This window comes from Spodoptera frugiperda, chromosome 26 (assembly GCF_023101765.2).
Source record: "Spodoptera frugiperda isolate SF20-4 chromosome 26, AGI-APGP_CSIRO_Sfru_2.0, whole genome shotgun sequence".
Lineage (NCBI taxonomy): Eukaryota > Metazoa > Arthropoda > Insecta > Lepidoptera > Noctuidae > Spodoptera > Spodoptera frugiperda.
The window spans coordinates 2504373-2743529 of record NC_064237.1 but is presented as its reverse complement, the minus strand read 5'-3'; the positions used below and the strand labels follow the sequence as shown (position 1 = coordinate 2743529).

The following is a 239157-nucleotide window of genomic DNA, read 5'->3' as shown; positions in this document are numbered from 1 at the left end:
AAATGGAACAAAGAAATTGTATTTTTTCTTCTACAATATCTATTGAAACAATATGGCATAATGTATGTATTACAAATATTTTGACATTACTTATACATTATCTTTGCTGTCCTCGTCACAACAGCGGACTGAAAATAAAGCTGTGACTACATGGGGTATCAACAGCCGCCAACACTTGTTGGGCGGAATTAAAATACTAATGTTACCTCTCTTACACGCTCTTATAAGAAGTTGAATTAAGTAAAATAAATAATAACAAAAGTCGGTTTTAATAGAGCACCTGGTCAAACAGGCAAAAAAACATTTTCTTGTTGTACATATTTATCTTGCATGCTATGTAACCTAAGCCCAATATTCATTGTTCAGAAACCGAGTAAAGTTTCGTCATTGAGTAGAAATATGCTAATTACGACGCGAGACTCACAGGTTGCGTTGAAACTCGAATCATGCTGAACTCGATTCGATTCCGGGAACGCCTTGTACTGGACACGCACACTGAACTAATGACAGTGGTTAACTTTACCTTTAATGAGACTTTTCCATAACAAGATGCAGACCCCATGTGAAGAAATTTTACATAATTAACATCACTTTATGACCTGTTCATTAAGAATCCGTGTTAAAACTGAAATATCAGTCACTCAATTATTAGAACTTGAAACGGGATATTTACCATGATTTATTTATGTCTATGAGAGTTCTGATATTTCGGCATTGTTGCACGTACCAAATTTTGAAACTCATGGACATAAATAAACATGATGAATATCCCGTTTCAAGTTCTATCGATAGCGTAATTGAAGACTAAAATAGAGTATAATAAAATTGAATCAACTACTTATCCCTATACTTTATTCAATAAAAGTTAGTTCGTTCCTTGATACTGGCTTAGTAGATCGACGAAAAGAAAAAAGTAGAAGAGTAGAACAATACGCTATTACATCATTTAAAATTGTAATAATTAGTTTCAGTGGGTGTGATTATATAATTTTCCTATGTAATGTAATGCAACCAGGGACAGTTAGAAATACTTAACGGTTCCGCTATTATACGTTTCCATATTTTAACTATTTAGAACTTCACCACGAGACTTCTTCGACCGAGACCGAGACTTCTTTGACCACGAGTCAAAGACAAATTCAAATCATTCACATGTCAAAAAAAATTAAATTAAAAATTTAAAAAACCCCCGACACAAAAACTTAATTTCCCTTTAAAAAGTAAAAAATAATGAAAGAAACTTAATCTTAAAGTACCTAAGAATGTACTAATAATTCTAAAAAAAAAAATACGTCGCGTTGGGCGACTAAATTGAAATCACTGCATCCGTTCGGGAGTTACGATGCCACAGACAGACAGACAGACAGACAGACACGTCAAACTTATAACACCCCTCTTTTTGCGTCGGGGGTTAAAAATATAGAAATAAATAATAGTCAGTCTGTCCAAAACTATTTATGAACTTTCCCATAGATTAATAATTTACTAATAAAAAGTAGACATTGCACAAAATAGAACGCGGGGAATGTTTTACTATCTACAACCAACATCGGATTAAAGCTACAATATCGATCAATTTCATACTTCATACCTTATCCGTGTAACAAGTTACCGGGCAGCGGCGTAACATTTCGGTACACATACGGTAGTGTCGCAACACGCCACAGTAGGTACACATACGTTATGAATTTCTCGAATAGATAGCGTTTCTATGAGCGATCTTGTCACTTAAAGTGGAACGGTGTTGTGCAAAATCACACAGGTGTGCTCTGTCAGCCGGTTTGTGTGTGCTGTGGTGCAAGGTATCGGAGATTCCGGAGTGAAGTTATAGGAGGCTAAAAGATTGTTTGGTAAAATAAATAGCAGGATTTTGACTAATTCCTAGTGATAAATTGCCTTTCTAGGAACATAAATCTGGAGCTGCGGACTACCTAGCGGGTTTACCGAGGCTCCGGTTCGAAAAGCAGGAGTAGAAATGGGATTTTTATTCAGTAAGAATCTGACGCTCTCTCTGGTCATTGGATGATTATCTCCCCTTAAAAAAAAAGAACATTATGTGCGAAACTGCTGGTAATTTCTTTTACTAGGTACATACAATATACAAACATTTTTGGAGTTCTTTTTGGTAACATAAATTAAACATGGATAATAAATAACGAAATGTATACCCATTTTAAAAGTTTAATCGCACTCGTATGTTTAACTTTGGCAAATGCAGTTCTGCAGAATATGTACCACACACCAAGATTTAGTTAATCCAAGTATTTGAGTGCGCTCACAGCAATTAGAGTGGCCATAATCCGAGGCCAATCGGACACCTTTGTTGTGACGGGCGCGGCACCATGCTACATCCGATTGATTTATTAATTTATGGAGGCACTGATCTGTAAACTAATTCAATAACTATTAATGGCTACGAAACATTCATTATAATAAGTGTTTAATAATCAGGTTCATTTCAAACCTTCAAGAAAAGAGCGTACTCCTTTTTAAAAGGCCGGCAACGCACCTGTGTCTTTGTGTGTGGTGTTGCGGGTGTCCATGGGCGATGCTGATCGCTTACCATCAGGTGACCAGACTACTCGTTTGCCACCAATTCCATTATATTAATGCAATGAAATGTCCATTAATTGTTTAGAATTTCAAGATTAAACATGATATACAAATTCCGAGGTAAAGTAAATCTGACTCAAGCTACTAAATAAAAGCTCGCGGTAGGTAGGTAAGTAGGTAGGTGCAGGTACTCTACAAGCCAAGGTGTTCGTTACCTTGTTTGGCCTTTTCAACAAATTGCCCCTTTTGACCTGCATTCTTAACACAATGATACAATTTAAATACTCTCACAATGTGTGAATAAAGTTCAAAGTTGCGCAAATATGATGTTGATAGTAAGATCGGAGTTATCGGGACAATTGGGCGGTGTTGATATCGAACATTTCATTCGCATTCAACATAAAAAATTTGTGTAGTCGAGAATTCTCTTAAACGTTGTCTATGAATCTTTCACAATTTTAGACAGACATTCCATAATCATTGCCTATGCGACTAAGTCCCTATCCTAGAATAAGTAAGCACTAAAATATGTGACAAAGTTAACGATATAGATCAACGACCCTTTAAAACTTGAGAACATTCACAAAGCCTCCAGTCACCAAACGACTACAATTTCTAGTTGGCCTTTCATTTGTCTACCAAAAATAAAATAAATAAAAAAAAGCTTAACTTTTTCAGCTTCACCTGTAATGTAATCCATCAAATGTCTTGCAAGCAGCATTTACAGTCAGCTTCTAAATGTCAATGTTGACGAGTCTGTGCACTTAGGTTTAATAAGATTACAGGTTGGTGGGCAACTGCCAAGGACCAGTGTCCAGTCCGACGCCTAAGCCTTCGACAAGTATGGACATAACCACCTTTTATTCCGGGTAATCTCATTACCAACCGTATCCTTCAAAGCAACCGCGTATCATAATACCTTCCCATATACGTAACTAGATTATTACTCGTTACATCAACTTTACATATCAGAATCATTCGATTCGATAACAAATAGACCGACCCACCTTGCAACTCGATATAAATTATTAAGAGTAATCGATTCACAGCTCGCGACTTCGTATCGATTATTCGAAGTCGATCAACCTTGATTACAGACTTAAATTTTATATGACTGACGCCTACATCTGAACCAGATCTTTTAATATAAAACAGAAATGTTGTCCCAGAGTCATTTTAATTAAATTATGACTTAATCGACTTGTTTACGCCGTACTCGTTTTGTGTGACGTAAAATAAGGCAACACTTACTTACTCTTTTTTTATTGTTCCTGGTAACCTACTCAATTTTTACTTCAATGTCAGCTTCATTTTGCAAATAAATTCTTTGATAGTTACTCTATATTGAGTTTCTTTAAACTTGACAATATAATAAGGCTTTTTTCATTTCAGAATTTATTTAATATTCTAGTCGTCTAAAAAAAATTGGCAGCGCAATCCACATCGTATGTATACTTGTGTAGGTAGGTCCTGGTTATTACACCTAGATAAAAAAACACACACATTTAAAATTCGAACGTTATTCCTTCTATTTTCAGAATTCACGTTATCAGTCGCTATAAAACGACCAAAAAGACACCGACAGCAACCTACACTAACTTAAACTGAAAAAGAAATAAACCCTCAACTGAGACAGTTCATTCAACATTTTTATTGCAAGATGTCTACGTAAGATTACGCAGTTTATGACAATCACGTCCAAACGATCGTCGCTACCTGTGTTAGCATCTCACCTTACATACCTAACCTATGTACGTGGAACAGGTACGTATATCTATGTACAGTGGCGGACAGATCTGAATGATCATTTTAAAATTTTATTGCTTGAACCCAGCAAAAACATTAAGCCATACCCGATAAATGTCTCATCAAATAGAAAAGCGTTAGGCCTCGGCCTCGAATTTTGCGGGCAGCGGGGCGGCAGCGGCGGCGGCGCGGGAGCGGGGCGGGCATCGCGGACCCGTTCTCGAAACTAGCGTCAGATCGCGCGGCACTACAGCGGTGTAGTGTTGTGTTCGTGGTTGTGTTGTCGAGATATTTGTTTTTATTAGCGAACGAAATGTGTGAAAAACGGCGACAACATCTTTTTGATTCAAATTTATTCCTAACGCTCGCATCGCATTAGTTACTAATTATTCTATAAATATTTTATTTGACATAACAAATCATTTTTATTTTCCAAACAAATTCTACGACTACACCAGAATGAGTGTAGAAACTTTTGACTATATTCTTGAAACTATCAAGAGTGATTTAGTGTCTAGAATTAATCCAAAACGATTTAGAGGTATATCGTCCGAGGACATTTTGATACGTCACAAAAAAATGTAGGTACACAACACTATACTACAATGCAGACGCGCAACGCGGGCGGTCACCGCTTGACTGGAGTGCACCGCTCGTTGCCCGCTCCTGCGCCGCTCCGCCGCCGCTGTGTTCGAAAACCGGTCCATTTGATTATACGCATAAGATCCTGCCGCTCCCGCGCCGCCGCCGCTGCCGCCCCGCTGCCCGCAAAATTCGAGGCCGAGGCCTTAACGTGCAGCTTTGTGATGCAACATGTGTAATCCCTGTGCCAGTGGTGCATTTGGTATTATTCTGCTACTTGCGCCAGCGGTGGCATGCCCACCACCCGCTTCATTCGTCAATTAAAGTTCATGGGGTGGGGCTAGACCGGATCTCATCAGATGCATCCAAACATTAACTTAGTGGTGGTCAGGCGCATGTGACCCCCATAGTACATGTACATATAGAACAATAACAGCTGTATTCCCACGTTCAGTTCAGACGGATGTGGGCGTCGGACCTTGAACAAATATGTAACAGAAATGAAAAGAACTTTAACACATGACGCTGCAAGGATCCGGGAACGAATTGTGTCTTCACGATACAATGGCGGCCGGCCAAAACAATGCGTGCCGATCGAGTTTACGCATTGTAATTACTGTAATTAAAACCTTCGAGTAGGTATAAGAGTGTTATGAACTTTATGATGTTATGTTGAGATGTGTGATACAAGTTTATAAAGTGAGCTTTGCAATTATACGTTACTATTATTTAAGAAATACAATGCATTTTAGCATTTTATTTGAGCACTGGCATTTTTGCGGTGTGTTGCTTATTTATTTACTTTTTAAATTATTTTCTTGTTTTGCCTGCAATATTTTATAACAATGCAAATAAACTGTGTTTCTTTGTTATTTCTTACAAAAAAAAAAGTCTTATGCTAATAAATGAATGTCATGGATGGGATATCTCTCCTATTATTAATGATTCAGTTAATTTGCTTCACCCAATATAACCAATGAGGAAACAGTCATGAATAAACACAGAAGATATATAGGTGCATCTACCTAAAATACAATAGACCTACTAATAACTAAAATGATTCAGCAAGTTGCATAGTTTTTATACGACTATAGGTATTCTAAAACTACTTAAAGGAATATATTCTATACTTAAACTTTAATCTAGATTTTTTCATCCAATCATTTTGAGCACGAACTGTTATATTTCCGCAGATGGTTTAATGTCAGTCTCTGACTCATGCGGTACAGGTATCACGGTTCAAACTTGTTGCCTTTAATTACCCGGTACGACTTCTGACTGTCAATCATATGTCACGGGCGCTATGAGAAAAATATTATGTAAGACAGTAAGACGCAAAATATTCGCTTGGACCTTGGACCAGGGAATGTTTTAATAGTAAGACCAAAATACCAGTCACTTGGAGTCCAGTCCTTGATAGGTAAACATTATCCAGAGTCCGTTCTGTAAGCAGGACCATTTAAACGGCTAGATATCAAAAACGTAGCAAGACCAGCCTCTTGGATGTCTTGATAATTTTGCTATTATAATTGTTGTCCCAAAAGTTTCGTTGGTATACATACATCCTTTCACCTGACACTCCATAATTAAGTTTTGTTTTTTAAATGGCTCCAAAATCAAATTAATATAAACGTAAAAAACAGAGTTATTTTTAATGAACTATGGATAATTTGATTAATGAACTATGTACCTAACAACTAAATGCATTTTAATCTGATCCTGCAATTATATAAAGGTAAATTAGAGCTACCAAAATATAAATGGCCTCGTGAGACCTGCATTATTTCCCGATAAGTTCATTATTACCTACATTTATTTATGCTGTCAATCCCCTACGAAAATTATAGCTTTCAAGCATGATAAACTAATCATAGTACATAGTATGTTATTAAAACACATAGATAATCAGTTGTAAGTTTTGACAATGGTATTATTGCATACTTGTAACTATTTGACAGATACATAAATGTGCGATGGTCGATATTATCTCATACAGCTGTCGCGTGGGCGTTTTGTTGGCCATTAGAAATATGGTATTGTTCTAAGACAAGGAGGGTCAATGAATTAAATTAATGGTTTGGTTACACATTTGTTTACAAATTAAGTTGATGTAGATAAAACAAGGTGTAATGTAAATAATATGTACCTCTATAGCAAAATGAGATGAATAAAACCTCTTTTGAGAAAAGTTATTAGACACTGAATATTACTGGCAACTTACCTCAAAAAAATTGCGAGATGCCATTAAAGTTATTTTTTTCTACATTTCTTTTTTCAATAAAAGGTTATTAGTCCATTGAAATGTTACAATTTGAGGGCCGAATAATGCATTTCTTAGAGGACGCAATTTTATTTTTTGATCATGTAGGGGGGTCAATAGAAGCTTAACTTGAAGTTTGTGGGGTCGCCACCCTTGTCCCTCGGCCGCCATCTTGGAAAAAGGGATGGAAACACTTTTTTTGCTATATCTCGGAAACTATGCATCGTAATAAAATTTTTAAAATCATAATTTGTAGAAAATTATTTTGCCTACAAATATGTTTATATAACTTTTTGCCCTAAATTAACAATTAAAGAAGTTATAAGTAAAAAAGTGAAAAATTTTTAATAAAATTTTCTTTTTGCTCTATAACGTTTTTTTACATTTTATAAATAAATGGCTTCAGACCAATCTTGTAGAATATTTTTTCTAGAATTTTTTTCCCTACAACTGTTTTCAATTTCATTCATTAGAAACTCAGTTACAGCGCTCCGAAGTTAACCGGGTTCGTCAAATTAGTCCAGTCAAATAAGGTTAAATTAGGTAAGAATCTCGGAATGCGAGATACCCAGCTGTAAGTTTGTATATACTTGTATATTGACCCCCTAAAACTTGTCTCAAAACCATGGTATATATAGTAGGGTGTAAGCAACTCTTAAAATTCAGGGTCAAAGGTCCCAAAAATCGTTCTTTTGCGGTTTTTTGGAAATAACTCATTTCCTATGGGTTTTTGGTATTTGTATTCATTATCAATATTGTAGAATACAAAATTCTCTACAACTGTTGTCTAAATTTTTTTTTATATGATAAACCGTTGTCGAGTTAGAGGGCGGAGAACGCACGGTCAATTTTCCACTTTGGAAGCGTCTATCTTTCAAACAATTGAATTTGACGAAAAATGGTTTTAGAAACTATAACGTCTTTTTTAATGTCCTATCCATAACCAACCATCACGGATAGGTTAGCTGAAAAAAAAAATGTCTGATGTGATGCAGTGACCGCGCGTTCTCCGCCCTCTATCTCGAAAACGGTTCACCGTATAAAAAAAAATTTAGACAAAAGTTGTAGAGAATTTTGTATTCTACAATATTAATAATGAATACAAATACCAAAAACCCATAGGAAATGAGATATTTCCAAAAAACCGCAAAAATACGATTTTTGGGACCTTTGACCCTGAATTTTAAGAGTTGCTTACACCCTACCATATATACCATGGTTTTGAGACAAGTTTTAGGGGGTCAATATACAAGTATATACAAACTTACAGCTGGGTATCTCGTATTCCGAGATTCTTACCAAATTTAAGCCTATTTGACTGGACTAATTTGACGAACACGGTTAACTTCGGAGTGCTGTAACTGAGTTTCTAATGAATGAAATTGAAAACAGATGTAGGGAAAAATTTTTCTCGAAAAATATTCTACAAGATTGGTCTGAAGCCATTTATTTATAAAATGTAAAAAAAAAGTTATAGAGCAAAAGAGAAAATTTTATTAAAAAATTTTCACTTTTTTACTTATAACTTCTTTAATTGTTAATTTAGGGCAAAAAGTTATATAAACATATTTGTAGGCAAAATAATTTTCTACAAATTATGATTTTAAAAATTTTATTACGATGCATAGTTTCCGAGATATAGCAAAAAAAGTGTTTCCATCCCTTTTTCCAAAATGGCGGCCGAGGGACAAGGGTGGCGACCCCACAAACTTCAAGTTAAGCTTCTATTGGCCCCCCACATGTTCAAAAAATAAAATTGCGTCCTCTAAAAAATGTAAAGCTCATGTAACATTTCAATGGACTATATACAGATATTTTTTCGTCAAAATTGGACAGTATTTTTATTCTTTTTTTTAGGAATAGGAGGCAAACGAGCAAACGAGTCACCTTGGTAAGCGATCAGCGCCGCCCATGGACACCCGCAACACCAGAGGAGTCACAGGTGCGTTGCCGGCCTTTTTTTTTAAAAAGGAGTATGCTCTTTTCTATTTTTATTCCTGTGGTTGCATACTTTTTAGTTGGTAATGAAACCTTTTTATATAGGCACTAGCGGACCCGACAGACGTTGTCCTGTCTACACGTCTTTAATTTTTTTTTAATAAGCTAAAATATTCTGGACCATTTTGATGAAAATTATTATTCAAATGTTATGACAAATCTAACGTCATTAATATTTGACCCTGCGATGGTAGCGCCGTCTGTCTGATCCAATGTTTCCAAAATCAACAACTACTAATAAATTAAATAAAAAAACATTGTCCAGCGGACAAAATTGTGAATCTAAACCATTCTCAGATCCTCTTGAACACACACAAAAAAAATCATCAAAATCGGTCTTGTCGTTTAAGAGAAGTTCAATGACATACACACTTACAGAAGAATTATATATATAAAGATATAGAAAGGTTTCACATAGAAAACTTTAGTACTGGCACCGAACCTCTGAAAAACAATGAGATGCCCTAAAAGTTTGTTCTTTTTTTTATTTCTTCTATAATCAAAATGGCTTTTTATACTTATTTTATCTGAAAACCAGACTGTATTATTTATTTGAAATGTCTTGAAACCTTGTTTTAGTAAATAATATAATTTTAGAGATTAATTTTGAAAATAATCTCCTTACCATACGTTTTAATTTTACTCTAGGCAGCCATACATTTTATTCAGTATTCGATTTTACTCAGCCATATTCGTTATAACAAAACTGTTATTTACTCTAGGTGTCACGCAGACTTATATTTACTTATTTTAACACCCAACTTAAGCAATACAAATCTAGACTGGATTTAGTGCACACAATAAGGTTTTAATTTCGCTACAATCTAAAGAACTAGATCAGTCAGGTCACGAGCTAACAAGGTTGGACTATCTGATATTATAGTTTTGGACATGTTCATTTATAATGTTACTTGTGCTTTATAGTTTTACGAATGACTGCATTTAAAACTAGGCTACAATAGGTGTTTAGAGTACCTACATATATTACATACTTTACTGAGAGCAAGTCAATGGTTTCGAAAATGAAGATTAATCTTGGTTGTTTTTTTGGCGAGGGCTCTTGTATTTCACTATATGAGACACTATAGAAAACACATTGTGTCTCGCGTGAGCTGTCGGCATACTTTTTTTAAGGGTGGAAAATTTCAGTACCTTCTCTCGCCTTAGGCCAGAGAGTGTCAGACTAGCTCTCGGCATACTACGGGTTAATAATTTAATGTAATAAGTATAATTCGGGAGCTTCTTTTGAAGAGGTTGTCAGGTCTTCAGATCTTCACTATAAGTAGTATGTATATATTTATGTATGCGTATTAAAGTTATTATGTAGGTTTATTATGTTTCTATATTATTTAATTATATTTTGGTGTATATTTGTGTAAGTTATATTTATTTTTTCTCCACTTGAGCTTTTCTTAATTTGCATGCACCTACGGTTTTTTATTGCATCACCTAAAGGTTTGGCTAGTAGTGCCTACGGCATTAAGCCCACCTATGTAATTCATGTGCATAAAGAGTTAAATAAAATTCGAAGGCATGAGTTAGTCTGTAGACTTTTGATCCTCCTTTCCTTTACCTGCCTAAGGTAAACTTATGGATTGACACTAAGTAAGTTTTTCAGTGTAAAGAAAATTCCTATATGTAACATTCCCACTTATTAAACTTCATATTACAATTATACCTATAACTATATATACAGCATAGGTGGACTAACACGACCGGAGCAATACCACGGCCAAAGCCTTATAGAAAATCAGCGTGAAACAATACTTGTTGAATTATGAATTATTCGTCGTGGCACGGGACCCCACGGCCATGTCCTCTTACAAAATCACCGTGAAATAACGCTTGCTATAGGTAATATTCATCGTGGCGCCACTGGCCACAGGTGGAATAAAAAAATATACATATTATCTAAAAGCTACAATAACCTGGTCCATATTTCAGTAGGCGAGGGCGGTGTCACGTCACGTCAGCCACTATCAGATAAGGCTTGCCATTTGAGTCGTCCATTTGTCAAGATCGGTGTGGCCGGCCAGTTGCTCTACATGTGGGTTAAATTTTAATGTAACTACTTTTTGATCGGCGCCCTTGAACAGTAAGCATTACACGTTAGACCTTTGGTGCGAACTTCGGAGGTTAGTCATAGCATAGCTTGTTATGTTTGTGTGTTGCGAAATAACCAATATTTGTTTTATTTTTACCTACAACAGATTGAGATAATTTAGGCAAATAAATTGATTACTATATGAAAGCCCCGTATTCACGGTAAACATTTGTTTAGCAAGTAAGTTGAATATTTGCGGAGTTGCTGTCAACAATTGCTGGCAAACTGCGTGTTGCAGATTTGTGTTGAAATTTAAACATAGTTGCGAGAACATTCTCGCCGCTCACCAACAACTGTTCTGTAGCAACTGTTGTTAACAAATGTTTACCATGAATACGGGGTTTAATGGAACTTGACTATTATCAAGCCATGCTAGAGGCGCATATTCCCATGTTGCGGAGTGAGAGGGATTGGGATGCCGTCTCCTCCTTCTACGAAGCAGTTGCTAAAAGGAGGAGGCGGGGCGTAGAGATACAAACCTCCTCACGGCCGTACTCTCCGGCCACGTAAGTGCTGCGGACAGCGACCAAGGGTAGCTCGCCGTATGCCATGTACCAATGCTATTTGCGTTCCGCGCGCGCCTCAAAGAGCCATCAGACTAAAAGATGGGTGACCAGTACGGCTGATGGCTGATAGTGCGGACTACCTAGTGATATCACTAAACACAGAAGGAACATTGGTATTTAGTCAGTAAGAGTTGCTACTCTCTCGCTTCGCCTATGGCGGGAGAAGTCTTGGATATACTTAAATCTTTAAAACTAAAAAACAGGCGCTTATTGATGAGCAGCATTCCTCATCAAATACGATACGAATGAGTGAAGAGGATAACATAATACATTAGTATAATTACATGTCTCACGAATAGTATCACAATAAAACCCATACTTCTGGGGCGTTTCCCTAAAAGAAATTTTTAAGGGGGAAAATCATTCAATAACTTCTCTCGCTTAGGCGAGGCTGAGGAGAGTCAGACTCTTCCTGACTAAAAGCTAGGCACCTAAAAGCTTTCCCCGTTACATATAGGTACTTAACAGTATATCAAGGTATACTCCTTCAAAAATACCTAAGTAGGTGTTGCTAATATCACATACACGCATGGCGGGTACCGTGTGTGACCCGACCTGAAGGTCACTCGCCGACCTTGCCACTGCGCGGGCGCAGATAAGCACGATACGATCGACACCGATCTAGATCGACAGATACCGTTGTGCAATACACTTCTTAAGGAGTCTATAGACTTGCGTAGTAAGCTATGGTTAGCTTAAGCTACAGAAGCTAGGTAGGTACTGTTCTACTATTTCTTATAGTCTACTATACTGTGACATCCTGGAGTAGTAGAAGTAGAGTAATTTGATGGGCTTGTCCAAATAACAAAATTAATAATAAACAGAACATTCTTACGATCTTACGCTAAATCACACTTTCAAACTACACACTTAGTTTCTCTCTTCTTATGAATTTCATAAGAAAAAATGAGAGAAATTCCTATTTTTATTTAATAGGAATAGGTAGTTAGTGAAAGTTGCAATCCTGCCCTATGAGGTCGTCTCTAAGAAACAGTCGACTGCACGGTTGCTGCAGTGGCTGGGCAACCGGCTGCCGTCCAACGGGTAGCAAGTTCAATTCCTGCACGGAGCAACTCTGTATGATCCACAATCAATTCTGTAATCAATGTTTTATCGGGTCTGGGCGTCTTGTGTAAGTGCAATTGTATGTTTGTAAACGCACCTACGACACAAGAGAAAATACTAGTGTAGGGCAATGTTTTTTTTTTAAAGAAGAGGGAACAAGGTTTCCTCTAACATTAACTTTTTCTTTTCTTTTTTTACTACTAACATTAACTAACGTATTAAAGCTAGACCAAAAGTATAGAATAAGCTATTTACCTAAGCATTAACTAAGTCTATGCTATATGACTAGTGTAACATACCCATTACACTTAGTGACTAAGCCGCTATTTGTTATATTAATACACTGATCATATCAGTGACTATTGTAGTTTTTAGACTACGACTGCAAGAACTGGATCCTTTGTGAAATGGACGAGTGTCGACTGCGCTCATATTTAATAGACTGCCATTGTAACATGGCGCGGGTTCATTTATCTTCACCATCAACTTACTGAGACTAATCAACAAGCAACATCAAGATAGATAAAGCTTACGTTTCATTATTTCATTTTGTTTCGGTGTACAGGGTTGGATTTATTTCATGAACAATTTGTTTCATAAATGTTGTAATATTTTTAACCCCTTTTTTTCTATCACGATGGCAATCTCATGGACTCCTTTCTTCGTAGGGACGACAGGGGGAAGTCCAGTAAAACTTCGTTGAGAATCAGCCTTTGTCTCGTTATATCATTTTCATTTAATGTTTTCGTGTCCATTAGCTCATTATTTCGACTTAAATACATCAAAACAATATTTTATTTCTTCAGTCATCAACAAGACTCAGTTAGCTAACGTCTACTTTATAGGTTCTTGTAATACGTACCTACATATTAATTTATAATCCTTTACATACATCTATCCCTTCAAAAATCTTGGTTTTCTAAAACTACTATCACTACATTTGTAATGGATGTAATGAAACACTAAGTAAAATGTTTACTTCAATGTACCACATTCATCCACTGTCATGTGACACATCAACTTAGATACATCCTCTATCCTCGGCGCCATTTTTTATCATTTGAATCTAAATGCGGCCCTGGCCCAGCGGGTAAATAATTGACAAGGCCTTGCAAGATTGTCTCTTGTCATAATAAACTCTTGCTAACTTCATATTTTTATCATTTTGATAACATGTTCTGACCTACTATTATTACTGGTTATTCTGGTCTACAAGTACTAGACCTTATAAATGACAACACAGAACTGTTATATCACTTGAATACAAGAGAAATAAATTTTTCTTCATGTGCTAATTGATTATCAGTTTCAGTATAAGAATAATGCCCATGTCGTGGTGATCCGGTGGTTTAAGACGCCTGCTTCTCCTGCTTGATTGTGCAAGTTTGAAACCTGACAATGGCAAGTAACTACCAATGTGACTTTTTTCAAGTTATATGTATTTTTCTAAGATTATTTATACACCACTGATAAATGGTGAAGGAAAACATCGTGAGGAAAACTAGACTTATAATTTTTAACTTTATTATAAGTTTGAAATCGCCAACCCGCATTGAGCAAGCGTGGTGATGCTCAAACTTTCTCCGTGTAAGAAGAGGCTTTTGGACAGTAGTGGTTACTTGTAAGCGGTTGACGATGATGATAAAATATATTCTTAAGGTTTAAGGTATAATTTTATAGCGAAGTCAGGGTAAGGAACTAAACACTCTAGAAATTTCCATCACAACTCGCGACAAGAATGTAATAAAACCACAATAATTTTATAATAAATAGTATATTACGTAATAAAATCAATAAACAATGTCTTTCACTATATTAACACTTAATTAACATCTATATAAATGCTTCTATCACTACATGATAAGGCAATCCTATTGTACAATACTAATAATATAATTAAGTAGTTTTAAACTATACAGTTACTATTAATAAATTATACTGATTCCTAATCAAACACTGGCTATACAAAACAAGAGAACATAAAAACGTTTCAAAATGGCCAAAATTGGCGCGTAATTTCCAATATGGATGGTTCGAGAACTTTACAAGTTTTCGAAACACAAAGAAGATACTAAAATCCTCTTTCGTTGATAACACAATCAATAAAAGTTTTCTATTGCGCCAATCCATATACTCCAAATATTTCCAAGTGATTTGATTAACATATAAAAGTACTTGCGATCCACAAGTCTAATGCAAGTTAAAATAGCTGATAGATTACATAATTTCGATTCTTTAAAACCAATAAATAACTAAAATGACACTTTGAAAAGAAGAAATCAATGCTCGAGCATTTTAGGCTTTATAAACATGATATTAGATACCATAATTGATTTCATTTGATTCACGATCCGTCTTGATTCTGGAGTTGTTTCAATTGTTTCAGTACGGTGTCGAGTAGCTTCCTTCTGTCTCTCTCGTTTTTCTTGAGGACGGCGAAGACAGAAGACTTTTGTTCTGCTTCCTTGAGTTTCTCGAGTAGTGTAGCGGCGTCGCGCGGCGTCACTAGTGAGTACTTGCCGCCGTCTATACCGACGTCGTGGAGGTATGACGACCAGTCCCAGCCCGTTATTAGGTCGAGAAGTTGCCTGTGAAATAAGGTTTCAATTTTATTGATATATAATTTTGTAAGATAAAGTTGGCCTGTATATGAGTTGGATTTTGAAGAGTCAAATCTCATAGGCTTATTCATTATTTTAAATAGAGCGACTGTTGTCTGTCTGCCTTTTACAATAGCGTGACTATGTCAGATTTATCTATGGTCTTCTGAATAACTGGTGTAACTGTAATTAGTAAAATGATATTTCCATTTTATATTGTATTTCCATATCTCCCTGCTTTAACATAACTTCGAGAACGTACCTATAGTAAAACGTACGTATAACAAGCAGACGGATCACCTGATGGTAAGCCTTTTGGTGTTATTGGGGAATCGGGGATAGGAAAGGGGTGTAATTGGGCCTCCAGTGTAACCTTGCTTACATAACAAAACACACAACGCAAGCTGTTGTTTCACGTCGGTTTTCTGTGGTATCACTCCGGTCGAGCCGGCCTATTCGTGTCGAAACATGGCTCTCCCGCACTTATACATATATCCCACAATAAAAGTATACGGGCCTTACCTCAAGCTAGCAAAATGCTCCAAGAGCTCTCCCTCCTTGAGGCCGGGCACGGGCTCCCCGGCGGCGAACTGCTCGCACTGTATCACGTCGAGGTTGAGCTGGTCGAGCGCGCCCGACGAGATCTGCTTCACGGCCGGGTCCAGCAGCAGGTTGCGGAGACGGGTCGCGATGCGGTTCGTCGCTGCACGTACTGCTGCCACTCTGGTGAGGAATGGGACTTATTTAAGACTATTTTGAATGTATTTTTAGCTTTAGAACGTACATAAATGATAAGTGATGTTTATTTCTGTCAGTAGGCTACAAAATTCCATTTTAGCACGTAAGTCCTAGCCGACCATTAAAGATTTTAGTTTTATGCTTCAGATCAACATGCATGAGAACTTTTTGCTTGTTTTTAATAATAAAAATCGTATAAAATTTGATGTGTGTTAAAAACACATCACATTGTATAATGAAATCTTACGTCATTCCACAAAATATACGTATATCTACCTGGCCCTCTCCGGCAGTTGTTCCAGAGACGTCAGTACTCCTGACAGGTAGCTCAGCATGTCCGTGACGAAAGACGACGCCTGACCAGTCGGCTCCACTACAACAACAAAACAAATGACAATGCATTGCATAAACAGATTCGGAATACAGAGAAAATACTTTTAAAACGGAAGAAATAATATGGTTTAGAAGACTTAGCTCAATAATAATAGTAATACAATGTCCTTCATCAAAATCTCTACTTAGAAGGACTCTTCATCATGAGCAGCGTCCGCAGACGCGGTGACTCGAAATTAGTAGAGCTTTTCTCCATTAATTTACGTGAGTAAACCGTGATTTTTAGTTAATTTAGTATGTCTCACGATAGTTATTATAAAAATTCATTTAATTAATGATATTCCTCGACTTACCAAGCAGCCAATCATAGTTCTCGAGATCGAGGAACTCGTCGACTTTCTTCTCCAGTTTGTCACAGATCTGTTGCTCCGCGTCGTCGCGTGCCGCTTGGAACATGCTGCCTGCTGCCTGATATTAGAAAATTACTTTACACTATATTTAAAGGGATTAAACTATGGTAAAGTTTGTTTAAAAAAAGTTATAATATCGTGAAAATATTATAAAGTTTCCTTATGATAAAACATAGAACAATATTAGGGGCTTTTTGTATTAGTTTTCGTATTTTGTGTAGTATATTCACCTGTGTAGTGACTAGTTCCGAGCCAGTGATATTGCTGATGAACTCGTAAAGACATAACGTCGCGCCTTCTAAGTACTGCGTGTCCACGATAATCTGAAACGAAACGTTATTGATTCGTTGACAACATTACACTTTAGGAAGTGGTTTAACACATTCAATGCCGTGGTAATCACCGGTGACCGACGTTAGTGGAGGATTTGCCCCCAACATTTTTCTATTCTTCAATTACAGAATCATTTTATTAAGAGTAATAGCTGACTAATGGATTACACATTAGTACCAAAGGCCCAACAGCTCCCAGGCTGGGGCGTAACAAACCCCGTTGGACTCTTATTGCCTAAAAACAGCCCAGTTTCTACTTCTGCTTCAAGCTGATGATTCGGTAACATAAGGTATTCTGCTGGTATCTTATTTAAATAGTAAATCCTAACTTAACTACATCTATAGGCAGTAGACAGTCATAGATACCGACAAGAAGTATATGTCATTGTAAATACAGATAAGTCTAAGTTAGTTTGAATGTAATTGTTATTTTTATTGTGCAATATTGCTGTATTTATGTTGGTGACACTTAATAAATAAATGTCAAGATTACCTGCACGAGCTGCATAAGCGGCAGCGGCCTGCGGAAGAGCGCGGAGAGGCAGCCCGTGAAGGAGCGACTGAGCAGTAGCGACGCGGACTGGCGCGCCGCCGCCGCGCGCCGCCCGCCGCCCAGCCCCAGCCCCGCCGAGTACTTCAGCCACGCGTAGATGAACTCCTTCACCTGCACGTACACGCCCGGCACGATGCTCGAGAACGGGAACCTACAACAATAACAATGATAAATTATATTTATTTTTGCAAATAGGTTACAATGCAACTCTATTACATACACGTCAAATTTCTTAAATAACTAGATGAGGCCGGCATTTCCTATCGGACCTATGGAGTTTCTTGCTCGTTCTTCTCCATAGGAATCTACACTTTGGAACGAGCAAATAGCGTCACTAGAGGACTGACCGACAGACAGACGTTATTAATATTATTATATTTGCTTTGACGTTCAAAAGTGCCTTCCTGGTCTATTTGAAATAAATAATTTTGACATTGAAACAAAGTCATTTTTTTTTCACCACTATTTTACGCAACTATGTAATTAAGTAGGTAATACTACTGACTTCCTCGGAAACGGTTGCATTTCCAATTCGTCTCCATCGTAGGGGAACGTGTCCATAACACCGTCGTATTGATCTTGATTCTCAACCTGGAATATAACAAAAAAAAAACAATAAAATATCATATGTAGCTATAAAGTGTATAATTTTGGATTATTTAAATTAATCCCTACGGCTACGCAATACTCGCCGCACTCACGATTATGGATCCCAGACGTGGCTCGAAACTAGTCGAAGCTTGTCTGACAGTCAAATAAGTAATCCGGACAAAATATCTATTACACATTCACATCTAAATCCAAGCTTGAAACCATGTACATATAGAACTAATTATAATAATTACCTCAATAGGTAGGAAGGAGGCATTGTCGAGTATATCCCGGAAGACTACCACCCATCTCTGCATCAATACTTCAGTGTAATGCTCCGCCATCTCTTGTAGTAGCAGTGGCAACGGATCCGTAGGTAGACCGTAACATCTGCAGATACATTTTGGAATAAAATTAAACAACCATGACTTATGAGCTCGTCTATTATTCACTAGGGACCATAGATCTTGACCATGTTAAAAAGGCTTTATTTATGTAAAACATATTAAATCACAGTGAAAAAGTCAGCATATTTTATAGGCTCACCACCTATTGGAGACATTACATGGGACTCACAATATAAATTGTGAAAAGTGGTGTACACAGTGGCATTATGCGCCATAATGTGCACCTCTGCCTACCCCTTCGGGGATTAAAGGCGTGACAATATGTATACGATGTATGTTTTTTTATGGAGTAGAGAGTAAATGAGTAGGTATATGGATCACCTAATGGTAAGTGGTCAAACCAAATAATACCAAAGAAGTTATAAGCACATTATTGCCATTTGTTGGGCCTGAGCCGCCAGGTAGACTCACTCACATGGTGTAAGCAAACAAAAACTTGAATACTCACTTCAAAGTATTAATAAACAGTACGATCTGGTGTTTGATACTGAGCATGAGCGTGGGATCCGTAATTAGGGATGTATTGGTCCTCAACGTGGAAGCTACTTTGGTCACCGACATCCCCCACATATCCAGCAACCAGTCCTTGGACACCAGCCCCGCGCCCGCGCTCAGCAAATGTTCCTCCAGTATAAAGAAGCCCAGCACCGCATTCAAATAGTTCTTCACGCCTTGTATCGAGTCGTGCAAGTTTACCGACGCAGGGATCAACACTAAACGGGCTTGCTGTTTGCGTTGAGCTCTGAAAATGACGAATTTTATATTGAACATGTAAATATTAACTTAATTTTGTAAGCAATAAGGTTTAATTTAGATAGTCACGTGAGGAATGCAAATTCACGACGTTTAGTTGTTACCTGTAATACTGTATGAAGTCATTCTTGGCGCCTAACACGCTGTGGATATGCAGACATCTATGTAAAGGACTGAAGTCGACCAGCTCGTGAGGACATTGCGGTCCAGTGCTCTCCTTCGCTGATATTCCTAGAACTGCCATATCTGGCAAAGTGTTTGTGTTTAGAATACAATAACTATTGGTATAGGTAGTGGTTTTATAAAGAGTAATTATAACTAACCTTTTTTGTTTTTGACAATACTAGCAAGATTCCTTCCAAGCATTTCTTGTGTTTGTTTCAAAGCCATCGCTCCCACCTACAGAACAAATAGAAATAACTGTAACTGTATTACAAAATCGGTAAGAAAATTTAATAGTCTTAACTAAACTCTTAGACAAAATACCTGAGGACTAAGTGTTCGTATATTTTCGAGGAAATCTCTAAGATCCGCCATTGACGCGTCTTGTATAGCTTGCCGTAACCGCGGTATGTCGGCCGAGATCTGTCCGCACCACTTGTACGGACCGACGCGCGGGAGTAACACGTGCTCCAGTTGTTCTAACGTCTTCAAAGCTGGGTAATATCTGAAATGAAAACAAAGATGGTTAGGTATACGGATTGATAGTTTAATGTATTTCGAATTTCCATACATAATGTGTACTAGCAGCCACTTAATACCACATTATTCAATAGGCTTTTAGCTTTTTAATTTGATGTTATTTCGCCCATGCCACTCAATGTAAACACATATGTGATGAGAACAAACAAGTATAAACAATTGAAGATGTTTAACATTTGCATTACACTGGGTGACTAGGGATATGCATAAAGATTAAAGAGTATTTTCTACAGTTAAAGGCTGTGCTTGTTTTCCATACACTTGTCACCTCACCTTTTAGCTTCTACTTGAGACTTCAGCTTGGAGTATGTGGTCAGCAAAGGCAGACACAGTTCCATCTTTTCTATGGTAGCTGCAATGTTCAGCTCCACCCTTCTAGCCCGGATCAACTCTTCAGCTTTAGCACATAAACCTTAAAAAAATATACTAAATCAGTTAAATTCATTTAAAAGTCTAATTACCTTTCTATTCTTTTCCTCTATCAATGCATTTTTTTACTTTTATTTTGTGTATTGCCATGGTACAATAACATGAAAATTTGAATAAATATTGGACATAAAACCCTTTTCTTTTTTAAATCGTAAACATGGTTATTCTGACTTCATAAATGTTAACAGTGTAATATTTTAGAAAAAATAAAAACTAACTTTTTAAATGTTATAGTTACAACACAAAGATAATGTTATACATAACAATTTCCAATTACTTACTGTCTGTAGTGTCTTTGACATTAGCATCCACATTAGATATCTCCGCATGCAACTCCTCAGCATGTGACCGCACTTGTAATAACTCACGGATAGAGTCAATAAAGCCCTGGAAACAAATAAAATCTCTTTAAATTTCATTCTTTCATCACTATCATTAACAAGCCACCCTGTGACAAGATCCTGCCACTACTACTAGGATATAATATTTCTTTATTACTATACCAACATACAAATTACATCAAGACATTAGACCTCTAGAGAAGAGGGTTGGCCACCATCTGTCATACTCAGCAAGAAAGATGGTGATAACAGTTAAAAGTTAAGCAGGCAAGAATTTGAAAACAAATAAAGTACAAAGTGACAAAATTTAGAACAGAGGTAGATTATGGACTAGAATAACATATAAGCTACTTTTTATCCCACGGGAATGCAGGTGATGCCACTGACAGAAACTAGTTTAATTACATACAGTGAATTCTGCACTATCAATACCAGTCTATAGTAATATTTATTTCTGTTACCTGATAATGAAAGTTGCACAGCTTCTCAATTTCTTTGTCATGTTGTTTTATCCGTTCGTCCAATTGTTGTACAAACGCTTCATGGCCTTCTCCTTCGTATATCGAACGGAATGCAGGACCCCAATAGTCATCAATTCCTTCTATTTCCTAGAAACATAAGAATCATTATAAGTTTCTTATAAAACGTTGTTAGAGTATTATACAAAAGAATTTGAATGTGGTAGATATAGTATTATGCAATGTTTATTAGTTCGTATTAGATAAATAAAGTAAAAAATAATATTTAAATAAGTTAGTGGGTGTATACCTGAATCGTAGCGTTCGTCATTTTTGCTCACTCAGCAGTAAATCCCTCTTACACAAGTACAATTTACGGGCAAATTGAAACCATGAGTTTGTTAATGTTAGCTCTTGTGATTTCTGAATGATTTTCTAAAGAATAATATCTAAAAAATAACTTTTTCCAATCGCAAATAGCAAAAACAAAATGACATTATTTATTTTGACATTTTGAATTTCTAATCCGATATATGACATATTGACAATGACAGTTGACTGACAAAAAATAACGATCACACGTTTTATTAGTTTTTTTTTTCATTGTTTATTCACTTTCTTTATTATTTATTAGTATGTCTATTATAGCTAATAATGTGCACTATTATTACATCACATATACAGTATTACATTTTATGCAGATTTTGTTTTCTGTACATGGTTTAAGAATCTACGTAGAATGAAACGCATAGAGATGCCCATTAAAAATACAAATTACCCTAATAGTTTAGGCAGCATTTATTCAATATTTTAATTTTTATTTACTTTTATTGTACATGATCACCTCGTCTAGTTGGAGGATACACCATTTCTTTCGTTATACTCAATATATATTTCACGTCGTCATAGCTTTCTTTTTGAAACGTTTCTTTAAAGCAACTTTACAGACGTCATGTTAAGAGATTTATTAGCTGATTAGAGTTGATCATCCATTAACCTTCTAGGTACTTTCCCTATTGACATCGATGCGGGTGAATTGTTTGATGTATTCTAAATAGTTTATTTTAAAGCGTTTTTTATTTATTCTATTTGTTAGTTTTAAAGTTTTGTAGTTTTAGATATAAATATTAATTATAAATAGAAACAAAAAAATACAAATAGGCAAATTCCTTATTAAATTGAGTGTGTCGATATAAATGAAGCTTTAGTTTATTCCAAAATGTTTTATCCCTAATTTTTTGTTATTAATGCTGTTTACATGTATTTTCCCTTGTTTGCTCGATCGTTTAGATTGTGGCAACTTTAAACTGATAACGTCAAGCGTGCTCTAGAAGTGGGAAGTTGGGAACAAGTCAAAAACTGCCAAAGTGCCAATCCTGCGGACGCAGTGGTGGAGAGTGTAATTTCTGTGGTTTTATTAATCGATCCATTTCTAAGGCATTTTTATTTATTTTACAAAATCGATGTTGCCGTAATTTAATTAATTGTACAATTGTTATTTTTATCTAAATTCATTGTGTGAAGTCCGGTAACCATGGCTCACTGTATGAGAGTTTTGCATGGCCAGGCAAGTTCCTACATTATTCCACGTTTTAGTTTAAGTATGGAATATTTATCTTTTATTAATAAGTGTAATTATAACTGCAATTAATTCACGATTGTTTACGCTATTATCGCCAATTGCCGCCGATTAATAAATCCCGATAAACCATCATGAATGGATAGGTCGGGTCACGTAAATTAAGCCATATGAGGTCAACAGGGGTTGTGATTATTGCATTTATATCAAGATATTTGTTATATATAGTGTAATAGGAGCAGAGACTGCATTGTGTAACATAATCCTGACAAGAATTTACTAATTGATATTTTTTTCTATCAGGGAACCAGGACACGAGCTGTGCTCTTGGAGATCCAGCAAAGATGCTTCAGCGTGTCCCCCCTCACCGCTGCGGCGGCCCAGGTACGTGGAAAGTGCCAAAAAGTGATATTTACAGTGTTTTCATTGATAAGAAGATGTTGTTATGTAATCATGAAGACAATGAAAATCTGTTGTTGGGCCTGTGTGATGGTTTCTGAGGGTCTCATGATGTGTTGTAGGTTGCGATGTCGAAGTTCGACCAGAGCCCTCTGCCCTACGAGAAGCTGACCAAGAATTTGGAAGTTGTGAAGAAGAGGTTAGGTCGTGACATGACCTTGTCCGAGAAAGTGCTGTACTCTCACTTGGATGACCCTAAAGGACAGGTATGTGTTACATAATCTGTAATTGTTCTTTTGAGGAAAATTTTGTGATTCCTTGAACATCAGATAAGCAAGAATATGTGACCTTATTGTACAAGGATATCAACCTTGCAACACTGTTAAATAAAAGAAGATGAATTTCAAATAATATTTAAGTCATTTTCCTGTATGCACACAAGAAAATATAGTTTGCGAATCAAAGCCACATTTGGTATTTGTCTTTCCCTAAAAGTATTGTTTGTATAAAGTTTGTAAACAAAACATATCATAAAGGGGATTACTGTGGGCTTATCAATAACAAATGTTACTATTTTTTCGATGATTGTTCTATTGACAGTTGAAATTATCACCTCCATACTGAACGGATGAATGGCACTATTTTATGAACATTTTGTAGTGTTTTTCGAGATATTTGTATTTTGTACATATTTATGTTACTATGCCCTACTTTTTTCCCTAAAATGAAGCACCTTATCATACATAGGTAGATGAGTTTAACATATAAAAATGAAGATTTATCAACATAGTATAAATGTGGTATTTTAATTAAATAAAGCTAGATTTAATATTAACATATTATTATAGCTGCATCTATATTTGTTAGAATAACTTTTTTAGAAGATTCTAGAATAAGACCATGAGCACATGATGTATGGAGGAGTCAAATAAATTGAGTGCAGTTTTCTATCACTACTGATATTTTATTTTTATATAATTAACATTGTAATGTTGATACTTTTTCTTATCAGATAACAGGTATTGGTAGATTGGTAGATTATCCACATTAAATTACTAATTCTGTGATATTTTTTCCAAATACATATTAAATATAAAGGCTTTAATTATAATTTTCTGTTACAAAAACAATTAATAAATGTTATAAAAAAGAATATGGTTTTGGAAGTATTAAGTATCAGTATAATATTTAAACTTAAAAAAAAATTTGCAAAAAGCTTTAAACAGAGAGGAGTGGAAGGAAGGTAGGGAGGCCTTTGCCCTGCAGTGGGACGATCATGGCTGAAATCTAATCTAATCTAAAAATTATGTGTCATTTTCAAAAACTTGTAAGTTCTTCAAAGAAAGTCAAAACTAATAAATATGTTATCTCTATACAGCAAATCGAGCGTGGCACAAGCTACCTGCGCCTGCGGCCCGACAGGGTTGCCATGCAGGATGCCACCGCGCAGATGGCCATGTTGCAGTTCATCTCGTCAGGCCTGCCCCGCGTCGCCGTCCCCTCCACCATCCACTGCGACCACTTGATTGAGGCCCAGATCGGTGGTGACAAGGATTTAGCCAGAGCTAAGGTAAGACAACTCTTATGTTATGTATGTCAATTAGAAAAGAGGTTTTGCTTATTCAAAGTGTTCAAAAAGAACTGTTGATTTGATTTTCAGTAATTGTTTATTTAATATTATATGTAGTCATTTATTTGACAACATTTTTGCCGATATTTACTACTTATAACTACACGTAATAGTCTTATTATAAGCAACTTAGGACCCCTAGTCTCTGCCTTCTGGATATAATCTTACCCTCTATTATGTGAACAACAATAGTAAAAAGTAAGAGCCTTCAATGCTTTTGGAGATTAAAAGGCGTAGGTAACAATCACGCCTTTCGGAACCACGGAAGACTTAACAGGTTAATTTTCTCTCCATAAAAAAGGTATCACATCTTTATAATGACTTAAATCAGTATAAGCCAGTACATACCTTTGAGCCTTTGAGATACGCATTTGCACTCGAAAATATCATATTGATAAACATTGAAGCCTAAAAGATTAAACTTTTCCAGTAAGATTTGCATAAAACCAGATCATTTGAGTAAGCCACAGATTTACAATGTGTTTTTATAAACATAGTCTATAATCAGTGATATGTTACTGTCTTATTAACTATTGTTTTTAATATCAGGTAAGAGGTCATATGAAGTGTGTACGAGTATAAGTACCTATGAGATATCTCAGCACCCAATGTAAACAAGTTGTATTGTAAAAGTTAACAATTTAAAAATAAACCAATTATCGTAAACTTCTGACGTAGTCACTGATTGTGCTGATATTTTATTATTTGGATGTCAAAGGTTGTTTAAATGTTTAGTGCAAGTGGGTTAAATTACTAGACTACTTATTATAGCTTACAGATGTTTTAGAAAAATAATCTGTGGGTGTATTGCTAGTAAGAAACCACACACATTTTCCCAGCACGCAATTTATAACACTCACTGTAAAACAAATTATACATTCAATTTCACATGACGTGTTTCTAGGGATCATAGTGAGTATTTTAATTAATGCAATTTATACACCTTATTCTTCACTAGGACATCAACAAAGAGGTATACAAGTTCTTGGAGACTGCGGGAGCTAAATATGGCGTCGGTTTCTGGAAGCCGGGCTCCGGTATAATCCATCAGATCATCCTGGAGAACTACGCCTTCCCTGGACTGCTCATGATCGGAACTGACTCTCACACACCCAACGGTGGCGGTCTCGGTGGTCTTTGCATTGGTAAGTAAAGTTTACTGTGAACTATTACTAGCTTAACTAACTTCGATCAGCTTCTATGAAATATAATTTGAATAGCGATTAATTTAACATATTTGTAAAATAGTTATAGTAATAATGACCCACAGTTTAGTTCGATATGAATCAGATTTACTCAAAATTAATAATAAATATATTTCTGATAGATTATAATTACGTAACATATCATACAAACAAGTTACTTAAAAGATAAAGAGTTTGATTTGATTTAAATAAAAGATAAGAAGTGTACCTTTACATAGTATAGATACAACTGTATATAATATCTACTCTACATAGATGTATATCTACTCTATACTCATATGAGTATATTGTAAAGAGTAGAAGCTGTAGATGATTCTCATAGACGGAAACCAGGTCAGCACTATTAACCTAGAGACAACAAACAGATCTAACTTCTTACATCATGGGTCTCACACAGAGTTTACTAAAACAGAATTATTTGTATTATCACTATAACATAATTATATTTTTAAGAATTCATGAAGTTATTTTCCAAATTTATTTTCATAGTGTACGCTATGTTGGATAAAGGTTAATAATGTTTCTTCTGTTGCGCAGGTGTGGGTGGCGCTGACGCCGTCGACGTAATGGCCAACATCCCATGGGAACTCAAGTGCCCCAAGGTCATTGGTGTTAAGCTTACTGGTGAGTTTTACTATACAAACACTTTTTTATTTTATGGTAAATGGCCAAAAAGTCTTGTATACACATACATATATTGGTCGCTTCGCCGTCCTAGCAGTAAGCCGGTTGGTGGCCAAACGCAGACTAATCAACGTTAAAAATATACAGTAGTAGAACACCCTTATTATATGCAGGTATTACATTTAATTGTGTGCTCTTATTACATGCAACACCATATAAGTTACAAGAGAGGTAGTATTATAACTAAGAAGGAAGTTGTTTATGATTTATTCTGCCTATGTCTTAATGAATTAAGAGGCGCGATAGTGTTATGTTCTACGTCATACTACGTCAAGTTTGTTTGTTTTTAACAGAGTACATAGTAACTAGGAAAATTCCCATTCAAGTTCCGTTTACTGCTACCGAATGTTGACGAAAACAAATGTTACACTTAACATGTACATACTAAGAACAATACATATGTGGGTAACTAATTCTTGTCTGCCAATCACACGGCGGTATTTCAATTGCTGTCCAAGTCACCTTGTAAAGAAACTCGATAGCGCGGCGCCTGTACAACTGGTAATAAAGAGTAATAGCTTGCTATGTACTTGCTGCCATACATAGTGCTAGTACTTATATAAAACAATATTGCACGCGATATTGATAAGTGACATTGTCCTATATGTATAAAACTGTACGTTAGCTTTATATAGAAAAAGCAACACTCTTATTATTTTCTTGTTGCATTGTCGGCTATTGTAATTCTTCACTCGCTATCCGCCCACATTTAAAATGGAATTAAACTGAACCAAAAATAGAAGTATACAATTGGGGAAAAGTGAAACTTGGTGCCAAGAGATAGATACCTCTTCTTTTTTCCTTGCGTCGTCTTTTTGTCAGAAAATAGAAAGTTATTTATCTAATATAGTTTTTCAAGTTGACGTAGCTAATAGAATAGTAGGTACATAATATCTTGGTATGTCTGTTTAAACAACGCGAACAGTAAATATTGCACACCATTTCGACAATACATATCTAAAATACTTTTTCTTAACTTATCTATGTTTTCTGAAGATCATGTCTTCATTACAGCTCGGTTGCATCTAAAAATTTCATGTACACATAGATAGCGAGTTTGTTTGCATATGTGTGTGTAATATAAAAATAGGTCGGAGTGATTCGCGTGGCCGGGCGCCAACCTGCCAAAGTCAATGTGTAGTGGGCGAAAGAACTTTCTAGGGATCCGCCGGTAACTGTAGGAATCTTTTTGATTGAATAATGTTGATGTAACCTTTGTATATTGTGTAATGCCCATGTTAGCTCATTATTTTTCAGTTCAAAATGAAGCTTACCCATTATTTTTATACTATATTGAATTTCGATACACCAAATTATAGATTTTAAGATCTTTTCTCTGTACGGAACCATTCGACAATTATCAAATTTGTGTGGTATTTATAACAAACAAGAATTTAATGACGCGGTGCCATAGATACTGCGTTTACTGCCTCTAATAAATTATGTTCAATTGTTCATGTTGCAACACTTTATAACTATATTTAACGGTAAAGTTACATAATACGAAGTTACGATAATAGTTTCTATTTTAATACATATGTGATGAGTTATCGTTTTTGCAAATACAAGATACACCCGAACCGATACTTTCCAAAGGTATTTTTCTAGTTTTTTGAGGGGGAAAGTCATCCAATGACTCCTTCTCATCCAATGACTCCTTCTGCCTTGGGCGAGGCGAGAGGGAGTGTCAGACTCTTACTGAATAAAAACCACCCTGTTCCTACTCCTGCTTTTCGAGCCTGAGTCCCGGTAAACCCGCTAGGTAGTCCGCAGCTCCGGATTCCAAAGAAGGCTACCTTTATTTTGCTCACAAGACACAGAATAATATGTACAAGATGCCGCTGATGTAGCGTGCGGTCTATCTAGTAGTTCGTACAAATGTATTACTAGTTTGATGTTACCTAACACAAACGGTAACACTAGAGAGATAAGAATCTTACTATTAATTTACACTTTGGTGTCCTCCAAATGTTCATAATGATAATGTCAACGTTTACAGCGAACTAAACTAGGTATATTACAATAAGAAAATGTTACTAGTAGTTATGTAGCAGAATTATGTACTTTTCGATACAGAACCTTAGTAGCTCAAAATTTCCTACACACAATAAATGACTACGAATAAGACAGAATTTAATTTAAAAATAATCTCTAGTTAGATCGATTTCCATATTTTTCTTGAGTCCAAAACCTTATCTTGAAAATTCAGATGTTTATATTTATTCCTAAGTACTAAAACTAACATCCCTAAGTACTCAAGCAGTCTCATTGATAGTGAGAAAATTCAGTTAGGTACTATCTGGTGAATTTCTTTAACCAAACCTTTAATAAATAGATTTTCAACCATTTTTCTTTGTGATAAAGTTGAAAGTTTATTATCAAAATATGTCACTTAGTAAACGCTTTGTCATATCGAGATTCCCAGCTCTGGCTTCACGTGACTAGCAAGAGTAGCAATACTAGATCGCACGAGTCGACATCTATATCTGAGTTCTAGTTCCTTACTACGCAGTGAACACATTCAATTGATATAATTTGCACATGTCACGTGCCTCGCCGATCAATGTCCGCACATTTAAATCACTTGCATTTAGAATGTATCAATGTATTTTTGACTGTAGCTAAATCTAGTTAGAGTTGATATTTCATTACTACGCAGCTAAGTATAAGGTCAAGGTTAGGCGCCTCGCATTTAGTGTGCTTGAATAATTATTTTCATTACCAATGCCAAATACAGATTTATATTTTAAAGTTAGACTAAACTAAAGTATAAATTATAAAAGCACCTGATCCGGAACTGCGGACTACCTAACGGGTTTACAGGGGCTCCGGCTCGAAAAGCAGGAGTAGGAACGGGGAGGTTTTTAGTCAGTAAGAGTCTGACACTCCCTCTCGCCTCGCCCAAGACGAGGGAAGTCATTGGTTGAATTACCCCTTAAAAAAAAAAAGCAAAACAAAACAACTCCTAGCATAATATAAAAAAAATGTATTAAACTTTTAATGTTGCACCTAAAATCTATTTTGTCGAATATAAAGATAGCACACTTGTACATACATTGTAGAATAAATAATAATATCTTTTGCGCACAGTACAGTCATGTATTTCATCTGCGCAGTTTTCTAGTCTCAACAATATGGTACAGGAATTACTCACGCTTAGGTAAATAAAGCATAAAATAATCAGCGAAAAAGAAAGTAAACTGTAATGCTTTTATCTAATCAGTAAGAATTCAGCACATGGGTACTTCTGTTCGTGATTAAATACATATACTCGTATTATTATTTGACATTAAAAATGTTAATCACGTAGATGCTACCGTGCTGCACATATCTATTCAGTTCTTGGTAAAAGTATTATAAAATATTCTCTAAATAGTATGCAATATTTAACAAACATCGCTAATGATTGTATACTTGAATTAATTTAATTTTACTAATGATACAAGAGAAAAATACTATATTTTCTTTAGTTTTCTTTTTTTTTACTTTGTCCCACACTAGAATTTTCTCCTGAGCCGTGGGTGCGTTTACAAACATACAATTTTCACATACACATCACACCTAGACCCGAAACAATAATTTGTAGATCACACAAAGATTTGATGTTACTCCGTGCGGGAATCGAACCCGCTACACATTGCACGGCAGTCAGTTGCCCAACCACCTCACCAATCGTGCAGACAAAGATATTCCTACAAAATCAATCCTTCCTCCAAACACATCTTTATTTATTAGCCAATACACTAACAAGTATAGAAAGTGAATGTATCACACGTACCTATAAGTAAACCCATAAAATAAAAGATGTAAACAAACAAACAAATAAATTATACTTGTCTCTAAGTTGGCAAGACGGATCTTTGAATTTCTCGCGTGCCTACAATTGTATTGTACAACTATATAAGTGTAATAAGATGTCTCGAGTAGGTCACAATGCCAAGATAATAATAAGAAGAACTTTCTTCTTATTTATAAATAGATATAAACATTATTTATGCAGAATTATTATCATGTTCTGATTTAAAATGGTAAAGAGAGATTAGGTACTTGTTAAATAAAGGTTGACAAAATGCGTATGTACCTAAATATCCCTAATCAGGTTCCAATTTTTCACCAAAATATGCAAAACAACTGATGAACATCACTATGCGATCTTTTATTTTAGCATACAAACAGCACTAGGTATGTATTCATATCAGCTCTTTAACAAAGAATCAGTATTCTGTTACATTACAACTGCATAGTTCAATTTATTATTGCTGTGATTTCTCTGAAATCTACTTTGAATACTCAGTACCGTGTGCAACGACATCTAGAGATTGTAAACGGAACTAAATGCAATATTTTTTTACCCTTATGTTTTGTATTTAAAAGTGAAATTTTTGCATCATGGAATTCCCTATTCCTGTTATCTCATTAATAGCTCGGGTGTTCATTATCTACAATCAAAATAAAAAAAGTCCTACTACCAAAATTACATACGTTGTAGATAAGAATGACGCGGGCGCAACCCAGAAACCGATAAAACAACGTGTTTTAGGTAGTGAAACATAATTTATATTGTATGACATAATATCACACTCCATTTTGTTTAAATGATAAGCTATTCTGCATTTAGGTATAGTAGTGCCACTTAAAACCGGTTTATATAACCACCATGCTTCCCTGTAAGGTGAAGCAAAGATGCTCTAGAGACAGCACACATTTTTTTAATAATTTTTTAAAATTCTTTAGTACGAGAGGACGAGCCAATTGCCATAATGGGCACTGTTCCAAACACTTCGAACAGACCCGTCAGATGTTTTCCCAGACTTGCAAAATTAAATAAACTGAAATTGACATTCACGAACTTTGTACTCAACAATATTATTACAGATATTATATAAAACATAATAAAAATAATACTCCTTCTCCGTGTCAGAAGAAGTTTTGGCATCACTATATGGGATATTGTGCTCTGGGCAATATCGCAGTGCAGTATCCCAGTAGCAGTGGGATATTGACAGGCTGATAATGTTGAAATAATGCTAATTCAACACCTTTTGCTTTGTAGGTCAGCTGAAAGGCTGGACGAGCCCCAAGGACGTGATCCTGAAGGTCGCCGGCATCCTGACAGTGAAGGGAGGTACCGGTGCCATCGTGGAGTACTTCGGCCCCGGCGTCGACTCCATCTCCTGCACTGGTATGGCCACCATCTGCAACATGGGAGCTGAGATCGGAGCTACCACTAGCGTAAGTTAATAAATATACGCATTATATGTTTAAGGAGTTTATTTTGTCAGCAATGAGGTCTAAAGTCCTTTGAATTTGTTTATACATGGTCTGTTACCTTATTTAAGAAACAATAAAACAATTGTTGAAATTGTTCTCATTTTAATACAAGGCGTGTTGGAACTGCCCTTTGGCCAATGGTGGCACATGGTGCCTATTAAAATATGCACGCAATCCCGACGACGAGATAGACAGATCAAGGGCACTATACATGCTTATTGATAAGTTTATCTTAATGAGGCATTACTCATCTAATACACGTTCCTGTCTAGACAACAGATCAAAACAAATGGATATTTATGTATTATATGAAATGTCAGAATCATCATTGGACAATTCTCCCACCCTATTTTTACTTTTCTAGGCATCAAAAAATAATGACCTCTGGAATTGTTGAATGTCGAAATTAAGCATTTTATAAGTCAGAGTATATTTTCACATTTAAAAATGAAATATGTCACAAATATTACATGTATGTATTAACTTACACAGGTGTTCCCGTACAACAACCGTATGGAAGCCTACCTGAAGTCCACTGGCCGCAGCGACATCGCCGGACTAGCCAACAAGTACAAGCACCTCCTCACTCCCGACTCCAAGGCACCTTATGACCAGGTAATAAAGCACTATTTGCTTTGAAATCTAATTTTAAAGTTTTGAAATAATTTTCTTCCTCATAATAATAAGCATTGATCACAAACATCTGCACAATGATAATTTTATTAGATTTTATCTCGGTGGTTAGGAAATGTGTGTAATAATTATAAATACAAAACAACAATTTCAAAATGACTAAGAAATCTTAATAATTATCCGCAGGTTGTGGAAATTGACCTGTCGACCCTGGAGCCCCACGTGAACGGTCCGTTCACCCCGGATCTAGCGAACCCCATCAGCAAGTTGGGCGACATCGCCAAGAAGAACGACTGGCCCGTCGACATCCGCGTCGGACTCATCGGCTCCTGCACCAACTCCTCCTACGAGGACATGGGACGCTGCGCCAGCATCGTCAAGGAGGTAACACATTCATTCAAACTCCATATTTTTTTCTAGTTTAAATATATTACATTGTAACTTAGATTTTTTTTTATAGTTATCTTTAATTTGATAAATATCTGGTTACATCCAGTTTATCATCTCCGGGTCGTAATGTTTTTTATTCGATCAAACCAAAATTCGATGTCGCATTAATAACTTGTCAGTTATCAATTTATAAACAAATACAAATATTTTATTATAGCCACGCCACTTATTATCACTACTATATGATCTACCAATTTACTATAAGTTTCTAACAAGCATAATATAATATATAATATAATAGGTCTCAGGTCTGTTTATTTATATTTGAGAATATTAAACATTTATGTAATGTGGTGCACAGGCGCTGAAGCACGGCGTGAAGTCGAAGGTTCCATTCAACGTGACTCCTGGCTCGGAGCAGATCCGCGCCACCATCGAGCGCGACGGCATCGCACAGACACTGCGCGAGTTCGGAGGCACTGTGAGTACATACACTGTATTGTTATATCGTCATCATCAACATATTTATATGTGGGAGGCCCCGGCTCGACCGGAGTGATACCACGAAGTAGATAAGCGGCGTGAAGTACTCGTAGCCGAACCGTTGTACTTAACAGCGTGAGTGACGTTACCGAAGGCCCTATTCTTCCCCTTCCCAATCTAACCTCCCTAACCCCCAATAAGCTGGGAACGCACATGTGCCACTTACGGTGTTGGATATCCATGGGCGGCTCCTCCCATCAGGTGCTCGTTTGCCAGCCTATTCCTTAAAAACCCAACACAAAACTCATGATTTAGCCACTACCTCTACGCTTGACTATTTTACGCATATTTTAAATCAGAATTAAATTAGTAGTTACTATATATTTAAAACTAATATAATTTCCTGACTTAGTTAACATAATTATCTAGAGCTCTCTTACGTTTGACATATCAGGAAGAACAAACTGAGAAAAACGCTAATAAATAAGAAAATAGTTATCATTAACTCTTTTTGTTTAAAGTTTTAACAATGCTTTTGTTATTTAGATTTTCTAAGTATACACAAAAGACATAATTTTAAATAGTCATACTTATTTCGTGTTCGAAGATTTTAAATTCTTATGATTGATGATTTTAGTTTTTAAGCTATTGTTTTAAGAAGTAAAGGAAATGAAAAGGAGAAGAAAATGAAATACTTTTTCCCTACTTTTACGGTTTTGTAAGCTTTATAAATTGAATATATAGTTTTAATGTATTGCTAAGAAATTAATAACATGTGACATATTTATATCGCAGGTGTTGGCTAACGCGTGCGGGCCGTGCATCGGTCAGTGGGACCGCAAGGACGTGAAGAAGGGCGAGAAGAACACGATCGTGACGTCATACAACAGGAACTTCACCGGCCGCAACGACGCCAACCCCGCCACCCACTGCTTCGTCACCAGCCCTGAGCTCGTCACCGCTCTGTCTCTTGCTGGTGAGAACTTTTCATTGATCCATTTCATATTTATCCGTGGTATGTGAACGCAGATCTACACGAGACACACTGTATTTTCTATTGTGTCTCATAATGCTAACAGACAAGAGGTCAATAAAGAAATTGATTTGTATTTATGTCAGCTATGATCAACACTCGTGAGGAACAACCCTTAACAATTACACTAGTTTTAATTAACTAGGTACAATAATCTATTACTAGCTCTTCTAGCTAGATATTCCTTGCCTTAGTATAACCTTGTTAATCTTTACAGGTCGCCTGGACTTCAACCCCATGACGGACTCCCTGACGGGCAGTGACGGCAAGAAGTTCAAGCTGTCTGACCCCTTCGCGGACGAGCTCCCCGCTCGCGGTTTCGACCCCGGCCAGGACACATACCAGCACCCACCCAGCGACGGCAGCAGTACGTACTTCATACATAGATTGTCTGTGAACAATAGGGTATTATCCTACTAGTCAAATTCAATACTTTTATCGATATGTCAAAAACGTTACTTTTCTATGAATTTTGTATGACATTGCAAATTATGACGTCATAATTTTTTTGCGTCAAATAGCATACTTGTTACGCAAAAAATAGCAAGAAAAATTAAATAAATAAGTATATCGTCAAATGAATGAATAAAAATACGATTATTTTGGGATATTTTATTATATTGAAATATCAAAATAATTTATTTTTGACCTAGGAAACTACCCAATTATCGACAACAGCGATCTGGTGTCTTTGTACGTTATTCTGAATATATAGAAAATTCGGCAATATTGCTATAAAATTATCATTGTCGCGATACAGAGGTGCAAGTGGACGTGGCGCCCACGTCAGACCGCCTGCAACTGCTGGCGCCCTTCGACAAGTGGGACGGCAAGGACCTCACCGAGATGACCATCCTCATCAAGGTGAAGGGCAAGTGCACCACCGACCACATCTCCGCCGCCGGGCCCTGGCTGAAGTACCGAGGACATCTCGACAACATCTCCAACAACATGTTCATTACGTAAGTTGTAATATTATCTCCGGGTAATTTCATTATGACTTGATGTCATAACTGATTAATAAAAGTAATGGCAGTGATTACCGTTTTATAGGTGTTGTCATTAGAATTACTCAGATATCTAGTTCTTAACTGGCGTATTTCCATGATAAGCTGCATGTATATTAAAATGGATGTTAAAGAAGTATAGTGTAGTAATGGCTTTTTAGTGCCTACCCTCAAAAGCGCAACCTGCGTGTGATGCTTGTAACAGGAAATAATTAAAATGAAATATATGTGTAGCGCCACAAACGCTGAGAACGGCGAGCTGAACAAGGTCCGCAACCAGAAGACAGGCGAGTGGGGCGCCGTGCCCGCGACCGCGCGCGCCTACAAGGCGGCCGGCATCAAGTGGGTCGTCATCGGAGACGAGAACTACGGCGAGGGATCCTCCCGCGAGCACGCCGCGCTCGAGCCCAGGCATCTCGGCGGCAGGGCCATCATTGTCAAGTCATTCGCTAGGTAACTCTCATTATTTTGTATTCACTGTCATCCTAAACAAGAACGAGATGAAACACGTAGAGTACAAGCAAACTTGTATTTACAACGGAATGCCTTGTCTTTTCCAGGATTCACGAGACCAACTTGAAGAAGCAAGGTCTGTTGCCACTGACATTCGCCAACGCCGCTGACTACGACAAGATCCAGCCCACAGACAAGATCTCGCTGCTTGGACTCAAGGACCTCGCACCTGGCAAGGTAACTACTAGTTAATGTAGAAACATTAATTAATGTTGTTATATTTAATCAAGTTTCTTGATAATACATGAGTCAATATTTTCAGCCCGTCGACTGCGAGATCAAGCACCAAGATGGCAAGACAGAACGCATCAAGCTCAACCACTCACTGAACGAACAGCAGATCGACTGGTTCAAGGCCGGCTCTGCACTCAACAGGATGAAGGAAATCGCTTCCAAGTGAACGCGCTCGCTCCCAATTTTATAAATAATATATCTTGCACTGGACGCCCGAACACAAAAGTAGGGTAATTTTAGAAGTGTAGCAACATTGATTCAAAATTTAAAAATCACGTGCTGCGTTTGTATGTCGCTGGTGGACATATCACCAATGCGTGTCGACCGCGTTTCTTACATACATATGTGCCACCTAATATCGATATCGGAAAATCTAAGTTATCGACATCGATTTTAGTATTATATCGCCGGTCGAATAAAGTTAGATAATAGTATTCAGTAGGCTTTGCCTTGAACATCAATTTAGTATGTATTTTTATGTATAAGCGTTAATTATGTCAAGAATATTATGAAGTAACAATAAATACTAACTACTGAGTATTAGCATAAAATGAGTGGAATGAAATCAAATTTTATTACTATGAAGCTAGCTAAAATCGATGAACTGATCAATGATCCGTACGCCACAGACCGTGCAAACATGTGATAATATCAGTAATGAAACACCAGTGATAGAGATTATTCTCAAATGATTGGACCCCGGCCTTAATGATGTACTGTAATGTTAGGGTTAACACTATTGCCTTTACTCCCGGTGCAAGTAAGCTGTTACCATGTAGTTGAAATATATACTTTTAGCGCATTTCTCATTATTCAGACAATACTTAGTCACGGCGGTGATGAATCTTAAACTAGCTGTAGTACAAATCATGAAGTCATAATGATTTTATATTAATTTATGTACATATTTACCAAACTTGAGAAATAAAGTTACTTATTAATTTATGTGTTGGTTTATTATTATTCCCACTACAACCAAGAAGTAAACCGAGTTAAACTATTGTGTACTGTAGAAGTACTAGTCAAAATAGCCTCACTTCAAATTAATCTCATATTATGCAACAAAAGAAACCGTATTCGTCTCGTCTGCTCGGGTCGTATCCTCGATGAAAAACTACTAACAATGGAATTCGCTAATATCTAGACCCAGCAAAAAGTTATAAAAGTTGCAATCATTGCCTCGTGGCCGTGGTTGTATCGTAAGATGGCTACGCACGCTAGTGTCTATGTGAAATCTAACTATGAGATTCCATATCCGGAGCTGCAGACTACCTAGCGGGTTTACCGGGGATCCGGCTCGAAAAGCTAGGAACGGGGTGGTTTTTTGTAAGTAAGAGTCTGACACTTCTCGCCTCGCCCAAGGCAGGAGAAGTCATTGGATGATTTTACCCATTATAAAAACAGTTTCCTTGCATTTATGTTATTTATCAGAAAGTAGAAAATGTTAATAAAAAAACCTTCAAACTCAAATCATTTATTGCGTAAACCGTATTAGTTTGTTAAATTATATAGGGGTAATAATTTATGGGATTCTAATGCCTTTATTGGACTTGCAAATTGGATTGAACAATTTTAAAATTGCCACGATTACCCCGTTAGGATATAGGGGAGTTGGTTGTTACAGATAGACAACTTAACGAACGAGATATTGATCGATGGCATAGAACCAGCACGCGCAGAAAGAGAGGTGATACCTTCACAACTGCTCGCCACCGATCAATGAACTAATTACCCTAATTGAGCACTAGATAATTAACTCGTTTCTCCACAGTAATAGGGTTCGAGAAATGATATTTATGTATTTTTATGAAAAGTAAAAATAAAGGTACATAGGTACAAACAAAAATAATGCATTAGCTATGCTATGATAGGTAGCAACTTGGATTGGGAAATGAAATTGTGGCCAAACTTCCTCACGATGTTTTCAATACATACTTATACAAAACTATGCCTTGCTGGCTTCCAGCTCCCTGACGACTCGACCAAGGAAACTAGTTAATTAATTCCAATCAGAAATTTTGCTCGATACAATCTAAGGCGGCACAGTAACATGTTAATATAATCTAAATTTAGGATAATTTAGATCTGAAGTTTTGAGTACAAATTATAGACATTTAAGTGTGGGAGAGCTATGCTTCGGCACGAATGAGCCGGCTCGACCGGAGTGATACCACAGCCTCACAGGAAACCAACGTGAAACAAGGTTTGCGTTGTGAATTAACACCCGCCCAATCCCCGATTCCCCAACAACCTTTAAATTCCTAACCCCCAAAAAGGCGGCAACGCACTTGTAACGCTCCAATACTGGGAGTAACGCCTCTGGTGGTTCAAGTGTCCATGGGCGGCGGTAATTGCTTACCATCAGGTGATAAAAAAAAAAAATGCTTTGTATTCAAACTAAACATGTAGATACTGAATATTGTACCTAACCTAACTAAATTAGGAAACAAGATGAATTTATTATTAAGATTTGGGTATAAACTGTGTGTAAGCCAGTGCATTTTACTTGAATAACAGAAAAATTCAATGACTACATTATGGTAAAACATGTTACCGTCAAAGCCCAAACGTGATAATGGATGCAGTATGACAATACTGGGAGTAAGTGACCACAGGATGAAAGGCAAAGTGAGAGGAATGTGAACATGGGGCACCATCTAATAAAAGTCAAGCTTTGTAAATTACTATTTTATTGTATCAATAGCTTAATCCTCATTGTCTTCATTGTCACTGTCAGCATTAATGTTGAAGTAACGGAGTTCATATGAGTCGTGGGCAGACGCCACCACTCGCAGCCAGTCACGGAGGTTGTTCTTCTTGAGGTACCTCTTGGTCAAGTATTTCAGGTACCTCTTTGAGAAGGGAATATCTGCAAATAGAATAGTTAGTATTAGAACTTTTTACATGCTAAAAACCTTATATCGAGTCACTATCTTTAGTCCATGTAGAGAAAGAATAATCAATATTTGTCACGGGAAAGAAATTGGGTAACAGAACAAGAATCTAGTAAAATTAAGGTCCCTAAAACGACCCACTAATCAAAGTTTTTAGCTATTATCTTTAATGCACAATCAAATACACTTGTCTTCAACTTAAAGAGCTGGGTTAATGGGTTTTCACAGTGGTAGTGGTACGGCTGCAGCCAAGTTGAGGTTATGTTTACAAAATATACAATATAATCACAAAATACCAAGATAAATTTATAAATATCTCTTCTAGAAGTACCAACAATTTTTGGTCAAATAGGTGCACATTTTCTATGAAAACTTCACTTGAAAACAATGTGTTTCTTTAATGGAACAAAATCAAAGGCATGTTTCGACACCATATAACTAACTTAAACTACTAATATAAACAGGAGTATAATTAGAAGAAAGCACACTAACCTGCGTTGATGGAGATCTTGGTCTTGTCCCTAGCGATGACAACGTGATTGCCCAGGTTATTTGTTTTGCCCTCAACTTTGACACGCTCCTTCAAATATTTTTCGAAGTTGCCTACATCGAGGATGCTGTCTTCAGCTGGATGAGTGCAGTCGATCATGAACTTCAGATTGATCTTCCGCTTGATGCCTTTACCGCGGATTTTGCCACCTTTGACTCCCTTCTTACCAGACTTCTGGTGCAGTTGGGCTTTTTTAGCCACGGGTTTCTTTGCAACTGCCATCTCGGCAACCTGGAATGTATGTAGACAACTTATAACACAATTGTATGTTGAAACTATTAGTATTTTATTATAATTTATCGAATAACCTACCAAACACGTGTATAGCAGTTACCGTAAAAACTGCAAAATGGCCGACTTAAACGTCAATTTTTCATAATGTTGGCAGTTCTGCTATATATTGGCATAGATAATAAAAAATCGAATATTTCAATTTATTTTGTATCTTGGAGAAAAAGAAACACTTTAAATAATTACATTTATTTTATACATACAACTTAAAAATAACTAAAAAAAAGGAATAAAAACTTATTTAAAACTAAAATAAAGAAAAAATTAAATAAAAATTTAAAAACAAAGTAACTATAAGTATTTTTTTAATTATTATTTTAAATTCATTAGTTTATTAATCCACATCCTAGATTACGGATGGCTGATATTCAATTATTCACTATAATCATATCCGTGTATCTTTTTAAACAGAGTTGCCAACCTTTGTTTTTCTAAATACAGTTTTTTTTAATCTGATCTAAAAACTATAGTGCACTTCAACAAATATTGTAGGTACTTTAGTATGGAAGAAAAAAATAGTTTTGCATTTTTTTCCTGTTTTTTTTTTTATATATGCGTTATACCTATACAGCAGTCGTATCTAACAGAAAATATATTTCTGTGAATGCCGAAGTGGTGAAAATAGACAGAAGAAATGAAATAATTTCAAACTTTGTATAAAATCGAACCACATTAAAATGCGCCAATAAAGTCGTCATTCGTCAATAAAGAATACACAACTATTTCGAGTTTTAACACTTTCTGTTATTAAAGAGATGCGAAAATGATATTATTTCTTTCAAGTAATTTAACAACTTTGTGAAAATATTATAATAATATGATTCCATGAGTTTCATTGAGCCTTTAAATATTTTGATTAAGCAAGAGGCGTACGGAAATATAGTATTTTTGCTTGCTATACATATTTCTTCAACAGTGTATACTATGGAGCCCCGATATACCTATAGTACAATACTACTAATAATGTAATAAAGTATCTACGGTTGACCAAATGATGTACTTTACCTCATCATCATCATCATCATCATCATCATCAGCCGAGAGACGTCCACTGCTGAACAAAGGCCTCCCCCTTGGTCCTCCACGTAGAACGACAAGCCGCCACCTGCATCCACTGGCTCCCCGCCACTCTGACGATGTCGTCGGTCCACCTAGTGGGAGGTCTGCCCACGCTGCGTCTTCCGGTCCGCGGTCGCCACTCAGTCACCTTCCTGGCCCAGCGGCCATCAGTCCTCCGAGCGACGTGGCCTGCCCATTGCCACTTCAGCCTGCATATTTTGAGAGCTGTGCTGTCTGTAACTCCTGTTCTTTGGCGAATTTCCATATTTCGGATTTTGTCGCGCAAAGATACTCCGAGCATAGCTCTCTCCATCGCGCGCTGGGCGACTCTGAGCCTTTCTAAAAGGCCAGCAGTTAAGGACCATGTCTCGGTACCGTACGTCATCACTGGCAACACACACTGGTTGTACATCCTGGTCTTCAGACACTGCGGGATTTTTGACGAGAAGACTTCATGCAACTTCCCAAATGCTGCCCATCCGAGTTGGATTCTTCGAGCGACCTCTTTCTCGAAGTTGGACCTACCTAGCTGGATGATCTGACCCAGGTATGTGTAGTGGTCTACAACTTCGAGTATATCGCTCCCAACGACAACCGGTATAGGTGCAACATGGACATTTGACATGATTTTCGTCTTGTCCATGTTCATTTTAAGGCCCACCTGTTGGGAAACGGTATTGAGGTCGCTGAGCATGGTGTTCAGCTCTTCCAGCGACTCTGCCATTACGACTATGTCATCGGCGAAACGGAGATGAGTGATGTATTCGCCATTAATGTTGATGCCGCGTCCGCTCCAGTCCAAGAGCTTAAAAACGTCCTCCAGTGCGTTCGTGAACAGTTTCGGAGATATAACGTCTCCCTGTCTCACGCCCTTCCGCAACTGGATTGGCCTCGTAGTCTCTTCCTGGAGTCGGATGCGCATGGTGGCGTTGTTATACAAACACTTCAAAACCTCGATGTATCTATAGTCGATGTGGCACCGCTGGAGAGACTGCAGCACCGCCCAGGTTTCGATTGAATCGAAGGCTTTCTCATAGTCCACAAACGCCAAGCATAGTGGCAAGTTATACTCCTCGGTCTTCTGTATAACCTGCCGCAGCGTATGAATGTGGTCTATGGTACTGAAACCTTTTCGGAATCCGGCTTGTTCGGGAGGCTGGAAGTCATCAAGCCTGCGTTCGAGTCGTACTTTACCTACTTTCAAGCAATCAATTAAATAGATAAGTATGACTTTCAATAAGACAGTGATAAAAATGTTGAAGGTCGATTCAATACCGTCAGTATACCTACAATTTATTATTATTCATATTATTAAATATTATAAATTGTCGGTTTTGAATTGACCATATATGATGATATGAATTTAATACAAAAAAGCACCGAGTCGGGTCGAAGTGCTGTACTGTGCTGGTCACACCTTTAAATTCCCGTCGAAAGCGCACGAATTTGAACGTGTGACAAGGAATCTATTATATTATTTTATTACCCACAAAAGTAATCCTTGTAGTTGTTGAACTCAATTCCATGCTCCTCAAAACTAATTTACTGAAAAAGGCTAACACGAGTAAACTACAGGCAAAGCATCTCGGGATTAAGAGCGACGCCGAGGTCCCCGTATTTATATCCGAACAATTGACTCCTAAGAATGCCCGACTATTCTTCTTGGCTAGAGACCTGGCTAAAACTAAGCAATACAAATTCTGCTGGACTTCTTTTGGTCGTATTATGGTTAAGAAAGACGAAAATGCTCGTAACATCGTTATAAAAAGTGAGGCCAAATATCTAATTTGACCAGACTATTATAATAGTGTAATATATTTATTACAAAAATACACATCCGTTCGACAGTATCATCATGAATTTCATTAACGTTCCTTGTAATGATATTACAGCTTCGCTCTAATTTAGAGAGATACATGTTTTTGTCTTAATGAATTGCTTGAAACATTGCCCTACATTAGGATTTTCTCCTGTGTTGTGGGTGCGTTTACAAATATACAAGTTCACATACACATGCCACCCAGAGCCGAAACAACGGAGCACAAGAAGTTGCTCCGTGCGGGAATCGGACCCGCTAACATTGCGCGTTAACCAGTTGCGGCGCCAACCGTGCAACACCACAACTTCAAAAAATCCTGGTGCACGTTAATTTTTACCCACAAACCTTTTTATGGGCGCCAGCAACGCCTATACCACGTGTAATCCACCGTATCTACATATTAAGACGTACCTAGGTAGGTAAGTATAATATTCGTACCATATTACTACTAGGTATCATACCTAGTTATTATTTTCATGCAAAACACATTTCAAAACTTACAAAGCTATTTACCTACCTACCTAATATTCCTGATCCTTTTGTTATTTATGATATAAGTACAGGTGTTATTTATCATTCTATCTTATCTTACTTTTATTTATCGGAATGTTAATCTATCTGACAAAAAATGCAGTAAAACATTGTACCTGTGCATTGATAAAACTAATGACTTTGAGGTGTTAAAAAACAGTCAACATAGGAATTATAGGTACCTATATACTTTCTTTGTCTTTCTTGTTCGTTCTAGTACTTGTTAGCATACTGTAGATAGTTACTTGCATATATTTTGTATTTCTTCACTCAAGTCACGTCTAAACCACTGTACTTGGTACACTGTACAAATTTGAATAATTATTTTTGTGTTGGATAGTCCATTTGTTGAGGAAGGTTATAGGCTGTAGGTATAACATTACGCTATGACCAATAGGAACCGAGTAAAACGCGTGAAACGCGCGAAGTACCTTTCAAGGTTTAAAAAATAGGTTACCGCTTAGAAAATAAGTTTTAACCAATCATATCGTAGATAACCTATTTCCTAATTGCTCTGTTTTTAACTTCAACATAACACTTCCTAGCCATGTATAAAGTTTGTTTAGTAACTTTATAACCCCAGGTTCCCGTTGTATATTTTCAATGTAATTCAAGCGGCCCAAGGTAGGGGAGCGGTGTGCGTAAGACCATTGTCTTGACTCCACCTCGGTGATATTTAATTCCCATGAATGAACAACGCCAGTCATCGACCGAGGTCACGGCGATTTTTTACCTGTACCTAGTGATGTAATGCTTTACATTTTTCATACAAGTCACATTCGCACCTTCGTAAGCAACGGTAGCTGGTTTTACTATTATATTGTTTTGTGTTATTTTCAAAAACTTTCGATTTTATTATTAAAATCAGAGTTCCTGTGAAATATACGTACGTGGCGGGAGTTTTCAAACGACTATGAAAGTCGAGCATGCGCACTACGTTATCACGAACGACATCGTGAACTTCGTGACTTCTCGTACCAATACGCGACCGCCAGGCTCCTCACAAACGCAGTTTATTTACGCCGTGCACCCGTGTGCGGAAGGTGTCGGTTCGTGTCTCAGAGAAACCTATTTTTGTAGTTAACCTCACTTCCTTTATGTGATTAACCATTTCGTAAAAAAAATAAGTGTTGTGTTAAGTACCTACTCCTGTGATTTTGTTTGACTATTACCTACTTACCTACTTGTGAAACAGACAATGAAGGTGTTATAATCAAGTATATCTAAATGTAGACGGAACTATGTAATACTGGATCGATAAACAATTCAGAACAAGCGAAGTGCCTCACAAATGTTATTAAAATGGATAATTGTTTTAATGCCTGCGGCAGTGCCAACGACATAACGAACACCGATTTAGATCGTTTCACGGACAGAATCGAAAACGTTCTTAACGATGAAAGAGGTAGAAAATTATTTAGAAATTTTATGTGCACTTCAAAAATGAAAGCTGGACAAAGAGCTCTGACTGTTTGGGAGCATACAGAAAGATTGCTTAATTACAGAGAAGATGCTGAGAGTGGCACGCGAACTCACCAGAATTACCTGGATGACGTAAAAGACTTGTTAAAAAAAGCTGAAAGAGTAGAAGCTGGTTTTGTTACTATGGAGAGGTTGACTACAGCTGTAGAAGCAGATAAAAAGGAAGGAATTGTCGAAGGATTACAATCATTGAAAGTGGAGGCGACGAGAGCACTTGGAAGAGAATACACGGCTTTAAGGAATCATTTACTAAAGTATAGATAAAATATAGATTACAAAATTGTGTGTGCCTTGTGTTGTATTAATATAAACAGCTGGTTTTTGATCGTTTTAAAAGAATAATAAATAAGACAAATAGATGAGTAATAAAGTACAAAATATGCCTAATAATATGTAGTTCACGAATTCACGATTTTACACTGGATTAGGTACCAGGCGGTACCGGCTATATATCTAGATCCAGAACAGAGAAGTACCATAGTTCAAAGCGCATATCGCTTGTGTTAGTGTTAGAACTAGCGTGGCAAGTTTGCCCAAACCACGCCCAGACTAACATGTCTCCAGGATAATCATAGTACGTCACACTAGGAAAATCCTTCTGTGACTGGTCAGTGTTAAATAGCCTTTAAATCAGTCGTCACCACTGTGAAAAAAACACATTAACTACATATTAATAGAGTTGATTCTTGTCTAATCATTTGAAATATACAATCTTCTTTTTCAATGTAACAGACCCAACTATCACAGATTTAAACTTCGCGCCGATTTGTATGCTCAAATTGGGAGCAGCGAGAGCTACTGTTGTGCTAGCTTATTGACCATAACTATGACATGTTTGCGTAATTTACAGTGTACTTTCTTAATATCTTAGTATATATACATCTAGTACATGTACATATAAGGTATGTACCTACAATGTTGGAAAAATATTTTAATTTTAGCTTGCACTAGGTACCTGCTATGTACATTGTAGCGTGCATGAGCTGCGGGCACGGCAAGCACCTACGTACCTACTATTCGTGAATTTCGATGTTTATTTTCAATCCTTATTTTTGTTGTTTTGTTTCGAATAAAACATTCCGTTGCAAATGTAAATCTTTTCGACTTATTTGAATTCTAATTCCTACCCTTCGAACCTACTCCTACCACTTCTTTTCATTTCATTGTGAAATCAAATGATCGTCTAATATAGTGATGAATAAGACACACTTGATGTTAGATTTGATTCATTCGTATATTTTCGTACATATATTATGTTGATTCATCATGCTACTGTGACATCTGGCACTCTGCTGTGGCAGTAGTGTAGCTGTTTCAACTGAATGTGTGAAAAACCTATGTGTGCGTTTATTTTACAGGCCATTTCTTTGAAGAGACCTAACGAGTTATGAACAGGTAATGGATTGAGATATTAATAAATCTAATAATAGACGTTCCGATTCGGTTGGACCCGACCAACCGACCAATTCGGAACGTCTAATAGTATATGGACACAATTTTGTACCTACTTATAGAAAATAAGATAAACTATTACAATTTATCCAATATTTGTTAATAGTGATGCAGAAATAGCCACGTAGCTACGTGTCACACATGCATAGTTAACAGTTGATATAGATATATTATGACATATAAGGAAAATAATTAAATATGTATAAAACTATTTCTGTTTCACATTAGATTGTAAAAGGAAATCAATTTTAAATCTGATTTTGTCTGTATTTGTGCTTCTGAGCCAAACACATTTTTATACAGTAGAACTCCAATTATCCGAATTAATGCGGACCGGGACCCATTCGGATAATCAAATATTCGGATAATCGGATTTAAAAAAGAAAGTGCCATTGAAAAGAATAAAAGCTACGTTTTGATATTGCACTATTTTTTTATTGAATTAAATGAAAGAAACATGAAATTTTCACATGTTTTAAACATAAATAAAATGTACTGCAAACACTGGCTTCGCGGGGGGGAGAATAATAGCGCACTTAGACTTTTTTTGGACAATTTTTTGTGATTCGGATAATCGGCGATTCGGATAGTCGGAGTTCGGATAATTGGAGTTCTACTGTATTTTACACATAGTTCATGAACTAGTTGTGTATCCTATACCTTGAATACCTCAAAGCCCTCGTAAATGTCAGAATGTAAAAAAAAAGAAAAATAAGTCAAAGAATATGAACCAACAAATAATATGCTATCCAGCTTGAGCTAGGTCTGTTATGGAAATTCAAAACACAATAATAAAATTGCATTAATATTTCTGTCATTTTAATGAAAAATTGCCCAATAATTAATTGTACAATACATTTCTTATTTATTAAATAGATTAATGTCCTATTAAAATCCAATTAATATTATTACATCAAATAACTGCCAAGTGCAATTACTGTATTGAATATGTTTTAAAATGACTTAATATTCTATGGAATAAAATTGTTTCTTCAATGCCTGCTAATTTATTCAGCTCAATACAGACAATAAATAAATAGAACAATATTGGAAAGGGAATTATAAAATATTTACAATTTTCAATTGGAATTCTAATATTTAAAACATTAAAATCAATTCTGAATACTTAAAATTATGATACAATTCAATTAATAAAAACAAATGACAGCTTATAACTAAATAGTAACTTAAAATATTTCTTTATATTGAGATACAATTATTTAAATGATATCACAATTATCAAGAGTCCATGTCTCCGTCAATTGTGTTCATATTCAGTTGAATAAAAATTATTTATAAATACTTTTATCACTGCACTTCCATTTCGTTACGTAACTAACATGTAGCTTAAATCTAGGTTTTCTTCCAGGAGTAGTACATTTCCAGAGGTTTGTTCACCTGAAGAATAAACATGTTTATATTTATAGCGAGGAATATAAACAAGGAAAGGATGTTATTAACCAGATTAGAACTGCACTCCATATTACATTGTGGTTATTAACCACATTGTAATTGTTATTTTAACAAAGAGTTGCGGATGGTTGTTAACACCATTGGTAAACAATAAGGCATGGATAAGTTTGACAAAGTATTTATGTATTTTGATTATTTCGGATTTCAAAAATTCTTCTTTTTTAAAGGAATGCTGTTACTGTTTTATGACAACACTCAACCTGATTTATTTGGGGCTCTAAAAAAGGGTCATACATGGAGTTACGGATGCATAATACAAAAAATTTTGGGAATATATTATGATATTGTGTATAAATTAAAAAATATATATTATTATGTTCAGTGGTACAGAGGGTTATGGTCTAGTTAGGTATATAAATGAGATTTGAGTTCTAAATTAATAAATCCATCAAGAAAATATTTACCTTCCAGAATTTATCATTGATTTGGCGCAGTGTCTGTGAGCCGGCCAATGGCACGAACTGACCGGGCGCGGGGGCAACATAAATACAGAAGTTAAGCAAGCGATAGGCCTCTGGCAGTTCTGCATCCAAGTCGAGGGTGAGACGCATCGCCAAATACTTGCTTAGGTGGTCCACTGGAAACATAGTTATAGGATTTCAGTTTACTTTTTAGTAAGGTATAGGTAAGGTTATAGGTATTTGATTAAATATTCACAATAAAATCATCATTACAATTAAATGGGTACTTTCCTTGATAAAAAGAAACCTATTTTGACGTTTAATATTTTAAAAATAGTATCCTCACTTTCATGGTGAAACCCAATGCAATACTATATTTTTTACGGTTTATACAGTTAGCAATTAACTGCTTAGTTTAATAATAGTAGCTGGTAACACTTACCGGAGGCATTGGCGGTTGTCTTCAAGTATCTCACTGAGCTGTCTCGGAGGGCTCGCATCAGTTGGTTGTCTCCTGTCATTTCAGTAGGATGTGGCTTGAACACCAGCTCTATTTCATTAGGGTTCAGTGGCTCACCCTCACCCTCTGTGTCCATTGAGTTCTCTCCTTCAGTCCTGGAATTCATTACATCAAATATTATACTAACATATTTTTTTTTTATTTTCTATCTGTATCACATGACAATGCTTCCTGCTTCCTTGTTCTAAAGCCTGAGGATTTGAGATTCAATAAGTAAAATGAGCAGGATCAGATTATGGTTTCTTAAAAACTTGTTTATTACCACACAATCCCACTCACACTCCCGAACAGTATATTATTATGGTTATGGTAGTTGATAAGTTTGGATGTTTACACTGGATGGATTTATAATAACATCATTACTACTTTATTTTCAGACTACTTATTCATATAAATAATATATATGTCCTCTAAACCTGGCACAAACACTATCACATACACAGAACACTATAGTGATGTAAGTAAAGATAAGTAAGTAAACAAACAGTAGTCCAACCTGCCGTCACTAGATTCACTCTCCTCGCTGCGCTCTGATGTTAAAATAGATTTGGCTCTTTTAGTGGTGCTTGTGTTTTTTGACACAGAGCTGATATTGGATGGCACCGGCGACGGAGTGCTCCTTACACTCGCGGGGTTGGAAGTGGACTGCCCTGAGGGGGCCGGGTTGCTCATTGATGAGGATCCATCCTTGGGAGCAGCAGGAGCCGCTCCTGAACTACCATTTTGAGCATTCTCTGTGTTACCATTCGAGTTAGACGTATTACTACTTTCTTCGTGATTTTTCCTAGATCTTTGAGGCCTATTTTGAGATTGCAGCTTTATTCCCTCAGTAATAGAGTTCACTAACGACGCCTGCGAGTGCGACATACTCAGCTTAGTCAGCAGACGCTCCTGGTGAGCTTCATACTCGTCTCTGCTGGGGTATATCTTTGAGATCAACAAATCGAAGTTAGGGTCAGGCCTCAGGGACCGCTTGGACACCAACTTCTTTCGACATGTAGGACATTCTTTGTTACCCGAACGAAGGGCAGTTATAATACAATCGTTACAGAATCTGTGAAGGCATTCTTTTGTAGTCATGGTCTTTTTGAGCATGTCTAAGCAAATTGGACACATCAATTCACTATGTAAACTGCGGGGGGACACCGCGATTTCAGTGGCGTCCGTAATGACCTCCTGCGGTGTGCGGTGAAGTTCATATAGGGAGAGCTCCCAGGTTTTATTCTGGGAAGGCTCTGTGGATGACATCGTTACGGTTTTCTTTTATCGCACTATATAATTAATTAACTCTAATATTTTCGTAAATAATAACTTGCACTCCAACCACCATGTTGGCTTAAACACTAGTGATGTGCTTCGTTCACTTAACTGTCATTTCTTCGTGACATTTTAGGGATTCCATTACATTAGTCGACTAAAATGGCATAGACAATACTTAGTTTAAAAAGTTCCTAGTGAAAATCAACAGAGGGAGCTCGTTTATTCATTTCAAGAAATATGCTTTTGCTTTAGATGTTTTGCGAGGATGTAGTAGGAACTTTGGAAATAATACTTATAATAATATTAGCGGAATTTAAATGTGTAAGAAAAAACATATTTGCTCAAAATAAGTAGATACTTATTTATTTATTGGAGGCTAAACAATAAGTTTGATTTTTATATCTTTAATAAAGCCGGAACTGTTTTGGGGCTTGGTAATCAACCTGAGACCTCCTGTTCCCTTAGCGAGACGTCTTTGAGACTTGTCAATCAACAAAACAGTTAATGGAATCATTAGTAAACTGATTAAAAAATCATCATTTAAAAATTAAGCAGCAACTATCGAAGTGTTTTCGAGAGATTTAATAAAATGGTACTTATTTGGTTATATTCAAAATTTGAAGGATATGGAATTGAAGAATTTAGATAAGTAATGAATAAGTATGTAAGTATAGTATGTACCTACCGAGGTACCTAAGTAAGTTAGTAAAGGCAATGACCGCACACTGCATTTTACACGCTTACACTGTAAGTACCTAAGTTAGATAAGTGCATTAGTTTGTGAGGTATAAAACACAAAGTAAACAAAAACCAAGTCATAAAAAATGTTGAGGTAGGGTATGTGCGCTAATGATCTCTAAACTATACATTTTCCCACGGGGAGTCCAAGCTATTACTGGACAGCGGGAGGTTTTAACACCACAGGTAACATAGTACTTAGTACCGGATTATAAACACGATACTTCCAATATGATACAGAACTTTAATCATTATAGTAATTATATTTTGTACTGGAATTCGAAGTAGGTTGTTAGGTTCAGAGCCTCTATCTTTTTATATCCTAATAATTCACATTTCATATTCAAATTCCTGTCCGGGTGCTTAGAGATATAAAGGCAAGTTGAAATACAGTCGTTCACAATTAATTAAATTAGCTATTTATTGCAAATAAATATTACCTACGATAATAAAACGACTATAACATTCCTAGTTTCCTGTGCTCAATATGATCGGGTTGGAATTGCTCGGCTGTACAGGGATTAGGTAAGAGCCTCCCGGATTACTGTTTACAGCGTTCTGTGTATTCAGAGGTATCAGAGTGTACACTGCGGAGCCAGTTCCTTGTAGCTGGTTCCCATTCGAAGGATTGCTGGCGAAGATCACTTGAGCAGGTTGTTGGTTCGGTTGCTGCTGAACGTAAATTGGTGCATTGGAAGCGGCCGATGGTTGTTGAACGAACAATATGGACGGATTGCCTTGTCCGTTTGGTTGATTAGTCATCACCATAATCGGTTGGTTCGAGTCACTGTTTGCCGATAATGGCTCTTGGGTGTACACCACATTAGGTTGGTTGGAGATTACAGGTTGCACGTTTAATGGTTGGCTGTTACTCAAAGGCTGGTTGGTCAAAACTGGTGCATCGTTGCCCATTCGTTCCTGGACCAACAATGGCTGACTGTTTGTTGGTTGTTGGACTTGAGTAGGCTGGTTAGTCAGCACTGTTGGTTGGTTCTGAACCGGGTACGATTGGTATTGTGGTTGGTTCGTGTTGACTGGCTGGTAGGCAGGTTGGTTCGTGTTGACTGGCTGGTACTGCGGCTGGTTGGAGGTGACAGGTTGGTAGCTCGGTTGGTTTGTGTTCACGGGCTGGTACTGTGGCTGGTTCGAAGCAATCGGTTGGTAGCTGGGCTGACTTTGAACAACCTGTTGTGGAGAGTTGGCGTTGGCTCGGTCCTGCAGGTCTTGGAAGGCATCAGATGGGATGAAGACGCCTGTGATCAAGTTTTTACCTTGGGAGTTACTCGGCATGCTGTACGCTACAGCTGCGACTCCAAGAACCATAATCTGGAAACATAATAATTAAATATTTAGCCATGGAATAGTTTGGAGAGTCTTTTATTTACTAAGGACAATGGAGGTAAAATGAATAGGTAATAAGTGCAAGACGAAGTGGCCTAAATAAAATGTTACTATTGGCACGAACGAAACCGAATCGCATCCTCTAAAACTCCTAGGTTATTGTGGAACATTCAATATAAAATAATTATTGATATTGCTTATTCAGAACTCTCTATAGTACAGTGAGTTTTTAAGAATCGAACAGTATGATGTTTATGTTTAGGCTAGTAGTAGGATAGGATAGTATAGGACAGGACACTCACCAAACGTATTGCTTTCATGTTGACGCCGTAGAGAACTATGATAGTCCTACTAGTTAATTTTGTCTTTATATCACAACAGTTTCACCGTTAAAGTGATAAACTAACGATATTGTTAATTGCTACTATTAAGTAGTGGTATTTTTGTTCGAGTCATTTAAAACTTAAAATTATTCTTCATTTGCGGTTAAAAGGTAACGATTCTATTGTGTTTTTGGGAATTACAAATTCCTTTAGGACTTCCCCGGTAGGAAAGTTTGGGAATCAGTGTTTATTAGTTTCCTAGGTGATTGACTGCCTCGTTGGACAAGTAGTCGCAAGGGCGACTGCTAGGCAAAGTAGGTACTATTGCGCTATTTTCAGTTTTTTTTAAATCTCTCATTAGTAGCACGGAGTCTAAAAATGTGCATGGAAACTGGAATGGTAATAGTCTCATCCCCTATTACATGGGACTTATAACTCATGCACGTTGTACGGTGTACATTGTATAGCGGCATTACCTGCTGTACTGTACACCTCTGTCTAACCCTTCTGGGATAAAAGTGACGTAATTGATTAATTAAAACTTACCTATTACAGGTAGATGGTAGTAATATCGTATCTAAGTAACAAGTCATTGGTAACTGATCTTATTTTGACAACTTCTTTGTAATTATTATATCGTCATAATTTTGTTTCCGATTCGGTTTACCTAAGTCATTTTATCCTAAAGATGTTCGACGAAGAAGAATAGTAAATAATGTAAAATACGTTAGTTTGTGCGATGTGATTAACAGAAATCCAAACATAGCCAGACCAGCAATTTTACTTGGTTATCCAGTCATTTCAAAGAAGTATACTGATTAAGCGCACTATGTATGCGTAAGCGCTGTACTGACTGCGCGCCTGCGTCGAAGATACATACACATAGAGTTAATAAAACCATTTTACCATGGTCTCGCTTTGTATGATCTTTCCTAATATTCCATTGTCAGTTTATACTCTTTTTTTTTAAGGGAGAAAATCATCCAATGACCCGCCTTGGATGAGGCGAGAGGGGTGTCAGATTCTTACTAACCAAAAACCACCCCGTTCCTTCTCCTACTTTGAGCTTGAACCCCGGTAATCTGTTACGTTGTCTGCAGTTTACATTGGATTTGTATAGTTTGATGTGTAGCCATCGCAGTAGAGAGCAATAATGACCCGTGTTACAGCTAATGTACCTAACAGCCGGCAATTATGATAATGTATGTGATATCGCTAACCTAATGCTTAGGTTTAGTAACCAACAGAATATTATGATTTATTAGTAAAATGGACCCAGGTACGGCTGAACTGCGAGCAACCATTGAGGAACTGGTAGTAGCACTAGTAGCATTCTCTATCGCGAAGGAGTGGAGAATTGGAGGCTTTACCTACAATATACTACGTCTAGGATTAAAATCTAAATATTATCTATTCTTCCCATCTATGATATATTTGTGACATATCGGAATAATATTTTCTCGATAACATTGTGAAATACTTAAAATAGTAAATACGCTGCACTCTACAATACGAATGTCACGTATCTACATATCTTTACTTAATATTATAAAGCTGAAGAGTTTGTCTTTTATATAAAACTAGCTACTCAGCGCGATTTCACCCGCTCTACTTGGCTCCTACTGGTCATAGCGTGACGTTTTATAGCCCATAACCATTCTCGATAAATGCACTATCCTATACAAAGAATTATTCAAATCGGACCAGTAGTTCTGGAGATTAGCGCGTTCAAACAAACAAACAAACCCTTCAGCTTTATAATATTAGTATAGATTATTAATATAAGTATGTAGATATATTTAAGCCCTTTGTGGCACAGCCCTAAAACCGACCCAGTGGACTAGTGACCTATAAATAAAGTTTTATGTTAATATCGGTAGATTGAGCGGAGCCATGTTATCCATAATTACACCATCCGATCTCGAGCATGATACGTGTTGAAAGTAACTTAATAGAAACTTAATTGTACTCCATTTGAGGCCTCCATCAGTGTTACTATTATCTCTCGGGAAATTCTACCCACGGTCATTCCGGTGTTAGTAATATTTTGTGAAAAGCTTTATCGTGTGTTTATGGTGAAGTAGGTAGGCTGTGATGTGATATGATATAGATGTTTATCGGATGCCATAAAAGTTAGAGATACCTATCTTAGATACTTTTGAACTAGTACTTAAGTTCGATATCATGGGGATGTGCCATTTTATGTAGACTTTCGAGTAAGGTATTGATAGTACTGTACCTAACCTGATACTAAACTTTCTCAGGCTCTTATTTTTAGGGGTGAAAATCAGCCAATGCCTTGAGTGAGGCGAGAGGGAGTGTCAAACTCTCTCTGATTAAAAATCACACCGTTCCTACTCCTGCCCTTTGAGCCGGAGCCCCGGTAACCTTTTACGTTGTTCGCAGCTCCCGATCGGGCATCAGCCCGCGCTAGGTAGACCACAGTTTCGGAAGCTTTCTTAGGCTAGGCTTGACATCGATATGTATCTGTTATCTAAAAAGCAGTAGCCCACCAGTAACGGGATAAATCTAAGCTACCGGCGGTCAGGGCTCAAGAGGGAGGAACTTCCGAATATGTCATTTTATTGTTACCGTGTCTCATTTAGATGATCAGTTGGCGACTCGACTGCACGGTTGGCGCGGTGGCTGGGCATCTGGCTGCCGTGCAACGGGTAGCGGGTTCGATTCCCGCACGGAACAACTCTTTGTGTGATCCACAAATTGTTGTTTCGGGTCTGGGTGTCATGTGCATGTGAAATTGTATGTTTGTAAACGCACCCACGACACAGGAGAAAATCCTAACGTGGGGCAACGTTTTTTTTTAAAAAAAAAAAAAAGTTTGCGGGATGGTGGGTCAACCATGTAAATATTTGCGATCGTTCTTACTTAGAGTAACTACATAAATATATCCATTGACAGTTGTTGAACTAAACGAGGCTGACATCCGTCGTCAGAGCCGCGATATAATTAACATTACCGAAGTATCACAGGGTTCCCAGAAGTGTACACATGTCAGCTCTACGTCCGCAACTTTACTCTCTACTTATCCGACAGAACGTAAAAACCATGAATGGTTTCTGCTACGGTACAGCGATACCACAGAAGTATCACGTTCACGTATGATATTTACAATTCACAAAGGAATTATCTATAAGAATTGTAATTCCGTTATCATTAGTCTTGTCTGTATCCTTACTATGAGTTTGTTTTACGTTTAAAGTAAACGAAACAAGAGCTCTGATTGGCCGGCTCGTATAAACCGTCCAATGAGCGCTGAACACGCTCTCGTTTCGATAACTTAAAGCAAACTCCTACTTAGGGTACGGTACCTGTAGCCTTAGCATGAGTTTGATTTACGTTTAAAGTAATCGAAACGAGAGAACATTCGGCGCTCTGATTGGCCAGCTCGAATAAAACAACCAATCAAAGCGCCGATCGGGCTCTCGTGTTGATTACTTTAAACGTAAACCAAACTCATACTAGGGGTACTGATCTGTTTTATGGTAACGGGACACCAGGGTTCCGGTCCGGTCCTTTAATTATAATCACGTATACTATATGATTATCTCTTAAGTATATAACGCATTCTAAAATAGTACCTTGATTGTTATCACTTTATCACAGTAGTGCGTTTCTTCAGTCACATTCAAAATAGTCTGCTTGGTCGAATGGTACATAAACCTTAAACCTTTTGCACATTTTCACATCGGTTTAAACCGGAAACGTCTCAAGCAAGGCATACCGTGTCTGTTGAAGTCAGTCAGTCTGTCTGTCTCGACGGGTTTTTGTGCGATCATAGCTGTGATTGATAGCACCATGTATTGATGACATCGATCAACTCATTAATGAAGAAAACCTTTTATTAATTTGACAAGTGAAGTGGATTTTTGTAAACATTAGATATGTCGGATGTACACTTCAGAGACATGACATTAAGATAGACATTCTTATTTAAATTAAGACCTGGGTAATACCCTAACACCTCCGCCTTGACTGCCTCGTTGGCCGAGTGGTTGCAAGTGCGACTGCCGGGTAAGGGGTATTACTGGGCTTTTTTCGGTTTTTCGAAAATTTCTCAGTGGTAGCACGGAGTCTGGAAATGTGCCCGGTATTTGGCAATAGGCTCACCACCTATTACATGGGACTTACAACATAAATTGTGAAATGTGGGTGTGCATTGGCATTATGTGCCGTAATGTGCACCTCTGCCTACCCCTTCGGGGATTAAAAGCGTGACGTTATAAAAAAAAAATGAGTTTGATACAGGTGCACAGTACACCTATAGCTATTTAATTAAATCTATCTAAACAGATTACAGTTAACTACAGTCTACACGTTCAGTGGGTTAGTATTTCCTTTTAAAGGAAATTGTGTGCGTTTGCTTACATTTATAGCGTATAGCTTATAGTATCACTGGTGTTTCTATTATCGCTATCTTATAAACTGATCTAACGATGACGATGACGGTATCCGGCCTTAATTATTTGACTTGTGATTTAATTGGTTTATTTACGGTGCTGTATTTTTCTCTTTGTGTTTGTGAACTTGACGAAAGCAGTATAATACGGAGACGACTAATTTTTATTTTAATGTCCGTCTTCAAGATTATTTTAAAATATTAGACACGTATTTTTATTTTCTTAGGGAAACAAATACTTTCGAAGATACATCGATTTGAAATATCGCGTGACGTCACTTCTAGATACTTTTTATACATAGAAATTACGTATTTGCTTCCACTCCTAAACTTTGATTCGTTTTATCTAAGCATTGTTATCTTATATGAACAAATAAAAAAGTACGTGGCTAATATTTTTTCATATCTTAACTGACGGACTAAATATATTTTTAATTATTATACTCCGTCATCATCCCTATTATATGAAACCAATATGACTTCAGGTTTGTACAAACCAACCAATCTAAAGGAGAAACTATCAGGTGTTATGTGTAGATAATGATGTACTTACACCGAGTTAATTATTTCCTTGGCCTTTCCTTCAGAGAACAATGTTAATATGTAATGTGTAGCAGCTCGCGCACGTTGTTTATAATTAAAATGAGCTTTTATACAAGATTCCTGCGACATGTAGGCGTAGAATGTTAAGTGCATGCATTTACTTCAGTCTGTGGTATTGTATAGCTGTACAAGAGTAGTATTGTCGTGATATTTAGTGTGTACTAGTGTTTTTGAACTTGACTATTAGCTGTATCTGCGTAGGAATTTTACACCTAGTCATGTAACAATTGCGGACCATTAAAATAACGACAAAAAAGGAGTGGAATTAATTTCCAGCGTTTGTGTTTCCAAAAGGGAATTTCTCTTAGAGAATGCATCAAAAGAAGACCCCAATGTCTGACTTTATCATCGATCGTCGCTGACCGGTAGATGGGTCAGTGTGCATCATCTTACCAATGAAATATACTGGCTGTAAATGTCATCATATTCACTGAAAATGATTAGGACTTCCTTTAAGTATTGTGGAAATTATTTTTAACTTTGGCCTACATTAGGATTTTCTCCCGTGTCGTGGACGCGTGAACAAACATACAAGATCACATACACATGACACCCAGACTAGAAACGACAATTTGTGTGCACAAAGAGTTACTTCGTGCGGGAATCAAACCCGCTATACGTTACTTGGCAGCCAGTTGCCCAGCCGCCGCGTCAACCGTGCAGTAAAAAATATGTTTGTTGTACGTTTGAATAACTTTGAATGTGCAATCGTGGTCGGGTCACATCGTTGGTCGCACATTAACGACCACCGCGAGTACCAATGTACCAATCAAACATTGGAACTGGAGTACGGTACAGTAACTGTACCGGCTGCAGACGTCATTAGGCGCAGGCGCCGATATTTGACTGCTAATTAGTAGTACGCGACGTCGACATTTTATGTTCTTATGTTTTTATGTACAGAGCTATAGTTTTTTAATTAGATAATTATGTCGTGATTGTTGCATACATACCTGTATACTTTTCTGTTCGATTCTTGATCTAACCCCAAAACGCAGTATACTTGTACTTCTTATTCTGTGGTACTACAAATACTTCTTACATCGAGTAGATACTTCAAGTCAAATACCTCGATATTGGATATCTCTGAGGTAAAATGTAGAAATAAACATGCATAGCTAAGCGTATGGTAATTCGTATTAACAAATTACTCGACATATCATCAAGATACGAAATGGGAGACTTTTCAAGTCTATCTAACAGAAAGTCAGCCTTAATCCCCGCAGACGGTAATAACCAGTGTTCCACTTTCTTGGTAATTAGGTTATTAGTATTGGCGGTATCATTAGTTGCTAAATCAGTGGTCTGCTCATTAATTACGAGGGCATTAGCGATGGGTACTGGAGCCCCACATTGCTAGGAGATGGTTTGGTCTCGGGGATTAGTTACACGCATTAATGAGTCACAGATATCGTTACAGACAGCTGCGGTTACGTTACACTTAGGCCTGTTATACACGGACTGAGTTGCAATTGCTTGAGCTGTTCATGTAGGTACGAACGTAGAAGTCTGTAGTTCACTGCAGTTGCAGCTTTAAGCAGCCTATCCTGAATGCCTTTTGTAGAACTTATAGTGAATATATTGCCTTGTAGAATGTATGGTGGTTGTATTATCTGTGGTATCAGAATAATATTCCATAGTGTTCTATACCAGCTAGCGACACCTGTGTGTAAAACTTGTATCTTTTTCTCTCTGTGGTTTGAAATAAAAGATTTTTTCAGTCCGTTATAAACAATAGGTACTCGACTTTTATTATGTCTTGCCTATGCCCGGTTCACATCTGACGGAACATGCGTAGCGTATTATCAGAACAGAAAAACAGTTGACCGTTCACACTAAACCGATGATTCGTCAGTACGACCGATGTTACACTCGACGTATTTTACGTCAGATTTGAACGGACCCTAAGGCCTCGGCCTCGAATTTTGCGGGCAGAAAACGGGGCGGCGGCGGCGGCGGCGCGGCAGCGGCAGGATCTTTTGCGTATAATCAAATGGACCGGTTTTCGAAAACAGCGGCGCGGGAGCGGCGCGGGAGCGGGCAACGAGCGGTGCACTCCAGTCAAGCGGTGACCGCCCGCGTTGCGCGTCTGCATTGTAGTATAGTGATGTGTACCTACATTTTTTTTTGTGACGTATCAAAATGTCCTCGGACGTGCAAGAGCAAATGATTTCGGCAATCTTTGAGAGGACACCCATACGGAACAGCAAAGATGTGAACCATAAAAATAGAAGAAAAATTAACCAATTATGGGAAGAAATAAAAAACGAACTGAATATTGAAGACTAAAGCAAAAACTGAAATCACTCTTGATAGTTTCAAGAATATAGTCAAAAGTTTCTACACTCATTCTAGTGTAGTCGTAGAATTTGTCGGGATTTTGTCTCTGTTCTTCATAATTTCGATAAAACTCGCCATTTATTTTCCTTGCCCTATAGTAGGTCTTCTTCTTTTGCCCACAGTAAATCGAGCGTTAGGAATAAATTTGAATCAAAAAGATTTCGTTCGCTAATAAAAACAAATATCTCGACAACACAACCACGAACACAACACTACACCGCTGTAGTGCCGCGCGATCTGCCCGCTAGTTTCGAGAACGGGTCCGCCGCCGCCGCCCCGCTCCCGCTCCCGCGCCGCCGCCGCCCCGCTGCCCGCAAAATTCGAGGCCGAGGCCTAAGGCTTAAGCAGTCAGTGTATAGCAGGCTTTTAAAGGAAAACGAAATGTACCTACAGCTGGTAAATTTTCCAATGTTTTGACTAAGGCTAATCGAATGTCAGCCGTGATTGGATCTAGATTATCTTACAACTTCCTTCTACGATTTATCAGCGACACGTTTTAGTAATTTTATCATTAATTAACGGAGCCACGTCGGAAAACTGTGGAAACTTGTAGAATATGAAAATTGCGTGCTTCCTCCCGAAACCTACCGCCCATGCCCGGTAAGCACCTGCGTCAGGCGGTAGGTGAGGACGCCGTGGCGTCTCTCAGTATGGAAAGTGTAAATAAATGAGTGAAACTTTACGCCAGTACAGGATCCAAATGTAAATGAAATATAACATGATTGAACTAGTATTATACTATAATTTATTATTATTAATTTGATAAATGTTATGTTTGATTGAGAAGGAAAACTACTCCCCAATCCTCCCAATTCCCGATTCCCCAACAACCCCTAAATTCCTAACCCCCAAAAGGCTGGCAACGCACGTGTAATGCCTCTGGTGTTTCAGGTGTCCATGGGCGGCAGCGATTGCTTACCATCAGGTGATTCGCCGGCTCGTTTACAGGCTTATTCCATAAAAAATACTATAAATACAAGTAATTGCGCTGTGATATTGGGTTGTACTTCAATCAAAGTTAGTTCATTATAATCTTCATTGAAGAGAGTTGTTAAAACATGAAAGTTGTACGTACTTTTCTCTCACTTTTTACGTTGCGGTGATGAAAGTACCTCTCTAGCTACTGGTCAGTTATTACAAGGTTTTCTTATTCGCTGTGTGTAGTATTATTATCTGATACACTTAAGTTTTATAGCTCAATTCCAGGTAGCGTTGGTACGGAGTAATTAGTTTCATTATCATACAAGATAAACCTTCGTTTTACAACACTTGGCTCAGAGCCCTGCATGTGCTTTGGCACAGGATTCTGTAAAAGCTTCATAATTGTTAGTTTACTTGTGGTTTTGTAATAAAGTTTAAGTACGATACAGTATTGTTTATGTTATAAATAAGGAAAGGAAAAAGTATAATAAGTTAGATGAAAATATGGTTATTTAAAAAAAATATATACCTATATATACGTAGTCCTTAGAAAAGTTTTTGTTTATCAGGATTGGCAGTAAGTACTGCAACCACAGAGAATAAATTGATTGTGTAGTCTGTAGCAGCAATGACGCGACGGCTGATGAGCCGTTTTTAAAAACATTTGTGATGTTCTTTTTTCAAATATCTGTCAAAGTCGAATAAAATTCAGCCTGTCTCATTTCAGTGCGAAGACGCCCGTTTATGTCAAAGAAGGATAATGGCACAAAATGGGTAAAAAAAATAATTTAGACCACGCACTATCGTAAAAAATATTTTAGGAGTTTAACTTGTAAGCTTAGATTAAATCAATGTTAGTATAGTATAGAGAAAATATGTATTGGAGTAGCAGTGCGTGGCCCGGCTGCCTCCCTTCTTCCGGTCTCCTGCGCTCACTGAACTAACTCTGCAAGTCTAATGGAACGTACACATCCAGATAAAACATCTATAGCAAGTTTACACTACTTTTTGAACTTCATTTATGTCTGTGTCTGCCAATTAGTTGCCATTTTATTATCAAGTTATAAATGTGATTAGCTCTTTGATGAAACAAATGAAGATATTGTGCATGTTATCATATTATAGTGTACTTCCATTGCTGAATTTTTCAGTACATTTTCTTTCTAATACTTATAATAAGATTTTCCTTCATCAAGAGGACTTTAGCATACTTGAGGAAATAAATAGCTTAATGGCTTGTGTTAAGGCACCATACGATCACTCTCATACTATGTATGTCTGTACGTCCTGTGCAAAGGGTGTTGAAGTTCCGAATGTTTCGGCGCGTTCCCTCTGAGCCGAGGGTTATGACAAGAGCAGCACCCCTTGTTATCTTTCACGGTTCGATTGGCGCGCTCAATACGCCAGCGCTATCATTAATACTAATAGGTACAGTCACCAACGTCGCATGAGTTGCTCAGACAAGTTTTAGCTCGTCTAAGTTTACTCACATACATCATGTCTGTGTGTGAGTAAACATTTTTAATTTTTTATTTAGGCCTTTGTGCTATGTTTGATCGTTTCTTTGACTGCAGTGTTTGAATTAGTGTTATTGGATTATTCCGTAGAGATGAGATTACGGTTTACTCAAAAGTTTTGCTAATCATATATACAGTAGTTTATATTTTTTGAGGGGGAAAAACTACCTAATGACTTCTCCTTCTCCCGCCTTGGGCGCGGCGAGAAGTATCAGACTCTTATTGACTTAAAACTAAGTACCCCGTTCCTACTCCTGTTTTTCGAGCCGGAGTCCCGGTAACCCGCTAGGCAGTCCGCAGCTCCGGGCGCTAGTTTATATTGGTTGTCCATTCTTGAGTTGAGACTTCCTCGTATGCACCGTATGAGTAGAGCACCCTTGTACATATGTTATATCGGAACGTTATTGTGGAGTATTAATGAAATAAAAGTATTTTTCTCGACTGTACTCGCCATTCAAGGTGTGTGACTAATGATGGATCACTTGAATGAATCGCCGGCAAATGCACTTTGCGCATCGATACTTCGATAGTACCAGCGCCAATGAAGAAAAAAAAACTATATCGACTATTATGATCTAATACCATGAAATCATTAATATTCATGATAACCCTATCGATAGAAATCTCCATGGAGAATGAAGACATAGGTTACACTACATTGTTGTGGATTGATTTCGAAAATACATTCGAATTTAGACCCAAAAACACAGAAGATAGCTTTTCTTTTTGAATGCAGGAAGACAGACACGGACGTCAGGAATCTGAAAACTTGAGTATTCAATTTTAAGTTGCACTTAACCGAGTCTGGCATCTCTTTCACTCTCAGGTATTTTGTAGCGACAGCAACATTTTTAAGATCATGTTGTAAATAGTTGAGTCGAGATAGTAATAAAATAATATTGTACATATAACAAAGTATAAATGAGCTTGGAGTCTATTTTAGTATGATGATACACGACCATTTTAAAAAACTGGGCAATTATGAGTGAACTTTTTTTTCAGGGGAAAATCATCCAGTTACCGCTCCCATCTCAAGTGTGGCGAAAGAGAGTGTCAGACTCTTACTGACTAAAACCACCCGGTTTCTATTCCTGCTTTTTGAGCCGGAGCCCCGGGAAACCCTTACATAGTCTTACTGCCACACTCAGAGTAATTTAATGGTTACTTAACCCAGCCCTTAGCAATTGTTTTCCATACAAATCTTTACTAAGGAATAGTTTAAGTTATAAATAAATTACTCTAAGTGCGGCAGTTAGTTCCTAAATTAATTGAGCGATGGAGTGTAAGAAGTCTTCAGGATTCAGAAAAAGGGTGCCATTGAGCACTTTTGAAACTCTTATAATTGTGTATTAAACACAGATATTGTTTTTACAACAATTATTTAACCATAACAACTGATTTTAGTCCAAATTACAAAGTGTGGAAATTCTATTTCTTCATGTTTCTCTTTCTACAAATATATATAAACCAATCTAGGTAAATAGGTCGCCGTGATGAATGACTTAAGTGCTATATTGCTATATTCCGTAGTCTGATGATCGAGTTTCACTCTGTATTACAATCTGTGTACAAATCGACGCGTTCTTATGCCAATAGCGATTAAGTCATTACGTTGCTATTTCCATGGGTAAATTAACTTTTCCTTACAAGAATTTTATTGAATAAAAATTAAAAAATATAATAATGAGATTGTTTTATTTTCCATAGAAAATAAGCATCAAGTTTTCCTAATTATTTTTTCATATTATAATCCATTACTGTTCTAAGTTTGGAACTAGTACTCTTGATACATATTCCTATTTCCTATCCTAGACCCAACAGGACTACCCTGTAAATGTTGAGATTCCATATTATTACAGTTTTGCGAATAAGACATTCCTTTAGTACCAATTTTCATGGTCACCGATTTGTTGAATTAATTTTTATAATATATCTATCGTAAGACATACTAAATTAACTTATCGCGTCTGCTCATGCTCATGATGAAGAGTCCCTCTGTAACTCAAAAGTAGTAGAGCTTTTCTCCATTAATTTACGTGAGTAAACCAGGATTGTTTTAGTTAATGTTGAATTAATCTTCAGCACTGTTATGGACCATCTGATACGTCTGATTTAAGTCACTCCATAAAGTATAATGAACAATTGATTCGCTTTACATTCAGTAACAGAATCCAAGTCGGTATGAACTTCACAAATCGTAATTGTAAAAGGTAATTACGAATAATAAATAGCTGCTCGGCTGCAGACGCGGCCATGGTCTTTCAATTACCGTTCAATACATTAATTAGACTTGCTGAACGTTCGTTTATTTGCCGCGCGCTTTGTTTACAGTCAACATTGAGGTGTTGTGCCTTCCGGTAGCTCGCGATTAACGATGCGATGGTGCCTGCATCAATTTACGAGGTACCCGAGCTAACCGCGCTCACTGAGGCTATTGATATTTAGACTAGCCTCACATATAAAGTTGCAAGTTTGAGAGAAGGTCGAATGACATTCAATAACGTGATACGTGTGGGAGAGCCATGCTTCGGTAAAAATGGGCCAGCTGAGCCGGAGTGATACCACGGCATCACAGAAAACCGACGTGAAACAACGTTTACGTTGTGTAAGTGAAGTTACCGGAGGCCCACTGGAAAGGGGTACCTTTCCCAATCCCTGATTCCCCAACAGCCATTAAATTTCTAACCCTCAAAAGGCCGGCAATGCACCTTTGGTGTTTTGGTTGTCCACGGGCGGCGGCGATTGCTTACCGTCAGTCAGATGATCCGTGTGCTCGTTTACCGGATTATATGTATAGCAAGGCTCTACACTCGTAAAATAATAATACATAAATACCAGGAATATTTCTAGTTCTTTCCTACAACTACACATAGTATTTTCATCAGTATATCCACTAACGGAGAAGGTAATAGGTACCGCGCATGCCTGAAGCCTTACACTAAATAGAATCGAGCGCTTTGATCGTATATTATCTGAAGGGGCCATGTTGATAAGAAATTATTACTACGATACGATCATAAGTACATAACATATTTTAGATTTAATCAACACTCACGCAGTTATAAAATTGAAACTTCGTTTAATTGTAATATGAGTAGGTTAGATGCAGTGCCTTTTGCGCCAGCGCCGGGTGTGACAAATTTGTTGTAAAAGTCTACTTAATCGCGCAACTACATACATATGTCATTAATGTGTACGCAGACCAGTTTTAATCATGAACTTGCGTCCATTTCTCGCGTTGATTGTTTCTAAACGAGAGCGGTGGCAATTCATAGAAAATGTGTTTATGTGAATGTTTGCAGTTCATACTCTACCTAGAAAGTAGGGCGATGTTCTGAGGCATACCACACAAACTTCGAATACTTACACTATCTAAGTACCTACATGTAATGTGTAAACTAAACATGGCCACAATTTGTCGCATTGCAGACTATGGTGAACGAAAGACAGCTTAGCTAGGGCGCATGGGGTAAACGTCCCCAATTGTGGGCACCCATTTTAGTTGCATGTTGCATTTGACGTATTGGAAAATTGTCGTGTACCTTGAAGATAGCTTTTGTGTAGAAAGATAGGATATTCTTTGCTGACTTACCAGACTTGTGCTACTGCTTAAGTATACTGTTTAGTAAAACGGTTTGAATAGGAGTCAAAGGGTGAACTGATACAGAAAAGGGATGATTCGATGTTAGAACATTTACTCAACATTTATTCGTGTCTATTCACCCCGTTTTACCGAACTAAGGTGTTGAAATGTCTACTATTGCAACAAATTCTCATTTATACATTACTTATGCATTCACCCCTCTTCTGTGTCAATTCCCCATTTTACCGAACTAAGGTGTTGAAATGTCTACTATTGCAACAAATTCTCATTTATACATAAGTTATTCAGATGAGGAGTTTATTGCACTGCTTCTATTCCTAACCACTTACGTAAAACATTTATGAAAGTAGTGAAAGCATGTGATGATGGGGATTGTCGAAATAGTAAAAATTAGTCGATAAATCTTTTTTAATTATGCTAAGCATCTTACTCGTGGCTAACTTTGAAAAGGATCTGATTAATGGCTGTGTTTAGTTTTTTGTTTTATTTTTTTAAGTTGTATATAAAACTAGTTGATTAACCTGAGTAATTTTAATTGCTGAGCGAGTTAAACGAGCTTTTAAATCGTTTCAATTATGATTATTTATTTAATTATTTACTCAGACTTGTTTATAATGTTTAATTTCATGGGTTTCATGTTGAAACTAATCTGCTTAGGTATCTATGTACCAACACATGAACGGAATAAATGATTTTAGTTTAAGTTTATTAACCTCTTGTATGTATATGAAACACAATAGATATAGATTGGTGAAGGTTAGTTTAGTTATACACAACGGAAAGCAGATTTGTTTTATACTATTTAGTGATAGTACATAGGGAAGAAATCTCAGGTTGATGGAACATCTTCGGTTGGAATTAGAACCACACACGTACCTCAGTGGTGTAACCACAGTCCACATTATGGCTTCCTAGATAATGAATAGCGTTTAAATATTTATTCGTCGATGTTTGTGGTTTTACTTCAGATACCTATTGTTGTTCGAGTACCAACTTTGATTTACTTTGAATCAATGAAGAAGCATGCAGGAAGTACTGTATGAGGTTCCTATTCTTACATGTTGTTTTGTGAGTTCCAATGTAACCAAAAAAGATAAGTCACTATTTCATTAAATAATTGAATGAACACTATAATAGTATAGATGTGAAAGTTTGTTTGTTTTGATGTTTGTTTGTGACTTTTTATATCACAAGAACGCGGGCGAAGCCGCTGGCAGAAGCTAGGCATTAGTTGTAGTATAAGTGCAACTGTAACCCCAATTGTAATACAACCAAAATGACGCGACGCGCGACAGTAGCTAAACACGATCCTTTGTTTTAATGTATTAAAACAAATAACGTAATGATTCACTGTTTGTTATTAAAGAGCTTCAATTAAATAACATTCATATGAGAGGCAGATAGGTAATACACATAATATAAGGTACATTTCATTAACAAAAAGCAAGAAACGTAGCGTGGACGCAAATCTTTTGAAGATGTCGTAAAGTTTTCCTTATATGATTAAATCGTATTTAGAGACGTAGGTGCATCACACAGAACAGTCGTGAAACACTTAATCTTAGCCGCTTTTTAGTACATGCATTAAAATATTTTAGCCATGCATTATGCTATTTGATACCTGCCTATAATCATGAAAATGTAGTGAAAGTCAAATGAAAATCATTAGATAAGGACTACCTATAATTATGTCTGAAGATTAGCTACTTACCTCTGGTATTACTTACAATGTAACAAATTCATTCGCAGATAATTCATGGTCTAGTCTAGTGCCAGTCATTTGATTACTTTTCCTTTTAGCCGACTTTATAAAAATAGATCTATATAGTTTAATTTGGTTGCGAGCTGCAAGTAACACTATGCCAAGAAGCCCAAGGAATATAAAACGTATATACATATATACAATGTCATTATGTCACGCCTTTTATTGTAGACAGAGGTGCACATTACGGCATGTAATGCCGCTGTACAATGTACACCCACTTTTCACCATTTGTGTTATAAGTCCAATGAGTCTATTGCCATATACTGGACACAATTCCAGGCTCCGTGCTGCTACCGAGATTTTTTCGAAAATCCGAAAAAGCCCTGTAATACTTTGCCTGGCCCGGGAATCGAACCCGAGACCCCTTGCTCGGCAGTCGCACTCACGACTACTCGACCAACGAGGCCTAAGGAACTGGTAGAATATTCAATGAAAGGTAGACTACAATTAATACAATACAGTAACACATAAGTTTACAGTCTACCGTTTGTCAGTACACTACTAAGAGTATACGCACATGACATGCTTAGCTCTGTAGCTATAGTTATAAAAGTAGGACAAAACAAATCTAAGAACATAAAATTCGATTGCTCATGTCCTTGTGCCAAGAACAGTAATTCGCTCCGAATTCGCAGTGTCACCTAATTAGACAGCGGCTGGGTGGCAGTTGGCAGGCTGCACGATGCACTGGCGATGCGTTTCTAAAGGAGAACAACGACTGGCGACGTGCCAGTGCCAGCGCGACCAGCTGCAACTACTGCAAGCTAGTTACATTTTCATGACAAGATAGGTATTTGTTCGACGAATTTCTCTTCATTATCGAAGGATTTTCGGAAAAGTAGAAAATGTATGCAATGTACGCCTTGGCATATGTAATGATATAGGTAATGTTTTCTATATTACGTAACATAGGTAATATTATAAAGAGAAAATGAGATGTTACGTATCTTCCGAGATCAAAATATGTATAAACTAGTGACCCGCCCCAGCTTCGCAGGGGGCAATGGTGATATATTATGCCTGTATTATACATATAAACCTTCCTCTTGAATCACTCTATTACAAAAAAACCCGCATCAAAATCCGTTGTGTAATTTTAAAGATTTAAGCATACAGACAAACAGACAAAAATAGCAACTTTGTTTTATACTATGTAGTGATAAAACATTTTGCCTACCCAGTCTACCATCAGACGGCTTTCCAAAACTCTAATGTAACACCCTACAAGTTATTATGTTCTTAACTATCAGGGCACCGACATCACTTCACGTTCCTAAATGCTAATTAATGACTAGCTCAGACAGTTTCCAAACTCAAGTAGGCACTTAAGTATAAGGGTATAGAATTTAGCCCGCCTTGTTAGCGTCCACTACACCCCCATAGGTCGCTGAAATAGGGACAATGGATATTGGTAAAGAATACCAAATATTGAGAAAGTAATGGGTATCACAAAAGTTTCTGCCGAATGTGTACCAATGGATCGATTTTAAGGAGTGTGTGTGTGAGTTAAGACATGTTCAATGTTTAACGAGTGCGTACCAAAGCAGTGCTTACAGAGTGTTGATTGAAGTCAAAGCTCGTTAGAATCTGTTAAGAGATAAAAGATTTCTAAATTACAACCCTCACATACTTAAAATTAATTGAAACTCAAGACCTGCTTTTAGAGCTACTCTAACAAGCAAATTGGCGTTAATTGGTCCCTTAGCTCTTCATAAATTGCCCTTACATGATAAGCTGTCACTCTTTACTCTCGCTCTACTTTCATCGCGTCAACTGATAATGTTGGCTAAATCAAGGCTGCCAACATGCCTTATTGATTCGCGCCATCGCTTGACAGTTGTGATTGGCAGGTTATGTTAATTATAACCTGTATATTTTTCTAAATCGGATAGACGGGTCTGTGGGAAAAGTATGTACCTTCGTATATGTTACAGCTGATGCAGCTGCATCAACAATTTGTTAATAAGAATTATTTCATCAAAACCTTTGTCAGTAACTTTTGCTCTCACAGAAGTAATTTGTGTAGGTAAAATTATAGTTGAGTAGGTAACTTTTTAGGTAGTCGTGTCTACTTAGTGAATTTTATTAAGATCAATTTATGATAAGTTGAATTGTAAATATAGGTAGGTATAATAAGTATTGTTATATATTACTAAAGTCCTGGTAAGTAATTAATTAACTTTTACCTCGACTTGTTTATAGGTTTTTGGATTGGTGGAACCCATAGTTGCTATGTGCAACTTTAATGGATCACCTCACTTGGCTCGACCGGGGAAGTATCTATTTCCTTCTCACAGATTACTAGAGTGAAGCGTGCGAAATCTAGATATCCGACCTTGTCAATTTCGTCATTGTTTTCAAAGAGGTGGGTTCCCCGAAAATGATGTTGCAATTATTTACTACATGGTCTGCACAGCATTGGTGTCTATTTCTTTAATTCTTATTTAAAAAATTGTTGTACTAAATGTGGGCTAGGTCACTATGAGGTAACTAGTGGCTAGACCAGAGATATTTATTTATTTAACATTTTATGTACAATCATACAATGGCTTGCTTAGTTATTCAGACTCCGGTTTATTGTTCCTTAAAAATAATTTAAAAAGTATGGTACACTTTTAATTACCTAACCTAGGCATAACTATGTAAAAGAGGTGATAGATCACTTCGGTTATATTATTATCTTTGTTTGTATCTCGACATGTAGGTGGCTACTTGTTCAATTACGCACGATTAGATTTTCCAGCTGGATGTAACGGTAAGTGGTAACCGAGTTAAGTTCCAGTCGAAATTAACAATCCTTGTACGGAAACTAGCCCCATGTACCCATGTACTATACAGTAACATAACACAGTTCTATATAACATCGCTCTTTGCTTTAACTTAATAAAACTTTTAAATTTTAAACTTTTAAATACATATTATAATTTATTTTTTGACACGGGAAATTCATCCAATCGCTTCTACTGTCTTGGGCCAGGGGAGAGAGATAAAGAGAGTGTCAGACTCTTGACTTGCTCTACTTTTCGAGCCGGAGCCTAGGTAACCCGCTAGGCAGTCCGCAGCTCCGGCTCGATATATGCAAAATGTCTATTTGAAATAAATAATTTGGAGTTTAATTTGTTTTGTTCAGCAGTGGACGTCTCTTGGCTGATGATGAATTTGGAGTTTGCTTCATCAGATTAGGCGATTGTAGAATTCTAAGGATTTCAAGAAGAGAGAAAAGGTTACATATATTTTGGGGAGCCAGGTTAAAAATGCATTCTGATACTCTCTCTAACGTGAAACTCATAAACTGTGTGGAGATTATAGTAAACGCTCTTACGTAGAGAATATCTAGAGTAATTGTTATGTAGCTGTCCATACATTTACAAAGAATCAAAGATTTTAAATTCTATTGAATTTATGGATCAACTTATGGAAAAGAAATTACAATTTTTATTGCTACAATATAATCTACATTTTATTTTCTTATTGAATTGAACTGAACATTGCTTTAACATTCCTGGTCATAAATAGAAAACATAAAAGTAAATTGCTTGAGTAAAATGAATTTAATTACTCGGTACGCCACATTCTAGTTCCCATGAATCAATGTTATACAACCTTAGTTTATGTAATTAAACCTTTGATGGGATCGGTGGACTGAAGTGAATACATTAATACTTAAGAATCAATCCGTAGAATTTACTAAATATAGTATTAAAATCACGTTTACTTATAGGATAACCTTTTTAGAAGATAGTGTAGACCATTTAAATCAAAGTAAGTACCTACACGTAATGCTCAGCAAGTTAGAGACCTCAATCAGACTGTTGACTCTTCAATTCTTCATTAGCACCATAACTTTGGTCGGGGTCTTGAGTTCAAAATTAAAGGAGTCTGAAATACTGTGTCTTTCGTAATAGGCTGAATGGAGACACTAACAATACAATAGATTTTTAGTTTTCATTCCGCTATGGATGTATTTTGACATGCGGTGTACAGCACCACCCTCTAACCCCGCAATTAAATGCTCATGCAGCAGAGGTGCAGTATAAAAACATACACACAACATGCAATATACCACTCGTTTCGTACCTCCACGGATCATCTTCAGGAGGTGTAGACTGGGCGGCTCCCGCAGCTCGAAATATTATGAATAGACACACTTATTATCACAACGGGATTATAATAAAACAAATCGGAGAAACGCGAATGTGGTTTCCATAGCCCATTCATCATTCGTTAAATCTCGGTATTTCCGAGGTGACGTCACGGTAGTCGTACTATACAAATTCAAAATAATTAGAATTCACAATATTCTAGGTTAAGCCGTATGTAGAGTTATGATTCATGTGTAATTCGCAGGTTGTTTGTGTATGCATGAGAACTGTTTAGTGAGCGGTCTTAGTCATTAAGTGAAATTATAGGTCACCTGCCATCTTCTGGGGTAAGTGACCCTTGAATAAGATGCGTCATTTGATACTGCCTACACAGACAACAGGTGATCAGGGATCTGTGATATTGCAGATATGTACGAGTACATATACCCTGCTTTCTTATCCATGGGTTGATTGAATGCCCTCTGAGCCTTACATAAAGGTGTTTTAAAAGCGATTTTACAGACTGCTCTATAAAAGGCGTCACAAATTGACTAGTGCCTTACAGTGACCTACAGTACTCTCAACGGATCTTGGCAGGCTGAACTACGAGCAGAAGGCTGCGCAATAAGTCTTTTTAGAACCAAATGAAAAGTTAAGAATCTTAAGTTGAAAATCGAATTCAAGATCCACCAGTGTGCTCTAAATGGACAGTGAGGACACCTTTCCTGATCCATAAACACTTTAAGAATCACTGAAGAAATTTGATTAAAGTCTGGTGATTGATTGCAGATAAAGAGAACAGAAAAAATTGAGCCACTAGTGAGTTGCATTCTGCAAAAGCCCTCCTACAGGCTTATAGTTATACTTAGTATAATTCAAGTACATATTATTGTGTAGCTCTAATTGTAAGCACTGGCGTTTCTGATCCATAAACACTCCATTGTGTTGTAGCTATAGTACTATATAAAAGTTGTATGAATGTGTGATAATTTGTTTCAGGAAGACACATGATGTTCTCTTTATTTTTCTTGTTAGTGGTACGTTGTTAAGTGAAATTTCGTAATATTTTTTTACCTTTACCGAAAAGTGTTATTTTAGGATTTTGTTTATTATTGCGACTCGTTGATTAGGTCGTTAGCACTTGCACTGTCATGGAGGGTTTTTGATTTAATTCGCTTCTTTTGGGGAATAGATTTTAACACTCAATGTAACCTAATGTTAGATGAATTCAATGTCTGATAGCCAACTCGTCCATGTAGAGACATGAGTCAAAAAAATTGACAATATAGCATCTTCCAAAATGGTCGATTCCTGTTTACCGTAAGCCGATAAATAAAAAAAAATAATGTCTAATGTTTTACAAGAATCGGCAAGACGGACATTAAAATAAAATTACTCTCAAGTCATCAAATATTTGTAAAATTTTCTCAATATTTATAATTGAGAAAATATTGTCCATTATTAAGTATTCTTCGAAAATTAACTCCGTTACTTGAAGTGCAAGTTGTCGGAAGCTCCATTATTTTTTGACCAAGATGCATCCTTAATATTTTGAGTAGGAGTTGTTTTCCTCTTATAAGTATTTCATTCGAAAATAATAATTTCGCGCTAACTCATGTGGGCACATACGTCTCAGCTGCAATCATCTTAACATGTCGATGGCAATGATATGAAATTACTTGTGTAACGAGAATTTATTAGGATGTAGATTAATAATAATAAATTCAAATAACATTTTATCAATATGCCTGTAATGTTGTATGCAGTCCTTGCTAAATTTAAACTTACATTCAAATAAATTCTCATTTGAAGAACCTTTTTATAACACTGGTGGAAAGAAAAATCGACAAAAACTACAATGTTTAATAAAGAATAACTCTGAACGGACTAAGATTTGGAACTTGGCGTCATAGTAACTTTTATTTTGCTCAAAATTATCTATCCTATAATGTAACACACCTAGCTATTGGAAGGTGGAACCAGGATTTGCATCCTCCTTTCGAGAAGAAATAATCAGACCCAGTGCGGTGAATGTAAGAACATGTAATCTCATGTTTGCGGAGCGGACGACTAGCGATGCGATGTAAATGGACGCTACTTACGAGACTGACAGACATCCACAGATTTCACTTATCTCATCCAACTAAACACTTCCTCATTACTCCAATTAGTGTTTAATTTGTTGCACAACACTATAAAGTGTAGTATATCATGAATTTTCATGAGCCAGGTGCAATTTGTTTAATTATTTCCCACAAATCGAGTTGGTGCAGTGAACGTGATTTTGAAAATAAAAGTAAACGTGCACTTTCCCTGTTAAATGGACGTCCGTAAAAGTATCAAGAATGTGTGTTAATGCACTTATAATAGTGTAATAATAACGTTTGCTATAAAAGCTACTATTACTATTCATGAGCACATCTAATTTGGTATAATTCGGATAAATTGCTGTAACGCCCTAATGGTACCGGCTGCTTGAGTTTTTGTTGTGTTTTTTATTAAGTAGACATTATTATGACTAACACTGTCAGTATCTGTTAATTAAAAAGATACCTATACGATAATGATTCCAATTTGATTGAACATCTGAAAATAATTTGGATAAAGTAGACTAATAATCCAAATAATGTAGGCAGCGCATTAATTTCTAAAAGTTGATAATATATCTATTGTTTTAATAATTTCAAGATTCAACCAATCAATCAATCTCGTATGCGTTGCAAGCAATAGACAAATCCCTGTTCGCCACTAGTTCCGCGCGCTCTATAGACAGTATCGCCGTTGTCTTCGAACAATGGGCTTGTTCAAAAAAATAACCTTGTGTTTTTATTGATTTTTCGATAATATAGACCATTTAAAGAAACTAATTTGAATATTTTGATAAAAGGATCAGAAACAACGTCAAAAATATTTTTTAAGATTTTCAAATTTTTGATATGGGTGACGTCATCATAAGGCTCAGAACGATAGTATCTGTGCCATAGTGCATTAAAAAAGCATTAAAAAAGTACAACGTCAATTTAGCTGTCTGAATAGAACTGTCAATAATAATAACCTTAAAATAAGTGTAAACAATAAAACATGTGATAAAACGTAATTTAACATATGATATGGACAATTGGGACTGATAATATCATAGGAGTCTATTACTTCTGTGGTACTTACATTAAAATGATCTTCGCGACAATACATAGTATAAACTTTGTAATATTCCGCACCAGCTTCTCGACACCACTTCTCTTGTAAGTCTTCCCTATTGCGAACGAAGATTTTGTTTGGACAATTTTTACAATTACTGCTGCAACTTGGAACAAAGCACTTTCTGTATTCCATTTTCACTTTATGCAGAAGAAACTTAGAATTTGAATCTTTGTATTTTTTGTAAACAAAACCGAAACAAACTGACATGACATTTATATTTGACAGTTGTAGGCTTGACTTAAAACTTTTTAATTTTTGAAACATGAGGCAACGATACTAATTTATACGTCTTATTATGACGTCATTTGAAGGACAAGCAAGGTCAACCGTATTTTAACGAAATATCAATAAATAATAAATATTTTAAATTATTAATTAGTCCATAATGATTAGCCACTATTCCTCGAAATAGACAGTATCGCCGTTGTCTTCGAACAATTAAGTTTAATGATAATAAAATAAAAAAATAACAATGGTGTGTAGCTGTAATTCCATATTTAATATACATTTTGTGTAGTGTGTGAGACTCATAATCACATTTCGTGGTCAAAACAATTTAGGTCCACAAAACAATGATGATGATGTGCGTGCTTACGACATACGAGATACGTGCACTGATGTAAATTAATGTAACCATGCTATAACGGAACATGTCCACACAGCTGCCGAGGTATATCTTAATTAGTTTAAGCAATTCCATTTTATTACCCATGATTTAGCTGTTTGTCCTGTAATTATCCCGATCTTTTAATTGCACAGTCCTAACCCGCGGCACGGCGGCACTAAATCGTTTAAACTCTGCACACGCGTTCATCTCCCGAGTGAACATGAGAACATCATCCTCCGCCCCCCAGTGAGGAACTGAGTGACAGATGTCAGGAGGGTGGCGCTACAGACGACAGAGGTGAGTGAGTCCATTGTCCAAAATGCACCGGTGTGCAAGGCAATGCAACCTGCTGTCAAGTCGCAAGTTCAAGAGCAGGCACGCGACTCAAGAGCGGCCACAATCGCCGCAGCTTTCGTACGGAGCGCACGCCGACGTCACTCGCGGTTCACGGCCGGCTCGCGATACGCACGAGTGTTGGAACTTGAAATTCAGTAAAAAATATCCTAGTGCTATTATTATTGACGTGCAGCAACAGCGACGATGCGGAACCTCGTACGGTGAGTTGCCCTGTTATTACGCGATTTATGATAATTCGTACCCTTGACCGGGGGTTATTGGAAGTTATCGCACTCTGCCGTCCAAGTTTAAAAAGTTTCTGCAAGCTTCGATATATTTATGCATGTGTTAATTACTGTGCTGGACGAGGATAAAGAGTTCTTTTACATCGGGTTCGTTATACAAGTTTTGTTGGAGGATGAGTCAAGTGATCAGTGTTTACACGGCAATCATTGCATTTTTATGAATTTTATGTGAACAAGTTAAGGGATGGCTTTAAGTTATTAAGTTTTTGCGAATAAATAAGTAGTTGGCAATGTTAAAAACTTCTAATATGAAACGAAATGGTTCGGCTACCCTGTGTAAAAACAATGGAATGTTAGTGATTTCACACGCAGATAAAAATGGCTGCGATGAGTTCGTAATAAACAGTCGGTGTTAAGATTGAGGCAGCGCTTTACTATTGCATATTGTAGGCAAGCAGTCGGCGGGGTGGTGTTCATTAGAACATACTTTACTGTTACTATATAGAATGCAACAGGAGGTGCGGGCCTGTTCATACGCTGTCTGTCGTAAAACTGCAGAAAACTAAAGAAAATTTAATGGAAACCAATATAAATTGCAATTAACGTAGCCGACATAAAATGTTCGTTGTATGATTGAGTGAGCGCCGCTTAAAGTGTTGTCTGTTTACTATTAACTTACCTACTATGGTACTGCGAACTGCAGGATAGATGCGGAAACAGTCAAACAAGATTTGTTCTCAATATGCTACAGCTGCGTCCAATTTGTTGGCTATATTTCAGCCAGTTACAATGCCAATTGCTCTTTTAAAAATTTAAGTCTAAGTAAGAATTAATAAAATTACGACTAGTTTGGCTTAGAATGAAATGCTTACTGGGATGGACAATAATTAATTAGTTTAAATAATAGTATGTAGGATATGTAGTTAAAGTTACACTTAGGTATTTAGTTGATGTAATTATCATAATTCTATAAAAATAACAGACTAAAATATTCATTACCTCGACGAGTTAAAATAAAATAAACGTAGTAAGGGAGTATTACATGAAATGCTAATCAATTTCGTATTAAAAGTATCTGGTAGGCCGGCTAGCGAGGCGCAGACGGGCTGACTTCCATTTATCAAAGTGCACTGGCAATAATTACGCGTCCACTTGATTTACTAACTAGCGTCGTAATACATGTTTCCCTGTAATAATCGCGAATAATGAAATATTAATTTTAGAGCCGTCCCCCAACGTTTGCGAGGAGACGGAGATCTTATCGGCCGCTCGGCTGGACCAGGTTTAATGCTCAAAAGCCCCGGACCCTTTGGCACAACACTAATTTAAAAAGTCGCGCGTGCTCCGTAATTAGAAAATAATTTCACACGCATTTTCGATAATGATTGGTTCGGAGCTTTGATGTCGGGACCGTGTGTTGTTTATGAAAGCTATCATGTTATGCTTATGAATTTTAATAAGATGATCAGTCAACTTTAAAAGTTACGATGTGAGTTAAATCTTATGCTATTGAATGCGTTGAAATTTTCAATGTATGTGACGATGTTGGTTATAATGTAAACAAAATAATATGGTAAAGAAAATCTTACAGGTTATAAGGACCAAAGTACCCATTATATGTTTATGTAAACAAGAACCAGTTATGTACCTACTAATAATGAGCTAAGGGTAGGGTTTAACTAGCAAGGTTGTATTCCAAACCTCTAGTCAGTATTAGACAGAGCTTAGCACATAATTTACGGACAGTTATTCAGTGTTTAATAGCCCAATAAATCAATTAATTGGACATTCATTTGCCATTTCCTTTTCATACCGTGATTCGAACTATTATCGACGTTTACACACACTTACTTATATATCTTCGCGGCTATGAAATAGATACTTAAATGCTATAACTGTAGCTTACTCGCCAAAAAAAATTCTGCATAAAAACTGTCCCAAACGGTATGGAATTAATTAAGTTTATTACTAAAATTAACACTTTTCACATTTTCACTTGCGTGTTATGTTCCCTAGTGTCTCAGCAAGTGATTTTATAGCCGATTACAAGACTATCCACAGCTAAAAAAACTTTACAGTTTTATATACCTATAGTAAGAGTTATGTACATAAAAATTCTGATCCTGTCATATCTTTTGTATTCGTTATAACTTAATCATGTAAATTGTACATACAATGTAAAAAGGTAGTTAAAAATATATTACTATTCTTACAAACGAACATGACAGTTTCTTTTATTTTGCTATATTTATTTATTTAATTACAGGAAATAAAAACATCATAAATCATGGAAAAATGTATGGAAATTAGGATGTACCTTTTTAGTCAGATTTGTACCTGTTATTTATTAATATAGATATTAATATTTTATGTAGTCTGTGGTCCGTCAAACCTACAATATGTCACTAAATAAAATTTTCTTTGATTAGATTCGAACGATTCAAAAAAAGTGTTAATGTGCCTAAAAGTGGCCAGTATCGTACCGTTACCAAGACATCGATGAAAAAAAAAACTTAACGTTTTGCTATACAAATATAAATTCCATTGTGATGACGAAAAGTTTGTCAACAAAAAACTATAAAAGATTTCAATAACTGACATTTTATGATATGACAAAAAATCGAATCATTTACTGTAAAGGGAACTTGGAAGTATGCAGACGTTTTACTGACAATCATTTAGTCTACTACATAAAAACATAGCAGATAATTAAATTTAGTTATCTTGGGCCTTTTTTGAGAAAGACTAGGGAGTATGGCACCTATAAAGGAGCACCAAGTCTTCTAATTAGACCTGCTCCGGAGCCCCCATGGTGTAACGCCTGTTATGGCACATCCCTAGGATCTTGGGCCTACATACCTACTTCACAACAAACCCTGAGTTAATTGATAAAAGGACTATTAAAACATTTCTCAACCCGTTATAACATCATAGGAATCCCATTTTATACTCATTATTAAATTATAATGAGGCACTTCTTAATATACTTACTTACATAAAACCTAATGGTGATTATTTCAGAATCGATATAATTATTTTAATCTACATTAGGATGTTTTACGACAATTATGATTATACTACTGATAGTTAAACAGTTATTGAATTGATTATAGTCGCTAGAAAGTAAATATACCTGCTACTTGATTAACATTTTGTTGATCCTCATTTACACATTAATTAAATCAGCTTATTTTAAATAATATTAAAGTACTTAAACTATTATTGATTAATTGATTATCATAAAGAACTATAATTGTTGTCTTGTCTAATATCTAATTAAATTGGAAAATCCATCTCTAAATTTTTACAAGACCTCAGAAGAAAAGTTTTTAGTAATTACCAAGTCCAGCTACAATCCATCATAGCAAAAGAACAATAGCAAGCACACAGAAAAACATGAACTGTAGAACTAAACATAAAACTTGTGCATTATGGTAAGCAAAGACAACATAGAGTTTTAAAATAACTTGCGAAAGTAGATACTCTTTGGAAAGAAACGTCATGAAGAATGACAGGCTGGTTGTCTGCTATCTGATTTCGATAAATAAAAGAACAATACGAGAATACAAAACATTTTACTGGATTTTTATTAGCATGGCCATTGTTGTCTTCACGTCTTCCCTCCATACACTTTGTTTGTTTAGATTTATTTTTAGTGTCAGCTAATATGAATGTCTTTTGAATTTTCCCCCCTTTTCTGCGTCAGGTTTCATACCTATCTGGCGGAGAATTGCATTGTCTATTTCAGTCATTCATGTGTTGAGTTATTTTTATGGATTCAGTGTACCAACTAATTTTCGTAAATGTTTTTCTTTAAAATATTTAATTCGTTGGGGAACCCAAGATTCAGCATTATCATGTAGGTATTAAATTACTTATGAATCAATGGACAGTATTTTGACAATATGCAATTAATGAGTCAACTTAAAACAAACGACTGTTTTTAAAATTACACCTAATTGAAGTTTAAACAGACTAATGAATTGGTTGTTCCAACAAACCAAGTACTACGAAGAACAAATCAAAGATCCGAAAGCTTAACTGGTCCAATATGACAATTTGTTAGATGTCGCCGCGAGTCACGCACCAGACGAAGACGAAATGTCGAGTCAATAGCTTTTTTAGTTTATTTAAGAATTGTTTGTGGAGGCCAGCTTTGCGTGTGGCCCGGGATTCCGCGAAGTCCGGGATTGGTCGCGTGAGACCGGGACCGGGACCGGGACACGTGTAGACAACGGCGCGTCATTAATCGCACGCGAAAGTGTTCCCGCCGATGTGCTACGGAGATAATGATATTGCGCCACGTTCATTTGATACTTGAGCTTTCATCATTATTTGGGTAATTGAATATTCTCATACCGTTTTGCTTTAATTGCATTTTTACAATGAAATTAACACAATCGATGTATGTATTACTTAATAGAAAAACTCAACTGTGTCTACTTCCCTGGAAAGCTCGATCTTCAATTTAAATTTTGGCATGAAATTTGAAAGGTAAAGGCAATAAATAATAACAAATACCTATTCTGTGAAACGCCAGACGTAAATTTTCCGTATGAACTTACTAATATTTGGTCGTAAAAGTAGGCAGTAACTCATAGTGCTTCTATTGAAATGTGTACATAGCCAGTGAGAATATGGCGAGTCGAGTTTGTACGTAAACATGCGAAATTATTGGCCATAAGTCGGACACAGACCTAACAATGAGCTGTCCATTTGAGATCTACCGTTTGGTTTTCTTAGAAAAGCACGGAGAAGGCTTTTCGACTATACTAGGCTACTATAAGCAATTATTGTTAGTTGACTGTTTTGTTAAAGGAGTAGTTTTTTTTATTAGTTAATGTGACTTACTATTCATCGTCGGCAAAAAGTCATAACAGCGATAAGTGTTTTTATAAATTGGTATTTATTTTTCTTGTATAAAAATCATCAGCTCTGAAAAAAAGTTTAAGGAATCTCTGGTCGTAAGGCTAACTGTCGCGACAAATTACAATAAATCCTAGAGAAGTAAACACCTTCCTTTTTCGTCCCGAGAGTAATGTCCTGGACCTCGAGTGATCCCTGCTCTGACGGACGAGAAGCCGCGGAATCTCGAGCTAAGTCATCGCAGACGTTTGAATAGCCGCGTGTAACCGTTCTCGAGGATACCTGTGCTTGCGTGTTTATACGCCAACAATATACCACTGGAGTTAAATAAGTGAAATAGTGTAAACGAGTAACGGTACAGCGTCATTCCTTTTACTATTTATCTGTTCGGAACTGTTGGTGAAGCAGATTTATCGTTTGTTTAGTTGGCCACAATGTCGCCGCACTCAAGGATTATAGGGCTTGAATGGTTGTGATCGAGTGCTCAGTGCTTTCTCAAACGGTGCCGAGCCTTCGTGTGTTCATGTAGACCGACAGTTAACTTAGCAATAACTCCATGTGTATGAGCAAATAACTGCTGCGAACGCAAATTATTTCTAATTGGTGTAATTTGTATTCTTCAACAGTTATTGGTGAATACAAATTGTGTTCATAATTGTGACAAAAAGTCTCATGCCGGTCTGTATCATGACCACAAACTATTTTAACTGCGCTATACGCGGAAACATTAGAAAAAACTCCATGATAATCTCTATACGGCATAATTATGAAGATCTGCGGCCATGTAACTTGCAGTATCGACAGTTTTTCTATCACATCTCGTGCAATGTGACGTGTTTATATTTTCCACGCGACTGCAGCTGCGCAGTGTAGCAGTGTGACATTTACATAGTTTGGTGAAAATTTCGTCGTACGCTGTGCAAACTAGTGCATGCTTAAGCGGCAATTAATCAAAATTTAAAAATAGTCCGCAGTGTCCGTGATGAAATATTGCACTTGTAACATTTACATGGCACCTACTATAATTGACGACGTTTCGTGTTTTCAGGAGGAAATGCATGTTAATTAAAATTTTAGTAGCGTCAAGCAAATGCCTAATTTAAATACGAGTAGTTTTGCTTAAGGAAATTAAAAACGAAAGAAACTTTAATAAAAAGTATTTCCATGTGTCAGAGTTCAGAACCTATACATGTATAATGTACATATTGGTGTGGGTATGGGTGTTAACTAGAAAAATGATTAATAAATATATGGAGATATGAGCTGGTCCCTCGCTCCACATACGATCGTTACAATTAACGGTAAGCAAAGCATGGTGCATAGTGTACTCAGCATTGTTGGCGCATTCCCTCGACTATCTCCTGCAGCATCAGCGAGCTATCTCGAGCCATCGCTTTATCTCCGACCGCCCGGATGAATGGCAGCCGATAATTATCTCTAACATATTAATTATTAGCGGGATGCGATTCAGATTAGTCATGGCGCGTAAATTGGAATCACAGCTTTATCTTACCTGATGGATAAACGAAACTATAGTTTATCTGGAGTCTTAAATGGTATGTAAGTGGGTTATTACGCATGTGGGCGAATGGACCGTTGCTGGTTAATGGGCATTTAATTAATTAAATCTAACACGTCGTTGTCAACGGTTAATGTATGAATGTCTCCTACGTGCCTGAGTGCCTGGTGGCTATGTTTCGGAGCTGGACAGGTTCAGCGACGGTTGTTAAAGTGTTGGCAGTAATGGGCATTGATGGGGTGTCTGATTACTCCAGGAAGGGTATAGCTTAACGTTACACGAGGCTGAAGTCATGCAATCCTGCGCAGCATATTGTCGTTATTACCGCGAGACGTGAAATCGGAAGCTCTGCTGCGCTCGCGCTTACAACGGTGAAGTTATAGTTATTGTTCCAAGAAATTGTTATTTTTGTTGGCATTAACCTTAATTTGTCTTTAGAACATTTGAAACCGCAGCTCGATGCAATGCTAGAGAAGTGTAAACATTCAATGACCGTAATCAAGTCAGTCGAATACTTAAAATAGTTTTAAGAAAAACAAATGATGGAAACTAATCTCATTTAAAGCATGAAATATGATATTTACAATGAAAACGTAAACAAATCGACACTACAGAGCACACTCTACCTGCTTTATTTGCAAACAACCTGATAATCAAAGCAACAATTCATTTTAAAGTACATAAGTAAGTAAATTCGCTTGGAACTATGAATTAGTCCCGGGAGGGCAATTACATTAGGACGGGGTTCAACATTTCATTGTTAATTGAACATTAGTTACATGTCATCGTAAACACGGAAACCACAGTGTGTGCACCAGCCAGCCGCAATTATTGTCATTACATAACATTTAAAACTACACTCAACTATACAAGTTGAGTTTATTTTATGAGTTAGAGTATTAGTTTCTTTTAAGAGATGCAGCCGAATTTCATAATAAAAAGGAGGTTTTAGTTTGACCTGTATATTGTATATTTGTGCGCGCTTATCTCGCGTTTGGTAGAATCAATTTTGATGCGGTTTTCGGTTGCGGAGAAGAGTTTAGGGATTAAATATAGTTTTAGATAATTATCTAATTAGATATTTCAGACAACACATACAACATACTATCTAACATGCACCGATATTTAAAGGAACGTCTCCGTCTTGAAATATTAATGCATTAAAGCGGCTGAAAGCCTGAAATACACTAAGATATCGTAGTGTCGACATTTCGGCGGCGCGGCTGTAAACTCGGTATCAATGTATTTCAGGAATTGCAATGGTGAATATTATATCTGAAGCTGTCAGACAGTCTCGTGGCTGCAGACTTAAACTTGAATACGTCTGCCTGGCTTACAATAGAACTCGGAAATATTTTGTCTAGTGTACAATGTACATACATGCCTAGTATGTGTGTTACATAGTGCTGCTGTATTCATTTGAAGGGTTAATTATTATAATGAATGGCATAACTATTATCATAAACGCCTCGATATTTCACAATTAATAATTCAATTATTATGTTATCAGCTTACTCACGTATCTGTTTGACGAGGAATATGAGTCTCTAGTATGGCTTGAAACTAGTCGAGTTCCTCGTCAAACAGTTACAACCCTCTATTCGTAAAACAGTATTTAACTAAGTGCAAAATGAATCAGGAATACTTCCTTAACGGTCATCGTCATTCCACATTCAAATTAAGTGAAATGGCGGTAATTAGCAACGATTTGAATGTGGAAGCGTCGCATGCGCTTTGACGGAGACGTTCGCGTCAAACCGTTCATTCAACGGCACGATTGAATCTGTTTGACCCATAAAGGCGGAATGACCCACGGAGTACGGGCGTGGGAGCTAAAGTATTGCATCTCTTCCTTATTTGTGCATTACCGCATTAACAGCACGTCATAAAATAGGATTGAAGATCTCAGTACTATTGAATGGTGGTTCTAGGCTACGATGTCGCGCTGAGATTTACATATTTATTGTATACCTCTTCATATATCTTGGATCCCTTTTTATCTCACGTATGTAGGTTTGTAGAGGTCTTAGAATCTGTATATCTTTAGATATCCTTATTGGAGATCTATGATTCATAAGTTCATGGAATAAAAGTTTAAAGTTGACATATATTTTAGATCGTAAAATAGTACCTACATAGATAAATCTCTCTAACGTTAGGTTTAATATGAACCGGTAACTTATTATGTTGTAGCATGTGACATACATTGTATGTTGATGCGGCATTTTGACATAATAACGGTCAGGTCGTAAAATTGTGGGAAATTGTGAATCACTTCGTACATAAATCCAGCTTTGGGAATTACTTATTTAATACTCGCATTGTTTTAAACTGAAATAAAGGTAAGATGTCTGTGGTTTCTTCGTGAATTGGGTGTGTATCTTATGTTCGTAAATATCCGTCATTCGGTTTCTTTAAGGAAAATTGAATTGAATAAAGCAGTGTTAGGATTTGAACATCGGGAAGTCATAACATTGATCTATTTCAATCATTCCGTGTATTGCGTAGACTACTTATAGACAAATTTAAATAAGAACCTGCTGTTTAAGTGGTAAAAAGTTCATATATTTTACAAAGAACACTGAGTATCTAGTTTTACAGTTTTTAATAATTCTAACTCATGATAATTCCCTCACGGGAAACGTAGAGAACAAAGCGTTATTTTTTTCTAGCATCTATAGTAACGGGAATAAATCATAGAGCTTACAAGTTCACTATTGTAATTGTTCCAAAGGAGCAAGCTGCCTATAGGTAGTCTGTTACTGATTCAGAAAGATTGCAAACCGATTCGTGAAACTTAGTCGAATAGATACGTAAAATACTCTACATTGAACGTAATTGTTAATCTTTATGAATACTGTATTTACCAAAGGGCTTAGTACGAGGCCAGCCAATTAGGGGACTTTACGTTGAATGAGATAAAACGAGTTCGTCGCGTTCGGCGCTGTGATTGTTGGGTTCATTGAAGCCGGCCAATCACAGCGCCGAACGTGTCTCGTCTCGTTTCGATCTCGTTCAACGTAAAGCAAACTTATACTAAGGGTATTGTTTATTTTATGCAGCTTTAGGTTAAAAATAGAGATTTTATGAAATACATCGAAGAAGTGCTTACTTATTCATGTCCATTTAAAAACGGTTTTAGTTTCGAGTAGTATCCGATGATTTACAGCTAGTTAGTTCCCAGTTTTCCAAAGTTGAAGTTTTAATTTTAGTTTCAAAAGTAGTTATTTTCATTTTATCTAGTAAAGACAAGTAAGTTTAGTGTGAGTACTTAATCATGTGGGGCTGATGGTAAGGCGGTTCAGAGGAGGAACTTATGGCCATAACTTTATCTTCTTACCTCCCCAGCATCCTGTTCTGTCAGTCTGTTGAGAAATGGTGATTAAACTTAACACATTTATTTTAGTTAGGTACTTTCTGTTTTATGGTAAAAAGTCAGTGTTAATTTTACTAGACATGCGTTTTTTTTTTTTTTTTTTTTACATTTAATGGGTCGACGTTTGACCGCTATCTCACCTGATGGTAAGTGATGATGCGGCCTACGGTGGAGCACGTCTGCCCATAAGCAACCTATTCACTCGGGCCTTGAAGACACCCAGGTTATACCCATCAGGAAACACAGACTCCGGCAAGGAGTTCCACTCCCTAGCAGTTCGCACAAGGAAGCTTGAAGCGAAGCGCTTCGTGCGAGTGGGTGGGATATCTACCATGAAGCGGTGACGCCTCGCCGATTGTCTTGTGGTTCGATGATGAAAAGGACTAGGGGGAATCAAGTTGTGCAATTCCCCCGCACACTCTCCGAAATGTATCCGGTAAAAAACGGAAAGGCTTGCGACCTTGCGCCTGTGTTCAAGGCTTTGAAGCCGGGCCTCCACAAGCGCATCATCGTTGATGAGCTTCTTGGCACGCCTTTCAATGTGTTCGAGCGCATCCAGCTGGTATTCAGCCGAGCCGTCCCAAAGGTGAGAACAGTACTCCATACATGACCGAACCTGCGCTTGGTACAGGCTCAGCAGTTGTTTTGGTGTGAAGTACCGTCTCACCTTCGAGAGGATACCCAACTTCCTACCAGCCAGATGCGCCTTCGACTCTATATAAGAGCCGAAGTTTAGCGTTGGCGATAGAGTTACGCCAAGAAGCTCTAGATGATCCGATATTGGAACGGATACATTTCGGAAAGTAGGAGCCAGCGGAAATTGACTCCGTTTGGCAGAGAATAGACACGCCTGGGTTTTGGTAGCGTTGAACCTGACCAAGTTGGCGTCACCCCAATCGGAGACCGCCTTCAAGGACGAGTTCAACCGTTCGACCATGGATTCTCTTAGAGACTGGATCTGTGTTCCGCTAGTCCGCGCATCGGACACATACCTTTCAACAACTGTGCTGTCATCTGCATACCCAAAGATACCGGGCTTAAGCAGGTCGTTGATGTGCAGCAAAAAGAGCGTTGCTGAAAGTACTGACCCCTGAGGGACTCCGGCGTTGATACCAAATTGGTCAGACGAGCAGCCATCTATGACTACTCGAATTGACCGATCCCTCAGGAAGTCTGCAATCCATCTGCACAGATCAGCGGGAAGTCCATATGCAGGAAGCTTGCCGATAAGGCTGTCGTGCCAAACCCTGTCAAAGGCCTTCGATATATCGAGAGAGACCGCTATTGCCTCCCCGTGCTTCTCGATGGCCTCGCTCCAAATGTGGGTGGCATACGCAAGAAGGTCCCCAGTGGATCGGTTGCGGCGAAACCCATACTGCTGATCGCTGAGGAGGTCGTTACCTTCAAGGTATGCCAGGAGCCTGTTGTTAAGTACACGTTCCATACTCTTACAGAGTATGGACGTGACCGAGATTGGTCGGTAATTGTTAGGGTCGGCACGACTACCTTTTTTGGGCACAGGCTGCACGTTGGCCAGCTTCCATGCAACCGGCACTTGACCAGTCTCCAAGGAAAGTCGAAACAGGCGTGTCAGGATTGGAGACAACTCAGGCGCACAGGTTTTTAAAACCACGGCCGGGATTCCGTCGGGGCCACTGGCCTTGTTCACGTCGAGATTACGCAACGTCTTATACACCTCCTTCTGTCGGATGCGAATTTTCGACATTTTCGTCTCGCATACGTTATTTAGAGAAGGAGGTATAGCGCCACCAGTATCAAGACGTGAAGATTCCGCAAATAGAGAAGCAAACAGGTTTGCCTTCTCTACCGCGGTGTGTGCCAGCGTCCCGTTAGGCCCCAGGAGAGGTGGGAGTGAAGGGCGGCAGAAGTTCGATTCAACCGCCTTGGCCAGGGACCAGAATGCTTTACTACCCGCTGGGTAAGAAGCCAGTTTGTTCCCTATTCGGCCAATGTGGTTGAACCGGGCCATCCGTAATGCCTTTTTGCATGACTTGGCAGCCCTGTTATAGGCTCTCTTCCTCTGAAGAGTGTCGTCAGCCTTACGACGCCTGGCATCCGCCCATGCCAAGTATGCCGCATGCTTTCGCGCTTCAGCACGTCTGCAGTCGGCATCGAACCATGGACGAGTCCCACCGAAAGATGTCGCGTCCGAGAATGGAATGTAGTATTCCATGCCCTGACGCAACACCCCTGTTATGGCATCCGCACAAGCTGACGGGTCCTCAGTAGAGAAGCAGACAGGCCGCCAAGGATAGGATGCAAAAAAGGATCGCATCCCATCCCAATCTGCTGACTTGTACCGCCACATCCGCCGAGATCCTCTGGGACAAGGATCCGGTGGGGAGTACGTGGATACGGATTTCACCAGACAGTGGTCAGAGCTACCCAAGGGTGAAGATACTGACACCGAGTAGCTGTCTGGATCAGTTGTCAGCAGAAGGTCTAGGCAGTTGGCAGTGTGCGAGTCGACATCGGGCACCCTTGTGGCCTCCTGGACCAGCTGGGTCAGGCCAAGCGTTAGCGCAAGCTTACGCATTTCCCTCCCAGCATGGTCAGTGCACTGGTATGGGAACAGCCACTCCTGGTGATGGGCGTTAAAGTCCCCCAGTAACACCAACTGGGCCGAAGGGTACCTCTGCCGAGCCGCATCCGCCGTCTCCACAAGGTGCTGCGCTAATCTGGTCGTCTCCAAATCTCCGCTGTGCGACCGGTAGACACAGGCATAGAGGATTTTCTCTATGCCTGTGTCCACCAGTATCCACAAGGTTGAAAAACTGGGGTCCTCAAAGTTTCGGAGACGCCGGTAACAGACGCCGCCTTGGACGTATAGGCATACGCCTGCACGGGGAACGAAATTGTGCTCCAGAGAAAAGCTTGGGTAGTTCAGGTATGATACGTCCGACGGACATCTGATCTGGGTCTCCGAGAGAAACAAGAGCGTTGGGTTCTCGGTCTCCAGATGGTGATGGACCGCATTGAGATTTGAGTGCAAGCCTCGGATGTTGGAGAGGTGCACTTTGAGGGAGAGGGAGTGCAGCCGCTGTTGAACCCTTTTCTTAGCTCTCGTTTTCATTATCGTAAATAAGTTGCTGAGAGGATGGCAGTGAAATGTTCCCCCACACAGGCGACCCCAGACGCGCACTGCAGTTAGCCACATCAATGGGAGGCCAGCCTGGAGACTGCGGGGACGCCCGAGCCCCCCCACGTAAATCCATCGGGCCCTCTCTTCCGGTCGCCAACCGGCACGATGGCGTATACGTGGGATTTTTCGCTAGATGGCGGGGCAGCCTTTCACGTGTGGCTAGCACGCTAATTGGGCCCCCAACTATCTGCGGTCGGCCAGCGGTGCACCGTGCCTCGGATCCCGCTACCCTCCGCGACTGGCCACCCGATGCAGCCACACCAGCGCGCGCCAGATCGGTCTACCCATAGTGAAACAAACATTTCGACCCATCCTCTCGTGCGGCGTCACCGAGCATCGTGGCGGAACACGGCTAGGCCGCTTGGCGACACGGTTTTGCTCGGTGGGTGGTTATAATGCCGTCGGCCGAAACCTACCACCTGAGTGTCACCTGTTTAGCACCACCCAGAGGCCACGTGTAGGGGTTCAGTTTTTTAAGGGTGCTCTCCTACGGACGAGGGTGACTCAGCCTCCGAAAGTTGTAGCGTTGCAGATTTTAAGTCCTGTTTGTATTTATGTTAAAAGTTTTTGTATATTTAATTACTGTCGTGAGATTGAATTAATAGATAGAATTGAAATATACGTGACTTTTAGGGCAACGGCAAAGCTCTACTAGTTTCAAGCATTGAATATGAGTTTCGGTGTTACTTGAAACTGGTAGAGCTATCCTAAAACTAAATCGTTCTGCTGTATTTTAAGTATTCTCTGATTTGGTGATAGTGCTTTCCAATTATTTTACTAAACACTAAAGATTTTCTCAACCGATATAGTTACTTACATGTTTCTTTTTTTACAAAATAAATGAGTAACCAAGTAGGTGCTTTGGCTGGCGGAAATAATTTGGGAAGAACTTAAAATTACCCATAATTTTAAATCTTCATAGTTCCCATATTAGTATATGAAGTAAGTATTCTAAAAATCAGTAAAAAATAAAAAAATTGTGTGAAACATGAGTATACCGTATACCGTTGTTTTTGTTGAAGAGGCGCTAAGCTAAGTGTTTGTTCAGGCGGGGTCAGCTAGCTCGCACCGCGCGAGAACTTTTCATTAGTGGGTCATTCCAAATGGACGGCAAACTAGTGCCAGTTCACACGTCCATTATTCAAGTTTTTATTCCGTAAACTATAACAATGAATGGCTAAAACAAATGATGTTATTCACAATAATAACACTGCGATAGGTGTTATCTCGGGCTATGAATACGGTGCGTCTGGGAGCCATCTTTCCATATTTTAGGGTGATTATAATGCCGTCTGGTATTGTTTAGAGAGATTTAGTGCACGTTGTAGTAAGTCTTAATGGCTCTTATAGCAGTTCTATATTACATATATATATATATTAGAAAAAGATGGCAAGCTTGTTCATCATTAACACAATTCAATTGTATTGAATTTGGACTTATTAAAAACACGCATCGCATCGCACGTTTGAAATCGCAAACCAGCATTGAGCAAGCGTGGTGGTTAATGCTCAAACCTTCTCCGAGCGAGAAGAGACCTTCGGCCAGCAGTGGCCACTTATAGGTTGATGATGTGTGTGTGTGTGATAGACACGTAGGTATACAGTAGCATACTAAACATTCTTGAATTATTAAAAAAGGCTGAAAGCATTGCAGGACATCGATCAAGCACCGTTTTTCTAAAAAAATAACCCGCATACATCTATAGTTAATCGCTAGTCGTTCAATAACAGACAGAAAATCAAACGAAGCATAATATGGCGTCTCAGTACGAAGGCACTCACTCATCCAGCCAGTCACAAGGATTTCATTTGTCAATAAATAATAATACGCTACAGCCTATCATTTACCAGCATGCTATCCTTCCCTAATTGACTCTGACAGCGCAAAAAGAAGGAAAGCGGACGCACTTTTTATTCATTTCTAAATATAGGATTCCTAGTCAACATTTCAAGGAGTAGCGACCCTAATCGCAAATGAAACAAGTCGCATCATGGCATCGTATCCGCCGTAATAGATAGACAAGATAGGAACTCTTTGTATCAGGCTGGAATGTATTCGCACATTGGTTAGTATCGTCCAGACCAGCTCTGCTTAAGGAAGGCACTGGAATCATTTTCTTATGTCTTGGCGCCTTCAACTGCTTCCTAATTGAGAGATATTAAAATAATATGCTTTCAATTTATTCTATGGCACTGATATGGATATGAAACTGATGCGAAATGCTTATGAATTAAGCTCGAAAGCGTGCGAAGATTTCTTGTAGTACAGCTATATTTTGTAAGAGAAATATTTTTAATTGTGGCAATTTAAGATACTCTGTGACTGCATCAAAAGTGTGATAAAATTTGTGACTATTTGTGAGTGCTAATTATACGAGCATTTTTTGTAAATCTCCTTTAATGAAACATATTGCCTTTCATCAGTAGCGTGAAAAATGTTGTACAGTCTATTTATCATCGAGATTGATATCAGCATGATCTAAATTGTTTATTTCGTGTAATCTATACAGTTTCATCTCCAATTACTCAGATCGCACAGAGTACACTCGCGTGTATCTCGCGACAGAACATTTCGGACTGTTTCTATGCAAGTCGGGCATTCAGTTTTTACACCGAACCACTTTACGATTGACTAGCTATAAATCAGCTTTATCTATGCTATTGCGGGGTTTAATTACACCATGACCATAACGAGTTCTATTAAATTTTCCGTCGAACAAATGGGTGTCAACAAGTTAGCGGGACCACAATGGGGCCCTTATATTGACTATCAAGAGCATCAACGGAACCAGTTACAAATTGTTCCGTTACGCAACCGAAACATCGCGACCTTGAGGTGCAGGCTCCAATCTGTGCGATGCAAATAGCGGCCGCCCGAGGCCCGCCGACCCGATCGTTCGTAACGGTAACCCGATAAAAAGTGGATTGTCCTTCCATGGGTTCCGTGCTATATTGTGGATTTATGAGCTTCTCGGCCAGCTTTCCTTTTCACGTTGTGAACGTAAGCCAGTTCGTCTCGGTTAGTTCAATGGTGACTTAGTTGCGGGTTATAGGGCTGTTGAAGCGCCGGTTAGCTTAATCGGTCGATCAAGCGATTTACTGGCAATCGATGCAGCTACCGATTAGGTATTTAGAGATCCCAAAATGTTCACATGGTTATCGTAGGATTGATGTTCACCATTGTTTTTTAATGATGACCGTCGTCTAAATATCTGATGTTTATTATACTTCTAATTTAGGTTTTGATATGTTAACCGACAGTGGGCGAGGTAGAATTCCCGAGGCTGAAAGTAGTTACTTATGTTTTTACTATTTAAATGTAAATTAAAAATAAATGTAATGTAAGCTGTGAAACGCATCCCGTTAACAAGTGATGAGTAATTTTGTTTACTGGGTCACGATGATTCTGATATCGATATCGATTCGCGCAATTTAATTTTTTTGTCAATTTAATGGCTACGACTCAATCACGTGTCCGAGGATAATTCAGTAGAAATTCTGAAGTGACAGGAATGTTGCCAGATATGTATCTATATTTACCTACATAAATCTTTAGTAATTGTAAGTTCTGCATAACTCTTAAATGATGCTCTCCATGCGGCAGCGGTAGCGGCAACAATAAAAAGATCAGAGGTTTGTGAACCGATTACGATCAATTCAGACGAGAAATCGATTCGTTCTGATAGATCTGAAAGAAACAGAACGTGAAATATCCGAACGTTTGTAATTTGTTGAACAAATAGCAAATTATCAGATTTTATTTTAACAAATAGTTAAATATTTGTTTTACTTTACTGATTCCGGTTCAGTTGTATCGGTTTGCATTTTAGTTTGGCACGAAATGATTTCTTTCATGTCGCGTACATCATTATTCAAATCGATTTTTTTTGTCCTCGGGTGGAAATTGCTTTGAATGATATATCTGTGTCAAGATGCTAATGACCGAATCAGTGGCCGGTCCATGATTTTATGCATAACTTTACGATTGATTTAGTATACCCACTTTGCCACAAGACTGCTTATGATAACATTTTGACGCTGGGAAAGAAATATGACTGATTGCCAATAGCAGCCAAGCAAAGAGATAGACAAATAATCAATAATACTTATGTATATTGACGTGTTTGTATATGAGTGGTAGGTTTCGAATAAACTGACTCTGAATACGATCATTTATAGTCATAGAAATGGAGACCATTTTTTATCCGACTGCAATAAAGCAGAGAAAAGAGGGTAATGGTTATTGTTGACGGTAAATATTAGCATTTATTTTGTAGCTGTACATACAAATCATACATACAAAACGTACATAAAAATAGAACAAAAAATCGCATGGAACCCAAAAATAAATAATGGGTAGGTATTGTACAGTTAAAATACATTTATCACTTTTTCTCAAATGTCATTTAATTTATATCTAGATTTCAATTGTCTTTTTGTAATTTCATTTACGAAAAAATGTGCTTACATAAAAAGATTAGGTGCATTAAAATATTTGAGAATTTTGAGAGTCACTCATCTAATAGTTTTTGTGTATACAGTGGTGGTGCCAGTAATTGTTTAGTTTTTGTCCCATTTTTTGTCTATTTTATAGGCTTTGTCATTTATTTTGTTCCGCACCAAACAGAGGTGATTTTAGTCACGGAAATGATTTGACAAAATTAGTCAATTTGGAAATTCTGAACATAATGATGGCGGAGAATCATTATTTTTCTTATTAACTATTTAGTTGTATAATAATAGATAAGACAAACAGTTAGGTGTACAAACTGAAATATCTTGAAATTGATAAGGAATGTAGGTAAATGTTAGAACATTTCCAATAAGGTGTTACTTATTGAAAACTAACTCGATAACGACGAGTGAAACAGATAGTTTAGCTAATAATTTCACCAATTTCCTATGTATTTTACCTTAACAGCGCAACTACACACGTTTCCGTGAGAACGTTAAACTGTGAAGTGATGTACGAGTATTTGCAGGCGGCTTGACGTCTACGATATCCTTTGAATATAAAAAAATCCTTCTATCTACATAGCTACATACATAACTCTAGTTTTTTTTCTAAATAACGGTACTAGGGTACTAAAGATCTAAAGACAACGTCTTCATGATACCCTAGTATTTGTTTGCGAACTAACTTCATTTGTATGGCAGCACATTGATCGAAGACCGCTACGAATACTAATGTCCTTTTTAAAAATCAATTCTCACATTCTCTATGTGTTCAGTAAAACGTTTAGATTTATAGAGGAGCCGCTTTAAATGCCTTAGCGGACTCCGGAATGACGAAGTTCTTAGGAACTACTGTATGGCCGAACATATTTTGAATCGTGAATTTGGACGTATTAAATGTTTTATGGGATTTCTATTTGTATACAATGGCTGTGGGTGGACGTTAAAATGTCTATTGATAGATTCCTGGGTCCTGAGATTCTCTACATCCTCTCTGAAAGAGTAGAAAATGGAGTCTTCCGTTTGTCTGTGCTTTGGCATGTTTTTTAAAGGATTACTTACCATAATTTTATGAAGTGATTTTTAAACTCATTGGAATTTTCAGTCAGTCGTAGAAGTCTGGTCTTAAAAGAAAATTGGAAATACACGTAGTTATATAAGCTCACTGCAAACCTATCTTAATTACTTTACCAGTAGAAAAAACAGTCACGTTTGCGCTACCAAGAACCGCTACCAATTAATATCAGTATTATTATATTAAACTGCCAAATTATTTGCATGATATTGTTAGTTACTATAGATTTGCAACAAAACAAAGTACGCATTTTCCAATTATATCAACTGCCCTATTGTTTTTGCGATCCATTCTGAATGAGCATAGGTTTATTACTTTATTCACACATGGAAGCTGACATACTCTGAGCTCATTGACGTCCTCTAATGTCCAGCCTCGCCGTGAGAAACTGCGGTATATTATTGTGTAAAAAGTTAAATAGAACGAGTTAGATTCCGCGCCGGCGCAGCCTCTGTTTGTTTTGCAGTTATTGAGCCATTACTATCGCGGTATACACAGCCAACTACTCGGTAAACCACTTTTTTAACCGTATGTTAAGGTAAATAAATAATAGCTAAATTAGGTATTATTGCCTATACTTAACTTCTTATTTACTTCGTTAATGGAGGGTCGAGGGAAGCAAATAAAAAGTGTGCTCGAACGATGTCGATGGCCTGCAAAAGGGACGATATGGATACCTAACTGCAAATCGCAAATCTTACTGGCGGTACCGAAAACAAATTATGAGACATTTCATCTATACATATAATAAAATCGTAGAAAAGTGCTGTCTGTACATTGAAAATAAAAATAAAAAAAATAGCAGGGGTTATTGTTATGTCGATGTCGAACCCAAAAATGTAATTAACTTTTTTTTTGTCTGTTTGTCTGTTTGTCTGTGCGCGCTAATCTCAGAAACGGCTGATCCGAGTTGGATGCGGTTTTCACGAATATATTGTGGTATGCTTCAATTAACATTTAGTGTCTGTTTCATGTCAATCGGTTCATAAATAAAAAAGTTATGTCAAATTAAAGAATCACGTCGAACACTATTCTATGCTTATACCAATAATCTCCGCAACTATTTGACGGATTTGGTTGAAATTTGGTACAGATATAGTTTAGAACCTTAGAAAGGACATAGGATAGTTTTTATTTCAAAAATCAAAAAATAAAAATAAGAAATAAATTTATTCCGGACATACAGCTCACGGTTTCTGTATTCGCGGTATATTTACGGAACGCATACCCCGCAAATAAAGAGCTTCTACTGTATAAATAAATGATCCAAGTTGTCTTTATCCTCGATAGATGGCGTTGGGATCGAAATAGATCGCGCTATGGTTTCGTTACATTCATTTGGTTGGGTATCGGCCGAGCGCTTCGGTACTATCGTAGAAAAAGTGTATTATCAGTCGTATGATTATTTAATTTTGTCTGTAGTGGTCCTGCTGTTTCGTATATTCTAAATTGGTTTCGTTGTATTTGTCAATTAATAAGTTTATTTGTTGGGTTTTCCTGGTTTTCTGGTTAAACTATTTAACGTAGGTTTAGTTTGATATCGATTATTAGTAGTTACTGTAGTTAGTTTTTTTAATAAAATTGTAAGTCTAATTTATAAATTAATTAGATTAGATTTAAGTCGTTTCTTTTAAATTATTTAGTTTAAGCTTGGTTATTATAGCATAGAGGATAGGTTGTAATATAATTTCTTTTTTAATTGTTATAAATTCGTAATTCGTAGCTTTCTTTAGTTTTAAGTTAGTTTTCATCTTAAGTTCGGAAAGATTATAATATTTCTTTAGTTTAAGTCCGTTTTTAAACAATGCCCTAAGTAAGTATACATCTATTAAATTCAAACGCAGAGCTCATTATGTTGATTTTTGAAGAGTTCCCTGGAATATCTTCTACATCTCATTTTTGAAGAGATTCCGCGAGATCGGGAACTATGTGGTTAAAACCAAAAATTTGCCGGAAGTCACTATTCCACGCGAACGAAGTCGCGGGCAAAAGCTAGTTTATAATAGTGTTCAGTTATAGCTAGTTGAATGTAAACTTCATTGAATAGAAGCCATGCTCTATCAAACTACAAAGAGAAGTGGGTAGAGCCCTTTATACGACTGTGCTTACGAAATAATGAGTGTTATGGTCGTATACGGTCGTTAAGATGGTGTCCAAGCACCAATTGTTCAACACTAAACAGATACAACCGTAGGTGTCATAGCGTAGGTATGTCGCGTCGGTCAAATGGTTATTGTTGTACTTGCATTTGCGTACGCGCATCTAGCGACTCGCGCATCGCTCGCTTCTACTTGAGAAGGCGACTTCCGCATGTCTGGTGATATTTGAAACACATTTATTGATTATCTTTTTTCTCGAAAAATATCAAAGTAAAAGTAAGTAAATACTAAGCAAGTTTGTCTAAATCAAATATGCTTTTTCTGCAATGAAGTAAAACATTTCTCCTCAGTAAATTCCGTGTCAATTACAAGTCGGTGTGCAATATATCTTTATTCGAACGTTGCCGCCCACAACAAACCAAATAGAGATGTTTTGTTCGTGTGTGTCCAGCACTCCACATGCAGGCCGCATACCGTAACGCCAGTAAACACGCACACACCTACAATGTATGAATTTCGTGCAAAACTCGATAAAAACTCTTCAACTTTTAGAAAACTTGCTTTGTAAATCGAACCCCTTGAGAAAGTCAACGAGGCAGAATGAAGTGTTGTCTGTGCGTAACTAGAAAAACAAAGTTGAGTGACCACTCGAGGAGGGGAGGGGAGGACGACCCCGGGGTGGTACCGTTTACATTAAAACTAATAATTGTACACTAGAATGTTCTCATAGTTTTTATGAGTCAGCTACAGACCTGTGTTTGAATTTTCAATCGACTGCTATTACACATGTATGGTTACATTGGCCACCCACCTAGACCAGCTTTTTACTTGGTCTATCATTATTTTAGTTAGCATTTAGTCTTCTAGTGTGTATCAGCTAATCAGATTTAATTACTTAATTACCTTCTAAGGTATCTTAGGGCAAAACCTAGTAGTGGGAAAGTATCTTTAAAGAATTTTAAATATCTACTAATGAAAACTTGGATTTCCTTGTAAGTTGGCACAGTTACGTTGTACCTGTCATACTCTCGTTCACTTACAAGGAAGAGAAAATCTAAATAACAAACCGAATGGCAAGCATGCCAGGTTACATTAGCTGCGTACGAAGAACGTCATTGCATTAGACTGTGAGAGCAGTCAATCAACTTTTTATGCATTCCAATTCAAAAATACTTAAATAATAACAATATGAAAAATACTTTTACATAAAGAAGATTTGCGTCCACAGTCCAGGCTCTAGAAAAGAAAATATTTATTAAGAAACGAGGTATTTATTGCTGACTAGCTTTTGCCCGCGACTTCGTTCGCGTGGAATAGTGACTTCCGGCAAATTTTTGGTTTTAACCACATAGTTCCCGATCTCGCGGAATCTCTTCAAAAATGAGATGTAGAAGATATTCCAGGGAACTCTTCAAAAATCAACATAATGAGCTCTGCGTTTGAATTTAATAGATATATACTCACTTAGGGCATTGTTTAAAAACGGACTTAAACTAAAGAAATATTATAATCTTTCCGAACTTAAGATGAAAACTAACTTAAAACTAAAGAAAGCTACGAATTACGAATTTATAACAATTAAAAAAGAAATTATATTACAACCTATCCTCTATGCTATAATAACCAAGCTTAAACTAAATAATTTAAAAGAAACGACTTAAATCTAATCTAATTAATTTATAAATTAGACTTACAATTTTATTAAAAAAACTAACTACAGTAACTACTAATAATCGATATCAAACTAAACCTACGTTAAATAGTTTAACCAGAAAACCAGGAAAACCCAACAAATAAACTTATTAATTGACAAATACAACGAAACCAATTTAGAATATACGAAACAGCAGGACCACTACAGACAATACACTTTTTCTACGATAGTACCGAAGCGCTCGGCCGATACCCAACCAAATGAATGTAACGAAACCATAGCGCGATCTATTTCGATCCCAACGCCATCTATCGAGGATAAAGACAACTTGGATTATTTATTTATACAGTAGAAGCTCTTTATTTGCGGGGTATGCGTTCCATAAATATACCGCGAATACAGAAACCGTGAGCTGTATGTCCGGAATAAATTTATTTCTTATTTTTATTTTTTGATTTTTGAAATAAAAACTATCCTATGTCCTTTCTAAGGTTCTAAACTATATCTGTACCAAATTTCAACCAAATCCGTCAAATAGTTGCGGAGATTATTGGTATAAGCATAGAATAGTGTTCGACGTGATTCTTTAATTTGACATTACTTTTTTATTTATGAACCGATTGACATGAAACAGACACTAAATGTTAATTGAAGCATACCACAATATATTCGTGAAAACCGCATCCAACTCGGATCAGCCGTTTCTGAGATTAGCGCGCACAGACAAACAGACAAACAGACAAAAAAAAAGTTAATTACATTTTTGGGTTCGACATCGACATAACAATAACCCCTGCTATTTTTTTTATTTTTATTTTCAATGTACAGACAGCACTTTTCTACGATTTTATTATATGTATAGATATCGTTAAAAATATTAAATACAAGTAAGATTACCAATGACCTAGTAAAGTAAGAACCATGTATTGGCCTTAACTACCACATAAAGAGGATCTACAATTTTAACCGGAGAAAACAAATCATTCCAACGACATTTTTCTCAGTAGCTGCCGTAAATAGAATGAATTCTCGAAGCAACCACGCGGGCTATATTTAGTTTCTAATCCAAGAAAAAGTCTGAACTATGCGACCTTAGAATTCACCCCTACTTCAATATCACGTTATCAATGTATTGATTCTATTTATCTACCGTTGAAGATAAGCCTTTCACTACCGAAACTGATTTTATTGGTCAACTCAGTCTTGTTAACAAAATCGATAATCTACGTTGGATAACGTCCGTGTCTACTTAAGAATTAAAGGAAAAGTTGAAGTAGTTTCGTGTACAGGCAATGTATAATAAATAATGGCGGCCAGTCTAGCCAATTGACAAGCATAGAGAGGGGAAAAAGATAGATTTCTACAGAAGTTAAAACGTGTAAACTTTTTTCTCGAATTAGAATAAAAGCATCGTAAACAGTGTCGTATTGACGCTTCGTTGGTTTTCTCTGTCTCGATTTTGTTTGTTTGTTGACATTTGATTTAATGTCTCCGTTTTTGTATATTTACTTTCAATTGAGATATAAACAAACAAACTTCCTCTTATATTTCTTCTCAGACGTACCTATAGCTTTATTAAAGACAGCAAACCGGTTTTTTATAATTAAAGCCGACATCCGATCCTGTCTCTATATTACTTTCTCAATATTCTTAATATAAACCTTATTACGTCAATATAATATTGAACGGATGTACTGTAATAGATCAAGCTACGAATCTATCAAATCAGTAGCTAATATTAAACCGATTGAGTCGTTTATCGATAACAATCAATCTGATCAGATCTCGATATGTATTCATGAACGCAGCGAAAGCTATCTCGCTACCGAACGAGTTGATCTAGTTTCAAATCGATTATGTTCAATCGATATAATTGTGTACGAAGTCTCGTTTCCAGTGTAAATGATAAACAAATGTAATGAAGTACTTTTTAAGCATTTCAATGATTTTCAATAAAATGTCTGAATTATTGGTGTCTCATGTTTAAGTAAGTAAGTCTAATTTGGTATTAAATGTAGACAATGTTCTAATGGTCATTAGTCGTTACAAAATGACTTGGAAACCTGCTGACCATCGGGATTGATGACCGGACGCTTGACGCACGTGCCTGTGTTTCTAATACATATCCTTAGGTCCTTCGCGTCGATTCACGAATGAAAGTTAATGAATAAAGAATAATTCTCATAATTGAATTGATAAAACTAAAATGGCTAGCCAAAAATAGTTCTGTGGGTGTAACAGATATGAAGAAAGTAACAATAAATCACCAAACATGTTTAACAATAGTAATTTGAGCAGAAAGATAAAATTGTAGAAGTTTAATGAATGGCACGAAACATACATTAAAGTGTCAGTGATGTCAGACACATAAAACACGGCGCCACTATCTGCTCGTACGGATCAAGACAACAAAAGCAGACATTATAAAGTGCACCGTATCTACCGCTGCATCTAATTCATTTGCCATATTAGCTCTATTATTTGAAGATAGCTGTATAAAACACATTGTAAATGTAATTATAATACTTTTTCTAAACAAAAAGTCATACATGTATCTTCTGCACTTAGATGTACATTTTTCCTGTCTTTTTTTTTTGCAGTTGAGTAATGTATTGTTGAAACATATTGGAGATGTTTTACTAAGTTTAGTATAAAATACTGTTAGCTAGTGAAAGTGATTATATAATACATATTTTTTGTTATAAATGCAAAATAAAATAAGTTTAGTTTTTTTTAAACAATTTCTTTTTCGTACAATATTTGTTTATGCATTTTTGGTGAATGTGAAATTTAGATATTTGCAATGCGTCAATCCCTATTAGATCCGGAATTACTAACTGGATTATAGTATAGGGCGTGTCATATCAATCAACAAATGGATAAGCCTAAGCCGAGCTATCTATCTGTAATCTATGTTCAACTATCTAAAGATCATAACTGAACAGTTTCATATCGGGTGTGATTGACCCGTCAGTATAAGCAAGCACATAACTAAGGCTCTAGTTAACAAACTGGCTTTACCTAGTATTGACAAGTGACTGGGTAAATTATAATGGCGGTTACTTGAACGAAGAAAACTTGCAGAGTTAATCAATGCAATACTAAAGAAAAACTAAAGGGATATTGACTTGATGTGACACTCGTGGTAAGCTTCAGTTTTTGATCTTGTTAACGGGTGGCCGAGTCGGATTCTTTAAAAGAAATCTAGGAATTAAGAATAATGTTAACGATGCAAAGATACCGATAACCCTGCAGTGTATAATTGTATATTTCATGTGAGAAGTACTGAACTTATACAAAAACAAAACAATATTTCAAACATAAATCCAATGTACAATATTCATAACAAAAATAAATTGCTTGACTACGAGTATTCCTAAGATCAGAAAGCAGCTTTTGCATGAAAACGTTAATATATGGGCCACATAAACAATGGTGCGCGGTCACACCACGGCTGCGCGTGATTAAATGCAATTGGTATGCGCATTCACGACGATCTGCCGCCATTAACAGACCCCCAACAAGCGCACGATGAATAAGTCGGAATAAAGCTTTAGTAATAATTATCGACGTTTATTAGTAGATAGAATGATTGGAAATTATTTCTTTTTATGTAGAATCGGAAAATGTATGTTGAAAATTAAGAAAACTATGAGTTTTCCGGTTGGAGAAGTTTAACTTTTCTCAATTTCAATGGAAAATTGAAGATGAACCTGTGGATAATTTAATTACTTATCGTTATTAGTTCGAATTTTTGTTTTACAATAAACTTGGGGACCAAGAACTCGATATTAATTGCAGTTGCCTCGTATTAAAGAGATCACTTTTTTGTTTTTATGTATAGGTCCTTGAGAAGGTTGCTATAAAGGCCTATAGATATTTGAATGAATCACCGGAGTTTGTAGGGAATTGTCGGAACTGCCGACCGGTTCACAATACAGCTGACTCATAAGGATAATATGTAGGTCTTGAGTTTTATTAACTAAACATTAGGCTTTGATGACTACATACAATTAAAGCTTTGAAAGGGTATTTACGTCATTTATATTCTTCACATAACTTAAAATTTTACATGGTCTATCCCACGAACACTTTTCTTTTCTTTTAACGTGCAAACATTGGGCACAGTGAGCACAAGTCCAGGATTTATTTATAACTAAGAAGAAACAGCAGAAAATCTCACTTGACTCATGCCAGAATCAATCCTCGTGCTCGGCAGTTATAATTACTAGAAAGTGTAGAAAGGTAATTTATAATTTCAGTCATCAAAAATCTGTATTTAGTGTTATAATCTAACAGCTGTACATTTTAATGATGTAGGAATTAACACTGTAACGACAGCAAAAGACAGGTGTAGCTCTTAAACGCGAATAAGGAAGCATTAAGTAATAGTGGGTAACTGAATATATCGCAGCAACAAAGGCCGGTGTAATACGAAATAGCTGTCGCCAGTTTAATGCTGGGGTGTAATGGTAGACTTTACTCACTTCCTGATTGAACGCAGCTCATCTCGGAGTTTACGATGGTACACGCCTAGATGACCCACTGCAGGATGATTAAGTCAGGTTCACACATTTCGCAGTAATGAGGTATTCGGCCATGTCGGCCGTATGTACATTTGCGGCCCCGCGCTAAGTGGGTTCGCTCGTATGGTCGTATGGTCGTATGGCCACGTTCCCGCTAGCTGCGGTCGCCGACCTCGGCCGCCGGTTTGGCCCTGTCCTTATGTCACCAACTTGAAAATGCTGAAACCAGTTGCTTTCGTCACAGTTATGATAATGTTATTCGGAATCCGACAAATCACTTTAACGATTCGTTATCGAACGATAATTTCTTAGACACATATTTTGGAAATAAAAAAGTTTGGTTTCTGAAAGTTCCTATAATGGTAGCCGTTAATACTTAACTAGTCCGGGCCAGTCCCGATGTTCCTCATATCGATCGAAGCGACACCATACCGATGCGTTTCATATTGAAGCGAAATTATATCCAAACTAACTTTATGATAAAGTAGCGCTTAAATTACAATAAACCCACAGCATTTTGTAAAATGTTTTATTGCCTTAAATAAAAGTAACAATACTAAAAGCATAACACGGTACAAATCTCGTGTAGTATCATGTACCTATCACATATCAATCACATTCTTACTGAAAAAATTGTGAAAGTGTAAAATTCTCGTGAAGAAATCTGAAAATACTTCGATATGCTTACTTGAGCCCCAGATAGTATTTGATACCTTCGTATTATGTTTTAAAAAAACTGTATTATAAAATAAAATGGGTTTTGTTTTGCAAATATTTCCATTATCCATAATAATTTTTACTTTGGTATGCTTTTAGGAACGTTCCTAAAAGTAAATTGATTACGTAATCAATACCTATTTTGTTATTTATCGACCATAGTTACTCTTGTTTTAAGTGTTACTTATACGTGCTTATACTGCTCATTATTTCGTATGAATGAATGTCTGAATCAATCCCCATTAAGTGCCACATTATAATGCCATATGGCCATTACGAACGTTCAAACAATTTTACAAAACTTGGAACTACAGTCGTATGTCATGTAGTTTCGTGTTAATGTTACTGAGAACTGCGAGAATTTACTTTTCCAGTTAAAATATACATATTTCAATTCTTGAACTACTTAGAACTAAGTTGTATGGTCATCATAACACTTAAAATGAATTAATATTAAATAACGTCGAAAGAAAATAGAACATCATGAAAAAAGACCTAAAATCAAAGATACCAGTCAAATGCTCCATCGATTCCATACGGAATGCAACACGTATCTCCAAAGACAACTCAATTGCTGACGGTGACACATCGCATGCTCTCACGGCAGACTCCTCAATTTTGAAGATAACAATCTATGCCAACTGTTCACTCTACCATGGAAAAAATGCCACATAATAACATTAATAGCCCGCTGTAAACGCACGAATTCGCCCGATTCTTAAAAACAAAAGACAAAATTGTTGCAAATAAAGTTCTAGATTGTTTTATTTTTGACAGTTCGTCACGCCATCTTTCCCGCCCACCATTTACGATTAAAAAAGAAACAAATAAGTTCATTGACCATTCGAATTTTGAATGTAATTAATTCATTAGCGCGCGAATGTGAATGTTTTGAATATAAATGATAGGTGTTACTGTTGTTTATCTGTGGTATAATTAGAAGAACTCGTTATTGCTGCACAGATTAGTAATTAAATGTAAGTTGTATTTTCTTTTGAGTTTGTCGTTCCGGTGGCTGCCACAGCGATTAGAAGGCAACTCGTTACACCGAAATAGCCTGAAATAGGTGCTAATTACCTCGCAAAAAGCCAAGTATTGTGATCACAAATTAATTACTAGATAATGGCTTGCCGATATGGCTCATGTACACGCGGTTATGCACGATGTTTATGTCTCACCATTCTTGGTACAGCGCGCGTTTTATTCGTTAATTGGTGCTAGTAGTCACAAGTTTAAAAACACTAATTAAAAGAAACAGCATATAGGTACCTCGCTTTATTTAGAACTTACACTTATATTTACAGTCTGTGTGCTTTGGGCTTTGGACTCACCAAATGACGCCATTGTAGCCTAAGGTCCTGTTTTGTTCGTTCACGATATGTTCATATTACAATGACTTTAATAATAACATCATTCATCGCAACAATACGATTAGTTGTTTATCAGCTTAGTGTCACGCCTGAGCTTCCATTCATTTTGGTTTTATTTTAGAGTCCCGTTACGAGAGGTTTGCGATTTTGTGACCCATATCCGAACCGGTAAACAAACTCGTATGTTATTTAAATCAATAATATGTTTTATATCAATAATACTTGGAAACTGGTTTCGTTGTGATCTTAAAGCATATACCTAAGCAAAATCTATCTAGACACACTATTTTCTGTAGGACATTTCGCGTAAGTTAAAAGCTTAGTTTCTATTAGTTACTAAAAATTGTGCACAAAAGTAAGGTTTTTTCCTGCCTTTATTTTACATACGCATCCGAAACAAATTGTGGACAGAACAAGAACTGATGGATTACATACAGAATTTTTAGAAGCGGGAATTCAATTCAGGATCTACGTAGCTACCTACGTTACAGGTCTATTTATTCTCAAAGACCGGTAAACTGGAGTCAATTATTCTGTATAAAAATATATACTTTGTCTCAGCTTCGAGTTGGAGACAGCTTCGAATCAACATATCAAATTGAGCTTAAAACAATCGAACATACATATTGGGACGTAAGTGGTGCACGCTGCACTCGGCACGTAGAACCAAACCACCACCAGACGAGACAGTCGGCACGAAGTCTGTATCGAACCCAATGAAATGTAACATCGATCGATTCGACTCAATGAATCATTCAACAGTTAAAGGAAACTCCACTAACTGTCACTAAATTAAATATAATTAACTTAATTGTCGACGAAAGTGAATTTTTCGTTGGCGATCGCAATAACATTTTGTTCATCTAAGTTTTTAAAATATTTGTGAAAATATTTGCGATCGTATCGTTTCGACTTGGATGCTTTTAGTTTCTTTTTTCATAGAGCCGTCATGCAAGTCTCGATGTCATGCCTAGTTAATTTATGAATAATTAATTATGATAATCTTAACCACACGTTTAGCGGTCGCAGACTCTATAATTTACTTACTGAAAAATAAATCTATTTTGTATTTTTGTACCATGTTCAACATTCATTTTAAAAATAATTAGATATGCTCTAGCGTTTTTATTATTTTCATGTTTTCAAAAATTGCATAGTTAAAGCATACACGTAGTAAATAAGCTCTGAATATACTATAACTTAGTAGGTACTTACAAAACAAAACTTTTTATTTGTTAATGATGAACACTACTGATGATAAAATTAAATACAATTTTTAACCTCACCTAAGTGGATATACCTACGACACCATTAAATAAGAAAAATAGCTGCTTACCAAAGAAAGCGAAATGATTTCATTTTCGTTTCGTTTCACACATTTAGAAATTCTGAATCAAACGTGATTTGATACAGAGTTTTCTCGTTAGCTGAAGGAACCAATACCTTTAAACTATCTATTAACATTCACTGGGGATGACGATGGAGAACAGGTATACCGATCTAGTAAAATACTATTTTTTTACGAGAGATCATGACATTTTTATCTCAATTAAATATCTTTGCTTGGATTAAGAGCGGCTGCGGCATTTTAAGTCGTAAGTGATAGACCGGGATGGCCAGCCTGCCTAAAGCCAATTACATATAAATAAAGTAAATTTAAATGTGCGAGGGCAGCAATTAACATTACGGGACCGGTTGAGTGACCAGTGACCACACGGTATTTATAAAACGCTATTTCCAGAACGTTCTGCGGGACAGGAGGCCAGGAGTGTTACTCACTGACCCAAAGGATACTTTCACTCATACCATCCGAGATTTACTCTCAGGAATGTTATAATTCATACACTAGTCGAACAATAATACACGAAATAAAGCTCCTTTTTTATGAAACAAGCCTGTATACGAGCAGACGGATCACCTGATGGTAAACAATCGCCGCCGCCCATGGACTTTTAGGGGTTAGGAATTTAAGGGTTTTTGGGGAATCGGTGATTGGGAAGATTGGGGCAATTGGGCCTCCGGTAACCTCACTCACACAACGCAAAGGTTTTTTCACGTCGGTTTTCTCTGAGGCCGTCATATCACTCCACAGTCCTTTGTTGATTTGAGCTCAATTTTCACAACCAACCATTGATGAAAATGAAGTGAAAAATAAGAGTGGCTGGAACATATGATTATAATGAAATAACACCTTAATAAGCGTAGTTTCAGAAGGTTATTTCATATTCATTTCACTCACAGGACCAAGCTGCACCTGCCCTTTGGCATTAGGTCGCTTGCGTGTGCGACGCCGGTATTTCGCATTGATGTAATAGCTGTAAAGAATATAGCAGGCGTTGCAATAAATAACCATAAAATAATTCGTGTACTGAGCCATTTATTTATTAAACATAAATTTTTATGTCCGATAATGAAAGATCGGTTATGGAAATCAATGATTTTTAATATGTAAAATTGTGATTGTCGCCTCGGACACACCCTTTACTTGTTTACAAGGTACATGTAGATTACAAAATGTCCATAAATATGTTGTTACAAAAACGGGATCTACAGTTCCTACGTATTTTATTAATCTAAATTAATAACTTCTTCGTGTTATGCCTTTAGGCGTTGTGTTCCTATCTGGACTGGTTAAAAGCCTGCTTAAGTATAGTTCTTTTTCCAGTTCATTAACGATGCATAATAAATATTTTAATGATGTATTGCATGGCTGGTTACAGGAATATTGAATGTTATTGTTTTAAAGAACATGAAAGATAAATGTCTGGGACTAGTTACTACTACAGATTCATGTTGAACTATCGTCTACTCGGTGCCTACATTCTCTGCCAACTATTTTTACGCCTTGCACTGCGTGTGGGTGTCAAGATTGAGTGCTAATTGGTGCCCAGTGGTGCCCTCTGAGCAATAGATGGAATCTTTAGTAAAGAGGTTGTATTGCATTTTTATGCAAATACAACTGGCCGGTAATAAATAACAAGTGCTTTCCGATAACTATTTTTGTCGACGGTGTAGGCGGCTCCGTGACAATTAATGAATGTTAATGAAATCTTTCTCGTGTGCATGAGATAAAATGAGTCAGGTAATTATCTACACGGATCAAATAATAAAAATTAATCTGATTATTTGGATCTTGACAGGTTGTCATCATTAAGAATCATTGATGACTTCAAATTTAAATCTTACTAGACTATTACTGTATTTATTATGTACTACATTTTTGTGTTGCTCATATGTATTAGTCACGATATCATTACAAGATAACACATTTCAGTTACTAGTCTAAAAATAAAATCGTAATTTAAATTGAATTGTAATTTGTGTACAGGAAACATGTCCACTTTACATGGCACCGCTGGTTAACGAACATTTTTTACGTTACCTTACGTTATTGCATTTATAAGAATGTTCTTTCTTTACGACTAAGACAACCGCTAAATAAAATCTTAGTAATAGCCGTGCAATCTCCTTTTATTTCATCTGTAGGATTGCACAGCAAACAAACAAGATATGCGACTTCTTTCCACTTTACTTCTACATGTTTTATCTGCTGGCAATACTTTATTTCACTACTAAATCTTTACAGCTCTTAATTGAATGCGAGGAGAATAACAGGTTTCAGTTTCTTGCGCTTTCTGATTTACACATAACAACTTAACGCTTGGTTTTTGTGTGAAACAGATCAACACATTTTACAATGAATTACTGTCGGTCATTCGTACCTACATACTTGTTGACGTTGTTAGACAGCTCTCAACGCATACATAGATGGTGATACTGATAGCTACATTTCCCTGCAAGTTTTACGGTAACTTATAAGGCCATTACAAGCCATTGTGGAGTCTACAAGTCAATCTTCAGCCGCTGCGATCGACTGTCGTGGGAATGGCAGGCTACAGGATTTAATTTGCCGGAATCTTCAGTCCCTTACATAAATAAGGATCTCATAGTGACAGAATAAAGGTCCCCACTAGAGTTGGTAACAAACTAGGAATTTGCATACGTCTGCGAGTTTTATTCTGAATACAACCTGTATTTGGTTAGTTTGTAAGGGAATACCATCAACATGTCACATGAGTCGGATGTGCAGATGTGCTATATACAAAGGTTAGAAATACTTATTCTTTATATGGGCATTAACTGCTTCGTGTCGAGTGGTTGCTGATTTTAATATCAAGAGGATGCTGTCTGACAGACAACAAAATGGTCGTAGTTTAAGGATATTTTTCTCTATTGAAATACGAAATCAAAGAATTATTTTGTAGTAGATACCTTTTCATTTAATGGTGACTATGGTGCCTGGATACATTGAGTTCTGTGTTTGCTAAACAAAACTGGATAGTTTGCTTTATACACAGCTAATAACACTGCGGGAACCATTATGTTTGGAAATATACGAATGCTGTTTATTTTCTACAACAGTCGTGTAACGTAACTTAATAACTAACATCTTGTTTGAATTACAAAAATATACATGTTTAACTTAGATTCTAATGATGGTAAAGTACTTAAAAAACTAACGAAATAAAACAGGGCTTTATGAATCTGCATCCCCAAAGCTAGCATTCCCAAAACCCAAAAAGCTAAACATAGCTTTAAAAACAAAACAAAGAAAAATAATCAAAACAACCATAGCTCACACAAAAAAAAAAAATAAACAACCCATTTTAATTCTACATTTAAAATAGGAAATGGCGCGTTCCATTCTATTTCTTGTTGGCGGTAAAAGGTGGTAAGATAAATGGTTAATTGACGCCGGCGCCTGTAGGGCACGGGACGGTGGCCCTCTACATGGCTTCACACCTCGTTAGCATCGCACGAATACTGGGGATACCAGGGCCATGCTGGCGATAAATTGCCCTACCTACTAAGAATACGAAAATCACTTTTCTTACTTTTCAATCTTGTTCTGTGTGAAGAACTATAGACAACTATATAGACTAAAGACAAAACTATAGATTAACTATAGACAATACATAAGACTACCACCATTGAGTTAAATGTTGAATTACTCATTCTGACATTAATTAATTTTTACCGCGCTTTTTTCGGTTTGACGCCGTATTGAACACTGAATTGTAAGTCTGTAAGTAGCCTGGTTGACTTTCGAGGTTATCCAGTTTTGTACGGGTGATCCGACGGAATCTATAGGTCTATCTCAAAGACTACCCCAGATGATGTATAGTGAACTATTTTTTTTTATTTCATATTCATTCCTACTAATCTAACTAAATGCAATAAGCACCTAAAAAAGAACAAAACGTGTGTTAAATAATAAAAAACACTTTACAAATACTTCACAAAACGATTTTATTAAACAAAATAATGAATATTTGATAAGTACACATTTGTGAACGTAAATTAATTATGTCGTGTGTAATCTTTGTTAATGATTGCGAATGTTACATCTTTCCGTGATCATTTACCATATTTTAAAATGCGTCGATATTATGCACAGGCGTAAATCACGCGAGCAATGCACGAATTAGAATGACAGATGTGACACAGGGACGTAATTGGGGCAGTAAATAGGGTGCAATGATTTATAAATAAAAAAAGAATATATATTTTGCAGAACATTAAAATTATAAAGTCTTATTGATCGAGGTAGATACTTACCTAATAGAAGTTTTGTACCATGTATTGAGATTTTATTTATATTCAGTATTCTAAATAACAATTTTTTTATAATTGGTTGTTACGCAAATATAATTAGCCCTTCTACTTATCATTTTTGTTAACATTTCATAACATCATTGAAAGATTATCACAAGAAATACATTCTGTATCTATTCTCTTACTTCTGTATCTATAGCTAAAACTAATTAGTTAATTAGTAATCTATGTACAACTGTAACTAGACTAATTACTCGTATCATACATCAGTTATATGACCCTAGTCCGCTCCACTATTATTATTATGCTCTAAATAACTGGTTAATAAGCTAATTGTCAGTCTAGACATAAGCATGCATGTGGACAATTATTGCATGCTAGTCTGTAGTCGGGTAGCGTCGTGCGCGGCCTAAAAACATTGTCTCCGTGAATAAATTCGTGTATGAATTATCATAGTTTTATACAAAAAGATGCAGTAAGGAGAAAAGTTGCATGTCTATGCTATCCTAGTTATTTCAAACTATTCAGAGCATTTTATACGACAAAAAGTTAAGTATAATCGTTGTTTATTTTGTCGCACAAATCACTCAAAGATTTCGTTTGTAACGACATTAATTTTTGTGAAAGGAAATCTAGTTGCTTATTAATATGTCAATTTTATTACTGCGACTTTAACTAATATTCAAATCAGGCAATTATACTTCGTTTGTGACACAGAACATTTTCTTGCACGTACTTGCTGCTAGGGAAGTGTGAAAATAATTATATTTATTGGCCAGTTTAAGTTTGACATAAATTGCGACCGGTTGCGAACCATTTCAATTAATTTTGCTAGTAAACATACCGTTTTAACTCTTTTTATTATTCAACAGTATTACATAAAAGTATTGACTATTTAAAACATAAAATTAATTAAGCATTGAAATGCGTCCCTGGGATCGGGACTTGCAACAAATTAATACAAACAATATTAAAGAGATAAATAAGTTGTTAATAAAATTAAGTTTATAATTATCTGTATACGTATTATTAATTTTAATTTTATGAAGATTCGATGAATATTACATGACTCTTTGCTAGTTATAATTGGTTTACTATGAAACCATGTATGTATGTAGACTAAGGTACCATGAATATTCATGGTACCTTTATAAAATTCATACTTAGATTAGTTAAGCTATATTATGTAGTAAGAGGACAGTAACTATATTAAGATGCGGTCTTACTGGGATGTTGACCGCACTATGCGGTTGAAGTAAAAAATATTTTTTTTTTTTATTAAATTACTCAAAATACTTACTGAGTTATATTTTCTAACCACATGGCTTTGTGTGAGGTAGCACTTTGTTTACAAACTAATGCCTCTCTATGATTTAATACAAACTTTAAGCTTTTGGTTTTACCTCTCTATCCAAGGAAATTGTAAATTCTATATTATCTTCAGACTCATAATTAACAAAAACCTTAAATTTTTTTTTAATTAAGGAAATTGGTAGCCTATATCATCTTCAGATTCCCAATTATTTCGACTCACAAAAATCTTAAAATTATTTTCATAATTAAGTTGTAAGGATCAGGATCCCTAAGGTCAATGTAGGAATCATTTTAAGGATGACCTTCCACAGGATTTAAAAATTAATGCCTGGTACTACAGGGAGCGCGGGATTTTACAATTCGCGTCCCTTCTTAAACGTTGTCAATTGTCGACATTTTAATGCGCCATTTTTAGTCCGTTTTGTTTTTTGTGTCACAGTGTAGAATCACGTTTTGGCATCTCTTCTTTGTACTTGCTTCTTGGGACATCATTGATATACATAAGCCATCTTACTACTTGCATCTAAGACGAGTTATTCTAAAAATACTATAATAACCCAGTTAAGTAAAAGTATTACAGCAGGGACCGTTTCATTAAATTGCCCATTTACTAAACGGCTATCATCTTAATTTATTACTTGACGATTAAATATCGAAATTATAGGCTTTGAGTCGATAAAGAATGCTACTAACTGGGCTTCGTGCCGGGAATTAAATGCAGTTACGATTATGAATAATTACTGTAATACCAACCTCCTCTTTAAATTATCTTTAAACTATTTTCACGCTTAAATAAATTGAGAAAAGCTCTACTAGTTTCGAACGAGTATGAATAAGGGTCCCTCTGTGGCTCGAAACTAGTAGAGCTTTTCTCACTATATTTCATGTACGATATTTTTTGTTAATTTAGGTATTACATTTAGATCTCATGATAGGCATTAAAAGAAAATGTTGATAAAATACAAACGTCGCTTATAATTCGCGTGATAAAATCTTTTTACTCGTAATAAAGTGTAAATAAATACAAATCGGATAAAATATTAATAAAGTTATAAATAAGTGAATAGATGAGTTGAGTAATAAAATAATGAAATGGCGAAATAATCCATGTTTATTTATGTCTGTTTATTCGTATTAATTGACATTTAATATCGTAGGTGGATAAAACATAGGTCGTTTTAATAAATAGGTCTGTATTATGTGAAAATATCACTAACACTGATGATCTTTTTGTCTCTCAGATTCTTTCTTCAACTATTAACCTATATGGCCAAAGGTATGGTGATTTGTTTTACTTTTGGGAAAGAATTAAGACGAGATGGGAAATCTCGAGATTGATGATATGATGGTACTTAGATAATGTTTATTACAACTAATTCCATTCCTCTCATCAAATGCTGATAAAAGTGGTTAATAAAATTCATCACACACACATTGCTTTTATACGTGTAATCATACATGTAATTAGGTACTAACATCGGGTATCTAATAGGGTAAATAATGTAGAGCTTTTTTGATAAGTGTATTGGCATAGTACTTTAGATATACATAAAGGCAAGATGGTAGCGAAAGAGTAATATGCAATATGCAACTCCAATTAAATGAAAGATCAGCATCTAAAGGCGGTGTTACATTAGCAAACCGATCCATATTTCAAAGCTTAAGCCTCTATTATGGCATTCCGTCAAGCTTACTGAAGTGCAGGCGACAATGCATTGCGCAGGCGGCTATCGCAGTGCGTTGACCTCGAGCCGACCCGGGAGTCGAGGTCAAGCGGTCAGCGGTGTTAGGGTCCGCCCACACGCGCTGCCGATAGCCCCCAGGCAGCTACGGGAACACCGATACCGACCTGACTTATGGTGGGAACGATTGTCTGAACGGGACTTTACGCCGCACGTTTAGATCGTAAACACAGATGATAGACCTAAATATTTTTGTGCCATTGTTCAGTTATTGCTATGTAATTAAGTTTTATATCATTCGCTACGTGCGAATTAATAATCTTCCTGACGCCTCTTTTCAGGAAGAAGTTGCTTTATACAGCCAATAAATTAGCTTTGTTGCGTCTATCTATATTACCAATTAACCACTGATGCTTTTACATAGGTCTCGTAAGAAAGTTGTTTACTCCAGTAGCTACATAGTTTTGCATAGTTTGTACATGCGTGTAGGTAATCTCAACTCGGTAAAACTTTATTGCAAATGAGTTGATCTTATAATGTATTCAGATTGGACGTCCGATCGTTATCGAACGCGCTACCGTGCGAACCCGTCTGGACTAGCCTTTATAACAAGCGACAACCGCGTCATTTTCGTCGCAAAAAGATTTTACTTAGAATTATTACTGGCATTGTTTTTTCCTTAATGCTGTAAGCTTTATGGGGAGGAACCGAGGAAACAATGGACGCATACGCATGTAAAGATATGTGTGTGTGTGTGTGCAGGTATTAGGTATACGGGCATTTCTTAGTATGTGGGTTTGGTAAATAAATTGTACAATTCATCCGTAGATGTTTTTATTGGAATTAAAGGTGTGTGTCTAATATAAGTCAGACTAAATAAACACGTACGAACGCCATTTTATTGGCTTTAATTTCAATTATCTATCTACTTGCAATTATGTATCCGTCACGCGAGACGCATGCGCGATGTCATTACGCGTTAGACTTTTATGAGCCTCCGCCTGCGCCTGAGCAAAGATAATGCGTAAATGAAAGGAAGTAATCAATTTTACGAGTGTAGAAAATTAACTGAGATTTTACAGAACTGTTGATATCTTTACGTGCATTTTCTCTTAAACATAAATCAACGATCACGGATATAGAAAAAAAAACTATAAATGAAATTAGTATCCGGCTGAAAGTGAGATCACGTACGGCACTAATATAATATAGCTCTGAATATTTGTTACTTTGCATTGATATTCGTGTTAAGGAGTGTATGGAAGTACTAATAGAGTTTAAATTCCCACGCGATCGGAAAAAGAGGAACCAACCTTTTGCCTGAAATCAGCGACAGAAGCTAGTATACCACGTAACTTCATGACACTAACTGCCGTACTCAAAGTCATTTAATAGTTACTTTCTTTAATAATCATCAAATAATTTCTCTCGCCTTGGGCGAGGCGAGAGGGAATGTCAGACTCTTACTGACTAAAAACCACCCCGTTCCTACTCCTGCTTTTCGATACGCGGTAACCCGCTAAGCAGTCCGCAGCTTAGCAATGGTTTTCGAAACAAAATCGTTACTAAAGAACAATTTAAGTAATCATTAAACGTCTCTGAGTACACCAGTTAAGTTACATTCGTTAAGTGAACGTCATAATGTCTGTATCAGACGCTACAATATTACACACAAACATTGATTATGAACAGTTTTGCCGCGTTACGGCGCGATGCGAGAATTACATGGCTCGCCGTGTTATTTGTGCCTACGCTTCATAATCATGGCGGATTACCAGGTAATACGGGACCGGTATTACCATTATTGGTTAGGAAACGATACTTACATGACCTCTGCGTTATTAGGTCAGGAACGGTAGACGTATGTATGAAGATAGACTCGTTACTCTAGTAAGTTAAAGAAGGGAGTATGGCCAAGTATTATTTTAGTCAGAAGATGACATCTACCTATTTTACACTATCAATACAATAAATTTTGGTTTTTATTGGAGCCATCGAATCAACACCTTCAATTTTCAATCCATCACCAGCGAAACATAAGCCGAGTGGTTTGTTGCATGTGGTGTTTGGTTTACTTTGCACCTCTGCTTTGGTTTACTTTGCATGAGCATTTATTTGCGGGCGGGAGGGTGGTGCTACATACCGCATGCTAAAAATACATCTATAAACGGGATAAAAACAAAAATTCTATTGTATTGTACTTCTATTCTATATATCTACCATTCTTTTTATTCGGTAGCTGTACAATGTCACTTCTTTTATAGTCAAAATGCCTAATTAGACCTATACAATATCACACTCGTATACATAAAAATATTTAAAACCCACAGCCAATTTCAGCCAATCATATCCCCAGTGTAAATGAGACAGAGATATCAATGAGTAAATAAACATAAACAGTTATATATTGCACAGTTATCCAAACGCCAGTCGGATCACGTTTTGTAAGTGGTCCAATGCTCGGATGCGCAAACGCAGTGGATCAGAGCCAAATAGAGCACTGGGTTAGCTGTCTCGTTCAGAGATGGTTAAATAAGATGTAGTGGGAGGATTTGTTAATGTATCCCGTGGTGTTTTGTATTTTTGTGGTCTACATATGGTTATCTATCATCTATCTATAGCTCTATAATAAAGAATTTTAAGAAATTATATATTATAGATAACAGATGTACAATTATTGATGAAGACGTCCGTAAAATGGTTAATGGCAATTATTTATACAATAAATAAATATAGTAACACAACTGATACGATTACTAGACTTTAAGCGATTTATGTTTCGGAGCTGCCGACTACCTAACGTGTTTACCGAAACTCCGGCTGGAAAAGCAGGAGTAGGAACGGGGTAGTTTTTAGCCAGTAAGAGTCTTACACTCCTCTCTTTGTTCCATTTAACCACTTCTCTTGCCTCGCCCAAGGCAAAAGAAGTGGTTAAATGATATTCACTCCTTAAAAAAATGCCATTTATGTTAGCTATTTAGAAAACCAAATTAATTTAGTTAGCCAAGTTTTGTTTAACAGTTACACCAACAATAGTAGCGGCCACTGTTTGTAAACTGAAAGCTAGTTAGCATAAAGATTGTATGAATGTGTGGTTATGGCCATAAACCCACATAGGTTCGTATCTTGGACACAATGTAGGAACGGTTCCCAGAAACAAACACGTTGCTAATGCCGACCACGAGTAGACTCACTAAGTTATTCACTATTCAGTTATGACAAACAGGACGTGAATGTATGGGCTCGGTTAGGTTTGTGGCCCAATGAGCGTAGTTATGAACATCAAGTTCCGCCTAATATCAGTAGTGATTCTACTTGAAATTATTTAAAAGGTAATTGCATCTTGTAATTCCTTTGGTGTTGTGGGTCTGCCTTGGTGACATTTACCATCAGAGTACATGTGTACTCATTTACCACCATCCCTTTAAAACACTAAAGCTTTGCTAACTTCTATTTATATATAATTAGATAATTTCAATACAATGTATTTGTGATGCAATATTTGTCTACACATAAACGCACGGTGCCTACCTCAAGCAAAGCAATAGGACTGTCTTCGTCAACCACAAAATATTATACACTTGGATATTTTAAAACTATAGAGAGTTTCTTTAAATTAAATCCGCGTTTAAAGCAAATGGCATTAGCATAACGTGGGAATATTGGCGGGTGCTATTAAAATACCTAACAAGGAACACAACACAAATTGGTTTTCCGTATCTTTCAAAGAATATTACACTCCTTATAGGCTCATAGGTTCATGAAGATTTGCATTGATTGCTATTGGTTATTGAAAAGTCTCATTAACCATTACAAAAGGTCCTCTCGGAATTCTATTAACTTTTAGCTGTTACAACAAGCTTGGATAATATTATCGCTATTTGATGTGCGAGAGTTCTATGCATACTAGAGAAAATTAATAAGCTTATATTAATATATGGTTACTTTAGTATCAGGTGCTTTTTGGCCTGTTGTCGTAGGTAGCTAAATATGCTACAGGTACGACTTTGTATAATAAGAATCAACTTCCTACAAAACGGTACCTCAAAGACTTATTGTCGATTGAAAATGTAGCATTATGTACAATCTTATAAACGTTGTCATAAACATTTACTACAAAGCAGCACCAATTTCACCACATGAATCAATTCACAGCGTCCTTAAATAATCATTAACATTGTAATGCTATTCATTCGACTGCAAGCGGCCATTAAATGGGAAATGGCTAATAATTCCGCACAAAGTAAAGTTTTCTCACCTGCGCAGTAACTAGCTTATTATAAAAGCTCTCTCAGTGTGCACAGTACCGACAATACCTATGCTAATTGCTTTCGAAATATCAGCCAACAGTAAGACAGGCACACACGAGCCATCCCGGCTTTATTTAACTAGAGAGGTTCCATCTAAAGTGCACAAACAATTCCAAGTCCCCGCACGCTTTTGTCGCAAGAAGCAGCGGAATGTTTGAAGGCGTGCAGCGTTATAAATGGAGAATAATCTATTTTGTCGTAAAACACTTAATAAGTCATAAGGAATTTATGTTTGGTTTTTGTTACCCTTCAAGTACTTGGTTGCGGCCCTTTTGTATTTATTATGCTCTCATCGTAAAGCTGGTGTGGAAATGCGTACGGATAAATATCATAAGCGATCACTGATTCGATAGTATTATTTTTATTTAGCTGCATATTTTGTTACGAAGCCACATAAATAAACAGAAAGTTACCACATTGTTAAGAGACCAATAAAATCATAGCATTAGCATAATCTCTAGAATTCTAGAATTTCTAACTTTCATAATTCTCTGATTCCAGTCTTTTATTCAAATTAAAATAGAAATTAACGTTATGTCTCGTCTTGTTACAGATCACTTGTGTTACTGCTCTCCGTGGCAGCTACCTTCGCGGCGCCGTCACCAGCTTCCAGCGTCAGCGCCGACACCAATATGGACAAGACAGAGCCCTCAACACATGAGCTACTCAGTTCACTCGGCTTGAAGAAGCTGAGGATACCTGCTGCTCACCACAGGAAACGGCTCGCTGAACAAGGAAGGAGGCACGCCACTGGGGACTCAAGGATGTACGTCATCAAACTGCCTCCGAACACGAGCTACTACAGCCACGCGGAGCCAGCCCCGGCCGCCGCGAGGACCCTGCCTCTACAAATGACTAGTAATGGTAAACCCGCTCGCGTCTACCATTGGAACATCCCGGTACTGCAGAAGTTCGCGAAAAACCGGCCACAGGCGAGGTTTGACGATGATATAGTGGACGTCGAGAGCACGCCAACTTGGCCCAAAGCTATTAGTCATCCGAACTCGCTCGACGCCTTAGCGTATTATGTGCCAGCAAAGAAAACCTCGTTCAGAAAATATTTCTCCGGCAATGGCAAACCTAAATCCTTCTACATAATAGAGAAGAATAAGAAATCTGCCGAGTATCATAAATTACTGCCCTAATCGGATTACCTGTACGTTCTCGGTAGATATAAAAGTGAAATTATACCTATACAATCAATTGAGTAAGTCTCACAGTCCATTGCCGACCAAACATCGGATCAAAAACTTATTTATTTTATCCTTCCTTAAATTATCTGTCATCAGTCACGATGTAATCAAAATTTTAATTATACATAATTATGTGAATTCATTGATTTGTTCGTATGGGAGGACTTAAATTATTTATAACTTGTAGTTTTTAAGATGAAATAGAGCTAAGCTCTGCAGTCTCTCTCACTTTCGATGCTGATTCGATTAATCGCGTCTAAATTACCTTTGTCTTATCGTTTCAGCATTTTCAATAGTTTCCATAATAAGTAATTCCACTAAGAAGACAACTAGTTCAAACATATATTTTATATTATACACCTTAGTCACTCGACATAGTTGGTTGAAGTGCTCAATCATCGAATGTGCATTATGTGACATTACATTTAGACGACACTGCACTGTATTGGTTTCACAATACGTGCGATTATCGAGTGTCTGGAAACTGAAAACGTTCTGATGAATTTCCTGGACGCAGAGTCATTTGTAAAACCATTTGGGAGCGCTACCATGGATACTTTAAGTTATTCGATTATCAAACTGTTATCGTTCACAATTCTTGTATTCTTATCATTGTGAGAACTATAAGTGAGTTTGTAATGAGTTAAATGCCCATGGTAGAGCTCCCAATTCCTAATTTATGTAAAACAAATGATAGTTTGGAGGCTATTAGGGTGCTTTCAATCAAAGATGTGCTATATATTATTGCTGGGGATCGTTACATCGTATACTCGATACAAAATTATACAACAACGCATCTTCCTCGCACAGCTATATAGCTTAGTATCAGTGAAAACGGTCACATAGTTTCACAGCTTAACTATTACATCTTGACAGCATAGTTATATAGCACATCTTTGGTGAAAATGCACTCTTTATTATAGCAGTACCCTTAACATATCCCAGTGTATGAGTAGTGTTATCTTGTAAACTGCATTGTATATAAATGGGCCAGCTTCCGCAATCTAGTGTTAGGTAAATAAATAGGTGCTTAGGTATGGTATTAAGACTGCATCACGAATTTAAATTATTATCTAGATTTACGACTCCTGCATTTACTTACAGCTAAGTAGTAATTCACTGTACGATTTATAGCCTGTTCAACAAACAAGTAAGTAAATGACTATGTAATTAAATATACACAGTAATTTGGTGAATAAAATGTGTACTTTGGCACTAATTCCTACATTTAACATTTACATTTGAGCTTTAAGTTTACGTTATTTATATACTCCGTGTGTATTGATGTACCCTTAGTACGAGTTTGCTTAAATAATCGAAACAAGAGTGCGTTCGGCGCTCGATCGATGATTTGCCGTCTTAAATAAATCTACCAATCAGAACGCCGAACGTGCTCTTGTTTCGATTACTTTAAACGTAAAGCATACTCATACTAAGGAAACTGACCGTTATATCAACAAAGAAACTCAATACTAATTCATTCATACTTATAAGTCTCTGCATTTATAAATCTAAGACATTTACGTCCAATTTTAGGAACTATAAACACTAAACATAAAATCACTTGTATGTAAGCCAATGCTAATTCTAGATTTTGCACCTAGTACTATTGTATTGAAGACTATAATTATTATTAATACGTACTAACTAATGATGTAATTAGGCCAAGGCGAAGCCATTGCTTTAACTGTTTAGATTTTTAAGTTGTTATTTTAGATGTAAGCATAATTATTTTGTACAACATACCTACTTAATGTAAAACTAGAACAATAAAATATTTTGATAAATTATTTTGTTGTAGTCTTTATTTAATTAAACTATTGGTTTACTCACGTAAATAATTGTACTGAGAAAAGCTTTACTAGTTTCGAGTCATAGAAGCACTCAGACACGGCGATGCGGCGACCTCGCGCAGTCTACTGTTACATATTCACTGTCACGATAGTTATCATAAAAAATATAGTCCTTATTTACTAAAAACAATAAAGGTCCAAGAGCGATACCTTGTGGAACTCCATAAAAAATATTCTCGTGCGTAAAAGGGATGTGAATGTTCTGGGAATTACGCCGTATTATGTCGTCTGATAGTTCCACACTTCGAGCATTGTAAAACATAATTACACAAACGACAATTCGGGCAATTAACTTCATTCCTCACTTAACACTGAGAGTGGAACCACATTTTCCCACATCCATATTAGTCAGACGTGCAAGCATTTTGTTGTGGACAAAAATCCACTTAAAGGTAAGTTTTTGTATGGAAATGGCAACTTGGTACGCCAAGCGAGAGTTGAGTAGTCACCGTAGTGTCTAGACAAGAGGCGGTATTTCCATGACGTTATTGCTACAGGAAAACACGGGTGTTTATCTAGGTTCTAATCAATCAGTTTGATAAATAAATGAATCAACTGAATCTGTCACTAATTTGTCTGTGAAAGAGTGACAAGCGACCACTTTGATATTTAACATACGAATAAGTTCTTGTTTTTATTATACTGCTGCTTGTATGTATCCTTCTAGTAGCTTTAAAATCAAAGCTTTTAATAGCACAAACCACAATGACCAACCGGTACAACTTGTTTTCTTTAAAAGTTCATTAGTAAGCTAAGTTAATTTTGCTGTTACGGTAGTCATAACTTCGTAGCACATGTACTACGAAAAGAAAAATTATTGATAGCGCCATCTAGATTTCATGTAGCAAACTACATTGAACGCATGGAGTATAGGAACTTGACTAATTCGCGAGTTTTACAAATGGCCGCCAGAGGTCGCGACTGTCATGCTGTTTTACCGACGTGGAATGTCAACACATGCGCGGCGGGTTGCGCGATTTATAAAAATCGTACCAAATGCTATCCGACAGAAATCCATACTCGCCCATTGTAAAAATGTCAGCTGCATCCGCGAGCAGCTCCGGTAGTAAAATGAAAAATGTGGAAAATGATAACAGTAGTAAACGGACAGTTGGCAGTGTAAAAAAGAAAAGTTCTGGTGATAAAAATAAAAAGAGCGAGTCTAATACAAGCAGTACAATTATTAAAGTAAAAAGTGTGATTCCTAAACGACGGTAAGCTATTATTTATTTATTGGCTTCAGTGAAGTAAGCTCTAGCTGGCTGCGGTTTACCTGGCATAGTGACCTATTTACTAGACTTATTTAATTTTCATAAGAGAAACGTTATATTTGTGAGCATATTTGTGTTACTACACCCTTAATGAGGAGCATGCAACCGCAGATGTGTTCCAGATTTCTGGATATAATTAACAAGCGCGCTAAAAATATCCGGGAGTACAAATAGAGCATTGCATTGTACCTATAGTTTTAGACTGAAAGTTTGTGTTATTTATTTTCCCGCCAATTGTTTATTTTATTAAACGTCTCGGGCGAATTAAACTCGCGGCTGAACTTTGCCGGCAGACAAGGAGTTCAACGAATTTTTATCTCATAGATAAGGGCTAGAATGTAGCAAATAAAATATTGAATTGATAAATATTTTGATAAGGAAGTGTTTACTGTGAATTAGTTTCCGTTTACAAGGTGTATTTACAGAATTAGGTGACGCGGAAGACACACTTTTTTAAATCAACTAGAAAGTCTTTCGTAGTCTCATGTGTATTCAATAAAATTAGTTAATTGTAATTAGTGGAGCGCCTGGGGGTTTTCACCTCGGATTAGAGTTACAGTGAATGAATTAATATGATCGATGTGGGATATTGTTTTTTAAACTATAAATTGCAATGTTTACCCAAAATTTTTTTGTGCACTCCATTTTTTTATTGTTTAAACAAATTATTATAAAAAATTAATGTTTGACCATATATTTTCACTTTAAACAGTATTTTTTTATTTATATGTTAAATCTTACCTGAGTAGACATATAGGAACATTTTTCAAAGATACCTGTGTATAAAAATAGCAGTATCTCGAACAGGTAGAAAAACGTGGAGGGGAGAGCGGAGCGACAGCTGCTATGTACAATGGAACTTCTTGGCCAGTTTAATTATAAATGAAACGCACTTTATTGTGTACATTGAAAAAAATACGGTAATTAATTATGACTAATGAAAAGAAAAAAATATTTGTACAAAATCTGTTTATTTAAATATATAACATGGTTGTCTACATCAAATATTTTCTTCTACTTCATCTATCTGTACAATAGGTGAAGTATTGGAACAACTATTTCCGCTGCACTGTAAACATGATACACTGCAGTATAAACTACACTTGCGAGCAACCAAATCGACTCAACCTACATGTGCGCATTCGAAGATGTTTTCTTAAAAATATACTGAATTGCTTTTAAAAACCGATATACCATTAGAAAGCTTACAACTTCAGCTTTATATTGGTACCATTATTATAAAAATTGTATCAGTACTTTTTAAAATATTTAACTTAATTCAGCGGACTAGAGTATTTGCTCACTACGACTCCAACAAGTTATAACACAAACTACCCCTATAAAACCTCCACATTAAGGTTAACTTTATCTGTGGCTTATCGAAAGTTGATCGTACACATCTCCGCAAAAAAGCTTCATTTTATTTCCAAAAATTTTGGATACGACACCAGAAGAAGCCGCTCAAGTCGTTGCTCTACTGGAACAAGGACTAAGTCAGCGAAGAGTTGCTGCTCATCTGAGTTTGAGCCAATCTGCAGTATCAAGAGGGTACAGGTAGTATCAAGATACTAGTGCCTTCAATCGAAGACCAAGAATAAGCCGCCACCGGTCCACCTCGGAGAGAGACGACCTTTTTATTATTTCAACTTCACTACGAAATCGTCACTTAACCGGTGTCGATGTTCAACAGGAACTCAGAAGAGTTCGAAGAGTGGCTGTCAGCGAGTGGACAGTAAGGAGATGGTTGAAGGAAGCCAACCTCACCCCTAAACGGCCTACCACAGGCCTGAAATTACACATTCTGCATTCGGCAGTTAATAAGACTGGCCTCCATTGTTGTATGCTCCAATCGAGGTGTTCTCGGGCAAATTGAATGCGCGCTTGCCGATGGCGTGTCGTCAATTTCGGGCCTGTGGTAGGCCGTTTAGGGGTGAGGTTGGCTTCCTTCAACCGTCCCCGTACTGTCCACTCGCTGACAGCCACTCTTCGAACTCTTCTGAGTTCCTGTTGAACATCGACACCGGTTAAGTGACGATTTCGTAGTAAAGTTGAAATAATAAAACGGTCGTGTCTCTCCGAGGTGGACCGGTGGCGGCTTATTCTTGGTCTTCGATTGAAGGCACTAGTATCTTGATACTACCTGTACCCTCTTGATACTGCAGATTGGCTCAAACTCAGATGAGCAGCAACTCTTCGCTGACTTAGTCCTTGTTCCAGTAGAGCAACGACTTGAGCGGCTTCTTCTGGTGTCGTATCCAAAATTTTTGGAAATAAAATGAAGCGTTTTTGCGGAGATGTGTACGATCAACTTTCGATAAGCCACAGATAAAGTTAACCTTAATGTGGAGGTTTTATAGGGGTAGTTTGTGTTATAACTTGTTGGAGTCGTAGTGAGCAAATACTCTAGTCCGCTGAATTAAGTTAAATATTTTAAAAAGTACTGATACAATTTTTATAATAATGGTACCAATATAAAGCTGAAGTTGTAAGCTTTCTAATGGTATATCGGTTTTTAAAAGCAATTCAGTATATTTTTAAGAAAACATCTTCGAATGCGCACATGTAGGTTGAGTCGATTTGGTTGCTCGCGAGTGTAGTTTATACTGCAGTGTATCATGTTTACAGTGCAGCGGAAATAGTTGTTCCAATACTTCACCTATTATACAGATAGATGAAGTAGAAGAAAATATTTGATGTAGACAACCATGTTATATATTTAAATAAACAGATTTTGTACAAATATTTTTTTTTCTTTTCATTAGTCATAATTAATTACCGTATTTTTTTCAATGTACACAATAAAGTGCATTTCATTTATAATTAAACTGGCCAAGAAGTTCCATTGTACATAGCAGCTGTCGCTCCGCTCTCCTCCACGTTTTTCTACCTGTTCGAGATACTGCTATTTTTATACACAGGTATCTTTGAAAAATGTTCCTATATGTCTACTCAGGTAAGATTTAACATATAAATAAAAAAATACTGTTTAAAGTGAAAATATATGGTCAAACATTAATTTTTTATAATAATTTGTTTAAACAATAAAAAAATGGAGTGCACAAAAAAATTTTGGGTAAACATTGCAATTTATAGTTTAAAAAACAATATCCCACATCGATCATATTAATTCATTCACTGTAACTCTAATCCGAGGTTTTACGGTTTTGAATGCTCCAGGCACTCCACTAAATCTAAAATGAAAGTAATGTTTTACCAATTTGTAGCAAAATAAATATAAATCAGAATCCCTAAAAACATCACATATTTATTAAGGTCCAATTTTACAACACGTTGAACAAAAAATGTACCTGAATGAAAACATTTTTTTTTTGCTGTTGGAGACATTGCAGGCAGAGTATTGAATTAAAATGTAGTTTACGCCTTTACGGTAACCGCCGCGCCGTGGGCCGGGCTCGAGACTTGCGTATTAGCGTGAGGTTAACGTTAACTACGAGTTAAACTGCAATTACTTAATATTTGTTAACTACTTAATAATACTAAGTAAAGTTTTAATATTAGGTTATTATTTTTTTATTTTAAAAATAAATCCGTGCTTGTAATAAATGTAGGTAGCAAATTAAAGCAGACATTATTGTCACGTAACGAGAGAGCACGGTTAGCGTACCCGCTGGGTAACTGAATGCTACGCGATGTATATCGCGAGATCGATATGCGCCCGGAACAAAATAACATTTTTGTGTTCTACAAATCCTATATGCCAGATGTAAACAATGTCTTTGTAAACACCACCATACAGAAAATAATTTTCTTCAAGTCATCAAATACCCGCCATATACGCCATAATAATATTACGATAGATCACCTAGTTAAGCCGCCGGAGACGTGTTGACAAGTATTAGAATACAAGTAGAATGCCTATTGACAATAGTACTATTCAAAGTAGACCTACCTACCTAAAGGTACTTATCGCACAATATGTTAGTTCAATATCTTATCCTTGAGTTTCCATTTGCAAATGCTGTGTATTAACTCACATTTACTAATCGGTTAGCTCATTTACAACTCTAACATAGAATATTATAACTAAATAATAATAAATATATTTAAATTTTTAAACTGAAATGTCACTTGGATCATTGAAATGTCACATCATTAGAACTTAAAACGGGATATTCATTATGTTTATTAGTTTTTGCCAGTATCCGATACTGTACTGTAGCAAGCGCCATGATCACGGATGAACTGGAAATTGGCACAAACAAATAAACTTGGTAAATATCCCGTTTTAAATTCTAATAATAAATAATTGTTGCAACTGTTTAAAAATTGGAAGTAAATTATTAATCTTTATAAAATATTCTTATCAACATAACCTGCTAGAGGGGCCGTAAATGCAATTACCGATTATGATTAGTAAGTCTTTGGTAAATTCCCGGGACAGATTAAATTTTCGGAGTCGTAAATTTTGATCCGTATTTTAAAAAGAAATTAGTTCTTATTTAGGAATAGTTAAGCTTAGGAATTAAGAATTAAGACAAAGGGACTGACCTTTTTACATTAAACTAGTAACCCTGTCTTTACCTGATCCTGATCCTTGTCATTTACATAATTTTTCTAATAAATATCTACTTACTTAATCCCTCTATAATTATCATTGTAGATTTAATTAAATAAAAAATATCCTTACCTTACCAATATATTCGGCATTTACTGTCGTAAAAAATGTCCTGACAGATTTTGAACACGATACACGTAAAAAAGGATTATTAATAATGTTCAAAGTGGCAATACATGTCAGTCATGTTCCTACCAAAATGACAATTCATGTTGTTTGTGATTAAGATTGATAGTTACATCATAAGACGCATTTACAGGCTCCATGACAGAAGCTGCCTTGGCCGAATAATTTGGCAATCGAAATTTAAAACTAAAACCATCATAGTCCACGGTTAACAGGTTTTCTGCACGGTCCCGTTGTTAGTAGAATCGCAAGTATTTAAGTTAGATTTATTATACAAGATATTTTGTATGTCACATAAATACAAATAATATGTTAATCTTTTCTACGTAATCCATGAATATAGTATTGGAATTAGCCATTTCCCATGACACGCCTTAAAAACTTCAAAGTCGCAAATTCGACTATCCATAACTATCGATTGCCAGCCACTACAAACATCGTCGCCGTGATTCAATCAAAATGCATTTTTATAGTCATAAATATGTATTTTAGGTAATTAAGCTATTTTTACATTTTGTTGTGCAAAAAAACACAGTTATAAATGTATCTAAATATAAATTTACATATCATTTGATCTATAAAGTCATACAAACTCATTAGTTGCGATAAGTTTTACAATGAAGACTTAATTTACACCTCATATACATACGTTACATTATGTATTTTGAAATTAACTTTATAATTGAATGAAAAAAATATTTAACAAGATTGCAATAGTTATTCATGGAACTGTTAGAAGCTTTTAATACTCTTTAATATTTAATTTACTTAATTAAATCATAACACAATATCTAAATACAAATATCAGTAACACCAGTAAAAGATACTGGAATACGGAAAAGTGTAGATATGTTCACTGCTAGATTTTGCGAGGTCATCCAAAAATTGTGTATAGGTGTCTCATAAGGAGCTATAATTGGACCTAATTGTTCCTGATATAAATATTATAATTATTTATTTTAATTATTTTATTGAGTTGTATGATAATGATTATTGCCACGTAACTTTGAAAGAAGGGTGTGTATTTTCTGACACCGATATTATAATTAGCTTTTAGGAGCGCCTTTGCAGACTATTTCCAATGCCTTGATATATCAATTATCATCGCTACTAGCCTACTAAAAAGAAATCAATAAAGTTGCAATAAATTAAAAATATATGGTGTATTATGTTCTGCTTCTACTGCTTATTATAAGTAGTTGTAAGTTCATGGTCAGGTAGCACAATGTCAGTCTTTTAATTCATTTGAATTTTATTAAAAAAGTTTGACAAACCAACGGCGCGATGTTAATTTGAAACGATGCTTGTTTACAACAAAAATATCTGCGATCCTTAAAATATTTATAGAAGATTAGCAAAATATTTATTTTTGATTTTGTATGGGACAGGAGGCAAGCGAGCATACGGGTCACCTGCATTATACGACATAAGAACAGTAAAAAATTAATCTGATGAAAAAAATATAATTCTATGCTACTAAATACTGAGAATTTTCGAAAAATCTAAGGCTTAATAGTCGTTTCACTCGTAACTGAAACTATTGCACGATATTTAATCGACGTGAAATAACGCTTGCGTTCTGTTTCGTTGTGTGAGTAAGGTTACCGGAGGTCAAATTATACCCCTTCCCAATCTTCCCAATTCCCGATTCTCCAACAACTCTTAAATTCGTAACGCCCAAAAGGCCGGCAACGCACTTGTAAAGCTTCTGATAGTTACTTCGGATGTCCACGGGCGGCGGTAATTGCTTATTATCAGGTGATTTGTCGCTCGTTTACCGGCTCCTTCTGAGTCTGCCACGATGTCTATTGACGTTGAGGAACCCATCCACTCAGTTTAGTTCTGAGTTTTGCTCACCGCTCGTTCGAAATGCGGCAGAAATGTTCAGCCCAGTTCCACTTCAAACTTGTGGCTTTCTGACAAACGGAAACCTGCTTGTTCGGCGGTTAGCTCGATGAACTTCATAACCATTTATTGGTGGGATGTTTTCTGAATATGAGTGTGTATTTAAATGAATTTGGGAGCTATCATTGGTTGCATAAATGGATTTATAGTATTTTGTACAAGTATTTGTTTTCTTTATCGGTCTCTTTTGTTCCCGTATTATATGTGAGGATCTTGATTATATTTTTTTCCTAATTGCAATTCTAAGTGACTAGTTTTTTTCTAGAGTAATTTTTATACCTAGGTATTATAATTCCGGATATCTGTATGTATTTTTAATGTAACTTCTTTATCTTTAGCCTTGTAGTCTGGTGTGTGAATCTTAAGTTTTTTGTCGGTCGTCTATTAGTTTGATGGTAGATGGACTTAATTTCTTCGTTTTATTCCATGTTGTTTTTATTATTTTATTTATATTTCACCCGGATCTGAAGTAAGTGTTTTATCTATCCTTTTTATAGAATTTTTGAACCAGACGTACCCGTTGTATTTTTGCGTTAAGTAAAACCGTAGAACTTCTAGAAAAAAAATGCAGTGTGGACTATACATATAGTAATAATTATATTACGATATTTTTGAGTTTTATGACACTGCAATGCAGCGTCAGTCTTTATCCACGTTCGCAATTAGTCAATAGGTGCCTAAATTAAAAGCGATTTTAAGAACATACCACACGATGATAAAGTGCGATTAGATTACAAACCGACCCATATTTTTGTTATCTTTTGCTGTTCATTATATCATTATATCATAATTTTTAAGACAACACAGCGAAATAAACTTTTAATTTAAGACTGTTTTAAATAAATATGGAATCGCGTACATCAGTACATACAAGATGGACGTTCATAATATTTAGTAATTCATATTAAATTGTGTTTAATTACATAGATGGTACACGTTATATTTAGGTATTAACATAATTGCTTTGAATTTAAAACTAGCTAGATATTGTGTATTCTTTGCGATTATTTACTTTTGAGATGGATGATGATGATTTGGTCCTTATCCAAAAACGAATGCTTTTGCTCCTTAGTCCATATATTTTTTATGGTATAAACCGGTAAACGGGCAGACGGTTCACCTGATGGTAGGCAATCAAGTGCATTGCCGGCCTTTTGGGGGTTAGGAATTAAAGAGTTTGTTGGGGAGAGGGGTAATTGGGCCTCCGGTAACCTCACTCACACGACGAAATTCATCGCTACCGTTGCTTCACGTCCGTTTTCTGTGGGGCCGTGGTATCAATCCGTTCGAGCCGGCCCATTTGTGCCGAAGCATGGCTGTCTCACACACTATATGCAAACAGGTGTGTTAACGATTCGCACATACCGGCACCGGCGTGCTAATTGCATAATAATAAGGTTCTATATACACAGACCGTAATATTATACATGTTCAATATTGTCATATTGATCCAAAATTCCTTCTAATCAATTAAAAAAAATATTCATAGCCTACGTAATTTATTTTTATTACTTTATAATATTAAATGTATTGTTTTCTAACATTTTCACCTTTACCTTGATTGACCTCTAGTAATTATATTAATTTATTATTTATACATGTAATTATGTTATTCATGTTATTATGTTTGCATGCATTAACATTTAAAATTACAGTTGTTACCTTTTGGGTATTCAGACTCTGTGCTAATACTTACTAAGACAGCCTTGTTGGCTAAGTGGTTGCAAGTACTGCCGGCAACGATATTTGTAGATAGAGTAAAAGTGGTGACAAATTAAATTTTCTTGTCACCAATGGAGTAATTTAGTAGTTTAGTATTCGAAAATAGATATCTGCTCTTTTATTAGAGAGTTCCAACTATTAGAAAATAAATAAATTATGCAGCTCATCTAAAAATACGACATTTAATTTGGTTGCAACTCTTAAAATAAGAATAAGATTGTGATAGAAATCTTTAATTAAATTCATATTCAAATTATGTACTAAGTTTCGCCAGCGGTTTCGCCAGCTTGGAATTTGGATAATTTGTTAGTAGCTTCAAATTCTGTAGAAATACCAGGATGAAATGTCCCTTTAAAGCGAACTTTCCAATGGTGAAACAATTTTAATACTACTGAAAAAAGTTTCGAACGTGACTAGTTCTTATAAACAAACAATCAAATATTTTCTAAGTCAATATCTCTACAACACCGTGTCTCATACCAAAATTGCTTGCATTTTTATTGTACGGTCTACGAAATATCCTAAAATAAACACAAAATGATAGTCACCCCAAAGTTCGCTACGTCCACGTAGGCATACGCTACGAATGCGTAGCAACTTTTGGGGTAGCTCGTAGCACTTCTCCGTAGCTCCGTAGCGATACAACAGAAAAACTAAATATTATTTTGTACATAATTGAGTTAACTTCATATAATATATATTTATTAATTGTTTTTTTTTTCAGACAAGACTTGCTGAAATGGTACGGATGGGGCTACAAGGATTCCATGTTTAAACTGGAAGGAAACGCGGCCACCTTTACTGGGAACAGGTTAGTTTAATTTCATCATTTAAATTAACATTGTTATATTAATGTTAAATCTGATGCCATTTTTATACATATTTTAATTAGCTATTAAATATGCATATTTCTTGTATACTATATAAATATGCAGATGTTTTAGTAAAAGGATGAAGAAACTAAGTAACTATACATAAGTGAAACGTTAATATAATTATGTACTAACCGGAGCTGCGGACTACCTAGCGGGTTACCGGGGCTCCGGTTCGAAAAGCAGGAGTAGGAACGGGGTGGTTTTTAGTCAGTAGGCATCTGACACTCCTCTCGCCTCGCCCAAGGCGAGAGAAGTCATTTTGGGTGATTTTCCCCCTCAAAAAAGAAAAAAAAATACAAACTTTTTATGTTACATATATGTCTTTACTGTAATATTCATAAACAATCTGCATATTTCTTTCAACTAACGAGTTATGGCTCGTGTTTGGCCTTTGATTTATTTTAAGTAATAAAAGCGGCGGTTTGTTATAAACCTCTTCATTAATAGTTTTGTAAGAAAGCCTTGACTTGTTATTCTATTGATTCTCGATGCACCATTTAAATGCTATAAAATATACATACATACATACATACATGCAAAATGTCTGCAGTTTTAAGACTGTTGACCTCTGAGATTTACGTTATTTCTTCTCTGTTAAGAAATCTTATGACATGAATTTCAAATAGTTATTTATCTTTATTATGTGAAAGAGAAAGGAGTTGTGATAGGATGACGTCTGATGGACTCTGTAACAAACGACGTATTGTGTCTACCCTTAGTAGAGCAGGAAGAAACCTTTTTGCAACGTCACGCCTTTTATCCCCGAAGGGGCAGGTAGAGGTGCACATTACGGCACGTAATGCCGCTATACAATGTACACCCACTTTTCACTATTTGTGTTATAAGTCCCATGAATAGGGGATGCGCCTATTGCCATATGCTGGGCACAATTCCAGACTCCGTAATAGACTGAGAATTTTTCGAAAAACCTAAAAAGTTCCAGTAATACGAATATAGCCCAGAAATCGAACCCGAGACTCCTTGTCCGGCAGTCGCACTTGCATCCACTCGACCAACAAGACACTCTACTATTACAAACGTAATAATGTAAATTACTACATTTCGCGACCAAATGATAATGTGATATTTAAATATAAACATACGCCGTTTAAATAATATCTTTTTATAGTTTCTTAGAACATTTTAAGCACATGTTTATGAAAAGCTTCGAAAACAGGATCTATTATGATGAGTGCAAGTTTTGTAACTTTGGTGGTAATCTGTTATGGTACGTGGTATCACTGGTAACAGGGAAACTAATGTTCAAATCGCTTGTACATAGACAAATTTGAAAGCCTGGATATATTTCATTTGTCTAAGCTGTCATTTCGTAAATCACTTGTGGAGATGCTCACCGATTCGTAAATAATACTGGTTTATTCACTTATTATTATTAGTTATTTAATTATTCACTTTTAGTTGTTTAGCTCTTAGTTATATTGTTAGGTTACTTTTTTCCGCCACTTTCTAGTTTAATATAATGCATGCTGTGAAACTCTATTATTGGCTTAAGAACCTCATGTCACATATACCATATCATGTACTTAGAAAGTAAGCTGTTGAGTTTCCTATAAATAAATAAATAAATAAATACTCAATCGTTACTCAATTTTAACTTTGACTCTTTAGGGAATAGTTCTGTCACTACGAATTCTTTATAAAAGACAGGGATAGAAAGATATTTAAGTACAACCGAAAATTTTGTAGCCTTTCAGTCAGTATTCGGGTGTAAGAATCATTTTAATGTCATATATTATTATTATTAGCTACCAGTAATGGTTGCATATGTAGGTACACATTTATCTACAGAGCCGTAATGCAATGTAAGTAGAATTAGTAGTTTTTTTGTTTAATGTCACGAATTCAGTGCGGTAACAAAACAATTTAAGCACTTGTAAATGTACTGCATCATTATTCATTGAATACTGTGTTCATTCACCAAAAATATACTTATACATCAAATAAATGGACACTGCAAACATTAAAACATCATAATAAGACACAGGTCTTTTGCGAAGTATGGCGACTATGTACAATAATGTACATATGTGTCATTATGTTCTAAATAGACTATTCAGTGTCCACGCAGGGTCATAGCCACAAAGAAAGTGGTGTCAACGAGATATGACTGGATGGCCACAAACCAGGTTCTGGTGGGCGGCCAGCAAATTGTCACTTCCCGTTAATTCGCCAGAGCACGTGCCATTTGGCTCGGCATCTTATTCCGCACTCAATAATCATATTGTTCAACTAGGTTACTTGATTAGCTGTCGAAATTCAAGGCATTTAGGTCGTCAGTGTCCTTGGCTAATGGCCGAAATCGATTCAAAATATCTGAATCGATTTCGGTTTTTGTGAGGAACTCTGATTCTTAAATTATTCATTCTCTTCACAAAACTTTGGACTTTTTCCCTGTGTCGTGGGTGCCCAAACATACAAGTTCACATACACATGACACCCAGGCCTGAAACAACAAGCTCCGTGTGGGAATCGAACCCGCTACACGTTCCACGGCAGCCAGTTGCCCAGCCAGCGCACCATCCGTGTAGTTATTACAGTTGGTGCGGTGGCCGAAATCGATCGAAAATATCTGGATAGATTTCGGTTTTTGGGAGGAACACTGATTCTAATAAAGTTAACCAAACACCAAACTTTTAAAATAACTATAACGTAACATGAACGTAATTTTATGGTCTTGATGACAGTAACATCACTTTAGTTAGAGGATAATAGCTGTTACTGTTTATTAAATAACTTCCTAACAACTACATTGTAAAAAGTGGTGTGAATAGAAGTCTACTAGTAAATGTGGTAGAGATAATAGTTTAACTAAATTGCAGGACATAAATGCAATTCTTAGTCAGCAGTAAAACTTTGTGTCTACCATAGAAGTTGATTCAAGTATAAATAATGGTTAAAATGGCAGAGCAATCGTCGGAACGACTTGCGACTGTAAATATTGATCGTAAAACAAGTTGCAACTCAATGAATGGACTGAACCTCTGTTTATTGTGAATAGCAAACATAACTTAAGGACCATACGTACCTATTTATTACGTACTAGGAAGTTATAGTGATTTTCTTTTCAAAGTTCCTATTGTTTGTATTCAATTGCCATTTTCGCTATTGCAAAATTTCGTAGTCAATAGGGTAGTTGACTTTTAATGTCTGTCTTGTTGGCTATTTTAAAACATTAGACACGTATTTTTTATTTTCTCAGGGAAACAGATACTTTTGAAGATATTGATTTGAAGTAGTCACTCCTAGGTTCGTTTTATACGTGGAAATGACGTATTTGAAATCTAAACTTTGATTAGTTTTATCGAAGTTATATCGTTATTTTATATGACAACATTAAAATACATATCTAATATTTATTCATTATCTAACTGACGGACTAAATAGATTTTTAATTTTCATACCCCGTCATCATCCACATGTCAAAATGCGTTTAAAATATTTAGTTACTAGATGTTATATCCTTATGGCCAAACGAGTTTATTGGTGTCAATAAACTTTTTGTGATAAATCTAGGTACTGCAGATAAGACTGCTTCACAAGGAATGTTGTCATTATAATATTATTTTAATAAAAGTGATAAGATATCGTACGCAATCACGAAGGCCGCATTAGAATTTGATAGTCAAATGAATCGACCTTGATCTACTATCGCTGACATATTTGCCGGTCTTAGTATCTCTTCTACATCTATCTACCTAGACTAATATTCGTTTAAATTTTTGTTTGGCTGTCTATTTGTTTGTTCTCGCAAATCTCTCAAATTTCTGCACCGATTTTGTCGGGACTTTTATTGGCAGGTAGCTGATGTAGGAGGACTAAATTTGGTTACTTTTATTTGTCACAAAGTTTGTAATCCACGCGACCGAAGCCGTAGGCACCGGTTAGATAAATGACGTCCATACGTGGATAGGTACATATCTTTCATATTTATCCCATAAAGCAAGTAGAGGAACGAGGCATGTATTGTGTACGTGTACTTACAGCAGATTTTTTGGTCTAAAATCTAAAATTTAATATAGGTACGTAACCTAATGAATATGATTACAGCTGACGTTTTTCAGACAATTCTGCAAAATTATTTATGCAACTCATTAGCTAAGGAGTGAACAATAGATGACATTATGCAGTTTTATAACGACACACACAAACTTAATCTACAAACTAAACTGCAGTAACAGTGTGACATCACTGCCGCGCTAGGACAGGCCTCACACAATCAAGTCTGCTAGCACTCATAGGCAGGATACTATTGGTACTGCCCCTCACCATCCTCGCCAGAGACGCGCACATCTTTCTCACTGTTGTAAAAAAGTGTAGTCTACGTGAGCTTTGGCGAATAAATCCGATCCTTATCTATTTACTACGAGTATTCATGACCGTACCTATAGCAGTAGGTACTTACCTTAAGGTACGTACCTACCTATGGCACCCGTAAATGTTACACGGCCCTCCGACCCAAGCATTAACACCGTTCACTAATGTACACGTCAATATTCACACTGTACATTAGACAATTTTACTCCGTCAAAAATTAATGCTTTATAGCTTTACCTACTGCGAGCGCCGTAACTGTGGAGGAAGACTTTTTTAAAAGTTTTTGTGCTGGAAAACTAGACCGAATTCTTTAATGAATGGGACGTAAGAATGAATCTGAATAAAGTCTGTTAATATAGTACATTCAGTGTTTTGATTGGAAAGCATGTAGTATCAATGAAGTGTGTAGAATAAGATATATCATCATCTCCAACTTGCCTTGACGGGCTGCTGAAGCGTTTTTCTGTTAAAAGTAGCAGAATTAGTACAAACCCTACGTCGTCCGAGGTTAGACAAATAAAATATAATTCTAACATAATAGTATCCTCTTTCTCTATTCTATGCTACTCCGTGACTACAGTATCGACCCTTGATGGTAACGAAAGACCTTTGGCTAGCTAATACTTAATGCGTCGACAAATATTCCCTTGTTTGCTTGTTTGTCATTCACAAGCGACGACTACAAACATACACACAATGCTGTTTGATCTCCAGTCTGACAATATTTGCTCAGCTTTACTCGATCTTAGATAATCTGTTACGATTAAATGCAATCTGCAACTAATCATTTTCATATCTTTATGAATGGACTAGCTTCTTCCCGCAGCTTCCCACGTTCCCGTGGGATAAAAGTATCCTACCAATTACTCAAATCAGATCATTTTTATCAATCAGCGCTTTTTTTATGGAATAGGGCGCAAATGAACAGAGGGGTCTCTTTATGGTAAGCAATTGGTCCAGACTATAGATAAAAGTAACGCCAGGGTGACAAATCCATTGCTAGCCTTGTGCAGATTGGAGACATAGAATTTGAGCTAAAGGCCCAAAGCCTCGATAGCTAAAATTATTATCTGCTTCCGAATATACAAGAATTATTTTAATAAATTTAAAAGTTGTTTAGTATGAAAATATAAGTCACCTGATGTTTTTCTCAGGGAAAGTAACAGCTGCCTTAGTGGAAAGTAAATGGACTTCAAACGGAATTGATGGATGGAAAAGTCGTTTTTAACCGCTAGGTTATATAGTTCTTGTTAAATATTAAAAGTTCTATGAATTTTCCAACAACTCTGCGTGTGTAGATAAATAAGAAAAAAAGATACGAAAACTGTAAAATAATATTCTAATATTTTTATTTGCCACCACTGCGGGTAAATGAACAGTCAATCGATATAGTCACTTTAGAAACCTGCACAGACGAGGAATGTTAATTAATGATTGCGAAAAAAACATCAAAATGTTGACTCTTGTCAATATGGATCCCTGGACGACCTTTATCAATATGGATCCCTCATAACTCATGAAGAAAACTTAAAATACATCGTGATGCAGTTGATTCAAGTCAGTTGGACAACTGTCCTACAATAGTGCAGGTCTAAACGGAAGCCTATATTCTATATCCTAATTCGGCCTTTACGTACTTATTTATGAAACACTAAAAAACATAGGTAGGTACTTGTTTAAACGTAGTAGGCCTAGTAACCTTCACACTACATGTGACACGCCACTGACCACAGTTATGACATCAGTCTTTGTGTCCTGAAAATTGATGAACGTCAACACTAAGCACAAACATTTGACCAAATGTGTGAAATGTAAATTTTTTCCTCTCATGTGAACTTTGACGTCATTTATAGTCTTTACATTAGGTAATGGGTTCATGTACTTATGTACGATGGTCGCAAGTCATGTCATAAAGTATGGGATGTGGCCTAAACTTTGAACATGGAGGTCTGCATACCTAGAATAACCGTTTGTTACACGAAAAATATTAGGATACCTTGATGATTTTTGAGTAAAAAAATAATCCTTTTTTGTCCTAATGCATGATCACATTAACTATGCAACATCATAAACTATTCCCTTACATTTTACATTCATTCTCATTGAACATCTTTCTATTACAGATACTCCATCGGAGGGCAGACTCTACCACACCTAGCACAATGGGCTATAGACAAATTCGGCATAGATCCCTCAAGGGACCCGAAGATTCCCGAGCTCCCGAAGACATTTGCCGAGAGCCGACTACCAGAGTCCATTCGGTTGGAATTGGAGGAGATTGCTGAAGTGAGCATCGATGGCATGGATAGACTGATCAGAGCACACGGGCAGACGCTTAAGGACATGGCCCAGTTAAGGACCAACAGCTTCCCGAGGATCCCTGATGCTGTAATATGGCCTGATAGTCATGAGCAGGTGAGGACGGCAAACGGTTACTGTGAATTAAAGTTTAGGTTACTCTGGCTTTTTAAACGAATGGTACAGGAACGAAACTTTAGATCATATACGCAACCATCCTATAAAAAAATACTTTTGAATATAAATTATAAATTGGACGTTTATATTTAATAAAAAACCTTGAAATTCTGGAAGGACACCATTAAATTAATCATACTAATGGAATAATTTACGCAAGTTCCTCTATAAATATTTTGCGTAACGCCAAGGGCCTTGTTTTTTTAATCGATTCTATGGAACAGCAAAATAATTTCGCAATGGACAGTACCATTGACATTTTCGCATATATTTTATCGAACGTCTCTATCAAAGTCAAGAACAAGGTACCTATTCGGAATAAATATAAATTCCCGCTCAAATCCATATATCGACGAAAAAGGTCATGGTGATTTATAAACAGTTTATAATCTTCATAATGAACGAACGGCAATTAGTTATATGAATTATTAATCTTATATTTATTTAGTACTGGCCGGTTACAAGCATAGACATTAATAATATAGTAATTTATAGTTCTATTTGTCTATGATACGACACGGTTAATTGCGAACGTTTAATTAACGTAACGCCGCGGATGAGGTCAGATTAAAAGTAGGTCACATTTCGCTTTCCGCACACCATAATAGCGAGGCAGATGGTTTAATTTTTTTATGTGGTATTTACTGTTTTCTACGCGCAAAGACCGAAATAGCTCATAGCTCATTGTAATTTATTTAAAACGATGTGTCAGGATCTAAGATGAGACTCAACTTACTGGTACATAGGGCTTAGTGTATGCGCAGACCCGGATCGGATCGGATCTGTTATCCTGCTAGGCAGGCCGCCTCGCCTCGGAAAGCAGGAGTAGGAACGGGGTGGTTTTTAATTAGTAAGAGTCTGAAATTCCTCTTGCCTCGCCCAAGGCGAGAGAAGTAATAGGATATTTTTTCCATAAGTAAATCACGTAATACATTGACCTACAAGTGTTACAAATTACTTAGGTTTGGCTGCTAAGGCCACATTGATGGAACTATAACAAAATACCTCGCCCTTCGCGGCTGCGTGCGATGTGCTAAGTAGGTACCTACCGAATGTACATTTACATAATATAAGCGTCACAATATTATACTTAATGATTAGTGTAATAATGCGAATTAATGTGTTTCGACTTCCTAACGTAGTACTTGGGCTTGTAAGGACAAAGTCCTTTAAATATTTCGTTATAGAATTTAAATAACATAATGTATCGTAGATGGACAAAAGGAGTTTATGGAAGACATATGAATGGATGATTGATAGCACTGATGCACACTTATGCATTTTTCATTCATGAAGCTAATCAAGTATCCTAGTAGTAGGTAAACTAGTAGCTAAACTTCTGCTTAACCTCATTAGTCAAAGATATTAGTTAAATGTCGTGAAAGCCAGGAGGCTTAAGACGCATGCTTCTCATGCATGAGAGTGCGGGTTCGAAACCTACCAACGGCAAGTACCTACCAATGTGACTTTTTCCGAGTTATATGAACTTTCTAAGCATTTTAAATTTAGACACCACTGACTAACGGTGAAAGAAAACATCGTCAGGAAACCTGGGAGTATAATTTCTAATTATAGATAAGTTTGAAATCACCAACCCACATTGAGCCAGCGTGGTCATTAAGGCCTATGGCCAACCTTCTCCCTGCGAGAAGAGGTCTTTGGTCAGCAGTGGCCACTTATAGGCTGTTGATGTGATGTCTTAGTGAAATTGCCTATGTATGTGCTATAACATTTCAATGCTACTTTCCAGGTGGAGCAAATAGTGGCTTGTGCATCCCGGCACAACTTCGTGATCATTCCGTTTGGTGGCGGCACCTCGGTGTCGGGCGCCGTCACCTGCCCCGCGAAGGAGACCAGGCCTATAGTGGTACTGGACACGAGCGACCTCAACTCCATCTTGTGGCTCGACAAGGAACAACTGCTGGCTCGAGTACAGGTGAACATTAGATGTTGTTTATAATGATTAATGTTTTAGATCCTGTTAATAATACGGTTTTAAATTAGGTCCATCTGGTTTTCACCTAATGTTTTCTCAAATCAGAAAGTGCCTATATGGATAGTAAATTCACTGACACGTGTTAATATCAAGTATGTACACGAGATATTTGACACTAGATGCCTAAAAATTAGCACTTTGTTGGAAGAAAAAATAATTCTTGATAAATATATCCTTGACAGTGTTTAGCATTAGCACCTCTGCTCCGCAACCATTATAGTATTTGATTAGCGGACAAATAATGATCGGGCCTATAACGTAATTTTTTGTACTGATGATTCAGTTTTTTTATTGGATGAAATACGCATGACGCGTATGTAATTATGTACTTGATGTTTGTAAAGAAGATAATAATTCTTTCATCCAGTGTTATGAATGTTACACAGAATTTCGATTTGTGTAAATAAATAGATATTTATTTCTTGACTAGGATAGTCTTAGATTACACTACTAGATTTCACTTAGGTAGATCAAATTGTCTCTCTTTGGTTGACATTTCTGAATGAATGAAAAAACGAGAACCAATGTATTTAGATTATGTGAGGAACAATAAGAGTGAGGTTTTGTGGTAGGACAACATGTGTCAAGAAAGAATGGAGGAAGCAGATATATTTGGACCGAATTTGAGATAAGCTCATGAAGATAACTTAGGGTACATTTACCTATTACAATCTCATTTCTTCAACTAGTTACTTAACTTTCCAGGCGGGTATAGTAGGCCAGGACTTGGAACGGGAGATGCGCGCGCGCGGCTTCACGGTCGGCCACGAGCCCGACTCGTACGAGTTCTCCACGCTCGGCGGCTGGGTGGCCACCAGAGCCAGCGGCATGAAGAAGAACACCTATGGAAATATTGAGGACCTCATTGTGAACACTAAGGTAAGTTCCTCAAAGAGAGGAGATGGTAACGTAACCTTTAGATAACATAAGATGACTGAATGAGTATATAATATAAGTAAATAATATAAGTAATAAGTAAGTATATAGTAAGTATAGGTCGCCACACGGAAGTAAATGTCGGGCAACACATAAACTTGGTCAATTTAAGCGTTTATGGTGATTTAAGAATAAGAAGATTTAAAGTCAAGGTCACTGGTGGATAGACGTAGATCCAGTTGATTTATCGGCTGCCCTGGATATCATTGGAAAATGTCTACGATCAGCAGTAGACATATTGAGACTGGCGCCTTGTGATAATGATGACGATGAAAGATAAATATCAGATACTTAGCTTACAAAAGCTTGACTGCACGGTTGGTGCGGTGGCTGGGCAACTGGCTGCTGCGCAACGGGTAGCGGGTTCGATTCCTGCACGGAGCAACTCTTTGTGTGATCCACAAATTGTTGTTTCGGGTCTGGGTGTCATGTGTATGTGAACTTGTATGTTTGTAAACGCAACTACGATACAGGAGAAAATTCTTTGTGGGGCAACGTTTTAAAAAAAATCTGAACTCATTGTTTTCAAACCTAATATTATCTAAAGTGTGTATATTAAAAACTATCGTAAAATGTTTCAGGTAGTGACAGCTCGCGGTGTGTTCGAGAAGAGTTGTCGCGTGCCTCGCGTGTCGTGCGGCCCTGAGTGGGAACATGTCATCATGGGCTCTGAGGGGTGCTTCGGAGTCGTTACTGAGGTATGTCACGCGAATAATAAGGACGTTTCACAGATATAAAAGTCTTAAGTAGCATTAAACTATTTATTAACATTAAATTAACAAATAAAGTATATTAGCAACACTTAGAGAGAAAAAATGCAATTCACACATCCACAACTGATTGCTAACTATAATTTTCAGGCGCTTTTTTTATAACTTTCATTTTTCACTGTCACAAAAATAATATTTCTTGTGTAATTTTAATCTATGACACCTATTATTGTTTGTAGGTGACGATAAAGATCCGTCCACTTCCCCCCGTGGTGCGCTACGGGTCGCTCGTGTTCCCCGACTGGGAGAGTGGCTTCTACTTCGAGAGAGAAGTCGCGAGGCGACGCCTGCAACCCTCCAGCATCAGACTTATGGACAACGAACAGGTACATTTTAAATAATAGTGATAATGTGAAATCACTTAATAATCATCATCAAATAAATCTTTAGATTAGTCTAATTTTATTAATGTTAAAATATGTATTTTCTCAAAGTGTCCCAAGTGCCCAAGTCCCCATATTTTCTTTTCTTCCGTAAAAATATGGTTAATGAAATACTCCACAAAACTAGCTCAGACCGGATGGTTCACCTAAAATTAATGTACTCTAATCCTAATAACATTAATGATTTTTTATATTATCCACAGTTTCGTTTCGGCCAAGCTCTAAAAACAGAGAACACGTGGGGCGGCGTTCTCTTAGACGGGTTGAAACGTCTGTACATCACGAAGATCAAGGGCTTCGACCCTGCCAAGCTGTGCGTGGTCACTCTCCTCATGGAGGGCTCGGCGGAGGAGGTCTCGGAGAGGGAGAGCAAGCTCAACAACATCGCGGCCCAGTTCGGAGGGATACCCGCCGGGGCCACGAACGGGGAGAATGGATACACATTAACCTTTGTCATCGCTTATCTCAGAGTATGTATTCAATCAGCTATTGAATATGGTTCACATAAACCTAATGTTATAAACTTTATTCCCCAAAAGACGGGTACGCGGAATGTGCGTATGTCGTAATATCATTAGATCGTGCACATTTCACCCATTCACTCACTAGGCACAAATTAATGTACTTTCGAATGGTCGAAAATCCCAATAATTCTTGTCCTATTCGGCAATGAACACATTTTCCTCATAAGTCCCACTTACAATCCTAAAACCACTTAATTAAATTAAACACAAGAGCTACCAGCATTAGACATTTTAGTTTATTTCCTAAGGATTCAACGCTAATAATTAATCTTTCGTTATTTGAACGAACAGGACGTGGCAATGGAATACGACGTAGTATCAGAATCGTTCGAGACATCGGTTCCATGGGACCGCACGCTCGCGCTCTGTGCCAACGTCAAGCAGCGCATACGCAACGAGTGCGCCAAGCGAGGCATCGATAAATACCTCATATCACATCGACTGACGCAAACGTAAGACACATCATACTATAAAATACAAGTCATTATTATTAATTTGAATAATGTTATATTTTGAATCATTCAAAAAGTACACCTACCTAATAATGCATGAAATACATTATTTAAAACGTACCTACCTAAGTCCGCACCTATAATATGGCAGCTATAATAGGTACTACTTATTACGTACCAACTCATATAATATTTATCATAACCACCTAATGACTAATTTTTACCAAAAGTCCCTATAAAATGTTAGATAGGTCACCAGTTAAGTATATTAACTCACGTAAAATTAATTGATAATAAATTATTGAAACTTAATTCCAGGTATGACGCAGGCTGTTGTATTTATTTCTACTTTGGTCACTACATTGGGAACTGTGTTGACCCCGTGTCAACATACGAAGAAATCGAAGAGGCTGCACGCGACGAGATCATTGCCTGTGGTGGTGAGCTTTTTTTTCTATTCGTTGCGTTACGTTGGCATTACTGTTCCGTAAAAAAGGTCAATTTAGCGACTATTTTCATAACATTTTCCTATAAACGCTAGAGTCATACTGTGCAATTTTTATGTGTTATTCTGTTTTATTTTTACGCACATCGTAAATTAATGTAGTTGATTATGGTTATTTACTATTGTTTGAAATCATTCGGCAGGATCAATATCACACCATCACGGGGTCGGGAAACTCCGGAAGAAATGGTACGCGGATACAGTCAGCGAGCCGGGACGACAACTTTTGCTTGCCGCGAAGAAAGCTTTGGATCCAGACAACATTTTCGCATTAGGGAACATGGCATTTGAAGAGCACAGCAATAACACTGACGTATCGGTTAAAAGTAAATTATAAGGTTTTAGTTAAGTGTGTCCCACTTGACTTCGCAAGTCTTAGGTCCATTTCAATCTTGATTTAATTTCATAGATAAGATAGTCCTTTTGTTAGATTTTGTACATTGTTTTATACAGATCAGAGAATGAAATACATAATAATGTTCTAATGAATGGCATAGAAATTCCTATTAAATTGATGGCAATAAATTAGTGCTTTGAAGATCTTTCTTTTTGAAGGCGATGACGTCATACCCAGTTATGTAGCGCTTAGGTACTCTACTATTCGTAAAATCTGTGTGTGATAAATATTTGTTCGTGTATTTACAAAATAACTTTCCAGTTACGTTAGATAGCTTACTTAGCGGTAATTTACTCTATGGACAATAGTCGTTCAATTATTGGTATAAGGGTAACTTACTTCGGTCATGATTGGCAAACCTCGCTTTATAACATTCGACAAATTAGATAATAAGTGTAGTTTATAACATTTTTTATAAAAAGTTGCATTCGTTCATATTTATTTATACAAAAATGACGTACCTATACGTTTAATGGTAGTGATTCGATGAAATTGAGACTTTATGACAAACTTTACATAATTATGTCATCAACGATGTTCATCCTCAAATAACTATTGTACTTATTGAGGAAATTAGGTGACGTAATCATGACACATATTTTTTAAATACATACATAAAACCACGAGACCCGATTTTGCTTCTCCACAATTTGCAAGGAAATGGTCGCATATATCTAATATCGCGTCACTTACAACATTTCAGACGCTCAACCAAGACACGACACCTTGTAAACAATTCAAATATTATATTAAATTACAATAGGTTAGCTATAGTTTAAATAAAAATTACACATTATGTTTTATTAAAGAAGACATTTATGACATGTATTATGTTTTTGATTTACTCACTTAAAATATGAATGAATAGTAGGTTTTTTTTTTATATACAGAATATGCGGCCTATTTTCTTTTTTTTATTTATGCCAAAGACAAAATAAAATTGCCACATTACATTAGCCATCAAATTGTAACGATAACCATGTATGCAGTGACCAGTGCCATATGATTTTAGTTAGTTTGATATTATTGTTTCGTAGTCTTCTTGTTATTGTTTACAACCTGTTATAAATTACCAATACGTAATACGTCCTTAGTCTGACCATGTACTTACAAATAAAAGTCTCTCATGCGCTTTGACACGTTCTCATCTTGATTGATATTTATTATAGCAATTAATTGCTCAATCTTATTATAAATAACGAATACTTACAAAAAAATGCTAATCATTTTCTTTATTAATTCAATAAATTACATTCCTTCTAAGTTTTCAATGTATTTAATGTGATTAATTTATAAGTTTATGAAGTATGGGGTTTGTGATTATTTAGAAAATAAATTGTTTGTCTTGTAAATAAGTGAGGGTGATTGCAATACCAATAAAGTTAATGTTACCAAGATTCACGTATTTTCTTTAATTAATTCAAACGGTATTACTCGACCGTTTATAAGTAGCTCTTTTTTTGTAATGTAAGTTTTAGGTACCTGTGTATAACTATAATATACAGCTTGAGAAAAAAAATACAATTCTAATTATTAATTTGTTTAAAGTTTAATCCAATTTAAACCCAATTCATTCGTGGTTTACATTTATTAAACAAATAATATTTAATATAGATACCTACTTCCTCTTTCCTGTCATATAAATAAAATTTTCCTTTTTCTCTTCATTTGACATTTTGACAGAACGGACGCTTCTTATTGTCACAAAAGTAAAAGTTGGCGGGTAGTTGATTTTTCTTTTCAGCTTGAAATATTAGAAACAGCAGAGTTCTTTATAATATCGTGGTGATAACTAGAATTAAACATGATTGATCTGTTTATGCCCTTCCGGGCATTTTTGAAGTTTGAAAATGTGTGTACGGATAACAATGTTTTTCGTATGCACTATAAAGTGACTGTGATTATGTTGCTTGTGTTCACGTTGTTGGTGACTTCGAAGCAGTTCTTTGGAGAGCCGATCCACTGTATGAGCGACAGCGAGAGGGACAGTGACAAGGACGCCATCAACAGCTACTGCTGGATCTACGGCACTTACACCCTGAGAAGCCGATTCGTAGGTCTGTACTTATTTGTTACGTTAGTTAAATTGGATTGAATCTCCTTTTATTCTATTTAATAACAGGACACATACCTTTTGCACAAACTTTGAAGCCTTTTATCGTGTCTTGATTCGGATAGAAACTTTTCAATTAGAATTTCAAAGCTCGCAGTCGATTCAATTTTGTATTTTACTAGTTATTGAAGAATCTGGGCATGATTGATAAACTTGAGTCTAAATAAAAAAAAAAAAGATTAGTACAGAAAATCTTTACTTTCAGTAATAATTTCTCAGACCAATATGTTTTGCATCAAATTGAATAGGTGTGGAGGGCAAGCACATGGCCTACCCAGGCGTGGGCCCTAACAAGTCTGAGAATGATGAGCAAATTAAGCACACTTACTACCAGTGGGTGTGCTTTGTGCTGCTTGGCCAGTCTGTCATGTTCTACACTCCAAGGTACCTGTGGAAGATCTGGGAGGGAGGGAGACTCAAGGCATTGGCTTCTGACTTGAGTAAGTATTTATGAGCAGAACTGTAGAAGAGGTAATTTTGCAGTTACCTACTGCAAATTACCTTTTCAAGTTTTCACTACTTAAATGAGTGAACAATTATGAGGAAAATGTAATAAAGATATAATATTTAACATATGTTTATTATATTGCCTGACATGTTATGAATAATGAATTATTTTAGGATTTGTACATGTCAACATGATAATTTTGTAGGTAGCCCTGTGGTGACCAAAGACTGGTCGGAATTCCGACGTGGAGAGCTGGTCTCGTATCTGAGCTACACCAACATACACACACACAACATGTATGCCCTACGATATGCCTTCTGTGAGATACTCAACCTTATTAATGTGGTGAGTAAACCAAACACACTACCTTCTAGAATATTCTAGGATATTTGTTTTTAGACTAGAATTACTAAGCCTTGAAAGACCGCTGACCAACATTTTTAAAGGATTTAACCCCCCAGTGAAGGAAGCTCTTTGATAAGTTGGATTGATCATTAATTAGTCAGTCAAGTCACCCAGGAGATCTACACAACTGAATGAAGGCCTAGTAAATTGTTATTTATAATTATTTTGAATAATAACTAATTTATTTTATTTTATTGTTATTGTTTTTTCTAGTTGATTACACAATTGCACAATACACACAAAGTTTGCAAAAAAAGAATGTTAGCTTTTGAAGAAACATAGTATGCACTTAAATTATGAAATTCATGCAGCATGCAATAAAGATATTTATTATGAATAAATATCGATAAATATTTATAATATCAGTCACTTTAAATATTTCCAGGTTGGCCAAATATTCCTGCTGGACATATTCCTGGGTGGTGCATTCCGTAACTATGGCGCAGCTGTGGCGGCGTTCACACACACCCCGCGCGTGCCTGCCAACATGATCGACTTCGCATCTGTCAACCCCATGGATCAATTTTTCCCCAAACTTACCAAGTGTTGGCTCCGTAGCTACGGTCCATCAGGCTCATTGCAGATCAAAGATCGCCTCTGTGTTCTCCCTCTGAACATAGTCAATGAGAAGATCTTTGTGATTCTCTGGTTCTGGCTTATAATTTTGGCTTTTGTTTCCACTTTATCGGTTCTGTTTCGCGTCCTGGTGCTTTCTCTTCGCCCTCTCCGCTCACTGATGATTGCAGGCCAACTGAGATATGTGAAGAAGAGTACGATATCGCGTATTGTGAAGCGATTTGGTTACGGCGACTGGTTCATACTGTACTTGCTGGGCAAAAACATGAACCCTATTATTTACAAGGACTTGATTGTGGAACTTTCCAAAGAGTTGGAACATAAAACTGTAATGGTCTAATCTGTATTGTCTCAACATAAATGCTTGTTAACCACAACATCTTGGGTTCTACTCAAAGAAACATCTGTTCCCAAAATTCTTCACTAATATGTGGTTAATATAAACACAAAAGTAGTTCATTTGCTTATTGATAACCAAAACTGTTCATAGTATTGTATAAGACTACAACTAAGAAAAAGTGCCTTCATTGATATTATTAAAATTAATGTCTAATTATTATTTTCATTCTATTTGTTGTTAATTTGTGATTAATGAAAATATTTATAACTCTTTCTTGCAGAAAGAAGATTCATACTAAAGTAATTATAATTTTATTTTATTTCTAAAAATATATGAAGAAAAATTTAAGTTTGATTATTTTTGCATTATTTTTGTTTGTTCATGACACTAGACAAAATTGTTGTGTTTATAGTGATTAATTATACTTTATTTATAATTATAATGTTGTAATTACAGGGTATTTTTCTGTAGGACTCACTAATAGAAATACTCTAAAATTTGATTTTATTTAAATGTGTATTTATTTAGTAGAAAATGCCAATTACTACATAATAATATGTATATCTTCTTAATTGTAAGATGATAATAATAGTTCAATATAAAATGTTAATAACATGGTGTTTTATTGCTCACAAAATGTAACATTTCACTTACAATTCAAGTTATTTTAAGATTAAATGACATGTTGCATGTGCATATCCATGTCTAGCAAAATTACATAAAAAATACTTCCAAAATTATGCAATTCAAAAAATAACACAAAGCAGTTGTTACATGTTTAGGAAAAATTTATTGCAAATACAAAAATTTTATAGTTCTATGAACATTCTTGTGACCAAATTGAATATAGAATCAGTCTAGTGCTATTCCCATTTTATATATTAAGGTTATAAACAAAAAGTTGGAATTGGACACCATAGAAAAAGCAGACTAAAATTAAGTTTTTACTAAAATCTAACTTATCCTGAGCACCCTCTGCATCCACAATGAACACACTCCACTATTCTGCCTTCTTCTAACTTACTCTTAGGGACCCTACAAATGCAGTTGGTAGCAAAGTTTGTGTCTCTGGTCTGAATGCAACGCAAACAACATAAGTTTTCATAACCAGTCTTCTTCCACTTAGCAATGAGATTGGCGTCCGCTATCTTCTCATCCAAACAGTACTGATACAACTCTCTACTGATTGCCTTACGTCTGTAGAACAAGTCGTAGATGTAACGCGACTTCTGATGGTGAATTTTAAAAATTGGCCACAGTGACTCCTGCTTGCGTTTGCCTTCATGTGGTTCGGTTTCGGCTGAAAAGAAGAATTAATGGTCAATGTTAATGTTGATTTGAAATGTTATACATGATCAAATATAATAAAATACCACGTAAAGGACAACGAAACAAACAAAAACAATGTTAGGTTACCTTCTCGCATTTTCTGTTCCAATTCTTCTAAAGTAGGCTCAATGAGTTCCCATCCTTCTGGGGGAGGTTTGCGACTACGACGTACTTTCGGCATTATAAATTATGCTACGAAAATTCCTAGATTAATCCAAACAAGCCACTTTCACAGCCCAACTCACTATATTCATCAATTTGTTGACTTGACATTGACAACAGAGCTTTGACAGATTATGTGATGGACGATTTTGTCTATGACAGATCGAGAATCGAGTGTGTACAATCGACTAAACGCTTAAAAAATTCAATATTGCGAATCGCCTAATTTTATTAAAGAAAATATATTAAAACATTAAATAAAACACAATCCGCAACGAGAATAATAAAAAACAATTTTTGCCTGTACAGATGTAGACTATTTTTGTCCATGATTGTTATGATCGATTTTTTTTTTCATTTATTGTAAGACTACTATAATTATCTGCAGGTGGTAAGCGATGATGCGGCTTACAGTAGAGCAGACCTATCCATAATAAGCAACCTTTTTTTCTCGGGCCGTGAAGACACCCAGGTCCACCTATCCATTCCAGCCCTTCTGAAAAAAAACTCTGGCTATGAATCTATCTCCAATAATATGGCTCCTACTTTTTGCTATAATATTAAAATAAACTACTCGGTTTCAGATGACTGTATTTTAAATAAATTCTGCATCAGTTTTGAAATTAATGCAGAATGAAATTAAATGTAGGAAAGTGACGAGCAAACTCATAAAAACACACACGTACACAAAAGTAAGTTATTGCTAGGCTCAATGTAATAGGCGTCTCCGTTATTGCAAAATTCCTTAGAAAACTTATGATTAACTTAGATAAATTAAGTACTTGTCTTCCCTTTCACTAAGTATCTGCTGTTAATACATAAGAAATGAATTACTTATTTTTAATTTAATGTCCATATAATGCACAGTAATGTACGACACTGGATAATTTTCAATGGTAATTGTACCCAAAATTGTCAATAAAGCTTGGTAGGATGATTATCAACATCAATTATGTTTTATTATCAACAGTTACATAAGTACTGCAATATTTCATTTTACGATCTCGTGTGATAAATATACGTTTTGTGTGCTTTCACTTTTATGAACAAACATTCACAATTTCTAAATCTTAGTTATGTGTTGAGTTTGATCATTTTACGCCTAAAGATTCTCTGTAGTTTTCAAAAAGGTGCTGAAAAAATATTTATGCTCCAATTGCGTTGTTTCGCGATAATAGTGGGTAGGTACTACAACTTAGTATTCTTGTTTCACCAGTTGGTCAATGAGCATAGATTTATTAAATTTTTTTAATGCAGATCTTGATTCTTTTTATAAACTCGATTAATTGAATAACATAAAATATCCTTTATTTTTTCAATGGAAGTATCATCGCAATTACAATTTTAATAATACCGCGCTTACCTGTGTATGAATAACGGGGCTACCTACCTATACAAGTTGGATGTATTGCCTTTTTCTGACGTCTCTGTCTCGCAGGCTGTTGGGAGGATGGTGTGAGCGAGAGAGGTATAACCTCGATTAGCACTCGTGGAATGCGGTGTTGCGTTCGCGCAAGCAAGCCAGCTCCGGTCCAGTCATTTCATTCGTCGCCGACAACGTTGTGGTGGCCGCGGGTATAACTTAAAAACTTAACCGTGTAATCAAAATATGTGTGAAAATTGCCGTTATACGAGTGTTTGTCTGTTATCTATAAGTGAATAATATTGTGACAGTTGTGTACAACATTTGTGTTATGAAGTTTTGTGAAAGTTGACGGAGGTTTTCAAGGAACTCGGGTGTCTCGTCGCTTATTTACCTGTAAGTCAACTTCTAAAGGTATACGTGTCTGGGTGACGTTGATTTCGCTATACAGCCTTCTAAACTGCGTATTTTTTTATTTTATTTGCTCATGAGTTTGGTACCCTTGCACCGGTAGTTCTGACAATTTTAGGACAATCCACATCTCCGTTCTAAACAAAATCCAGTAAGAATTCCAATTGTAAATAGTTATTCTAAGTCAGCGAAGGTTGTGTCTTCTTTAGTTGTGAACGAGTTGTCTAAGCGAATTTATTAAAGTCAGCAAAAACTGTACTGGTGTAACCATCACGTCCTATATCCAGCGGACACGTCTCGATTTCTCGGACATCCTAAAAATTCATCGGAAACAAGTGCTAATTCATCAAGTATCCGGTTTGTAATTATTTTATGCTAAAAGATAAATTTCCAAATTTCCTGGAAATTATTAAAAAATCAACGAGAGAACTTTATAAATAAAACTTGTCAATAGTGTAGGTACACAACTTTTACTCAAAGGGACCTCTGACCCGCGGGCGCGGTCGTTGGCCTTGAAACCGACATTTTATTTTTAATTCGACAAGGATTTGAGTTAATTTTGGGTAAACAAAATTCCTTGATGACGTCATTGGTAGGTTTCGTACCTTTGACTATGACTCGATACATAATCAATTACCGGACCGCATTCACAACATTTGAATAAACCTGAGTTACAGACAAGCAGTGAGCATACTTATTCGCTAATTGCCTGGCTGCGAATATTGCTCAGTCAGTGGTCGGTAGACCGGTCTAGTAGTACCTAGGAAGGGGACAGGGCACTACTCGGTACTAGACATTTTACAGTACTAGACCTTTTGACCTGAAGCGTCGATATAAAACACGTTTATGGCTGTAAATCCAACTGTGCGTGAGATTTTGTCGTTCCCCACGATCTCTTGCCTGCATAAAGTTACTAGCTTTATCGTGCTTCGATCCTAAGTGTTGAAATCCAATACAATACAATAATGGTCCACCATCATTCCATTTGGTAATGTCATGTACCTACCAGAAACATCCAACGATTATTCTATCAATAAAACACTGCTAATATTGACATAATTCCAAAGCAAATAACAATCAGGTGTTTACTTATGCATTTTTATTATGCACAAAAACAGAATCGGGGGTCGAGAACATTTAATTTTGCTGACGTAAATCTTTATAAAATTTAGAGGAATGACACTTGAGCTTTAAAGTATTTGTAGCTTCTAACATTACGAAGATACTACGGGAGCATCATATGTCACCAATATGTTATCATTTGTCAATAATATTAAGGTAGCTTAATCCCTATTCTATGTGAAAGAACAGGATCTATAATAATGTCACATTGGACTCCCGTGACCAATGATTAGGTCCCCACGCTCATACATTATTATGGTAATCTTCATTAAATAAATTATTGCTTTAAAACGTATAACTAATCGTTTTATTGGACCGTTTACTATACTTATTAACTCTAGTATTTATGAACTATAAAGTATGGGATGAAGCTGTTTAATAGATAAAAAGGGAATCCAATTTGTATCTGTAATATTTTCTGTAGATTCAATAATTCACCGCTTTTCGTTGTTATCAACTTGCCATAAGCTAGAATGCTTATAGGTATTGTCATTTAAGTCTTTGACTATCAATAGAGTATTGTTGAAGGCAAATCCTCCGCTAACGTCGGTCACCGGTGACCACCACGGCGTTCAATGTGTTAAAGAACTCGTGTCTAGGTCTCAAGCGGCTTTTAAACAGTAGTTTATCAGATCAATGAGGAAGATATACGATCTCAACGATTTAATCTCACCTAAGCTTACTCTAAAGATCCTTGTTAACTACTTATCCCATTTCTCTCTTATCTCTCCCGTCCTCTTTGTCTTTTGATAAAAATAGGCTAGACAAATATTGCATGAAGTGTAAACAGTCGACCCTCTTACAAAAGCAGAGAAATTATTCGAACAACTCTTGGAGTGTGGCAATCCACGTAGCCTGCTTTTGAACTATTACGTTATTCGGAATTATTTTTTGAGGGTGGAAAATCGTCAAATGTTTTCTCCCGCCTTGGGTGAGAGAGGAAGTGTCAGACTTCTTACTGACCAGTTCCTTCTCCTGCTTTGAGCCTGAACTCCGGACCGTTGACCTGTTACGTTGTCCGCAGCTCCGGATCGGTTAATCGGTACTCCAAAACTCAAAAGCTTAAGACAGTAAAACCGTACTATAGACTTTTTTTTTTCTAGTAGAATCTGTGTTCATAGTGTTTCCGTAATACCTAGTTTATGGATAAAATATGGTTACTCAGTGAATCAGCGGAGTGCATTGCTATAGACAAGATGACGTAAGGTCACGTTTTTCAATTCATTCACGTTTATCTCGAGCTCAGTCGTGCGGTCACAGATTGCTGTGTAAACCACCAGATGAAACCTTCGCTGTTGACCAGTTTAAAGTTCATGGTTTGCAAATAGATAACTGAAGTTTTTGGACGTTGGACGTTCTAAAGGATTCTTTTGAAGGTTTCTGTAAACTAGCTCTTACGTGCATGTTAGTTTACACATGGACTTGACGGTTTCAGTAAAATTTCCATAGTTACATTTTAATCCTGCTTATTCGGCATCAATTTAAAGACTGAAGACCGAGAGAGAAACGAGAGATCAAATACTTTTTGCCCATAAATCCATCCGTTGAATCTAATCTCCCAGGGAACTTAGTGTGAATGAAACTGTTCTGTATGTCTGTTTGTTTCTGTAATGTCTGAGCCATCTGTATCTCTCGATCATCATTTCACATTGCTAAATTATTATTAAGTACCATTATAATTCTGGTATTGTAGGTGTTGACCCACAAAATGAATTCAGCACAATACTAAACTTGATCAGGGGCGGACAGCTAATTTGTGGGCCCTGGTCCAACGGTCAGGTGTGGGTGTTTCGCCAAAAAATATAGTAAAAAATTCGTCACAATGTTACAATACAACTGAAACATAAATTAAAGATTTCCTTTTTTATTTTTCATACACAGCATGTTCTATTGTAAATACGTATTGCGGTGGGCTTAATTTGTGTCGGGGGCCCTGCGGTGCGGCCCAAAAAGCCCGTAGGTAGATCCGCCCCTGTTAACAATGTCTATTCAATGCTAAACTAAACAACATATTGCAAGTACCTGCCTCTCAGCCGCCTCATGATTTGAAGGTTTCGATTTAATCACAGGCCTACGTATGGCTCGTAATGAATAATTGCACACTACGTACGCCTGTGATGAGGTGTGAAAGGTCCCGCGAGACAAAGATGTGCTTGACACATGATTCTCCATGAAAAACAATGATGACTCATTATAGTGTGTAATTTGTTAGCTACTTTTGTTTTTTGGAAATTTAATGTTATTATGTTTCGTCATTTCTACTATTGTTTCTAATAAAAAATGCGAATAACGGTAGTTGTATATAAAATAATACACTTAGTAAGAAAAGGTCCAAAATCGTCACATTAACTGTCTTGCTTCTCAGTTAACATTGGAAACTGGTTAAAGCATTCTGAGTTTACAGCTTCGGCAGCACTCTTTCGTACTCAAATATGTAAGATGTTTATCTTAATTTGATTATAGTGATCAGTGAGTGAGTTTCCCACATTCCGCGTCTAGGCGTTGTCACAACAGCTGTAAGTTATGAAGTAATTCGGATGTGATCTGTCGTGCTGAGAGTTTGATAGAGAAAGCGCTCGTGGTCCGTGCCTCGTGATGGACGTCGGACTATTCTAACGGATTTCTCCGATACGTTGATGATCTGATGTGTTAACAACTCCTGAATTGGACGCACGCACGCTATCGCTATTAAATTTTAAGATATTTTTGAGATTAACAGATAAATCCCGTTACAAATACTTGATTTTAGTTATGCCGTGTTAGGAGCAGTTTATTAATTAAACCTATTAAAGAACACGCATCAAAGTTCTAATTAATGAAGACTTGTTTTTATTGTGTTAGTTACAGGTTAAACCTGCCTCGCTGGTATACTTGATCTATATCTACAGATGATAAACTGCCAATATGTTATAAATATGAATAGACATCTGTCGTGACCACAGAGCAGGCTGTTGATGTCTACAAGTTGATATCGTAATCATTGCCATGTTCCTAAGCAAAAGGTTTTCCCTTAGCTAGATCTGATCAGTCTCAACCGCTGAGCGTACTAATTTCTCGGTCCCACCTGAAAAGCATTTTATGGGGAATTTCTACAACACAAATTCAGTATTATTCCAATTGTCAAAACAATTCTTAAAACCTAATCAACAAAACGGTACGATCTTGAATGAGAAACAGCTTAACCGATAGAATCTCCGTCTTAGAGAAAAACTTGGAGCTTTTTGCGTGCGCTCGCGTCGCGTCGCAGTGATTACAAAATGATGTCATGTTTCTAAATTGTATTTTATTTTTTTCAAATAACTACGTCACGAGATTAATTGTGAATTGCGTAGGTATCTGATATTAAAATGATTAAGTAAATGCATTTTTGATTGCCTTGATTCGCTTCAGACAATGAACTGATGACCCTTGGACTAAATTGTATAAAGTATTAAGACTAATATGTACTGTAGGTAATTAGGTATTGGTAGGAGTGATGTATCTTCGAGGTATGATCTAACTATTACATAATTATTATTATGCAAGTAGTATTAGATGATGATGATACAAATTACCTCCTGTTTGATGTAGGCAGACTTCAATCAATTATACTTTAAAGTTGAATACCTTACTAGTTACTGTCAGTGGCTTTACCTGCATTTGCGTGGAATAAAAAGTATCTTAGGTACCACCTTGTCTGTGTACCAAATTTCATTTTGTTCAGTAGTTTCACGGCCGTAGTCAGGGACAATTAATGTTAACTTAAACTATTCCTTAGTAACTTTGATTGATTTGTATCGAAAACAATTGATAAGGATTGGGTAAAGTAACCATTAAATTACTCTGAGTACGGCAGTTTGTGTGATTGATGCACAAACATCCAAACAAACAAACTTTCACATTTATAATATTAGTGTGATGGATGGCATTTGTTGCATAAATACTTACCTAGATTTTTTTACCGCCTGGTAACAAATTATAACATAGATAATAAAAACAAATCTTGTAGATTTGAAGACAAAATAATATTGACAGTTATGGTAAACAAATGCCAGTGTAGTGTACAGTGGCTTATTTCGTAATTTAACATATTTGCACACATTTACGGAGTTAAAGACGCTCACTATTTCATAAATACTAACCTCAGACATGCACGAACATTGTACAACTTTTAAATGTGCTAAAAGGCTTCACAATACCTTTGCTTGTTACTTACCTACATACATGTTACATCTATCCATCTAAAACTATTGAAAAAAAAGAAATAAAACCAATGCCAAAATTTGTGTAATTTTCATCGAATTTTCTTTAAATAATGGGTACATATTGAGTATTGCAACGATAACATCAGGGAAATTGAAATTAGGTACACTTTCAAGTTCAACTAACGCAGACGGTCATGATCTTTTAATTATAACACAATAAAGTCTTAAAAAATATCTCTTTTTACCTTAAAAGTGAAAATCAAACGCTTTTATATTCAGTTCGCGTGTCATCAAAAACCTCAAGCGAAAACTGGGACATGTCCGGAAAACGCAGTGTTTATGGCAAACACGTTAGGCTTGCAACACTACGGCCTGCGTACAAACGCGCTCGCATTAGGGACATATTGCTCGAAGGAATGCAGACATTCTGCCTGCACGCAGCCAACAGGTTTGCCTAAATTAGATAGGCTAGAAACCATGATTTAAAACGTAAATATCCACCACACCTTACGTGAATAGGATTCTTTATTTATTAGTCGATTTGTTGCTTAGTTTGGACTGGCCATTAGTCACAGCTCTAATATAACAGTATCATTTGAATTTGGAACAGAAATGTCTTTTATGATAAATTAATAACTCATAAAAATCTTGTATTATAACAGCCGTTATTTTGACTGCTTTTATTTGAAAATTTGAAGGATATTAATATAAATTAGCTACTATTTTTTTAAATTTCTCATTAGCAAGTCTAAAAAACTGGTTGGTATCTAATAAATTTCTGCAATGTAACAAAGATATCTCTATGACTATAATATCGGAAGAGACGAAGAGTTCAAGACACTGCATCGTACGAGTAATGATTACCTCACAGCTATAATAACACTCTTGAGGCAAAGAAGCATGCATTCGTGATCTAAATACCTGACCAAGGCCTGTCACGTACATAGTTACTTACTAATACTCTACTACTGCATTCAACGTACACGAATACAGGTATGTTAAATAAATAACAGTACAAACAGAGTAACGACTCCTTGCAAAATTGCAAAATAATTAAAAAAAAAATGTCAAACGACCATAGAGTTAAATTATTTTTTCTCTGAATTTTCGAAGTAGTATGAACAAACGCAGTCATCATTCAGCCAGTTATGTCATTGTTAATCTTTTAAAACATGTATGTATCTGTTAATTCATGGTCTATGTAGAAATACCGATTAACTGTTATATTTTATTCGGTACTGTATCAAATTCTATGCTTACAAGTAGTACTGGCGACCTTGCATCAAAAAAGTATTTACAGCCTGTCATAGATTCAACCAACTCATAAACAGTTGAATGGAAAATAAATCTTATTTCAATATTAATTAGCTGCATTTTCATCTGCAACCTTCGATGTTGATAGACAATATAGCTAGTCACTTGGGAGCGAAGAACCGCATACTCTATCTAAATAAATAATAGGTACGTAGGACCGTACGCCATATCGGAAGTACGTGGGTTGTTTGTACATGGCCAGTACAATCGAAGAAAGAAGTTTTTTGCGCTGCTATTTTTGTTAACCAGTCTTTCTTGTTGGATTGGATTTTTTATTCTACACAACCTATATCTATTACGTACCTACTTTATGAAAAAAACACGGTGTAATTGTAGTTTATTTTAATATAACTAGCAAACCCGACGAACTCCGTTTCGCCACCAATGATTTCCCTGTTTTCCTGCTTTTCTCTTGAAATTTTTCCAGATTTTTTTCTGGAGTTATAGCGTCAGGAAGGAAAACTTATTTTTATATAATAGATAATTGTTTTTTTTTGTAATTAAAACAATAAGTATAAATTAACAATTAGGTATTGTTCCAATGACAAACAGAAATTATTTGAAATTAGTAATTTCAAATGAGTAATGTGATGTGTGGTCACGTCTTGGCTTTGGCATTTTATTACCAATTTTCCAGAAGACAATACAGTAACTGCGTACTTAGCTTTTGTGAAATTATGGTATTGTTAGATGTTTGTTCTGTTGATCGTATACACTAGCTGATTAATTGAGGTCCGCTTTAAGTAGAATTTAGAGTTAACTAAAAATCACGGTTTACTCACATGAATTAATGGGAAACTACTACTGCGCGACGTCGCCGCGACTGCTTACACTGCTCGTGATGAAGAGTCCCCTTGTGTCTCGAAACTAGTAAAGCTTTTCTCCATGAATTCACGTGAGTAAACCGTGAACTTTAGTTAATTTAATATATCTCGCGATAGTTATAATAAAAAGAATGTATAGTTTTGAAGATGTTACTATACAATTTTCCTACTTTTCTTGGCATCATTTCGTACAAACAACAAAAAGATAAGGAGTATTATCATACTTATAAAACTCCATGAAGAAAATATTTCATTTATAACTCTTGTCAGCGGCAGTGTACCGAAGGAGTCACCATTGGCAGACAATAGCTTGTATCCTTCATTGCGATTTCAAACGCTAAGGCTTGCAACAGTTACCGACCGACAGTCACTGCACTACACTGCACTATGTACCTACTTCGAGCACAATGCATAAATATCTTCTGCGCAAAAGTTGAGGTCACAACTCACATGTCTGTTACTCTTTAACACAGAATTCGGAAACCGCTTTGCAGATATTGATAAGATTTACGATAAAACAAAGCGTAGATGAACTCGTGCTCTAACTAATTCTAGTCAGAGTATAAATAAACCAGATGATAGTTTAAAATATTTTATTTACGAAACTAATATCCTATAATAGGCTAAACGTGATTAATTTGCTGCAGCCGAAACTTAACCTAGAGACTTTTTGTAGCTCGATTTTCGCTCGAAGTAAAATGAACTATCTAAAATGGCCGTTTCGCATGAATTTACAATCTCCCGACCGTTAAACATTACTGTTTATCTCTAAATGCTACTTTATACAACGTATCGATAGTTAAAAGCATTTACGCGTAAGCTAATCGCGGTTTAACATGTATGCTAATAGGTTTTTGTTCGCTAAAATTAAGCTTCAACACGTTTAGTATCAGTGGCCCACGTTACTAGGTTTGCAAAATATTACTGCTATTGTAAACGCTTTTAAATTTTGAAAAAATTATGATGTTCATGTTATGCGGAAGAAAAAGAAAAAAAAAGAAGTTTCAGATACCTACATAATTTCAGGCGTGTAATAATGTATTTAGAATAATTATTTATACAGGACACTCACTGGGCCATAAAATTACGCATACTATGCAGAATTTAAATTTTCGTTTTAATAAAAAATATTCATATTCAATAACTAGATACCTCCATCTCGATCTTAAAATCAAAGTGAAACGAGAGTGAACTACAAAAATCTACAAGAATGATATTCAAATTCCGAAGGCTTCTTTTACCGCGCGAATTTCGATTGTTTATGGGCAGTATTCTCGTCCTAATTCCGAAGGTGTCACACGTTGCGTGCCGACACGTGCTGACAAATTGTCAAGCGAAAGAACTTGACCGTGTGTGGCTTTCTCGTACGCAGCTTCCATTCTCAATTTCGTCCCCGTTTTGTTGTTTTTATTAGATACGGCTGCAAATTCCTTATGCAGTTCCGGATGACATTCTCGCTACTGCTACAGATACGTGTCTCATAAAAAGTTTGGTTTCGTTCTAGTTTCAAAGAGTTTTTTCTTGAATGTGTGAAATCTAGTGTGATTAGAAAATAAAATAATATAGTTAGAACAAATTTAACTTCCTTTTTACGTTCTTTGTTAAAAGTAGTTGCAATTCAGGACAGTTTGTAAAAAGTCAAAAAGCAGATTTCTTTTCAATGATTTAGGTATTAATCAAAATCCCTATGAAACAGAATTTGCAACGACTACAAATGGGCCCTATGTTCCTACTATCATACACGATACTTTCTAAGTACAAACTAGTACACACACGTAACACTAGCGGTGGGCAGTGATTCGGATCGGCTAGGCTGTGGGTCCCAGTTGACCGGCCTGCCGCGGTCAAGGTGATCACTGCACTGTGACCATTCGCTCGACCACGCCAAAGGACGTTGAACGTCGTGTAACTTCTTTTGTTTCTTTGCATTATTCACAAATTCGATTCGCGTTCCACGTTTAAATTGTAGAGACAAATTGAATGAATGAATTCAAATTTGGAAATGTCATTGTTTTTAGTTTTTGCACATTTTATGGCTTGCAAGAAAGTTTAGGTAAAACGAGGTTTGTTTTGCAACTCATAATGTAATAATAAGGCACTAGTCTTAAAGGTTGAATAATGCATATAGAGTAGCTTGCCGGCTCGATGCCTGCAGTAGCTTTTTGAGTTTTTGCAGACTGCCCCCTAATAATTACTAGTTTGCACTTAGCAACACAGAACCGGGCGTTCTGTTATCGTTTGTTGTTTTTACATAATGTATAATTTACACCTGTAATAATGACAGATCAAGTGTTAAACAAAATACAGAGCCTGATACTATTAATAATTATTTTTTACTGAAACAGAAGGTTAAATACTAATGGCCTATTACGTTAATTCATGCGTCAGGTGTCTGGTCGACAAAATAAAACAAAAAGTATTTCAAAGTCACAGCTCACTTAACTGTTTCGTAATTAGGTACCTGTACATGATCATATTTTTTTTAAATGTACCTAAGAACCTCTTTTTATTAGATCACCATCAAGCAGTATGTTTACCGATCACAAAAAATGATGAGGTGTTAAAGTCTTAGGCTTGGCCTTTTCCAATACGAGTCACATTTTTTTTGTTAAGATTATCTCAACCGGATCATCCTACACATGCGTCGATAACCGGAATAAAATGGATAAACGGAACAATAATTGTAACACTTTACATCGATTAAGTATCTGTACTCTTCTCTTAATATCAAATACCCCGAAGATGAGAATAAATCATTGTGACCACAGCTGATTAAAATGGCAACAATGATAATATTTATTATGACATCGTGGGCAGATAGATTTCTTAAATGATTACTTTTAATAAATGGAAAGTAAACATTAACATACTAGCATACCCGGCGGATCTTTTTCGCTACTAGATAACATAATTTTTGCCATCAGAGATGGTGCTGTAGGTACCTATATGTTTTTCCGTTTCGAGTTTCTTTTTTTTTTTTTGCTATAAACCTTGGAACCCGAGACCTTTCCAACAATACAAAATCGTGGAAATCGGTTCATGCATTCTGGAGTTATAGCGTCAAAGGAAACCCGACTTATTTTTATATTAGAGATTATAGCTTTCTTACAACAACCAACATAATTCACAAACGCCCCTCATTGGTACAATGTCAATACAATAGTCATAGACAACGATAGAATAGTAGACAAATTATGTCAACGTACTGTTACGTTGTTACGGGCGGTGGTGAAAAACTGTGCGGTTGGCGGCAACGACGAATCTATGTGATTATTGCCACCGATGTGTGTCACTGAATCGTGTCAAGTGATTGCCATTATCCAGTATGTTGTGGGCATAATAACCGCGGTTGGCAGTATCGAGACTTACAAGGACCATCTTTTATATTTTCATTGGGCTATTTATTTTAGATATAATCTTCTTACGTTTTCGATAAAAGGAAATTAATGTTTATAACTAAAATAGCTACTTTCCCTCTCTTTAACTTAACTTTTGATAAGGAATTATGCATTATCAGGTCTTAAAACTACGTAAGTTAACAAAATGAAAATTATCTGTACAAAATCATCTATAATCATATTTCCTTAACAGAATCAACAAGTAAAGGTTAAATAAGATTAATATTGATTTAATAATTGGCTTCGATCCGTCATTGATGCAAGTAATTAAAAGATTCATTCAACATAATAATAAAATCCGAAGTTAATAACACAGATTATAAAACGAGTCGCCGACCAGAATACAAATGTCAATGGAGTCGCCACAGACGTAAAATCGAGAAAAAAGTTGAATGGAGCAGTTACACCGAAACTGTGGAAAGTGGCAGGTGCGGTTGGTACACAGGTTCGTACACATACCGCCAATATTTGCGCACGCGCAACTCTCTCGATCGCCCGTCCCTAATTACAGATACCGCCACAACAAGACTTTTTGTTTGGACGCTGCAAACCGTTAAGTCGTTCATCGTTGAAGAAATAATAATGTTTGTTTTGAGTTCAGCTTCAAATAGAACTAATAACGTGATCTTGAGGTAAAATGTAGTCACTAACTGAAATGTAGATGGTAATCATGAAGTATGGTAAATGAAAATCATTTTTCTTAGCAATAAGAAGACTAATTCAGATTTCACATTAGCCATCATTTTCATTTGTAACTTGTAATTTTTGTGTTGTAATTAAAATTAAATAAAAGATAATTGGCTCAGAAAATTGAAATGATATGAAAAATACAAACAAGGTTTAAAATTAAAAACTACTTTACGTAAAATCACAACAACAAACACATTAGTGGTCGTTTGGGCAAATTATTCGCAAATCACATGACATCGTTCAAACTAAGTAATTGGAGACGACCGCTGTCATTGAGGCAATATAATTCTGCCTATACTGCTACACGTAATGCTGTCGTTATAATATATTATGGAAATGGTTACGCAGTTAGCGACCGACAGTTAGAAAGTCTCGTGAACATCTGGCGTAATTTTCTAATTCTGCCAACTAGTTTTTGTTATCACGCGGCCACTTTTGATGTAAACCTCTCATTATATTTTGGCGATTTCCTACTTAGCTTAGTATAAAACGATTTAAAAGAAAGACAATAATACGAAAGCAATCTACTTTTTAAGGTCTCACAGCTTTTACAAGATAAGGAAAAAGGAAGTTACAGAAAATTTACCGCACGTAAAAATTAAAGACCCAAAATGAATCCCTGCGGCACTCCTTTGATTTTTTACATGATTTCACCATACAAAATATTTCGCCAGGCATGTATCAAGTAAAAAGCGAGTGTAAAGGTCAGTTACTCAATAAAAGTAGTTGTTCGCATGTATAGGTCTGTGTGTTGTTGGTCGATGAAGCAATCTGTCATGTAACGGTATCGGAGGGCGCGCCAAAGACAACTTTCCTCGGCACTCAACACGTCTCATTCGCTTCACGGAAGCGCAAGAAAGTATACGATGGTATACGACGTGCGGCTTTATGAGAATGTCGATTGTTCTGTAGAGTACTACATACCAAGTGTGAATGAGACAACAACGCTATCATCGCCATCGCCAATATTTTTAACTGCAACTTAAGTGAATCATGACAACTAAATTAGATTTTGATTGAGCATTTGACACACTTATGCATAATCATTTTCGTAGTTAATAAACGAATGATGATTATACTAAATAGGTTTGATCTTTATAATGTGTGTTGGTGTTATGATATTATACTGTTTATGGGATGTTGGTTCTACCGCATGTTAATAGTACTTCATTGTACTTTATATAACATCAGTAAATTGTGATCAATTGTTGCATAAAATACAAGTCACACATGCGTCGACAATTTCTTGTTAAGAGGATTTTCTATTGATTGTGAACAATGAGCAATAAGGAATAGTTTATGTTTTTATTCGTTTTACGTAAGTTATAACTTCCGAGCCTATTGTCAATTAACCTATTACATTCATTGATGACATTCTAATGGACCAGATATGCAATTAAATGAAATCGAACTATAAATAGATGATAAAGGAATGTCTTTCTTAATCCCTACAACAACATACATAATTCTTTAAGGTAACATCTAAATCCATTAATCACCATTATTCAAGCACTTGTTTACCATTGTTCGAAATAATATTCCTTTAATTATCCTTATATCAGCATTGTGATTGCTGAGAAAAGATTTATCACTAGATTTTGATTTTTTTCTTGAGTTCTCACACTTGAGGTTGACCCTGTCCTATTTTGGCTAACTGGTTGCGAATACTTAGTGTATCGTTAGTGTTATCATACCTGGTATAAGTGGTAAAATATTGACTAACAGTTCAGTAGTTCACAATTTTTCCAAAAGATCATCATGTCATCTGTCTTATGACTCGTAAAAATATTTTTTTTTCATTTAATTGATATCGTTGCCTCGTGTATTTTAGTTTTTATTTTCTGATAAATCAATCTTAATGCATTATTTGTTTTCATTACCTAGCGGTTAATCTCTCTTCTTAAGATTAATATCATTATACAGAGCCATGTGTTTCGACTGCTTCAATTTACGCTGTCTTTACCTAGTGTACAGCGTACAGACAATCAGTGCGTGACAGCATCAACAATTCAATTAATCTCGCGATTGTAACGTATAGCACTTCATTGTACACTTAATCTTGTTTGTCTTGTAGAATTCCTTATTTTGTATTTACACCTATACTGACACATCATGCGAACATTTCTCAGGCTCCATTTATCAGCGATTACTACAACTCTAGACCATTATTTAACCAATTAAGAAAGGCTTGATGTATTGCTCAGTTGACATCAAATGCGAATCGTGACTTGTAAAGAAAACGACAAAAATGCATCCGTCCATCAATCGTTTGTTTTTGCTGCAACATTCAATGCTCGGTCTGCAGCGCCTTTATATGCTTACGAGGCGAAGAGTCGCCAATTAGTCATTGTCTCGACTTCGTTGACTTCTAAACTTGATCGTCCACTTTATCTTGACCTTCCTCGCTCATTGTCACGCCTCAGCTACAACATTTCAATGAAGATATTTTATGTCTTGTTGTAGATCTCTAACGTTGGTTGTTTTACAACGTTACAAGAACCTTATTATCCCTGCGATTGAGTTTATTTTTGTTGTTTTCAGTTTTTGCGACGTGGTCGGGTGTTGGTGCGACATTAGAGACGCAATGTTCCATTGTGTGTTGAGGTTAAAGTAATCGTATACGTGTTCATCCTACAGTCTATTGTTTGATCGCGTACACGTTTATTTACACCCACGCGGGGCGCATGCGCGAAATTACACAATTAATTTTATTGGTTGGCCCTTTCACAAACCTTCACTTCTTTGTTAAATTAATGAATTAATTGCCTGCTCAGTGTTTCTGTTATGTAATGAATGTTCTTACATTTTCTAATGGTGACATGTAAAGTTACTGCGACTGCGTTGAAGGAAGTTATGTCGTTCCGTATTATGACAGCGGCACTTTGTTTATAGAAACAGGAATGCTATAAGATATGTAAATCGCTTTGAAATCAAAGAACTGTTGTATTAGCTATAGTAGTATTATATTCATGAATAAACATTTAGAAAAGTGATCTGCATTTATTATTAATAATGTGAAAGATAAAACTGGTTCGTGTGATTATATTCATAAATCACACTACCATCAAGGTGTCCTTTAAATATATAATATCTACATATTCAACAACATTTTATTTTCTAATTTCATCATTTCTATGAAGATCATCCTTAGGCTTTCTTGATCTGACCTAATAAATAGGTAAGGTATCTACAAGAGTTTGCATAGTTAGATTATCTAATTAGATAAGATTTTGAATCATGAAAGGCTTAACAGTTAGCAGAAGTTTCATATTTTTGATGGAATAAGCCGATAAACGAGCAGACGGATAGCTTTTTGGTAAGCAATCGCTGCCGCCCATGGACACCCAAAATACCAGCATAAGTGCGTTGTTGGCCTTTTGAGGAGTAAGGAATTTAGGTAAGGGTTGTTGGGGAATTGGGCTCCGGTAACCTAACTCATACTTGCGTGATGTGGGAGACGGCTGTTGTTAACTGCATTACAGTCTCTCCTCACTCTAATTTCTATAAAGAGGAACAATTAAAGTGTATTCTACTCGTATACATAAACTTGATCAGCAGTTACGGGTGCTCATTACAATGCTCATTACGTTAGTTATTTCACAAGCAGTAATTTTGCAATAATTGTGTACTGATTGATATGCTGCTGTACCGGTTTACATTAGCTGCGACCGGAGCAACTTGAAAGTTATGAAATTAGTGGCACCGGACCACTCGATCTATTTGTTTGATATCATTTGCTGTCCTTGCGTTGTTTACTTTCATTGTCAACTGCCTTGTGACTCCTGAGCTGCTGTTCACCTACTTAGGGGCTGTGGGTCCCATGTTCATTTTCCTGTTGCTATTTCCATAAAAAACCTGAATTCTTAATCGACTTAAAAAGATCTTTACTAATTTCATACAAAATTACGAAATTTGGCAAGAGGTACGCTTAAGTATCTGCCAAAGATTTCCACGCTTCAAGAGAAGATATAAGTTCTATACATGATTGTATGACTCGTGGTGTTCAAATTGTCAATTAGCTTGTGCCATTTGACAAATACACAGTCAATGCAGTGTAACTGGTTTGAGCGGCCTGCAGGCATACAGCATGACAGTTCCTAGTCCCGTGACAATATTATAACGCAACGTTTTCACGCCTCTCGCCTCACCATTGTCGACACACTAAATTATTCAATTACAAAACGAACAAATTGGTTTATTTGGAAAATGGTTCAGTTGTCAAGGTGAAGTGTCATAGCCATTGGTGCCTTTAGTTTTATTGACGCAATCAACTACTTTTACTTTATATTGGGTGATTGACCGTTGCGTGTCAAGTGTTTCTGGTTAAAACGATTCCTGTGGGATTGGTTTATTAGCTGCCCCTAGGAAGATATCCTAGAGTCATAATGAGATTATTCTTTTGTAAAGTTAATAAAGTTCCCTGCAACCCGGAGTTCCGAACATCATTACCAAACTTTATGTTCAATTCACAAAACTAAATACACAATACATTTAGACTCTCACTTGGGTACACAAAAGGCGGTTTATTTTCTATTAATTATTGACACTTCCTTCCCCCACTCGGCGCGTATGTACTATTGTTCCACTGACACCGATGCGCGGGCACAAGTCTGTCTCTGGCCCCAATCCCACACTGAAGCACAACTTATGCAATCAAATAAAATCAGATACGCCACGTTTAACAATGAATTATGATGCACTTCTTTAATTATGAAGGGAAAATGTAGAGATATTGAAATTATGTAATTCAGTGTTTAAATGTTTACCCACGCGGAATGGACCGTAATGTTACCGTTTCGGTGCAATGACATGCATTTTTGCACATCGCCATTAAAATGGACTTCTATTTCGTAATATCAATTAGTTATTTAATAATTTTGCTTGCTAGTATGCTTTAGTGATTGAACAACCGTTGGTGGGATATGGACGGATGCCCTGACCTTCTCAATATCTCAGAAATTGCCTTGGAATATGGGTAGTTCTGTAATTAATTACGAAATTATTATGACCCTTTCAAGTTCTTATATCACTACTAACTTCTGTTAGAGTCTTCTCCCCGTTGCTGTGGGATAAATACTTACCTAACTATTATTGCAAACCATAATTTATCCCTGTTGCAAATCATCCCATCCCGATCCCTTCAGCCGTTTTGACGTGAAAGAGTAACAAACAAACAAACTTTCACATTTATAATATTAGTAGGACATATGGATTTATAAAATTGTATTTTGTAGTACCTATCTCAATTTAAACACATTAAATCGTTACCGCTTATTTGATCTTTTATCTACTCGAATTATATAGCGGATAATTGCTACTTTCGTTTGAAATATCTTAATCAGATGAGCGTAGAAATTGTACTTTTACTAGATTTATAGTTTTTAGTGTACACTTGATCAATAAATAATGCGCTACGAATTAGTCAGAGATCGTTCGAGCGTGGCAATGGAATGTGCGGACAAAATTGAGATGTTTGAGAACATACTTACATTACATACATAAATATGCATTTGTGAGAAGAATATGAGTAATTTGTACCGTACATAGGACATGTACTGCCGATGCGTATTATTTATTTAAGAAGAACGACTAGGTATGTTATGGGAACTAAACTTATGCTTTTATTGCCTCCCAAAATCTATAAATATATGTGGCATATTTTAGCTTAATTCGTAGCTAACCCAATTACTCCCCTTCCCAATCTTCCCAATTCACTATTCCGCAAAACCGTTAAATTCCTTACCCCAAAAGACATCGGCAACGCATTTCTAACGCCTCTGGTGTTTCGGGTCCCTAATCTCTATAGGCGATTGCTTATCATTAGGTGATCCTTCTGCTAGTTTACCGGCTCACCTATATCATAAAAAATGCTAGGAAAACAGAAAGCATCTTGCTTAGAATTATCTGACCTATTAATTCCCATGGGACAAAGGCATCTTAAGACCTACTACCTATATGTGAGAATTATACACGTGTAGCTAATTAAAGATGACTACATTCTAATAAATGCCGGTACCGTACAATCAAGTCGAATGCTTCCTGAGAAAAATGCACCGACCTGAAGGTGAAGGCCACACGATTGTGTCACCAACTAAATGTGGAAATAATGAGGGAAAAATGTTCTGTCTATTATATTTGAGATTTTAAAAGAACAATATGATTGTTTTTGCCCGTGTAGTGTATAAAAAGTTTAAGTAATAACGGTGACCTTCTAAGTAAATTGTTAAATAATAAATGACAGATGTTTTGCTGTTATTATTACAAGCAATACAAAACGTGAAAAATTAAGGAAGATAAAAGGAAATTTATTAAAAGCTAGCTAACCCGGCAAACGTTGTTTTGCTTTATAAATTATTTCTAGAAAATAGACAGTATCCGATTCTCAGACCTACTGAATACCTACGCATATAAAATTTGGTAAAAATCGGTAAAGCCGTTTCGGAGAAGTACTGTAACTAACATTGTGACAAATTTTATGTATTAGATTAAAGCTGAAGAAATTAATATTAAACTTGATGCGTCCTTATAACATTATTAAAAGATACGTACTGACACTAGATTCCAAAATCAAATGTAATACATTACATACTACCTACCACAAAGGTCGTACGATTGTCTTTTGTCAACTTTGACATTTCACGACTGCATTTTGACATTTTCAGGTGACGCTCTTGCGATTTCGCGCAAGTTTTGACTTTATGTAAAAGTCGATAAACCGAGCCAGTGATGTAACACAACATAATGCAATCATCACAATTCGTTAATACAATTACCTATGTTATAACAACTTCTAATTACGGCAAAGTTGGGCAACTTTTAATTAGACGAAACCGCTTGTGTTGTGGGTGCGTAGCTATTATACAATTAACAATAACCGTTTTCAAGAATACAATGTCATCCTTGCATAAATTATGGTCGAAAGAGTTATACATATACATATATTTTTTCCCCGGTCAGGTTGATTGGGCATAGGCCATCAGAAAACTCAGGGTCTTTAAAGAAGTTCCGTTTAAATCGAATCTGTCTATTTTGGCAATGGATTAATGGTGGGAACTAATTTGCCATTTAAAAAACATAACTATAAAAGCTTACAACGGTCAATAGTATTGCCACGGGCGACGTGTCACAATTTGCCGGCCGTAACGGGACTGCCTTGTGAGGCCAAACTTGTCTATGACGCTCAATTCGCAGTTGTCTCATTCACAATATTTGACAAGCGAGAAAATAAAATAAATATAGAAATGTTTATGGCCACTTGACTACAATAAATCGTAATGAAACAAAAGAAAGTTATATTTACAAAAGAAGACGTTATAAAAATGATAATTAAATTAGCGATGGGGAACTTAAAAATACAATTTTACACTTGCAAGTTTTTTTTTTATTTCTTTTTGCGGGAAGTTTTTTTTATTTTGTAAGTGATAGATAAAAGAACGCTGTTACTGTCTTTTTGCCAGCTCTCTAATATTTATGAATTCGAAATGCGCCCAAGCGTATCATTGCTAGTACTTTTTTTTTAATGATATTAACCCGTTGTTATAATGTACAGTTTTTATTATGAACTGATTCACCGTGCGAATTCCTTTGCTGCCACGGCGCCCAGCGCTGTAATATTAAAAGTTACGTTTTTCTAACATTGACACGATTTATTTCAATTATTTAATTCTTCAGCCTCGTTTTTTTATTACTTCATTCTTTATGCCTGTGTAATATAAAATTATACGTTTCTAGATGCTGACCATTCTTTTTGTTTGAATCATGCTTTACATAACTATTGGAGCGACACAGGGTTATTAAAAATTGTGACACGATAATTATAAGTTTAATATTCAGTTTACGACAGAAGGCTAATCTCTCGTGAATATCTTGTGTACTTGCAAAATTATTAACTTTGATTAATTGCTAGTATCATAGACTAGAGATGGTGAACCTTTACGTAACAACGTGCCATTTAATAACATTTTTTTTTAGTTCGTTAAGCAAAATTCATACTGAATTAGAGACATCTGTGTAGTTCTGAAACTAATGTTACAGATTTTGTAATCAATAACGTGCCCAAAATATTGTGCATTTGTGCTGATTGCTATCAATAGCACACATGCTAATGGCTCGCCATCCCTGTCTTAAATTAAAGTTTAACACTTAAACAATAGGTACAACAGTACAAGTTCATTCACAACGTATAAATAATCATAAGTAGGTATTTTATTTCACACTCCCAAACATAATCAAGAATCAAGAATCAAGAATCTAAAAACAGTCATTCAAACAGTTGATATTTAAAAAAAAATAAGAAAAACAAAATGAAAAGCTACTAAGCAGTTCACTTTATATCCAAGGTTATGGTTGTGTACTTTGGATCGACTTGTTCTTGAACTCTGTATACATATCGTACGTGATCTGAATTATAGTCTAGTAGCAGCATGTGAATCAGTTCTTACTTTGTTTACTCAAGGTGGGCCTAATATGATGCCTTGGTGAACTCCATCAAATATTAATAAGTCGTTTTTAATTTCCAGTTTTGTGCGTCTAATTTGTCTGACATTAAAATAGTTCTCAAAAGCGCATTATTTACAATGTCGTAACTTTGCCTTGTAAACGATTAGGCCTAACCGTGACATTCTTCAACATGCTTAACTTGCATTGAGCTCGCCTATTAATTATTTACGCGACACCTAAGATCAACTTATGGAAGCGACGAACGTGCGTGTAGAAAGCCTTACCTCTTGAGGTCGATGCGGAGCCAGAATACACAACACAGAGACAACCCGACCAAATTAAAACACACGACCAATCTATCAACGTTCTTTGCTCAAATGCCTATCAAAATCGGTCAGGTTATTTCAATTGGTATGCATCAGAAGTGGGTTCGGTTCCACGTCTTTGGCAGACGGAAGTGGCTCTCGGACCATTGTTTCCCGGATCCAATGAACTTTTTTTAGGTCGTCATGGGTGCGTTTGATATTTGTGCCGACCAGAATGACATTAGAAATGGTTATGTTAATGTATTGAATCAGCTGTCCACACTGCCTCGTTTAGAGAACAAGGTTCGAGTCGAGACGAGCACGTGTATGAGAGAAAATATTCAGTTCGGAATATTTTAGTTTTTACTGTTCGTCGCGTTGTCTCGTGAGTGCTTGATGCAATAAATGTCCGAGAAAGTTTATTGCGAAATGAAAAATGGGTTTAGATAACATATAAAACTAACGTGTATGAATAATGTAACTAGGAAAACTAAAAAGAAGTGGTATTTAATCACTGATGGAAAAGGTCTTCAGTCCTATCACAATAACTATTGAATAGAACTTGAAGTGCCTTTACTTATTTATGATTCACGCATTTTTCTCCTTAGCCGTGTCATGTATGACAAGCAAGAATGTTCCCTTTTCAACACATTTCCCATTGAACTGCTTCTTCACACATCACGCAAGGAAAAGTGGCAAGATTTCTACTTAAGCACTTACATAGTACTACTAATGTACCTTAATAGCACTTGAATGTCAAGTGACGTGGGTGAAGAAAGTGAAAATCATTTCCGACGGTAGAACCTTATACCATAAACATGTTACGCGTCAGATGTTTTACAACTAATTACATTTTTACGATTTAGATACATAACTGACAGACGAACGTAAATCAAGGTATTCGCGGTAATTAAAAAAATCAAATCTTCTCATAAATCAATATGTCTTTAATTAAACTGCAGTAACTTCGTCATGCTTTCAAGAGAATGCAATTACTGAGCATATGTTTGCGTTAACTTCTAATTAAACGAATGTTCTTTAGTGCTGGAATTCTTTGAAATGATATAGTATTTTGCTATCAGTATCCAGTTTAAAGAATACTATTATTTATCTTCGTTTTTTACTTGAATAGAAAAATTCTTGAAGAAAAGTCGAATGAGATCTTCATGATTTATTGATATCTCCTCGACAGAAACTTGAAATACTTCAATCGTTTGTATTATTATTATTAGACTGGATTGTCAGGGTACAGAATTGCTAATATGTAGAACACGAACGCTAAGTAAACTGAGAATATATGATTCAAAGTGGTGATATACCTACCTACTACAGTTCTACCAGGCCATAATATAGACAAATACGATAAGAATAAACACACCAGCCACCAAGGAATCAACTGAACGTTATCGAAGATTTACAAACGAAGCTCAATGAGAACATTGATCGCAAAAACTTCGCCTTTATTTATGATCGACAAGCTATAAATCTCCCGAACGATCGATTCAATTACGCATTCTAAAGATTTACAATGACATAAGCAAGCTTCGTTTTCTCTTTCTAATCTAAATCATGTTCTCATGTTAGCTCTTGGTTTATGGGGCGAACTGTCATCTCCAGCTTTTAAATTAATGTTTACAATCAGATATTCTGTTCGTAATGAAACAATTTCGTGTAGTGTAAAATAAATTGTGTCCTCTCTTTCGCTGGTTAGTTTTATATCTTCGGTATCTGTATGTTATAATACTCCGCCTTTTACAGCAGAAGCTGCTGTTTTCATTATACTTTAAAAGTTTTAATTAGGGGGAAAATCATCCAATGACTTCTTTCACCTTGGGCGAGGCGAGAGGGAGTGTCAGACTCTTACCGACTTAACACCTTCCCGTTCCTAATCCTGCTTTTCAAGCCGGAGCCCCGGTAACCCGTTAGGCAGTCCGCAGCTCCGGGTTGAAAGTTTTGAATCCTACGGTAGAAATTCATATATCTCAATTATCTCCAAATATATTAAATAAATACTTACGAAGATCCATTTTAGGCACACAACTTCACCCAAATATGTAACTAAACTAAACTGTTGTGTTGTTCTAACTAAAAACATTTGTAAATGTCCTTATCTTCTTTCAAACGTGACTTATTCAATTTCACTATTTATGCTACTAGATTACAGTACACTTGATAAGTTACAAATATTACTTGAAAATGTTTGTTAATCAAGATTTCGTACCTTTGTATCGATGTTGCATAAAGTTCTGGAGTAATAATGTATGTATAAAAAGGGTTTGTTTGTCGCTAAAGACAAGTTCAAGTTCATCGGTCACCGATGGAGGTGACTAGAAAAATGTTAATCCTACTGTTAGTAGCGGTTGCTCAGGTAAGATAATTTTTTAATCAAGTAGTTTTACTGGCTTTTATAGTTGTTTACACCTACATTCCTTAAGTTATTCCTTTACTTATAAGTGCACGTATTTTCTTCCAGCATATCGTAGATGGCCAGTACTACGTATCGTCGTACCCTGCGCCACCCCCAGCCGCTCCCTACGTGTCACCACCTCCACAATGCGGTTGCTGCTCTCCTCCACTGAACATCCCCGCCCCTCCAGCCTGTCCTGTCTACGTCACACTTCCAGCCCCACCACCAATGACGGTGCAACCTCCCCCGTTGCCACCAATGATGATAGAACTCCCTTGTCCTCCACCAATCACTGTTACGCCACCACCAGCGCCCCCAGTAATGGTTAACCCCCCGCCATTGCCGCCGATGACCATCACTCCTCCTGCTATTCCTCCAATTTGCGTGACACCTCCTCCTCCCCCTCCCATGTGTGTGACGCCTCCTTGTCCTCCCACAATGTATGTGAACCCACCAATGCCACCAGCGATATTCTTAGATCTTCCTCTACCACCTCCGATCGTGATTGAGCTGCCTCCTCCTCCACCGATTGTTGTGCAGCCACCACCTCTAGGCCAGATCATGATCCAGCCACCTGCAATGCCGCCGATGCCTGTGCAACCACCACCACTACCTCCGATGATGGTTCAGCCACCCCCGTCTCCTCCGATGGTGATTGAGTTACCTCCGCCAGCGCCTATAACCGTGCAACCGCCGTGCCCACCCCCGATGTGTGTGCAGAGCCCTCCTCCCGCCCCTATCAACGTACAGCCTCCTCCCTTGCCTCCTGTAATGGTGCAGCCTCCCCTGCCTCCTCCGATGTGCATCCAGCCGCCTCCCCTGGAGCCGTTCTGTGTGCAGCCCCCTCCCCCCACTCCTATCTGCTTCCAGTCGTCCCAGCCGTCGTGCGGTTGTGGCTGCTCTCCCTCGCCCATCTACTTGTGACAGTTCGAATAGACTGTATTCGTTAACTTGTTATCACAAAATGTTTTGTTAAATAATATGTATTACTCGTATGTGTCTATAATATTTAATTGTTAGTTCGATACTCAAAAAGCTTTTTTAATAAAAATATAACAATATTATTGAAGTCTTTCATTGTCGTTACATTTCAACCCTTTTTATCTTGTGCAGTGTAGTATTGTGATATTGACTCAATATTTACACAGTACTGATGAACATAGTCTGTCTGACCGTAACAGTTCTAGATACGTTAATATAACAAAATGCAGACAATGCTGAGCGTATTGTTTAAGTTTTGAAATGTGTGCCAGGATCAGGTCACACACACAATTCGTTGCCTCTATACCTCCTTTACACAGACGTGACGTTGTTTTTGTTAAGTATAATTTGTCAAGCTTTCTTTAGTACAAATAAGAACATACACAAACATAGGTACGTTTATACTGAAATAAAATATTAATATTATAATATCACGTTAGGGCTGCGTAGACAACTCATTACATTGAATCAGAATAAAAAAGTAAAAGACTTCGATGAACTCCTCGCTTTGCGTTTGCGGTAATTCCCGTTAAAAATTGGTGCAGGTCGGTAGTTAAAATTACACTTTAGGACCGTCATAGTCACCCACTATTCTATACTCTTCAACTTCGCACACTCTTCACTTCAGACAGGATCATTCTAACGTTGATCTCTATTTCCAGCATGGCGGGCTCCGGGGGGCTGTCGGAGTGGTCGGAGGGCGCGTCGGTGTGGTTCCAGCCGCCCGGCGCCGCTGCACCACTGCCCGGCGAGCTGGTCGAGGTGCACCGCGCCGCCAGAGTACTGCTCGTCTCCGCACATCTCAATGGACAGGTAAACTGCACTTTATGCATAAGTTAATAAGACAAGAATTTGCTGTAACCTACTTCGGTACTCCTTATAGGCTTAATTAAATAATACCACCATCAGCCAAACAAACAATCGGACTAAGGAATAGATTGTACACAAAAAGTAGATAGTAGTAGATCTAGGTAAGATAAAAACAACGAAAACCTCCAGCTTCAGTTCAGCAATTGACGTTGTCCGGACTGAAACTTTTCTTATGACCCATCCACTGCAAGCAATGTGATTTTTTTATCCTGGGGCAACTACAAAACATTCTCGGCAAAATAGGAGGGATCTTAAGTGACAGCCTAATCTTAATTTGACCTACGGGCCGTAGACAAAGTTGTTGCTTGATGTAATATATGTATAAGGCATTATGATAGTGAATGATATCGTTTAAATCACAGCCATGAAATAATTGAAGGCGTAGTTACGTCACGGCACTAGTAAAGTCACGTACGATGCGAGCTGGTGTCAAAACGTGACGGTATCGCACCCGCCATGTAATACATTCCACTTATTTATTGTTCGCATTATAATATTAATCAGTTTTGCCATAACATGTTATAATGTTGATATTAACTTCTTGACTTTATGAAAGACTCAATAGAATACAAATATTGTGTCTCGCGTTCCGGCATACCACGGGTAAATGTAGGTTTTAGAACTCTGTCATGATTAAAGGCCGGCAACGCACTTGTGACTCCTCTGGTGTTGCGGGTGTCCATAGGCGGCGCTGATCGCTTACCATCAGGTGACTCGTTTGCTCGTTTGCCTCCTATTCCATAATTTAAATGATTTCCACGCTCAGCTTCGCAGTTCGGCAGGTTCAGGGTTATCAGAGAGCGTTCCCACCTGGTCTCTTAGTCTACTTTTAAGATCCCGCGGGAAGAATAGGAGTACTTACAAAAATGTCTTTTGCGCTCCCGTCGCCATACATTTTGAAAAGCATTCTTACATTGCACTACTTCGCATTGCAAGGGCGACTGCCGTGCAAACGGCCTCATTACGCTACTTACTAGGTACATAAACAGACCGTTGATTATGATCAACAATACTACGTACCTACTTCTGTATAGGTAGATATTGCTTTCCAAAACACAAAAGAAGTCGATTCATGGCTCGATTGTTCCAAGAATGGCCTAACAGGTGACATACTAGTCGAAATATTACCGTTAAGAGCAAAAACTGTGAACAGGTTGTTTCTGAGGACATTATCCCACCCAAAACATAAATGTGAAAGGCTGCCAAGTTCGATAATATTGGAATGCTTCGCCTATAAAAGAAGTGAGATCTAAATAAGTACCAAGTTCCATACACAGACCTCAGTTAAAAATGATATAACAAGTTGGCAAGTTTTCACACACTTTGTTATAAACCTACTAAACGCAATGAGTCAAGTATATAATTTTCTATTAAAACTTGCCAAGTTATATCATTTTTAACTGAGGTCTGTGTATGGAACTTGGTACTTATTTCACTTCTTTATAGGCGAAGCATTCCAATATTATCGAACTTGGCAGCCTTTCACATTTATGTTTTGGGTGGGATTTCATTTATTTTTGTAAGGTTTATTTTCTTATTTTACTTTACTTTGACTAAATACAAACCTTCGTAACGAATTTTAGGTCGGTACGACCATTGGAAGATATAGATATTTTTTTTGTTTTAGTTCCTTAGGGGTATGAATTTACACCTTCATTATTTTTAAAACCGACTCACACTTGGCCATTTTCAGATTTTTTCCTTTACCTTGACCTAAAGACCTACCTCCATGCCAAATTTCAAGTCAATACGACCATTGGAAGTGGTCTAGGTTTTTGATGAGTGAGTCAGTCAGTGAGTGTATAGTAAAAATAGCGATTTTCTGACGTCAATATCTCAAGACCTACAATAGGTACATTAATGAAATTTTGTATTTTAGATAAGTAAGTAGATCTCGACAGATACTAGAAATTTCATATGCGTAGATAAAATAGATTTTGAGTTATAGGTGGGTCGAACTTGCCCCGAAATGGTTCGTGTAATATAACCCACGGCCGGTGTGTCGGTTTTTTTGCTCGAACTTGGCGGACACACTGCCGTGTGTCTAGATTTTATTATAGACTTGACCAACCTCTCCTTAAGTTCAGCCGAAACTAGTTTGACGTCTTTTTTTTTACATTGTGTTTCTATGGTGGGCAAAGGCCTATGTAGATTTTACTCTTTTTAGCAAAGAGACACTTATGACATATTGCAGATGGAAAATATAATATTATGTTTGCTAATACGAGACGTAACTGTAAGGTTCAAATGAAATGAATTAGATAAAAATCTCCCAAAAAAATATCATTCATGCTGCCTAGTGATGCCTAAATTAATGTGCTGACCATGAAGCAAGTACAAAGATGCTAACTAATGTAGATATAAGTTAAATTTAATTTCAACAAAATATCAACAAAACTTAACCTAGGTACTAGGCGCGCATAAGTCAAGAGGCAGCTGGAGCTGAGTCAACTCTCTATCAACATTCCGCCCGCGGCCTTGCGATCAGCCGAATGCCTTTTCTCGCCAATCACAGTGGAACAATGTTCCCTGTCTTTGTCAGATCGCTTTTGTACCAACAAAATAATAGGTTTCTTAGCAAACAATTTCCGTTTTATTGGACGTAATGTCGGAAGGTGCAAAGAGGTCACATTGACCCTGGCCAATCATTGGTTGGATGCATTACCTATATTATTACGTAACGGTAAAATGCAGATCTATGCGTCGTCATCTCGACCTTGTCGTTTGAAGTTGGGGTTAGATAATAAATTAGCAGGTATTCATATAAAATTATTTATGTAAAACGAAATATTTATTAGTTTCTCAGATACATAATAACCAATTTTGTTTCTTCGCTTTTGAATTTTGATTGAATTTCATACAAGTAATAATCTAGTTTCTCCTAGGTAAAGTTTGTGCCTATTGTCATACATAATGCCATAATTATGTACAAGCACAATTTTCATAACTGCACTTGTTCTCAATTCTAATTACCATGTCCAATTCTAACATAGTAAGTGTCCACAAAACCTTGTCGACGATTATGAACGGATTATTTTCTATAACAATTATTTTCAACACAACTTCCCGGCTGATTGTAAATGCAGGAACAGTAAGTTGTTACTATAAGTACATATAATTAAAAATTAAGCATTGGGTAATCTACGTAAATCGCATTAAAGTGTAACAGTGGTTTGTGATCTTGATCTGTCAGGTGACGGGTTTCTAAAATTGCTGCACGCAAATTTTACAATAAATCAATTACGCTACGCTTTGGTGCAAACATGTAGATAGACAGATAATTGTCTTTTGCGAAACCTTATGGAATAGTGATTAGTTAAAACTTTCCAATTTCATCTTAAACTCTCGGTGACATATCTATTATTCTCACTTTTGTTATCATAAACGATGAACCGAATGCAGCCCAAAGAATCTTTACACATTTTCTGTATACAACTTAACCAATTTCTTCAACTCAATTAAATGTCTGTACACTTAGATATTAAAACCCAATATTAGGACAAAATCAGTCAATAGGTGAATTCATTTAAGAGAATCCAATGACATCAAGTGTTGTGTTGCAAGCTTTCATAGCGCATAGGCCACGGTAACCACTTACCATCAGGTGGGTCATGTGCATTCTTGCCACCGTAGTAGTATAAAAAGAAATCAAAATTGTGCTTCAATTTCATTTTATTCCGCTTAAACCCTATTAATGTATAATTTACTTATTGAATGTTCAAAATTATCTCAAAAAATAATCATAAGATTAGCAGCAGTAATATGAATGTGTTACTTAATCTGAGGTGGTCCAGGCTAGGCCGTTATCCTCAGAGGCACCATAACAGTGCATGTACCACGGCGTGGTATGTGGTACAATCAGTTAGTCGCCAGTAGCCAGTAGCCAGCCACCGCGCGACGTACTTCGCGGGATACGTTTAATTCCATAAAACGATCTGCGGTTTTCTCATGTGAAATACTAGAAACTAATACATGGATGTGTGGTGGAAAGTTGTGGTGTGTCAGTGAATATCTCGCTTATTGTGATACGGCATACAGAATGAGAGAAGTTTTTAAAGCGTCTCCTGTGACAGATGTGGGTGAATCTTGTGGAGGGAGGATGATTGAACTTCTTGAGGCAATTCAAGACAGTATAAATTAATTGTGTTATGCTATAAATAGAGAAAAACGACATATTTTAAACGATCATCAGTTGAAACCGGCAAAAGAAGGAACAAACAAAGACAAGCTCACACAAGTGAGAAAAGTTTGTGTTTCCATCTGAAAATAAATGATCGTGGTTAAACCTTAGAATCGGAGTGAACTAATCCTGTCATTTCCTTATAAATATATTTCAACCTTAAACATGTCTGATCTCTGTGTTTATATGTAATTCACTTTATCAAGAGGTGGATCAAACACTATTCATCCTAGAAATACCAATATTAATTGTCTCTATCAATAATTAAGGAACGTGAGATGAAATCAAAACATAAAACGAACGTGATAAATTGCATTCTAGTGAACATACTGCTATGAACGAGATCACATTAAGATACAAGTATTAAAGCACGTATGCAATAAAGATACGGAGTTTAGATATAAGATAGTTCGTCAAATCGCCTATGATTGGCCGATGCGTGTCCGATTCGCGCCAACACCGCACAGTTCACCAGAATCATCTAAATCTAGCGTCTCTTGTGACTCCACATGTCGATTTCGTTTGTCTCGACGTCAGAACAGCTGTGAGACGAAGATTAAGTCGATCATGAAGAAAGTTGGAACTGGTTCGGGAAGCTCGAAGTCTTCGAACAGAAGTTGGAGGTATCGAAGACCGACAACTGTTGCTTCTCTGAAGGATCTTTGTCTGGATGTCCTCGTTAATAATGTAATATTTATATTAATTAGATATAAATCACTAATTAACCAACTTGATGATTATATGCCTGATTCCCTGACTTCTATAGGTAGAGATCGATAATTAACTGCTTCGTTATTTCTATATCATCACACCCATTTCCCATATGGGCTATTCATAAATTGAGCAATGAATCACACAAAATCACTCTATTAATCTAGCTAAGGCTAACCACAAGGTCTTTTTGTTTTTGTTAAGAGGGAAAAATCTTTCAACGATTTCTCCCGCCTAAGGTGAGGCGAGGGGAGTTTCAAACTCTTACTGACTAAAAACAATCCCGTTCCTACTCCTACTTTTCGAGCTGGAGCCCCGGTAAACCCACGTCCGCAGCTCAAGGCAGTATAATATATCTCACATTTATAAATACGTTTTGGTTCAAAAATACAACTAACTACTACACCATTGTTATCCAAATGTCATCGAATGAATGAACGTAATGCACAGTTTATTCTAATTTAGTTACGGCCATTTAACGTCAATGGATTTAAATAAAATTATATTTTATCTCGACTTTGTAATTACAGTTGTCAAGTTCTCATTCATACTGCATGAAATTGATTTAATTTTACACTTGATACCCAATGTCGTCACGCTGCCCAGAGTAGTTGAATAATAAGAATACTTCAGTACTGGAAATGTGCCCGGTATATGGCAATAGGCTCACCATTTATTACATGGGACTTACAACATAAATTGTGTGAAAAGTGGTTGTACATTCTACAGTGGCATTACATGCCATAATGTGCATCTCTGCCTACCCCTTCGGGGACAAAGGGTGTGAAATCGAATGACTCGAAGTATCTTGTATCTAAGTAGGGACCTCACAGGTTAGCCACTAGCCAAAAACATGCTCATTCTACTACGACACTGTGGAATATTAAGCCTATGTTTTTAGTACAATCTTCCCTATGAGTTACCAACATCAAAGCTCGCTTTCCGAGAACTATGCATGAATGGCCATCTTAACCTCAAAGCTAAACAATTCCTGTTTGAAGACGTGTGATTCAGTATGGCAGTGTACGTCAAGCACAATATTAATGACCAGCCGTCAACTTGTAATGGAGATGACTATTTTAATTTGCTGATGTGACTTGTGTATAAATGAGGGTCAGCTAACAGTATCATGCTAATCAACAGACTCGATCGGTAATGGTGTTTACTCGAGCGCGACCGAACCGCGTAATATAAATGTAACTCCATGCAAATTGCAATCTATCCTTCACACCGGTAACATAACACGACACGATGTTATTTAATCAATACACAATACATTACGCGGTTTATAAAGAAATATAAAAGAAATATGCGAACGCAGCGAGCGTTGAATTGTAACGAATTTAAGTGATCTCGATAGCGAAAATAACTTAGTAGAGCAGGTCGCGGAAGATGTGCTGATACAATTGTGAGGAGTCATTATGTTATGTCACAGACTCACAGTTACGCCGGCTGGGCTTCATAATTCCGCACTGACGTCTACCTATTTATTGTTCTTTTTTAATATTCGTTTATATTTTGAATAGCTGTGAGGAAAGGAATTTTGCTAGTGTACGAATTATGTTCAATTCAATTCAGTCGTGTTATAGGCAATTGAACCTTACTGTCATTTAAATAGCTTCTATTCCTACCAAAACATTTACACCAGGCAATTAACTGTTACTAAATATTTCCATTTTATTCACAGCCTCAAACCTTTGCCCTACAAATGGGCAATGGTGAAGATGAAGGGGACCCCGTCTGGCCCCGAGAGGAGCTGGGCCCCACTGGTGTGGACGACATGACGAGGCTCCACGACCTCCACGAAGCGGCCCTACTGTGGAACTTGAAACTACGATACGAACAAGGGTTGATATACACATACGCCGGCTCCATATTGGTAGCAGTAAACCCTTACAGACCTGTCGACGCATTGTATGGCCTGCAGACTGCAAGGAGGTACGATAGTTCTGTTCAATACTGAATAAACTAGATCGTTTTGTTTTATACTTAGTCATTAATTTGGTAACGGCTTTCTTTCCAGGTACCACGCAGCAGAGGCGCTAGGCGATCTCCCACCCCATTTGTTTGCCATAGCGGCGGCTGCTCGCGCGGCCCTTCCACAGCCTCAAGCCATACTGATCTCCGGCGAGTCTGGTGCAGGAAAGACTGAGTCCACTAAACTGGCGGTCCAGTTCCTCGCCGCAGTCGCTCCTGCACCGCCCGGCAGGGCTCCCGTCTCCGAACAAATTCTCGAAGCAGCTCCCTTATTGGAAGCCTTCGGCAACGCAAGAACACCAAAAAATCACAATTCTAGTCGCTTCGGAAAACTCTTAGAATTGTATTTCAAAGATGGCTCCTTAGCAGGAGCGAGGGTAGCGCACTACTTGCTAGAGAAATCTCGAATAGTCACACAGTCCCCCGGAGAGAGGAACTATCACGTATTCTATGAATTACTGGCCGGATTAGACGAAGAACAAAGGCGGGCCCGAGGTCTGCTGACTGCTGAACACTATTTCTACTTGAACCAAGGAGGAGACTCCGGTGGCGCTGGCGCTGGCGCCGATTGGTCTGCACTATGTGGTGCTATGCAAGTTCTTGGCATCGGAGACGCGGAAAGAGAAGACATTATTAGAGTTTTAGCAGCCGTGTTGCATTTGGGAAATGTGTATTTCCACAGACGACAATTACGTCACGGTCAAGAAGGTGTTCAGTTAGGCGGGGGCGCTGAAGTTCGTTGGGCTGCACATTTGTTGAAGGTTCCTGCGGAGGCGATGGCCCGAGCCCTCACCACGCGCGTGACTGCAGCCCGAGCAGAGCGCATGCGGTCACCACTGCCCATCGACCAGGCACTGGACGCGAGGGACGCGTTCGCTAAGGCACTCTACTCCTCCCTGTTCAGCTGGCTAGTACTGCGCATCAACTCGATAGTCCACCGCGCAGGCTTACACGATGCTCACAGAATTTCTCTCCTGGACATCTTTGGATTTGAAGACTTGGAAGAGAACTCTTTTGAGCAACTTTGCATAAACTATGCTAACGAAACTCTGCAACATTATTTCAATAAGCACATATTTAAATTGGAGCAGCAGGAGTATCAGAAAGAACGTTTGGAGTGGTCGAATTTAACTTGGAATGATAATTCTCCTGGTACGTAATCCTGTTATACTTTGTAAGATATTTACTGTGAATAGTAGGTATATACATTTGGATGTTTGTTTTAGTGATACAATTGCTAAGCAAGAAGCCAGTGGGTATCCTGCACCTGCTAGACGACGAGAGCAACTTCCCGCGGGCATCAGACGCCTCGTTCCTAGAGAAGTGCCATTACAACCACGCGTTGAACGAACTGTATTCGAGACCAAGACTGGGAGCTAGCGAGTTTGGAGTAAGTGCTAGATTATTAACAAGATATTATAACAAGAAAGGTCCTTAAATTACTAAAAACCTTTTGTGACGGCAAAGAAATACACTCATGCTTTTAGCTAAACTGTGATACGAGTATACTACCTACACAAATATTTTCAAGATTTTTTCCTTAATTTGTTTACATGAGTCATCGTATCGAAAAAATACCGATATTATTAAGATGTCGTGATAGTTCAAGGTCGCGTGACTAATGTTCCACCTCATGTACAATCTCCAATGCACTGACATCTGTAGGTCAATTATATCAGCGGGATGTTAACTGCTATCAGTTTTGTCAATCAATCAATTTACTTAATTAAACATCTATTGATTTGATCGATTATCTTGCTTTATCGATTGCAATTTGTTTAAATAAATGGGTGTGGGTGTTAAAAATTATGCAAAGTTATGTTATATTCTTGAATACTGCAGCTCGTATCTTTCAGAAAACACACTACGAGGTTGATTCAATTGTACCTATAGAAATCTTTTGAGAAATTTTAGCAGCCGTTTAAAGATGGGACACTTCAATAATAAAACTAGAATTTTCTAGTGAATAATAACTCGTTTTATTATGTTATCAGAATCCAACGGTTTTTATAGATCAAATACGCAACTTTCAACTAATCAGAAAGAACTCGTTCCACGATACCCTATTCATTCATTTTATTTACAAAGAAAAACGCTACACATTAGACATAACTTTGTTAACACAGGGGTATTCGAAGAAAGGAAATGGAATATTAAATCGTTAATCGTTTGCAATTATCTATGGCAGGAAAGAAATACAATGTGTGAGGTCTGTTTGTATGGGAAACGAAGTATCGGTAATGGCAATTACTTATGTTAACTTCAGGGGAGAAAAGAGGACCACCAGTGGGTCATATTAAGAGCCTTTTTGTTTGTATATCTTCCTCAAAATATAGGTAGACAATAGTCTTGTACAGTACCTAGGTATGATGTTTTTAAGTAAATTATATGTAAACATGTATAAGGACAGCAGAAAGCTACCAACTAGATAACAACTAGAACTAAAATTAGTAAAGAAAAAAATCACTTAATAAGGTATTTTTAAAATACATATTCTAAACAATTCCTCAATTCCAGATCAGACATTACGCTGGCCAGGTATGGTACAACGTGGACGGGTTCCTGGACAAGAACCGCGACGCGCTCCGAGCTGATGTCCTGGAGTTGCTGTGCAGCAGTGAGGTTCCCCTCGTGGCCGAGATGTCCACGCAGCTGAGGGCACAGCATGACGCCAACAAGACCCTCCCGAGAGGAGCCAATGGGAGATTCGTTACTATGAAGCCCAGGACGCCTACAGTTGCGGCTAGGTGAGTTTGGTTAAGCAACACATGATTTAAATCAAGATTTATCACTCGATATTCATCCTTATCGCTTTGGAACAAAGTTGAAAATCTGTATTAAAATGTGTCTGTTCTAATTCCTACTTACCGATAAAGACACAGACTTTTTATCACAAATACCATTTCATTCCTCTGCATTATTTAACATTTTTCTTCACCCCCCCCCCACCAGGTTCTCAGACAGTCTCCACCAGCTTCTAGAATCGATGTCGCGCTGCAACCCGTGGTTCGTGCGCTGCATCAAGCCGAACACGGACAAGTCTCCCATGAAGTTCGACATGCCGTGCGTGCTGGCACAGCTGCGCTACACAGGCATGCTCGACACCATCAAGATCAGGCAGACTGGATACCCCATCAGGATACCTTTCCAGAACTTCGTTGAGAGATACAGGTAAATAAATGCACTGGTACTTTTTATTCAGCCTAGCGATTTGGGGATTGGGTATTAGGGAGGGTGGCGGCGAAGGGAACGGTTGAGTTGCAACACTAACGCCCGAATACTGAAATGCTACTCAATTTTAAGTTGTACTTCGTGCTTTCTCTGTCATTTTATAAAGTATTGATAGGGACAGAACTAGTTTTGAGAGCGTCTTAAAATTGAGTAGCGTTCGAGTATTCAGACACAAAGGAATTATAATCACGTTGCCAGCCTTTTAGGTTAGAGATTTGGAGATTGAGTGTTGGGAAGGGTTGGGCCTTCAGTAACCTCACTCACACGGCGAATCAGGCCGTGATATGTATATCACTCTAGTCAAGTCCATTTGCGCTGAAGCATGAATCTCTTAGATTGACACATGTTTGAAACAAACAATAATGATTATTATATTATTTTACAGGTATCTGTTAAAGTCTACTCCGTCTCGCTCGACTCCATACAGGGAGATCTGCAACTCCATACTAGCTGAGATGCCACCTACCGGCGCAGGTAAATATGTAATCCAACTTACATTAACTTTGCGAATAAGGTAAATAAACAAACAATCAAAAACACACAAAAAAAATATTCAAATCGATTCAGGCATCTTCGAATAATCGGTGACCATACATAAAAAAAGTTGCCGATTAAATGTCACGTAAACTTCTCTTTTTTTGTAGTCGGTTAAAATTGATACGTTAAAATGTGGCTAACTAGCCACATTTTACCTCGCAATCGTTTTGCGCCGTCAATTTAATCGTGTGTCGTGTGCACTAGTGTGCCGTTTTTGAAGATCGAATATTGTTTAAGTAACCTACCCACACCTTATTACGTATAATATAATTGGTTAAAATGTCACTTTGGCATCTATTAATGGGCTATGCAATTAGTGCAGTACAGTATTTATGAATCGCAGCGGTACATTTTACTATCAGTTACTATCGGTACCGTTATCTTGTGGTCATCATCACCTGAATGACTTGACTCGGAACCCAATCAGTCATTCTGTGATGGGACTCGATACTGGTCGGTATGGGGAAAATGTGGAAAAGGGTCAAGAAAAGAGGTTTTACTTTAGAAGCTTTGGTCTTGTGTGAGTATTTTTGTGTGGCATTTCTGTGCTAATAATAAGTTATTTAGTGTGATAATTAATTTTAATCAACAATTAATTAAACGGTGCCAAATAATTATATTATTAATTTAAATTATGAATGTAAGCTATATTGGTATCTGTATAACTTAATAACATAGGGAAGTGATCTTCGGAGGAGCAGAATAAGCAACATTTAAAATACAAATTTTTGTTTAAACAGTTGTTTCTGATGCCTCATTTTTCGGTTCAATCTGTTAAGTTTATTCTTAAATAGACGCTAACAATATTTCTTCCTTCCCCAGTCGGTGCGGACTACCAGCTGGGTGCAGCCCGAGTGTTTATAAGGGAGGCGTTACACAGGGCGCTGGAGCGGGCGCGCGCCGACAAACTGCGCGCTGCCGCTACCAAGCTACAGGCGCACTTCAGAGGATACTTAGCAAGGTATGTGTAATTTTGTCTGGACTTTACAAGAGAATATGACCTCTGAGTCTGTTTCGGCATTTCTTTTCAGAGTAGTCCGATAGGAAATGCCGGCCTCATCTAGTTATTTAAGAGATTGACGTGTAAAAGAGTTACATTGTAACATATTTGCAAAAATAAATATCATTTATCATAATTTCCTTCAACAAAAGTTTACATTTTCAACATGGATTGCTGTTAAATATCAACATTTGTTTTACTTCATTCTCTTAATGAAACAATTCTCCCCAGGAAACGCTACCAACAGCTGCAGTACGCGACAGTGCGCGTGCAGTCGTGGTGGCGCGGCGCGGTGGCGCGGCGGCGGTTCGTGCGCGTGCGGCGCGGCGTGCTGCGCGCGCAGGCGCTGGTGCGCGGCCGGCGCGCGCGCAAGCGCCTGCACGTGCTCAAGGAACAACATCGCAGGCGGGCGGAGGCACAACAACTTGCTGCTAAGTATGTACTTCATGTAGTTTACCTATATAGCTAGTATACTGTACTTTGAATGTAGGTACGGTACTTAAATGCTGTTCAGAATTGACGATTTTACAATCTAATAATCACGCACGCAGTAAATAGTAGTAGTACAGCGACGTTACCGTGTTTGCGCACGCTGCTCATGATGAAGAGTCCCTCTGTTACACGAAACTAGTAGAGCTTTTCTCCATTAATCGTGATTTTTAGTTAATTCGTAAATACTCATCAGTCGTGGCACGTACTACCAAAAAGTAGTTTCACTTATAATAAAAACATATATGCAGTATTGAAGATAATATCCTAATTTGACTTAAACATTCACAGACGCCGCGCTGCAGAACAGAAGGCAGCACAAAAGGCGAAAGCTGAGAGTCTACAGGTGCTGGAGGTTCCAGCTGAACTCGCCTTCATACTCTCCAAACTGGATGAGTGGCAGCCACCACACACTGAGAGGAATCTCGCGAAGGTATGTTAGCAACGCAAGCCTACTTAACAATTATACAATACAATATCAATAGACAATAATATTGTTTACATATGTTAGTGATTTCTTATAAATTCTTAAGCAGGGAACAAAAACACATTTATTCAGATATTTACGTTGAATTTTTTTTTAGCTGAAAGTAATGACTGGCGCGGTGGCAGAGTAACCGACTACCGCTTAACGTGTAAGGGTTCGATTCCCGCACGGAGCAAATCTTTGTGTGATCCAGTAATTGTTGTTTCGGGTCCGGGTGTCATGTGCATGTAAACTTGTATAATGTTTGTAAACGCACCCACAACACAGGAGAAAATCCCAGTGCGGGGGCAAAGTAATAACAAAAAAAAACATATTTCTAGTTTTTACGAAAGAACCTTTAAAATGTCAATTATCATTTTAATTTCTTTCCCAGGTGGCAGGCGATGTGTATGCTGAAGAGGAACGCATCCAGCTCCCTCGCGACCTCCAGCAGTTCGCCTTCTCAAAGTTCAGCTCGGTATATTTCGCTGATGGTGGACACCTCAGTCCGAAGAAACATCCCATCACCAGGCCCTTCTTAGCAAAAGCCGCAGTCAGGTTTGTGTCAAGAATAAATTGATAATATTTCCAAAATATAGTCAGTGCCTCTAGTACAAGTTTGCTTTACGTTGAACGAAAACGAAACGAGAACGCGTTCGGCGCCGTGATTGGCCGGCGCGAATGAACCAACCAATCAGGGAGCCGAACGCACTCTCGTTTCGATCTCGTTAAACGTAAAATAAACTCGTACTAAGGCTTCAGATTGACAACAATGATCGTCTGTTGCAAATAAAATGATCTAATTTCTAATTACTGCTTTTATTTGTTCATATAGTATATACAGTAGTATGCTAATAAAACTAGTTTATATTCCGTTTTATGTTATGCAATTTAGATGGAAAAAATATGATTTGTTTCAGGGACCAAGATTTCAATGATGCAGTAGCAACGTTCAAACTCATATTGAGATGGTGCGATGAGACTGCCGCTGGAAACGAAGCGAGGCAGAAGGTGAAATATGGCAGTTGTCACCATTTAGCTACATTGAACTATTTTAAACATATCTATTATCAATTCCATTGTTTAGAACTAAGATTAAAAGCAATTGATAATTTGGGATTGAAATTTCTTTAAATATATTTGTTTACCAGGTGTTAGCCGATTACATTGCGTCCCGGGGCCTGCAATCCCGTGGTCTCCGCGACGAGGTGTTGGTGCAGATCTGCAACCAGGCGAGTGGGGACACCTCCTCCGAGCGAGTCTGGCAGCTCATGGCGCACTGTCTGTCTGCCTTCCAACCAGGACCTGCGCTACACAAGTTAGTAAACTTCATACAGTTTATGAATGGCAGCCCTTTTTTTATTAGTATTTATTATTGCAATACCAGTACATTGATAAAGTATTTTTAAATCTGAATGTTAATAAGTTGTCCTCCTAGTGAACCGGGTAGTTTTTAGTCAGTACGAATCTGTTATCTCACCTTCACCCCTCACCCAAGGCGAGAGAAGGCAACCCTTATTAGATCTCAAAAAAAAAACGTATTGTTGGTGTCCATGGAAGGCGACGACTTTTCGTCATTGGTGTGGATAGATATATAAATGTATTCCGTCCGTAGGTACCTCCTGCGCCTAGTGTCGGAGCGCGCCCCGGCGTCGTGCCGCAGCCAGTTGCTGCGGTCGCTGGGCAGCGGGGGCGCGGGCGCGGCGCGGGGGCGGGCACGGCGCGGCGCGCGCCCCCACGCTGCTGGAGTGGCGCGCCGCCCACCACAACGCGCGCCCCGCGCTGCCGCTGCGCCTATATGATGGTATGTAGCCCGCCCGGCGTCTCCATATCGCTCATGTTGTTGTTGTTGTCGGGCGCACTCACGCTCCTCGTATTATAAATGTGAATAATTGAGAATACGGTAATGGTAGTGATAAATATACAAACAAAGGTTTGTTCGAGTGTAATACTAATCATCAATTAAATAGCCATCAAAACTTTTAAATTACTCGGTGGAACAAATGTTAATTATTTGCTACATTTTACATTGATTATTGTTTGCTGTCATTGTCATCTCCATCAACATCACATGCCATTACTGTCACTGCCACTGTTATGACTGTCACAATTTGATGTTACTAGTCCTTTAGTGTTACCAAAAAAATAATACCAGGGAGAATTCGAACTAATTAAGAAAAAAGGTATAAACACAATAGAAGACTTAGCTCCATAGAAAAACAAACTAAGCAAAATAATTATATCATCTTTGGAATACATGAAGGTGAAAAATCGTATCAGAATTCGGAGGAAACCGTGATAAAAATCAGAGTTCAGTATCAGAGAGTCGTTTTTCTACTTAGATATTTTTTTTTTAGTTGACTATATAAGACTAATGTATATTATGTCACAGACTCAGTGCACCACGTGAGCGTGGACTCGTGGACGTCGTGCGAGCGCGCCGCGTCGGCCGCGCTGGCCGCCGCCGGGGTACACAACAACGCCACGGGCTGGTCGCTCACCATGGAACATAATGGACAACTCACTGGTAACGAACATTTTATCGAAGGAAATTCAGTTTTATTACCCAAACTATTAAGACACACTTCTAGCTTATTATTCTGTGCTTCTAGTGCTATTGATGTGCACTTTACTGTTGAGAATTTTAATAATGAAAAACATAAATTCTAAATCTCACTGTAATTTCTTAACATTCACAACATAAACTTTTCTTTGGTTAAAATAAAATAATTCTGCTTTAGCTTTCTATGAGGTGTTTTTCTTTTGTATAATACTATTTTTATTCATAGAATGGGCTGGTTGTGAATTCGCCCTCGACGCAGTCGGTGAGATCGAGACATGGGCAGCTTTGCCAAGCGTACGGTCAGAGCCACTACGTGCGCAGGCGCAGGGCACGCGACACACTCCGCCTGCACCGCCGCCACGAGCGTCGTCTGTTGACACGGACAAGTCAAGTAGACCTCAGGTAGGGTACAAAACTATGAACCTAAGATTTATTACAATAATCTTGCTCTGAAACTAAAATTTATTTTTATCTCTCTTCTCCAGATCCCACCACCGGAGCCACCAAAATCTCGCTCCCCCAGCATACCACGTATGTTACAAGACTCCATTATCGATGAAGACGGGTCCGAGTATAATTGGAACATAGAGAAGCGAGAAGAATCACACACAACGAAACACACGACTGAATACTCTAAGCACACAGAATACTCCAAGCACAGCAACGAATACTCCAAACATAGCAACGAATATTCTAGAAAGACTTCGCACGACGTACTGTCGCGCGAGTCCGCACTCAACGAACGATACTTCGAACAAACCTCTGACAAAGTCCGCAGCAGGTCTTTAGATAATCTCCTAGGAGACAACCCTGCCCCACCACCGAACAAACTAGCAGACTTAGGGTTGTCCCAATCAAGACTGAATGATAGATACCACTCCGTGGAGCGTTTAGTAGGGGCCCCCAGCGTGGCCAGTAGTAAAGGAGGCATGGAGATGGAATATGGAACAGGATCACGAGTACTGCCCTCAAGGTACATCAAGTCACAGTACGCTGGGAAGCGCGCGCCTGCCGGGTCGCAGTCAAGTCGTGCATATATTGAAAAGAGCTCAGAATTTGGAGGTGTCAGGTAATCATCGATTGAAATAGGATTATGTATGTAATATTTTTAAATTGAATTGATACTTAAATAAATTTCTAATTTTCTCAGGTCATCAGCGATGTCAGACACTTCTGAAGCGCCAAGTCTCGCATCGCATGTGCGTCGTGTCCGCGTCCCGAGCCAGGCATCCGACGTGGACCAATTCTTGGACGACCTGTTTTCTCCAGTACTAGATCCTAACATAGACGAACTATCAGACGCGCGGTCGCTCGCTGCTAGCATCAAGGGAGGCAGAAACTACAGCGATTTCATCGACAGCGTCCTCAACTGCGAATACAATGAACAAATAGAAACTTTGAACAATGTTGCTGACATTCAGCAGCTGATCAAAGGAGGAGGAAAAGAAGACAAGGACAAGGGAAGAACAAGTCGAAAAGAGTCCAGTGTGGACTCTGTCGATGACTACATCACGAACTTATTTGACCCAATTTTTATGAACGATAGCTTGAAGCGTCTCACCGACGGCGAAGGACTTTCTGGTGCCATAAAAGGAGGTGGAGCCACTCCAAGAGGAGCTGCAGCTACTACGTCTACACTTAGTTTCGGAGCGATGCCGCTCCCGCCTACAATGCCTTCCACTCCAGAAGCGCTGGCTGCTGCACTAGGGCTCCATCTTCCGCCTCCTGGTACAGTCGATATCAATGCGTATCATCAGAACCTACAACGTGCATTCCTGCAGAGCGCGATGGCACAAAATCTCCAAATACAGCAACAACTGCTTGCTCAGAACCAAGCTCTACAAACATTATTGGCTGGTCAAGTAGTTGAGCCATCGGAGTCAGAGCCAACATCTCCGGTCCGTTCTTCGACTGTCGTGCACGCTCAAGTACATTCTCCGCCAAGGAGAGAGGTAAAGTTACGACGAGAGTCAAATGAGAGTATGTCAGCTGGGGCTCCACCACCTCCCCCACCACCGATGCCTCCACCGCTACACTCGACTGACCCCTTAGAAATAAAAGGTTTCGTGGATCCATACGGTCGGGCCAAGACTGTGCGTATTGGCAAATGGCGGTGGCCCCCGCCAAAGGATGCAGTTGGTCAGGAACAAGCTCAAGATTTTACCAAATTCAAATTACGTCAGATTCAGAGACGTCACACGCCGCAGTCACAGTCCAACGGCATGGAACACGAGCCGCCGCGAGGTAGATCTAAGTCAGAAACAACGCCAGGTATCGAGTGGGAAGAATTTGAAGTAGACGGGCCGGTAGTCTCACCAAGCAGAGAACCACCAAATCAACGTACAGCCAGACGAAGCTTTGAGATTGGAGCGCAGCGTCCATCTCCTGGTAGCGTAGGCAAACTCAAACTGAGTTCTGAAATGAGACAAAGATTAGAACGAGTCACCGCGAATCATTCTGTGCGCAGTACATCTTCAGCCGCCGAGACTCCCCGTACCATCAACAAGTTGGAGGACACAAGAAAGTTAATGCTTGAGCGCCAGTTAGGTGGCGGGGCTCGCTGGGACGCGCCCCCACCACCACTGCCCCCCGCTCCGCCAGGGCCTGCGCCCCCACCGCCAATGTCCCCTCCCACACCCCCTGATGGTCCAGCGCCTCCTCCTCCCGCTCCTGACGCATCCTCTACATTTGCACAACTGCGGCGAGACAGAGACACGTTCGGCGTCCATCAAAACAGAGAAGCAGACGACCGTCATGCTTTCCTAGCAAATTGGAATTCCCGACGTCGAGAGGAATCCGAGCCTCCACGAGATGACTTGGCGACTCGGTTCCTCACAGCCGACCGCCGTCACTCGGAACGCCGAGTTAATGACTGGGGTGATGAGTCTGACGGGCGTAGTAACTACGACGACAGAGGACAGGGTCGTGACGAATGGGATTCTGAATCAGGACACGACACGACGGGCCGTGGGGATAGAGACAACTACACTGGGCGACAAGCGTCGGAGATTTACGAAGTGCACACTACCAGAACCGAACGCAGGAAAGAAGAGAATGGAATAGAAGACTCGTTTGAACGCAAACGATCTCCATTCTACGACGACTTTGAAAGATTTGACGGTAGGAAGAATTCTCGAGATATGCTCGTTGGTAGAGCGAGAGAAAGTCCCAGGTCTGACATAATGTTCCCCCAAGAGAACAGGGAAACGAAAACCACTGAACGAGCGACGTTTAAGACGCACATGGCACAGAAAGAACGAGACAGGAAAATGGAGGCGGAGAGACGTCACTCTGTGTCGACACACGTCACCGACAGAACTGAACATATTGAACGTATGTATTTATATTTTAACTAAATCATTTATATACAGTACTAGCAAACCCGGCGAACTCCGTTTCGCCACCAATGACTTTCCCTGTTTTCCTGCCTTTCTCTTGAATTTTTCCTGAATTTTCTTTGCTATAAACCTTACGGAGCCCGAGACCTTTCCAACGAATGCAAAACCGTGGAAATCGGTTCGTGCGTTCTGGAGTTATTGCGTCAGGAAGGAAAACCCGACTTATTTTTATATAATAGATGTGTACCTATATTTTTATAAATTTTTTGCTCAATTAGGTGACGTGCCAGCACCAGCGGCGCTCCTGCCATCAGACCGTTCGTTCCTCACGTACAGCCGCGTGCCGTGGAAGTTGCGCGTGCGCAAGGAAGTGTTCACACCCCTAGAGACTTACAATGACCCAGCCATATTAGACCTACTATATGCACAAGTAAGTATATTATACCTAGGTACCTGTTCCTCATTTAATAACTCGATTTAATTGCGCAGTAATCGATAATCCATTGATCTGCAACGGCTTAAGTACCCTTTAATCGACTCCCGCATGGAATGTTTGCGTTATCCACAAAGTTGCCAATCAGGTCAAGTTCCTAGGTTGTATTTCGTAACGTCGAGTACGTAAAAGAAAACCAAACTCCTAATAGTCAGGGGCAACATTGAAAGACCTGAAGCTAAGAACTTATAGTGTTCCACTTCATTACTTATGGTTGGCCGTCAGTTTCTTTTTAATCAGGCCTCCGGAAAAGTCATTCGACAGAAAGACAGACTTGTTGTAAGAAAACTGACACTTCGACTAAAGCCACTCCTTACAACTCAGACTAACCACCTGGCGATCCCCTTCCAGATTGTCCACGACATAAACTCGAACCTGCCGTCGCTGCGCATCAGCGCGAGCGAGCGGCGCGCGGGCGCGGCGTGGCTGCGCGCGCAGGGCGGCGGCCCGGCCCGCGCCGGCGCCAAGCGGCAGGCCGTGGAGATGGCGCGCTCCTGGCCCTTCTACTTCGCCAGGCTCTTCGCTGCCCGCGTCCCGCCGGGGGAGAACGCTGTCCTCGCTGTCTCGCATAACGCCGTCACTATTGGAGTTAAAGGTTTGTTTTAGGTGGTTTATATTAAGTAGATATGTATCCGGAGTTGTGGACTGCCTAGCGAGTTTACCAGGGCTCCGGCTCGAAAAGCAGGAGTAGGAACGGGGTGGTTTTTAGTCAGTAAGAGTCTGACACTCCCTCTTGCCACGCCCAAGGCGGGAGAAGATATTGGATGATTTTCCCTCCTTAAAAAAGGCTACCTAAAATTATTTATAGAAAATCAGTAACATAATAAATACCTACTTTGCAAGCTGTGACTTGAATTTTTTTAACAAATTTCTTAAAAACCCACGAATGCCTAAATCAGTTTAGTAGGTCTAAGTTCAGCTATTCTATTCACCTATGATATCACCACATCAAAAGACCATTAACAATTTACTGTTTTGTCCCAGGTCCTGCGGGTCTGACGATCCGTCGCAGCCTGTCCCTCAGCGGCCTGCGAGCGTCATCCTCAGCCCCTCACTCCCTGCAGCTGTCTCCGTCCCGCGAGGCGCCAGTAACGCTACACGTACCTTTGGCTCATCATGCGCATGCCCTCATCGCCGAGTACGCACTGCAGTATACTCAGGTACGTGGAATCCTATGTACCTTAATCGGTACCATCCGATTGTGGAATGAACTCCCTGCCGAGGTTGTCCCAATAGGCTACAATATGGGGTACTTCAAGAAGGGAGTAAATAGGTTTCTTTAGGGTCGGCAAAGCGCATGTAATGCCATTTACCATCAAGCGAGCTATGTGATTTATTGCAACAGTCGTGGTATAAAAAAAACTACATTTTAAATTTATCGCTGGTTTTTAATAAGTTTTATCTAAATATTTTGTTAACAAACTGACAAAATATTTTAAAAATATATTACGATTGAATTTGAAGATGTATTGCAGTGCAGCTGACTTCTTTTTAGCGTCACGATATGAAAACAGTTAGTACCTATGTAATATTTTTTTAATTTAGTAGGTTACGAGACCTCCATCACTTCTACCGTCTACGATGTCATGTCACTACCGCTAGTAATTTATAATGTTTATACATATCATATATATATATTATCATATTTTAGACTCGTGCAGGTTACATTTGCTTATGATATTAATTAATTTTTATGAAATTTCCGTCATAGAAATTTATATTAATATGTAAATTATAACAGGTGTCACCTCTGTAAAAGTAATCAAGTATAATGTACAATCACAAACTCTTTTTTAACTTAATTCTTTGAATATAAAGTTTATAATTGATTGGCATCAATATTGCAACATAATTCATAATTCAAACATGTGGAACGGTTATAAATCAAATCAGTATGTTTTTCCAATGGCATTTAGCATAAAGTTATCATAAGCCGACCAACATTCGCACCAAAACCGATTAATTTTAGTTAAACTTCACGGAAACAAGAGTTATATAAGAAAAACTTACTTACCCGGAGAACTCAATCAGTTCAATCTTTGACAAATTAATTATTACAGAGCTGAGATCAATAAAAATGTTACACCATCAACATCTTCCAATAGGAGCAGATTAATAACTTTACGTTTAAAGTGATTTACTGTGCATATGTTGATTATTGGCGCAATTAATTTGTCATTTGTGCTTGCGCATTTTAATAATTATGCAAAGTTTGCGCAACAATATCTTTCATTTATGCAGTTTGCTGATCATTATTTTTAAATTCTTCCATTGTTTACCTTATGCAGAGGCGGAATAAACCTACAGAGCAAGCAAGCACCTTATAAGTGACCCTAATTATTATTGGCGCCCCACCGCAACTGTGGCCAATCAAACATGCGCGTCTTGCAGCGCCCCTCTGTAAGCTGGCGCTGTGAGGACTCTCCTAGTTTGCCTCAAGAATTATGCGGCTCTAACTGACCTTCTGTAAAAATAGACTATGCATTTACGACATCAATGATAACATTAAAATACAAATGAATCGACAAGAAAGGAATATATGACAATGTTTGTTATGTAAGTTATTTATACTTATCTATTTACAAATGAATCGACAAGAAAGTAATATAATATGACGTTCATGACTTTTCAAAATATTAGTTTGGTCTGTCAACATTATATGCCTAATTTTGTGAAATCGTGCACTTGAAAGATTACTTCCCTGTAGTCCAATACCTACTTAAATTTAAACTTACGTAAATTTGCTCATAAAACTTGACATCAATATTTAACTGACCAAGAATACATAATAGGAAGTGCAAGAATATTTTAAGTAATGAATACTACATTTAGTATGTTAATTTCTGAGTTAATATACAGGCGGGTTTATATTATTAGTCGCTAATAATTTCATTATTGAATTTAGATTTTAAGTACCTAATAAGGTGCGATTTCGTATCAAATATAAGAGAAAAACAGTATTGTTTAAAACTCTTTTGGCTCTAAACTAGTGACATTATGAATAATAAATACATATTTAAGTAATATTCTTCACTTACTATGTAATAACTTTAAAATAACTATCATTAGACAGAAAATTAACGAAAAAAAATGAATGAAACTAGTAGAGCTTTTCTCCATTAATATACGTGATTAAACCGTGATTTTGTTAAACTCATTTGGTGGGTAAGCGGTACATGATGGAATAATTAATTTAAACAGTTCAGTAAGTATAATTTAAAGTATACCATTAATTATTAGAGCCTCGTCCACCATACCATGTAAATAGCGTGATTTGCATATACTCCACGTATATATGGGCATTGAGCACAAACTGCCGGCGCGACCCACTGGAATGGTATCTCGGCTAAAGATGTACATACATACATACAGACACATTTATATATATGTACATGGCTACATTAACAGCAACATTAAAGTTGGTGAAGATAAGATCCATTCAAATACCGTTTATAAACTTAAACATACTAGCGAGTTTATCTTGCAGTGGTTGCATTTTTATGCTTTGATCCTAAATGGCTTTATATTTATATTTAATTTTGTACACATATTTAATTTAATTATGTACATGGGATATCATATCCCAATCATAACATTGATGGGTGCATTTTTTTTTGTGTGGAGATGTCATCCAATGCTCTTATTCCGCCTTGGGCGAGGGGAGAGGGAGAGTCAGACTCTTACTGACTATAAACCACCCCGTTTCTACTCCTGCTTTTCGAGTCGGAGCTCCTGATACCCGCTGTAGTAGTGTAAATATGAACCTCTGCCTTCAGATTCAGAAATACCAAAATATATTTGTAATTAATGCCTTGCTAATTATAACTTTTATTACATTACATTTACAACGAATTATGTAATACATAACATTATATACCATGGTACTTGTAATAATTGTAACTCCTTTCATATCGCCGTCCCACTTTTAATTCAGCCATTTTATAGCATCGTTACATTACCCCAAGCTATCACTGAAGCTCCTTGTACATAAATTATAAAGCGATAAAAGACCAACATAATATTTAGCAGCCATTTATGTACCAAATTACATAACGCTCATAAAGTCTTGACATGCAAAAACCACCCTTTTCTGTTAAGTAATTAAGTTGGTAGTAACATTAACTTGCTTGTAGATACAGGAAGAACTGAGTTAAGGTAGTAAGCTTATATTTATATCCGTATGTGTTGGCGGCTTTCTTTAAACATTTGGTTGGGCATGTCATGGACATGCAGTTTTGTAGATAGGGCTACCAAACTTCAAATAAATATTGTGATATCAGTTACTAGCAGAAATGAAAGCTAAGACATAATATAACGTTAATCATGAGAGCATGAGACCCTTTGATCTTCATCACTATGAGGGTACTTATCACATTAATCATAAATCCCCTTCATCTTCCCCAGACGAGGGGTTTTCATGCTGATTTTCTACCTCGGGATCAAAAATTACTTCATATAGGGTTTAAAATAGTTAAATATCCTAAGTATCATACCGTAAAACGGGGTGAATAGGCATCGAGAGGGAAATTCTTTATAGTATCTATTCACCCCTCTTCCGTCCCTATTCACCCCGTTTTACTGTAACCTTTCCTACCGTAAACCTCGGAAACAGTCCAGTCGTGTCCGTTGATGGCCCTGCGTTATCAAATTAGCAATTCAATGAGCTTTCTTAATGAGTGCGTAATTAGTACTGTTAGATGCGCTGGTTGCTAGCACACTCGTTACTATCTTGTGCTACTACTGGTTTAATGTAGGTATAACTTTAATTAAAAATAAACAAAACAGGCTCGTCATGCCTTCTATCCTCGAAGGGGTAGGCAGAGGTAATACCGTTGAACAAAGTACGCCCACTTTCCACAATTTATGTTGTAAGTCACATGTAATAATAGGTGAGAAGCGTATTGCCATATACCGGGCACGTTTCCAGACTCAGTGCTACTACTAAGAAATTTTCGAAAAACCGAAAAAGCCCAGTAATATTTCGCCCAACTCGAGAATCGAACTCGAGATTTCTTTCCCGGTAGTCGCACTTTCAATCACTCGGCCAATGAGCCAGACAGTAAACAAGACAATATAAGTTTAAATAAATTATCAACATGCAAATATAGGTAGGTAATCGAATTTAAAATAATTGATTACTTTGAAACATATACCTGACTGGTCTTAACTACACTCATAAACATAATATTACCTCTGGGTTTTAAAAACACGTTAACACGCGATTATACAAAGTTTGGTATAACTCTTATTCAATCAGTACTTACTACTTAATAACGGATTACGACAAAAGTGCGTATTAAACATTTATATTCGACATTCTACATTTTTACACGTTCCTTTTTTCAATCATATCAAACGCAATTTTACTACTTTAGCAAAACAAAATGTAGAATATTAGAGGCATCTCCAAATCTAAATGGGTCCGCGACATTGAATAATTTTACGTCCAAAATTGCGCTCTACACACTCAAAATACATACCCATTGCTTATAAAATTAGCTTAAAATACCAAATCTTACTAAAACCAAGCGCTCCAAATAAAGTAAATAAACAACAATACGGTTCATGGGCAAAGGAAATCCAAACGAATATTTTATAAGCAAAGACTACCTATCCATTCAGCCTAATTAGAGCCTTCAGCAATATGGCTACGTTGAAGTAAGCAATGGCCGCTCCCGTTAAATGGATCCGTTATGCTGACCGCTGCAGAAGTCTACCTGGTTCCGCTACACACGCCCGTCTGATAAATGACAGTGGATGTTACGCCTACACCGCGGTCGCCATCGCTGGAATGTTAGGCTGTACCATAGATAATGTTGTAAGTACTAGGCTGAATGCTGACGTTGCCTTAGTCCAATGACGCGAGCTGAGGAAGTTGATTTGATTTATTGGTGGGAAAATTACATGTACCTACGGAATACAGATTCGGTTGAACTATTGGTTCAACACTGTGAACGTGCTGAAAAGCAACTGACAATCAAATTACTAATGAAGCCTAGTTAGTTTTAATAAGGAACTCGCGTGTTAGTTCGTGTGTAATGATCATAACTATAAAGATATATTTTTTAATTAAAATATTGATTTATAGTTCACTTCCTCGCTGTTTGCTCTCAGCCGCTTCCACGTATTTATTATAACTTTATATTAAGGAAAACGCCTGAGAATTTCATTTAGATAAGTAATAAAAGCTTTTTGTAATGGCCGCTAATCTGTCAAAGCGTAAACTATATTTCTCACAGTTTCATCGCAGCGGGTGCCTAATTGACTAGGAATTGACATTTGACCGCGGTTTCTTTATTTTATATGGGCATTACATGGCAGGGCAAAACTTTATACCATTTATTTGTAAAACGCGATAATGTAATAATATATCTTGTATGTCAGTAAGTCCATATCTAATTTGACTCAGATCTCGTATTATAAATCATCACCATAACTCTCGTGTGTCATGAATTTCGTCTAAAATTTTATTGAATATAATATCTGCACACTTTTACAAGTAGGTAGTTCAACAATTAAGACGCAAGATTTAAGCCTAATAAAGAACAAATGCCTATTATATCAACGGCCATAGATTTAAAACTGACAGCGCATAGACAACTGCGATACATCCGTAGTATTCACATGCCGTGAAAGCCAATGAATGATCCTCACACGGTTTGCGTGAAAAGTAAATGTAAATTGTCAGATTTCCTCTCAATGATCATCAGCGTCGCGTTTGTTATGTACATTACGTTTGTGTATGTATTTTATGTACAAATGATCGTTGCAACATCTTACCATCGTCGCCCATCTTACGCGCTGATGGTAGTTGGTCAATATCATCCTTGGAAGAGTGTATGACTATATTCAAATACTCAAACGTCACTCAATTTTGATGCTCTCGAGAATAGTTTGTAAATGACAGAGATAGCGCAATATTTAAGTACCTACAACTTAAAATTGAGTAGCATTTCAGTTTTTGGGTGTAAATCATTGAACATTAAAACTGTGAATAAATTGAGCTAAAGTCATGACGTCATAGATTTTTCTAACATAAGTATGTATAACAAACTTATGCGCATTGAATCTGTGTGTAATATTGTGGTAATGTATTTGTTGAAGACGCAAAGAAAAACATTGAAAACGCAAAGACGCAGAAGAGAATTAGGTTTTTGATAACCAACGTGTGTACTACCTAATTATACCTAGTCGTAAAATGTAGATCTGTATTATTATGCATGCCTATATTTCGAAATTATTAGCAACTTTTATAGCGAGCGATACATTTTCTGATGACCTTTCATTAGAGAAATTCAACACCTAACGTTATGCATTTGTTGCTGACTACAAAATGTATATTCAAGTGTTTCTACATTCCAGAAAGCGACCATGATCTTTGTTCAGAAATAAATTAACATTCGATGTCAATTAACAAATAATTGGCTTAGTTATTTAAGTAACTGTTACAAAACATTTCATTATTTAATCAACTATTCAGATTAACAATCAACAATTCCAATGTCTTTCATTAAAACATGATCGTAAACAATTGGTGCATAATCAACATCGTTCAGATACACATAGACTACATCGAATACTTCCAGAAATGGATTACCTACTTTAAATTAAATGATGTCGTCACGACCTGCATGTCTCACGTACTTGGGCATAATATAATGAAACATGCAAGGTCAATCAATGTCACCTGAGATTCGTAACAATATGCAGCACAACAATAGTGATAAAAAGCCGCGTCCACCATAAGTCACCATCGACCTCAACCCGAGATGACAGCGACAGTGGGTAGTAGCGGCGCGCGCGCAGTCCCTCGGCAGCCGCGCACGCGCGCGCACCATGCAGCGCCCGCGCCTTTCGCTCGCGATGCGCGACAACTGGCGCCACCTGCAGCGTCTGTACGGCCTCGACCTCGACTGTGATGACTACTCACCCCCGCGACGCGCCCCCAGTCTAGACTCGCTCATCAACTCCTCGGAAGGCGCTGTATCCAGCGCAGATGCGTCCGCTCCTGAGGATTCTGACTCTGGAGCGGACACTCGCGCTGACCCAGAACCACCGCGCAGGAAAGCTCACTCTAACCCAGATAGGATAAAGAAATGCCCTCAAAGTTTCTCGTCATCGTCCAGTGGCCACATGGAGACGATACATGAAGAGACAACTGAGCCGAAAGTGTCTGTGAAAGAGATCCTCGCGAGATTTGAGAACCTTACTGAAAATACACAGGTAATGACAGTGTTTGTGTGTAGTGTTCCGGATGGAAATGAGGTGAACAGGTTTGAAAGCAATTTGTTATTAAGCTACGTGCTCCAGTTAGATGTTAGTGCTAACTGCAAATCGACATTTTCCATCGATTTCCTTAATCAGCTGTTTGAAAACAAATGTGTTGCAACGTGACATTACGAGATTCGTTTGGTCAAGATGTTTCACTGAATTTGATTGTGTTAGAGGTTTCACAAGAGTGCACCGTGTTGAAAATCTGTCGCTGACGATGACGATTATGAATGCATTATGTTTTTTTTGTATGTCGCATGATGCGCCAGCACTTTCCAATCAACGTCGATGATCTCGCTATGTAATCGATCTATTCATGAGCTCCAGTACCTACATTGTTAGTTGTGTAGATTTTTTTGTAATTGCCTTTGTCAACACGTCTCGTGACAATGACATCTAATTCAATTTCTTCTTCATTTGTTTACTAATTAGTAGTTAATTATCTCCGTGACATTTTAAATCCTGTCTAAATCCGTCTAACATATACTTGATAATTTGTGCATTCACGATCTGTGATCTCTCTCACTTTTTAAATAGGAATTATTTTGACATTGATCTATCGGTCTTTATGTTCTTGCATTAACACGACTTTTATTTCCTAGTTCATTAAGATAATATCTTCACCATTATAAACGACTATCGTTATTAACATTCGCCGCTCGCCGCCCATCTCCAAAAATATTATAGAAACTGCAATCCGTAGGTAATCACAATTTCGCAACATCACAACACAGATTTCGCTTATAATCATACATTCGTTTAAGTCTCTCAAACGATCTTCAAATTGTTGCAAATCATCAATGACCTTTAGCAATTACAATTACATATTCATAGCTTCGATACGTATTACGAAATAATTTAGGAAGCTGAAATTATCTAATAGTAATTGTTAGGCGATTAGCGCACGCGACAGGTATTTGAACAGGCGTGCACACCGCACATGACCCTTCACAAGTCAAGGCGAGGCGGTGGCGTGGTAACTAGAATTATTTCTTTGTGAGCTATGGGAACATTCGTCTAACTCTGAAAAACATTAAACTCGACTAGTTATCTAACAACGTTGTTATTTCTCTGTTAACAGCAAACCTTTGCTTCTAAATCATGGTAAAATCTGATAAAAATCACATTCTACAGCAGATAGCGATGAAGTTTACGACGCTACATTGATGTTCTAAAGCTTCTTTTGTTATTAATTATGCTCTCTACATATCTGCGCATGTTACCTTTATGGCCAGTTCCCGGTTCCAAGCTACTGAGCAGAACAAATTCAACATAAGCTCATATACCGACTTAATACCCTTTAATTAAAGCAACCAAGTCTCGTCAATAAACTTACATTGTTTTCCTACTTTAAAACAATCTTAAGGCCAGTAACCTAAATCAATGCTCAAGCACGAATCTTAATTAAAACTTGACAGATTTCCTATAATCATTTACTAAATCTAAATCTGAAATAAAGATGGTTCATGCTAAATTAAGAAATGATCTAAGTCGGACATTTCTTTATCAAGATTATTCATCAATTAAACAGTTTGGACACACTCATTTCAAGGTATACTTTTCTTTTTGACATTGGTGTCTAGACGCTACCGAACAGCTTCGTTTTACGTACAATATTTATCATTTTATTCCACTATATTCCTATGGCGATATCTGAACAGACTAATATTTACTTTCCATAATAATTAGACTGTCAAGTTCATAAAGTATTTTTAAGCTTTCCAAATCCGGAGTTGCGGAATACCTAACGGGTATACCGGGGCTCTGGCTCAAGGCAGGAGAAGTTATTGTACGATTTTTTCCCAGGAGAAGTCATAAAACCCTTAAAAAAAACCATTTTCCCAAATGGAGGAGGATCTCAATTCGGCCGGTATGTTTGTTTTTACAAATCCGAATGCTTTATCCAATCATTGAGTAATGAATCATCAGAACATGAACGCATTCAAATAAGAAGCAATTTCTTTCAGTTTGATATTATCTAGATTCTAGTTTGCAGACGGTCTTGGTCGGTTCCTCTCTAAATAGAATGTCACGATATCAAATATGTATTAAATAAAGAGTTAAAGCTGAAACGTAAATAATTGCCGTCCGTTTACAAGTCACGTCTTATGTAACGTAAATATTACGTTTATTTATATCTTTCGAATGATTCTTCATTTTACAGCCAGTTCGTAAAAACTGCATTACTTTTTTAATGAGATGACGAACTGTAAGGAAATTGTCGATGATTACGGTACAGCTGGGTAATACCAATTCTTTTTAACGGAATAGCGACAAGCACTTCTTAAATTTTATGTAAGTAACTAAGCTTCTAAAGAAACCTACATAAAGTCAATTTAATTGATTTCATTTAACATATTGTAGTTAGCTCCGTTACTCAGCTAAGCTATGTTTTTATATGGAAAGATGCGTGCTATGGATGGCTTTCCTACTATCGATGCATCGCATACTCGAGCTGTGCATCTTCCTCGCATACATAGCTTAGTATCAGTGGAAACGGTCACATAGTTTTACAGCTTAGCTATTACATCTTCGTAGCATAGCTACATAGCATATGCCTAATGGAAAGCACCGTAATGCTGTCATGGCATCAAAGCACGCACAATGGTGTTAACATTCGATCAGGCTGCCATCTATTGCGCAAGTAACGAATACAATTGAATTCTGCCGAACAACGTTAGCTCATCTGTCGAGATGGAATTTGAATGGATTATCACATCATTTCCTGTGCGTATTCATAGGTATTTGGCAATATATTGTTGTCACACAATTGAGCCTATACAGCGATATTTTTTTAGGTGTGCCAAAATTTTAATCTGATATTCATTACGTAAATTTAATAAACACGTTTTTTTGTTACGTTCAGTACAATAATCTCAAGTTATAACGGACGAAAGATGTCCAATGTGAAACAGATTATATGATCGTATGCCCTAAGATAGAAAGATTTTAGGAAACGTGTTCTTTTGCCGTTACAGAAGAAATTATGAAAATTATTCAAAGCCAAAAAAACTGTATATCTTTCAAAGAATCATCCCAAATTAATCACCAAAAACCGCTCTAAGTTTAGAGTTTGCTTTACGTTTAAAGTAATCCAAACGAGAGCGCGTTTTGAAGCGGGATTGTCTACAAAAAGCCATACGAATAAATAATAATGACTTGCTTTCCTTTCCTTCACCTCACAAGCATATTGAAACATATTGAATTTACGTTTACCACAATAAATTCCAATATCTCCCAGCAGAAGTGGCCATACTGACACGAATTACACTCTGAAATGTACCAACGTCATACCGCACTAATGTTGTTGTTCATTGTCTGTCACCGAGATTTTTCTCAGAAACATTCTTCTTAAACGGATAATGGAAATGGTAAGCACAAACATTATTTGTGTGTTGTTTTGACTGAAAAATTCCAAACTTTACTAATTATGTTCAGCTTGTTGTGAAAACAAGTCACGAATGTGTGCTATGTAAGCTATACAACGATTATCTCATTATTTGGTTTACTAGTCGTATCTTTGACATTGATTTTGGCAATCGGCATTATCCTCATAGCTCTGCTCAGTCTACTCTACCCTTTTTTAATGAACTGGCTCTCGTATATAATATGCTGGTTTTTCGGCAGCGAGTGATACATAATTATATCTCAATCGTCATCGTTCTTAATCGATGTAACAGCATGATCGATAATAAAAGCTTTCCTTTGTTTTATTATTCTTTTGAAGATAATTGAGTTTTTATCGATAATATTAGATGTATATAAGTGGTGTTAAAGAATGTTGATCGAAGAAATAATGTCATTTATGCTTCTATTGTGGGCTATTTAGGCACCTGAATAATTTTGTTTACTTGAACTATCTTATTGTGATATAGAAATACACACGCGCACATAGCCACCGATCATAAATTTGTCACAACGCGCTTCACAACGGCACAACCGATGACTGATTGTGTTGGCGATTCTAATATAAGGTTTCTTTTGTTATATCTAAGGTATTATTATACCCATATACCTTATGACGGGAACATCAATTTCAGTAATAACGGCATTAAAAGTGAAACACGTCACAGTCGCCGGCTGCGCGGGCGCACCGAGGGAAAGTTGATCATATGCGTGTGCGCTGTTAATGCTGTCAATACGAGCAAGTAGTACTTAATGTTGTGTGTTATTGTTGTGTTTGTATACACCTACGACATGTGTTTATGTAGACTACTATCTTGCACTGTTATTCATTTAAAAAATATTTTGTATTTTTTTAAACTGTTAAAGCGAAGTAGTCTTGTCACCGGCTTTAGTCAGTCAATCGATACTAGAGTTAGGAATTAATTGATGAGTAGACGAATGTTTATATACCTTTCTTTAATAATTAATAAATAATGGGTATAAAATAATAACAACGCAAAATACTAACAACACAGCTTATAAACCTTCAGAAAAGGTTCTAAATCACGGACTTCACTCAAAAATACAATTGCCCACCTGACTCACATATCATCAAATATGGCTTCATAACCTGTACTTATAAAACCCGTGTATTTGTCCACAACAAAGGACGATGAGGCTCATGCATAATGACGCGACACAATGCGACCAATAGCAAATTGTCTGCGTGACGAGACGCGGCGACAATCGCAAAGCTAATCGGACCGTGGTTCCGTTTCCTCTATGCTGGACACCCCGACACGGTTTGGCAAACGAATTAGCGATGCCGTGTGAATGTTGCTATCAACACTTTTTAGTTGTATCATCTTTTATAATTACGTGTTTTTTATGGTGAAAAATAAAATGCTTCGTCCAACTGTAAGATGTGTGGTGTTACTAAAGGAGCTGAGTACTGATAGTGCGAGAATATTGTTCAACTTTATGGCTCTAATTCATTGATCTCTGGTTGATTTATACACTGATTAAGCTACGATGGGTCCTAGAATCTGCTACTTAGCTATATATTGCAAGCTGCAACTGAAGAAAAGATATTTCTGTGTATTTTCGGGTCTACAAAGTGATCCGGAGTTGCGGACTGCCTAGCAGGTTACCGGGGCTCCGGCTCGGAAAGTAGGAGTATGAAACGGGGTGATTTTTAGTTAGTAAGAATCTGACACTCCCTCTTCCCAGTCCAAGGCAGTAGAAATCATTGGAAGACTTTCTCGAAAAAAAGGTCTAAAAATCTTTTATCTCACATTTTTTGTATTAAGCTGCTTGCTGCGTGAAGCAAAAAATATATTACTCTCAGTTAACGGATGCATGGATTATTAAGCAATAATGATACGCACATTTCATAAAATAATATTGATATCATCACCGTCGAAATTCTCTGCTGATTCCCAGAAGATGAAATTATAATTTATAAGTATTAAAAAATTCTTCACTGGAATCGATTCTTCCAACAATCTCATGGAAATCGGTTGCATGGCATCAGGCATGCGAGATCCGATCCTACGTGACCATGTATTAAAATATTTGTAACACTGCGACACGAATACTCGCCACACATATCGAGAATCGAGAGGTAAATCGATCTCGATCGTTATCGTTCTTAATCGATGTAACGGCATGATCGATAAAGCTTTCCTTTGTTTTATGATTACCTACTGCTATATTGTCTTTAAGATAATTGAGTTTTTATCGATATTATTATATTTAAATGGCGTTAAAAATGTTATTCATGCTTCTATTGTGGGCTATTTAGGCACCTGAATAATTTTGTTTACTTACTCTATCTATCTTATTGTTAGCATTGTTTTAAATGAAATTCATTCAAATAATTTCTTCACAATGAACATATTTAAAGCACAATGGGTTATATGAAATAATACAGTACATTTTTGGTTGATTTATCTTTAAATATCTACTATTGTCACCGTAAATTATAAGAGCATCTTATTGAAATTCGTAGTTTTTGGGTTGCATAACAAAACACCGCAAATGAAATAATAATGGCGATGTTTCCCGTCGGTCAGCGGTTTCAATCACTCGTAATGCATCTTAATCTAAGCGATCTCGTACAGGAAGCCTCTTGATTATGTTCACCATTCAATCCATTCATTCTTCCGGTCAATTGCAGTTCTTTTTTCTATAAAATTATCTTAGAAGTTCTAAATGTACAATCACAGGATAATGGTGTCTGTAATTTGCTTTGTTACTTTTGTTAGACATACAGTTCTTTAATACTTTGCTTAAATAACATTTAAAGTTAATAGTTATTTCAATGATTCAGCGTTATTCAATTGTTTTTGTTGACTTACGAAATCGTAGGCTTTGCATTTACTTGAGTTGAACAAAGTTCAAATTCTTTCCTTTTATAGTTACGAAGCTAAAAGACAAACAACATTATTTTTAAATTATACAGATTCAATGTATTTTGGGGTGGTTCACGTGACAGGTGCACCTTAATACACAGTAGATGCGCACGCGCCGATGCATGCTTCCTGTCCGTTAACCACGAACCCTTCTTGCGGCGATAAAGATGATCGGAGACCGGCGTCCGTTACTTAGGCTTGTATTTTATTTATTTATTTATTTGAAAAGCTTTATGCACATTATTAGGCTTTCATTGCCATCAAAAAACTGTTAAAGGGTTATTCCTCCACTAGCGTCGCTCAGCGTTGTCCGATATGGCGCCTAATGTATTAATACATGGGTTGACATAATTTCGTTGGCGTTTTCTGTCTATTTTGTGTTTTGTGTCACATAATGTGTTGTCTTTGTACACTGTGTACTTATGAGACCGGTGCTGCCACTCCTTCATCAAAACAACAAAGTTCCAGATAATTCCGCGTTAGATAACAATCAAGCCATTACTAATTTAATTTCCTCTAGCAAAGAGTTCGTTATGCTCTGTACCTATTTGGGGAAGTGTGACGTTTCACTTTTATGAATGAGTTTCGGGTGTAGGCATTACCACTTGCGTAGGAATAATTGTCAATATCAGTTAATTGTGGTTGCAAAGAGACCGTGACGCGGCCGCGGCGGCCTCTCTCTCGCTTTCCACACGTACGCTGTAAACGCACAATCTTGTGTTAATTCCACCTTAGGGCAACATCGTCATGTAATCTGCGGACATATGGAATTATGGACTGCGAAGTTATATTGCAATTGTCTTCAATTAAATCGAATCTGGTTTTGAATGAAACTAATTAAATAGTTCTTGTCTTGTTTCCGATAGTTTTACATTTAGGTAAATTACCCACAATATCTTGTTGGCTTTTGGTTCAGTTGTCAGTTTACAATTAGGTACTGCTGAGTTTCGAATTGAAGTCCCAAGATCAAGTAAAGATCTGGCTGCGGACGACCTAGCGGGTTACCGGGACTCTGGCTGAAACCAGAAGGAACGCGGTGGTTTTTAGTCAGTAAGAGTCTGACATTCCCTTTCGCCTTTCCCAAGGGGGAGAAGCCGTTAGATGACTTAAAAAAAAGATCAAGCAAATAGGATTTTCAATTGTTAAACCCGGTCTCTGAAGTTGCGACCAATTTTACACGTCCTCCATCATAATGGGGATGCATAATGCAGGACTCTATGCTAAGAATATTTCATTACAGTTTTAAACCAAATAACAAAACCTCTTTCATAAACTATAAACCGTAAACTATAAACCGTATTTATGTAACCAAGACTACCAAGACAAGTATTATATTGTAGGTACAGGATTAATTAATAATGTTGTAGATATAAGCTGATTACAGCATTTAAAGTCGATGACTGAAGGAAGTCTTACATTACAGCAAATTGCTCTAAACTGTCGTAGATTGTCATCCATCTTGCAACTTGTAAACTCCGCCTGTCGGTTAAAGTTCAAGGTGCTGTTATGTAATCTAGCTGTTTTTAGATAATAGCACTAATTATTTTTTTGTAATAACATAATTATCGAAAGGTTTTTGCTACTTATCCGGTTTGATTTAACAAATTTTGAGAATTTTAATTTGTTTTTGTTGAATCGTCGCCCAATTTTCCTATAATTAGCAGGATAATTGCAAAAGGAAGATGTTCGAATATTTGAAATACCCGCATGTTACTTAAACGTCAATTGACATTTAAAATATATTATCTGTGGTTGCATCTTTCTCTCTGCCCAATATGTCTGTGGTGTCATAGTTGTAGAAGTAAAGAGTTAAAATAAAAGTTTAAAAGATCAAAGTTTTCGTTCAATAACTGTTTTATTACAACAAAACTTTTCCTAAATAGGTACATAGTAGAGCTTATTAAGACAGAGATTCAAACAAAATCCCACTGTAACATATTAAAGTTCTTTATTTTTATTCTCCTTTCACACAACTGTCACCGACTAAATATTAAAAACATGGCGGCAACCTGTGACACATTGACAAATAGACTTATTGCATCGACAACGGAAAACATACATCGAATCTTATTTCATTAAGGAAGTCGGAAGTTCTATTATTAATATGTCATTTTTTATTAGTTTGATATTTTCACACAGAAGTGCAGTTTTTAATAAACTGTAAGTCTTTTGTATAAGAAAATGTTCGTAACGACCTTTCATCTCGTAACAGCTTGCTCGCCTTGACTGCACTGCTCCTCACTGTTAGTGCAAGTATCTATTTTATAAACAGCATCAATACTTAAGCTGTATATTCACACAATGGATATAAAGGTGCGTCTACAACATAGGGCTTAGTGCAAATGTCGATATTTCTCACTTTGAGCCGTTAACGGCGTATGCATTATGTGCGCCGAAAATACACCTTTGCGTATTTGCTTTTAGAAATTACCGTTTATAGTCAAAATACACGAACAAAAGGATATTTGTAGCCCTAAGTATTTTTCATAATAATATCTATTGCTTGAAATATAAAAACTAATCAGTCATTTACCGTCCTTAATACTCATCATCGATCGTTGACGAATGTCCTCAGTCTATCTAATAAATCCATATATACCTTATATTTCAATTGGTAATATTTGTACTAAACTCGTAGAAGATTCTAGAATCATTTCGTATAGCAATCGTGATGCTATGCTCACTCATATTTCACGGTGAGTCTCTGATCTCGGCATGATAACAGGTGCGCAGAGAAAGCAAAAGGCTATTTCGGTCCATAATAGAGATATTACAGAATCACACACTTACAACTAATTCTATATGTTTACGACAATCGTAACGTACATTTTAACACCAAAAATATAGCTTTATAACTCACACTGTAATTGGGAAAATAAAAGAGAGATAATTTGGGAGATAAGTGTTTATAGAAACTGTGAAAAGAAAGGGCGAAATGTAAAAGTCTAATTGCCTTTTATGATGACGAAACCTTGAAAAGTTGCTGCTTTATGGAGAAAATGACTTAAGGAAGACTCTCAATTCACTATAACTACTGTGCCTCTAGCCAAATGTCTCTTTAGCTCGACAGAGCTAGAAAACTCAGTATGGGGATTTTACTACAAGTGTCAAAATTTGTGGTAATCTGTACAATTTAGTTTTCTATTCTACAAGTAGACATGCGCTAAATGCCATTTGGCTAAAGGCTCTGGTGTGGTCACATAAGCCCCTGTAAGTGGCACCTATAAGGGGTCCTCAACGCCTGTTATGCCACATTCCTAAGCAAGAAGGCCTATGATGCATGGTTTGCCCATCTGTACTAAGAATTTCGTAACTTTCAACTAGTCCATAAGACCTTTTCTATCCGTAAAATAATTGCTTTAAAACTACTAACACTCAGATAAACACAGTTGAAGGTATTCCCTTGAGCTTCATTTTTTACAACCTTCTGCAAAGGTTCCTATACAAATACAATGCATAGGTTTCACCGTAGCTAACTATCAACTATGGTTTTTATCAATTACTTGACATGAATGGTGGTTTACGCAAACAAACATTGACCTTCGGTGCTTGGTACTGCGTTGGGCATCATTTATTAAATCTTCTGTTTCTAGTTAACTTTAGTCTTTCTTTGATTGTAATTTGCTCAAAATAATATTGTATTGTATTTATGTAAATTATAATGAAAGTAATTCATTTACTTTCGCATTCTCTATTTCTGTATACCCATTATTTTTGAGGGGGGAAATTGTCCTGGTTCTTCTCCCGCCTTTGGTGAAGCGACAGGGAGTGTCACACTCTGACTGACTAAAAATCATACCCGTTCCTTCTCCTGCTTTGAGCCGGAGCCCCGGTAACTGTTACGTTATCCGTAGCTCCGGATCGGGCAGCAGCTCTACTGGACCCAATCTGTCTTTTGTATACCTTGCGTCTGCACCCTCTCGTTCAACATAAATGTGGTTTTAATTTAGTTATTGTATTGTTATTATAACTTACGACTTAAGTAACTAACTACTCTTATAACTGAATTCTGTAGTTTGATAATGTCCTTAAACCCCCGTAACACCTAAAACGTTTGTTATCCTAAAACTAATTGTTAACAAATACATAATGTATATTCTGTGGTGCAGTTTGTCCTTGACATATTGTCATCAGCTTTAGAATAAATCGGCGTTGGAATGTACTCTGTGTTCGTTTGATACAACACAATGGGATATGACCTTGCTGTTTTTAATTGTTAACTTTGAGCAATCAAATAAATGTTTACTATAATTATACGTATAATATATATTATATTTGTGTGACTTGCTTTTCGTAAATACGAAATTGAAGATGATTTAAGGTGATTGACAGTAATTAGCTTCCGATGCCTTTAAAATATAAAACCCTTGTCATATTAAAAAAATACTGAATGAAAATCCATGACTGTCTCATTGGTCGAGTGTTCGCAAGTGCGACTACCGGACAAAGGTCTTGGATTCGATTCCCGCGTCGGGCAAAGTACTGCTGTACTTTTCGACATTTATACAAAACTACATTTTCTAGAACCCATAAAAACATATCCCACCCAAAACATAAATGTGAAAGGATGCCAAGTTCGATAATATTGGAATGCTTCGCCTATAAAAGAAGTGAATCTAAATAAGTACTTCCATACACAGACCTCAGTTAAAAATGATATAACCTTTTCACACACTATTACTAAACGCAATTCAAGTATATAATTTTCTATTAAAACTTGCTTATTCATTTAAAGGTCTGTGTAAACTTGGTACTTATTTAGATCTCACTTCTTTTATATTCCAATATTATCGACTTGGCATCTTTCACATTTATGTTTTGGTGGGATTTCATTTATTTTTGTAAGGTCTTTTTTTCTTATTTTACTTTACTTTGACTAAATACAAACCTTGTAACGAATTTTAGGTCGGTACGAACATTGGAAGATATAGGTAATTTTTTAGTTTTAGTTCCTTAGGGGTATGAATTTACACCTTCATTATTTTTAAAACCGACTCACACTTGGCCATTTTCAGATTTTTTCCTTTACCTTGACCTAAAGACCTACCTCCATGCCAAATTTCAAGTCAATACGACTATTGGAAGTGGTCTAGGATTTTGATGAGTGAGTGAGTCAGTCAGTGAGTGTATAGTAAAAATAGCGATTTTCTGATATCAATATCTCAAGATCTACAATAGGTACATTAATGAAATTTTGTATTTTAGATAAGTAAGTAGATCTCGATAGATACTAGAAATTTCATATGCGTAGATAAAATAGATCTTGAGTTATAGGTGGGTCGAACTTGGCCCGAAATGGTTCGTGTAATATAACCCACGGCCGGTGTGTCGGTTTTTTTGCTCGAACTTGGCGGACACACTGCCGTGTGTCTAGATTAGGTTCTACTACGTATGCCTCATAATTTCTCTGAAAACTGGTCTAGATTATAAACGATATAGGTATCAACGTTTAGTTAGAGGAAAGCATTAATAAGCAAGGAAAGGTTTTATTTATTACACATACCTATTGGAAAAGTGAAGGTAGAACTAACATTCAGTAACTGGTTAGGACGATGTTTGCAGAAAAACCTGCGGAGCACTTCCGGATTAGTACTAGGTGCTACGTAGGTACATTATGTATGTATCTATGTACTACATTAGTATCTAATAGACGAAATATACTTTCAAAGTCAAAGTCAAAATTGTTTATTTCAAATAGAACGGAAAGGCGCTTTTGAACATCAAAGCAAATATACAATATCAAAAAATAACAAAATGTTTGTCTGTCGGTCAGTCCTCTAGTGAAGCTATTTGCTCGTTCCAAAGTGTAGATTCCTATGGAGAAGAATGAGCAAGAAACTCCATAGGTTACTCTTCAATAATGTTCTCAATAAAGTTCACATTATTCCTTAGTTCTTTGTTATATTTCGACTTATTCAAGTTGTTGTTGCTAAATTATATAATCGGTTAATTAATGATCTTGTTTTTAAACTACCTATAGACAAAAAGCGGACTTGATTGATTAAGTGTCAAATTATAATTTTGTAGCAAATTATATCATTCGCTGTTATTGTTTTTTGCAGTATTTGTATTCATGGTTTATTCATTAAATCTGATTGCGTATTATTTGTTGAGGTGGTCTAGAAATAATGTTATGAAAAAAATAGTAACATACAGTTTTTTACATGTTTTTCGTTGCAACCTAAAGTTTCTCTCTCCTTGTCGATAGGTATAAGATTTATACTTCTGCTTAATTCTAAATAGCCGAACATATTTAACGAATCTTAAAGTTCGTAATAAAATTACATACCATAAGATTATTTAGACACCACTGAAAATATCGCGGGGAAACCTGGGCTTATAATTTCTAATTTTCCGTGTGAGAAGTGGCTTTTGGTCAGCAGTGACCACACAATAGGCTGTTGATGTGTGATGTGGTGTATCATATATATAGGTGTCTATTGTGTTAAAACTTTTGCTACCTATGCCGAGTATGTAACCTAATTCAAAGGTAACCCAACTCACTGAAGAAGGTAGTATTTGTCTCCTAGTTTCTTCAGTTACTAGTGAACTTCCAATTCAGTCGTGTTACATTTTGTCGCAGATGCGCTAAGTACACGATAAATAAATATTGTAGGTCATGTTCGTTGTTTAATTAGATATTTTCTATTATATGTGTCACTTTGACTTGGTGATAGATTTATTCACAGATATTTCTAACGGATGTTTAGACGTTTAGACGTAGGTTCTCTGTGATCTGTTAACCATTTTTATGTTATAGTTAATTTAGTATACCTCACGATAGTTATAGCAAAAATATGTTTTGAATACCAGTTTTTACGAGAATAATTTTCGTAATAAACATAAGCATTGTCTGTATAAGACAAATAGAATTGTATAACTTCTGTTACTCCCAGATATTCTCTTCATCTGAGACCACTACTTCGGTCACTTCACCATAGTTAAGCAACATACAGCAGTTCACCATAACAATGCGTGAATTTGTTAAAAACATTGCATCACGCAACATAACTACAAGTTACTCTCTGTACCGTTCAAATCAATACACAACAGACCATGGCGATATAACAGCTGCATGGCAAACGCATGTGATTCACAGTACAATGGCTTCTTCAAGGGAAATGTATTCATTAATCGATAAAGGAAAAGCTCTTACTCAACTTTCACAAACCGCTACCAGTATTCGACCACACCCACTGTTACATGTTCCATCGCCGTTCGTGTGTGGAAGCTAATCAATTCGCGCTCCACTGAACGTGAAATGGATGATGGGGCAATCGATAATGTAATCGATATTATTTGTGAAGGTGCTAATCGATTGCCGGTTACTTCGAAGATTGTATGTGGAGATCTTACTTTGCTAAGCTACGGTTGAATGACTTTAGTTAGGAGATCTGGTTTTAACTAGATTCTGAGTTGCAACATGCATATTATTGAATTTAGGAAAGTTTGCTAACATTCATTTTAATTGGTAATCTAGTGGTTAAATAACCTATTGGTTACATTTTAACTTAACTTTGTTTAGTTATGTAACACATAATTTAGTTATTGACGCAAAATAACATTTCGATAACAATAATTTAAATACTACACAATATATTATGTATACACAAGTACTTAATCATGATTTTCATGATACCAATTTATTTTCCTCTGCGTTGAATACTAAAACAGCACCTATTAAATGAGAAATACTTTATTTCAAACTGCATAATGCATACCTAAGTACTTACCTATGCTATAAAGACTCATTTTACCCTTAATGATAGTTATAATTAGTATTCTAATAAGCATTTTCAATTAGAAACGTTTTACTATCATTAGATGTCTCTGAACAAGTATTGAATGCACTTGTTCAACAAATATGTTTATTGGCATTCGTAGCGAAAGTCGACCAGCATCGGCAACTTGCTATTTATCCTTTGAATAATTTCACGTAAGAAGAAAATATCGCAACTATCGGCTTTTCCATTTGATCGAAGTTATTTGAGAAATGCTTAGTTGTTTGTGTTCAAGTTGACAGTGACAAAGTGTGCTTATATGCAAGACTGGCATAGCTAAGTTTTAGACCTTAAGTACCTAAGGCACAAAAAGATGAACAGATTTGCTTTCGCAATTGGAATATTAATTGAAATCGAAATGAGGGCTACTGTTTGTTTGTTCAATGTAGCGCTATAAATGTAGCGTCAGATCTTTTTGCCCAATAAAGAATTGGCTTGTATCAAACCAGTCAACATTATATATCTACCGTAATTGAGCAAACAGACCTCAAAGACCTTAGGTAACCAAATAAACACTAATCCTTAAAGGCACAGGTGACAGTGACTTAATATAATGGGGTTGTCATATCCAAGATAAAAACTCCAAATATATATAAAAAAAACAGATTAAAAAGGCCTCTATGTTTACATTAACACACCTATTGTTCAATATAATCAATGCAAGTAAAATAAATCGATGCATTAATAAACGGAACTATAAATTGATACACTAGACATTAAGTAAAAACTGTTTCCCGTACAAACTAGTACCTACAGTACGCGCATTGCATCGGTTCCCGGAGACGCATCTATATTTCCTAGAGCAGGTCAACCCCGGCTTGTAACAGCATGTCAAGCCAACCCCGCCTGTCAAAGTCCTGTAATACATTTTCAACTTTATTCTCATAGTAATAGAGTTGGGAGTTTGAAGGAATGGGTGGGATGGCTTTATGTGCTGTGTCTGCACTAGTTACGGCCAGTCTGTAGTCTAGTCTGGCGAACTGGTATCGCCATATCATGATGTATCAGCCACGTTAAGGCTGGCAGTTTGCTTTATCTCAAGATTTACACCTAAATTAGTTACATTTTTCTACTAAAACTATAGAATGATCAGTCCAAACACTATCTAGATTTGCACTTTGCCTGGTAATAAAGTCGTCAAACCGTCATAATCTCACAATAGGACATATAAAATAACTGAAAACCCAATAGATCCTATAAACGACATATTATATTATTTTATAGAGATATAAATTCAAATTGTAGAACGAATCAGTACGTAAGCCATCATATGCGTGCGGTGCTGCCATCTACTCGTAATATCTGACATTAGAAACGTCGTGCACATTTCACACGCATTGGTAGATGTCGCTACTACGCCAAATACCGCCAAAAGTAGAAAATAATGGTATTAATAACCAGTAAATATATTTTACCGTACCATTACTATGTAAATATGTCTTAACCTATATTTTTTTTGTAGGAAGATATTTGTATGCATAGTCATTAGTATTCATGTAGGCTTTATTTAACTAGGTGGATGCGTTAACTGGTAGGTTGCGTCAGTTCATGTTTTATGTTCCATATTCAAATGCCGTGCTGATTTAATAAGGTTTACGTTACAAGTAACAATGTAAGTACTTCTATTTATGTATGACATACAGCCTGTTTAACTTGAATTGTTTCTTTTTGATGAGCATGTATTCGGTTAAAAAGACTATAGTGCTCATGATTTTAGGCTACCGTGAGTAAAAATCAATAAGTTGCACCGTAATCTGATGAATATTTAATTTGTTTTTTTAACAGTGAAAATACGCAGTTAATCAAGTTATTTTTGAATAGTTTAAAATAGCAACAGTTCCGCTAAGTAAAAGCTACTCTATTCTATCTAGTTCATATTTTCTGATCTGTCGGTTATGTAAAAACCGTCGGATAATCCACAATTATCATAATTATTCAATATAATGAGCTGTACGAGCGTAAAAATAAATCAGGCCTAGCGGACCGCGTCTACCATAAATATTTTCCATTCATGGTAAGAATAAATCGATTAAAAAGACTAAAAGAATTTGTGTTACGAAAGAAATTAGCGATTAATCGGAGCGAGCACACATATACTTGCATCAATATTTATAAAGATGGTGGCGGTGGCTCGGGTGCGGCGGCGCGCGCATACCACCGCTGCACTTCGCGAATGCAGTGCGGAAATTGCACTATTTAAAAAAAAACAATAGAAATTTAATAATCGATTTTTTGTATCGCGAAAGTGGCAACATTGATTTGCTTAGAACATATTTCGAAAAGTAACGTTGTATTTTAAAGTGCTTGCGAATATTAACGAACCGTGTTTAAATGTGTGCTGGTGACCGAAATATTACTGAAAAATGGAAAACTTTTACGATGTTATCAGGACGCTCAGTAGAAAAACTTTGAAACGAAAACCAAAGGTAACATGATCTTAGTATAAGAAGTAATAGGTACGAAAGGATTAATTCACATTGACCTACATTGTGATTATAAAATAGTAAATACATAAGGCCGTCTTTATTACTTCATTACTTTTTCATTAGGTTTTTATTAGTGTTTATTTATTTTATATCTTGTTACGTAACTTGGGTAATTATTGTATTGGTGGGGCCACCGAAGAAATTTTATTGCTTAATTAATTTATAGATTGGTACTATACAGTCGCTGACAGCTGTAATATTTAGTTTTTGTTGTAACAATGAACTGATTGTCACAGTTAGTTACTATCGTTATTAATATGTGGTGTTATATTTCGTAATTTACTACCTATAACAATTGCCTATTAATGGATTACTATTGGGTCAAGCTATAGACACATGCCTAAAACCATAGAGTCCAGAAGGCCCACATTTGAAGGCTTTTAAAAAGCAAGAGTTTAAACCAATTTTCTTCTTTAAAGAGAACTGTCTTTAAAGAATTCTGAATCGACTGACTGTTTTTATTTCTCTCTCCATACTGAATTCGCCTTTGCATTATTGTAAAATGTATTGACCGTGGAATTTGATGTTATGTCCTTTTTGGTCTAATAGCCACAAACAACTGCGAACATAAATTTACTGATTCTATTATTGTAATTGTCAAGAATATTTACTCAGTAGAACGTAACTAGATTAACTCGTCAGAAATAGGTGAACCTGTTAGCAAGTAACCTGTACAAAGCTAAGTTAAATAATACAATTGTAATTAGTTATAACTATCGGTAATAAGTATTCCCCTTAATAAAATTTTCTGATACATAGTAACGAATCGGTACAATCCACTAATTAAAAAGTAAGTAATCAGTACGTACAATTGAGGAAATTGAAAAAAGAATATAAAATTATTGTAACGAATCAAACGCAGTAAATCATATCACCCGGTTTCTATTGAAAATCATCCGTAGATATAGAGTCCAAGCAACGGGTCCACCGCAGTAAAACTGATTTATTTAGCGATCGTGCGCGCGCGCACATTCACGCTTTCCTGATCTCCAGCGATGTACCGACACCGGCCGAGTGCCGAGTACCGCAATCAGATGCCAATGTTCAGATTCTTTCGTTGGAAACGTAAAACGAAAAAAAACTTGTCATATTGTTAGGCAGAACGTTTAAAATCTGTAGAAATAATTGAAAACAAACTAGTCAATTGTAATAAATCGAGTTTTACTAACCCAAAGCTTTTATTGTTACAGGTTCAACCCAAACCTACCACAAATGGAGTTACAAAGGAACGCGTCTCAGAACGAGAAACTAGAGAGACGAGAGAGTCCAGAGACTCTAGGGACTCTCGGGAAATACGCGAGTTACGAGAAACGAGAGATTCCAGAGAAGAGACGGACCATGTCGAGAGGAGAGCGCAGACTACATCGCCAGTACCACGAGAAAGAGATAGAGAACGAGAGAGGGAGAGGGACCGTGACAGAGATAGAGACAGGGAACGAGAGAGGGAGATGAGAGAAGAGAGGAGAGACCAGTCAACGCCACAGCACGACGGCAGACATCCGCTGTTGCAGTTTGCCGTCGACCATTTCAGACAGAGCCCAGAGTGAGTACATGTTGATGTTTACTGAACCTCTCTCTCACTACATAATGGTCAAAGTAGTGTCAGGTATCTTTCCTTACGCAAAAATAGCCTATTGTTGTAACTTAGTACGGCCAAGAAGTTGTAATTTCCTGCGTGTGAAGAAATGCTGTCACTTTACGCAATTTAGGTCTCAATTTTCAATGCGTCTATTTCTTTGCTAAGTATATTCTCGACGAGTAAATAGAAAGTTGATAATGACGTTAAAATGACAGAATTGAAAGTTCTACAAGCACTAAACAATCCAATCACACGTTGGAGGCGCATTTACGCTTTTAAAATGCAATTTGTTGCATAAAGATGTTAGGCGTAGACTCCAAACAATCGTTCTGCTTGATAATCTATTCTTTATTTTACTGACCTATTGGCAATACGTTAGCTTAGTTTAGTTTCGAGACTTATGTTTTTATTTCGATTTTTTTTTATTCGGCTTGTAAGTCTACGATGCTTCTTTCGTAAATTAATCACGTCAGCGACATCTGTCTTTAGCCGCTTGTACTAATTGTGACACATGTCAGAGAAGAGACATGTCGTGCACAGAATTTCTTTTGAAAATATTTTCTTAATTATTGTTGTTATTGTTGTAAATTGATTGATGATGATTGATGAACTGAGTGTCACTTTGAAAATGTTTTATACGATATAGCAGTTTTTTCGCAAAATCTTCATTTGATAGTTCATACGTTCATACATGATGTCAAGATGTCGCTTTAGTCTCCTGATACTACATAAATCGTAAAACTTTATCTGGTACTAATTTATTTGCTCCTAATGTCTTATGGTGCATCTTTTAAAAATGTCACTTTGGTAACCACAGGAAAATCAAACATTTTGAAATATTTAATCCGTTTGTGTTTTGAAAAGTTCCAACATCAGTGTTGCCTAAAAATAATTGCCGAATTAATGTTGCCTAACTGGAAAATGGGTAATTGTTGTTAAACTACCTACCTAATTGAGAAGCGATGTACGAACGTTGTTCACAGTTTAAACCTATCACGCGATTGATTTATTAGAGCAGTTTTTAATTGGAAAATACATAAAAAATACGTAATTAGTAACTTAAAAGTTACTGTATCGAAGAAATAAAGACTTATTATTCTGTGCTACCGTGTTCGAAGATATATGTATATAAAAATATACTTTGGTCTCTAACTCTGTCCAAATTAATTTAATTACCAATTATGATGTATTGACTCTGAAACCATCTACATAAACCATGAAAATGAGTGTAACCAGCCATAAAATTAAATCGCTTAACGTTATTTTTTTACGAAGTTTATTCAATTTTAACAGTAGATGTATCTACAATAACAATGCTTTCTAAAAAAGCCGTGGGTAACAGTTTTACATTGAATGCAGGATTCCTACGTATTCCAGGTATCTTCGGAATACTTTTTATTTGTGATTCGTTAATGGAAATGTATAGGGTTGCTACCGGAGCTACTACCTAATCTATGTAGTATGCCTAAGTGCTTGAGTTTTCATAAATTATTAATATTTCCTCATTCCACCAATATCTTATCTTCCATTGCCATTTCTGCTTATTTGACAATAAGCATTTATTTTACTACAGATATATTAATATATACAGATATATAGATGATGTATATGATGTATACTATAGATTATGAGTTAGATGGTGTCAATGATCCTCAATTCAAGGAATGATTTTGCCTATACTTAGGTATATCATAATCATTTTTAACGCCTACGCAAAATGCATGCTGCAATTGTCGTAGATTGGACTCATGATTTGGCAACTTTTATGAGTATCTAATCATTCCTAATTTATTTCGTAAATGTTGCAAGTTTGTTTCCTTTGCCAATATTATCTTCACAAGTAATCTCATTTACCTTTGTTGATGCTCAGCCTGGCCAGATCCAATAGCTTCTAATTGAACAGCGCAATATGCCATTGTTTTACTTTGCAATTGATTTGATTAAAGGTTGGTTAATAATTAGTTAAGATTAATTAGCAATGGTATTGTATTTTTCTATGACAAGTTTATTTCATTTTGTAACGGACTCTTGAAATGCTGTTTAATTTATTAGCGCTTCAGACTGACACTGTGGCTTACTTCAAATCTGTCAGTCACGTCTTTCCCACCTTCATTCGTCTCAAATGGTAATTTGTTGCAGCATACCATTAAAATTTGTTTCTAATTATTGCAATTTCGGTTATCTTGATAAATCTGGACTCCTTACCAAATATTAATCCAAAGTAACGATACGTTCTGCTTTCCACGGAACAATGGCGGCTGTCGGTGTTACACTTTAGTTGTTTTGTTATATCATAATAATGCTGCGCTCGAGAGAACGGAAAATATCTTAATTTCTACTTCCCTGTGAAGTTATGCTTACCTATTGCAAAACATATCCATCTATTTCAGCAAAATCCTTTCAACTGTACAGATTTAAAGATTATTGTAATGTTGCAATAACGCAGTGTCGTTTGCATCTGATCCGTCATCCCACAGTCGCCTGCTTGGCCCAGTTAAAAAAGAAAACAAAAGCTTTTTCGTAATGAATTTTCATTATGAAGCAACGTCTTTGTAAACGAGATTCGGTTGCAATTTTACAAAAACAATGCGCCATAAAAACAGCTTGGTAAAAAGTAGAGCAGCCCTAGTTAGTTGATGAGCACCGTTGGCGTGGAACGCACCTGAGAGGTCGCGGGGCACTCGTCGCCAGAGCAAGTGTAACCTTCGGCCATGCCGTGTGCACTCGCAGAGCGAATCAAACACCGAGTGCAAGTATCCAATATATTTCCAACTTACCTCCATTTACAAACGTCACCTTCATTTCTGTATTAGCAATTTGTCAGCCCGTTCCCGGTTACAGTGTGCGTCTAATTAATGCCGTGTGTTGTGTGTGTTTAATTGGTGTTTTGTAGTAATTACTGTTATTAATAGTGTATGTGTTTCCGTCAGTGTTTCCGTCAGTTAGGTGCTTTAAGTGGCTCGATAAGTTTTGTTGCAGTTTTTTTCTTTCAATTGTAAGAACTGCGTGACATGGTGTAAACCTTTCAACGTTTTATAGATTATTTATCATGAATATTAACAAAATCTTTATGATAATTTTCCAATCAACATTAATACAAATGACAACATTGACACAAATGAAAATAAAGCTATCAATGACCAACTAAACTCAAAACTAGGCATAAAGAATCGCGTAACATCTTAATAATCCGAATAATGACGTTACCGGTAAATACGTTAACACTAGCAACGTTTTGAAAGCCGAAATGAATCGTTAAATTATTCAAAATTTACTTCCTCGGCGTTGAGCGCTTTCCCCGATACGTTTAGTCGGTGATCGGCCGTCGGACGATGTCGATGGAGTCGCTGGGCGAGAGCAACACAGACATGACTGAAGACAGTCTGTCAAGTGACGATTTTGACGAATATGGTCTATCGTTCGATGATGATAGCGGGACCGAGTTACTGTGAGAGTCTTTTTGTTTTGTGATTTGTGCCTGTTTTCGTGGAAAGTTGATAATTGTGTTTTTGTTTACTTCTGTTTTTTTTTTTATTGTGGCTACACTTGTGTGGAATGTCAGTTAGTTGTCACGGTAATTAATTAGAGTGGCGCTAGTGTGTTACTGTGGCGCGCTTGGCTGAGTAATCATAACAAAGCTTGTCAATCATATGCGTCTATTTTAAATGCGAAAGCAACCATCCATACATCAACTACTAGAAATATTTGTATAATTATTTTAATTTACTTCGTTAATTGTTCATTTATTTACTGAATTTTATTAATAAGTTTAACTAGAAGTTTAAATTACATTAAACCTGATTAAGTCATCCTTTAATAAATATTATGCACTGCGAACTGCGAAGGTACGATCGGCAACCCTAACCTCTGAGCAGTATTTTGTTCTGTTTACAAGATGATCAATGACATTATGGTATCTACATAGCATATATCTAAAATCTACACTGATCATAAGCCACAAAATTTACTAGACACATTATTTAACCCTAATGAGTTGACAACAAAGAGAAAAAAAGCCGCAATTTGACTCATAAGTACATAATTCAGAAGAAAGTTGTCAAAGACAGTTCTCATGTGCCTAATTAACGCTATTAAGTTTTTCCGTCACCATAGTTTAGATACTAGAGTGCTTTGTTCAATAAGCAAGACAAATAAATAATGACTTATCATAACTATTGTAAATAACGTAGATACCACATAACGGCATAGCATACATATACGATATGTGATTAAACGTTGATTGCATTTTTTGCATTGAAAATCCCACAATGTGGTTAAAAGTTATGATTGCTACCGCTCGCTATAGACAGGCAGTTCACGCTCACACATTGGAACCCAAAGTGTCCTGTACAGTTCGGTTTCTGAAAAATTTCCTTTCTCCGATTGTGGAGTAAACTCTCGAGGTTTTCACAGTCGGCTACATTTTGGGGTCGGCAAAGTGCATGCATTTGCCGACTCCAAATGTTGCAAGCGTTCATAGGCCACAGTAACCACTAAACATCATTAGGAGTCTTGTGCTTTCTTGCCGCACCGTCGTGGTATAAAAAAAAATACCTAGTAGACATAATGAACCTTTCTTACCGTTTTTCTTTTTTCGTGGATGTTTAAAGTAACAATCTATATAGTTACAGCTAAAAAAAAACTAATTTTAAATCAATATTAAACTGACAACGCCGAAATTATGTTTGGTAAATTATAGCCCAACTTAAGCTTTGAAACGCATGTCGGAATCCATAAAGAATACTTAAACCAATAACCGGATTTAAGTTATTTGCAAGTTTTGCAACCAACGGATGTGCTTTCATGTCTTTTATGCACAATATGTTCGAAGAAAAACATTAATTCTCTCACTTATATAAACTAAGGCGCATTTTTTACATCTCTCGTTGAAACTACTTCCTTTTATTGTTGTGTGTGAATATGTATTCCACGGTTGTTGTAGTTAATCTAATAACTAATGGGAAATACTGCTTAGTGTTTACGGTCCAATTATCCATTATTATATGTAGACTTAGTATCTACATTATACTTATTATAGATACTAAGTCTACATATAAAATCAAAGCTGATAATGTCTGGTTATTTCTGGTGTCAACTGCACTTACCTATGATGTAAGAAAACAATTTCGAAAACCTTGATCATTCAACATAAACAGTTATTTTTATTAAGTAGGTACCTCTTTTAGTTACTCAACATAATATGATTAACAAATTATCGGGCAATACTAACCGAAAGTAATGTGATTGTATATTTCCTTCAAGCTAGAATTGGCGTCCAAAAATTAAACCTACTTAAACTAAATGAAGATGGTTAATTAATTTTATTTAATTAGTGAACATCGGTATTAGTAGGAAGCATACAACATTCCTATAAATCCATATGAGAAATCGTTTGCATCGAATCGAGGATATCCCGGTGTAATAGCCGTTTTCGTTTTGAAATTATTTCCGCAAACCATGATACGCTTTCAATAGCTTTGCGTAATATTGATGATGCGTTCCATTAACATTCCATTCTGTGAAACTCAAAATCTCTAGAATTCTTATGTCTTAACTGTTGAAGAAAATCCTCCGCTAACGTCGGTCACCGGTGACCACCACGGTGTTCAATGTGTTAACCAATTTTGGAAATATAATATACCCAAATATAGTATTTGTTACAACTTCAATATACCCAACTAACCAACCGTAATGGCGTTTAAAACAGAATGTTGCTAAATTATTTCTGATCTGTCTAAGAATCTAAAAGTTAAATTTTTACTAAAACATTTTATTTATGTAACATTATAACACTCAGTAATGTAACACGCAACATATATCATCTTAACTGGCATTTAGATGTAGACCATGCGACATTTCGATAGATTCACCGTGCGTCACATACAATATCTATTGCAAAAAAAAACAAATGCTTTACTATAAAATTGATAATGTTTTTATATAAAACGAAGTACTTTTTTTATCGGAGGAAATCATACGATGAGTTCTCCCGCCTTGGGCGAGGCGAGAGGAGTGTCAGATGCCTACTGACTTCAAACCACCCTGTCCCTGCTTTTCGAGGCAGAGTCCCGGCAACAACTTGTGCAGCTCGCAACTCCGTTAAAACGTATTAACATTACATTTGCTAGTTTCGTAACGTGTACGTGAGCGTCCGACATAAAACAGCTTGTGTAAGCAGAACAGATTCCTGGTACGTGTTGCCATTTAAAAAAACCGAATCAAAATGTAAACGAGACCGTGGAAACAGCTTTCCTTCCTATTGTTTTTTAATTCAACATGGAGTTTGGTTTAATTTTCTAATTGATGCCGCTAATCAATGTTACAGTTGTACGTTATTAGATAACCGCTAAATAAACTTTGCGAATGAATCGGGTGCTTTTTTCTAAGGGAGCAGTTTTTGTTTATCATTTTTTGTTCTGGTAAACAAGGCTAATTGGATTATATTATCAACTACGGTCATCGTTCAATTTCTTTAAGTTATCAAGAGTTACAGCCTTAACATTTTACTTTATTTGCGTTTGGTACGATTCATTTTTTAAAAAACCTTGGTGTGTAGCTAATTACTGTTTGTAATGAACACTACTCAGTGTTCCTTATTACAACACCTCCAAGTGAGAGTAGTTAGGGCTATATAGCTACGCGACCGCGCTGCGCTCGCGCCGTCACGGTGCCGGTGGCCACCTCGTCCACTCGCGCGCACCTCTATTGTTTACGGCCAACACGCATGCGCTGAATGCGCTCATTTGCATCCAATGCTGCCACTTCCTGCCGATGTGAAGGAAATGCGTTAATAGGAAAAATAGGAAAGAAAATATACTTTGTAGCGGTTTTCGCTTAACAGTTCAATGAAGAAACTGTTAGGTTGAAATTATGTTCTATTGTGCTCAGACAGTGTGCCTGTGAAGCCTGATTTTGTACTGTGTTACCTATTCCAAGTCGTGGTTTAGCTGCTTATTACTTTTATTCCCATTTTGTGCAACTTGCACCACGAAGACGCGAGTGTTTCGTATATTTGTGCATGTCACAATCACAATATTTATATTTGTCACCTACTAACATTTCAATAAGATAAACATGATAAGTAGCAATTTCTATATTTTCGAACTGAGCTGATGACATAAGTAATCGTTGCACAAAAATATTAGAATTCACATTGACCCACAATTTACAATCTAGGCAGGCTAAAATTGTTGTATATAGATGTAAGAAACATCTCGTTTATTTTAAAACGAAATATTCATGTTACGTATTTTCGAAATGCCGATATTTTCGTTCATGTTGTAATAGAAATCGCGTTATCAATTAGCTGAGTCATTTTTACCAAATTACTTACAAACTTTGTGAACGTAGAAAAAAGTCTCATTCATAGAGAAATCTCCAGTGATGTCATGCAGGCAATTATTATTAAATCGCTTTATTCATATATCTCATATTGAGTATGTTTACCTGCACGCATCATATTCGTAAACGTCCTATGATTAAATCATCGTTTAATCGATTCGAACGATTAAAATGCCTTTTTAAAATTGTTTTCGTTAAAATTCGTGTTGCCACAAACAAAATTATTTAGAAAGCCATTTATTTGTTATTGAAAAGGCGGATGAACGGCTTTTTGAAGCTTACAAGTTTATATTTGTGCCTATAGTCATAGATCACGTAACAAATAAAATTTTGCTTCTAACTATTATATATTTTACTATTTTACGACCAATTTAGTTGATGTTATGTTAATTTTATATCAATATTTATGACTTTTATTAATTAATTAATCTAGTCATTGGACATAATTTATGCAGATTTTTATATTTATAAGCAATTTACAGTTTTTATTTGTATCATAAAGTATGAGAGGCTGGTTGTTGAATATAAAATATCTGCTTACGAGCTTCGCCATAGCCTGAAATGCAAATGTATAGATATACCTACATAGCACCTTATTATTTGTTTTCTTATTAATCTTATAGCCTGATAATTGTGACATTACATTTGTTCTAACATATTCACACATAGGTTTTAAAATTAACCTATTTTTCTTTATCAACAGGCTAGAAATCCTGAAAGCGGATTCCTCCCTCAAGAGCAAAGCGAAGCGCAACGAATGGACATGGAAGGCACAGACAGACGTGGTGAAATGGCAGGCGACGCCACTGCGCGCGCCTCTACTACGCCTGCCGGCTGCACTGGCGCCACCTGCGCTGGAATGCTTCACGTGTGTCCGCGCATACTGCGGCGACCTGCAGCCCAATGAGAGGCAGATGCACCAGGACTTGACTGAAGTTAAATGTGTTTACACTGTACTTATGGTGAGTGTTACATAATCATGATATCTTACGTTACCTAGAAATTGTGGCATGTGTGAAGGGGTAGGCAGAGGTGCCGCTATACAATGTACACTCACCATTCACCATTTGTGTTATAAGTCCCATGTAATAGGGGACGAGCCTATTACCATATACTGGGCACAATTCCAGACTCTCAGTAATACTTTGCCCAACCCGGGAATCGAAACCAAGACCTCTTGTCCGACAGTTGCACTTGCGCTCGACCAACGAGGTAGTACCTAGAAATTACGGTTAATAAATCAAACATCAACATGTCTTTATACTTTGATTGTAGTTTTTCGTCATCGTCCCTACCTTTAAGAGTACCTAATTAAACTACCCCTAGACTACAGTTATTACTTCATTCTTTGCTATAGGTAATTTTAAATGTCTCCATTAATTCTAACTGTTATTTTCAGCACTGCCACTCAGTACCAGAACTCCGTGATGAGGTGTACTGTCAGCTGATGAAGCAGACGACTTCCAACCGATCACCATCAGGAGACTCCTGCCAGCGAGCCTGGAGACTCATGTCCATACTAGCAGCTTACTTCACTTGCTCTGACACACTAAGGTATGAGTCATTTTGGTTTTAGTAAAGGCTTTCGTGAATTTGCATAATGATTGAAAATAGTAAAATCGTTTCCAAGTGAAATTATTTGTTAAATACGTAAGTTCTGTTTACTGTTTTGGTTTACCAATGCAATAAAATACTTTTAAGCGATTGAAGACTTACAAAAATATAAAAAACCTTAGAGGTTTCGCAAGGAAGTAACCTTGGACCATATTAATTTCAGGACAATAATGAACACTATTTATTTTAATTCATGTACTACGGTATCTTCTGACAACTAAATATATGATAACCTTTTGCAGGCCGTTCTTGGTAGAATACCTGTCAGCCGCAGCAGCAGACCGGAGGCGGCCGTGCCAAGGTACGGCTGCCGTGTGTCTCGCCAACTTACGCAAGACGCTGCGCTGCGGTGGCAGGAAGAATGTACCCAGTGTTGAGGAGGTAAGTCACATATATTTTTAAATTTCAATATTTTTCTTATTTATATTTTAACCTGAACCTGAGTCAAAAATGCGCAATAATTAAACCATGCTTAATGTACCAATGCTATGAATAGAGATCGTCGAGTCTTTAAATTGTCAGCAATAACGCGTAAAGTTTCTTCTTCTATTACGATAGGACTTATAATATTTGAGCAATTTACATTTGGGTAATAAAAGGCTTACTTTCATGTTCTTTCGAATTATTTCTAAAATTTTATGTGTATTTTATAGGTGACAGCAGTATCGGCGGGCCGTTCCGCGCGTCGTCAGTTGTACCGACTGCCGGGCGGAGCTGAGCGAGTCGTCAACACACGCTGCGCTACTGTCGTGCAGGACATCGTCAACGAGCTCTGTGAACTGGTTAGTTTCTGCTCATCTGTATATTTTTGTTACTAAAACGCGTCGCTTGATGGTTAACAATCACCACCGTTCATAGACTGCAACAGTTGTATCTAATGTAGATCCTGGCTAACAGGAGTTGCAGCGGTATGGGATGTGGCGGACTTGTACCATTAAAAAAAGCTGCAACAACTGCAAAATTAGTGTGTTGCCAGATTTTTATTTTTTAGGAATTGGAGACTTGGTATTAGGGAGTATTGAAAATTCGGACATTGGGATAGAGAAATGGAGCCTTTGGCAAAGTAACCAATACACCATAAACATTGTAACAATTTTTATTTATTCTTAACACTATTATAATTTGTATACTGCTCACAGTTCAATCAAAAATTTCATTTTATTATTATACTTTTCTACGTCGTTTTATGGAACTACAATCAAGCAACCAATTTATATCGTCATAAATCAGTCTCTTGCTCACAAGTTACACAAACCAATACACCATTCTGACTTTTATTTCTTCTAAACATAATTAACCATAAACATTGTAACAATTTTTATTAATTTAAACACTTTTTTCCTTAGATCGGTGTCACAAGTGAGGCGGAGCGCGCGGAGTTCTCGCTGTACTGCATCGTGGCGGGCGACGCGCTGACGATGCCGCTGGCGGGCGACGAGTACGTGCTGGACGTGACCACGGAGCTGCAGCGCGCGCACCACCCCTTCTACCTCATCTTCTGCCGCTCCGTCTGGCACCATCCGCTCAGGAACGATGCGCCACCGCTCTACACTGAAGTACTCTTCAATCAGGTACGAACCGCCTTTCATTTTTACATTTTATTAATCTGTCAACGGCGTGTGATTAAAAAATCTTACAGGAATATGTAGTTGGACACTAGACACCTACTTATATTTTACCTACTATGGATATACGGGCGTAATCATTGAATAATATTTATCCATTTGATGTTTGTATTAATGAATTTCGGTCAGCTATTAATTTCGGCCAACTCTACCACGCAATCCTGACGCCTGTGAGAGTGACGTGTCAGTTTTGAATAGTAGAAAAAATGCTCAATTATTTACACACACGTTACTAAAATATTGTTTCCTATTTTAGGTGGCTCCAGACTACCTAGAAGGTCTGCTCCTGGTGTTACCGGGTGGCGGAGTCCCGCCCGCGCCAGTGTTGCGCGACGTGGCTCTAGTGGCTGCACTGCTACACCGCGCGGCCGGCCTGGCTGAGGGGGCGCAGGCCCGGGACCTCAAGTTCTTGCTACCAAAGCCCCTGCTAGCGCTCCGAGAGCCGCGCCCCAATAAATGGGCCTCGTGGCTCGGAGCTGAGTGGCAGCACGTGAGGACACTGTCTCCTGCTGCCGCCAAGGCCAAAGTATTACAGGTATGTTGATGCAGCAATTTTTTATTTCAGAATATATAAACTTATGTATTAACAGAATACATTTGATGTCCCTATTTTTGTATTATTTATGGCATAATGTGACAAACGAGCAGACGGTTCAACTGATGGTAAGCAATTGGCGCCGTCCATTGATACACACCACACCAGATGAGTTACAAGTGCATTTCCAGCGAGGGATTTGGGTTAGAGAATTGTGAGCGAGGTGAGGATGTGGCCTCCGGCAACCTCACAATCACCATGTAACATAACGCTTGTGTCGTCGCATCGCAGGCATGGTGTTATCCCCAAAAAGCCGGCAATGCACTTGTAACTCTTTGGTGAACAGTTGATGATTGCTTACCATCAGGGTGATACGTCTGTGAGTTTACCGCTCTATCCCATTAAAAAAATCTATTTTTTATGACACTCTTTTACAATATTTCGGCGTATTACTAATCTGAATATGTTGCAGGTATTGTCCCGCTGGCCGTTGTTCGGGTCGTCGTTCTTCGCGGTCCGTCGCGTGTCGGGCGGCGGCGGCGCGGAGTGGCGCGAGCACGTGCTGGCGCTGAACCGGCGCGGCGTGCATCTGCTGCACACGCACACGCACGAGACCGACACGCACTGGCCCTACGCTGAACTCATCAGCACCAGGAAGGTACGTGCACCAACTATATTGTCTACAAGTCTACTCGTATGAAAAGGCCGGTGTGACTTTACCACGCGAAGATACAGTAGAGCACATGGTGGCGGTGTGCCTTGTATGGACTGAACACAGCCGTGTCACCGTGGCCTTGGTTCAGGCCATTATACGGAGCGAGGGGACTAGGAAACTGTCTACTTCTACTATAAAACAGTCATGTTGGCTAAAGAACAGGTGGGGTACGTAAGCGAAGCCGCAGGAAACACTCCAGGCGTCGGGGATCGCATGATGATCTCCGGCCATCGTGTAAATCGCATTTTGTAACTGTATAGGAGCACTCCTAAGTCGAACAGTGAACTGTCCCGATCATTGTTGTCTTAAGGCGTACCTTTAATACCAACTACAATTATTAACTAACCTTATTTCCCCAGGTCCGATCAGAGGACGGCACCCTGTTCCTGGACGTGAAGTGCGGCTCCCTGCTGCAGCAGCGAGTGACGCGGCTGCAGGCCGAGCAGGCGCACGAGGTGGCGCGTCTGGTGCGCCAGTACATCGCGCTGCAACGGGACCAGAGGCACTCTCCAGGTATAATAAGTACACAGCATACTCTAGCAGTAGAATATGAACCTTAGTGCCACACTCAAAAACGTTTAATCATTACTTAAACTATTCCTTAGTAACTATGTTGCTTCGTCAACAATTGCTAAGGAGTGGGTTAAGTAACCATTAAATTACTCTGAGTGTGACGGTTAGTGCTTGTAAAATAAAGTCTGAAATGAAATTAACTCACTTAGGGACTCACAGTCAATTAAACTATTTGGTTTGTTGGTAGGAGAATAAGCTTGGTTCAGAAACAATACAATGACCTTTGGGCGGCTATTTAGCCGACCAACAACAGTTTGTCTGTCGCTGTATGAGTTAATTTTATTATTACTTGCCACATATCGTGCTATCTCTGTCATTTTATAAAGAATTAATAGGGGCAAAACTAGTTTTAGACATTAAGAACCTACAGTCAATCAAACTATTTGGTTACTAGGTAGGAGAATAAGGATTGGTTCAGAAACAATACAAAAACCTTTGGTCGACTAGGAGCCGACCAACAACAGTTTGTCTGTCTCTACTGAGTTAATCTTTATTTACTTAACTATATAGTTACTGTGGCTAATTGTACACTTACAATAAACCTACATATAAGTAATAGGTCAGTGTTGCAATATAAGGTAACAGAGCTAATTAGGATTCTCCAGTCAAGGCCGTGCCTTTCGTGCTAAACATAAATTGAACATAAAATGTAATGTTTAATGTGTAACCGCGCCTCTATAGCAACAGACTGCTAGCGTGCGTATGTCACGTCCGTGTAATTACTCATCTAACTCATCACACATTTGCTAACATTTATTTAATTTATCCGGACATATCCTCAATTCAATTACAGACCGACAAAATCAACGAATAAAATTTAAGTAAATTTAATAATCTCTTGTTCTAGAAAGACGTATTAAATTTACTAAAACGTACATAAAAGATTACTAAACCTACTTATATTAATTACCTGTACGCCAGACACACACCCCAATAAGCTATTTAGCCAATCAATTACATTTATTATTATCTAACAATACATTTTCTCTTGTTTCAGCTTTCAACAATTGAAAAGCGAATCCAAACGAGTCGGTTACAGAGACTGGAATGAGTGCAGTGTATTCAGTGTGTTCTGTGTAATATAACCATCTGTATACGTCATAGTTCACGTACTTACCTCAACGCTATCGTATCCGTCCACACTAGCTCACATAGTTAAGCACACTCCGATTGAAATGATAATAGGATTCTAGGGCACAAATTATACAGCGCCAGCGCGCAACGTAGTCGTTATTATACTTCTATTTTCATTTTAGTCATTTCTCGTCCAATAAGTATTTATGTAAGGGCAATTATATTAAGCAAACCAATTATCTACATTCCAATACTTTTAAGAACCAAAAAGTATGAAATTTATATTGTATGAACATAGTTAGATACTTATATATATATTCTAATACAATAAATACCACAATGCAATTATGTCAAGTACACTCGACACTCACAATATTATATGAATAAATTGTTATTGCCCAAAAACTCTGTAGTGTGGGCTTTATGTATTTGTGTATTTGTATTTCCCACCAAAATAAAAACAGATAACATATTTTTAAACCCATAATTCCAGAGACTAAATTCACATAATTATGCTCAAAATATAATATGAATTAGGTAGATACTTATATCCCAAATATTATCATAAAAATAATAATGTAATGTATGTAGAACTTTACAGGTGTCTATAAAAAGAAATAAATAAAATTATTCTTTAATATCTTTTTATAAGACAGATAAAATAAAAAATATTCGAAAAGCCTGTGAAGTTCTACAGTCAACATTGTAGAACATTGCTCAAACTTGACAACTTTAGAAGCTTGGTTATTTTGATAGGGTGGCAGTATATTAGGGGCGGCACGGAAATATATCACCGCACCTAGCGACCGGCGAGGGTTGACACGCCGGTCAATGCCAAACACATCAACATATCTCACGAACTATTTGACCCAGTTGTCAAGATATCATTGTAGTACATATTTTAATTATGTAATTAGAATAGTATGTAGATAATCCCTAATTTTTGTTATTCATGGAATTCGTATTATGATATTTATAGTATCGGTATTTCCATAAATATATTATTTAAAAAAATCGAGGTACCTACTCCAATTTATAATCTGTAATCATTCCTACGTGCCTTACATAAACGTTTCTCAAATTCTAACAGAAGGTGCTATTTTACCTTAAATATAATGTACTAATATAAAATTTAATTATTTTGTAATGTCTAATATGAAATTATCCAAAGACCGAGAGGTCGGAGTCATGTTTAATGTATTTACTTATATATTTCGTTGTAATATAAAATATTTAATGAATCTGATGTACGAGAATATATTGTAGATAATAAAAGTTATATTTTCATTTACCTTGTTTCATTACTACTCATCCACACGAAAAGTGCACGACCCGTGTATAGTACCGAGTACTACGACATACCACAAGTGCGTATATGACCTTGGGCCTTGGGGTCCTAAAATTATTTGATATCTACGAAGAAAAATATCTGCAGAGTTTACAAAGCCTGCCACATTACTACCTACGCTCTTTATTCAATAATGTTACAAAAAGTCATCAAAAGTAATGACTCTAATGACCAGCAATAATACAAGGAACAAGTAAGCTCAGTTTCTTGTTTTTTGTATGTTTTACAAGTAATGGCTTCAAAAAAACCTGCGAAAATTAATTGCAGGTCCCAACTGAATCCGGATTCAGTAATTATTGTAGACGGAGATCGTATCAACACTTCGCTCACATCATTTTATTACAGCAAAGAGTCTTGTATCTATGACTGTACCTAGTGTTGCTACTACCTAAAATTTTAATGTCCTCCCGGAACACTTGTTAGTTAACAGCAGCTATATTTTACTTGACGGCCTCGGTGATCAAGTGGTTGCAAGAGTAAATGCCGAGCAGAAGATCTTAACTTCACTAGAAGCACCTCTCTAAGTACCTATTACAGGCTTATACCAAAATTATTATCAATTCAAATACTTACTCAAACTTTTTTTTCTCGCCTTTTAAACCTGCGGTGGACGAATTCAATAGCCAAAACGGGCCAGCTGTTCTCCAGACTAACGACCAGTAATTGATTTTTATATAGACACATATAGAGATGAAAGTACATATTATGTACAAATAATATGCAACGTTGAGTGAACTATATTCACAAATTAAAACATTTAACCTAAATATGGCGGCGCTGAATGTGAGAGTCAATTGAGGGGAAAGGTTAACTAATGGCGCGTGTAGGTCGCCAACCTATCGCTCGCTGCAATCGCAATATCAATTTATAGATACCTTATTATAGGTACTTATGTTTGAAGAGGCAATTTATGGGCCTGTTTGTCTGTAGAAAGTCGATGACATAATCTATTGTAGGCAGTTACACCTTACATTTGTATCTACAGTCTATGTATCTACAACTAGGTAGCCTAAACTACTCACTTATGTAGCGTGCATAGGCTACACCTACAATAGGCAGTGTTACCTATGCACAGTGGCGTAGCGTAGTGGGGGCGGCAGGGGCGGCCCGCCCCGGGCAGAACTTTTTAGGGGGCGGCAAATTTTAAACAATAAATAATAAAAATATTTTGTAAATATTTCAACCATTTTATATTTTTTCGCAACTAGAGATCGGAGAAAGTAGTGATAGTGGGGATGGAACCTTTAACGAGTGGTCCTGCCCCGAGAGGGGCACCTGAGGCAAGAATCCGACGATTCGTCGGAACCAGTAATTGGTAGGGTAAAAAAGGTGAAGGCGAAATCAAGTTCCCACGATGTGGGACTTGATGAAGCTCAACGCCAACTTGCGGGTGGAGGCGCAAAAGGACCTGGAGGAGAAGGTCGCCGCCAAGGAACGCGCAACCGGTGCCGCAAGGTCCAGGGCCGGCTACGGGGCTTCCAACGTCCTTTACGCAGACCACTCAGTGGCTGAGCTAGCGCAAATTTTGGAGGTGGCCTCCAAGTCCTCCAACCTGAAGGGATCGGCTGTTGCCGACAAACGAAATAGGAGGCGATCTGTCGCTGCCGGCCGTTGTACGCAAGATGGTCGACAGCGCGGAGTCGTGAGATGCGGTGGTGTCCTTCTGCGAGGACGTGATGTCGCAGAAGGAAACTGCGGAACGGGAGAGGGAGACCTCGACTCCCTTCCCCGCCCGCAGTAGGCGCAGGAGAAGGGCGGACAACGCCCTCTTCCAGCCCCCATGAATGGGTCCAGGGGCGCGGGACTTGGGGAAGTCCCCGCCCCCTATTCCATAGACCCGAGGTGATGGCGTGCGCGGGTGTCGGCGCGCGCCTCCGAGACGATGCACGGGGCAGCCTAAACTTACCTACCCCGTGCAAGAGATGAGGTCAGGACGGACCTGGCCGGCATGTGATGTGGGGCTGCGGAGCTGGATCACGTGCTGAGTAGACACCGGGGGTTTTAGCCGGTAAGAGTCCATACCCCTCCGCCTTTCCCCGGGCGGAGGAAGTCAATGAGGATTTACCCCCGACAAAAAAAATCTTAGGTTTGGGTTAGGTTAGGTTGGGTTAGCTTAGGTTTGGGTTAGGTTTGGGTTAGGTTTGGGTTAGGTTTGGGTTAGGTTTGGGTTAGGTTTGGGTTAGGTTTGGGTTAGGTTTGGGTTAGGTTTGGGTTAGGTTTGGGTTAGGTTTGGGTTAGGTTTGGGTTAGGTTTGGGTTAGGTTTGGGTTAGGTTTGGGTTAGGTTTGGGTTAGGTTTGGGTTAGGTTTGGGTTAGGTTTGGGTTAGGTTTGGGTTAGGTTTGGGTTAGGTTTGGGTTAGGTTTGGGTTAGGTTTGGGTTAGGTTTGGGTTAGGTTTGGGTTAGGTTTGGGTTAGGTTTGGGTTAGGTTTGGGTTAGGTTTGGGTTAGGTTTGGGTTAGGTTTGGGTTAGGTTTGGGTTAGGTTTGGGTTAGGTTTGGGTTAGGTTTGGGTTAGGTTTGGGTTAGGTTTGGGTTAGGTTTGGGTTAGGTTTGGGTTAGGTTTGGGTTAGGTTTGGGTTAGGTTTGGGTTAGGTTTGGGTTAGGTTTGGGTTAGGTTTGGGTTAGGTTTGGGTTAGGTTTGGGTTAGGTTTGGGTTAGGTTTGGGTTAGGTTTGGGTTAGGTTTGGGTTAGGTTTGGGTTAGGTTTGGGTTAGGTTTGGGTTAGGTTTGGGTTAGGTTTGGGTTAGGTTTGGGTTAGGTTTGGGTTAGGTTTGGGTTAGGTTTGGGTTAGGTTTGGGTTAGGTTTGGGTTAGGTTTTAGGTTTGGGTTAGGTTTGGGTTAGGTTTGGGTTAGGTTTGGGTTA

The 239157-nt window shown here is 37.1% G+C and overlaps 11 protein-coding genes and 1 long non-coding RNA gene across 14 annotated transcripts; 6 read left to right on the top strand and 6 right to left on the bottom strand.

Annotated features, from left to right (window-relative positions):
• Positions 1-14632: 14632 nt before the first annotated feature.
• Positions 14633-22050, bottom strand: LOC118264043 (exocyst complex component 6). Its single transcript, XM_035576367.2, has 16 exons — positions 21832-22050; positions 21525-21671; positions 21004-21109; positions 20567-20705; positions 20078-20258; positions 19915-19990; positions 19696-19837; positions 19287-19580; positions 18686-18821; positions 18346-18431; positions 17781-17991; positions 17186-17278; positions 16899-17013; positions 16489-16585; positions 15997-16197; positions 14633-15462 (listed from the first exon to the last, which is right to left on the bottom strand). The coding sequence occupies exons 1-16, from the start codon at positions 21850-21852 to the stop codon at positions 15219-15221; spliced, it is 2289 nt and encodes a 762-aa protein (XP_035432260.1). The 5' UTR covers positions 21853-22050; the 3' UTR covers positions 14633-15218.
• Positions 22051-22813: 763 nt separating this feature from the next.
• Positions 22814-37527, top strand: LOC118264042 (aconitate hydratase, mitochondrial). Its single transcript, XM_035576366.2, has 16 exons — positions 22814-23088; positions 23404-23484; positions 23622-23765; positions 24878-25069; positions 26088-26274; positions 26872-26958; positions 32072-32250; positions 32782-32904; positions 33109-33306; positions 33674-33793; positions 34591-34771; positions 35046-35195; positions 35589-35790; positions 36070-36288; positions 36396-36525; positions 36611-37527. The coding sequence occupies exons 1-16, from the start codon at positions 23056-23058 to the stop codon at positions 36746-36748; spliced, it is 2364 nt and encodes a 787-aa protein (XP_035432259.1). The 5' UTR covers positions 22814-23055; the 3' UTR covers positions 36749-37527.
• A 1728-nt stretch (positions 37528-39255) lies between these two features.
• LOC118264645 (60S ribosomal protein L22) lies at positions 39256-40504 on the bottom strand. Its single transcript, XM_035577225.2, has 3 exons — positions 40339-40504; positions 39969-40257; positions 39256-39451 (listed from the first exon to the last, which is right to left on the bottom strand). Exons 2-3 carry the CDS (start codon positions 40246-40248, stop codon positions 39288-39290), a joined length of 444 nt encoding a protein of 147 aa, XP_035433118.1. The 5' UTR covers positions 40249-40257; positions 40339-40504; the 3' UTR covers positions 39256-39287.
• A 6958-nt stretch (positions 40505-47462) lies between these two features.
• On the bottom strand, positions 47463-50420 carry LOC118264175 (E3 ubiquitin-protein ligase RING1). Its single transcript, XM_035576596.2, has 4 exons — positions 49551-50420; positions 48977-49149; positions 48538-48710; positions 47463-48058 (listed from the first exon to the last, which is right to left on the bottom strand). The coding sequence occupies exons 1-4, from the start codon at positions 50300-50302 to the stop codon at positions 48014-48016; spliced, it is 1143 nt and encodes a 380-aa protein (XP_035432489.1). The 5' UTR covers positions 50303-50420; the 3' UTR covers positions 47463-48013.
• Positions 50421-51448: 1028 nt separating this feature from the next.
• Positions 51449-76008, bottom strand: LOC118264597 (protein transport protein SEC24-like). 2 transcript variants are annotated; one of them, XM_050704749.1, is made up of 2 exons: positions 75875-76008; positions 51449-52378 (listed from the first exon to the last, which is right to left on the bottom strand). In XM_050704749.1, exon 2 carries the CDS (start codon positions 52373-52375, stop codon positions 51521-51523), a length of 855 nt encoding a protein of 284 aa, XP_050560706.1. In that variant the 5' UTR covers positions 52376-52378; positions 75875-76008; the 3' UTR covers positions 51449-51520. The 2 variants fall into 2 exon arrangements, with proteins under 2 accessions (XP_050560706.1, XP_035433050.2); XM_035577157.2 differs by lacking the exon at positions 75875-76008 and adding an exon at positions 52696-52713.
• Positions 76009-76163: 155 nt separating this feature from the next.
• LOC118264731 (uncharacterized) lies at positions 76164-121079 on the top strand. The gene is made up of 2 exons (XM_035577338.2): positions 76164-76330; positions 118650-121079. The coding sequence occupies exons 1-2, from the start codon at positions 76314-76316 to the stop codon at positions 119239-119241; spliced, it is 609 nt and encodes a 202-aa protein (XP_035433231.2). The 5' UTR covers positions 76164-76313; the 3' UTR covers positions 119242-121079.
• A 1048-nt stretch (positions 121080-122127) lies between these two features.
• On the top strand, positions 122128-145787 carry LOC118264112 (alkyldihydroxyacetonephosphate synthase). The gene is made up of 11 exons (XM_050704825.1): positions 122128-122356; positions 131467-131553; positions 138076-138367; positions 140178-140363; positions 141129-141302; positions 141941-142057; positions 142309-142455; positions 142716-142982; positions 143328-143488; positions 143807-143928; positions 144137-145787. The coding sequence occupies exons 1-11, from the start codon at positions 122139-122141 to the stop codon at positions 144328-144330; spliced, it is 1965 nt and encodes a 654-aa protein (XP_050560782.1). The 5' UTR covers positions 122128-122138; the 3' UTR covers positions 144331-145787.
• A 267-nt stretch (positions 145788-146054) lies between these two features.
• On the top strand, positions 146055-148648 carry LOC118264114 (innexin inx2). Its single transcript, XM_035576512.2, has 4 exons — positions 146055-146447; positions 146752-146943; positions 147157-147296; positions 147742-148648. Exons 1-4 carry the CDS (start codon positions 146195-146197, stop codon positions 148270-148272), a joined length of 1116 nt encoding a protein of 371 aa, XP_035432405.1. The 5' UTR covers positions 146055-146194; the 3' UTR covers positions 148273-148648.
• Positions 148649-148769: 121 nt separating this feature from the next.
• On the bottom strand, positions 148770-149885 carry LOC118264115 (protein BUD31 homolog). Its single transcript, XM_035576513.2, has 2 exons — positions 149689-149885; positions 148770-149572 (listed from the first exon to the last, which is right to left on the bottom strand). Exons 1-2 carry the CDS (start codon positions 149780-149782, stop codon positions 149232-149234), a joined length of 435 nt encoding a protein of 144 aa, XP_035432406.1. The 5' UTR covers positions 149783-149885; the 3' UTR covers positions 148770-149231.
• A 1379-nt stretch (positions 149886-151264) lies between these two features.
• Positions 151265-236236, top strand: LOC118264859 (unconventional myosin-XV). The gene is given in 33 exon segments (XM_050704820.1): positions 151265-151522; positions 175864-176014; positions 182650-182900; positions 182986-184091; positions 184166-184329; positions 185457-185686; positions 185892-186110; positions 186556-186644; positions 187530-187668; positions 187939-188142; positions 188488-188629; positions 189057-189220; positions 189583-189673; positions 189814-189980; positions 190278-190365; positions 190367-190466; positions 191055-191189; positions 191452-191627; positions 191711-192294; positions 192376-194558; positions 194842-194993; positions 195408-195651; positions 196041-196216; positions 221084-221436; positions 229517-229775; positions 230213-230367; positions 230670-230808; positions 231081-231209; positions 231774-231998; positions 232309-232587; positions 233060-233245; positions 233662-233815; positions 234873-236236. Coding segments are annotated over 32 exon segments (8847 nt in total). The 5' UTR covers positions 151265-151522; position 175864; the 3' UTR covers positions 234887-236236.
• LOC118264609 (uncharacterized) lies at positions 174089-175251 on the top strand. Its single transcript, XM_050704823.1, has 2 exons — positions 174089-174181; positions 174287-175251. The coding sequence occupies exons 1-2, from the start codon at positions 174131-174133 to the stop codon at positions 175142-175144; spliced, it is 909 nt and encodes a 302-aa protein (XP_050560780.1). The 5' UTR covers positions 174089-174130; the 3' UTR covers positions 175145-175251.
• On the bottom strand, positions 189483-190399 carry LOC126912490 (uncharacterized). Of its 2 annotated transcripts, none has more exons than XR_007707227.1 (3): positions 190282-190399; positions 189811-189972; positions 189483-189650 (listed from the first exon to the last, which is right to left on the bottom strand). It is a non-coding gene; the product is annotated as an uncharacterized LOC126912490 (long non-coding RNA). The 2 variants fall into 2 exon arrangements; XR_007707228.1 differs by having other exon boundaries at positions 189811-189967; positions 190282-190389.
• Positions 236237-239157: the final 2921 nt, after the last annotated feature.

Excerpts from the sequence above, each read along its gene's own strand:
- LOC118264609 (XM_050704823.1), top strand. The coding sequence starts at position 174,131 with ATGGAGGTGACTAGAAAAATGTTAATCCTACTGTTAGTAGCGGTTGCT. Across the intron at positions 174,182-174,286 it reads TGTTAGTAGCGGTTGCTCAG|CATATCGTAGATGGCCAGTA; the intron begins GTAAGATAATTT and ends ATTTTCTTCCAG.
- LOC118264043 (XM_035576367.2), bottom strand. The coding sequence starts at position 21,852 with ATGACGAACGCTACGATTCAG. Across the intron at positions 21,110-21,524 it reads TGTGCAACTTTCATTATCAG|GGCTTTATTGACTCTATCCG; the intron begins GTAACAGAAATA and ends ATTTGTTTCCAG. Across the intron at positions 17,279-17,780 it reads CGCTTATGCAGCTCGTGCAG|ATTATCGTGGACACGCAGTA; the intron begins GTAATCTTGACA and ends GTTTCGTTTCAG.
- LOC118264042 (XM_035576366.2), top strand. The coding sequence starts at position 23,056 with ATGGCTCACTGTATGAGAGTTTTGCATGGCCAG. Across the intron at positions 23,766-24,877 it reads TGGATGACCCTAAAGGACAG|CAAATCGAGCGTGGCACAAG; the intron begins GTATGTGTTACA and ends ATCTCTATACAG. Across the intron at positions 36,289-36,395 it reads ATTGTCAAGTCATTCGCTAG|GATTCACGAGACCAACTTGA; the intron begins GTAACTCTCATT and ends TGTCTTTTCCAG.
- LOC118264645 (XM_035577225.2), bottom strand. The coding sequence starts at position 40,248 with ATGGCAGTTGCAAAGAAACCCGTGGCTAAAAAAGCCCAACTGCACCAG. Across the intron at positions 39,452-39,968 it reads CAAGATCTCCATCAACGCAG|ATATTCCCTTCTCAAAGAGG; the intron begins GTTAGTGTGCTT and ends TTCTATTTGCAG.
- LOC118264115 (XM_035576513.2), bottom strand. The coding sequence starts at position 149,782 with ATGCCGAAAGTACGTCGTAGTCGCAAACCTCCCCCAGAAGGATGGGAA. Across the intron at positions 149,573-149,688 it reads GGAACAGAAAATGCGAGAAG|CCGAAACCGAACCACATGAA; the intron begins GTAACCTAACAT and ends TCTTCTTTTCAG.
- LOC118264112 (XM_050704825.1), top strand. The coding sequence starts at position 122,139 with ATGCTATCCGACAGAAATCCATACTCGCCCATTGTAAAAATGTCAGCT. Across the intron at positions 122,357-131,466 it reads AGTGTGATTCCTAAACGACG|ACAAGACTTGCTGAAATGGT; the intron begins GTAAGCTATTAT and ends TTTTTTTTTCAG. Across the intron at positions 142,983-143,327 it reads TTGTCATCGCTTATCTCAGA|GACGTGGCAATGGAATACGA; the intron begins GTATGTATTCAA and ends TTGAACGAACAG.
- LOC118264114 (XM_035576512.2), top strand. The coding sequence starts at position 146,195 with ATGATTGATCTGTTTATGCCCTTCCGGGCATTTTTGAAGTTTGAAAAT. Across the intron at positions 146,944-147,156 it reads GGCATTGGCTTCTGACTTGA|GTAGCCCTGTGGTGACCAAA; the intron begins GTAAGTATTTAT and ends ATAATTTTGTAG. Across the intron at positions 147,297-147,741 it reads TACTCAACCTTATTAATGTG|GTTGGCCAAATATTCCTGCT; the intron begins GTGAGTAAACCA and ends AAATATTTCCAG.
- LOC118264175 (XM_035576596.2), bottom strand. The coding sequence starts at position 50,302 with ATGTCATCCACAGAGCCTTCCCAGAATAAAACCTGGGAGCTCTCCCTA. Across the intron at positions 49,150-49,550 it reads AGTGAATCTAGTGACGGCAG|GACTGAAGGAGAGAACTCAA; the intron begins GTTGGACTACTG and ends AATGAATTCCAG. Across the intron at positions 48,059-48,537 it reads TCAATGATAAATTCTGGAAG|GTGAACAAACCTCTGGAAAT; the intron begins GTAAATATTTTC and ends TTTATTCTTCAG.